The sequence below is a fragment of the Mesoplodon bidens genome (genome assembly GCF_964165515.1).
Source record: "Mesoplodon bidens genome assembly, chromosome: 11".
Taxonomy (NCBI): Eukaryota; Metazoa; Chordata; class Mammalia; order Artiodactyla; family Ziphiidae; genus Mesoplodon; species Mesoplodon bidens.
In genome coordinates, this window is record NC_138167.1 from 44,264,247 (window position 1) to 44,537,997 (window position 273,751).

At 50.8% G+C, this 273,751-nt stretch overlaps 16 protein-coding genes and 1 pseudogene across 46 annotated transcripts in view; 6 read left to right on the forward strand and 11 right to left on the reverse strand.

The window, feature by feature from the left end:
* Positions 1-5,870: 5,870 nt before the first annotated feature.
* Positions 5,871-13,905, forward strand: SP7 (Sp7 transcription factor). Its single transcript, XM_081249093.1, has 2 exons — positions 5,871-5,909; positions 11,129-13,905. The coding sequence occupies exon 2, from the start codon at positions 11,162-11,164 to the stop codon at positions 12,401-12,403; it is 1,242 nt and encodes a 413-aa protein (XP_081105219.1). The 5' UTR covers positions 5,871-5,909; positions 11,129-11,161; the 3' UTR covers positions 12,404-13,905.
* A 3,507-nt stretch (positions 13,906-17,412) lies between these two features.
* AAAS (aladin WD repeat nucleoporin) lies at positions 17,413-37,212 on the forward strand. Of its 3 annotated transcripts, none has more exons than XM_081250303.1 (16): positions 17,413-17,651; positions 26,164-26,258; positions 28,606-28,661; positions 28,974-29,065; positions 29,262-29,308; positions 29,567-29,665; positions 29,988-30,131; positions 34,832-34,952; positions 35,295-35,419; positions 35,607-35,667; positions 35,821-35,911; positions 36,149-36,242; positions 36,330-36,397; positions 36,547-36,628; positions 36,737-36,821; positions 36,952-37,212. In XM_081250303.1, the coding sequence occupies exons 1-16, from the start codon at positions 17,529-17,531 to the stop codon at positions 37,177-37,179; spliced, it is 1,611 nt and encodes a 536-aa protein (XP_081106429.1). In that variant the 5' UTR covers positions 17,413-17,528; the 3' UTR covers positions 37,180-37,212. The 3 variants fall into 3 exon arrangements, with proteins under 3 accessions (XP_081106429.1, XP_081106428.1, XP_081106430.1); XM_081250302.1 differs by having other exon boundaries at positions 17,414-17,651; positions 26,131-26,258; XM_081250304.1 differs by lacking the exon at positions 26,164-26,258 and having other exon boundaries at positions 17,467-17,651.
* Positions 37,213-37,491: 279 nt separating this feature from the next.
* On the reverse strand, positions 37,492-44,388 carry MYG1 (MYG1 exonuclease). The gene is made up of 7 exons (XM_081250305.1): positions 44,127-44,388; positions 43,837-43,949; positions 40,572-40,731; positions 38,418-38,570; positions 38,160-38,282; positions 37,861-38,042; positions 37,492-37,708 (listed from the first exon to the last, which is right to left on the reverse strand). Exons 1-7 carry the CDS (start codon positions 44,346-44,348, stop codon positions 37,510-37,512), a joined length of 1,152 nt encoding a protein of 383 aa, XP_081106431.1. The 5' UTR covers positions 44,349-44,388; the 3' UTR covers positions 37,492-37,509.
* A 247-nt stretch (positions 44,389-44,635) lies between these two features.
* Positions 44,636-47,959, reverse strand: PFDN5 (prefoldin subunit 5). The gene is made up of 6 exons (XM_081249148.1): positions 47,817-47,959; positions 47,507-47,609; positions 47,162-47,193; positions 46,032-46,106; positions 45,828-45,933; positions 44,636-44,837 (listed from the first exon to the last, which is right to left on the reverse strand). Exons 1-6 carry the CDS (start codon positions 47,886-47,888, stop codon positions 44,761-44,763), a joined length of 465 nt encoding a protein of 154 aa, XP_081105274.1. The 5' UTR covers positions 47,889-47,959; the 3' UTR covers positions 44,636-44,760.
* Positions 47,960-48,959: 1,000 nt separating this feature from the next.
* ESPL1 (extra spindle pole bodies like 1, separase) lies at positions 48,960-70,396 on the reverse strand. 4 transcript variants are annotated; one of them, XM_081249592.1, is made up of 31 exons: positions 70,314-70,396; positions 69,797-69,889; positions 68,560-69,618; positions 68,171-68,275; positions 67,892-68,012; positions 65,555-65,691; positions 63,991-64,184; positions 63,445-63,684; positions 63,077-63,221; positions 62,830-62,968; positions 62,497-62,636; positions 61,417-61,551; positions 60,224-60,343; positions 59,558-59,729; positions 59,028-59,156; positions 58,492-58,648; positions 57,456-57,565; positions 55,360-56,348; positions 54,564-54,918; positions 54,204-54,365; positions 53,619-53,832; positions 53,327-53,517; positions 52,306-52,433; positions 52,059-52,181; positions 51,005-51,160; positions 50,726-50,896; positions 50,496-50,600; positions 50,197-50,312; positions 49,952-50,035; positions 49,619-49,783; positions 48,960-49,320 (listed from the first exon to the last, which is right to left on the reverse strand). In XM_081249592.1, exons 2-31 carry the CDS (start codon positions 69,875-69,877, stop codon positions 49,119-49,121), a joined length of 6,345 nt encoding a protein of 2,114 aa, XP_081105718.1. In that variant the 5' UTR covers positions 69,878-69,889; positions 70,314-70,396; the 3' UTR covers positions 48,960-49,118. The 4 variants fall into 4 exon arrangements, with proteins under 4 accessions (XP_081105718.1, XP_081105719.1, XP_081105717.1 ...); XM_081249593.1 differs by lacking the exon at positions 70,314-70,396 and adding an exon at positions 70,131-70,307 and having other exon boundaries at positions 63,445-63,627; XM_081249591.1 differs by lacking the exon at positions 70,314-70,396 and adding an exon at positions 70,131-70,307.
* A 5,381-nt stretch (positions 70,397-75,777) lies between these two features.
* On the reverse strand, positions 75,778-77,899 carry MFSD5 (major facilitator superfamily domain containing 5). The gene is made up of 2 exons (XM_081248745.1): positions 77,824-77,899; positions 75,778-77,385 (listed from the first exon to the last, which is right to left on the reverse strand). The coding sequence occupies exon 2, from the start codon at positions 77,365-77,367 to the stop codon at positions 76,015-76,017; it is 1,353 nt and encodes a 450-aa protein (XP_081104871.1). The 5' UTR covers positions 77,368-77,385; positions 77,824-77,899; the 3' UTR covers positions 75,778-76,014.
* A 2,616-nt stretch (positions 77,900-80,515) lies between these two features.
* LOC308625341 (uncharacterized protein) lies at positions 80,516-86,414 on the reverse strand. 2 transcript variants are annotated; one of them, XM_081249410.1, is made up of 2 exons: positions 83,630-86,414; positions 80,516-81,644 (listed from the first exon to the last, which is right to left on the reverse strand). In XM_081249410.1, exon 1 carries the CDS (start codon positions 84,427-84,429, stop codon positions 83,917-83,919), a length of 513 nt encoding a protein of 170 aa, XP_081105536.1. In that variant the 5' UTR covers positions 84,430-86,414; the 3' UTR covers positions 80,516-81,644; positions 83,630-83,916. The 2 variants fall into 2 exon arrangements, with proteins under 2 accessions (XP_081105536.1, XP_081105535.1); XM_081249409.1 differs by lacking the exon at positions 80,516-81,644 and adding an exon at positions 82,714-83,304.
* A 5,898-nt stretch (positions 86,415-92,312) lies between these two features.
* RARG (retinoic acid receptor gamma) lies at positions 92,313-112,660 on the forward strand. 4 transcript variants are annotated; one of them, XM_081249405.1, is made up of 9 exons: positions 92,313-92,553; positions 96,545-96,876; positions 107,624-107,772; positions 107,989-108,130; positions 108,797-108,957; positions 109,159-109,335; positions 109,727-109,931; positions 110,326-110,484; positions 111,302-112,660. In XM_081249405.1, the coding sequence occupies exons 2-9, from the start codon at positions 96,693-96,695 to the stop codon at positions 111,499-111,501; spliced, it is 1,377 nt and encodes a 458-aa protein (XP_081105531.1). In that variant the 5' UTR covers positions 92,313-92,553; positions 96,545-96,692; the 3' UTR covers positions 111,502-112,660. The 4 variants fall into 4 exon arrangements, with proteins under 4 accessions (XP_081105531.1, XP_081105534.1, XP_081105533.1 ...); XM_081249408.1 differs by lacking the exons at positions 92,313-92,553; positions 96,545-96,876 and adding an exon at positions 101,820-101,986; XM_081249407.1 differs by lacking the exons at positions 92,313-92,553; positions 96,545-96,876 and adding an exon at positions 103,005-103,441.
* Positions 112,661-114,571: 1,911 nt separating this feature from the next.
* On the forward strand, positions 114,572-128,736 carry ITGB7 (integrin subunit beta 7). 3 transcript variants are annotated; one of them, XM_081247896.1, is made up of 15 exons: positions 114,572-114,704; positions 119,124-119,327; positions 121,190-121,391; positions 121,481-121,651; positions 122,578-122,819; positions 123,406-123,564; positions 123,860-123,955; positions 124,114-124,176; positions 125,241-125,393; positions 125,687-125,880; positions 126,231-126,454; positions 126,703-126,922; positions 127,056-127,264; positions 127,580-127,740; positions 128,013-128,736. In XM_081247896.1, exons 2-15 carry the CDS (start codon positions 119,127-119,129, stop codon positions 128,091-128,093), a joined length of 2,376 nt encoding a protein of 791 aa, XP_081104022.1. In that variant the 5' UTR covers positions 114,572-114,704; positions 119,124-119,126; the 3' UTR covers positions 128,094-128,736. The 3 variants fall into 3 exon arrangements, with proteins under 3 accessions (XP_081104022.1, XP_081104021.1, XP_081104020.1); XM_081247895.1 differs by having other exon boundaries at positions 114,573-114,704; positions 124,114-124,203; XM_081247894.1 differs by lacking the exon at positions 114,572-114,704 and having other exon boundaries at positions 124,114-124,203.
* Positions 128,737-128,791: 55 nt separating this feature from the next.
* On the reverse strand, positions 128,792-138,079 carry ZNF740 (zinc finger protein 740). Of its 4 annotated transcripts, none has more exons than XM_081247906.1 (7): positions 137,961-138,079; positions 136,809-137,125; positions 134,698-134,847; positions 134,246-134,335; positions 133,525-133,648; positions 133,099-133,217; positions 128,792-131,405 (listed from the first exon to the last, which is right to left on the reverse strand). In XM_081247906.1, the coding sequence occupies exons 2-7, from the start codon at positions 136,815-136,817 to the stop codon at positions 131,385-131,387; spliced, it is 513 nt and encodes a 170-aa protein (XP_081104032.1). In that variant the 5' UTR covers positions 136,818-137,125; positions 137,961-138,079; the 3' UTR covers positions 128,792-131,384. The 4 variants fall into 4 exon arrangements, with proteins under 4 accessions (XP_081104032.1, XP_081104031.1, XP_081104029.1 ...); XM_081247905.1 differs by lacking the exon at positions 128,792-131,405 and adding an exon at positions 131,885-132,107; XM_081247903.1 differs by lacking the exon at positions 128,792-131,405 and adding an exon at positions 131,972-132,542.
* On the forward strand, positions 137,718-164,848 carry CSAD (cysteine sulfinic acid decarboxylase). 4 transcript variants are annotated; one of them, XM_081247900.1, is made up of 15 exons: positions 137,718-137,728; positions 153,993-154,129; positions 154,415-154,541; positions 154,621-154,711; positions 155,055-155,161; positions 155,615-155,730; positions 156,397-156,476; positions 156,789-156,843; positions 161,034-161,150; positions 161,233-161,297; positions 161,583-161,664; positions 162,085-162,284; positions 162,440-162,491; positions 162,629-162,718; positions 164,474-164,848. In XM_081247900.1, exons 2-15 carry the CDS (start codon positions 154,004-154,006, stop codon positions 164,645-164,647), a joined length of 1,482 nt encoding a protein of 493 aa, XP_081104026.1. In that variant the 5' UTR covers positions 137,718-137,728; positions 153,993-154,003; the 3' UTR covers positions 164,648-164,848. The 4 variants fall into 4 exon arrangements, with proteins under 4 accessions (XP_081104026.1, XP_081104025.1, XP_081104027.1 ...); XM_081247899.1 differs by lacking the exon at positions 137,718-137,728 and adding an exon at positions 137,991-138,066; XM_081247901.1 differs by lacking the exons at positions 137,718-137,728; positions 161,034-161,150 and adding an exon at positions 137,991-138,066.
* A 14,653-nt stretch (positions 164,849-179,501) lies between these two features.
* Positions 179,502-190,314, reverse strand: SOAT2 (sterol O-acyltransferase 2). Of its 2 annotated transcripts, none has more exons than XM_081247898.1 (15): positions 190,164-190,314; positions 189,656-189,711; positions 189,011-189,147; positions 188,600-188,659; positions 188,144-188,251; positions 185,434-185,710; positions 184,951-185,020; positions 184,069-184,153; positions 183,518-183,563; positions 183,177-183,306; positions 182,660-182,757; positions 181,460-181,558; positions 180,803-180,938; positions 180,112-180,257; positions 179,502-179,903 (listed from the first exon to the last, which is right to left on the reverse strand). In XM_081247898.1, the coding sequence occupies exons 1-15, from the start codon at positions 190,270-190,272 to the stop codon at positions 179,853-179,855; spliced, it is 1,608 nt and encodes a 535-aa protein (XP_081104024.1). In that variant the 5' UTR covers positions 190,273-190,314; the 3' UTR covers positions 179,502-179,852. The 2 variants fall into 2 exon arrangements, with proteins under 2 accessions (XP_081104024.1, XP_081104023.1); XM_081247897.1 differs by having other exon boundaries at positions 190,152-190,314.
* Positions 190,315-191,746: 1,432 nt separating this feature from the next.
* On the reverse strand, positions 191,747-195,575 carry IGFBP6 (insulin like growth factor binding protein 6). The gene is made up of 4 exons (XM_081249311.1): positions 195,161-195,575; positions 192,900-193,039; positions 192,623-192,742; positions 191,747-192,065 (listed from the first exon to the last, which is right to left on the reverse strand). The coding sequence occupies exons 1-4, from the start codon at positions 195,486-195,488 to the stop codon at positions 191,943-191,945; spliced, it is 711 nt and encodes a 236-aa protein (XP_081105437.1). The 5' UTR covers positions 195,489-195,575; the 3' UTR covers positions 191,747-191,942.
* A 6,884-nt stretch (positions 195,576-202,459) lies between these two features.
* SPRYD3 (SPRY domain containing 3) lies at positions 202,460-217,372 on the forward strand. Of its 2 annotated transcripts, XR_014016982.1 has the most exons (12): positions 202,527-202,564; positions 204,027-204,173; positions 205,181-205,256; positions 205,718-205,842; positions 206,147-206,282; positions 207,161-207,346; positions 214,052-214,201; positions 214,638-214,695; positions 215,317-215,436; positions 215,522-215,694; positions 216,013-216,200; positions 216,560-217,372. XR_014016982.1 is itself a non-coding variant. In XM_081247907.1 (11 exons), exons 1-11 carry the CDS (start codon positions 202,542-202,544, stop codon positions 216,145-216,147), a joined length of 1,329 nt encoding a protein of 442 aa, XP_081104033.1. In that variant the 5' UTR covers positions 202,460-202,541; the 3' UTR covers positions 216,148-217,372. The 2 variants fall into 2 exon arrangements, 1 of the variants encoding a protein (XP_081104033.1); XM_081247907.1 differs by having other exon boundaries at positions 202,460-202,564; positions 216,013-217,372.
* Positions 217,373-217,589: 217 nt separating this feature from the next.
* Positions 217,590-233,853, reverse strand: TNS2 (tensin 2). Of its 8 annotated transcripts, none has more exons than XM_081248866.1 (30): positions 233,668-233,853; positions 230,927-231,100; positions 229,183-229,291; positions 228,645-228,682; positions 227,714-227,752; positions 227,385-227,423; positions 227,182-227,231; positions 226,761-226,932; positions 226,433-226,483; positions 226,030-226,152; positions 225,878-225,942; positions 224,967-225,050; positions 224,297-224,409; positions 224,142-224,202; positions 223,797-223,872; positions 223,411-223,540; positions 223,257-223,322; positions 223,062-223,175; positions 221,660-222,871; positions 221,368-221,518; positions 220,653-221,245; positions 220,448-220,537; positions 220,012-220,137; positions 219,714-219,806; positions 219,524-219,601; positions 219,279-219,356; positions 218,700-218,868; positions 218,541-218,609; positions 218,405-218,434; positions 217,590-218,229 (listed from the first exon to the last, which is right to left on the reverse strand). In XM_081248866.1, exons 1-30 carry the CDS (start codon positions 233,740-233,742, stop codon positions 218,091-218,093), a joined length of 4,407 nt encoding a protein of 1,468 aa, XP_081104992.1. In that variant the 5' UTR covers positions 233,743-233,853; the 3' UTR covers positions 217,590-218,090. The 8 variants fall into 8 exon arrangements, 7 of the variants coding, with proteins under 7 accessions (XP_081104992.1, XP_081104986.1, XP_081104987.1 ...); XM_081248860.1 differs by lacking the exon at positions 233,668-233,853 and adding an exon at positions 231,919-231,981 and having other exon boundaries at positions 218,700-219,000; XM_081248861.1 differs by lacking the exon at positions 233,668-233,853 and adding an exon at positions 231,919-231,979.
* Positions 233,854-239,794: 5,941 nt separating this feature from the next.
* Positions 239,795-267,738, reverse strand: EIF4B (eukaryotic translation initiation factor 4B). Of its 4 annotated transcripts, none has more exons than XM_081250309.1 (15): positions 267,641-267,738; positions 258,704-258,841; positions 257,230-257,438; positions 254,606-254,722; positions 252,649-252,703; positions 251,833-251,967; positions 249,341-249,478; positions 249,065-249,238; positions 244,329-244,557; positions 242,861-242,958; positions 241,823-242,036; positions 241,236-241,291; positions 240,555-240,660; positions 240,210-240,282; positions 239,795-240,076 (listed from the first exon to the last, which is right to left on the reverse strand). In XM_081250309.1, the coding sequence occupies exons 1-15, from the start codon at positions 267,651-267,653 to the stop codon at positions 239,996-239,998; spliced, it is 1,836 nt and encodes a 611-aa protein (XP_081106435.1). In that variant the 5' UTR covers positions 267,654-267,738; the 3' UTR covers positions 239,795-239,995. The 4 variants fall into 4 exon arrangements, with proteins under 4 accessions (XP_081106435.1, XP_081106434.1, XP_081106433.1 ...); XM_081250308.1 differs by having other exon boundaries at positions 240,555-240,663; XM_081250307.1 differs by having other exon boundaries at positions 242,846-242,958.
* A 5,588-nt stretch (positions 267,739-273,326) lies between these two features.
* Positions 273,327-273,751, reverse strand: part of LOC308625288 (proteasome subunit alpha type-3-like) — a 666-nt pseudogene continuing 241 nt past the window's right edge. Inside the window, exon 1 of the transcript in view lies at positions 273,327-273,751. This exon is cut by the window's right edge and continues 241 nt beyond it. The product of the transcript in view is annotated as a proteasome subunit alpha type-3-like (transcript).

Consider the following 273,751-nt stretch of genomic DNA (forward strand, 5'->3'; position numbering starts at 1 on the left):
GCCAAGCCCTGTGGTAAGAGTTCCACATGTATTATTCCTAATCCTTATAACAACCCTGGGAGGTTGCTATATTATGTTTCCCCATTCTAAAGAAGAAGAATCCAAGGCATCAAAGGTTAAACAGCTTGCCCAACCTTACACCATAGTAAACAGCTGATTTGCCCAGAACTGCCGGGCTCTAAGTCCCTAGTCCATTCTCTTCTATGCAGCCAGGGTCATCTTTCTGAAATACAAATATTCCCATATGTTGCCCTGAGCATCTAGTTCAGATCCCTTGCACTGCTGATCAGACCTTCTCCATCAGCCCCTACTGTCTGTGCTCTAGTCACACTCAACTCTCAGCACCTTAAAATGTCATTAATCCCTCAGATCTCTGGGCCTTTGCATACACTCTTCCCCCTGCATGTAACACTCTTCCTCTCTTCACCGGGCTGACTCCTATTCATCCTTCAGTTTCTTTACCTAGTCAGCTCTGCTTCCAGGAAGCCTTCCTTGATTCTCCCAACACTGGCTTAGATTCATTTTTTTGTCTACAGAAACATCTAGTACTTACTCTCTTAAGATACTTTCCACTCTACGTTGGGTGCTGGTTTGTGAGGCAAAGGACCGGGTCTGTATTGTTCGCGGTTGCAAGCCTGAGCCTAGCCCTGCATGCGTGGCACAAAGTAGGTGCTTGCTGAGCATTTGTTGAATGAAAGAATGTTCCTCGAGTCTGTCTACATCTTATAAAACTGTTCTCCTAAGAAGAGTCTAAGCAGGTCAGAGAAATCAGGGGATTGGGGCGGAGTATGTCTAAGATTTTGAAGGACCGTTGCCTTGGGTTGTTTAGCCCCATTGCTAAGGGTAGAAAATGTGATGAGGACCCTGACACCCCAAGTTCTCTTTGTTTAAAGACAGTAATATATTACATGCATCAGATTCCAGGGTATCATTCTTACAAAGAGGCACTTGCTGGAGATGACCAAGATGACCAGAGTCTTAATTCCATGCTGATCCTTTTGAAACGCCTACCCAGTGCAGGTTCCTCTGTTCCAGGATCAGGCCTCTCAGTGTTACCCTTCCGTCCATTTCCCTCTTTGTCCCCGGCCATCCCTGCTTCTTCCTCCCCCTCCCAGAGCACTTTTCCTGATTCTTGATCTGCCTCCCCTGGAACTGCTATATTATCTCAGGGCTCAAGTGTCAACTAAGGAGACTGAGGCTCAGAGCAGAGGGGAACCAGGGTCAGCACCAGTAGTCCTGCCTTTTAGCCCAGGCACTGGAAGAGGCAAAGGGGAGGCACAGCAGAGAGGGAGGGAGCTGAGGTATCACACATACCTAAATGTGCTTATGTGAACATTAGGGTGGGGAGCTCCTTTTTCAAGCTGTCTTATACAGAGGTTGCTGGCCTCCTAAAAGCTTCCCTTCTTCCCTGTGTCCTCAGCTTTGCCTCCCAGAATGGGATTCTCCTCCCCAAGCTCCCTGAGCCTAGTCTCAAAATGTCAAGCCACTGAGCAGTGTCCAAATCCCAAGGTCATGAGTGGATCTTCCCCCCACCCAAGGAGCAAGTTTCCCTGGTCACCAGCTCTGTTACTTTTGGAGGACCCTCTCAGATTGGCAGCTGTCCCTCAAAGTCTCTTATCTGTAGTCCCACCATCTCTGTTTCCCCTGTGTCTCTCCCTGTGTCTTTCTGTTTCCCTGACTCTGGGTGCCTTCTTCTTTCCTGTCCCCTCTGTGTTCTCTGTCACTAGTGTCTCCACTGGAGACAAGGGTTGGGCCTGGGTGCATGGGGGGGTAGTGGCCAGACCAGGGGCCCGGGACATGAGCGCAACTTTCCAAGCTTCTCTTCCAGGCCCCTGTGGTTGGGGAGCTCCACAGAGGGAGAGATGAGTCAGCGGGGCCGCAGAGCAGGGGGGGTCTGGGTGGGGGTGGGGATGCCGGGGTTCCCCAGGGCCAGGGAGTTTGCTAGGACCATCTGGGTCTCTGAACTCTGGTGGATATAGAGAATAAAGGATCAGTGAGTCCCCCAAAGGTACACTACACTAGTAGGAATTGCAGGCAACAATTTGTATGACTGGCAGTGCCCGTCACATCGCCCTTATGCCCAGATTCTTGTAGGAAGGAGTTCCTAAATCCCCTCTAGGAGACCTCCAGGATCTCTAGAGCTGTAAGCTTGTGATGGTAGACCTGTGTGTATGTGTGTGATATTTGCCATGTCTGTAAATGTGGGGGTATTGTAGCTAACTGTGAGTCCATCTGCATGTATGTATGCTGGTGTGTGCATTTTTGTGACTGGAGGTTAGGGTCAGTGTGTTGGTGTAAGCATCATCTGTATAACATATGTACTTATATCCGTGTGTGTCAGGGTGGCTGCCTGCAGAGTGTATGTATGTTCATAATTCAGCGTGTGTGCAAGAGTGTATCTGAAAGTGTGTCACTCGTTAGGTACGTATTAGAGAACGTGTCGATCTGTATCTCAGGGCTTTGTTCGCTGTTTGCTGGTGACTCTCTCTAGGGTAGCCAAACTCATAACAACAAAGGAAGAGTTAGGAGTCCCTCTGGATTGGGGCTTTCAGAGGAAGCCCAGCCTAGGATGGTGGGCGGAGGGCAGTGGGGTGGAAGGAGGTCGCTTCCCTGAGGAGGTGGGAGGTAGATGGTCTCCCACTCTCCCCAGTGTTCACTCTCTCTCCACCCTCACTGACCTTTCCAAAAACAGCTAAAGAGAACTGAGGCAGGTTCCAGATTCAACCCCCTCTAACCTAGAAATCCCACCCTGATTCTTCTAGGGGAGGGAGGGAGGGAAGGGAGCGGTCCCTGTGGTTCAGCCCAGTCCTGGGGTTGAAAGATCAGAAAGGCACCATCCCACCCCTTCCTTCAGGGGCGTCCATCTCTGGAGCTCAGCGTCTGGGTGGCCATGGGCGGAGGCTGAGGGGCCCCCAGGGTGGTGGGGGGTGGTGGATAGAAACCAGATGCCTAGGGGGTTTATACTGGAAGGACCAGAGCCGCAGCCTCTACCCGCCCCTGCCACATGGCGCCTCTGCCTGGCTGCCCCACCCCCTGGGAGGCTGGGCTGAGGGAGGCCTGCGAGGGTGGAGGCAGGTCCTTGGTCAGGGCTCCCAGTTGTTGACCCCAGCCTCTGGGGGCACTGGCAAGGGGGCGGGGGTCTGGGCCCAGGAATAGCAGGGCCTCAGCTGGCCTGCAGGACTATCTTAAACAAGGGTGTGGAAGAAGTCAGAACCCAGGGTCCTGAGGGAGGCAGCTGGGGGCTTCAGGCAGCCCCTCTGCCTGGCTTTGGCGCAGACCTTTGGGAGGGGGCGCTGTGTCCAGGGACTCTCCTACTGGGGTCGGCACATCAGGGGCCCTGGCTCACATCTTGCTGGGGACCCTGCTCCTTCCTTGTCCTTCCCTAGCACTCCTGCTCCTTCCCAGGTAGGATTAGGTATCCAGATCCCCAAAGGAAGTAGAGAAGGCTGACCATCCCTGCCCCCATCTCCTCTCCTCAACCCCCCACCTCCTTTCATCCTGCCTCCTTTTCCCCTTTAGTTTCTGCGTTTCCTCCCCAACCCTCCTCTCACCTGCCAACTCTTCTCTGGAGTCTGGACTTTGCTCCTCTGCCTCAGTTGCCTGCCTGATCTGAAAGCGTCTGGCTTTCTGCTGGCGGTGCAGTAATTCCTCCAAAGCTTCCCCTTTTCCTCCCCAACTTCTGAGCCCGCCCGTGTGGGCGCCCAGAAGTCCATCTGACACCTCAGGCTCAGAAGCACCCCCCACCAGGGGGAGACTTCGAGGTCATGGGACACCCCACCACGGGCACTTCCTCTTGGGCAGACGGGTGGGGTGGCCCGTGTAATCATCGGACACAATTATGCACTATTTATACTCCATCCCTGCCCCCCACCTGCCTGGCCGTTTTGACCCTCTGCCTCTGCTGGACCTGGCCAGGCGTCCGGCTATTTTCCCTGTCCTGTCCTTCTGAAGCCATTGTCTCCTCACCTTTGTTCCTCTGGGCCTATTTCTTTTCCTTTTTTTTTCATTTTTTCTGCTCTCTATTTTTTTTAAGCTACATGCTGGTCTTCTGTTTTCCTCTCTTCTCTCCCTGTTATATCCCTCGTTTCTCTTCTGATTTTCTTGGATTGTTTCATTTGCTCTGTATGCCTCTCAGTCTTTCTGTGTTTCTTCTTTTGCTTCTTTTCCTGGGAGACTGGTGTCTGCCAGTCACCCTGGTTCCCTAATGCTCTCCTCAAAAGTTGGGCCCACAGGCTTCCTTGAAGGAAATCAAATCATGGGGCTGGAATCCCGAACTGCTCCCCCCAGCCCCCCTGACCCCCTCCTCCCCTGAACTTTGATCCTACCCACTGGTTAAACTGCAGTTAACCCTCCCTGGACTTCCAGCTGCTCCTGCCCCTCCCCACCTTTGCCTTGAGGAGCTGAGCTGGGAGAGTAAAAGGAGCCCCAGAAGTGGGCACCCAGGAAGAGAAAGTGAGGGGACTGGTTGGGGAATGAGGGAAGGGGGTCGGGGGGAAGGACCAGGCTCCATTCCTCGGATGGGCAGGGCCGAGAGCAGGAGAGGGGTGTGTTGGGGAAGAACTTGCAAAACAACCCCGGCTGGCTGGGCGCCTCCGTGGGAGAGATGCTGGCTCTACCACTTGGCTGCCCAGTCCTCTCTCTCCCATAAACTTACCTAAGGGCCCAGGTTTCAGTTAATAGACTTTTTGAATTTCCCTCTTCCAACTGGTTGACTTTCTTTTCTTCCCCATTTTGATGGGAAGTCAAAGTTGGGAAGTCCTGCCTAAGCTCTAACTCCAATTCTTCCTGCTGCAGAGGGAACTGATGCATGACAATGAGAAAGGGAACCAGGCACTCCCTCCTGGAAAGCATGATCACTCATGAGAAGATCATGAGTGATCACTTTGATCACTCCATCAAAGGATAGAGATTTGATGTGTGGCCAAGAAGGGCCTAGGGGTGGTAACTGGCAAGGAACAATGGAGGCTAGGGCCTCCCTTTGGCGGGGGGTTAATCCAAAGAGGCTAGGCTCAGGCTTGGATGAGTTGACCCAATGACCTCCTGCCCTTACCCTCACTCCTGCCTGCCTTCAATGTTCTCAGAACCAGAAGATCTAGCTTCTGCCCCACAAAGTGAGGCAGGCCTAGGTGCCACTTCCCAACAGTGAAACTCAGGCATTGGGAGGAAGATTGGCGAGCCCCAAACCTGTGCCAAGCTCTCCCCACCCCCACCCCCCCAGGCCTTGCTCTGGAACCTACCTCAGTGACCCTAAAAGCCTGGGCAGCAGAAGCCTCCACCTCAGAGCACACTCCCCCTCCTGGCTTTCACAACACACGTACACACTGCACTCCTGATCTCGAGGTGGGTGACTGGGGAAGCAAGCATCTCTGTGGTCAGCTCGGGTGTGTGTGTGGCTTGTGTGCCTCCAGCCATGTCACTGTGATCATTTGTGTGTGAGTTTGTCTCTGTTCATTCATGACGGTGGCTGTGCCCATGTGCATAGCACTGTGCGTGTGTGGACGTGCACACGTATCATCCTGTTTGTCCATGAGCGCGTATGTCAGTGTGCTCCGGTCTCTCTGTGTGAGTGTCGTCCCCAATCCCCCATCCCCCCCCTGGATCTCTAATTAGTGGTTTGGGGTTTGTTCCTTTTCCCTCCTGTTCCTTCCCTCAGCGGCAGCAGCGGCGGCAGCAGGAGCAGCGGCGGCAGCAGGAGCAGCAGCAGCAGCCCCGCCACCCGCCGACCAGCAGCCAGGACTCTGGAGTCAGAGTAGGATTCTAGGATCAGAGCCTGAGTGGGAACAGGAGTGGAGCTGGCCTAGCAGAGGAGTGAAGCCCTCCCAGGACCCTCAGGCGACCCCTTGCCAGCACTCCCAGTGCCAGACCTCCAGGGAGGAGAGACCCAGGACACCCAGCCCCAGATACCCCAGGTACAGGACACTGGGGAGCTGTGTCTGGGAGGGGTTCCCACAGATGCTGATGGGCTCGCTGGGGGCAGGGTGTGGGACACCTGGGCCCGCCGTCCCTCCGCTTTGCCCTCAGCGCCCCCCAGCACACTCTGACAGCTTGCCCCGTCCCTACCGGCTCCTGCTTGCAGCCCTTCTCTGGGAGCCCCGTTTCTCCTCTCCCGCCCAGATCCCTTCTTTGGGGAGCTCAGCAACTGGAGCAGGAAATGTGGACCCTCTGCCTCCCTCTCTCGCCCTGCTCATTGGATCCGGAGCCTTCTCCGCTGGGAAAGCTGTAATTAGAGGGTGGATCCCTGCAGACAGAGAGCAGCACCCCCCCAGCCCCTACCCCCCAGTCCCTTCTAACTTTAGATCTCTTCTCTCCCATTCTCCCATTCTCCCTCCCTCTCCCTCTCCCTCTGTCTCCGGCTCAGCTCTCTCCATCTGCCTGGCTCCTTGGGACCCGTTCCCCAGCCTCAGGATGGCGTCCTCCCTGCTTGAGGTAACTGCCCCCTCCGTCCCCCAGGACACCAGCCATGATCTTAATGGGCCTAATCCCTGTCCACTTCCCACCTCCCAACTCACACAGACAGTTGCTGTGGTGCTTGTCACTTCCAGGGGTCAGAGGAGGGGGGAGCAGGGGGCAGGAGAAGGGAGGAGAGAGCAGGGCCAGGGGTCAGAGAACAGTCACAGGAGGATGAGAGGGGATTAGCTTAGAAGAAGGCATGGACCCCTAAGGTCAGCCAAGCACACCAACTCTGAGGAGTGGAAAAGGGATGGAGAAAGGAGGGGGGTGGTGAGGAGAGAGGAGTGGGAGAGAGATAAGCTGGTAGCAGACAGGGGAGAGAAAGAAGGCCAGAGGACGAGTGAGCACAGAGTAGCAGTGAGTACACGGTTCCTTGGGGGTCCTGGCTCTCGGGACTCAGCCTAGGCAGTGTCCTGTCTGGTTTGTAGGTGGGGAGGGGGTTGGGCTTCTGGGCTCGAAGGAGAGGAGGTGGGCAATGAGAGAAGGGAGAGGGCAGTCCCTGCATGTGGGGGGCTGACCAGAGGAACTGGGCCCAGGCCTGAGACGCAACCAAGGAGGAGGGCCAGGGTCTGAGGCCGCCTGCCCGGCTCACAAATATTTAGCTTTCAGCCAAAGACAAACTCAGCTCTATTTTGGGAGTGGGAGGCTCCAGGGCGGACTGAGCCACTTCCCCTCCAGGCTGGGACCCCAGCATCCCTTGCCTCTGGCACTGGGGATGGAGGGAACTAGGGTACCATGGGGGTCAGGGGTTGGGGGCTTGAGAAATGGCTAACTCTGCCGGGGGCTTCTGGGGAACTCATGGCCCATAGCTGGAAAGGGGGACTCAGGGTCACTCAGAGCTTGTTTGAATGTCCTGAGTTCTCCTAGCTTCTGGGTCTCTGACTCTGTGTCTCTGTCACCACCTCTGCTTTCTGGGTCCCTCTGCAGGAATTTGGGACCATAGAGCCCTCCCCAAAGATCAACTCCCAGCAGTAGCCTTGACCTTCTGTATTCTTGGGCCCCTCTGAAGGCCCCATGTCTGCTCCCGGTGCACTAGCTCAGGTCCAAGGGGTGATGGGCCAGACAGGAAGCCGACTCATGCAGCCTGCAGGAGAGGTGTGTGTGAGATAGACTGGGAGTCTTTTAACACCTGTGTTCACCAGCCTGCATGTAAGTGTCAGAATGTAAAGCAGCACACCCGCACGCGTGGCTGGCTTTGTGAGAGCACAGGGGTGTGTGTGTGTATAAGCTGGGGCACCTGAGTGTCTGTTAGTCCAAGTGGGGAATGGTGTGTGTAAGTCTGATGGATAGCGAGTTTGTGACTGGGTTTGAGGGAATGGCATGCAAGGCAATGGGGTGGACACCATAACCCAGTCAGGGGGCCTCAGGTACTGCTCTCTACCCCCTGCTGCAAGGAGACAGATTGCTCACCCCCAGGACACTCTCAGTTGAACCATATCATTGAAACACTGGGGTTGGTCTTGAGGAAGCTGGAGGACTAAGGTGCATGGAAATCCTGGGTCCATCCAAGGCAGGGGCAGTGTCAGTGGGCGTGGGCTTCATGTCAGAGTTGCCAGCGTGGCACTGGTGCCTGCAGGAGCGGCTGGGCCAAAGGCCTGTTGGAAAGACATGGGATTGGGGTAGCACTTGGCAAGAAGAGTGTGTCATGGAAACTGGGCTTTTGTGTCCCTCACTTCCCGTGAGCTGGAGATGCCCCCAACACCAAGGCTTCTAGCCTCTGTCTCTTTCACCTATTCTGGGGGGCGCCTGGGCCCTCAACCTTCTTCTCCCGCCCCTATCCGGAAGTCCTCTTTGGCAGTGGGAAGAACTTGGGGTTTCAGAGAGGGGAGCTTGATGGAAGGCTCACCTGGGCTGAGTGAGATGCAGAGGAACAGGGTGGAGGGAGAAACGGGGGTGGGGGCTAGGTGGGGATGGACGCTTGGAAGGTTGGAAAACTAAACAACTTGGGAGGAGACGGAGAGTGGAGAAGTGGAGACTGCGACCTTGGATGCCTACAACCTATGGCCAGTCAACGCTCAGATGTCCAGTGAACATTCCCGTGGGAGGTCAGCGGAGAGAGGGGGCTCTCCTCCCTGTGTGAGTGAGAGAGCTGGGACAGCTCCTTATCTTGTCCCTTCTCTACAGACTCTCCTTTCAGTACTTGAAGGCTGTTTTGTTGTGGTTGTCATTGTTTTCAATGGATGGTGGGTGGAAGTGAGAGGAAAAGCAACTGAAAGGTGGGCTCCTGGACTCCTGGTGTGAGGTCGTGGACAAGTATTTAGAATCTTTAACCAGGACCCTCTCCTCAGTTCTCAGAAGAGCCCAAGCAGCAAGAGAAGGAAACCGAGGCTGTGGTGAAACTTAGCCAGGTGCCCAGCTCTTGGCCTCCAGGAGCTCCAGAACCGTCTGAGTGGTCTGGTGCCTTGCTCCCCTTTCCCTGCCCTCAGGGGCCCTGTGGGCCTCCGCTCCCCAGTCCTGGGGTCTCCTGTTGGCCTGGGGCTGCTGGCCTTCTTTCACCCCTCCTTCCCTCCCCACGGCTGGGTGGGGTCCCTAGGCTTGGCTGAGGCCCCTGTGGCCACAGTGTGAGGGCCGGGCGGGGGGGATGGCGTCGGCGTTTTTAAAAATAAACCGACCGCAGGGAAACCAACGGAGCCGGGCCGGGCAGGCAGAGGGGGAGGGGGTGGTCAGGGGGAGAAGGAGGGAGGAGTGGCCTGGTCTGGGGGTTTTCTGGGGCCCAGCACCGTGGGGATTTTCTCTTAGGTAGGAAATCTGCCTTCTTCCTCCCCCTCCCCCTTTTCTTTTTTCTCCCTCCTTTCTTTTCCTCTGTTTTCCTGTGCCTTCCTTGCCCAGTCAGTCTCTTTCCATCACCTCTCTGTCTTTGTTTATTTTGCTTTCTTCTCTCTCCGTCCTTTTTGTCATTTTTTTTTTTTTGCTTTCTTCTCTTTTGGGTCCCTGCCCATTTCTGCCCCTGAGGGCCAGCTGCCCCTCTGTTTTCACTTTCCCCCCCGGGGGCTTTTACATCAGCTCTTCACCCTGCAGGGTCCTCTGCTCTGGTGTCTCTGTGTCCCTGCCTCTCTCCTTTGAACTCCACATTTTTACCTCTCCTTTCTGCTAGGCTTTGCCTCCTGCCCCATCAGCTACCCTGCCTTACCTACCCTCTGCTTGGGAGATGAGAGGCTCCAGGGAAATCCTGGCTGGGCAGGATGCAGGGCTTTTGCCAGATTTGAGGACGCTTTCAGTAGCTCAAATTTGGGAGTCCATGGGGTCAACAGGACCTCAGAGAGAGGTAACTGGACAGGGGGAGCAGCGGGTTTGCATTTGCGGAACAGTGCAAGACTGGCGACTGCACACACTCCTCACTGCAACCTTTAGACCCCAGATCTACCTCTAGGATCGGTGTCACGGGCACATACAGCACATACCACATGCTAGGAGCTAGCAGGCAGGTCTGGGAACCCTGGATTCTTGGGTTCTTGTTCAGTTTTTGAGGGCTCCAGTCAAGGAAATGTATGGGGTCAGCTTTTGAGGGCATCTTTTTTTTTGGTGGGATTCTCAGTAATGGATGCCTATCTATGCCAGCCTGGGATTCAGAAGGGCATCCATCACCCAGGAGGGCATCCCACGTCTGACTCAGGGAGGGGTACCATGAGCTCCTGAGAGATGGTGATCTCAGAGTGGTTTGGCCTGGTAGCAGCAGCACGATGGGCACGAAGGGCATTGTGTGTGTTTCTAAAAGACTCCCACGCCCCGTATCTACATGCATCTTCCCTCACTCCCTGCGCTGGAGGGGTGAAGAGAGACGAGCTCTGTGGCCTCTGTGTGTTAGGGTACACTGAGGTGTGGGGGTGTGTGGCTGTGAGCCAGTATCTTAGCCACCCCAGTTCCCTGCCCTGCAGAGGCGTGAGGACTTCAGCTCTCCCAGCCCTCCCAAAGGGGTACCAGCTGGCTCCACAAAGCAGGAGGTGCCCAATGCCCGCTTGAAAGACATTCTTGCCTCAGCCACAGTCCTGGCTTGGCGGCAGCCCTGTTCCCTCTCAATGTCCCAGTGTCTCTGCCCTCGCTTCCTCTTGCTCCCCAGCCCCAGGGTCCCTGCCAAGAGAAAGAGATTCCTTACCAAGGACATGAGGACGCTGCTTCGGGGAGACCAGGCCACTGCCTTAGTCAGGAGATGAAGCAGAGACAGGAAGTGAATAAGGGGTCAAGCTGGGAAAATCTGGAACGCGAGGAGCTACAGTCCCTTACGACTTCACCTTCTTCCCAGGCTGCCCTTTCAGCCTCATCTTTCCTCTCCAAGTCCCCGACCACGGCCTCTGCTCCCAACCCATTTCCAGGGGTCAGGATCCCTAATTCTCACCACACCCGAGTGTTGCCTCTATCCCCAGCTCTTCTCACGGCTATTTAAGAAGTGTCTCCCATTCCTCAGAGGCCCTTGCACACACCCCCAGCACCACAGGGAGCTCTGCTTCCTGCCTGCTGGGTTGGGTGTTAGGCTGCTGTCCTGGTCCTTTGCTCTTTTTCCAGACTCCATCTGAGCTCTGCCCTGGGTCCCAGTCCTCAGTGCCGCCCCCACCACCTCTGATCCCTCATCCTCTTCAACTCTTCCTCAACCCCTTTCTTCTGTTGTCCAAGTCTCTGGGGTGCACAGTCCTTCTGCGCGTGTCCTCCTCTGCCCCTAAACAGTGCTTCCCTCTCTCCACAGGAGGAAGCTCACTATGGCTCCAGTCCCCTGGCCATGCTGACAGCGGCGTGCAGCAAATTTGGTGGCTCCAGCCCTCTGCGGGACTCAGCGACACTGGGCAAAGCAGGCACAAAGAAGCCATACTCTCTGGGCAGTGACCTTTCGGCCCCCAAAACCATGGGCGATGCCTACCCAGCCCCCTTTTCAAGCACCAATGGGCTCCTCTCACCTGCAGGCAGTCCTCCAGCACCCACCTCGGGCTATGCCAATGACTACCCTCCCTTTTCCCACTCATTCCCTGGGCCCACGGGCACCCAGGACCCTGGGCTACTAGTGCCCAAGGGGCACAGCTCTTCTGACTGCCTGCCCAGTGTCTACACCTCTCTGGACATGGCACACCCCTATGGCTCCTGGTACAAGGCAGGCATCCACGCAGGCATCTCACCAGGCCCTGGCAATGCTCCTACTCCTTGGTGGGACATGCACCCTGGGGGCAACTGGCTAGGTGGCGGGCAGGGCCAGGGTGATGGGTTGCAAGGGACACTACCCACAGGCCCTGCTCAGCCTCCACTGAACCCCCAGCTGCCCACCTACCCGTCCGACTTTGCCCCCCTTAATCCTGCCCCCTACCCAGCTCCCCACCTCCTGCAGCCAGGGCCCCAGCATGTCTTGCCCCAAGATGTCTATAAACCCAAGGCGGTGGGCAACAGCGGGCAGCTGGAGGGGAGTGGTGGAGCCAAACCCCCTCGTGGTGCAGGCACAGGGGGCAGTGCTGGCTACGGGGGCAGCGGAGCAGGGCGCTCCTCCTGCGACTGCCCCAACTGCCAGGAGCTAGAGCGCCTGGGCGCCGCAGCGGCCGGGCTGCGCAAGAAGCCGATCCACAGCTGCCACATTCCGGGCTGCGGCAAAGTGTATGGCAAGGCCTCCCATCTGAAGGCCCACTTGCGCTGGCACACGGGCGAGAGGCCCTTCGTCTGCAACTGGCTCTTCTGCGGCAAGCGGTTCACCCGTTCGGACGAGCTGGAGCGCCACGTGCGCACTCACACCCGGGAGAAGAAGTTCACCTGCCTGCTCTGCTCCAAGCGCTTTACCCGAAGCGACCACCTGAGCAAACACCAACGCACCCACGGCGAGCCAGGCCCAGGACCCCCACCCAGCGGCCCCAAGGAGCTGGGGGAGGGCCGCAGCGCCGGGGAAGAAGAGGCCACTCAGACGCCCCGACCTCCAGCCTCACCGGCACCCGCAGAAAAAGTCCCTGAAGGCAGCCCAGAGCAGAGCAACCTGCTGGAAATCTGAGCCGAGTGGAGGTTTCCAGCCCCTGGGCTGCCTTGCCAGTCTCTCCTGGCTCTGTGGACCACTGCTTGCCCCTCACTCCCTTTGCCCCATGCATGCTGCCCTTTGGGACTCGCTCCATCTCTCCCCCCATCATTCTGGGCCTGGGTATCTCCTTGCATGCCTCCTCATCTCACTTCCTCCCCCTTGCCATGGGCCCCTTCGGCAAATTCTCATCTTGGGCCCTCACCTCTTGCCTGATTTCTGCTCTCGGGCTTCTGAAGCTCTTTCCTCGCCACTGCTCAGTTTCTCTCTCCTCTGTTCTTACCACACCAACTCACTTTCTCTCCATTTGGGCTCCCAACACTTTATTTCTCCATCTCACTGACTCCTTGACATGCATCTTTTCTGCTTCCCAAGCTTATTTACCACTATCCCTTAGCTTCCAGGCTCCAGTCTCCTCAGTGGACTTTGTAGTCCATTGCCTTCCATGCTCCAGAGCATTCTTCCTTTTTACAAACACAATGATGATGATGATGATGATGATAATTTATTGCCCCCTGGTGGCCTCTTCATTAGGGACCAGAGTTGGGGGATTGGGGTAAGTGACCTGGCAGGGAGCAGGGTACCAAGAGGGGGGCAGACCAGTGGGGATCTGATCCCAAAGATGGGGTGACCCCAGGGTCAGGGAGGCTGCCCCCAGGCCTGTATATTTAACCCCTATGTTCCAAGAGAAATGAATAGTAATAATAATAATTCTATTTATCTAAGTTATGATGACAGGTCAGGTAGAGTGAGCTGGGGAGGGAAGCGGGTCCATTTCTGCTACGGAAATTTTAGCCAAATGCATCTCTGTCTAGAAAAAGTGATAGTGAGATCTTGTAAATAGAATTTCTATCATCAGGGTCTCAGTTAATGGTGTTTCTCGTAATGGAATCTCTGCTAATAGGGTTGATTAGCTAGATCTCTGTTAAAAGAGTTAATGGGGTATCTCACAATTAGGGGATCCCTAATATTTCCAGCCCCGGCCAGAAGCTGTGAAACCTCAAGTCCTATGGAGGGGAGGACTGGAATGTACCCCAGCTCCCTTGACCCCAGAGCAGGTTCTTCCACTGCCCCTCCCCTGACACCATGACCCCATCAGGCTAATCCCTTGTTGCCATGGTAACAGAGAGCTTGCAGCTGCCATCTTAGACATGCTCTTTGGGGAAGCCCACCTAACCGGAGGAGGACACTTGTTTGGAGGTGTCTCTCTAGAAGAATAGGTGGGGAAGGCTTTCTCTGGGATCAGATCAAGAAAATCAAGTATTTATTGAGTGCCTACTCTGTGCAAGGCACTGTGCTAGGCTGGTGCCTAGAAGCCATGAGAAAGAAGAATTTATAGAGCTAGGAGGACAGAGGTCCCCAAGCTGACTTGGGGATGCGTCCACAGGCCCCCAACCTGGGACTTCCGATGCTCCCAGCTCCACCTCCAGTGACTTTTAAAGCCGCTTCGTGCCTTTGAATGCCTTTCCTGTGACTTTGGATCCTCCTTTTCTATCTCTTGCTCCCTCAAGGCCCCAAGTTAAAGGTTTAAAGCCGCCGGAGCTTGGGGAGAGGGTAATATTGTGGAAGGGAAGGGATCATGCCCTCATGGAGTCTTTTTTTTTTTTAATTTAATAAATAAAAGTTCGATTTAAAATTTTGTCCTGGTGAGAAAAGAGGAAGAGGAGGGGAGAAGAGTGAGCCACAGGATTTCTCTTTGGCAAACGGCAAACTGGGGAGTCCCCGCGGGCATTGTCGTGCCTGTTTGCACGTTACGCCCGGGGTAGAATACTTCGGCGGCCCGGCCCTGCGGCGGAGGCCAGTTTTTGACCGCCCAGAGCTCTCTGCGGAGTTGGGAAGGCGGAGAGGTTTTCTTCACTCGGCTCTTTCTCGGGCTCGGCACCAGCGGACACGGCCTGGACAGCAGCCGGGCCGCGCGCCGGCCCCGCGGTCGCCGTTCGGACTACGGCGCGGCCCGGGCCGGGAGAGGTGCGGCTACCGCGGGTGGACCCGCCTGGCACGTAACCCGCCCCCGGCCCCGGGCCTGCAATCAGTCGTGCCCGCCACGGACTCAGAGGAGGAACAAAAGCCACTCTGTCGCGGCCAGACCCCAGCCACAATAGGGCTTTGTGCGGCCTCCGCCCCCTACGGCTCCCCCGCCGGGCGGAGGGGCGCACGAGCCGCTCCCCCAGCCTGGGCCCGACTGCGGGCGGCGCCCCCGTCCGCCGGTGCCCCTTGCGGACTCGGGAGAGGCGCTCCGCGCTAGAGCAGGGGAGGGGTCAGCGGGTCCCAGTCGGTGCTCGGGCTGCCGGTCCCCTCCCCACCCCGCCCCCGTCCAGGTGCGAAATCTCCTGCCCTCGGGCGGGGCTCCGGGCTTCAAAGGCGCTTTGAAGAAGGATCCCAGTTCCGAGGACCCTCCGGCCGGCCGGGGGCCGCGGCGGAAGAGCGGCTGAGAGGGGCGGGGGACGCCTGGGCGCGGGGCCGCGAGAGTGGGCGGCCCGAAGTGGACCCCCGGGCTCGGCGCCCACCCCGAGGGGCCGGCTCCTCGGGACCCCCCAGGGCCTGGCCCTCTCGCCTCCCGGTCTCCGCCTGTCCGGTGCCAGCTCCCGCCCGCCGCAGCCTCGCAGTCCTCCCCTCCCCGGTCCCTCGGCCCCTTTCATCTTCCTTAGACTCCGCTTGGGGTTTTGCTGGTTTCTGGGAGATAAAAACCGCCTCAAATAGCGGCGGCGCGCTGCCAGGACAAACAGGGCCGGGCGGGCTATGTGCGCCTGGTTACCGGCCCCGGGCCGGGGCGCCGGGCTTCGGCGCGCCCAGGAAGGGGCGGCGGGCCGAGGTCCAGGCACCCAGGCTCCCGCGATGCCTCCCGCCTCCCAAAGTGGGGGGCCTATTTTAGAAGTTTCGGGCAGTGGCCAGGACGCTGCCTCGGTTTCCCGCCCAGGTCGTAGGGAGGGGCCCCGGTGGAGACTGCCCGCCGAGCGCTCTGAGCCCCTGGGGCGGTGGGTCACAGTCACTGTGTCGCCAGGGCCGCCGCGCCCCCTGGTGAAGTTAGTGGGGAGTGCGCTAGGCCTGGACTTCAGCCTCCCAAGAATCTGCAAATTGTGAAAAACCATTCAGCAAACCTTAAATAAGCTGTATGGGGGAGGCGGTTGTGGAGTATGAAGACACAGAGCACTGTTCCTTCTCTCCAGGTCACATTACAGGGTAAGAGGCAGGCACCTAACTGATAATTATAACACAGTCTGTTGGTGAAAATCAGGCTTCATTCAAGGGAGGGTGGAAGTCATAGTCTCAGGCTGTAGTGAGTTCTTGGGGTATCTGGGGTTGGATGATACAAACAAAAAATTTGTGGGTGGCTTCTCACTGCTCTCCACCAGTCTGTCAGGGTCACGGACTCCCACTTTTCCTTCAAACCTGTCCTGCTTCCCCGTCTCAAGGAGAGCTTTCCCAGCCAATTTCTCCAAACTACCCCCAGTTTTAATAATCTGCTCTTTAAGTTTTCTGTGACTTCCCAAGTGACAGTGAACTAATTAAATGGGGGGAGGGGCTACTCAAAGCGTTGTCTGTGCAGTATCACCTGCTGGGTTTTTTGGAACTACAACTTCAGAGCTCCACCCCAGAATTTGCATTTTAACAAGATCCTCAGATGAGTCCTATGTCCATTAACATTTTGGAGACCCTGGTTTCCTGACCCGGGAATAACTCTTGGGGGGGAACTTTTCCTGTAGAAAGGAGGGGCAGATATAGAATCCAAGAATGTTAAACCAGAATGCCTCCTATAGTATCCAATGAGACTGGCTGCTCTTGGGAATGGGGAACTGTATGCCTTATACAGTTCTGGGTCCCCAGAGCTTGGTCCTTGGAATTGCTCATTAACATCTGTTAAATGAATGAACCAATGCCCAAGGTCACCTAGTTCATGGCAGAGTTAGGGCTATTCATCTCCAATATCTGCTTAGCACTTTACAGTTTATTAAATGGCTTTGTTTCCATTATTTTGTATGGGAAGCAGCCATGTATAATAGTTAGGACACTGCAAGTGAGGGAGCTGAGTCTCAAAGAATTCAACGATTTTCCCAAAGCCACACAGCTGTAAGAAGAGGAGCCTCCATTCTGCATTAGATTACAGTTCTAGTTCCATCCTTTGGAGTTAGGATAAGATCAATCTCACTTGTTTTAAAAAATTGATTTACAATATTATATTAGTTTCAGGTGTACAACACAGTGATTTGATATTTTTATAGATTATACTCCATACAAAGTTATAATAAAATATTGGCAATATTCCCGTGTTGTACATTACATCGTTGTAATTTATTTATTTCATACCTTGTAGTTTGCACCTCTTAATCCTCTTCACCTATTTCTGCCCCTCTCCTCTCAATCTCACTTTCATTATGCAGTCAGAATGCCTTATACAGGTTTTGGTATTTTTAGGTCCGATCTCCCTGTGCCTCACTTTCCTTATGGTGATATAACAGTACCCACCTCATGGAGTTGTTGTAAAGATTATACAAGCACTTATCATAATAAGTGCTCAGGAAATGTTAATTTCCCAACTGTTCCCACTTTTCCTTCCAGGAGGCCTAACCTTGTGGGCTCTAGGTTCCGGCGGGCGCTGCACTCTCCCTCCCAAGGCCTCCCGCCTGACTTTCCGCCTCCCGGAGGCTTTCCCTCAACTTTCCAGCCAGCTGCCCCTGACACAATCCTGGGAGAGTTTAATTAGGTACTGCCCTGAACGTGGCTTATTTTGGACTTTTAGAGTGCTGAGAGTGAGTGGGAAAGTGTGTTGGGGAATTCGGAACTGGGAAAAACAGCAGTCTCACAGGAAACAAAACAAAAGAAAACAAAAAAACGCTCCGACCCTTCAATAGTGGTCTGTCCTACGGACGTGTCTATACAGGCTCCCTCCGGCCGCCAGGCGGCGCGCGAGGACGCCGGAAGTCTGTCCCGGGACTGCGCATGCGTCCTTCTTCTCCGTTACTCTTCCATTCACTTCCGTTGAGCTTTGCATAGCCGTTTGTCCCAGGCGACTTCCCGTACGCATCCTAATCTAACCCGGGAACTCAGAGTCGGCGGAGCGGGATCCGGGCGTTTGCTCAGTCCGGACGTCTTCGGGACCGGCAGGATGTGCTCCCTGGGGTTGTTCCCTCCGCCGCCGCCTAGGGGACAAGTCACCCTATACGAGCACAATAACGAGCTGGTGACGGGCAGTAGCTATGAGAGTCCGCCTCCCGACTTCCGGGGCCAGGTGGTCAGGGCGAGGAGGGAGGAGACCTACAGGCATGGGGGGCAGAGTCGGAGAGACTGGGGGAGCAGAGGCAACGTGATAGGGGCGGGGTCGAGGTCCCCAGACTGGAGTATTGGAAACAGCCTGGCCCAGGCTGGAGAAGAATGAAGGGCTGGGATGTATTTAAGAGCTGGGATTGGAGGATGAGGGATGCTGAGGGGCTGTGGTGCGGGCCTAGTGGGAACGGAGAGTGAGGGCGAATCTAGGGGATGTGAGGGTCAGGAGGACTTCTGAAAAGTTGGTACAGTATCTGGGAGAACCGGGAAGGCACAACCTGGGGAGTTTTTTCCTGTGGTGTTTCTGGGAAAGAAAAGGAAGAGAAACTTGCGTTTATTGAGCGTTTGCTTGGAAGAAAGACGCTCTGAGTCAGGTGTTCTCCACATATGTTTTAATAATGTGATTTAATAATCACAGCAACCCTATGAAATATTATTCTAGTTTTACAGATAAGGGAGCTAAGACCTGTTTCCCTGTCCCACAAGTGTTACATATATATATGTATATGTATTTTTTCTTTTTCCTTTAACATCCTTATTGGAGTATAATTGCTTTACAATGTTGTGTTTCTGCTGTATAACGATGTGAATCAGCTATATGCATACATATATCCCCATATCCCTTCCCTCTTGCGTCTCCCTCCCACCCTCCTTATCCCACACCTCTAGGTGGTCGCAAAGCACCAAGCTGATCACCCTGTGCTATGCAGCTGCTTCCCACTAGCTATCTATTTTACATTTGGTAGTGTATATATGTCAATGTTGCTCTCTCACTTCGTCCCAGCTTACCCTTCCCCCTCCCTGTGTCCTCAAGTCCATTCTCTACATCTGTGTCTTTATTCCTGTCCTGCCCCTAGGTTCATCAGAATCTTTTTTTTTTTTTTTTTAGATTCTATATATATGTGTTCGCATACGGTATTCGTTTTTCTCTTTCTGACTTACTTCACTCTGTATGACAGACTCTGGGTCCATCCACCTCACTACAAATAACTCAATTTCGTTTCTTTTTATGGCTGAGTAATATTCCATTATATATATGTATATATGCCACATCTTTATTATTTTTTTAATTTATTTTATTTAATTTATTATTTTATTTTTGGCTGCATTGGGTCTTCCTTGCTGCGCACGGGCTCTCTCTAGTTGTGGCGAGCGGGAGCTACTCTTCGTTGCGGTGCGTGGGCTTCTCATTGCGGTAGCTTCTCTTGTTGCAGAGCATGGGCTACAGGTGCATGGGCTTCAGTAGTTGTGGCGTGCGGGCTTCAGTAGTTGTGGCACGCAAGCTCTAGAGCGCAGGCTCAGAAGTTGTGGCTTACGGACTTAGTTGCTCCTTGGCATGTGGGATCTACCCGGACCAGGGCTCAAACCCATGTCTCCTGCATTGGCAGGCAGATTCTTAACCACTGCACCACCAGGGAAGCCCACATCTTCTTTATCTATTCATCTGTCTATGGACGCTTAGGTTGCTTCCAGGTCCTGGCTATTGTAAATAGTGCTGCAATGAACATTGTGTTACATGACTCTTTCTGAATTATGGTTTTCTCAGGGTGTATGCCCAGTAGTGGGATTGCTGGGTCATATGGTAGTTCTATTTGTAGTTTTTTAAGGAACCGCCATACTGTTCTCCATACTGGCTGTATCAACTTACATTCCCACCAACAGTGCACGAGGGTTCCCTTTTCTCCACACCCTCTCCAGCATTTATTGTTTGTAGATTTTTTTGATGATGGCCATTCTGACCGGTGTGAGGTGATACCTCATTGTAGTTTTGATTTGCATTTCTCTAATGATTAGTGATGTTGAGCATCTTTTCATGTGTTTGTTGGCAATCTGTATATCTTCTTTGGAGAAATGTCTATTTAGGTCTTCTGCCCATTTTTGGATTGGGTTGTTTGTTTTTTTGATACTGAGCTTCATGAACTGCTTGTATATTTTGGAGATTAATCCTTTGTAAGTTGCTTAGTTTGCAAATATTTTCTCCCATTCTGAGGGTTGTCTTTTCGTCTTGTTTATGGTTTCCTTTGCTGTGCAAAAGCTTTTAAGTTTCATTAGGTTCCATTTGTTTATATTTCCATTTCTTTAGGAGGGGGGTCAAAAAGGATCTTGCTGTGATTTATGTCATAGAGTGTTCTGCCTGTGTTTTCCTCTAAGAGTTTTATAGTGTCTGGCCTTACATTTAGGTCTTTAATCCATTTTGAGTTTATTTTTGTGTATGGTGTTAGGAAGTGTTCTAATTTCATTCCTTTATATGTAGCTGTCCAGTTTTCCCAGCACCACTTATTGAAGAGGCTGTCTTTTCTCCACTGTATATTCTTGCCTCCTTTCTCAAAGATAAGGTGACCATATGTGCATGGGTTTATCTCTGGGCTTTCTGTCCTGTTCCATTGATCTGTATTTCTGTTTTTGTGCCAGTACCATACTGTCTTGATTACTGTAGCTTTGTACTATAGTCTGAAGTCAGGGAGCCTGATTCGTCCAGCTCCGTTTTTCTTTTTTTCTTTTTTTTTTTTTTTTTTTTGCTGTACGTGGGCCTCTCACTGTTGTGGCCTCTCCTGTTGCGGAGCACAGGCTCTGGACGCGCGGGCTCAGCGGCCATGGCTCATGGGCCCAGCCGCTCCGCGGCATGTGGGATCCTCCCGGACCGGGGCATGAACCCGTGTCCCCTGCATCGACAGGCGGACTCTCAACCACTGCGCCACCAGGGAAGCCCCAGCTCCGTTTTTCTTTCTCAAGATTGCTTTGGCTATTCAGAGTCTTTTGTGTTTCCCTACAAACTGTGCAATTTTCTGTTCTAGTTGTGTGAAAAATGCCATTGGTAACTTGATAGGGATTGCATTGAATCTGTAGATTGCTTTGGGTAGTATAGTCATTTTCACAATGTTGATTCTTCCAATCCAAGAACATGGTATATCTCTTCATCTGTTTGTATCACCTTTTAATTTTTTTCTTCAGTGTCTTATAGATTTCTGCATACAGGTTATTTGTCTCCTTAGGTAGGTTTATTCCTAGGTATTTTATTCTTTTTGTTGCAATGGTAAATGGGAGTGTTGCCTTAATTTCTCTTTCAGATTTTTCATCATTAGTGTATAGGAATGCAAGAGATTTCTGTGCATTAATTTTGTATCCTGCTACTCTACCACATTCATTGATTAGCTCTAGTAGTTTTCTGGTAGCATCTTTAGGATTCTCTCTATATAGTATCATGTCATCTGAAAACAGTGACAGTTTTACTTCTTCTTTTCTGATTTGGATTCCTTTTATTTCTTTTTCTTCTCTGATTGCTGTGGCTAAAACTTCCAAAACTGTGTTGAATAATGGTGGTGAGAGTGGGCAGCCTTGTCGTGTTTCTGATCTGAGAGGAAATGGTTTCAATTTTTCACCATTGAGAACAGTGTTGGCTGTGGGTTTGTCATATATGGCCTTTATTATGTTGAGGTAGGTTCCCTCTATGCCTACTTTCTGGAGTGTTTTTATTGTAAATGGGTGTTGAATTTTGTCAAAAGCTTTTTCTGCATCTATTGAGATTATCATGTGGTTTTTATCCTTCATTTTGTTAATGTGATGTATCACATTGACTGATTTGTGTATATTGAAGAATCCTTGCATTCCTGGGATAAACCCCACTTGATCATGGTGTATGAACCTTTTAATGTGCTGTTGGATTCTGTTTACTAGTATTTTGTTGAGGATTTCTGCATCTGTGTTCATCAGAGATATTGGCCTGTAGTTTTCTTATTTTGTGACATCTTTGTCTGGTTTGGTATCAGGGTGATGGTGGCCTCCTAGAATGAGTTTGGGAGTGTTCCTCCCTCTGCTATATTTTGGAAGAGTTTGAGAAGGATGGGTGTTAGCTCTTCTCTAAATGTTTGATAGAATTCGCCTGTGAAGCCATCTGGTCCTGGGCTTTTGTTTATTGGAAGTTTTTTAATTGCGGTTTCAATTTCAGTGCTTGTGATTGGTCTGTTTATATTTTCTATTTCTTCCTGGTTCAGTCTCGGAAGGTTGTGCTTTTCTAAGAATTTGTCCATCTCTTCCAGGTTGTCCATTTTATTGGCATATAGTTGCTTGTAGTAATCTCTCATGATCCTTTGTATTTCTGCAGTGTCCGTTGTTACTTCTCCTTTTTCATTCTAATTCTGTTGATTTGAGTCATCTCTCTTTTTTTCCTGATGAGTCTGGCTAATGGTTTATCAATTTTGTTTATCTTCTCAAAGAACAAGTTTTTAGTTTTCTTGATCTTTGCTATTGTTTCCTTCATTTCTTTTTCATTTATTTCTGATCTGATCTTTATGATTTCTTTCCTTCTGTTAACTTTGGGGTTTTTTTGGTTCTTCTTCCTCTAATTGCTTTAGGTGTAAGGTTAGGTTCTTTTTTTTTTTTTTTTTTTTTTTTTTTTTGCGGTACCCGGGCCTCTCACTGTTGTGGCCTCTCCCCTTGCAGAGCACAGGCTCCGGATGCGCAGGCTCAGCAGCCATGGCTCACGGGCCTAGCCGCTCTGCGGCATGTGGGATCTTCCCAGACCGGGGCACGAACCCGTGTCCCCTGCATCGGCAGGCGGACTCTCAACCACTGCGCCACCAGGGAAGCCCGGTTAGGTTCTTTATTTGAGATTTTTCTTGTTTCTTGAGGTAAGGTTGTATTGCTGTAAACTTCCCTCTTAGAACTGCTTTTGCTGCATCCCATATGTTTTGGGTTGTTGTGTTTTCATTGTCATTTGTTTCTAGGTGTTTTTTGATTTCCTCTTTGATTTCTTCTGTGGTCTCTCGGTTATTTAGTAGCATATTATTTAGCCTCCATGTGTTTGTATTTTTAAATTTTTCCTGTAATTGATATCTAGTCTCATAGCATTGTGGTCGGAAAAGATACTTGATACGATTTCAGTTTTCTTAAATTTATCAAGGCTTGATTTGTGACCCAGAATATGGTCTATCCTGGAGAATGTTCCATGAGCACTTGAGAAGAAAGTGTATTCTGTTGTTTTTGGATGCAGTGTCCTATAAATATCAATTAAGTCCATCTTGTTTAATGTATCATTTAAAGCTTGTGTTTACTTTTTTATTTTCATTTTGGATGATCTGTCCATTGGTGAAAGTCAGGTGTTAAAGTTCCCTACTATTATTGTGTTACTATTTCCCCTTTTATGGCTGTTAGCATTTGCCTTATGTATTGAGGTGCTCCTATGTTGGGTGCAGAAATATTTACAATTGTTATATCTTCTTCTTGGATTGATCCATTGATCATTATGTAGTGTCCTTCTTTGTCTCTTGTAATAGTCTTTGTTTTTTTTTTGTTTTAATTTATTTTTGGCTGCATTGGGTCTTCATTGCTGCACGCGGGCTTTCTCTAGTTGTGGCGAGCGGGGGCTACTCTTCGTTGTGGTATGCGGGCTTCTCATTGCAGTGGCTTCTTTTGTTGCAGAGCACGGGCTCTAGGCACGTGGTCTTCAGTAGTTGTGGTGTGCAGGCTTCAGTAGTTGTGGTTTGTGGGCTCTAGAGCACAGGTTCAGTAGTTGTGGTGCATGGGCCTTGTTGCTTCACGGCATGTGGGATCTTCCTGGACCAAGGCTCAAACCCGTGTCCCCTGCATTGGCAGGCGGGTTCTTAACCACTGCACTGCCAGGGAAGCCCCTAGTCTTTGTTTTAAAGTCTATTTTGTCTGATATGAGGATTGCTACTCTAGCTTTCTTTTGATTTATATTTGCATGGAATATCTTTTTCCATCCCCTCACTTTCAGTCTGTATGTGTCCCTAGGTCTGAAGTGGGTCTTTTTTTTTTTTTTTGTGGTATGCGGGCCTCTCACTGCTGTGGCCTCTACCGATGCAGAGCACAGGCTCTGGACGCGCAGGCCCAGTGGCCATGGCCCACGGGCCCAGCCGCTCCACAGCATGCGGGATCCTCCCAGACCGGGGCACGAACCCGTGTCCCCCACATCGGCAGGCAGACTCCCAACCACTGTGCCACCAGGGAAGCCCTGAAGTGGGTCTTTTGTAGACAGCATATGTATGGGTCTTGTTTTTGTATCCATTCAGCCAGTCTATGTCTTTTGGTTGGAACATTTAATCCATTTACGTTTAAGGTAATTATCGATATGTATGTTCCTAATTGTTTTGGGTTTGTTTTTGTAGGTCTTTTCCTTCTCTTGTGCTTCCTAACTAGAGAAGTTCCTTTAGCATTTGTGGTGGTTTGGTGGTGCTGAATTCTCTTAACTTTTGCTTATCTGTAAAGGTTTTAATTTCTCCGTTGAATCTGAATGAGATCCTTGCTGAGTTGAGTAATCTTGTTTGTAGGTTTTTCCCTTTCATCACTTTAAATATGTCCTGCCACCCACTTCTGGCTTGCACAGTTTCTGCTGAAAAATCAGCTGTTAACCTTATGGGGATTCCTTTGTATGTTATTTGTTGCTTTTCCCTTGCTGCTTTTAATATTTTTTCTTGTATTTAATTTTTGATAGTTTAATTAATATTTGTCTCGTTGTGTTTCTCTTTGGGTTTATCCTGTATGGTACTCTCTGTGCTTCCCAGACTTAATTGACTATTTCCTTTCCCATGTTAGGGAAGTTTTCAAGTATAATCTCTTCAAATATTTTCTCAGCCTTTTTCTTTTTCTCTTTTTCTTCTGGCACCCCTATAATTCGAATGTTGGTGTGTTTATGTTGTCCCAGAGGTCTCTGAGACTGTCCTCAATTCTTTTCATTCTTTTTTCTCTTTATTGTACTCTCTGGCAGTTATTTCCACCATTTTATCTTCCAGCTCACTTATCCATTCTTCTGCCTCAGTTATTCTGTTATTGATTCCTTCTAGAGTATTTTTTAAAATAAATTTATTTATTTTATTTATTTACTTTTGGCTGTGTTGGGTCTTCATTGCTGTACGCAGGCTTTCTCTAGTTGCAGTGAGCAGGGGCTACTCTTTGTTGCAGTGCACAAGCTTCTCATTGCAGTGGCTTCTCTCGTTGTGGAGCATGGGCTCTAGGCACATGGGCTTCAGTAGTTAGCGGCACGCAGGCTCAGTAGTTGTGGCTCACGGGCTCTAGAGCACAAGCTCAGTAGTTGTGGCACACGGGCTTATTTGCTCCGCGGCATGTGGGATCTTCCCAGACCAGGGATCGAACCCGTGTCCCCTGCATTGGCAGGTGGATTCTCGACCACTCTGCCACCAGGGAAGCCCCTAGAGTATTTTTTTAATTAATTAATTAATTTATTTTTGGCTGCGTTGCATCTTCGTTACTGCGTGCGGGCTTTCTCTAGTTGCAGTGAGCGGGCGCTACTGTTCATTGCGGTGCACAGTCTTCTTATTGCAGTGGCTTCTCTTGTTGTGGAGCACAGGCTCTAGGTGCACGGGCTTCAGTAGTTGTGGCACACGGGCTTCAGTAGTTGTGGCTCGTGGGCTCTAGAGCGCAGGCTAAGCAGTTGTGGCACACGGGCTTAGTTGCTCCGCAGCATGTGGGATCTTCCCAGGCCAAGGCTAGAACCCGTGTCCCCTGCATTGGCAGGCGGATTCTTAACCACTGCGCCACCAGGGAAGTCCAGCCCCTAGAGTATTTTTAATTTCAGTAATTGTGTTATTCATCACTGTTTGTTTGCTCTTTAGTTCTTCTAGATCCTTGTTAAATGTTTCTTGTATTTTCTCCGTTTCCAAGATTTTGGATCATCTTTACTATCATTACTCTGAATTCTTTTTCAGGTAGGTTGCCTATTTCATCTTCATTTATTTGGTCTTGTAGGTTTTTACCTTGCCCCTTTGTCTGTAACATTTTTTTTTTGTCGTTTCTTTTTTTTTCTCTTTTTGATGGTGGTGCTGTATTCCTTTCTTACTGGTTGTTTGGCCTGAGACGTCCAGCACTGGAGTTTGCAGGCAGTTGGATAGAGCCGGGTCTTGGTGCTGAGATGAGGACCTCCGGGAGGCCTCACTCTGATTAATATTCCCTGGGGTCTGAGGTTCTCTGTTAGTCCAGCGGTTTGGACTCAGAGCTCCCACCACAGGAGCTTGGGCCCGACCTCTGGCCTGGGAACCAGGGTCTCGCAAGCTTCGTGGCGTGGTAAAAAAAAAAAAAAAGAAAAGAAAAGAAAGAAAGAGAAAAAGGAGCAGTATAATATCAAAGAATAAGAAACAAAATAAGATTAAAAAGATAAAAAATATATTAGGAAAAATAAAACTATAGTTGAAGCAACTGGTTGCTGGGGGTTCCTCCTGTTCCCTTAGGTGCCCATGGTTCCTCACTGGTGCCTGGTAGGTGCCCTAGTTGTGAGGAGACACGAATTCCACGTCCTTCTAGTATGCCATCTTGACTCCGCCCCTTTCCACAAGTGTTACATTTGTGGAAACGGGAAACAGGTCTCTGGAGCCTCTTACCCTCAGCCCTGCCGAGGGTTGGAGATGGGAGGAAGTTCAGTAGAGATCTAGGGAAGAGACTGATTCACTGTCATACCTCCCTTCTGGCTCTAGTGGATCAATCTTCCTGTCCTAAACCTTACTAAGGATCCCCTGAAGACCCCTGGCAGGTTGGACCATGGCACAAGAACGGCCTTCATCCACCACCGGGAACAAGTGTGGAAGAGATGCATCAACGTTTGGTGAGAGATGGCAAAGGGTCTCCTGGGCCAGTGGTCTGCAGATCCTGGAGGCAATGAGGTCACCCCCCTTCTGCCTTGGGCTTCCCAGCCCTCTCTAGCTCAGAGCTGTGTATCATTCAACATATCAAATTATCAGGCCTTTTTGTGGAACTCAAGGCTGTGAAACAGTAGTTCCATTTCATCTCCAGTGACTTGCTTTCCTTTTTGGTTTAATTCTGTGAACCTGTTCCCTCCTTATGTCATTATTACTTTCTGAGCCTTTACCTGAAGCTCAGCAAGGTTAGGTATAAGGTTGCAGGGAATAATCTCATACATAGGTCATTCATTTTGCACATGTAGGAGTGAAGCCTGGATTGAATTCCTGGCTGTGCCACTTTTTAGCTGGGTGACCTTGGTCAAGTTACTTAATCACTCTGTCCCTCAATTTCATCTGTAAAAGGGAGCCTATCTTACAAGGTTGTAGTGATGATTAAATGAGTAAAACACTTAGAACAGTGCCTGGCCCATATTAATCCCATCAAGAGTTAGCTATTATTATTATCATCATCATCATCATATGTAGGATGAATTCCTACAAATGAAGTAGCTGGGTTCAAAGGGTATGTTCATTTGTAATTTCATGAGCTATTGCCATATAGTCCTCTGTTTAAGTTGTACATATTTACAGACGTACCAACAGTGTATAAGACAGCTATACTCCAATAAAAATTAAAAAACAAAACAACAAAACAAACAGTGTATGAGAGTGCCTGTTTCCTAACACATGTGCTACGAAGCTTTGCTATTTGATATTGCATTACAGTTCAATTTGCATGTCTCCTTGAGTGAAGCTAAACATCAAGTCATGGTCTGAAAAGCCATTCAGTCCTGGGTGCTTTCTCACTTTCTGCCTCTCTAGCAGCTGCTTCTCTTCCTGTTCTCTCTTAAATTTTGGTGTCCCTAGGCTGGACTTGTGATTGATGCTCCACACCTGGGTGTTCACTTGTCTGCCTAACACCCTCAGTCAGATATTCCACAGGCTTCATACACTCAGCATGTTCAAAATCAATCTCTTCATTTTCCTCTCTAAGCCGGCTTCTTCCTTGTGTTTTTCATCTCAAGGAATGGCCTTCCTAGTCATATAGAAGCAAGTGCTTTGAATGTAGGCTCTGGGGCAGGCAGACAGGTTGAATCCTGACTCTGCTATTTCCTGCTTAGTTCACCTTTGATAATTAACCTCCTCACACTCTCTGTTCTCTCACCTAAAAATGCTGATGATAACAATACCTATTTTGTAGGGTTGTGATAAAGGCTGAATTAGATGATGCATGTGACGCATCTAGCCCAGCCCTGGCACAGTGTAAGCAGTATTAGATGCTATAATTATCACCTGGGTGTTTCCCTTGATATTGCTCTTTCCCTTATTAATGTCTAATTAGTCCTCAAATCCTGTCCATTCTACATCCTGGAGCACTCAAATCTGTCTTCTTTTCTTCATCCCCAGTGGTTCAGGCCACTTTGGCCTTTCTTCTAGATTCCTGAAGTAGCCTCTTAACCCATTTCTTTCTTTCCATTCTTTTTCCCCTCTAATCTGCAGCCAGACTGATCTTTCTAAAATAAAATGTGATCAGTTTATTCCTCAGCTTAAACTCCCTCTGTGGCTTTCCATTCACTATCTTAGAGCAAGTCGTTTTTTAAAAAATAAGTTGTTTCTTAAATTTATTTTATTATTATTTTTTATAAATCTACCTATTTATAAATCTATTGTTTATCAATCAATCTATTTTTTCTAAATCTATAAAATTTATTTTTGGCTGCGTTGGGTCTTTGCTGCATGTGAGCTTTCTCTAGTTGCAGTGAGTGGGGGCAACTCTTCATTGCAGTGCGTGGGCTTCTCATTGCTCTGGCTTCTCTTGTGGAGCACAGGCTCTAGGCACTCGGGCTCAGTAGTTGTGGCTCGCAGGCTCTAGAGCACAGGCTCAGTAGTTGTGGCACACGGGCTTAGTTGCTCCACGGCATGTGGGATCTTCCCGGACCAGGGCTTGAACCCATGTCCCCTGCATTGGCAGATGGATTCTTAACCACTTTGCCACCAGGGAAGTCCCTTAGGGCAAGTCTTGACTCCTTGATCAGTGCACAAAGCCCTGAAAGACCTCTGAGCCTTAGTTGCCTCACTGGTGGACAATTTATATATTGTCCTTTCATGGGTACAATGAAAGGACTATATAAAGTACATGTCACATAGTTGTCACTCATTACATGTGAGTGTTATTTTTAATCCATGTTTATTGAGTGAATGAATAGATGAACTTAGAGAGGAGACTGAAGGGATCAGAGTAACTGACTCACAGCTCCCTCTCCTCTTCAGGCGTGATGTGGGACTTTTTGGTGTGCTGAATGAAATTGCAGACTCAGAGGAGGAGGGTAAGTGTGTTTACCTCCAGCCTTCTCTAGTTTTATGGTTGCCATCTCCCGTCCATATTCTCCCTAATTCATCCCAATACCTTTAGGCCCAGCGCCTTTCCCTTTAGCCCTGTATTTCCCGGCCCATTTAACTCTACTGGTGCCATCTTCTCTTCCCCTCTACCTACCCCCATACCACAGAGTGGGTGCCCAGAGCACTTGTTGGGTAGAAGGATCTGGGGAGTGCTTGCCCTTGCTCGTCCCTCACCTAGGAGGGTGCCCAGTGAGAACCCTGTGAATGGTTTAATCACAGCTGCTTTCTCAACCCCACAGTGTTTGAGTGGGTGAAGACGGCGTCCAGCTGGGCCCTGGCACTCTGTCGATGGGCCTCCTCCCTCCATGGGTCTCTGTTTCCCCATCTGTCTGTAAGTTTGGCTCCCCCCCCCAGCCCTCCCTGGCTGCTGCTCCCCCACTCCCACCCCCTCTCCACTTCCTATGTCTTAGGGTCAGGGTGTGATGAGAAGACTGCAGAGGGTATGAATGGTCCAGCTCCCCTGTGGGGGCATTGAGGGGATAAGCTCCTTTTTCCCAGTGCAACCTCTATCCGCTTTGTTATTACAGCTCAAGAGTGAAGATCTGATTGCTGAATTCGCTCAAGTCACAAACTGGTGAGTGTACAAGCTCTGGAGCTTTTGTGGGAAGCAAGTCCTGAACCTTGGAACTTCTTCTGGGGAGAGGGAAATCAAGGCAGAGACTCCTCACACCCCTTTTCTGACTGCTCCCCACATTCTCCCTCCTACCTCCCCCAAAAAGAAAGAAAAGAAGCAGTGAAAAATAACAGTGTCCTCACACGGAAGGGAACCTGAGCTCTGGGCCGGGAAAGGCGAGGTGCAGGTCAGGACTCCTCACCCTCACTCCTGCCCCAGGTCCAGCTGCTGCTTGAGGGTCTTTGCGTGGCACCCACACACCAACAAGTTTGCGGTGGCCCTGCTAGATGACTCCATCCGTGTGTATAATGCTAACAGGTATGTGGGGGGCACGCTGGGTGGACTCGGAGTCTTCAGTCTCCATCGGTCAGTCCCCACTTCCTTCTCCAGCCTTGGTGCCCAGGGAGTCCTGCAGTTCCTGGGCCTGGCCCATGGCTCCTTCCAGAACTGGGGTCAGGGAGGCCCCACAAGTGGATGCGTCCTCTTTCCAGATCCAGTCTTTATCCTGTCCTCTGTCCCACAATACCCACAGGCCCTGGATGATCAGCTTTCTCTCTGGATTTCCCTCCTCAACCACAACTCAGCTCCCCTGCGCCTTAGTGTCCCTGCTTTGACCCCATCCCCTCCCCTTTCACCCCAGCACTATAGTCCCCTCCCTGAAGCACCGGCTGCAGCGAAATGTGGCGGCCCTGGCCTGGAAGCCCCTCAGTGCCTCCGTCTTGGCTGTGGCCTGCCAGAGCTGCATTCTCATCTGGACCCTGGACCCCATGTCCTTGTCTACCCGGTGAGTCCCAGCAGTCTCTCTCTTACCTTGGCCTAAGGGTCGTGGCCATGCTGGGGTGGTGAGGAGGTCTGGAAGGAGAAGTTCTTTTTCCTCACAGCACTTCCCAGGGCTACGGGAGAAGCAGACCTAAGGCCAAGGTGGAGGTGCTGAGAAGATCTAATCTAGAGAAGGGGACAGAACTGAGGGCTTCTGGGATTGTGGGGAGTTTGTACCTATGGATCATGGATTGGAAAGACTGTCTCTTTCAGAGGACTGCCAGATGTAGGTTTAAAGGAAAGGGGGAAGGGAATTAATATGGATAAAAGCTGAAACCGATGAAATTGGAAAAAATCCCCATGAGGACTAACTAAATATAAAACCAGAAACTGGTTCTTTAAATTATGAATAAAGAAGAAAACCTTTTGGCCAGCCTTATTAAGGTAAAATAGAAAATCAAAGTACACTATTTTCAAAATGGGAGAGAGAACCACAAATATGGAAGAAAATAGAAGAATTATTAGAGCATATTATATATGTTTAGACTAACAGATTTGAAAACCTAAAGGAAATGTTGTCTAGCAAAATATATGTTGTCAAAGTGGACTGTAGAAGCAATTAAAACGGATGAGCTCTACCCCTAAAAAGATGCCAGGCTGAGATGGTTTTATGAGAGTTCTATCTAATTGTCAAAGAAAAGATAATCTCCATGTTATCTGAACTAATCCAGATCATAGAAAAATTTGGAAAGCCTCCTGATTTGTTTTATTTTCCTTTTAATAAACTTTGTGCATAATTTTAGATTTTTAGAAAAGCTGCAAAGATAGTAGAGTTTTGGTATACCCTTCACACCATCGTTAATGTCTGATATAACCATGTTAGATTTGTCAAAACTAAGAAACTGACATTTGTATGTTGTTATTAACTAAACTCCAAACTTTGTTCTGATTTCACCAGTTTTCTCATTAATGTCCTGTCCCAGGATCAATCCTGATTTATTTCTTTTTATACAAATCTTAAAAAAAAATATTTATTTATTTATTTATTTGGCCGCACGGGTCTTTAGTTGTGGCACTCAGAATCTTTGTTGTGGCATGCGGGATCTTTCATTGCGGCGCATGGGCTCTCTAGTTGTGGCACACAGGCTCTAGAGCACACGGGCTTGGTTGCCCCGCGGCATGTGGGATCTTAGTTCCCCGACCAGGGCTTGAACCCACATCCCCTGAGTTGGAAGGTGTATTCTTAACCACTGGACCATCAGGGAAGTCCCCATCCTGATTTATTTCCATAAAGCTAACGTAACCTAAACCTGACAGTAGGTGGTATAAGAAAGAAAATATTTGAGCATAGATTTTATTTATTTACTTACTTCCCTCCTTCCCTCCTTCCTTACTTTACTTCCTTACCATGCCTCGTGGCTTGCGGGATCTTAGTTCCCTGACCAGGGGTTTTTTTTTGTTTGTTTTAAATTTTTATTGCAGTATAGTCAATTTACAATGTTGTGTTAGTTTCTGCTGTACAGCAAAGTGAATCAGTTATACGTACACATATATCCACTCTTTTTTTAGATTCTTTTCCCATATAGGCCATTACAGAGTATTGAGTAGAGTTCCCTGTGCTATACAGTAGATCCTTAGTTATGTATTTGATATACTGACCAGGGATTGACCCTGCTCCCTTGGCAGTGAAAGCATGGAATCCTAACCACTGGACTGTCAGGGAATTCCCCTGAGCGTAGATTTTAAAAAATGCTTAATATTAGCAAATAGAGTCTGAAAGCATATTAAAAAAAATCTTAACCAAGTGGAATATTCCAGAAATTAAAAACTATTCACCATTAGGAAATCTATTAAAATGATTTGTTACATTAGCAAATTAAAGGAGAAAAGTGTTTATATAAATAAATGCCCTTCTCAATAAGCAGACATTCAGCTGAATACATAAAGTAAATAGGAATACAAAGAGACAACCTAAACATAAAGAGTATATATGCAAAACCAGTGGCTACCATATTGAACAGTGAAATAGAAAATACTAAAGGTATTTCCAATAATGTCAAGATAAAGACAGAGATGTCATTATCACCATTATTAACCAACATTATTTGTGGAGGTTTTTTTTTTTTTTTTTTTTTTTTTTTTTTTTGCTGTACGTGGGCCTCTCACTGTTGTGGCCTCTCCCGTTGCGGAGCACAGGCTCCGGACGCGCAGGCTCAACGGCCACGGCCCACGGGCCCAACCGCTCCGCGGCATGTGGGATCTTCCCAGACCGGGGCACGAACCCGTGTCCCCTGCATCGGCAGGCGGACTCTCAACCACTGCGCCACCAGGGAAGCCCTGTGGAGGTTCTTTTGAGGGCAGTTACGACAAGAAAAGGAAACATGGTAAAGTCTTGTGAAAGAAGAGAAAATTATTTTTATTTGATGATATGATCTTAAACCTAGATAAGACAAGAGATTCAACCAAAAAAACCTATTTAATCTAATAAGAAATTTAAGTAGTAAGGTAACTGGATCCAAGAAACTGAAAATGTAATAGCTTCCCTTTGTACCAACAATAATCAGTTGAGAAATTGCAATGGAAAATATGTTCTATTTACAATAGGTACAACAATTACTATAGATTACTAGGAATAAATCGTTAAGTTTATTTCATCTGTTAGACATCTGAAGAAAGTGGTTGAAGAATATTAAACAAGAGCTGAAGTGATGGAGGGACGTGTTATATTCCTGGGTAGGAAAATTTAATCATGAAGATGTCAAATTAAGTGTATTTCCCATCAGAATTCTGCTGGTTTTTGTTTGTTTTTGTGAACTGGACAAAATAATAGAGTTTTTATGAAATAATAAATGTGGAAGGATTGCCAAGAAAAGTTTGAAAAGGAAGCATATTGAGAGGAGATTTGCCCTACCAGGTATTGAAATATTTTATGAAGTTATAGTAATAGAAAGTTATTGGCATAAGATCAAACAGATCAGTGTAACAGAAAAACATTCAGGAACAGATGTAGGAATTTATGGAAATTTAATATATGATGAATTTGGATTTGCATTGAAATAGAAAAGTTCGGTTTTTTGTTTTTTTTTTTTTAGTGGTTTTGGCATAATTGGCTATCCATTTAGAAAATAATACAGTTTGTCCTTGCTTTACACTTTATATACAAATAAATTCCAATCAGACAAAAGAACTAAATGTAAAAATAAATAAATAAAAGGACTAGAAGAATGTATAGAATGCTTTTTGGCCCATTCAGAATTATAGTATTATAATAATAATAATAATTATTATTTTTTTGGCTGCACCATGACGCTTGTGGGGTCTTAGTTCCCTGACTGGGGATTGAACCCTGGCCCTCAGCAGTGAGAGCGTGGAGTCCTAACCACTGGACCGCCAGGGAGTTCCCAGTATGCTAGTATTATTAAAGTTGAAATGTTCAATAATATCCAATACTAGCAAGACTAGGAAAACTGCTAGTAGAGTATATTGTGGTATGAACTTTTCAGAAAATATTTGTTGGCATATTTATCTTTTGAAAGGTTCAAGCCTTTTTTTTTTACCTGCAATTCCATTTTAATACTCTATTCTACACAAATAATGACAAGAGTACATAAAGATATAGGGATTTTTTTTTTTTTTGCGGTACGCAGGACTCTCTCTGTTGTGGCCTCTCCCGTTGCAGAGCACAGGCTCCGGACATGCAGGCTCAGCGGCCATGGCTCACGGGCCCAGCCGCTCCGCGGCACGTGGGATCTTCCTGGACTGGGGCACGAACCCGTGTCCCCTGCATCGGCAGGCGGACTCTCAACCACTGTGCCAATCAGGGAAGCCCCTAGGGAATATTTTTGGCAGTACCGTTTGTAATAAAAAATTACAAACAACTGAAATATCCATTTGTGGTGGCATGACTGAATAAATTATAGTTCATCTATTCAGTGGAATACAGTGGGGCCACTGAAAAGAATGAGATGGATCTCTGTAAACTGATGTATTGTCAAGTTAAGAGAGTTAGTTGTAGACTGGTGACCTAAGACCTCATTAGAGCTTAAGGTGGGTATAGTTGGGAGGAAAAAGGACAAGGTGGCATTAATTTGGCTAGTAGCCTGTACCCGTCAGGCCAAGTATGTGGCTCTGGAGATACAGAGCTGACGGACACAGCCGGGGCCCTCAACTAGTTCCCAGTCTAGTGGGGGAGGTTGCCATGTGTGCCATCTTTGATGAGGAGAAAATGATGTGGGAGCACCGAGGAGGGAAGCTAATCCTGACAAGGAAAGGCAGAAAGACAGATTTAGGAGCACAGGATGAATTCTGGAGAGTGGCCGATAACTGTAGGAAGAGAAGAGATTGGAACCTCGAAGTGATGGCATGGATTATCCCATGCTCCAGGCAGGATGGTCCTGTGGGGAGAGGGCTCTCATCTAGAGCAGAACATGCATCTCCCCAGCCCAGTACCTTCTAGCTTTACTGGTCACAAGTTTTGGTCTCTTTCAGGCTCTTTTGTCCCTTTCACCCATTTTTCTTTCTGGACCTCCTGATAGTGACTGCCCTTCCTTCCTTCTTTTTATTTTTCTTTAACTTCCATGATCCTTATTCATTTTTCCCAACCTGGATTTGAACTCAGAGGGGCCATTGGGATTGGGAAGTTTTAGCAGGAGGAGGCAAGGGAAGAGAATCATGGGGCTTTCTTCCTGTTGTCTTCTGACTCCACACCCCGTTTCCCCTCGGCAGACCCTCTTCTGGCTGTGCCCAAGTGCTCTCTCACCCCGGGCACACACCTGTCACCAGCTTGGCCTGGGCCCCCAGTGGGAGTCGGCTACTCTCAGCTTCACCTGTGGATGCTGCCATCCTGGTGAGTTGGTCCCCACGCCTCTTTCAGTCATTTCAGCCACCCCTCAGACTTGAGGAGAGAACTTTCTTTGCCTGGTGGTGGGAAATACCCTGGAGGAAGGAGAGGAATAGCTGTCCATTCAATCTTAAACATATCCAGGGGAAGGCGCTGCACCAGCCTGCCTCCTCAGATGTAGATTTCTGCCTGCTGTCAGTATAAACATAACCCTATTTCCTCCTGTTTTAACTGTCCCTTTCCCGCGTCCTCCCCTTTGGTTCTTTGTACCTTAAGGAAGGGCGGCCCACCGTGGGATGGTAGGGATGCTTGAAGTCTCCCGTCTCACTCTCTTCCCCTTTCTCCTAGGTATGGGATGTCTCAACAGAGACCTGTGTTCCCCTTCCCTGGTTTCGGGGAGGTGGGGTTACCAACCTGCTCTGGTCCCCAGATGGCAGCAAAGTCCTGGCTACCACTCCTTCAGCTCTCTTTCGGTGAGTAGGGGGAGGGCGGGGAGCGGGGCAGGAATGACCTAGAGAAAGGCACTAGGCTCCTGGAACTGCAAGTGCCACAACCTTCTGTCCGCGTTCCCATTCACCTGAACGTGGGACTGACAGGAAGGGAAGTCCAGGCTGTGACACCTAGAGTTCCTAAGCTGTGACCTGCCTCTCTTTGGCATAGAGTCTGGGAGGCCCAGATGTGGACTTGTGAGCGGTGGCCTACCCTATCAGGGCGATGTCAGGTAGGAGGGACTGTGCGTGTCAGGAGCGGGGGCGGAGGTGGGCCCTGCTCCCCCAGGCGTGTCCCCCCACCTCCTCTACTTCTCTTCCTCGTGTGCTTCCCTCCTGTATTCCCATAGACCACTCTTTCCCTGCCTTTTGCTCCCTGACCCCAGACTGGCTGCTGGAGTCCTGATGGAAACCGCCTGCTGTTCGCTGTGTTGGGGGAACCGCTGATTTACTCCTTGTCGTTCCCAGAACGTTGTGGTGAGTCCAGGGAAACACTTCTGGATGCACAACATCTGGGGTAGTCGGAGGGAGATAGGAACCATCTGGAATATGCTGCTCTGAAGGATAAAGGGAAGTAAAGCAGCTTGGGGGGAAAAAAAAAAAAAGGAATAAGCTTAGGAGCCTTGAGTGGTGTTGATGCCTGTGATGGAGAGGAGGCAGGGGCCAGTGGGAGGCCCCTTTCTTGTCCCTAGGAGCCTCTGCCCTGATCCACAGGTGAGCGAAAGGGGTGCGTTGGTGGCGCGAAGTCAGCTACGATTGTGGCAGATCTGTCTGAGACGACAATACAGACACCGGATGGAGAGGAAAGGTGAGCTGGGTGGGCGAGGGAGGGGCAGTGAGACGAAGCTGGGAGGGACCACGCTGAGCCCTCCCAACCTGCTGTTCTGACCCATAGGCTTGGGGGAGAGGCTCACTCCATGGTCTGGGACCCAAGTGGGGAGCGGCTGGCTGTGCTCATGAAAGGTAAGAGGAGGGGAGGGAGGCCTTTGCTCAGGCCGCACCATCTTCCCATTAACTGACTGTTTCCAGGCCCTGGCTGCAGTTCTTCTCTGCCTCTGCCCTGGGATTCTGCCTCCAGAGTTCCCTCCTATCCCCGCATCCACTTCTTACAGGAAATCCACGGGTCCAGAATGGTAAACCAGTCATCCTCCTTTTTCGCACTCGAAACAGCCCTGTGTTCGAGCTACTTCCTTGGTAGGTGCTGGGCAGGTGTGGTTCCCCCCGGCCTCCCATACCAAACCCATACCCTCTACACCTGCCTTCTGCCTCCAGCAGCCTGCTCACCTTTCCTTCTGCCCCTAGTGGCGCTGTCCAGGGGGAGCCAGGAGCCCAGGCCCAGCTCATCACTTTCCATCCTTCCTTCAACAAAGGAGCTCTGCTCAGTGTGGTGAGTAGGCCAGCTGCTGCGGTTGCAGGAGTGGGCTGAGGAGCTGAGGGCTGCAGCTGCCGTGTGGCTCTGCTGTATGGCCTTCTTTGGGCTCAGACTGGTCAGACTTTGCTTTCCCCTCTCTCTGCAGTGCTGGTCCACAGGCCGGATCACCCACATCCCTCTGTACTTTGTCAATGCCCAGTTTCCACGTTTTAGCCCAGTGCTTGGCCGAACTCAAGAGCCACCAGCTGGGGGCGGAGGCTCTATTCATGATCTGCCCCTCTTTACTGAGACGTCCCCAACCTCTGCCCCTTGGGACCCTCTCCCAGGGCCACCCCTTGGTCGGCCCCACTCCCCTCACTCCTGCATTCAATAATAAAAAGTGTCCTTTTTTTTGTTTTCCATTCAATTATGAGACTCTTACCTTTACCCAACATTGGGGTACACTGAAGAAGAAAAAGGCATGGACTTTGGGTTAAGATCTTGGCTCTTTCACTTTTTAGTCATTTCTTGTGAATTTGGTCAAGTTACTTACCCTTAGAAACTGGATAGTTTTCAAATGATATGGAAAGCAAAGCTGAGAAAATACCTAGCACAGGCTCTGGCACATAATAGATGTTGCACTTTTCCCAAATTTCAGCAAGTTCCCAGAATGATACAGGGCAGTAATGGAGCAATACTTCGTCAGTATGAGACAGAAGAGATTTTATTGGACTAGGGAATTCGTGGGAGGCGTAGGTGCTGGGCGCTGGGCCAAGGTGGCACGGGCCATGCTCAGGGCACCCTCTCGGGTACGGTGCCCACCAATGAAGCCACTGGCATGGACAAAGACACAGCCAGGAATCCCACTGACCTGGTCCAGGGCCTCATCCCGAAGACCCCGCCATGACTCTGGCAGGGGCAGCCTATGAGTAAGCAGAAAGAGGGAGTTGGTGGGAGCAAATGGAGGCCTTGAGGAACTGGGAGAGGGGGAGCAGAAGCCTAGGTTAGTGGCCTCCTCCTCTGATAGGGTTGAAACAGGCCTGAAGGGCTGCAGGGCGGTCCCCTAGGGCCTCACCTGCTCTGGAATGAATGGGGCTCCTTAGGCACACACTGTACCCGCCACTGTCCAGCCTGGTCCATGTAGATAACAAAGGCGATGGTCCCCGGGGAGGACAGCCCCGATTCCAGGTGGTAGAGGTGCTCCTTCCAGGGGCATCCACCCTTCACCAGTTCTATTATCTCCCCACTTGGGTCCACCTGAAAAGGAAGTGGAGCAGGGATAGAAGGTTTAGGGTAGGAGTGGGAGCCCCTGTTGGCCAGCAGCCCGCCAGGAATCACCAACCTGAGCCACAGTGCCTCCTCCCAGGCCAGTACCTGGAACCGCTGGGCCAGGGCCTCTTCCACCAGGGCGCGGGCTGGCAGCCAGCTGTGCTGGTAGAAGTCTAGTCTCTGCAGAAACTCCTCTTGCACCAGGTCCACTGCACGCTTGAACCCGGCCTGGGAGTCACATGGAAATTAGAACCACAGTGCTGGCCCAAACTGCTAACTCTGCTAGGGCTTGACGGGGCAGCCTCTCATTTTCCCCTGAGGTTCTCACGTGCCTCACGGTCTCTTCCCCACGGTCGTCCTCACCTCAGTGTCTTGGTTGGGCTGGTTCCAGGTGGGGTTAAGCCGAGCAACCCGGGCGCTCAGCGTAGTGGTCACCGCGTACCGAGGCTCCCCCTCCTCCCACTGAGAGATCCCGTTGTCCACCGCATCCACCTCCTCCACGAAGTTCTCATACATCTAAGGCAGCATAGGAGAAATGCTCTGGAGGGTGCCTACCATTTGCATAAAGCTTTATAGGTCTCAAAGTTTGTGCATACACAGTCTTTAATCTTTACTACAGCCCTGCAAGGATCGCCCAACATTAACTGGATGAGGAAGCGGGGAATTGGGGAGTTCAGCAGCTGGCTAAAGGTCAGAGAGCCTACAGTGCTGGGGCTGGAATTCAGATCACCTGGTTTCTAATCCAGTGCTCACTCTAGTACCGCTCAAAGCCTGAGCCAAGGCCAGCCTGTGTGGGGAAGGGGCTGCTGCCTTCTGAACAAGGAAAAGTCTAGAGTTCCATGAGGGGTTCTGTGGGAGTGGATCCTCATGGCCTGGGGGCATACAGCTCCAGGTGAGCTGAGCAGGCTATTCACTGATCCAGTTAAGAGGTACAGGAGGAGGGCTCCCCTAGTGGTGCAGTGGTTAAGAATCCACCTGCCAGTGCAGGAGACAAGGTTCAAGCCCTGGTCCAGGAAGATCCCACATGCCGTAGAGCAACTAAGCCCACGATCCACAACTACTGAGCCTGTGCTCTAGAGCCTGCGTGCCTACAGCCCGTGCTCCACAACAACAGAAGGCACCGCAATGAGAAGCCCGCGCACCGCAACAAAGAGTAGCCCCTGCTCGCCGCAACTAGAGAAAGCCTGCGCACAGCAACAAAGACCCAACGCAGCCAAAAAAAAAAAGAAAAAAGAGGTGCAGGAGGGTCTGGCCAAGCACACCAATCAGGTGGGAGAAGATGAGTACTGGACTAGACATCAGGGCTGGGAATGTGGTCCCAGGGAAGCCCATGATGTGCCACGTGGCATCAGCAGTTGCTGCATCTCCTGAGCCTAAAGAAATGGTAGGATGGGGCTTCCCTGGTGGCGCAGTGGTTGAGAGTCCGCCTGCCGATGCAGGGGACATGGGTTCGTGCCCTGGTCCGGGAAGATCCTACATGCCATGGAGTGGCTAGGCCCGTGAGCCATGGCCGCTGAGCCTGCACGTCCGGAGCCTGTTGCTCCGCAACGGGAGAGGCCACACCAGTGAGAGGCCCGCGTACCGCAAAAAAAAAAAAAAAAAGCTACAAGGATATACTGTATGGCACAAGGAATACAGCCAATATTTTATAATAACTATAAATGGAGTACAATCTTTAAAAATTGTGAATCACTATGTAGTTATACCTGAAACATAATATTGTACATCAACTATCCTCAATAAAAATAAATAAAATTAAAAAACCTTGGGCATAATTTAGTTCAATTGCTTAGAAACCCCTTAGCAGTAGAAGGGAAAATTGACCCAGGCAGTCTAAAACCTTAGTATTCCAGAAGCTCCAATTTACCGTTCATATTTCTTCAGTTTTGGATCAGAGAACTGATCCAAACAGCCTATCTGCAAAAAACAGAGTTGACTGCACCTGCAGTTTGACTTGCTGTGAACTTCACATTAGTGGGGTCAAGTAGGTGTCCTCAGAATCATCGATCCAACATGCACACCAGGGACGCTAGCCCTGTTCCTTCCCCAACCACAGGCACCTGCTGAGCTGCCTGCAGGGGGCGCTGGTGGAACCTGAAGAGGTTTTCATAATCAAGCCCTTCCCAGTTTCTCAACTCAGTGTGCCTCCAGTGAATACAGTGGTGCCCGAGATATGCTGCCCTCCACCTTCGGGGCAGCCAGAACCTCAGCCATACGCTTCCAAACATAAGCAGCCTCCTCTATTACCAAGTTGTTGAACAACTTACGTATGTCAGGTCATGCTTTATAGTTTTCAAAGCCCTTCCCCATACATTACCTCATCCACTTCTCACAAGCACCCCAGGATGGAGGCAGGAAGAGACTAGCCATTCCCCTGTGAGAAGATGGGCCTGACTGAGGGAGAGAGCAGTGGGCCAGCACAGGTCAGGAACCCCGACCTGAGCCCAATCCTGAGTGCCACTCCGGCCCGCCTGGTGGAGATGCATGTGGGGGGCATCTCTGTCCTCGAGTCCCCACCTTGTCATAGAGGGTGCCCACCATGCTGTCCTCTTCGCTAGTAACCAGCAACTGGGCCAGCAGCTTGTGCCCGAAGTGCAGATAGATGAGTCCCGCACTGCTCAGCTTGGTCTGCCACGGCTTCCCAGGGGACAGGGAGCTCATGGTCTCCGTGAAAGACCTGAGGAGCACAGGGGGGTGGGGCTGAGGCAGAGCTGCCCCGGTTCACCCACAGCGTCGTGTGCATGTGCAGGCACGGTGGGGTGGGGCGGCTGGGGAATGCTGTGGGAGTTGGGAGAAAGCCCAGCTGGGGGGGCTTTGGCTTGTCCTCAGGGGTCAAGATGGACTTGAGTTTGGAGTCTCCATTCATGCATTCATTCGACAATGGTTAACTAAATGCTTCCCCACATGCCAGGCTTTGTGTTGTAGACATTAGAGATGAAAAAACTAAGACCTGTCCCTGCCTTCAAGTTCATCCGCCTAAGGTGGACACACACGCACAAACAACCAAGGGAATGCTCTAGCTAGTTATAAACAAGGAAAAGGCAAGAGGGAGGAAAGGGTTCAGGAAGAGAGCGTTCAGGTCATTTCTGAAAGATGAATTAGTGGGTGTTTGCCAGACAGACAAAGGGTGAAGGAGAAAAGGCACTGCAGGTAGAGGGAACAACATATACAACAGCTAAGAGAAAGATTTCTCCATGGAACTGCAAGAAAGCAGCTTGGCTTGAGGAATGAGTGGCAAGAGATAAGGCAGGGGCCGGACCACAGCAGGCCTTGTATGCTACACTTCAGAGTTTGGACTTCATCTGTAGGTAACGCAGAGCCACTGAGAGAGTGTAAGCAGGGCAGTGCATGTCAGAAAGAGCACTGTGCCAGCCAGCATGGAGAAACGATGCAAGGAGAGTACCTGCAGTGGTCTGGGTGAGTAAGGAAGGCAGGGTTTTGAATAGCAGTTCAAGAGGGGACACAAAAAAGGTATGAAAGTTGTTCGGGCAGTAGAAACTACAGCTGTAATTTCTAAATACCAGTCCATCAGAATCACCTAGGGAGCTCATTTTTTGGTTCTAATGATTAATGTTCTATTGCTTAGGGAGATCAGTTCATGGGTGTTCATTTTCTTTTTATTAAATTTTAATTTATTTTTGGCTGCATTGGGTCTTTGTTGCTGTGCGCATGCTTTCTCTAGTTGCGGCGAGCGGGGGCTACTGTTTGTTGCGGTGCGCGGGCTTCTCATTGCGGTGGCTTCTCTTGTTGCAGAGCACGGGCTCTAGGCGCACGGGCTTCAGTAGTTGTGGCACCCGGGCTCAGTAATTGTGGCTCGCGGGCTCTAGAGCGCAGGCTCGGTAGTTGTGGCACATGGGCTTAGTTGCTCCGCGGCATGTGGGATCTTCCCGGACCAGGGCTCGAACCCGTGTCCCCTGCACTGGCAGGTGGATTCTTAACCACTGCACCACGAGGGAAGCCCCGTGGGTGTTCATTTTATGTTTTATGTTCCAGAAGTGTTAAATATATTCTTTTATGTGTCAAACACTGCATAATTTTTTTTTTAAAGTATATAAAATCGGGACTTCCTTGATGGTCCACTGGCTAAGACTCCACACTCCCAGTGCTGGAGGCCCGGGTTCAATCCCTCGTCAGGGAACTAGATCCCACATGCTGCAACTAAAAAAGATCCCCAATGCTGCAACTAAGACCCAGTGCAGCCAAATACATACATACATACATACATACATACATAAACATATAAAAACATTAGGAAAAAGAAAGTAGTCAATAATGTCAAGTGCCGGGCTTCCCTGGTGGCACAGTGGTTAAGAATCCGCCTGCCAATGCAGGAGACATGGGTTCGAGCCCTGGTCCGGGAAGATCCCACATGCCACAGAGCAACTAAGCCCATGTGCCACAACTACTGAGCCTGCGCTCTGGGGCCCGCGAGCCACAGCTAACGAAGCCTGCACTCCTAGAGCCTGTGCTCTGCAACAAGAGAAGCCACCGCAATGAGAAGCCCACACGTCGCACCGAAGAGTAGCCCCCGCTCACAACAACTAGAGAAAGCCCACGTGCAGCAACGAAGACCCAATGCAGCCAAAAAAAATAATAATAATAATAACTAAATAATGTCAGGTGCCACAAAGAGGTCAGTAAAGGTGAGACCCTCAACCAGCAACCCGAGCTTGGTGTTGAGGTCACTGGTGCCTTTTCCACAAGCATTTCCAGTAGAGAGATTGGGAGAGAACTGGCTGAATGAATGAATAAATGAAAGGATGGATGAATAGAATGTGCAGCCAGGGTCAGCTCTTCTTTTGAAGAGTGCTGAGAAGTGAGGGTGAGAGATTAGGCTGTAAATACCGGGAGCATTCCCTCCCGACATCATTTATGAAAGTAATACGTGTATTTAGAAAAAAAGGGAGAGAAGTAGCGAGGGAAGGAGAGAGAGAGAGGGAGAGAAACAGACTTAAAATAAAACCTCCTCATGACCCCTCGGAGATAACCAGTTTATACAGTGTGGTGTACATGAGGGAGGGTTTGGGGGTTTTTTCACTCCTTTGTTTTCAAGATGGGAGATGCTTACGCAGAGTTCCTTGCTGTAGGCAAGAACTAGAAACCCTGCCATGTCAAGTCCCAGAGCATAAAATGATACACTGGAAAAGGGGCAAGCAGAAGGAAACAATGTCTCCTGAGTTGGGAGAAGGGAGCTGCTCAGGAGTGAGAAACTGAGGCTGTCCACGCAGGAAAAGCTCAACTTCCTTTAAAGGGAAGAGACAGGATCACTCACTAAGGTAGTTTGATGAGGCAGGGGCTTGAGGAGAGGGGAAAAGGACTGGAATGGTACTGTGGATAATGGGCTACCCTCGGATAAGATTGATTTCCCAGTGGAAGAGTGTCAACGACAAAGGAAGACAACACACACCTGAACTATCAGGACCCACCACAATCGTGTGGGCCCAGCAGTCTGAGGTGGGGCAGCAAGGGCACATGACTGGATTAATCCCAGCTGGGGTATTCACTGGGGTGACGATGGGGCTGGTGGGAGAAAAGCCTGACTGAGCCAACGAAGGAGGTGAGTTGGAAGGGGCCCAGGGACTGACCCGGGCCAAGGGAGGCCCAAGGCCAGCTAGATGGGTGCAGAGCAGGTGGAGAGCTGGAAGCACGGAAGACGCTAGTCCCATGGGGCTCAAGAGTTTGCTTTCCAGGATGAGGCGGTTCCCTTCGCTGACGCAGTAGACTGGAGCACTGAGAAGAGTTGAAGTCAAGGAAAGTTAAAGAAATGGTAGTGGGAACCCACCTCTGGTGATGGTCATATCGGTGTCTCTGAGGGTCGTACTCGCCACCCACGTCTACCACGATGTCACAAGAAGCCAGTTTCTCGGGGTCCCGGGTCCGCACAATCTCTGCATCCTGCAGGGGACACAGGAGGTGAAGAGGCTGCCGGGGTCGCACGGGTAGGGTATTAATGTTGGGCTTCCAGGGAGCCGGGGAGGGGAGGAGGGTTTCTCGGGCGAGACCCCGTTAGGGGGACGCGATTTGCCCCGGAGACTCGCCGGCAGCCCCCGGGTCAGTTTGCGCTGCCCGTACCCGGTACTCGGGCAGGAGGCGCAGCAACGCGCACGCCAGCGCCTCATCGCAGTGGAAAGTGCCGTTGTGCGTCCCGATTCGGGGCGGGGCCATGAGGTGGCTGCGCGGTCCTTTGGAGAGTGGGACGGACTCCAGGCTGCGCTTGAGATGCGGGCTTCGGCGGGGTGGCGGCAGCAGCAGCAGCAGCAGAGGTAGAGAACCGCGCAGGAAGCGGTGGCCCATGCAGCTTCCCCTGTGGGGAGGCAGGGCGCCGACCCGGAAGAGGAAGCGCCCGGGCAGCCCCCACTTCCTCTTGCCGGCCGTTTCCACGACAACCGGCCGCGCAGGGAGGGCGCGCCGCCCGGCACAGAATTTCGACCCCCGCTCCTCGAAGGGCCCTGGGTGGAGCCTCCAAGATGAGCACTATATCACCCCTGCTTATCAGGCTCCGGGAGGGGCACACCCTCTCACCACCGCCCTCCCATTCATCACCAGTCCCTCGCCTAATGCAAGAAACGACCAACACTCTGCCCAGCTGGCGCATTTATTAGCATTAAGCACAAGACCCTCCACTTCCCGCACTGCAGGAAAACACGCCCACAAAGCCCCAGGCCCCTGAAGCAGGCGCCCTATGTCCGATTTCTGAAACAAGCTCTCAGGCCTTGGCGGTAGCCTGAGGTGCTCCCAGGGCTGTGAGCTGCTGAATTTTCTGGCTCATCATCTCCATGACAGCTGTGGGAAAAAAGAAGAGTCAGACCCTGGTCAGAAGCTAAAGGCGAGAACCCAGAGTTAAGGAAAAGTGACAGGGAGACAACCAACTACAGTTAATAAAACTTTTAACACAGTGATCCACTGTGGAGGGCACACACAACACAAATTTAGAGTCTAAAATGTGTCAGTAAATATGAGAACCACTGGGATATAAAAAGGAACAAAATACAGTATTCAAATGAGTCAGATATAACCAGAAAATAACGTGGAAAAGATGTTTGCCTTTAGAACAGTGGTTCTCAATCCTGACTGTATAACACAATCACCTGGGGAGCTTTTAAAAAAACATTGTTCCCTGGAATCCCTGCCACCCCCCACTGACTTACGGTTGATCCTTGAACAACAGGGGTTTGAACTGTGCAGGTCCACTTATTCGGGGTTTTTTTTTTCAATGGTAAATTCTACAGTACTACATGATCCATGACTGGTTGAATGTGCAATGCGGAACGGAGAATATGGAGGGCAGACTGTAAAGTTATATGCAGATTTTCTTCTACTTCACCAAGGGTTGGCACCCCTAACCCGCACACTGTTCAAGGGTCAACTGCAGTTGGTTTGGAGTGGGCCCAGGTTCTCTTTTTAAACTCTCTGGGTGATTCTTAATGTGCAGCCAGGGCTGTAATTGCTAGCAGTTAGCTAGTTAGGGCTATATTTCTTTGCCGGGTGTTCATTTACATGCATCTTCTCCCTCATTCCATCCACACTAAATAGGAACTCAAACACAAAAACAAAGACATGATTCCCTTTCTCTAAATTTCTCAAGCACCGAACCCAGGAATCTATAAATAGTGGGTATGTAATGCACAGAATCTAAAGAATAACACATCAAGACACCAAAGAGAAAACCATGGTTTTAATCCAGCAAAGGGGACATCCCCATGGATCACAGTGCAATCCCTGTTTATAATGGCTGTAGAAAGGGTTCAAAGAGGTGGCCAAGGCCAAGCTTACCCTGTTTCATGGCATGCTTCTCCTGCAGAGCTGGCTGGATTTTCTCCATTTGCTTGGTGAGGAAGTCTATCTTCCTCTTGAAGAAGTCCTTAGCATCCTCAGCCGTCTGCAAGGTCAGAGGTGAATAAGGGGTTAAGAGGAGACCCCATTCTGCACGCTAGAACTCCCCCTCAGAGGGGCATCCATATGCTTCCTTCCACTCACCTTCTCTACATAGTAGCCAGTTCCCACATCGATGAGCACATGTTCCACATCATGCAGCTTCCCAGGGACATACATCTGAGAAGCAAGGATTAAGGGAAAACTAGCCCAGCATAAGTCATGATTCCCTGTCAGCTAGTGTGCTTGACCTCCTAAGACCCTTCTTTCTAAAAAGCTATAAGGTGGGAATTCCCTGGCGGTCCAGTGGATAGGACTTGGCACTTTCACTGCCGGGGCCCGGGTCTGATTCCTGGTTGGGGAACTAAGATCCGGCAAGCATCGGGGTGCAGCCACAAACATTAAAAAATAAAAAGCTATAAGGCCCAAGGACCAAATAATCTGGAGGCCTACGAACTCCAAATGCAGAGAGACAGGGAAGTTGGTTCCTTATGGAGAAAATCACATATGCTGATCTTGCCCTCATCCCATCTGCCACCTTCCAAGCAGTTCTTACAGTTCTTCCCATTAGAAAGGCTAGAGTGATTTTTTTTTCCTGTTGCTGTTGAGTAGCTGAGTGAAAAGGCAGCCTCACTTTCCCTTTAACACTCCCAAACATGAATTAGCTAATTCCTGATTAATTTAATGTTCATTATTTAAGCAATCCCTACTACGCTGCTATTCCTGTGCTTCCCTTTCAGCCTGTCAGTTCTCTGGTACAGTTTACAGGTTCCTTATTGTCATAACTTGCTCACTCAAGTAAAACATTCAACAGGTAGACACAATCCAGGTTTCTTAGTAACAACAGTTTAGGAATAAGAGCCACAGTTGAACTTAAATTGAGGATTAATAAACAGAACCAACCCCCTTGTTTCTGTATCCTCTATTCTTCTATTGCTTATGTTTTCTAAGTTATTAGTAGAACTGTAAACCACCAGTTTTACCTCCCTATTAGGTTATATCCTCAAACAGCAAAGGGAAATAATCACACCTCAATTCTATATACACCTGGGTGCTCACAAAGCATTAGCTGGATGTTGGCCCCGGGTTAGAGAGCAGAGCTAGGAGGCGTGTATAATAGTACTCTCAGAACCATACGAGCACTCTGGAGTAATTAAAACCTCCCGTCCTTCTTTGCAGGTTAGGTGTGAGGAGAAAAGGAGAGGGCAGGGTAGCAGTTCCTGCAGAAAGGATACAGAACTCGTCAGTGGGACCAGTAATTCTTTCCCTGTGAAAGCAATTAAGACAAACAAGTGGGGGAGGTTGGCAGCTCCAACGTTTGGACATTAAAGGGAGTTTCAACACGGTACAGCACCTAGAGACTGTACGAAAAGGACGGAAATAGGGACAACAGGAGCAGAAGAATGTCCTGGACATTTCAATTCTAGGTAAGCAACATGCAAAGGGCTCCTGTAGCAGTATACAATACATAATGGACTGTTCTCTCGTCTCAGGTAAGGAAAAGTGAGTTAGGAGGCGGGAAGAGAGGAGAAGCCGGCTCGCCACATCCCCCAGGTTGCCTTCACACGCCTACCCCGTACCCTCGTTGCTTTTGTTCAGCACGTTCAGACAGTCCTTGGCTTCCACGTACTTGGTCTGTACCACCTTGAGCTGGGCAATGGACGTGGACAAGAACTCCACTTCCTACAGAGGATGGGAATGAGGGTCAGTGTGAGGGCTGGCGGGAGAAGGGGGCACAGCCGGAGAAGGGGCGGGTCCTGGGACCGCGTGGCGGTTTCGCCTGGAAAGGGAAGCCTCCCCAGCTGGGGAGGAATGGAGTGGGGCGAGGGAGTACGCGTGGTGGGGAGGGATGTGACGCGGCAAAGGGGTGTCTCTGGGGCCCATCCCCACCTGGTCCAGCTGGTTCTTGAGCACTTCTAGCTGCGGCAGATTCAGCTCGGTGATATTAACCGACTGCGCCATGCTGGGAAGGACGACTTATGAAGCAGAAGCCGGCTGGGCGAGCAACGCTCTAGCCATCCTCTGTGCATCTCGATGGCTGCGTCGGGAGGCCTCGCTGCGCCAGACGTCTCTATGGTCCTCCGTCCCGGAAGGGAAGGAAAGGCTGGTACTAACACACTAGTCTCTGTGACTCCCGTTGGAAGAGAAAGGGTAAAGGCACTTTATTTTCTCACAACGTCCCAAGCCTAGCGTAGTCAAGTTGTAGCAAACAGGATTCCTACGCTCAAGGAACTTAATCTTAAAAATACTCAGGCCATAACCACAGCGTTGTAAAGCAATGTATGCTACTCCACGTAGGTGATATAAACCTAGTGACAACGGGCAAGGAGGAAGCCTGTGAAGTTCTCCGAGTTGGGCGGGGGGGAGTAGCACTGTGAAAGGAATGCTTTGGGCAGATGAAGCGGGAGTCCGGCGGTGGAGAGAACACAAAGGCGGCCCGTTATCAGCGAAAAAGTACAGCAGTGGGTTTATTAATCAGTGCAGTGTTTTACCATGTGCTAGAAGTGAGGGATACATAAGAGTGTTAAGATACGTACTTCTGAACTTAATCTAGTTGGAGAGAGAAAAACCGTACATCAGCATCAGAACCCCCCAGAATCTGCTGCTAAAGTGCATGGCACTAACACGTGTAACAGCTGTTTGTGGGGAAAGGACAGCAGCCTATAATATCCACTTAGGAGGGGGGCAAAGCAACTGAGGCATTAAACTTGTGTCACTCCCAGGATACCTGAGGGCAGGAAGACAGGATAGACGTGAGGGTACCTGGCCAAGACACTCTCAATGGATCTATCTCTACCTTTCCTTGGGCCTTTGTCCCCACTTAGAGCATTCTGATGCCCCTCTCTTCTTCAGCTTTGTCTGCTGAGGCCAAGACAGGCCCAGCTTTGTCTGTTGGTTTTGCCTTTCTTCCCAACACTCTCAGACTTGAACTCCTTCCTGCAAGCTATTCTTATCTATTTATAGTACCACACAGTAGGAAGCCGGCAATAGTCTTATCTTCAAATGTTCTCAGAGGAACTACACAAAACAGGGTTTAAGTGATGTATCTTTATTATATTAAAAATTAAAAGGAAATGTTTCACATAAAACACTGGGGAAAATCATTTAAAATATTTATCGTAAGGGCCAAATCTAAGTTTGGAGGTAGAACAGTCACATGCCTTCTATCAGCAACAGGAGAGCTCCAAGGGGTCACTTCAGGGAGACAGGCAAGCCATAGGCTACAGGTGCAGCCCCAATAAGATACTTGAGTCGGGGAGCCTGGCGGGCCTGGCTGACATAGTACAGAAGTGGGGCTCCTGGGCCTGCTCCAAGCCAGCCCTGCAGCAAAGCCTCTGTGTAGCGGTCAATGTCACGGTCAGTTACATCCCAGAGGTTGCCTAGAAACAGGGGGCTGGGAAAAGAGAAGGAAGAAATACAAAGTAAGGGTCTAAAACAGAACACCTAGGAAAACATGACTGGTGGTGGTGGTGGTGGTGGTAAGTTGAGGGGGATTAAGCCAATGAGGAAGTCCCTTGACCCAGAGTTCCAGGAGGAGGATAGAGGATGGCAAAGGGTCAAGGGCCCAGGTATGCCAGGGAAGTAGGGTGGGAGGAAGGCGGTGGGGCACAAAAGAGGAAGAATTTAGGGTTCAGACCTGGGAAAGCACTTGGGATGGGGACCTAGGATGGACTTTGCCCCTCAAGACTCACCAGCCAGCCATGATATACTTGAGCACGATGCCAGCCCCCTCCAGGTTTCCGTGCACAGCCAGGGCTGCACTGCTGCAGCCAAACAGCAGGGCCACCGCCCGGCAGTTCAGCCGCAGGACAGCCTGCCCATCCAGGAAGCGGGCACCGGCCCCATGCCCTGCATAGCTGAGGCAGAAGGAGGCGAGATGAGCCTGACCTAGCAGGGCCAGGCCTCTGCTGTGTCTCCAGAGGTGTCCTGAGCCAGTCAGGGGCTCCAAAGCCCCAGAGCAAACCGTGATGATACCCACCCTGTGGGACTGTCCCTCTCCCCACCTCCCTGCCCTGAGCACTCACATGTACAAGTCATGCTCCGCCAGGGCCGCCTGCACCTGTTCCGGGCTCGGCACCTCCCCGACCACTCCTTTCCAGCCAGCTTCACTACAGGGAAAAGGTAGGCATAAGAAGGGTTATGGGGCAGAGAGGGCAGAAGGAACACTAGGGAGGACGTGGGCTGCGACATTTGATTCTGGAGAAAAGGACATTTGCCCCTGTGTTGTGCTACCCTTCCCCACCCCGCTTCTTACTCTCCTCCCGCTGACCTGCTAAAATGGGCTCGGAATTGCTCCTCTGTGCTTGACAGGTTATTGTGGGGATTCAGGACGTAGAAGGTACTGCGAGGATCCACCCCTTGGCTCAGCACCGACGAGGCCCCGGACTGAGGGGGAGACAGTGGGGATCAGGATCCTGGTCGGGCCCCAAGGCCCAAGCTCCCACAAACCCCAAGCCCCTTTCCACAGCTGATCCACTCCTAAGACCTCCTCCTTCTCTTCCCAGGTTTCTCTACCTTTTCTTGCCCTATCACCCATCACCCCCAGTCCCCACTCCCTGAGCCCCGCACCTCTTTGATGATGGAGTAGCTGAGTAGGAATCGGAAGGAGGGCAGCCGAGTGACAGGCAGGGCCCGGAGGCTGGGCATGCTCTCCCACGGGAGCTTCTGTAGGTCCTGGGCAAAGAGCACTCAGAGGTTACTGTCCTGAGCCAGGGGTACACAGGAGTCAGAAGGGGCATGGCGGCGAGTAGCTATCCACTGCCCACCAGGCGCTGCCCCTCCGGCCCCTGGCTCCTTACCTTGTCCAGCACCAAGACAAGATGCCCACTGCTTGGTACCGTCTGACCCTGTAGACGCTCCACTGCCTCACTCAGGAGCTCTTGGGCTCGTTCTGGCAGGGCTGGGCACAGCCCATAAGACAGGGCTTGAACGTCCTGTGGGGTGAGGGTACTGGCACCGCTGAGCATGATCTGCGGGGGAACAGTGGTCATGGAGTACCATAGCTCCCATCTCCACCCTCAGTGGCAGGTGGGAAAGTTAAGGCTACCTTCTTCCCCTTCCCTGATTGCTCAACTCACTTTCAGCAGAGTGGGGTCGGGATACTTCCAGCCACATTCCTGCAGCAATTCTTGTAGACGGGAGGCCTCCTGGGCAGGGCCGGGGTCCTCACTGGATGGCAGCAACAGTCCCCGCCAGCAGCCCAGCACATATTTCTCTAGGGAAGTGGTGAGAACCTGAATGCAGAACAGATCTGTCAGTCAGAGAGGAAGCTGAGTTTCTTTCCCCACAGGCACCGACATTTTGGAGACAAGGAAATGGGTCTTCCAATAAGTGGATGTGCCTTACTTATCCTACTGCCAGTCATAAAAGGCAAGAAGCGAGAAACATTTTTCATTTGTTGAGACTCTGGGGGAGTATAGATAAGACGATTTGCAGGGGGACTTCCCTGGTGGCGCAGTGGTTAAGAACCTGCCTGCCAATGCAGGGGACACGGGTTCGAGCCCTGGTCCGGGAAGATCCCACATGCTGCAGAGCAACTAAGCCCGTGTGCCACAACTACTGAGCCTGCGCTCCAGAGCCCGCGAGCCGAAACTACTGAGCCCGCGTGCCACAACTACTAAAGCCCGCGCGCCTAGAGCCCATGCTTCGCAACAAGAGAAGCCACTGCAACGAGAAGCCCGCGCAGCACAACAAAGAGTAGCCCCTGCTTGCAGCAACTAGAGAAAGCCCGCATGCAGCAATGAAGACCCAACACAGCCAAAAAAATAAAAAATAAAAAATAATATATATATTTATCTTTAAAAAAAAAGATGATTTGTAATAAATCACTACGTTTTGACAAATATGAACAGGTGGGCAAAAGCTAAAGCCAGGAAATGAAATGAAAGCTGTGGTCGGGAGGCTGATACTTGGGCTTAACTTCTTTTTTTGTACTTATCTTTAAACATTCTATTGCCATAACCCCTTCCAATCTCAGACTCTTGTTTAAAGTGCTTCCCAAGTGACATAATTTTTTATTTAGGCCTACACTTCCAGAAAGGACTTGAGGTGGCTCAGCAAGAACCTGGGACCCCTGAGAGAGAAGATATTCCTAGGGCAGGCCGGATCCCACCCCACGCTGGGGACACACACCTCCATCCTACGGTCCAGTTCCAGCCGCCCCGTCCACCATTCCCGCTTGTCAGTACAGCTGCTGTTCTCTTTCTGTTCCTTCTGGATGGCATCAAACTCTTTCAGGGCTGAACTCACAGAAAGCTGAGGGAGATGGGGTTGTAAGAGTTCTGCTTGTCCACGTGACCACCATCTCTCCATCCCCCAGCCACAGCCTGACCAGAAGCCTGCCCCAGCCCAACTTTGCTCCCCGGCCCAGAAAACCTACCTTGTTCTGGGCAGTGGGGATCTGCACAGTGACTGGGGGATTGTCTTTTTCCAGCCGGGTCAGCAGGAGGGTGTCACCCATGGTTCCAGGCTGGAGGGTGGCCAGGGCCAGCACACACACGGTCACCCCTGACACACAGGACATGCCCAGAGTTATTTCAGCTGTTACAAAGAATTCCTTTCCCTGTCTTCTGCATGCAATCCCTGTCCATCACTCAGGACAACTCCTAGAAGACTTCCCTGGCCACTGGAGTTCAAAGGTGCTCTCCCTACCCTAACAGCTCACTGTAGACAGAGACCATGTTTTGTATTTATTTGTGTCCCTACAGAAACTAACAACCGCTGCCCCCCACCACTCCCCACATACAGTGAGGCACTCAAATCATCCGTGAACATGTTTCGTGTTAGCACAGGAAGACCCTGGACACCGGAAACTACTTACCCCTAAAGTAAGAAAGACACTGAATTTGCTGGTAACTCAAATTGAGATTAAAAAAAAAAAAGAGGGGCTTCCCCGTGGCGCAGTGGTTAGGAATCTGCCTGCCAATGCAGAGGACACGGGTTCGAGCCCTGGTCTGGGAAGATCCCACCTGCCGCGGAGCAACTAAGCCTGTGAGCCACAACTACTGAGCCTGCGCGTCTGGAGCCTGTGCTCCACAACGGGAGAGGCCGCGACAGTGAGAGGCCCGCGCACCGCGATGAAGAGGGGCCCCCGCTCGCCGCAACTGGAGAAAGCCCCCGCACAGAAACGAAGACCCAACACAGCCATAAATAAATAAATAGATAAATAAATAGATAAATAAATAAATTTAAATTTAAAAAAAAGAAAGACTTCTAGATTTAAGGTATGTCTGTTTGGTGAGAGTTACAAAATGTCTAATCAATGGAAAAGTATGACACGGCCTTCCATAAGGATCATAAGTCTGTGTGTGAACTAACTAATGCCTTAAACTCCTTCACCCAACTCTTCCCTAAGAAGATGAATAAAAGAACAGCAGAGGCACTGATGCCTGCCGCCATACCACTGGGGATCAGAGCCAGGCGCTCCTGGAAACTCTCCTCCTCAGGCTGGGGGAAGTGGCCAGATCCCGACGCTCTGAAGGAAAAGAGGCGCTGGATGCGGGCCAGGGGTATGTCTCCAGGCCTCTCCTGGAGGTTCAGCCCCTGCAGCTGGTCTGCTATTTCAAGCGATCCTCGGCACTTCTGGGCCTTGCTGCAGGCAACACAAGAGGGGGTGAGTTCTGCCTCCTTCAAAGTCTGGACCACTCCTCCCAGTCTGTCCCAGCACAAGCCTTAGGGATGGTGGGCACTCACCTGAGCTGCCTGTGGAGGTGGATGAGCAGCTGGTGGCGACAGGTGATGGAGACAGACTCGGTGACAAGGCAGGCAGTGGCGTAGGGATGCCGGTGGCCCAGGCACAAGGCCAGGAGGCGGCAGAGGTGAGCGTAGAGCCCACTAGGAGGGCAGTGACTGACCCCACGGAAAGCAATGCTTAGTGAGTCACAGATGGAATCCAGGATAGAGAGACCTAGAGGAAGGTCAAGACACCGATGAATCCCCGACTTCCTAACTGATAGGAACTTTCCAAGAATGAGTGTCTATCTACTCTCCCACGTGGAAAACAGCAGCTACCATTTATGAAGGGCAGTGTGCCAAGTGGGGAGCTACGCAGTTTACACGCATCAACTCTCTCCATCCTCCCCAAATTCCACCTTACAGTTAAGTAAACTGAAGTTCAGAGAGGTGGAGTGACTAGAGTTCAGCTAGTAGACAAAGAGTGCTGGGATACAAACCCAGGTTCAAAGCCTACCAGATCCAGATGGCCCAAAACCAGAACCAAGGACAGCATGGAAAGGCACTGGGATCAAGTGATCACACCTTTGTGGTCAGCGTACTTACTGACGGCTACGGGGGCCGAGGGGAGTCGGAGCCGAGGACCAAGATCCTTGTCTCTCTCCTTGTCTGGGCCCCGGACAGGCAGCTCCTCTTTGCTGGCATCCCGTCTCAACACCTCACATTCTCCTATGGCTGAATCGAGCCCTGGAGCTGGGGTCTTCCCACCTGGGCAGACAACACGACTCTCCTGTAGAGTTCCCTCTTCCTGCCATCCCCTTTGCTCTCCCTTCTAGGGTCTGGTCCCAGAGCCAGCAAAAGAACTTTCTTCCTGTTCCATCTTTGGCACCAGTTATTTCTCATGTTTTGGCCCCAGGGCAACCCCGAAAAAACATGGACCTCTATCTTCCACCCTTGCCATCACACCTGAGGCTGAGTCTTCCCCATCAGAGCCCCTGAGGATCTCAAAGCTCATTTCCATCTGCTTGTCAGTCAGTTCCTCCTCAAGGATCGTCCTCATCACCTCGGGGCCCAGCTCCTCACAGTGTCCTGATGCCAGCTTCTTGACTCTCCGGCTTCTGCCACTGAGGCCAGGGTGCCCAGGGGCACTGCCTGGGGCAGCCGCCGTGTTTGTCTTCACGCTCGAGCCCTTCCTGGCCCGGCCCCGGCCCCGGCCCCGGCCCCAGCCCCGGGAAGCAGTGCCCCGTCCCTTGGGTCCCTCTGCAAGCTGTGCCCCAACTGAGACAGGGTCTTCCAGGTCACTGTCATCACTGAAGTTCACCTAGGATGGTGGGAAAGGGAGAAGGGCCAAATGACAAGACATTGTTCGCCAGCAGGTGGCGCTGTGGAGGCGCCATCACAGAGGCCCTTGGGGAAGATTTAAGAATCAACCTCCCAGGTATTAGGCCACACTCAATCAGGGGCAGTAACTCTGGGGTGTGGAAAGAGGGAGAGGAGGAAGAAACAGAAGATAGGGAGGAAGGATGAAAAGGGAAAGGAACCGTATAGAGTGAAGAAAAGTCCCTTCTGTCTGAAACAAAGATGGACTTGAACTAGGTCTTGCTGTGGAAGATGTAGGGGTCCTGCAGTAACAGGAGAGCTTAAGGTTCCCCCCCGGCCCCCAGCCCTAGGAAGCTATTCCAGAGACACCTGCTCTGCAGAACTCTTCTCCAGGATCACCCCCACTCAACACCAGTACCACCTAGCCACAGTCCCATCTCACCTTGAGGCGTGTCTGGACCCTCTGTTGTACCCTGGGGGCCTTGGGAACCTCAGGCTTGCTCTTTGTAAGGAGGGCTTCCTCAAACACGGTGAAGGGGACACGAGGGCCCCCCTGCCTGACCCGGCCTGGGGGCTTAGGTGTACAGGGTGGTCCTCCACCTTCCAGACCTTTCAGAGAGGTATTTGAGAGCGGCAGGGTAGCAGAGACCTCTTGCTGGCGTCTTCGTCCACAGTGTTTGTGGCTCCAAGGCTTAGAGTGTTCTGAGCCTGCAGGGGTCTTTACTGATGGTGGCTGCCAGCCCCAGGAGCTCGCAAAAAGTCGGGGAGTGCAGCAGCTGAGGCTAGCCAGCTTTGCAAGGGCCTGAACCAAGAGCAGGTTGGCTTGCCAGGGCTCCAGGTGGGGTATCCGAGCCGCCACAAACTTTAGCCCCGACTCCAGGATCTTCCCCAGGCTCTTGTTTGACGGCTGGCTCAGCCCCTCCAGTGCCAGCTGTGCGTATGCCTGAGCCGAGATCTCATCGAAGAGGCCCAGGACAGGAGAGGGGGGTGCTTTGTGATTCAGGGAAGCTTGTAGAGCTTGGGTGAGGCGCTCACTGGCTGCGGGGCAACACTTCAGCACAACCTGCAGCAGATCCAGGCCCTGGGCCTTATGGCCCATGGCCAGCCTCGCCCCCGCTGTGATCAACACCCAGCGCAGACAGACTGCTGAGAGGACGGGGCTGGCACAGAGCGAGCAGTCACAAGTGGGCAAATGGGTCAGGAAGCCAGGGCTGGGCTGGGGCTTTGTCTTCAGGATTGGGGAGGAGTTAGTAGAAGGTGCTACAGGGCCAGGCTCCTTGGCCACGGTGGCCACCAGCTCCAGGGCAGGGCCTCTTAGAACAAGCTCTTCCTCTGGAAGCTCTGGAGGATGGGGCACCCAGGCCCGCTGCTTCCCCTTCTGCAAGTGGACCTTCTTCACAGAGTCTGGGTGTTGCGCTAGTCCAACAAACTCTGAGGAAAGAGTGGAAGAAGAATTACAAAACTGGGAGAAATGATACCAGTGTGTCCTGAGCTACCTCAGCGGCCAATGACCTATGTTATTTACTTACTAACTGTTCATATATATTACTGTACTAACATACTAAATATTAGCATCCTTACTATTTTTTCGATAAAATCCTAACATTTTCTCCCCTTCTAACAATGCATCAGCACAGCCCACAGAGCCCCCATATCTGCAGCTCAGAAGGCTGCATGGCTCAGGCCAGAAGGCCGGCACCCAGAGGCCCAAGTCTTAATCCTGTCTCTGGCCCCTGACTAGGCCCGTGATCCTGGCCTCAAACATTGAATTTCTCAATTTTCTGAGTTTACAAATGAAAAAACTCTACGTTCCCACTCAACTTTCCAGGGTTTTGTGTGGGTCCAATGAAATACTACAGGTAAAAGTGGTTGATAAGGAAAAAAAAAAAGCACCATAAGTACAATATTTTATTTTATTAGCTTAAACCCTTCTGAGGATGCTACATTTGTGCTGCCCCATACAGTAGCCACACGTGTGGCTACTGAACACAGGAAGTGTGGTGAGTACCTAAGGCACTGAATATTCAATTTTATTTAAATTAAAATATATTAGTGCTGGGAATTCCCTGGCAGTCCAGTGGTTAGGACTCAGTGCTTTCACTGCACAGGCCCGGGTTCAATCCCTGCTCCAGGAACTAAGATCCCGCAAGCTGCACGGCACAGGCAAAAACAAAAACAAAAACAAAAACAGAAAAACAAAAAAACATATATATATATATATGTATGTATGTGTCTATACATGTGTGTCTATACATATATATACACACATATACATATATACATATGTGTGTGTGTGTGTGTGTATGTGTATATATATACATATATATTAGCACTGAAAACTAGAAGCAGGTAAGGTTAGTCCTGGGCAGCCCATCTGAAGGAGGGACACCAGTGGTCTGACTGAAGTGAAGGGAGCTTTGCCCTGGGACAGAAGTAAGTCTGATTTAGAAGAGAACCTAACCTTGACATGTAAAGCTGTGTTGCAGTGCGTGCATCACTCTCACCGCCGCCCACGGGCATAGGGGCTTGGCTGCTCACCTGTGCAAGACTCGAGCAAGAACAGAACCTGCTGTAGGTCCGACTGACAGAGGTCAATGTCATTGCGCGTCAGCTCCAGCTCCCCCTTCAGCACCAGGAACAGGGCACACCTGGTTGGGAAAGAAGATGACGACCCATTAATGGAATACTTTGTTTTCCTGGAGAGTCATTTTAAAAAAAAATAAATTTATTTATTTATTTGTTTGTTTGTATTTTTGGCTGTGTTGGGTCTTTGTTGCTGTGCACCGGCTTTCTCTAGTTGTGGCGAGTGGGGGCTACTCTTCGTTGCAGTGCCCGGGCTTCTCATTGTCATGGCTTCTCTTGTTGCGGAGCACGGGCTCTAGGCACGCGGGCTGCAGTAGCTGTGGCTTGCGGGCTCTAGAGCACAGGCTCAGTGGTTGTGGAGCACGGGCTTAGTCGCTCCGTGGCATGTGGGATCTTCCTGGACCAGGGCTCAAACCCATGTCCCTTGCAGTGGCAGGCAGATTCTTAACCACTGCGCCACCAAGGAAGCCCTCCTAGAGAGTCTTTCTTCCTGCCCCTTTCCCAGGCAGAGCCACCACAGTCTTTTCCAGCATCCAGAAGGCCTTTAATTCCTAAGGCTGACTTCAGGCACTCCCTGACGAAAACCCTCTACACTCATCTCTCAAACCAACTCACCCTTGTGCCTGAGGACAGGATTTCCCAGACCGCACTCCTCACCAAAAGGATCCTCCGGGCAAAGAGATTTAGGGAAACACTGTATACTAGATCTCCCTCTGGAGACTGATAATGTGTTAACACATTAACACATTGTTACACATGGAGATTGATAATGTGTTAACACATGTACTGGAGGACATGGTAAGTCCTATAGGAAATGAAAACATCTAATCTTGATTAACTCAGCATTTCCCACTTGTTTGCCATGGAATGCATTCTTCCACCAACCCGTCCAAATGTAACATGTTAATCTGTGGAATAGTTTGGGAACCCACGGTCAAGGTCATAGGCGCTCAGGTTGGGGAATCGGCATCCTCTTGGGCCCTGTACTCACTGGCGCGGTATCTGCAGCTTTGTTGTAAGTTTCAGGGCCTCCAAGCAAAAGGCTTTGGCTTCGCTCACACTACCCAGGTGGACCAGGCGGGAGACCAGCTTCTCTGAGCAGCTTAGCACCTCAGTAAGAACCTGCCATTTTTGTACCAGATTTTCACCTGTAGCAAAGGAGAGAGACGGGACCATCATCATGTGGAACCAGGACCTGTAGCCTGGATCCTCTGCAGACAAAACTGCCAGCCCCGGGCTCCCCTGGTAGCACAGTGGTTGAGAGTCCGCCTGCCGATGCAGGGGACACGGGTTCGTGCCCCGGTCCGGGAAGATCCCACATGCCGCGGAGCGGCTGGGCCCGTGAGCCATGGCCGCTGAGCCTGCGCGTCCGGAGCCTGTGCTCCGCAACGGGAGAGGCCACAACAGTGAGAGGCCCACGTACCGCAAAGAAACAAAAACAAACAAACAAAACAAAAAACAAAAAAAACTGTCAGCCCCCCCATCTAGCCTGTTCCTTCCCATGTTAGCTCTCCTCCTCAGACTTACCATAGTCCAGAAATGGTGTCTCCACAGCTGTTTTTTGAACCGAGAGCACATCGCTGCCCATGAGCAGGAGGATGATGCTTCGGAGGAGCTTATGGGCGTCGATGAGCGCTATCTCAGGTGTCTGCCAGCCTGTGCAAGTGTAGGGGGAAGGTGGGAGGGACAAGAAGGGAGCTGATGTGGCCAGAACTTCCACCACCTTCAAATAGTAAGAAAGCAAATGCAAAGCATGCTCTCACCCTCTCCCTCCACGCTTAAGGCAGACAGAGCTAATCAATCACAGAACTCTCTCCCCTGAGGCTACGTGGAGTCTCAGAATCCCTGTCAGTGAAGTGTTCAGGGCAGTCACTAAGCAGTCAATTAGAGTCAGCAAGCAAACTGAAACTCATGTGCTATCCCAGGCCTGCTCTGGGCAGCTTCTAGGTAGGCTCATCCACGCAGCTGGACAGCAGAGGGGACGAGGGCAGAGAAGAGCTGACAGTGGACAGACACCACAAACCACACAAGGAGGCCCATCCACCCTCTTCTTTCACCTTGGGCACAGAGTTGCTCCCACAGGGCGGCTGAGAGGCTGTCTGATGAGAGGCTAAGGTAAACTGCCACAAGCTGCAAGGCCTGGACACGTAGCAGGTACCAGGCCTTGGATGACCTCTGGAGGGCAGGGTCCTGAAGCACAGACAGCAGCAGAGAGGCACCCTCAGCCACCTGGGGGGAGGGGGAAGGGGCGGAGGAGAGCAGTGAGTGAGGTAGGATCAGCAATTAAGAGCTCAAGGTGCCCCTATAGATCACGTAGCCCAACCCCCTGCTTTTCAGATGATAAAAGCTGGAGAGAAAACTAGAGCCTGAAAGGGCTTAAGACTCAGCCAAGTCACATAGCTAGTGTGTAAGAAAGCCCAGTCTTTTGGATCCCACTGGATTTCCAGTCCAGGGCGCCAGTGTCATCCCAGTTTCTAGTCACGGGACAGACTTTCCCCCTTGCCCCAGAGGGAGCTGGAAAAGAACGAAAAGGATGGAATGGCTCCTAGAGAAGCACAGGTGGACGATCCACGGGAGATGGCAAGGCGAGATGGTTCTGCTCCTCGGGGCCACGATATTCTCCCCAGCTCCAGGGAAGCCTCAGGAGCCAGACAGATTATCTGGAGAATCCTAAAATCCTTCCCATACCCAAGACCTTCGGAGATCAAGAAAGTGAGAAGCACCTTCTGGCAAGCACAGTGGAGTCGACTTCGCAGGAGGTCACAGGTCAGGGAGAGGAGCAGGCAGGTATCTGTGGTGCGATCCAGAAGCTTCAGACTTGATTCTGCCTCTTCCAGGTACAACTGAGGAAGCAATCGGGGGTGCGTGAGCATGCTGGTGAGGAGAGGCAGCCAGACTCTTCAAATTAAAGCGGATTAGAGCATTCGCAAGCAAAATGTTGACCTTGTCTAATTAAATATTAAATTATTTCAAATATTATAGTCTACGTAGGAGTTATTCTCTCACTCACTAAAATGCTCATTTAGTACCTTTCCATTAACCACTAAGCTAGAGAGACAAAGCTGGATAAACAGTAAGCAGGCCCTTCCATCCAACAGCTTGCAGTGCGGGGGTGGGGCGTGGGCATACCTACGTAATCATGATACAATGCCATTAGTGGTTGGGGACCCAGGGAAAGCGGTTGATTTTGCCCTTGAAGAAGGGGACATATAAAATGCTTTATGAAGGAGGAGACAATAGAGCTAGGCCTTGAAAAGAAAGTATGGGTTTGCTGAAGGAAAAAAAAGTTGGGGCGAGGGTGCATTTAGGGTGGAGGGTCTACCACAACCAAAGACAGAGGGGTACGTATGAGGAATATAAAGTAAGTGGTACAGATTAACATAAAGTTCATGGTGTGGAGCGGCAAGACAAAGAGTGAACCAGAATATAGAAGGCGTGCAATCCAGAGTAAAGGATCTGGACAGTATCCCTCAGGTAGCGGGGAAGCCCATGTAATCCTTTAAGCAGGAAAGACATAAGATCACATCTGTGCCTAACTTGATCCCGCTAGTAGCCGGAGTGGAAAAGGGAGGAACTGGAGGCCAGGAGACCAGTTAGGACACTTTATAACAGCCCTAAGTGAACAAGAAGCATCAACTGGGACAACAGAAATGGCTGGGAAACCCAGGATTAGCGGCGGATTGCCAGTGCAGACTAGGTAAGACTGAATGAACGGTTGGTTTGGCAGTGAGACAGAGAAAGATGCCTCCTCTCCCCCAGCTGCATCCCAACCACTCCACACTTTACCATCCTTCAGCCAAGTGTGGCGCAGAAGGCAGAGAAGCCACTCCTTCAGTAGCCTACCTTCTCAGAGGAGAGCTGGGTCACCGAAGCCAGGTCCCCCTGCAGCCCCAGGCTAGCGCGGCTGGGCACTCACCTGGGCGTAGCTGGGACAGCCGAGTGTCAGGAGGAGCTGGGTGACGTGGCAGGAGGATCCGGCTGCCTTTGCGTGGTCCTCCAGTCTCTGGGAGACGATCCGTATGAGCAGGAGGACCTCCAGAGCTTGCAGGGGCTGGGAGGCCAGGAGCAGCACATTTACCCAGCTCGCGCTCAAGCCTTCATTTCTAGCCCCTCCTCTCCAGCCCTCTGGGACCTTGGTCTGACCTGAGGGCCTGGCTGGAATGTGGCCACCCAGACAGAGCAACCACTGGCCATCCTCAGGGAGCCGGAGAGGAGAGCAGCGAGGGCGTCTGCAAACCCTCCTACCCCCTCACTTGTTTTAAAGCCCACACGCCAGTTGTCTTCAATAGCCGGGATTTCCTGAGCGTTTGCTATGTGCCAGGCACTGTGCCAGCTCACTTTATTTTCATAGCAACTCTAATCCTAATTTTAGATGAGGAAACTAATAGGTTAACATATGTTAAGCTGCTTGTCTAAGTTCACATAACACGTATGTGGTAGAGCCAAGACTCAAATCTAGGGCTCAGGCAGCTTCCCAGGCTCCTCCTGCTAGGAATATGACCCAATGCCCACAGTAACAAAGATACTCTATGTGCAACGTCCTTTTTCAGAGGTTCCTAATATGGGGTCCAGGGAAGGGCTTCAGGGAGTCCTTGAAACCTGACATTGCACGTAAAAATGTAAAATTGTATCTGTAGGCATTTATGTATTTTTTCTGAGTATACAGGTCTCAAATTATCTGATAATTACTAATAATTATGGCTAACGTTTGAGTATTCCGTTTACCCATGCCATCTTTCATGCATTATCTCACTGAATGCTAACAAGGCTATGAGTTAGTATTATTATTACCCTCATTTTAGAAATAAGGAAATGGGCTTGGAAGGTTAAGCAGCTTGCTTAAGGCCATGTACTAGTAAACGCTGGAGCCTGGATTTAACTCAGGGAGCTTGGTGACAGAGCCCACACTGGATGACATGACTTCTCAGCAGGGACACAGGCCAAAGAAGGTGAAGGAGCTGGGTTTCTGGCCCGTGTCAATGCCCTGCCCCGTTACCTTTGCCACCAGCTGATAGAGGGCCGCTAGGATCTGCAGGGAGGCTGCTGTCTGCTGCAGACACCGCACAGCGGGGGCCTGCCCCTTTGTAAGCACCTCCTTCCACAGGGCCAGGGCTTGGTCCAGGCATGTGGACTGAGCTGTAAGTCAGAAGAAAGGAACCAACCATTCTCTCAGTGTGGGCATCTGGGGAAATGTGGTCCTCTTCCCCATAACAGCCTCTGCCCTTGTGCCCACCTTCCACTCCACAGGGCAGCCTCCCTCACACCTGGGGTACCCGTAGGAAGCCACAGAGGAGGCCCTATCCCACCACACTACGTTCATGGCCCTCACCAGCATCTGCAGCCAGGTTGAAGGCAATGTTACTGTATAGGAAACGATCTTCCTGGAGTTTATCTTCATAGTTCAGGTCATTGACTTCAAACTCCTCCAGGTTACTCGGGGCCTGGGCCCTCCGATCCCGCTCAGTACCCTGGATGGGGCGATCAGGGTGAAAACAGGGTTGTCACGAGTTTACTGGGGTCCAGGGAAAATAAACCCTGTATCCAGTCCTGCTCAACCCCACAGCAACCATGCTCACCTCCTGCATTTTGGCCTCCAGGGTACAGATGTAGAGCCACAGCAGGGCCTGTGCTTTATCATCCAGAAGCCGATCCTTGGCCTGGGCCTCGGGCCTCACAGACTCCAGAAGCTGCAGGGCTTCCCGGAGGGCATCCAAGGCAGAGCTATAGGGAGAAGACGCACTTAAGCCAGGCTACTGTGAGTACCTGCCACGCTGTCCTGGGAAGGGCCTTCTGCAGCACAGCTGGCCTCATCCTTTGAATTGAGTTCCCATGACCACAAACTAAAGGGAGTGCTCAGGGCCGTGGAGAGGGAAACGGGCTCCAGGAAGGGTGAGAGGAGCCAGGGCAAGAAGCAAGGGTGGCCTTCCCAGGCCTTCCTCCTCACCAGTCGGTCTGCCGGGCAAAGTCGTGATAGCAGAGCACCTGAGCCAGTTCCACCAGGTGGGTGGCTCGGGCCCAGGCTCCGGCCGGTGTTTCCTCGGGGCTCAGCTCCAGCAGGTCGCAGATGACATTGAAACGTTCCTGCCCCGTGTTGGCCCGCACCGCCTTGTAGGTCCGCAGCTCCTCCCTGAGCAGGAGGGCCAGAGTCTCTGGGTCCCAGCCACTCAGGCTGTCTCGCAGCGTCCTGAGAGAGGGCAGGCTCAGCACTGGGGAGCCCATGAAGCATGGCGCCTCTGCCCCAGGCCAAGGAGTCCCCGCCTCAGCTTGCTGAGAGCTCAGTTTCCGGTGGTGAAAGCAAGAACAATTGCCTGTCACCGCTGTCCCCCCACTACCCAGCACAGTGGCTGGCGCACACAGTTGGCACTCAGTCAATAATGATGAATGGAGGAAACAGTGCCTTTTTCAGACATGAGGATGAATGTGACCATGAGTGCCAAAAGCAGCCCTATCCAGGGGATAAAAATGGTTGTCCCCCTCCCCACCAACTCACTTCAGCTGTAGCTCCTTGTCTCCGGCTCTGGCTGCATCCATCTTGACCCGGACCCAGAAGGTGACTGGCTCAGTCATGTGTTTGGGGCCACAGGGCTGCAGGGCTGCCAGCCACAAAGTCACCATCTTGCAGCCCTGGGCCTGTTTACCCAGTTTCTTCAAACTCTCTACGTGCAGCCGGAAGCATCTGTGCAACTGACCAGAGGAAGAAAACAGACCAAACTGGAGAGAGGAAGCAAGGAGTCTGTACCATGGGGGAGGATGTGTGTGCTCAGGGTCCTCCTGCCCCCAACCCCGCCCCACAGACACCTAAGAACTAAATATCTGGGTGTTCTCAACCTGAGGCTTCGACCCATCCCACCCATATATCCGTCCCCCACACCCCTGCAAACCTGCTCCTTCTCCTGACCATTCTTTTTTTTTTTGTTAGAAGATGTTGGGGGTAGGAGTTAATTAATTAATTAATTAATTAATTTTTGCTGTGTTGGGTCTTCGTTTCTGTGCAAGGGCTTTCTCTAGTTGCGGCAAGCGGGGGCCACTCTTCATCGCGGTGCGCGGGCCTCTCACTATCGCGGCCTCTCTTGTTGCGGAGCACAGGCTCCAGATGCGCAGGCTCAGTAGTTGTGGCTCATGGGCCCAGTTGCTCCGCGGCATGTGGGATCTTCCCAGACCGGGGCTCACACCCGTGTCCCCTGCATTAGCAGGCAGACTCTCAACCACTGCGCCACCAGGGAAGCCCTTCCTGACCCTTCTCAGCAAATCACCACCTTCTCCTGAGTTGGAAAGGCGAGACCATCTTGGCCTTTTCCTTCTCCCTCCCTCACACCAGTCACTTTCCAGGTTAATCCTTGACTTCTTGCACTCACCCACCTCTTTCCATCCCTTGGGAAGCTGTTTCAGTTCAGACGCCCACCCTTTCCTGCCTGGGCTGCTAGAGCCACCTGGGTGCCTGGTTTTGTCCTTTCCTTCTGTTTATTCACCACAGTGATGCCGAGAAGCCCAAGATACCAATCCGATACCAGGCCTCCACTTAAATCGAGAGGCTCATCAAATGAAACCCAGGGCCCTCTATGACCCGTCTTGCCAACCCATCATTTCAGGGGTATTCTTGCTTTATAACAGTGGTTCTCACTCTGGTTGCCCAAAGGACCACATAGAGGAACTTTAAAAAAAATATCCAGATGCCTGGGCTCCAGTGCCAGAGATTCTGAAGCAATTAGCTTAGGACAGGCTTTAGAATTTTTTTTTTTTAGTTCACTCAGGTGATTCTAATGTCTAGCCAGGTTGAAAACCACTGGCCCAGGACAAGGCTAAATGTAAAAAGTGAGTCAAAAAAAAAAAGTAAATATGAAGGCGTGGTGAGATTAAAAAAATTTACAAAAGTGAATCAATCAAAAAAATTAAGTAAATAACAGTACAGGTGAGGTCTGGGAAACACTGCCCCAGGTACTGCTGCCAACATGCAGCTCCTAACTCTCTACTCCAAGGCAGGGTCCTGGCCAGGCCCTTTCATGCTACTTGAGCCCCCTCCTCCCTTCAGTATAACCTCCCTCCGGCCCTCATACCTTCTCAGGAGGCACCTCAGGATAGGTGTCTGGCTTTGCCAAGCCCAGGTGCTGACAGAGGGGCTCGGAGATGGCACAGGCCTCGGCATAAAGCTTGTGACTATAGAAGTTGTAGGCCAGGTTACTGGTGTAAGAGGCTGCAGGGGAGAGAGAGGACAGCTGACCGCAGGAATGGTTCCACTGCCCTCTGCTGTCGGAGGGGCAGCAGAGAGATGCTAAACCTGTGGTCAGCTCAGCAGTCCCCAGATCAGCCAGGAACCCCCATCGCTAGGGAGTGAGAACGGGACAGTTCTCCCCTTCATGCTCCAAGTCAGCCCATGCCCTCCATTCCAGGAAGGCAACCCCACACCAGCCAGCCTCTCTGCACTTGTTTTACAAGAGCCAAGTCCTCATTCCCACACAGGGCCCGTCTCTCCTCACATGCCAGTCTCTGTCTTCGTCTTGCTCCAAAGGTCAGCATTTTGGGGGAAACACTTTGGCCTATCCTTTACTTCCCTCTCCTTCCCTCATTCCACTGAAGCCACGCTAGCCTCCCTGCTAGTCCTTGAACACGCCAGCCCCTCTCCTGCTGTAGGGCCTTGACACTGGCTGTTTCCTCTGCCAGGGGACGTCCTCTCCCAGGTTTCCACATGGTCAATTCCCTCACACCCTCCAGGCTGTGCTCATGTCACCCTCTCCAAGAGGCCTACCCTGACCACTTTTTTTTTTTTTTTTTTTGGCCACGTGGCATGTGGGATCTTAGTTCCCGAACCAGGGATTTGAACCCGCACCCCCTGCATTGGAAGCGTGGAGTTCCAACCACTGGACCGCCAGGTAAGTCCCTGACCACCTGTTTAAATGGTAATTTGCACCCCCTCACCTACCCTGACCTCCTAACTCCCTTTCTTATCCTGCTCTACTTTTCCTTTCCCTCCATATTTCTGATCACTTTCTAACATGTTGTACTTCAATTATTCTACTGTTTATGATCTTTCTCCCCCAACCAGAATGTGGCTCCATGAGAGCAGAGATCTTTGTTTTATTTACTGACATATCTAAGTACTCAGAACAGTGCTTAGCACATAGTAGGTACTCAATAAATATTCACTGAATGAATATAATTTTCCTAAATTCTAGTTTAGGCAGCTTCTTGGCTATTGATGTAGATGGCTGGGAGAAAATAAAGCAGGTCTTCAATACTCTGTGGGAAGAATTTCCACACTATTAATTTTTGTGACTCCTGATGACATTTTCACCTCTGTGGCCAGGTTCAAACTGAAAATACGAATATGAAAAACTCTCCAAAACCTTCTAGTGACTGAATTCATTAGGTTTATATAATTCAAACTAAAGGGCTATGCTTTTTGTAAAACTGAGGGGGAAATTTATTATGAAATACAAGACAGGTAAAACTAATTGATGCGGGCTTCCCTGGTGGCGCAGTGGTTGAGAGTCCGCCTGCCGATGCAGGGGACACGGGTTCGTGCCCTGGTCCGGGAGGATCCCACATGCCGCGGAGCAGCTGGGCCCGTGAGCGATGGCCGCTGGGCCTGCGCGTCCGGAGCCTGTGCTCCGCAACGGGAGAGGCCACGGCAGTGAGAGGCCCGCGTACCGCAAAAAAAAAAAAAAAAAAAAAAAAAAAAAACTAATTGATGCTGTTAGGAGAGTTAGTGGTTACTGTTGGGGTGTGGGGACCAGAAGGGGGCACAAAGAGGGGTTTTTTCAGGGGTCTATGTCATGCTCTGTTACTTGACCTAGACGTTGGTTACAAACCATGCACACTTTGTAAAAATCCATCAAGCTGTCTGCTTATGATCTTAGTATTTTCCTGTATGTATATTTCAATAAAAAGGGTGGGGAGAAATATATATGCCTGTTGGTTAATACATACATATACATAGTATATATACATATAGTAGATATACACAGTATATCTCTAGAGGGATACATAAGAAATTGACCATATTAGCTGCCTCTGCAGAGTGGGACTTGGGTGACTAGGATTAGGCACAGCAGAGGGACTTTTCGCTGTATGCCCTTTTGTGCAATTTGAATTTTGAATCATGTGAATGTTCTACCTGGTTTTAAAAAATTTAAGTTATAAATGTTCTACATTTTCATGCAACGAATACCAAGTCAGATTTCAAAGTCAATGAGAAAAAAATTCACATCTGCTATGATAAATGAGCCTCATCACTTCTCTCTTGCTGTTAAATACAGAGATCCTTATAAATATCTTTCTCACTGCCTCCCTAAGCCATAGGGGGGCCCCACAGAACTATCCAGCTAGTGCTACGTGCCTGCCTAACAAGCGATGACCCTCCCAAGAACCCTGTATCTGGGCCCTAGGGCACTAACCAGTCCTCCCCAGGTAGTCAGTCAGCTCTCGGCCTGACAGGCCCTGTAAGGCCTCCATCATCCAGACAACAGTAGATTTGCAACTTTCCGCTAGCTGGGCCAGGTCAGCCAAATCGCCTTCCTGAAGGGACAAAAAAAGTGAGAGGAAACATAATAGGTCTAAGGTGATGTCCACCCCACCTCATGCCCAAAGCCAAAGCAACCCCAAAGCTCTACTGAGGGCAGTCAAGCAACTCCAGACCCTAGGACCTGTCCAGGTTTTTTGATTCCAGATGGTACCTGACAGCCTTGGGCAAAGTCATAAACCACCGTAGTGTAGAGGTGAAGTCCCTGAAAGTGCATCTGAACCAAAGCCTGCAGTTGCTTGGAGGAGTCCCCACAGACCTGAGGAAGGAAGGGGAAGCTTGGTTTGAGGGACAGGGAGCTCCAAGCTGAAGACTGGCCCAGAGCCCTGGAGAGCTGAGACAGCCCGGGGAGTAGGAAGAAGGACATCAGGATGGGCCACTGCCCTCTCAGCATATACTAGGCTGCTTGCTGGCTGGTAGGCATGGTCCAGAGAGCAGCTTACCAAGGCGGGAGCCAGGGCTTCCAGATCTCACCAAAGACCCTAGCCCGATGGAGAGTCCACAGAACCACATTCCCACCCTACCTCTAGGTCCTTAACTCACACCAGCCTGCAGCTGCCGGATGAGGCAACAGTAGCTGCCAAGAAAAGCAAAGAGTCCCAGAATGGCATCAGGTCCATAGTGCCCCTTGGTGCCTCGCTCCAGGACTGAAAGGAAGAACTGGCAGCTGTCACACAATGCCCGCAGTGCGGGTGACGGTGCCTCCATGCTGTTTTTCAGGACAGCTGATGCCTTGATCAGAAGCTTGGCCACTGCCTGGGGTCCTCCCTCGCCAACCTGCAGCAGTTCAACTGCCAGCTGGCAAAGCTGGAGGCTGGGGGCCAGACTGGTGTTTTTCAGGTAATCGTAGGCCTTCTCCACTGCCCTGGTGGCTCTGGCGTGGCGGTGGCCCCAGCAGAGGCGACGGCAGTGTTCCAGGGTGAGCTCCAAGAGACAGAGGGCCCTCTGCGGGGAAAGAGGACCAGGAGAGCCTCCTCCCTCTCCCACCAAAGCTCTGATCACATGCCTGGAGAGCAGGTCATCTAGGAAATCAGCATCTGCTTCATTCAGACCATGCCCACTGCCTTCAAATAGCTGATTGGCAGCTACCACTCGACAGGCTGTGGGAGAAGCAAAGTGGGGAACCTCACAAGGGGTACTTTCATCCTCCAAGAGTACTAGAAAGCTCAAGGCCTTTAGCCGAGCTGACAGTGCAGCTTGACGCTCCACCAGGGCTTCTGCTCCCTTCCAAAGCAGAGAAAAGCTGCCCCGAGCCACAGCCTCATAGTCCTGGGGAGCAGCTTGTCGAGAACACTGCACCAAGCAGGTATGGAGGGGCTGAGCGACTCGGAGTGTGGCCTCTGGGATTCCCTGTGCAGCAGTGTTCCGCAGAAAGATGAAGAGAATTCGTTCCAGGTAGAGGGGTGGGCGCCGGGGTGTAGACATCAAGTAGCCATCGCAAGCCACCTCTGCCAGCTCCAGCAGGCTCCCCAGGTGCCTAGGGCAAGCCAGCTTGACAGTCAGCTGCTGGTTGCAAGCCCTCAGGATGGCATCACAAGCTTGCCTCCTCTCGGCATCAGATCGGCAGCTGGGAGAATCAGCTGGAAGCTTGGACAGGAACTCCTAGGAGGATAAGATGTGAATGAGGCTACCAAAGGAGAAAAAAAAGATAGGGAAAGGAACTAGAAACGAGATTGCTCAAGAGTGGATCTCCTACTAATCTGTCTCTTCAAATAAGTCAAAAAACAAAACAGCTCAGCTTGGTAAGCCAGGTGTATCCACAGCCAGACAGCACTCCCACCTTCAAGTCAGGCAGCAGCTCTTCAGCCTCCTTTGGACTTCTTAGTAGAGTCTCAAAGTTGACTCCTTTGAAGCTCCTCATGGCGCCGCGGGACTAGGGGAAAGAAAACGGATTAGGGAAGGCGGAGAAGATTTGTAAAGGAGCTAAATGAAGGGCGGGAGAAGGGCTTGAAGGCCGCGGAAGGCGGGGGGGCCAAAAATCCCATCACAAATCCTATCGGAAAAACATGCATGCCAAGACGCCGGGCTCCCGTTATAAACCGACGCTTCTGCTATTCCTTCCTCCCAGCCTATCCCCAGCCTCACTACCCGTCCCAACAACCAACGCCCCACACCGGAGGCCTCCACCGAGCTCTTCAGCACCACCAGGACGTCCCGGGTCCCTCGTAGAGACGCCCGGCCTCTTCCTCCAGTCAGCGCTGGAGCCCCATTCACCTCGGCGCATACATACACGTTCACGAGTACCTCCAGGCCTTCCGGTCCCAGAGACCGTTCTTCTTCCCAGGGGCAGGACTTACCCACTAGACTGAGTACTCCGCAAGGATCCAAAATGTAACCTTCGTTTTCCGCGCCAGCCCCTCCTTTCAAATATCCCCAGCGACCAGTCAGCGAGAGCTACGTACCGCCGGCGGGCCGCGAGGCGCTCTGGGAGTTGTAGTTTACTCGCCGCGCTGCGTCTTCACGTGACGCCGGCCGGTGGGGTCTATCCTCTCCGAGGGCTAAAGCCTTTTGGGAGTGCGGGGGTTTCCCGCATTTTCTAGTCGGGGACGACTTCCTCAGCTACGTGTAGCTTAACTGCTATTGTGAAGGTCAGCCCCTGCCTCCTTCTCCTCCCCTTTATCTTCAGAGCTCGGAAAGAGTTTAAATTTGCAAACAAGGGAAATAGGTTAGATAACAAAAAGAACTTACTTGGAAACTCGAGGTTTGGGTTACTAGGAAAAAAGGGTATAGCCTTTCATGGAATTCTTTAAAATCATAGTTTTCCGGGGCCACTGACATGAGTACTGTGGCGACTTCCAGCTCTCTCTGCTTTCCATCCTTGCTCCTTGCATCAGTTGGATTGTTTGAGGAAGATAGAGGATCTTCTTGATGGGGAATGGAGGGCAGAGGGGTGGGGTGGAAGCTGTGACGACGGGAAGAACTAGGAAAACTCATTCAGTGGGATATTTCGCAGTTTTTAATGGCTTATATGCGGTAAGTGCTAACTACTTCCCCAAACATACACGTTCACTTGGCTCTGCTTCTCTTCCCTTCCTCCAAAGAATTCAGTTCACAACTTTGGGTCTTCCAGTTAGCTTTTCCCTGATGAACTGTATTAACTCATCCTTCTCTATTATTGGTTTTCTTCATCATCATCAACCTCTTTTAGGAGCTGAGGATCTAGCAGGGAAGACTGTTTAAAAACAAACAACAACAAAAAAAACAATGACGAAGAATCTCAGCATTGTAATGGTAATATTGCTGCAGGGGCTAAATGTGTATGATACATCAGTTCTCTCAATACTCATTTCGTCTTGCTTACACCTTAGCAGTCAGTGCTTTGACAGTGTTCTAGGACTTTTTCCCTATGTATATCTACTTGATTCTCCTCAAGGGCAGAAAACATCCTTTTTTTTTTTTTTTAAAGAAGATGTTGGGTGTAGGAGTTTATTAATTAATTTATTTTTGCTGTGTTGGGTCTTCATTTCTGTGCAAGAGCTTTCTCTAGTTGTGGCAAGCGGGGGCCACTCTTCATCGCAGTGTGCGGGCCTCTCACTATCGCAGCCTCTCTTGTTGCGGAGCACAGGCTCCAGACTCGCAGGCTTAGTAGTTGTGGCTCACGGGCCTAGTTGCTCCGCAGCATGTGGGATCCTCCCAGACCAGGGCACGAATCCGTGTCCCCTGCATCAGCAGGCAGATTCTCAACCACTGAGCCACCAGGGAAGCCCTAAAACATCCTTTTTTTATGCGTCTTCTACTCCTAACAAGAAGGAAGTTCTATAGAGATCAAAAAGTGCTGACAAGGGACTTCCCTGGTGGACCAGTGGGTAAGACTCCCCACTCTCAATGCAGGGTGCCAGGTTCGATCCCTGGTGGGGGAACTAGATCCCGCATGCATGCTGCGACTAAGAGTCTGCATAAGGCAACTAAAGATCCCGCATGCGGCAGCAAAGATGTGCCACAACTAAGACCCGGTGCAGCCAAAATTAATTAATTAATTAATTAAATGGTCCACATCAAAAAAAAAAAAAAACTGTGATAAAACTGAAAAAAAAAAGTGCTGACCAATGTGAATCTGAGTCACATAATTCAATCCCTCACTTGAATCCCTGACGTTTACAAAGAGACAGTACGGGACAGTGAAAAGAGCTTTCAACTTGAGTCTGGACAGAGGAGCCAGGTTCTAGTCCCAGCTCAATTTATTATTAATCTGTGAAATGGGGTAGTAACATCTAGCCTCACTCCCTGCCAGGGGTTCTGCCAGCCTCAACTAGAACAGATATGAAATGCTTTCCAAAGGCCCAACAAGGCTTCGCAGCTGTTAAAAGGCATGTTTTATATATAATGACATATGAAGATGTCAGAGATACATGAATGACTGTTATAGTCTTCCTGTGGATTTCAATCGTTTTAAAAAGAGAAAACCAAGATATACTTTTATGTAAAAAACAAGATATACTTTTATATAAAAAACAAACAAGTTGCCGCATGAAAGGTATGATTCATTTTTATTAAAAAAACATTCTATGCACTAGACTGTAAACATTTAACAGTGGTATGAAGAGCAGGCTTAAGGGAGCCTATCATTTTTTACATTTTATATTTCTATATGTATATATGTATTTATATTTGTAATATATTTATACATCAATATAAATATATGTATTTTAATGTAACATTATATAAACATGTATTTACATTCACATATTTATATTAAATATATATTTCTGTATTTGCATTTGACTCTTTTACAATGAGCCCATATTACTTTATTGTTAAAAAAAATTATTAAAGCAAATGTGACATATTTTTATAACATTTAGGTCTGATCCCAAGCATGACAAACTTTTGTTTGTCTAATAATTCTATTCTGTGGTTCTGTGGGGAAGTGGTGGCAAAAAATAATAAAAGCAACAAGGAGAACCACAGGATTGGGGTTAGGGAAAGTGTGTTGGGGAGTGGAACCTAGACCCAGCCAAAGGGTCATGACTATTAACTGGGGGCAGCCATTCCCCTCCCTGAGCAGGGACTGAATTTCCAGGAAGAGGTCATTCTCCAGCCTCAGAACGCAGTACTGTCCTCATGACCCAGTCCTCCTGCCTTCTTGTCCATTGGCTCCTGGTTCCTTGGGCTGTTTCTGTTCTCCTCAGGATCACTTAAATGCTCCAAACAAAATAATTATATATCCAGCTGGATGGAAAGTCAGAAAATCAGGAGCCTCTCTTAGTGAAAGATGGTGGTGTGTATCAAGTCTGACACCAAGCTGACCTTCCCACTTGAGGAAGAGGAAATGAGTTCAAGTGGAACACACTGACACCCTCCTCAGCTGCTCACATACCCCAGAGTAGAAGGCTTCTCAGATATCTTGATCCTGCTTTCTGGGCCAGGACCAAGGATAAACACTGCTGGGAATCACCCAACCACTGGGATGGGTTGGAAAGTTCTACACCCCATTACAGTCCCATCCACTCATTCTCACACCCCAATCTGGCTAGGCTCAGCTGGATTGAAAAAGTTAAACAATAAAATATGAAAGCAAACACTTATGTAGTACTTACACTGGGGGCCAACTGCTGCTCTAAGTGCTTAATTTAATCCTCACACGAGCCCTAGGAGTAGAAACTACACCATCATCCCCATTTTATAGATGAGGAAACTGAGGCACAAATTTGAACCCAGGCAGTCAGGCTCTGACTCCATGCTCTTCACCAGTTCCCTCTGCTGCCTCTCAGCAAGGCATCACAAGCAGTGTTTTGCAGGCAGCATGCACCTGGTGAAGCAATCCCTCATTTGCCCCATATGGGTAAATTTCCAAAGGTGGGCCAGGTGGCCACGGCTAAGTGCTCCCACTCTCTTGCCCTTCTCCAGGGACAAGGCTCGGGAGGAGGGAAGAGGGCTAGAGGGGGAAAGGCAGGTAGGTGAAGGCCCAGGGGACAGAGTCAGTACATGCCATATAGAGGGTGTACTGGGCAGGCAGCAGGAGGCAAAGTTTAGCCTTGGCTTTGCCATCCACTTGCTACATGCCCTTTAAGTGGATTTTCCTCTTGGGTAAAAAATTTCACCAGCACCTAGTAATACAGTGCATGGCATATAGTAGGTGCTCAACGAAAATATGTTTAAGGCTGACGACAATCTCTTAAGATGCCTGTGAGCTCTTCACACCCAATGAGTCTTGACAGGAAGAACCCTCCCCACTCTATCTAGCTACCAGCTCCTCTGAAGAAAGCTCAGCAGGGACAAAGTTAAAGGGAACTCATTAGTCTGTCTCCTCTACCCCCCCATTTCCTTATCACTTAGGAATATGGGGCCCCCTCATGCTTCCATCAGTAAGCAATTACTGTCATCCAAAACAACAAATCATTAACTAGGCTCTGGATTCTAGTCTAATAGATTTCCCAAATGGGTGGCTCTTGAAAAGCCACGTGTGAGCTAGCCTGTCTCCTCTCCAGACATTTACTGAGCACAGCCACAGGCCAAGCCCCCACTTGTGTGTATATATGGGGGAGACAAGGGCAAATAGGACACAATTTCCTCCTGTCTTCAAGGAGATCATACTGTGGTAGAGAGAAATGGAAAGTCTACAAATAACTAAAATACATCGAGGTCCAGCTCCACAGGGCAGAAAGGGGAAGTGGAGTTACTGCAACAGACTCTGTTTTAGCCTCAACATGGGGGAAGGAAAAGATATGTTTTTTCATACTTAACCTCAACTTCTATTCCCTGCAGGCTGGGTGGGGGAATGTGTTTTTTCCCCTGTCTGACTAGGGACCTGAGACCACCACTCTTCCCTCCCCCTTGGCCTCACCCTGCAGGAGCACATCAACCCCACATTCCTCCCACACCAGGTGATGCCATCTCCCTACACAGGTTTGGACCTGCAGCTCTTGGAAAGTCTTGCATCCTCCTGTCTGGGAAGTAGTCTGGGACCCACGGAAAGGTCATCAACCTCTTTTCCAGACAGGTAGGTCCCTCATGCCCACCTCAAGCACATTCCAGGACACACCCTTGGGCCTACCCTCCCTCCATCCCCACCCTTCTTAACTGCTGGCTCTGCTTCCCCTGAGAAGCCCAGGTTTGGCTGGGAGGAGGAAAGGCAGATACAATCGGAGGTGAGGCAGGGAGGGGCTCACAGAACTGGTGTTCCTACTGGTACTGTTTCCTGCCCTGATGGCTCCCTCACCCTCACTCACTCTGGGTGGGGAAGAGTCAGGTACAGACAAGATCCCAGTCCCTCATCCATTCACTGCTCTCTCTCCTCGGCAGCCCTCCACTTGGGTTTCATGCAAGGATACAGGAGCTGGTGGACCCCAGTGATGCTGGACAAATGGTGCATCTACAGCCACAGAGGCAGAAGGCAGACAGCACACATGTGCTGAGCTGCAAGCTTGTTCCTGCAGGAAGGCTCCGGATTTGCCCCAAGGGGTGGTCACAGATGCAGCTCAAGCCCCTGGAATCTTTGCTCAGTGGCATGGGCACCCACCCCATATGCTCCAGAGACTACCTCACCCTGGATGTGGAGCAAGGTTTTTGCTTGGCAGCCGGGGAGGGTGCCTGACCCCAGAGTAACAAGATATGGAGGATCTAGGGGCCTCAGGCATTTCCCACCCATTTCTGTTGACAGGCAATTCCACAGCTCTCAGTTTAAGCTGGAGGCAGTCTTAGAGAGGCTAGAAGTACATACCTTCTGCTGGTAACCCCACCTCTCTCCTCACAACCTCCAGCTGCCCTCTCACCAGAACTACTGAGGTGGGTACAAGTGAGGATGAGTAAATCAAATCGATGATCAATTCAAAGTGTTTATTTTTAAGTAGAAAGGGGGAAGAGAGTGACACAGAGGCAACTTTCAGCATCTTCTTTCCAGGCCATCACCCCCATGTGCTTCCCAACCCAAAGCACTGGCAGGAGGGGCCCCAGGACAGGAGGAGGGGCCAGATAGTCGCAAAGTCACAGAGAGATCTGTACAGCCCTGGAGAGGTGGGATTCAGGGGTCCATCCCAGCTCCCTCATCCTGGAACAGGATTAGAGCTCAGGGGCACAGGGCTCCCCAGTGGGCGAGGGCACCCGCAGCTCGGCATCATGCCTGACCACGGTGAAGAGCCCCACCACCGCCAGCAGAGCCATCACCATAACGGCGGAGCAGATGCTGAACATGTTGCGAGTGCCCGTTCTGCGATCACTGTCATGGAGGACCAGAAGCCCCAGGCAGGCCAGCAAGTGCAGGGGCACCCGGAACCAGTTGAGGACACCAGCTTGCTCTGTCTCGGGGATCACTTTTCTCCGCAGGAAGCTCATGCTGGGAAAGTACAGCCCACAGGCCAATTCGATAAGGAGGAAGGCTATAAAGGACTCCACCGGACTCTCCTGGCCTGGGCTGGTAGAGAAGGTCAACATGAAGAGGGAGAAGACGACGATGAGGACAGCGAGGGAGACTAGGTGCATGGGCTGGAGGTGGTACCTCTTGGAGGTAGCGATGCGGTACAAAGAAGAGCCGAGCAGGCTGGCTGCCATGAAGCTGGAGAAGATGATGCCCAGCGGGGCCCCATGTGGGTCCAGCACAGGCGTCCAGAGGAAGACAAAGATGAAGATGACACTTTCAAACAGGGCCTGAATGGTGCCTAGCAGCAGCACACGACGGTCCGACAGGAGGCAGCGCAGGCCCCCAGCACAGGTCCTTGAGAAGGCACGCTGCCGATCATAGTTCTCTCCCCAGTTATGAAGGGCCAAGGCCCCAGCCAGAGCCAAGAGAGGGATGGCAGCCACAAAGGGTGCTACAGGCCCCAGGCCCATCCAGCAGGCCACGGCCTCAGCTGCCACACCTGCCACTACAGCCAGCACATGATTCCAGAAGGCAGCTCGGGCAAAGGTAGCCGGGATCCACTCTGCGGGGAAGTCATGCCGTTCCACATGCTCGTGGATGTACCAGGCCTCAAAGGCCGAGAAGAGCAGGGCTGTGGACAGCCCACCAAGTGCTCGGCCCACCAGCAGCACAAAGTAGTCCCGAGAGAGTTTGGTTAAGCAGCAGAGAGAGTAAGTGAGGGAGAAGAGGACACAAGACTTCTTGCGACCCAGCCAATCCACAAGGGAGGAGGCCACCAGTCCAAAGAGGACTGTGGAGGCAAGGCCGCAGACATAGAGGATGGCAATTTGTCCCTCCAGGAAGTGGTAATGTTGATAGAGTTTATAGAGGTAGGGGGCCTGGAGCCAGTCAGCTGCCAGGGCCAGGAAGTAGACCTGATAGAAATCCAGTTGAAACCGAAGGAAGGAGGGATTGCTGCAGGCTCTTCCAGAGGGCTTAGCCCGGCATCTTGACAGCTCCAACCCCAGGCAGGAGGCCAGGAGGACCACAAAGGCAAGGTAGGCAGTCACCAGCATGGCCGGCCCCCGGAAGACCTAGGGAGAGAAGGGGGCTTCAGAGTCACATCCATTGCCCGGATAGCGCTGTCAAGGGGCTGCGTGTCTAAGCAAAAAGCAGCTCCACCCAACCCCCGCTGCCACCTGCACTTCCCCACCCCTCAACTCCACTCCCCCAGAGCTCAGACCGGAGGGACCAGTTGGGTGGGTGGCAGGAGTGGCCCACCAGAGCGGTCTCCAAGGACCCTGGGCGGCAGGGAAGGGGTGGGAGAGGGGAGAAGATTGAGCATTCGCCCCAGCCTTGCCTGGTATAGCAGAGAGGGAGTTCCTTCACTAATCCCAGCCCTGCAGTTAAGGGGCTGCTGCCCTCTCCCACAGTAGCTTATGCATACAATACTTCCTTCTGTTACCTCCCATCCTCTTTGGGGAGCCCGTTTTTGCCCTCAATGTCTCGTCATCTGTCCCGAGCATCCCTACCGCCCGCGCGGGCCTCTCGAGTTGCTTCTGGGTCACGCGCGTGCATCTCAGATTCTCTCTCCTGCAGGTCAGGGCACCCCCCTACACACACAATGCGCCCCCTAGTCCCCGCCCAGCGCCGCCACATCCGCTCGCGCCTCGCCCAGACACCATTTCACCTGCTGCCCCGGTCCGCGGGGACGCTCCGGACACGCCCGGCTCCAGGCCGCCCGGCCGCCCTGCCCGCTCTACCTCCGGCTCGGGTTCCCCCAGCGCGCCCGCCCCTCACAGCCTGCTTCCGGGAGCCTGGGAGCTCTCTGGCCGCAGCCATGATGGGCCCCGTCACGTGACGGGGGCGCGGCGCTCAAACCCCGCCCCTACTCCGCCCTCTTGCCCCAACCAGGGCGGACGCCTGCTGGGGCTGAACGGGAGGCGTTGGTGGTCGCTGCTCCGGGTTTGGCCCTGTCCGCTGCCCTCCCGTGACAGCCGCTCCTTCGACTCCGGGATACCTACGGGGCCCCCTGGAAGTAAAGACACATTTTCTGTCTCTTCCTCCGTGCCGTGGGATAGGGAGCGCAGCTGTGCCTGGGAAAATGCCAGCAGTACCGCAGAGCCGGGGCTTGAGCTTCTTGAGGAACATCGCCGCCCCAAGCCGAGACGGGCTCCTCGCTTCCCTCCTCTCCCAGAGTAGTGACCTCCAGGCCAGAAGTCAGTATGGCCCAGACACCTGAGGGAGGCAGTGTGGTGTAAAGGACTTGGACTTCGGTTTGCAGACGGCCAAGCCTCAAATCCCAACCCTGTGGCCTCGGGCAAGCCATATGACTTATCAGTGTCCCAGTTTCTTGGTCGACAGTCATAGGAGAGCAGCGCCCAAATCAAAAAGGCTAAAGTTCAGTGGCAGTTAAGGGTTAAGAATTTCAGCCTTGGAGCCGGATGCCCACCCTCTGCCACTTACCAGCTGTGTTACCTTGGAAAGGTTATTTAAACTCTTTCCAGCCTAGTATTATCTCCTCAAAACCCTCCAATGGCTTCCCATCTCACAAAGCATAAAATCCAAAATCATTATAATGGCCTACAAAACCCTCTGTCCTCTGTTCCACTGCTACATCTCTGACCTTATCTCCTACCATTCTCCTTCCTAAGCCTTCTCCATCTATACTGTCTACCACCAGGGCCTTTGCACACTGTGCCCTGTAAAGTTCTGGTTCTTCTCCCAGATATCCACATGGTTCCCTCCCTCAGCCCCTGCAGTTCTGTCTTCAAGTGTCACCTTATCAGAGAGGCCTTCCTTGGCCAACCTGTTTGAAAAAACACCACCACCTCTGCCACAGTAATCTACCTGCTTCCCTACCAACTCTCTATTCTCCTTTGCTGCATTTTCTCCATAGCACTTAACACCATCTGGCACACTATATATTTTGCTTATTTACTATTTCTTCTCCCTACAGATTTTTATCTGTTTTGTTCACTTGTATTCCCAGTACTTAAAATGGTTAATGGTACATAAAAACATTCAATAAATATTTGATGAATAAATGAATGAATAAGTTAATACGTGTAAACTACTCTAAAAAGTGCTGGTCTTTATTAGCTGGTAACACTTATCAAACAGTTATTATGTACCTAAGTTCTGTCTTAAGAAGTCCTGGGCGGGCCAACTGCTGTAGATGAATTGTTTAGCTGTCACAACAACCCTTTAGGTAGTTACTATGATTATCCTTCAGAACTGGAAAGGTTAAGTAACATGACTAGAGTCACATGGTTAAGAGGTAGAGTCAGAACTGGGACCCAGATCTTTCCAGTTCCACACTCGTGATTTCTAAGAAGATTAAACGGGTTCACCCACCTGCACAGGTGATTAGCAAATGTTGGTTTTCTTTTCTTCTTATTTATTTATTTATTTATTTTTGGCTGTGTTGGGTCTTCTTTTCTGTGTGTGGACTTTCTCTAGTTGTGGCGAGCGGGGGCCTCTCACCGTCGCGGGCTCTCGTTGCGGAGCACAAGCTCCAGACGCGCAGGCTCAGCAGTTGTGGTTCACGGGCCTAGTTGCTTCGTGGCACGTGGGATCCTCCCAGACCAGGGCTCGAACCCGTGTCCCCTGCATTGGCAGGTAGATTCTCAATCACTTTGCCACCAGGGAAGCCCCTGTTGGTTTTCTTTATACTAAAGTTTGGAGGGTAGAGGGTGGGAGAATCTGGAATTATAACTTGAGAAATACTTTCTTATGATAAAGTAAACAGATGAGATTTATATCCTACAAGTTCCAAGGTGCCTTTATCCCTAACTGGCAAACTTCTAGAGAGTAGAAAAGGTATAGGTTCCCATGCATTTGTCTAGAAACATGAAGACTCAAAAATCATGATTTCCCAAGGTCATTCAGTGAGTGAGGGCATGAGGGATCCAAATGGCCTTCTATTCTGATCCTGGACTGAAACCCCTTGAACTCCTGATACCCAGTCTCTCAGTTCCTGGTGGTCTTTTCTTTGAGGGAGGAGGTCATCCTGAATGAAGGCAGGGAGTGGGACAGGATGGCCTTACGTGCTTTGTCTTCTGTTTTCTATGATGGAGGCCAGTGCTCTCCATTATTGAGTTGCATTTTGCTAAGAAGCACCTGACAAAGAGAGACTTTAAGGAAGATTACATTATTTTGGATTACTTTTATTGTAGGACCTATTCAAAATATGTTAACTCTTTAAGGTTCCCCTGGCCCCTCGAAGCTGTGAAGCACAGCTGGGAAAGATCCTACACATGGGAAATGTGCCAGCTGAGCAGCAGGGGACTGAAGGGGATAAAGGACAGCCTGGGAGTGCAATTCCATCTCTAGGACACACTTCTAGTAGAGGGCAAGGAGGGCTGGGGTCTGTGTGTGGGGAGTCACAGGGGAAGTCTGGCTTTCAGGGCAGGTGGGGAGGATGCTCTGGGAATTACTAGGAACCATGCTTACCAGAGGAGCATCATTTAAAACTTCTATTATGAAAATGTTCAAACATACATAAAGGTAGAGAGCATAGTTCTATGAAACCCTATATACTTAATTCAACAATATTGATTTTTGTCCCTTTGTTTCTTCTCCTTCTTTCTTTTTTTGTTTGCAAAAATACTTAAAATTAAATACATCACTTCACTCCATACTTCAGTGTGCATCTCTAGGAAATACGGACCTTTTCTTACATAACCTCAAAGCCATTTTTCACATTTAACAAAATCAACACAGATTCCTTGGCATTGTAAGCACTCAGTTCATAATTAAATGTTTCCAACAGTCTAAAAATGTCTCTTTATAATTGGGTGGTCCCAATCAGGAACCAAGCAAGTTCTCCCCACCACCACCACCAGCCATTGACTAGTTGAAGAAATCCAGTCAGATCTCCTTTAGAATGTCCCACATTCTGGATATGTTTTCTTACTTCCTTGTTGTGTCATTTAATTTGTTCCTCCACCCCCCCATATTTCTCATTAAATGGAGATTAGCTCTAGAGGTTTGATTAGAATCATGTTCAGTTTTTTTGTTTGTTTCTCTGTTTGGCTAGAGTCCTTCACAGGTGGTGCTGAGTGCTTCAGATTGCGTCATATCAGGAGGTACACGGCATGTGGTTGTGCCATTTTTAGCGATGCTAAGATTCATCAGTGGGGTCAGGTAGTGACAGCCTTATTCCTCCATTGTAAAGTTCTCCATCAACCACCATCCTTGGTTTCATCCATTGACGATTCTTGCTTTGACCAATTATTTCATTAGGGGTTGCAAAATGGTGATTTTTCTAATTCCATATTCCTTCTACATTAGCTGGAGTTCTTCTGTAAATAAGAAGTTTTCTCCACCACTTAGGAGCTATTTGGCCACCCTGAAATATAAGTTACACAGGACAGGCAGCATAAATGCATAATTCTTTTTCTTTCTGGTTGCCAATTTTCAGAATATGAAGTTGGGAGAAAAACTTCATTTTTTAAAGTTTTGGGCTTAGAGCTGAGTAGGGATGGATGGCCTGGACAGTGGGCAGGGGAAGAAGGGTCTATTCTGGTAGCTCTGTCCAGCCCTCACTCACTCCAGGGCATGGGGTGTTTGGGGGACAGATAGACAATGGAGGACTTGGTGTCCTGGCCCTTGGGCAGCAATGAGATGGGCATGACATAGGCCTGGTGTGCAGGCAGCTGCAGGACCCAGAGAGAGAGAGAGAGAAAACCAGATTTGGGGGAGGCAGAAAGAGAGATAGGAATTGAAAAATAGCTGGACCCAGAAGACAGGAACAAAGACAGAAAGGGAAATAGAAATGGAAGAGATCAAGAATGACTTGCACCCAGAAGCAGAATAGGACAGAAAAGGAGAGAGGCAGGAGGTGAATCAAAAGACCAAGGAAGAGGAACTTCCCTGGTGGCGCAGTGGTTAAGAATCCACCTGCCAATGCAGGGGACGTGGGTTTGATCCCTAGTCCAGGAAGATCCCACATGCGGTGGAGCAACTAAGCCCATGTGCTGAAACTACTGAGCCTGCGCTCTAGAGCCTGAGCTCAACTATTGAGCCTGAGCTCTAGAGCCCGAGCCACAACTACTGAAGCCCCTCTGCCTAGAGCCCACGCACTGCAACGAAGAGTAGCCCCCGCTCTCCACAACTAGAGAAAGCCCACAACGAAGACCCAACACAGCCAAAAATAAATAAATAAATAAATTTGTTTAAAAAAGAAAAAAGGAAGAAAACAAGATTTTAAATTAGATGGGGAGGGCCTCCCTGGTGGCGCAGTGGTTGAGAGTCCGCCTGCCGATGCAGGGGATACGGGTTCGTGCCCCAGTCTGGGAGGATCCCATATGCCGCGGAGCGGCTGGGCCCGTGAGCCATGGCCGCTGAGCCTGCGCGTCCGGAGCCTGTGCTCCACAACGGGAGAGGCCACAACAGTGAGAGGCCCGCGTACCGAAAAAAAAAAAATAAAATAAAAATAAAAAAAAATAAATTAGATGGGGAAAGGGAGGGACGAGTGGGGGAAACAGATGTAGAGACACAAGTTAGGTGAAGGCAGAAAGTCCAGGTGACAGAAAAAAGGAAACAGAAATGGAGAGAGTGGTGTAGAAAGCTAGAAGGAAGGATAAGCAGAAGGATAAACAGAGATAGAAAAGAAAGAACAAAGGGTTCCAGAGAAGGAGGCTGAGAAAAGGAAGATTGAAGCAGACCAGTGTCAGAGAACTTGGGGAATGTGGAGGGGTGCTTAGGGGCTCTCAGCTTAAGATCCAGTCCCACGCAGATGCCAGCCTCTATCACTTCCAGCTTCTTCTTGTTGGCTTCTCCAAACCCCCAGCCCCAGCCCCACCCCCGGGGACAAGGGACTTATGACTAGCTATGTGTGGATGGGATCACTGGGAACCGGAGTCAAGGGTTCCCAGCTTCCATCATGCCCCTGCCAGATGAGCATGGATGTAACAGATGGGATTATTGCTGGAAGATTGAGGTCAGGCGGCTGGGCGAGCACTCAGAGATTTGAGAGATAAGACATCCAGGTAGAGAGCACCAGGTTCCTAGAAGCAAAGGACCATGAAGGATGTCATGATATCCAAGGGGAGGGAGGAACCAAGAATTCTCTGCTCAGCCTCTTCTTCTGGTCCAAGAGCCATTGACCTTCCTTACCAGGCTCATGATGAGAGGTAAGGGATTCAGAGATTCTTGGATCATTTAGGGATATGGGTGGAGGTCCACAGGGCAAGAAATGTGGTCCCTGGACAAAGGATCCCCTGTCGCCTCTAGAGGAGGAATCCATCTTATCCATGCAAACTGCAGAGAAGATGAGCCAGGAAGGGTCTCCAGGGGAGGCTGACTAGAGGGGAACATGGCCAACTTGCTCACCTTCAGGGGCCGTGGGAGAAGCTCTGAGAAGAACACTTTCCATTCCAGAAGCTGCAGAAGAGGAGGTTCTGGAACCAGTGAGAGCATGCCCAGAAACTAGCTTCAAAGCAGATGTCCCGGGACTGAGGAGGAGGCCGGGGGATCTCAGCAGCCAGCCTCCTCTCCCTGCCTGGGTGAGGGGTCCAGCTGATCCTTCTCCATCCTCCAGAGCTTCTGCCTCCTCCCTGAGGAAGCAGCTGCAGAAGTGCCCTGGAAGATAGGCAATCTCTCAAGGGGCAACAGCCCAGCTAGACTATCAGACAGTGTCGAGAGGTGCGGTGTCCCCTGAAGCAGCAGCTGCAGCGGCCGGCAGAGACTGGAGGTCCCTGGGCAGCCCCCCGGCCACGGCCACAGCTGTCACCACAGCCCAAGCAGGAGCTGGAACAGGCAGCTTGACCCCTGGAGCAAGGGTACATGGGGCAGGCAGAGGGGTGGCAGCAGGTCAGATGTGGAGCAGAGCAGGGGCTGCAGGAGCTGAGGGGACAAGTCGAGGGGGGACAGGCAGGGCAGGGAGGGCAGGGGCACGCACAGGGTGGGCCAGGGAGGCCAGGACAGGAGGGGCACGGAGCTGCGTAATAGGGATAGGTAGTGCAGGAGCAGGTGGGAGGGGGACAGCCAGGGCAGGGGCAGGCACAGGCAGAGGGCGGGCAGGACAGACAAGGGGAGGCAGCCGGTGGGCTGTGCCCGGAGGGTGGAGGGGGATGTTGGTGGCTGGGCTTCTTGTTCCGAGGCCCCAAACGTAGGCCCAGGGAGAAGTCCATTCAGCTGCAGAAGCGGCCAGGCTGGGGGGTTGGGTGAAGGGGAGGGCAGGGGTGGGGTCAGAGGGGGGACAGTGGGGAGCAGGGGTGTGGGCAGGATTAAACCTAAGCCACTGCTGAGCCTCTCTGAGCCTGCAGCAGCTCAGACGTCCCCAGCTAGCCCGCCACTTCCCGGCCTGCCTGCTCCCCTCCCCTCCACTGAGAACCCACCAAGGGCACCAGACCAGAGCACGTCCGTCCTCCAAATAGCATGTGCACTTTCATGCCTCCAGTCCTTTGTTTCCACTCTTCCTCCTGCTCCCAGTGCCCTTTCTCTTTTCTCCACCTGGCAAGGTCCCATCATCTCTGAAGTGTTCCCCTTTATTCAATCAAAAAGTATTTCTGGGCTTCCCCGGTGGCGCAGTGGTAGAGAGTCCGCCTGCCGATGCAGGGGACACAGGTTCGTGCCCCGGTCCGGGAAGATCCCACATGCCGTGGAGTGGCTGGGCCCGTGAGCCATGGCCACTGAGCCTGCTCGTCCAGAGCCTGTGCTCCGCAACGGGAGAGGCCACAACAGTGAGAGGCCCGCGTACCGCAAAAAAAAAAAAAAAAAAAGTATTTCTTGGGGACTTCCCTGGTGGCACAGTGGTTAAGAATCCGCCTGCCAATGCAGGGGACACGGGTTCAAGCCCTGGTCCGGGAAGATCCCACATGCCGCGGAGCAACCAAGCCCATGCACCACAACTACTGAGCCTGCACTCTAGAGCCTGAGGACCACAACTACTGAAGCCCGCACGCATAGAGCCCATGCTCTGCAACAAGAGAAGCCACCACAATGAGAAGCCCGCGCACTGCAACGAAGACCCAATGCAGCCATAAATAAATAAATAAATAAATAAATAAATAAATAAATAAAAAGTATTTCCTGAGCTCCAGGCACCTGACACCTGCCCATCACTCTCCAGCCCTGAAGGCCAGAACGGCTGCTTCAGGCTCCCATATTGTCCCTAGAGGAGACATAGGGAAGCAGCAACAGCACCAGCAGATGCTCTGAGACTCTGAGACTGAGCCAGAGATGTTGGTGGGAGCTGGCAGGGGAGGGAGGAAGCCTAGGTTCTGGGAGTTTCCTGCCAGGGCAAATCCCAGGTGTGAGGGTTGGGGGAGGGGCTGGCTGTCTCTGGGAGCCTGACAACCAGCCTGGACAATTATTATCTGAGGGCCTGTCATGCAGCAGGCACTGGCCATGGGACAGAGCAAGACAGCTTACTTTAAAGTGAGGGGTGGGTCAGGGTGGAGACAAAAACCAAACAGGTAAACAAACAAATACATTAGCTTATTTCAGAGCATGGCAATGGCTATGAAAAAAAACAGGGTGAAAAAAAAAACCAGGGTGATGTGATGACTCAGAGAGGTGGATCCTTCAGGAGGGGCAGCTAGACAGCCCCCAAACAGTCAGCTATGATGGCCCTTAAGGGTTTGGGAGGAGATAAAAGCACTGGCAGGAACTTCCCTGGTGGTCCAGTGGTTAAGACTCTGAGTTTCCATCCTGCATGCCACATGGCCAAAAAAAAAAAAAAAAAAAAAAAAAAGTGCTGGCCAACCAGGGGAGAGCTGCTTGAGGCTGAATGGAACCCAGGTGGCTGGACTACGAAGAAAACTAAAGCTGAGAAGGGTATAAGGAGGGCTGGAGGTTGCAATAGAAAATTCAGTGGTCAGGGAAAGTACCAGTGAGAAGTGACATTTTAGCAAGGACCTGAAGAAAGTGAGGGAGAGAGCCATGGAGACAGCTAGTGGAAGAACATTCCAGAGAGGGGGGATAGCAAGTGCAAAGAGCAAAAAGGAGAGTCATATGGCACAGGCAGAGAGCCAGGTAGAGGGCCTGGGAGCCACGGCAGTGACTTGGATCTTATTCCAAGGAAAAGAGAAAAACACTGAGAGTTTTAGGTAAGAAAGGTGTATGAGTCTTCTTGATCCTACACCTGCCCCTGGTTAGAACATTCTGCTTCCTGTGTAACTGATACAACCATTTTGGAAAACAGTTTGGCATTATCTGGTAAAAATTGAGATTTCCTGTATGTACACTTTGACTCTTAGTTCTATGGCCTAGAAAAACTCTTCCATGTATGTACTGGGAAACACACACAAGAATGTTCTTGGGCTTCCCTGGTGGCGCAGTGGTAGAGAGTCCACCTGCTGATGCAGGGGACACGGGTTCGTGCCCCGGTCCGGGAAGATCCCACATGCTGCGGAGCGGCTGGGCCCGTGAGCCATGGCCGCTGAGCCTGCGTGTCTGGAGCCTGTGCTCCGCAGTGGGAGAAGCCACAACAGTGAGAGGCCTGCGTACCACAAAAAAAAAAGAAAAAAAAAAAGAATGTTCTTAGTGGCATTATGATAGCCCAGACTGGAAACAACTCAAAGTTTCACCAACAGTAGAATAAAAAAATTAATTGCGGTATATTTAAGCAACTGAATGCTCTGTAACAATAAAAAAAGACAGTTATGTGCAACAATTTGGATCTCTCTCACAAACAAGAAGTTGAGCAAAATAAGTAAGACACAAAAGGGTAATACAGTGTCATTCTGTTTATATAAACCTCAAAAACAGGCAAAATTAAGTAATATTGATTAGGGATGCATACATAGGTGCTAATACCATAAAGAAAGAGAAGGAAATAATTATCACAAAAGTCAGGATGGTGGTTACTTCTTAAGGGAGGGAGGGGATGATGGGAGAGTCACATGGGAACTTCTGGAGCAGGAAGTACTCTATTTCTTGACCTGGATGCCAGCTGAGTAGGTATTCACTTTATTCCAATTTATTCTGTACACTGTTCATAATATATTTCTTTACTCTTTCAGGAAGAGAAAATAGAAGTACTGTTTCTTTCTCTACTCCATGCCGCCTCGTTCAAATCATTACGCTGAAGTTAGATACTGCCTAGTTCATATACCTATCTTTCCCACCAGACCTTGAGTCAGCAACCTTCCCTGTCACTGGTCTGGCACCTGTCTGGGCCTGGCCTACAGCAGATGCTCAATAACTGTTTTCTGAATTGGATTGAACTGAACTGATTTTTCCAAGTCTCTCATCTCATGGAGAGGTGGGCAGCTGCAGAAGAGGAGGAAGCCTGTCGTGGTGAAGAGACCTCAGGACCACCAAGACCTAGGTTCCCATCTTAGCTCTGCTATGTGCTAGCTGTGTGATATTGGGCAAGCTGCTTAACCTCTCTGGTTCTCAGCTCCCTCCCCTGTGATGGGGTTGATAACAACTGCTACTTCTCTGGACTGCTTTGTGGATTAAATGAGTAATGTATATGCCTAGCACAACGCCTGGCACATAGAGATGGTCAACGAAGGATAGCCTCCCAACGCCCTCTCCCCAGCCCCACATCTTTTCTTCGAAGGGGTTCACTAGAAAGGGCAGCCAGACATCAAATATGGTCCCAGAAAGTGGGCCCACATCCTCAGGGCCCCTCAGGGCTAAGGTGGAGATGTAGTCTGGAGGAGAGCTGGCAGACAGGGAGATCCCACTGTAAGTGAAGAGAACCCAGGCTGTTGGTGGGAGCTGGCAGAGGAGGTAGGACACCAGGGTTCTGGGAGTTTCCATCCAGGGGAAGTCCCAGGTGTGGGTGCAGGGGTGCCAGGCCCGTCCCACCCAACACCCTGGCCCCAGGGCATGTGGGCACAGGGAGGAAAATGGGTCAGAGCAGGGCTGGAACTTAACCCCATTGGTCCCATGACCTCTTTGCCAACTCTGGAGGAGGCATGGCCACAAGAAGCCTGCTCCCTCCCCAAAGGACCCTCCATCCCTTTTCTTCAGAAGGGAAGAAGCTTGGAACCTTGGTGTCTGGGCAGGAGGAGCTGGAAGCCCCCCAGTGGACAGAGGAGAGATAACCCCATAACCCGGGATGGAGGCTCTGTACAAAACAGACTGCTGCACCCACTCACACCGGGACTGGCAGCCACCTGGAGCGCTCAGCTCACAAACACGGGGCAACTGTGGAAGCAGACATGCTCCTCATTCCAGGGAGTGGAACAGGTCAGGGCTGGATCCCAGAGGGGGAGGGTGCACGGTCAAACAGATCAGAGTAGAAGGGTTTTCTATCTGGTGAGGCTCCAGCCAGGCAAACTCAGGAATCCTTCACCCTGAGGGATTTGCCAACAATGTCCGGCCTTGTTTTCTCTATGTAATCTCAGGCCTAGGCCTGCAGATTCCTCCTCCCTATCTGTGCCTCTGTTTCCCTTTCTGGAGGAAGAGATGAAGGAATGGGTGGAATCATTCCAAGGCAGGATCACCAGGTGTCCCAGGGTCCTGCTCTGGCCATTAGGAGGTGCTTACCATCCCTCCCTTGTAGCATATCAAAGTCCAGGTGAGGAGCAGGTATGGAGGGACCTTCTTCTTTCTGGGGGAGCAGGGTGGCTGGGAGCCAGGACCCTGATTCCAGGGCCTTTGCACATACTCTTCTGCTGCCCTCCCTTCTCTCTACTGCCCACCCCCACCCTCGCAAAAGTCTTTTCTGATCTCCTTGGCTGGGGGAAAAAACTCTTCTACTATCCATTCTCACAGCACCTTATACCTCTCCACGCTGGTTGTCACTTGCAATTTTGTGGGTGATTTGTTTCATGTCTGTCTCCTCTACCAGACTATAAGCCCGCAAGGGCAGAGACCATACCCAGGGCCTAGCACAGTGCTTGGCATATGGCGGATGCTTAATAAAGATTTGCTGAATTAATGAATGGTGCATGTTCAGGGAAGAAATTCCTAGAGTTGTTTAGGCCAGTCCTAAAATCCTGTGTTTCAAAATCAAGGCCTTATTCTATGTGGGGATCTGGACAGCTCTGAGGCTGGTAAGGATCTTCCACACACAAACTCATCCACCAGGAGAACCAACAAACTGGCAAGCAGCAACATAGGCCTGATACAAGGGGTGGAACTGAGCAAGCACCCAGGGCAAGGCTGGCACCAGCCTCGGCACAGAGCAGGCCTAGGGGGAGGAGGTGGGAGAGGAGGGGAGGAAGGGAAAGAAGACACATGTTGTTACATGTTTTCATCACGCTCTCCCTGGGTGCCCCTGGTCTCCAAGCCCCGATGGCACTTCTGTGCCTTAATGATGTCCTTGGGGGTTGTAACATAGCTCCCCCCACCGCCCAAAGACATCTGCCAGCCACCTCTGAGCGTGGCCTAGGACATCCCCCAGTACCAGACTGGGCATGGGGAAATTGCCTGTTCAGTGTCCTGATGCTGATGGGGAGTGGGCAAGGGTGAAAATTAGGGGCGGGCAATATGGTAAATCAGGGCAGCTGGGACAGATGTGTGGATCCTTTTCCTCTCCTCACAATCTCTCCTTTTGGTCTTTGTGACGAAGGGAGCAAAGGAAGCCTGGTCCTAGGGCCCCCAAGATATCATTTTCTCCAAGTTGCCAGGGTGACCAAGTGGAGCAACCACAAACAGAGCAAAGCCTAGAACTGGGGATGACCCAAGAGAAAGAGAAATGAGGGGAGCTCTCTCTACCAGTTTCCAGAGTGGGAGACCCTCTTCTCCAGCTTCCTCCGAGAATCCTTGGACAAAGCACAGGTGGCAATGCAAGATGGAGAGAAGAATCTGAACCCCTCACAATGCCCCTCTTTGCCTGTTTGGTTTGACTTCCAAACCGCTGCAGCCCACAGACCCCAGTCATTGGGTCCTGGGGAGAGGCGGGGGCGGAGGCGAGGCAATCCCGAGGGGAGGGGCCGGCACAGGGCGGGTCTTCCTGGGCATCGCCCCCTGGCTGCTGTCGTTGGCTGGGGACCGTAGAGGCTGCCAGAAGGGCGGAGCCACAGTTACCAAGACAGATGGACAGACAAACACCCACCAGAGACAAAGACAGAGGCAGACAGACAGACAAACCAAGACAAAGAGGAAGGCAGAGACAGATGGAATTCCAGACCCACTCTCTCTTTCCAAGCTGTCCAAGAGTTTTGTCCCCCGTTAGCTTCCCTGGCCCCGTTTGCTACGCTGGCTGCATAGTCTCAGAGCTCTAGCTCTGGGGGACCAGACCCTGAGCCCCTCTAAGAAGGAGAAGGGGAAGAGTTGAGAAAGGGCTACCCAGCAGGGAGAGCGTTCCAGGGGTGGGTGGTGCCTGGTTCTGTGTCAGGATGCCCGGCCAGGGAGGGAGTGGTGCCCTCACCCGGTTCATGAGGACAGGAGACTCATTCACTGTAAACCAAGTACAGATGTGCTGGGAGAGGGAAGGGGAATTAGGGCCACACTCACAAACCGCAGCTGGGCCCGCCCTCCTTCCGCCAGCTACCACCACCACCAGGGCAGGAGGGGTTAACTTTGCAGGCTCCTGACAGGATCCCTGCCACAAAGGCTGAGTGCCATCCCACCCCAGCCTGGACGCCTGGGTCCAACTCTCCGACACTCGCCCCTCTCACACTGCTGAGAGCTGCTCTCAGGGTAACCAAGCAAAGTCAACAGCAGCCAGGCCACCTGGGGACGGGACCCTGGAGTACCTATTCCCGGCTCTTCCCACCCCTAGTGTGAAAGGGAGGGCCTTATCTGCACCCCATCAACGGCTCCTGTTCTCCTGAGAGAGCCACATCAGGCCCCCTCTTTCCTCTCCCCTTCACCTGACTCTGGCTACCAGAAGTGGCCTTTCCCCTTCCCCGGAGGGAGGATACTTGGTCCCTAGGGTGGCGGTGAGGACAGAGCAGGGAAATGTGATGTGACCAAGAGTCAGTGTCGCCAGTGCTGGCCACCCCAGAACTGTCGCTGGGGGAAGGTCCCTTGGATGCATCTCTCCAGCCGAGTCCAGCCCCCACTGCTACTGCTGCCCTTCTGCACTTTCTCTCTCCCTCCCTAGTTCCTGTAGGAGTGCTGGAGCTCCATGTATAGAGCTTGGACTCTTCTCTTGCTCTGTCCTCAGTAGAATGGACGCTGACACCCCGGGGTTCCTACTCTAGGACTGAGAGTCTGTGGTGGTCACACTGAAGTCAGAGAAATGTCCCCATCAGACCCTGACACTGACACTGGGTGCACGTGCCTGCACACACACACACACACACACACAGGGCTAGAGTCAACAACATCCGTGGTGCATCCACCAGGCAGGCAGGCAGGCAGGCTCTAGGTAAGGCAGACACCCGCCCCCCCCCCCGACTTGGGCTTTCCCCCTCACACCCAGCCCCAGGCTCCTTCCACTCCCAGCTACAGTTCCCCTTGCCCTCCACCCCAGCCTAAAGGTAGGCAGCCAGGGACCCAGGAGCCCTAGCCGAAGCTTACTCAAGGCAGGGTGACAGGGAAGAGGTCCTGAAGCCCAGGACTTAGCATCCGCACAACCTCCACTAGTTCAACCAGTTTGCTCTTGGGACCAAAGGACTGGCTGGGGTAGGCAAGCGGAAGTGGAGCCTACTTTGACCTGCAGGTGAAGGCTAAGCAAAGGGTAAAGACAGTGGCATCTGCTCTGGCATATCCCTGTGCGGTCACTCCACCCCTTGGGGGGACGTGGATAGAGCTCCCCACTGCCTACCCTGCGGAGGTACGGAAACTGGCCTCCGTGAACCACAGCCCGGCCAGAGGACTCAACCAGTCCCCCCAAATGGCAGGAAGGGGAAAAGTGCCAGAGAGAAAGGGTGGCATCATGGTCCCAGGACACTGACCTCTTCTGCCAGCCTTGCCCGGCCTCCCGGGGACGGAGCCAAGGAAGCCCAGCAAATGGGCGGGGCAGAGACCCAGGCGTCCTGGCCCGCCCCGCCCAGCCCCCCTCCCACCCCACCCCCCGCCCCCCAGCCCCAGGGCACCGAGGAGGGAGCCGGGCAGGGGCAGGCGGCAGGGGAGGGAGGAGCGAGGGCGGGAGGGGGAGGAGGGAGCCAGGCTAGGAGGGATGTGGGGGGGTGGGGAGGGAGAAAAAGAAAGAAAATATTTTCCGTGTCCCCGCCTGCAGAGTCAGTGTGCGGTTTGGGAGAAAATGTGTCGGATATTTTGGGGCGGTCACGTGGGCGGGCGGGCTCCGAGAGGCCCCGGGACCGTCCCAGCCTAGAGTCTGTGCCCCCCCAGAGCCCCCCATCACCGAGAGCCCCTGCCACTGCGACGCTCTATCCCCGCGACCGCCCGACGCCGGGACCTCGGGGCTCGGCGGCCTCCCTTCCCCCTCCCTCCCCCTCCAGGTGAGTCAGGCGGGGAAGCAGGCTCGGCTGCCGCGGACGCCCGGGTCCTCCGGCGAGGTGGGCCGGGGGCGGGGGCGCCGGGAGCCACGCCGGCTCAGTTCCTCCCCGCGCTGGTCCGGCTATTCGCAGGGGTGGAGGGGGGCTTCCTGCCCCGACTTGGGGGTCAGCCCTGATGTGGGAAGGGAATGGGGAAGATTTTAGACAGGCTGGGCTGGGCTGGGCTTTATCCACCCTTCACTGCGGTGAGTAGTCGGGGAGAGCTTTGCGGGAAGAGTCTTCAGCCCGGGGGCCTTCTATCCTATGTTTGTGCCTGGAGTGTGAGGGGAGATAGGGTCCCCTCCTGCGGGGAAGGTCTGCCATCCGCCTCCCCTGAGGCTTTCCCTGGGGAATCTGAGGGGAGGATTTTTGGTCCACGTTGATCCTTCCCTAGTGGAATGGCACAGCTTGGACAACAGAAGGGCGAGGAAAAGGTTCAGAGGCAAGTGATTCTGGCCGTCTGGGTCCAGCAGTTTGGAGAGACAAGCGGATAGGATAGGGGTCTGTGAAGTTGCCTTGAACCGCAGTGCAGGATTCCCTCTCATATCTGCAACCTTGGGTGTGAGTCCGGGCTCCCTCCAGCCAAGGTCAGGGGCTCCCCAGGAGTATTCTTGAGGGGAGCCCGAATGGTACAAAGGAAGAACAGGGAGACTGGGGCAGGGACCTGGGAGTTCCAGTCCTGGAGCCTCACTGACGCTGCCTCACTGTCTCTAGCACTTACAGCCCAGTTCCCTCAACCTGACCCAGTTTGTAGGAGGGAATCTCTGCAGGTGGCCAGAGAGTAAGAGTATGCAGGGTTGGGCAGGGGGTGAGGTGGGCAAGGGAGCCCGAGGAGGGGCCCCGTAGGGCAAGAACCTGAGACGACTGTGCCCCTTCAGGGCCCACATCCAGGGCAGCTACCATCCGAGTCCTCAGGTCTGAGGCTCCTGCCCTTACCCCTTACCATCACTCCTCAGATGCTGACTGGGGGTTGAGGACCACAGGCAGTGTCCCATATCCTGGAGGCGAGAAAAGAGAGGACAGGGGAGGGGGCAGGAGGCAGTGTGTGAAGGGTGCCTGGAGCTTGGGTATCCCAAACAGGGAAACACACACTCACACACACATGTACACACACGCCGTGGCTTAGAGCCTAGTAGGCAGCACAGGGCACACCCCCCCATCCCGGCACACCCCCACCCCTGGCTCAGAAAGCCACCCAACTGGCACCTCCAGTTCCCCCCTCTGCCCCACCCTACCCATGCCCTCTGATGCCCACACACATTCCACCGGCCTTGCCTGCCTGCCTCCTGGGTACTGCCCCTCCCTGGGGCCAGTGAGGTAGAGGGAAGGCACCTGGTAATGGGAGGTGGAGACTCAAGGGTCTGGACTCCCCCAAGGGTGGCACGAGGCCAGGGAAACCCAGCCCACTGTTGCCTCCTGGGGAGCAGGCTGGGGGCCCAGGCTAGAGCAGAGGATGCCCGGGTTCTCTGCCCAGGCTGGGGATGGGGTCATGGAAAAAGGTGGTCGTGTTTATACAGAGGGGAGGGGGGCAGTGGGTGGAGTGCAGCCGACAAGAGCAGCTTTGTTCCAGGCTCTGGAGCGGGCAGGACGGCAGAGAGACGCCCCCCCACCCCCACCGCCTCCATCCAGCAGCCCCCTTCATCCATGCCCTCCCCTCAACTCCACCTCAGCTGGAAGAGAAGCAACTTCGCAAGGGCCCCTTTTCCCCTGGTCAGCCCCCCTCAGTCTGAGGTGGCATCTTGGGAGGAAAGAAGTACATTCTCCCTTCCTCAGGTCCCCCAAAGTACCAAGGCCTCTGGGTCCCTAGTTTAAGATTTCCTTTTACGCTGTGTACCACTGTCTTCAATTCCTTGGTCCCTTCCTCTACCCAGGACTTAGGACCCTCCCCTTCCCTTCCCAGCCAAGGCAGAAAACCAAGGCTCAGAACTGGGATGCATCTCTGTCCCCTTCCTCTCTTCACTCAACTCTCAAGTTCCTTCTCTGAGGCAAAATAAGAGGAAGGCCAGGGAGAGACCAGGAGCCTGAGCATCCCTCTCTGGGACCCTCGAAGTCCTCCTGCCCCACCCCCAGGTCTCTGTTTCCCACCCGCAGGTGAGAAGCAAAGATAGTGCTGGAGCCCAGAGCCGGGTTCTCAGTCTAAGCCAGTCTGGGGAAGATGGGGTGGGGGGGACCTCTAGTAGCTTCCCATCCTTAGCATTGGAGGGGTTAATCCACCTGGAATGTGGCCCAGCCTGTTGAGCTATGGCCCAGGGGCCTCAGGGGCCCGGACTCCTGGCTCTACCTGGGCTTAACCTGGGACAAGGACTTCAGGGAATAGGGGAAGGTAAAGGAGATGGACCCTGGGGGCTCATAGCTCAGACTTTCAGGGCTTGGGGAGACACTGGGCTGAAGAGTCAGGGTGCTGGGGATCTGGGTGGTGGCTAGTGAGGGACAGTGGCTGCTTTATGCATTGGGACTGAGTGAAGGGTGGTGGCCTGGGGTCTGAGTTCCTGTAACCTCCATGAGAGTTTACCCTCAGGAGCTTGAAGGCCAAGGCAGATGAGAGATAGAAAAGGGAGGAAGAAAAAAAGCAGAGGTACAAAGACGGAGCGATATTGATCTTAGAAGCAAAGACTGATGGAAAGAGATGCAAAATACCCATCACCTACTTCTGGGCCTGCCCACCCCGAGGACTCTGTGTTTCACTCTCTCTCGGTCCTTCTCTGTCCTTCTTCATCTAGTCCATTATGGTTCTGGCTGGTAGAGGAGGCACCCAGGCTGGGGTGACTCTCCCTCCCCAGCCCCTAACTCCCTAGACAGGTGGGTGGTTCTGAGGCTCCTGGGAAAGCCTACCTTTCCCTTGTCAGAGCATCAGGAGAGGAACCACCTGCCTGGCCCTAGGATTCCCACTTCCTCTTTCCCTCCTTCCCCTCCCCCTCCCTTGGGCTCAGGTTAAAAACCTCTGAGGTCAGGTTACATTTGAGGGAGGGGAGGATGTAGGGAGGGCTTCCTATAAGCAGAGGGCTCAGGAAAGAGAGAGGAGATGGAGAAGCAAAGTAAACTAAGGACAGGGAGAGGAGCTTCTTAGCATCATACCTGGCACACAGCGGGGCTTCCATTAACCTCTGTGGATTTGAAGAGAGGTTAGGGAGTGAGGGATAATTAGAGACAGAATTGGGAGGGGAAACCGGGAGAGGGAGTATTGAGGAAGGTGGAAAGAAAGGAAATGCAAATTAAAAGAGAGGTATGGAGGAAGAGAAGGTACAAAGAGAAAGAACAGGAGACATTTATATAGCATTTAGTATGTGCCCTATATTATTCTAGACACTTTACCTATGGTAAATTATTTAAGCCTTCTAATAACCTTATGAAGTGAGGCTTATTATGATTCCCAATTGACAAAGGAGGGAACTGAGGCCCAGAGAGATTAAGTAACACGAATACATCCAAGATCCTGCAGCTGGCAAGTGGTGGGGATCAATTCAGGTAGTCTGGCTCCAGAGTGTGTGTTCCAGAGAGGTGTAACATTTTTTAACAAAAATGTTAAAACAGGTATGTTTGCTTTCTCCAGGATGGTAGAGAGTTTGAGTCTTGGCTGTACTATTTACAGCCATGTGACCTTAAACTAGTCCCTTAACCTCAGTTTCCTCATCTGTGAAATGGGAATCATAATTCCTACTTCACAGGACTGACGTGAGGGTTACATCAAGTGTCCAGCCCATGGTGGTGTTTAATGGTCATTTCTTAGCCTAGGGGTCCTCTCTGCCAGGAGTTTGGAGACCATGATTCACCTTGGAAACTCAATGTACCCTTCCAGGAGAGTTTCTCTGAGCCTGCATCAGCACCTGCCCTGCCTCCCCTCCTGTGTGGCAGAGGGCAGCAAGGAGGGAAAAGACTCCAGCTGGGAGAGGGCCATGGGGCTTGCAACCTCGAGTGATCATTCCCTCATCCCTCCTTTTCCTTTCTTTCTCCTTAGGAGTCTTGGAGACCCAGTGAGCAGGCCAAGCAGGGCGGGCACGGAGCCTCCCAGGCCAGGGCAGTGGGCATGGGCGGGGGCTGTGGCTGAAGAAGTCCCCCGCCCACTGCAGACCCCAGGGGATTCAGCCTCCCACACTGCAGCGGCCATGGCCACCAATAAGGAGCGACTCTTTACGCCTGGTGCCCTGGGGCCTGGCTCTGGCTACCCAGGGGCTGGCTTCCCCTTCGCCTTCCCAGGGGCACTCCGGGGGTCTCCACCTTTCGAGATGCTGAGTCCTAGCTTCCGGGGCTTGGGCCAGCCTGACCTCCCCAAGGAGATGGCCTCTCTGTGTGAGTCTCAGGGATCTTGGGGGATGAGGGCAAGTGGAAACAGAAGGGCATTTTGTGGGTGGACGATGGAGAAAATTGGTGCCCCAGTTAGGAAGGCAGGCAGGGCTGGGGCTTTGATCTAATGGAGGAGGTGACAGGGGTAGCCACGAGGGGGTTTGGATGTGGAGCAAACGGACGTGCTTGCAAATGAGAGTCCTCCTGTGCAACTAGAATGGGAAAGTAGCACGCCTAAAATTTGGGGCTCTGCAGTTGCCTCCTGAATGACTCAACTAGCAGGGAGAACCCCTTTGTATGGGCAGCCAAGGGTGGGTCTGGTGAAGTCTGAAGCTGCTGCCTGCCTGCAGTGCGGGGTGTGGGGAGCCAGGCTGCGAAATGGAGGAGTCTGGGAGGCCAATACCCCAACTCTGTGATCAAGAGGTAAAATTGTTCTGAATTAGAGGGAGGCTGCAAAAAGAGGAGTGGAACCTAGTGCCAGGTGCCCAGAGATGTGTAGGGTCAGGAAACTTCCCTCTTGGTTCTGGGGAGGGTGGAAACAGCCGCAAAGAAGGTAGCTCTTGTACCATAAGTAATCCGGGGAGGTGCAGGGGGTGTTCCAGAAGCATCCTCTCCTCCAGCCATGTGGGTTGTGGACTCCTCCCCTCTCTCTAGGTCTGGCATGGTGCCCACATGCTGTGCAGATCCCTACTTGTCCCTCAGGCCTGCCCTCTTTGGGTGAAGCCTTTGAGTGCTGACAGCAGCAAGCCTTAGGCCTCTCTTCGTCCCTCTGGCTCCCCTCTCCTTCCACTTGGTAGTTGTTCCTCCTCGCTAGGCCATTATAGGCGTGGGTGCCCGTGAGCTGGAAGGCTGGGATGCTGGCCTCAGTGTGGGAGCTGGTACAGAGAAGCCCCCGCCTGGATAGAAGGGGAGGTGACAGAGAGAGGGGCAATTCCAGAGAGAGAGAAAGAGAGAGGGAAAAGAAAAGACCAAAAGATAAAGACATCCTTTATAGCTCCACAAGCTGAGAGAGAGAGGTGGAGAGAAGGGGCTTGCCTTTAGGAGCAGGCACTCAGAGGGGTGTGTGTGTGTGTGTGTGTGTGTGTGTGTGTGCGCGCGTGTGTGAAGGGGTGACTAGGCCTGGCTGGCAGCTCTGCTGGAAAGAGCTTGTTCATCTAGAGAAGGTGTGTGCATGTGTGAGAGGCCATATGCAGTTGTGTGTGCACAGCATGGCCCTGAGACGCTGCTCACATACAGAATTCCAGGGTTGCAACAAAGAGTCAGTGTGAAGAGTGAGGCAGTATTTCATAGGGCTGCTGACAGTGTGTCTGGGGTTTGGTGAGGCCTGCTGGTGGCCTGTCTGTAGTCCAACAGGGGTTATTTGGGTGGCACGCAGGTGAACGAGAGAGCACAAAGCCCCCCTTTTTGGAAACCTCAGCTGGGCTTCCCCTACCTCATTTGCACCCCAAGAATCTGTCCCAGGGTCTGCGGGGTGGGAGGGAACCACCCTCCCCACATGAATGTACTTCTTGCAGAGGGCAGTACAACTCAATATCTTGGGACTTGATTTTCCCGAGTTTCTGAGGCAGCTAAGGGAGCGTGAGTGAGGAGGCGGAGTAGAGAGAATGGTGGCGGGGAGAATGCTGAGAGCCAGTAGCCAGTCCCCAGAGAAGTTCTCCATGTGCCCCTGTGCCCTGGACACACTGAGACCAAGGTCAGGGTTCAAAGTGAGGTCAGGGTAGGGGAAGGGGTCAGACTAGGCTGTATCCCCAAAGGTCGCCCTGCAGGAGGAGGGGCTGAAAGAAGAAATCCCAAGGAGGAGCCAGAACCAGGGCAGGTAGCTGGGGAGGGTGTGGCTGGCAGCAGGGGGACAGGCCTGGGCAGAGAGGGGGCAGTGGGGTGGGGAGGAGGGGAAGGCCTGGGTCCAGACAGCGTGCATGGGAGTGGGGCACACAGCACCTAGTGGTGAATGAGAGGGAGCAGTGGGGAGAGGAGGGCATCCTGGAGTCTGGGAGACCTCCCGCAGTGGGACAGTGGCTGAAGGGGGAAAGTGTATTCTCTCACCTCTCTGCCCTGCTTTCCCTTTTTGGCTGGGACATCTAATGGAGGGGGGTTGGAGGCCTAAGTCTGATGCCAAAGCCACACTCACCTGGAGTCTGGGTCTCTCTCTTCAGCCTCTCTCCCCTGATCTGTGGGAGGGAGGGGAGGTGGTCCCTGAAGGAGTCTGGAACGTCTCCCTGGGGCTGGCTCCTGAATCCTACTGCTGGGTCCCGAGCACCTTGGAGACATCCATGTTGAGAAGGGCAGCCTTGCTCCATCTGTTGGGGTGCTCTAGGGGCCTGAGTGGTTAAGGCAGGCATCTCAGAACCTCATGGTGGAGGAGGGCAGTGGGAAGGGGAGCACCTGCCGCCAGGGCAGCACAGGCCTGTGTGCGTGGGAAAGCGGAGGGGTGTGTGTGTGTGTCCGTGTGTCTGTACACACACGGACGCAGGTTTGGGTGTGCTTGCTCACACATGCATAAAACCCTGCTATCTGTGTCCTCGTGTATCTCCATGTTTATGAACACTGGTGTGTTGTATGTTTGTTTTATCGAGACTGCAGGGAACAGAGTGTGATGGGAGGGAAGGGAAGCCTTGCCCTCCTCCCCCTCTTGAGGAGATAGCTGGTGTCCTGAGGACCTAGCCCTGCTTGTGCTCTGAACTTGGTGATAGTGTCTCTGGGCAAAGGAGCCCAGGCTGCACCACACTAAGTCACACGGAGAAACTGAGGGCAGGCTGGCACAGGAAGAAAAAGAGTTCTACTTAAAAGAAACTGAAAAAGAGAGACTCAGAGACCTAAACGAGATGAGAGGGAAATAACACAGGCTGAAAGGCGCAGACACAGAGAGAACCCAGACTCCGGGAGAGGCAAGGGGCCTTGTTAAGCAGGCGGTACCGGTGGTGAGCAGGCGGCAGCGAGGCCTCCTCCAGGAAAAAAACCCCAGCCGACTGCCTCCTTCCCCTCCCCTCCCTGGTCTCTCCTGCTCAGGCTCGGGCTCCAGCTCCAGGCCGACACAAACGGGGCTTTGATTGCAACAGGAAACCTCTCTGGCGGGGGGAGCTGGGCAAGCCGCCGCCGCTGGGGCCCAGGCTGCACCCCCCTCTCCTGGCCCCCTCCCCGGTCCCAGCCCCCATCCTGCCCAGCGCTCCTGCTTTGGGGCCCGTCCCTCATTCACACCTCCCTATTCCTTCGCTCCACTGCTGCCCCCTCCTCCAGAGACCCCTCCTATTGCCCTTCAGGTGGGACTCCTAAGTTAGGACTTACCCTTGGGTTGGGGCCTTCTTTGCTTTGAAATGCCCCCACTTCAGTTTTTTGAGGGAAGGTTCTGGAAGAAAAGGAGAATTTAGCTTCAGGAATTCAGAGCCAGTTATCCTCAAGCCCCTTCCAGAAGGTGGCAGGAGGGGAGGAAAGGAGGGATGAAGGGGTTAGCTGTTCCTCCCCGCACAGCCTCTCGTTGGCCAAATTCATCCTTGCCAGGGTGGTAGAGGCTCTGAGGGGTGACCACACCAGATTCAATGCGAACGGCTTCATTAGTGGGGGAGGGGTACACTTCTCCTTGCCTTTGGGGCCATGACTTTGTGGGGCTCTAGCTGGGAGGGGTGCGCCTTGGTGGTGGGGATCATAGGGAAGGGGGTGAGTCAGGCAGCAGCCCCCCCTCATACTCCCACCAGGCTGGTGGAGAACATCTGGTTCCCATGAAATGCTAGAAGGCTAATGGGTCTAATTGCTGCAATAAGGGCTGGGGGGACTTTGGGGAAAAGAGGGGGCACTAGATTCCCCCATCCTCTTACCTTCTCCTCAAGGCTAAGACTGTCTAGAATGGGGGGTTGGGGTTGGGGTGGGCCTGACACCCCAATGCCTGTTCCCTTCTAAGGCCCCCTCTCCCTGCAATGCCTGGGAAGCACACACAGATGGGGTGATGAGGAGTGGGGTGCATCTGGTGGAGAGAAAAGGGGGCTATTGAGAACTCATGACTTCCTGGAGCCCTCCCCCCACTCCTCCTGTGCCCCACTCCCAACCCCCCTCCCTGTGGCCTGGCCACTTCTGGTTCTAATTACCAACCAGGCAGGCCTGACTTAATTGGGACCTTTCAGATTTCGGAGGGGGAAGGGTGGGGGGGACTGACAGCCTAGAGTTGACTAATCAGGGCTCTCTTCTCCCCTTGTTTTGGGGGTACTCCCCACTTTGCACTTAATTGACTTTTTTTGCCACTGGCCAGGTTCTGATTCAGAAGTCTGTCACCCCTTTTTTCTTTTTGTGGGGGATGGCTGGAGTCAGAAATGGGGTATTTGGGGTTGGGGGTTAAGAGCAGGGAGCTCAGGCTGGACTGGAAAGAGCAATGCATTCCCTCTTCATCCCTGCTACGAGTCCCCCGAGTCGGCCCTGCCACCCCGCGGCCCCCCATCCGCCAACCAGGCCCTCCTTCCCAGCCCTGCCCCCTTCAGTCCCCGGCAGCCACCCCGGCCCCTCCTCCGCGCCTGCCTTCCCTTCCCTCGCCTACTCTGGCACCCCTTCCTGCTCTTTATTCTTCCAAACTGGCGCCCCACTCCTGCGGCACCCCAGTGCGCCCCCCACCCGGTACAACAGATTCTTAGAAAAGCGCGCCCCGCCCTGGCCCAGCCACCGCCGCCGGGAGGGGGAAGGGGCCGGGCCGGGCGCCGCTCCCGCTCCCCCGGCACTCCCCTTGTGAGCGGCGCTGACAGAGCCGGCTGGGCCGGCCCGCCGGGCGGCCGGGCGGCCGGGCGGCGGGCGGGGCGCGGGGAAGGGGGCGGTTTCCGGGAGTCGCCGCCGCTGGCGCTGTCCCGGGGCCAGGGTCCCCGACTCGGCCCGGCTCGGCGAGGGCAAACTCTTGACGTGGCCAAACTCCCGCCCCCCCACCCCCTTCTCTGCCGGTCGAGGGCACTCAGTGTCCGGAAGGGGCCCGCCAGGGAGGAGTGGGGTTGGCCCTCGGAGATCCGAAGGGCACTAAGTGTGGCGCTGAAGGGGAGAAGGGGCAGTTTGCCACCGGTGGGGGTATTTAATGACTCTGAGAACAGTTACCCACCAGACGCGCAGTTACTGCCGAAGAGGCACTTGGCACTTGGGGGCGACTGGCACGGTAGCGACTCTGGGGGAGGGGAGCTGGCACTCAGGAAGGCAGTGTCGTCCGAGGCGCAGCTGGCACGGCGGGAGCAGTTTGGGATGGGAGTCTTGTGCTGAAGTCAGGTTCGAGGAAGGGGCATTGGAGGAGCTCCGGGAGTGTCAGCCGCGGGATGGGGCTTGGGGGACTCGGAGGGAGGCGGCCCGGGCCGCGGCGGAGGGAGGACTCCTCGGCCTAAGAAGGGTAGACTCCGGCTGCGCAAGAGGGGCGGGGGGGCTCCGCGGCGGCGCGGGCTACGGCCTGGGCGGGGTGGGGCGGGGCCGGGTCAGGAGGAGGTGAGCGCGCCCGGCCACCCGCCCCGAGGGGGGTTCCCGGAGAGTTCACGGCGGGAGCGCGCTCCGGCCCTCCGACCGGGGGTGGGAGGACGGGAAGGAAGGAGCAGGCCGCGCGCGCCGAGCCGCAGGAATGTAATGTTCGGCCCTGCAGCGCGCGCGCGGAGGGAGAGGGAGGAGCCAGGCCTGGGAATGAGCGGGTGGAGGTAGTGCAGGTCCCTGGGCTCTGGAGAAGTGCCGCGCGCAGGGAACTTACATGTTTCCTCTCCCCAGTCCTCCTTGACACCCCTGCCGGTACTGACTTGTGTAAAAAAAGGAGCGCTGGCGGGAGGGGAAACTCGAAAGGAAATGAGTGTGCTCGGTTTCTCCACTCCTTCCCCCATCCCCGACCTTGGCACGCGCCTAAGTGCAAAAGCTTGCAAAGCCTCCGAGCTGTGGAGAGAGAATCCTTGCAAGCGTTCTCCCGAGCCAGGTGTGCTTGCAAAAACATGTGTGCACCTCTAATTTTATGCGCGTGCAGACATGCATGTGCACTATTGCATATTTGCAAATGCGTGGTGCCTGCCAAGATAAATGCATGCACGGATGTGTGTCTAAGCAAGCAAGCGCGCCACGGTGCGAGTGCGTGTGTTCCACTCCCTGCTCTGCTCATCTTGGTGCCCGGCCCCCTTAGCTCTCCAAGCCCCACCCCCCACCCCGCCGGGCTTCGCTTTTACAAAACGTCTCCCCAGTGCTAGCCGCCGAGGCGCCCAGAGTGAGGCGGACTGCGGCTGGAGCGGCAGCCCCGGCTCTGCGCCCCGCCCAGTCCCTTTCCCCTGCTGGGGATCCCCCTCTTCCCCGCCCACCCCTTACCCCCCATGCAGCCCGGCGCCCTATGCTAGCCCTCCCCCTCCCCCCCTCCAGGAGCGGGGCGCCGCCGGGGGAGGAGGGGGAATCGGCTGCGGGTCCTCGGTGTTTCTAGCACCCAGCTTCCCTCCAAGCCGGGTCGCGATGTACGACTGCATGGAAACGTTTGCCCCGGGTCCGCGACGGCTGTACGGGGCGGCCGGACCCGGGGCCGGCTTGCTGCGCAGAGCCACCGGCAGCTCCTGTTTCGCCGGACTCGAGTCTTTTGCCTGGCCGCAACCCGCCAGTCTGCAATGTAGGTACCCGAGCCCTACACTGGGGGTGGGGTGCGGGGTGCAGGACGGGCAGCGGCTCTCTCGTTCCGTGTGTAAAAGGTGGACTTGGGTTGCAAGCGGAGATTCTGACCCTTTCCATGTGAGGGCCGGGTGTGTAGGAAAGAGGTACTGGCCCTTTAAACGTGGGGGCCTCAGCGACTCCTTTGGGTGTGTGCAGTAGTGTTTGGAGTGTGTGTGTGTTTTTTATGGTGGGTGTATAGCTAGGACCTGTGGTTGGTGACCCTCCAGAGTTCCCGGGGATAGGGAGAGGCCGAGGTGCGTTGGTAGTTTGTGCCGGCAGGTCCGTGGCCCGGGAGGGTTATGGCACCCAGGACCGTGAGTGGCGTTTGTAAAGTCCATGTGGGAAGTCGCGAGTGTAAAAATATTATTTGCAGAGCGTGTGCATCCCTGGAGTGTGCAACGCCTCGCTTAGGCGGTGCGGGTGTGGGCGTAAGGGTCTCTCTCCACGCAGCGTCGCCCTCCGCCAGCGTTGGCAGGTCCGCATGGCCCCGTGTGGGGATGTTTGTGACTTGAGGCCGGGAGGGCGTGTGCCCTGCGTGGCTGCGGGGGCGGTTTTGGAAAGTGCTGTGTTCAAGCGTGCACCCTCTGTGTGTGCTGCGTGCGGGCTGTTGTGCACGCAAGCGGGGCCAGGCTGGGTTCTGGCGTCCCCCTCCCCCACTGAGAAAAGAAATTTTAGGAAATGTGTATAGGGTTGTGTGCACTTTTTCCTATGGCTCCAGCCCACAACTTCAGTAGGAAGCGAAAAGTTTCAAGAAAAGTTGGTGTTACGGTGAGGAGTGGCCTGGAGGTGGCAGCGGCCGGGGCAGCGGGACTCCTGGGTCCCCAAATATCCACCTTCCCCTCTCTGTGAAATGGGAGATGCCAGGCCTGGGGCCCTGGAACCCCTTTCCAGAGCGGTAATAAAAAGCCGGGGATTGAGAGGCAGTAAAAATGAAGTCCAGATGAGAGGCGGCTTTGAAGCCCGGGCTGAAGTGCCTGGCGGCGGGGGTGGGGGGGGTGGGGAGGGGAGCCTGGAACACCCCCGAATTTCCCCGGGGCTGGGACGGCGCTCGGAGCCCGGGGACGCGGGGCTGGGGGGCACGATGGGAAGGGGCGGGCGGCGGGCGCCCTGGGAGTGCGCACGCGGGGTCACTGAGCCCCCGCCAACGCGCCTCGCTCCTTGGCACTCGGCAGCGCTGTTTACGAGATCGGCTTTTTTTTTTTTTTTTTGGTCTTTTGGTTGCAGGGCAGAGCTGCTCAGATTTAACAACTGGGAGACTGGAAGAGGGAGGTGGCAAACAGGAGACCGTACCGTGAGGTGGGGTGGGGCAAGAATGAAAAGCGTAGCATTTAAAGGGCGGGGAAAGCGTGAACTATTGCCTTGCACCAAATCCTTGTGAATTCTTAACCTTCTCTCATGGCCCAATAGGATAGGGACGTGGGGTATGTTGGGAGGGGTGCTGAGATGGAGAGAATCTCCCAGGAAGGGTTTTTGTGGGGGCTGGGCAGGAACCCCGTCTTTTTCAGGCCCAGGGAAGCCTGTGGGACTTGGCTGGCAGTATGTTTTTGCATTTCAGTTTGGACCAACAATTTTGGCCTCTAGGGTCTTGGTGGGCCTCAGGCCTGCTCCACACACTTTCAGAGAGAAAGAAGTTTAGACCTGTGTGTCTAATCCAGGGAAGGAAAGAGGTCCTTTGGTGTGTTTGTATTTGGCAGCGTCGGTGTCCCGGTGCTGCGTTGGCAGGCCGTGGGTGTTTGTCTGGGGGCAGAGCTTCTCGCTTGCAACTGTGAAGCGAGCGCTGGGTGTTGTGTGTCCTCCTTATGACTTGTGCGTCCAGCTCCACGGTGTGGCTGGAGTGAGTGTGCCTATGTGCCCGCCTGGGTGTTCTTCTGTGCCAGGGTCCCGCTGGGGTATAGGAGCCCATTGGTAAAGTGCCTGCTTTTGTGCGCCCTGTGTTGTTGATGTGTGAGAGTGTCTCCAAGGAGGTGTGTGTCAGATTGTGAGTCCAGGCTTCTCGGCCCTGGGCCTCGCAGCTGGGAGTGTTTACAGCCGGTTATAAAGAGTTTGTTTGAAGCTCCGCACAGCCTGGCCAGGAATTTCCTCAATTTCAGCAATTTGGGCTTTAAAAGGAGAAAACCCCAGAGCCACCCCCTCCTCCCCTGCAGGGGCCCCTGCTTAGCCAGGAGCGGCATCCCCCTGGTGCTGGGGTCCTAGGGCTGAGAAGGGAATCTCAGTGGAGTGACAACGATTAGCCTTCCTGCGCCCTTTGCTCCCAGACCGACCAGAGCTACTGGGCTGCGCTTTAGGGTTCAGGGACGGGAGTGTGCCAGAGGGGTTCCGAGAAGGGGTGACAGTACCATGCATATGAGAAAAGCTGCCCCTGGGCCTGTCTCCCTGCCACCCCCAGTCTCATAATAATTGGCTGGCACTGGCCCATGCCAGTCTGACCACACCTAGGCCCTTTTGCAAGAGAGGAAATGAGGCAGCGCTCTGCGGGCAGGGAGGGCGTCAGCGCCGAGTGAGCACCACCCCACACACTGGCCTGTGGGCAGCACATGTGCCCTCAGAGGGCACCGGGACCATCCTGAAAGGCATTCCAGCCCGCCCCCCATCTCTCAGCACCAGCCTCCCCCCACCAACCCCGGATTTCCCACCAGGTCCTGAATAGACTCCAGGCACCCTCCTTTCCTCCCCTCCTCTCTCCTTTTTCACTGGGGAATCTCACTCCAGCTGGATTCTTATGCTAATTGAGTGTCTGTGTGTGTCGGGGGGTGGGGAGGGCTTTCCTCCTGTGGGGAGGGTGGAGCTAGCCTGGAACCCTGGCATCCGGGCCTTCCTTCTGTCCTTCTGGTGGCCTGGGTGGACTTCTGACCAGGTGGGCTACAGCAGGTTAGAAGGAAGAAGGTGTTCATGAGGTGGGTGCAAGCAAGGGACACTCCTTAGGGAGGGTCTTAGGGTTTTCTTGCATTAACTTAGGCCCTCCAGGTTTGGGCAACTGGTCCTACAGGTTGAATAATTTAATTTATAGATTTTTTTCAAGCCTCTAAAGATCAGCCACACACCCAAAAGAGGTTTACTCAGCAGCCTCCCAAACAGAGGGCGTCCTCCCCCTCCACACTGTGCGTGGCATGGGCAGAGATCTCTTTTGAGCTGCGTTTGGGTATTTGCAGGGGAAGTTTAGGAGTGAAGACACAGCTCAGAGAGGGTCCAGAGATAGTTCCCCTCCCCCATCAGCCCTGTTTACCCACTGCCGCCTGACTTCTCTGCTTTGCTACACCCCCAGCAGCTTCTAGACCTGAGAATCTGAGCAAATACCTGTCTCCCTTTCCCAACTTCTCTAACTCCTGGCCAGGTCACATAGATCTAGTTAGACGACCTGAGAGCCTTGGCTCCGCCATAACTGGCAGCGTGGCACTGGGCTGGTCGCTTCTCTCTCTTGGCCTCAGTTTCTTCGGATGTAAAATAAGGCTGTTGCATATGCCCTAACCTACCTTCCCAATACCTGTGTCCCATTTCCTCCACTGTCTCAGTGGTTTCTGGGGAAAAGGACACTGGCGATTGTTTGGGGGGTGATATGAGGGGGGAGAAGTTCAAGGATTGTCTACCCTGTACTGCTTGAGAGAAAACGAGGTTCTGTTCTGCCTCCTGAGCCTCCCGGCAGGTCATTTAGCCAGGTGCTAGCCACAGGTGGTCTGGAATTTGCCTCCTCACAGCCAGATCTATGGCATCATGAGGAGGAGAAGGGTAGGAGGGAGACTACCCGGCAGGGACCCGATGTGAGAGGGAGTGACTACAGAGTTAAGAGCCAGGGGCCGTAACACACCTACTTTGTAGCTGGGGAAACTGAGGCCCAGAGAATTTAACTTCTGGGACAGCCTCGACCTAGAATTTGGAGAATTGAGCAGTGTCCCGGAGGGCATTATTGTAGGGGGAGATGGCCAGACGGGGAGGTCATAGTGGTCGTTTAGGGGTTTCTGGACATGTTTACTATGGGGCTGTATATGGGTTGTTGGGACTTTAAATCACTGTGGTGGCGATGGTGCTGTCACCGCTGAGCCAGAGGAATAAGTGGGAATGGGGGGGGCAGTGTGTATCTGATGAGGATGCCTAGAGATCTGGGGGGTCCTTCCTCCCTGACCCTCACATCACTGCTTCCCCGCAGCGGTGGAGACGCAGAGCACTAGCTCAGAGGAGATGGTGCCCAGCTCGCCCTCACCCCCTCCACCTCCCCGGGTCTACAAGCCGTGCTTCGTGTGCAATGACAAGTCCTCTGGCTACCACTACGGGGTCAGCTCTTGTGAAGGCTGCAAGGTGTGTACGTGGTGGAGGCAGGCGCACTGGGCATCCAGTTACCTGCGTGAGATCAGAGACTCACTGTGTGTGGGTGGGTATCCCTCTGAGGTGGGAGGGACTGGCTGCTTTGCACAGAGGTGGTTAATAGACTGGCTCAGGCCTGCAAGGCCTGTGAGAGGCTGGTACTCCCAACATCCTGCTTCACTGACCCTCCTCCCTTACCCCCAACTCCAGGGCTTCTTCCGCCGCAGCATCCAGAAGAACATGGTGTACACATGTCACCGCGACAAAAACTGTATCATCAACAAGGTGACCCGGAATCGTTGCCAGTACTGCCGGCTACAGAAGTGCTTTGAAGTCGGCATGTCCAAGGAAGGTAGGCCCTCAGGCCTGCCTGGGCAGGAGTGCTCCTGTCCTAGCCTGTGGTTGTCACCCTCTTCCCACCGGCCACCCCCACTTTCCTGACCTCTGCAGTCCAGCCTCCAGCCGCCCTGGAGTGCTGTGCCTCCTCCCTGGCCAGTCCTATTTGATTAGCTCCATTCACCCAGGAGACCCCACCCCTTCCCATTCTCCCTTCTCAGAGCTTAACCCTTCCTCTGAATGAGTGAATGGGGGTTACCGGTGCACATTCCCTGTTTCATGGGGAAGTTAGGGGGGCTTGCCAGTCCCCTCCCCTGCTCCCAGGACTGAGCCTGAGGTGGATCTGGGGTGCCCCCCTCCCCTGCACCATTGTGCTGCCAAGGCTATAAGTGGATATCCTGCTGCCTGCATATCCTGCCCCCCCTCCCCAGCTCCTGCAGGGTGACAGGAAGGGCAGGATGGAGCCGAAGGGCCTGGGGAGGGAGCAGGGCCTGCAAGCCCTGGGTGGGGCTGGGGAGAGCCAGCCTGGGAATGGGAGCTATTGTAGGAGACAGGGAAACTGAGGCCCTGCCCTGGGCCCCAAGGAAGGGATGCTCTGGAGCACATTAAATTAGGGTAAGAAGGGATACCCAGAGGGAGGTTCTGAGGGTCTTGATGCTCTCCTTGCGCCTCCACCCCCAAGCTGTGCGGAATGATCGGAACAAGAAGAAGAAAGAGGTGAAGGAAGAAGGGTCACTTGACAGCTATGAGCTGAGCCCCCAGTTAGAAGAGCTCATCACCAAGGTCAGCAAAGCCCATCAAGAGACCTTCCCCTCGCTCTGCCAGCTGGGCAAATACACCACGGTGAGGAGTGGGCAGGGCCCCAGTGAGGGCAGGGGACCACTGACTTTGGAGAATGGGTAGGGGTTGTGTTGGAGGCCATGGTCCGGTGCTGACAAACAAGGAGGGCATCCAGATGCAGAAGGGAGAGCCTGGGGTATTGGCAGAAAGAAGACAGCCCCCAGGATAGGCATTTGTTTGTGTTCTAACTGCACCTTCCTGCAGAACTCCAGTGCAGACCACCGGGTGCAGCTGGATCTGGGGCTGTGGGATAAGTTCAGCGAGCTGGCCACCAAGTGCATCATCAAGATTGTGGAGTTTGCCAAACGGCTGCCCGGCTTTACAGGGCTCAGCATTGCCGACCAGATTACTCTGCTCAAGGCTGCCTGCCTGGACATCCTAGTAAGTTAAGACCCGTGGCCTGTCTTCTGCCACAGCCTGACCCTCATATGAGACCAAGGAGCTGGTCCACACAGAGATTTCATTATCTCTCTTCCCCCCTCCAATCTGGGACTCCCCAGATCTCCTCGAAACCCAAGCTCTTTTTGTCTTAATCTCTGCCCCTGAGATCTGCTCCTAGACTTCTGGGTGCCCTGCCTCCTTCTGACTTCTCTTCCCTCCCCCAACTTCAGACCCTCCATCTCTCTGCCTTGCTCCCCCTGCCTGCTTCAGGTGGCCCTCCTTCAGGAACTATCCTCCTCACTTGCCACCTGCACCTCATTCCCTCTTTTCCCCACCCCCATAGCGCTCCTTCCCGGAGACAGCACTAACCCTGCCCCCTGCCTACCTCCAGATGCTGCGGATCTGCACAAGGTACACCCCAGAGCAGGACACCATGACCTTCTCTGACGGGCTGACCTTGAACCGGACCCAGATGCACAATGCTGGCTTCGGGCCCCTCACAGACCTCGTCTTTGCCTTTGCTGGGCAGCTTCTGCCACTGGAGATGGATGATACAGAGACAGGGCTGCTCAGTGCCATCTGCCTCATCTGCGGAGGTGCGGGGGCGCCCCCTGGCGTTTGCTCGGACTGCTTTCCCACCACACCCTACACTTGATTGATCTCCCACCTGGCGGGAGACCTTGGTCCCATCCACAGACTCCTCAGCTCCAGTACAGACTCCCCGGCAGCCTGGAACAAAGGAGAAGAAGAGGGGAAGAGCCAGGGGGAGCTGAGGAGACCCCCGATACTAGTGCTGACATAGAGGTCTGGGCAGGAGTGATTTACCAGAGAACACCTCTTGCCAGAGGCAGGGAAGGGATTGGAACTGGGGAGATGTCCTGGGTGGGGCTCATGGTCAAAGTTTGGGGCCTGGAGGGCCATAGGGCAGGGCCACTTGTCACTGTCTTCCCCATCTCTTCCTCTCTCACTCCCCTGTGCTTGTCCCCACAGACCGCATGGACCTGGAGGAGCCTGAGAAAGTGGACAAGCTTCAGGAGCCGCTGCTGGAAGCCCTGAGGCTCTACGCCCGGCGGCGACGGCCCAGCCAGCCCTACATGTTCCCGAGGATGCTCATGAAGATCACTGACCTCCGGGGCATCAGCACCAAGGGTTAGTCGGGAGCGAGCCTCCCCTCTCTCTTCCCGGAGCTGCTGGTCTCCTGGGTCAGGCAGAGACAAGAACAGAGTGGGTGAGAACCAGGCAGCCTACGTGAGCATCCTAGCTCAGCCACATGCTAGTGGGGACACTTGGGCAAGTGCTTTTTTTTAAATTGTTTTTCTGCTTGTAAACTGGGCTAGACTTACACCTACCTCCTAAGTTTTGTGAGGATGAAACGAGTTAACACACAATGGGCTTAGAACTGCACTGAGCTACAAATTCAGTTCCTCCGTTGCAGTAGCCACATTTCCAGTGCTCAGTAACCCTGTGCAGCCAGTTACTACTGCGCTGGACAGAGGAGATACTTCGTTCATCATAGAAAGTTCTATTGGACAATACTGGTTTAGCAGGATGCCTGGCAGATAGTGTTTGATAAATATTAGTTCTAATTATAAATGTTATTAAGAACAGCCCTAAAAATAAATAAATAGATTAATTAATTAAAAAAAGAACAGCCCTAGGAACAACTGGCAAGCTATGGACATTGGTGGGGGGGTGTCCAGGGAGTGGGGCTGGAATTGGGCACCACATGATTTTTGAGGAGACAGCCTGAAAGGATGGGACGGATGGCTTGGCAGAGAAGGCAGGCAGAGGCTCCAGGCAGAGGAGCAGTGCCCAGGAACCCTAGAATAGGGAGAGGGTAACAGAGGTGGCAGGCCTGTGCTGGGAGCCCCCAGAGGGGAGTTAGAGGGCAGTCCAGCAAGGTTAAGGTGTCAGCCTTAGGGGCTGTACCTCAGCCCCCCCGAACCTCCTTGTCCCTCCATTGCAGGAGCGGAAAGGGCCATTACCCTGAAGATGGAGATTCCGGGCCCGATGCCTCCCCTGATCCGAGAAATGCTGGAGAACCCCGAAATGTTTGAGGACGACTCCTCGCAGCCTGGCCCCCACCCCAAGGCCTCCAGCGAGGATGAGGTTCCTGGGGGCCAGGGCAGAGGGGGCCGCAGCCCCCACCCTGACCAGGGCCCCTGACTTCCCGTCTCAGGGGTTGGGGGCTCCAGGCAGCAGACTGACCATCTCCCAGACACCGCCAGTGACTGAGGGAGGACCTGCTCTGCCCTCTCCCTACCCCTTCCACTGAGCTCCTTGTTTTTGCCAAAGTTTCCAGGGGTGCCTCCGTGTTCATCCCCTTCCTGCTCTAACCGGCTCCCTCTCCAGTCTTGGGAGCCAGCCCTGTTCCCTCCAGGAGAGAGGGCAGAGGGGTGAGCCTGGGTTTGGACTCTAAAATCTCAGCACTGCCCCTCAGACACCAGGGTCCCAGGCTTCCCAGGGCAGGAGGAAGACCCTGCCATTCCACAGCCCCTTCCTCTGCCGGGTGCTTAGGCCTCTGGGAGCAAATAGGAACACTAGAGACCAAAAGGGGGGGGCATGGGGGAGGGCTGAGCCCACCCTCTTGCCCCTGTCCTTGGTGCCTGATGCCGTGTAAGGCACCTGCCGGGTGCATGCTGCCCGCTGTGCCCCCATCCTTGTGCCAGGTCAGGGTGGGGCAGGTCGGGCCCTGCATTTCTGTGGGGGGCCAGAGGGTGAAAGGGACAGAGGCAGGTCCATTCTGCACCTCTTTGCTTGGGCCCAGAGTTTACCTTATGCCCTCAGTTACAAGCCCCTCCCCCAGTCCTGTCATGTGCCTTGGGCTCCCCCTGCCCCCCATCTCAGCCATGGGGCAGGAACCCTCCTACACTACAGAGGGGCCAGGGGATCCCTCTCCCCCTGGTGCCTTCCCCCCGTGACCCCCAGAGCAGCTTGGCCCAGGGAGAGGGGGGGTGGGCACTGCTTAGCTGATCCCACCCTGACCCAGAGGAAGCCTCTATTTATTTATTAGCTTTTGTTTACACCCTGGAATTGACCCCTTCCTCCAGGGGTCTTGGGAGGGGGAGCCCAGGGCCCCTGTGACCCCTCCCTTCTTCCTCCAATCCCCAGTTTGTATTTAGCTGCCAAATAAGATTCCCACTGGCTCCCCTTTTTCTCTGGGGGGGTCAGGGTGCTGTCCCCTCCCCTGTTTACATCTCCCCTCCACCCCGCTGTGTCGCATATTGCTGAGTTTTCTATTTTTGCAAATAAAGTGATGGAAACTCATGGGATGTGGCTCCCTCTAGGGGGGAAGCAACGAGCTGATCTGCAGAGGGACTGGGTGGGGAGGGTGGATTTTGCAGCTTTCTTAGGGGAACTAAAGAAATAGGATGAAATGTATCTGGTTGGGTGTGGTGGGAAGGTGGCGGAAAGGGAGTCCACGGGGGCCTGTCCTGAGTGTCTGGGCCTCCAAGATCACCAGATGTTGGAGCCTTGATTGGACTCTGTGAACCTCTAGTAAGGTCCTGGGCCTCAGAGGTCTTTAGGCTATCCCCACCCCCAGTTCTGTATACATGCACATCTGCCCTTCTCTGGGGAGGAGGTCGATGCAGTTTCAATTGGTTCTCATGAGGGTCCCTGGCCCCAGAAGAAAAGAACCACGGTGTACATCTAAGTTACAGTGTTTTTGCTTTATGCCAGCCCCTCAGCCCATAAGCCGCCTACACTGTGACCCCACCATCATCTTCTGAGTCACTCCTTCTGCCCCCACCCTTCTCCCTGTGACCCTGCTTGCCCTCCACGACCCCACTGTTACCTTCTGTCCTAATACCTCTCCCTGCCCCTGCATGCCTTAACCTCTGCAACACCCCAACCTCAGCCCCATTGACTTTGGCCTCTGCCATTGCGCCCCTGGACTCTTCCCCTGCCCCCTGTGACTCCCCATTAACACCCACCCCCACCCACCTTCTTCCCTGGGACACTGCCTTGCCTACCTGCGCCTGGCGTCTTCACCGATGACCCGACCGTGCATGTGGGAGAGAGAGGTTGAGGATGTGGGAGTGGCAGAGGAGAGGAGAGGGGGGAAAGCAGAAGAAGAAAGTGAAAGAAACTCTAGAGGAAACCACAGGGCCTGTGGGGAAGGAGGGGTCATTGCCATGGCAACCCTAGTTGTGGGGGAAGGGCAAGAGGTCTGAGCCGGTGGCTGAAGCCCACCCAGAGGATGCCCTTCTTCCCAGTTGCTCCTCCTGCGACCCATCTGATGTTCACTGAACACCTGCTAGGAGACGGACCCTGAAGCTTCAGTCAGTCCCTTGCTGGTGGAGGAGACAGACCTGTGAACGGACGTCACATCCAGTTCCTTCTCAAAACTCCCTGTGGTCAGGTGTGGGCCTCAGCCTCTTTTCCCTGCAGCCTCGTCCTTGCCCGTCTCCAGCTGCCATGCCCATGCTCAGCTTTGCACAGTTCGCCTCCTCCACCCACAACCTGGGCCCCAGCACCATTTGGCTCCTTGGCCCCCCAACTTCATTCTCTGAGCCTGGCCCTGTGCCTGTCTCTCCAACTTCCCAGCTGTCTGGTCCTTGAATTTTTCAAAGCCTCCCACCCCCATTACTTCTCATCCACCGATTCTCTTATCGAGCCCTTAGTGCCATGTTCTCCTCTAAGCAGTTGATACGAATAATTTCATTTAATTCTCACAATAATGCTATGAGTTCCACTTGACAGATGAGAAAACAGCCACAGGAAGGGTAAGTAATTTACCTAGGGTCCCACTACTAGTAAGTGATAGAGCTAGGATTTGAACTTGGGCAGTTTGGCTCCAGAGCCTGTGTAGTTAAGCACACACTGTAAGACAGTGGGCACCAGGTTTTCAGAATGAAAAATAGTCACTCATTTCCCCCTCTGACAGTACTTATTGCCTCCATATTTCTTCCTTCCTGTCATGTTCCTATATGAGGAAATAGAACATCAATTTGGGAGGCAGGCAGACCTGGATTTAAATCCAGACCATCTAGTTGCTAACTATGTGACCTCGGGCAAAATATTTTGTAATTCTAAGCCTCTATATCTGTAAAATTAGGGGGCTGGAGGGAGGTTAACACCTATGTCATGAGGTTGCTGCTGTGAGAATGAATTGTAACATTATGATACATCCAGTATATAACGGGTGCTCAACAGATGAGCTTCCTTCGTCCAGATCCCTGTATTATCAACTCCCTTGGCCCAATTTCACCCTTATCTGCTCCACCTTCTCCTAGGTCAGTCACCCCCACCAGCCCCAAGTCTCCCCCACCCTGGGGCGTGTCACTTCCTCCTCTGCAGCCTCCCACATCAGTACACAAAGGCTGCTGCTACCACCGGAGGGAGGAAGGGCTGCTCCGCACGCACCTGTGAGTACCAGGGCAGCAGCTGTCCTGCCTCCCTCCTCTCCTACCCGCCCAGGCCCCACCTGGTCCTAACCTCCTGGGAAGAGGGCTCTGACCTGAAGACACCCAGGGTTCAGCTGAGTCTTGAGAAAGGCTCCGAAGACCTCTCTGCATTCCCAAGATCTCCTGTTCCTCTTCCCTCTTCCAGTCCCACAAGCCCTCCCTCCCCCCACCCATCCCTCTTGTGTTGGTTTCCCAAGAGTGGGACTGGAGAGAGAAAAAGGAGGTAGGGGATGCATTAGTGCTATCATTTGCTTGCCGGCTATGTGTTACGGATTATGACGAGGTAAGGTTCTCCCAGTATTACTCCCCAGCTGCCACCCCTGCTGCCTGATGCCTTGTGCTCGGCTCAGGCCTCCTCCCGGTTGGTACCTTGGCCACAGATCCCACACTCCTGGAAGACTGTGGCTCAGCGGCTCAGTTCTGTCCCCTCCTTGTGACTCTGAGTGGGCAGCAGAGGGTTCCTCCTGACTTGGGAGATCTGGATGGGTTGGGGAGATGCTCTCTTTCTCAGCTGCTCGGGGGGCAGTGGGGTATGTACTGGAGTCAGAATTAAGTCCAGGAAAATGGATAACCGCAGAGGGAGAGAAGCGAAGATACAGGAAGGCCAGAAGGAAAGAGAAAGGGGATCAGATAGAGCCCATTGGGGCTGGTGGGGAGAAGGCACAACTTTCCATGAAGATGGTGCCCGGGTTGGAGGGGAGGAAAGCAGCAAACAAAGCGAGAGGCCTGGCCTGTGTCAGTCCCTGCTCTGCTGTAGTTCGCTGGGGGACCTTGGGCAAGTCACTCACCACTCTGGGATTCAGGTTTCCATCTGCAAAAAGAGGGGATGGAAATAGAAGATTTTGCCATTCTACGGTTAGGATCAGAGTGGGAAAGGAAGTAAAACAAAGAACTGTGAAGAAGTGGAGGAGAAAAGTAGCTGCAAGATGGAATCAGATTTCTGACTAGGAAGAGGAGACAGAGAAAGGGAGAGACAGATTAAGAGAAGCAGGTGGCAGGTCACGTATCCTGAGGAGGGGAGAAGGGGGCTGGGGAGGGGAGGCCAAGGGCCCCCTTTAGGGGAGATGAGTGACTTTTTTGAGCTCTCTGGGACTGTCCTATCCTGGGGGACAGTGTGGCCTTGAGCCCCACCTGTGAGAGATGAGTCAAAACTGGGCTCCGTGCTGCAGCATCCCCAGCCTCGCCGACCACAGGCGTGCAGAGCCAAGGAGGCTGAGGTTACGCTGAGGCTGAGCCCTGGGCTAGCCTCTCACAGGAGGGTGGAGACTCTGTTAAATATATATCTACTACCCCTGAGGTCACAGGTGGTGGGGAGCAGGACAGGGGCGGTCAGCAACTTGGCACCACACCCCTTCGCCACACCCCGTGCAGATCATCTGGTACTGAGTCTCGGCCCAGGCTGAGAAGGACGCAGATGCTTTCCGACAAGGAGTTAGCTGGCCTTTCAAATACGCTGTTGATGGGGACGTGAACTGGCACAGCCCTTCAGGAGGTCATGTCAGTTATGCTGGCACTACTCACCAGTATTACAAATGATACCTATTTATTAACCCTACAAATCCTCTTCCAGGGGTTTATCCTACAACATGCACACATGTGAAATGATAAATCCATGAATTTTCACTGCAGCATTGTTTATAATAGTGAATAATTAGAAACAACATAAATTCCCATTACAAGAGACTAAATACAACAGGATATATCCATGCAATGGAAATCTATATAGCTGTAAAAATGAACAAGGGAGTTCTTTATTTTCTTGGGTGGCAGGAACTCCAAGAAAACTAGTCTGACCAAGTAAGATGCAAAACTGGGTGTAAAGTATTCTAGCATTTGTTGAATTCTATTGTTTGATTCTATCATTTGAAGAGTATATATGTGTTCATGTTAGTTTGTATATACACTAAATGTCTCTAGAAAGATTATAGGCAACAAAAGATAATAATAAATGATGGTTATTTATTTGAAGTTAAGTGTGCAAACTGGGGTGGATGGGGGATAGGAGTGGGAGATTTCTATCATCTTAACTTTTTGGTTTTTAAAATTATGGTAAAATACACATTAAATTTATAATTTTAACCATTTTAAGTGTACAATTCAGGGGCATTAAGTACATTCACAGTGTTGTGCGACCGTAACCGCTATCTAGTTCCAGAACTTTTTCTTCACTCCAAAAGGAAACTGCCCATTAAGCAGTCACTCCCCATCCTCCCCTCCTCCCCAACCCCTGGCAACCACTAAGTTACTTTCTGTCTCTATGGAGTTGTCTAGGCGGGCTATTTCATATCAGTGGAGTTGTACAATATGTGGTTGTTCATGACTGGCTTTGTTCATTTAACATAATGTTTTCAAGGTTCATCAACGTTGTAGCATGTATCAGTACTTCATTCCTTTTTATGGCCAAATAATATTTCATTGTATGGATATACCACATTTTATTTATCCATTCATCAGGTGATGGGCATTTGGGTTGTTTCTACCTTTTAGCTACTGTGAATGGTACTGCGATCAACAGTATTGCACAAGTTTGTGTTTGTTTAAACACCCGTTTTCAATTCTTTTAGGGATATCCTTAGGGGTGGAATTGTCAAGTGCTAGGATGATTCTGTGTTTTAACTTCTTAAAGAATCACCAAACTGTCTTCCACAATTGTACCGTTTTACATTCCCACCAGCAATGTATGAAGGCTCCATTTTCTCCACGTCCTCATCAACACTTTTTTTCTATTTTTTTTTATTACAGCCATTCTAGTGGGTGTGAAGTGGTATCTCGTGGTTTTGATTTGCATTCCCCTGATGACTAATCGTTTTGAGCATCTTTTTATCTGTTGTTAGTCACTTGTCTGTCTTCTTTAAAGAAACATCAAAGTCCTTTGCACATTTTAAAACTGGGTTGTTTTTCCCTTTGTTGTTGTTAGAGTTCTCTAATATATTCTGGATACTTAACAGATAATGTGATTTGCAAATATTTTCTCCCATCCTGTGGCCTGTCTTATCACTCTCTTGATAGTGTCCTTTAATGCATAAAAGTTTTAAATTTTGATGAAGTCCAATTTATCTAATTTTTCCTTCATTGCTTGTGCTTTTGATGTCATAGCTAAGAATCCATTGTCAAATCCAAAATCATGATGATTTATCCCTATATTTTCTTCTAAGAGTTTCATAGTTTTAAGAACTTATACTTAGGTCTTTGGTCCATTTTCAGTTAATTTTTGTATATGTTGTGAGGTAGGAGTCCAACTTCATTCTTTTACATGTGGATATCCAGTCATCCCATTACCATTTGTTGAAGACTATTCTTTCTGTATTGAATGGTTTGGCATCTTTGTTGAATATCAACTGACCATAAGGGATGGATTTATTTCTGAACTCTCAATTCTGTTCCATTGATCTATTTGCCTATCCTTATGCCAATACCACACTGTCTTGATTACTGCGGGTTTGTAGTAAGGTTTGAAAGTGAGAAGTGTGAGTCCTCCAACTTTGTTCTTTTTCAAGATTGTTTTGGCTATTCATGCAATTCCATGTGCATTTTAGGATCAGCTTTTCCATTTCTATAAAAACGGCCATTGGGATTTAACTTTTTGACTTTTGAAGCATGGTAATAAATTGCCTATTCAAATTTTTAATCTAGATCCCCTTTGTGCAATGTACAGGAAAGAGAAATTTTTATCAAACCTGGCCTTCCTTCCTCCATTATCCCAGACCCTTTAGACAGTTCTTCTTATGGTCTAATATTTATTCCTCTTGCTACCATGTCAGTCAATTACAGCTGACTTTCCCTGCCTCTTTCACACACTCCCTCATCTGCTCCAGCTTCATTTCCTCTCATTCCTAATCCCTGACGTTTCCCCCTTATTTAGCGCCCCTGACCCTCTTCCTTTAGAATCCAAGGTTATGAAAGCTAGAAGGGCTGTCAGATTATTTTTTCAACTCCATTACTTTACGGCTGTGGAAACTAAGGCTCAGAGAGAAAATCTGACTTGACACCAGCCGGTGAGTGACTGAGGCAGGACCAGACCTGGTCTGTTTCCTGTTTGGTTCTCTTTCCACTATGGCTTGGAATCTTGGTGAATAGAACTGTGTGCAGACCTTAGTGCCTCCAGGTCCACTCTCCAGGCTATCTTGCCCACTCTGGCCTCATGAAGTCTGCACACAGGAGGGTTGGGTCTTTTCCAAGGCTCCTACCCTAGCCTGGGATCTGCCCCTTCCTGCCATTTTGAAGAAACTGCTGAATCCACAGGGGGAAGTGAAACTATGGGGAGAGATAAAGAGTTGGGGTAGAGTTTTGAGAGGGACAACCACAGGCTCAGTTTAGAGGGCTGAGAGCTTGGGGGCCCTAGCTGAGGACCCACATGTCCCCCTTTATATCCTATTACAGACCATGGTGGCTTTGTCAATGGTCCTTGTTTTCCTGCTGGCCCTGAGCAGAGGTGAAAGTGAACTGGACACCAAGACCTCATCCCCACAGGAGACCACCGAATGGGGGGATCCTGGGCTGTCCCTACCAGGGTCCTGCCAGCCAGCTCCCTCCTGTCAAAAGTGCATCCTCTCACACCCGAGCTGTGCATGGTGCAAGCAACTGGTAAAGATGGGCCTGTGGCCTTTGAACCATGTGTTACGTGTGTGTACAGGCTGGATATACGAGTGTGATTGTGTGGGTACATATGTGACTTTCTGGGTGCACTCTGTAGTTCTGTGTGTGACTGAGTTTGTGCACATAGGACTCCTGTCTGTGACTGTGTGTGTGTATATGTGTGTGTGCATACACATGCACTCAATGTTCCTGCGCATGTATGTTTACATCTGTATCTGTGTATTTGTGTGTATGTGGAGAAGACTTGTGACCATCAATTTGGAGGAAGCCATGTTCCTGCTGGAACTCATGCTTGTGTATAGGGAGAGGGACCTTTTGTGGGTGTACATGTGAGAAAGTGTAGTTGTCAGCTTGGGCTGTCATAGCAGAACACCATAGACTAGGGGCTTAAGCAACAGGAAATTTATGTCTCACAGTTCTGGAGGATGTGAAATCCAAGATCACGGTGGTAGCTGATTCACTTCCTGGTGAGAACTCTCTTCCTGGCTTGCAGATGGGCTGCAGACAAGCTCTCTGGTGTCTCCTCTTATAGGGATCTAATCCCATCATGAGGGTTCTACCCTCATGACCTCACCTAACCCTAATTTCTTCTCAAAGGCCCCATCTCCAAATATCATCATGTTGGGGGTCAGTCCACTGCAGAAAGTATGTGGTTGGGTCTCTGGATCTGTGGTGGGGGTGGGGCATGTTCCTAGGTATGTAGCAGCCTGTGACCGGGAGGGTAGAAAGGAAGGAGCTGGAAGCCTGTGGGCTTTGGGGGAAAGGCTTGAGCTACCTAAGTGACAAGAAGGATGCTGGGGAGAGGGTGTCTCCCTGGCTGGTCAAACAAGACTGTTCTTTGTTTTTTTTTTTTTTAATTTTGGGGGAAATTTTAATTAATTAATTTATTTTTTGGCCATGCCATGCATGTGGGATCTTAGCTCCCCGACCAGGGATCAAACCAGCGCCACCCCCCTCCATTGGAAGCAGGGAGTCTTGACCACCAGGGAAGTCCCAGGCTGTTCTTTTGTTTATGCCTTAAGGAGACAGGGCTCATGGTGTAGCAGAGCATGAGGAGCGCCTGAACTGGAGGGTGGGGAAGAACTGTCTCTCTCACAGGAAGATGGAGAGTTAGATAAGAAATGAGGGCACACTCACTAGGAGGCAGAACCACGCAACTGAGTGGGTCCAGGGGAAAGGCACATAGTGAATCTGGGAGGCCGGGAAGGGGAAGACTCAGAGTCAGTGGGAGGCAGAGGCCAGAGGCGTCAGGCAGGGACTCTCGGGACAGCTGGGTATATGTCTGTCTCCTCCAATCCCCCGACCAGAGGCTGGCACCCGGGTCAGCTGAGAAGCCACTCTAACCATTTCCTTCCCCTGTGGCTTCCCAGCCAATGCCAGGGGTACCAGACACATTGAGGGGGAGCGGAGGGTTCTCTCTTGTCCCTATCCTTCCCCTTCCCAGGGACTGTGGGTCTTAGTCTGACCCCCTTCCCATTTTGGCCTGAGCATTCAGGGGAGGTTGGACTAGGAGGTCAGGCTCCTCCTTTTTTAATGGCAGTGAGGTCCCTGAGGTCTCAACAGGAAGTCTGTGGCACTGGGGGAGTGGAGAGGTAGGGTGTCTGGGGAAAGGGGGCATCCAGATAAGGGTAGGAGAAGGGGCGGTGCTGTAGAAGTGGGCTCTGACAAGGAAGAAAGGACGGCGTTCAAGGGTAGCTGTGGAAGGAAGGGAGGAGAGGGAATCAGAGGGGCCCAGGGAGTTGCCTGACAGGGGAGGGCTTGGAAGTGGCCAGGATGCCACGGTGGTTCTGGGAGCAGGGCTGAGGGGTCCAGGGGACTAGGGTCCCGACACGCCTCCCCTTGCGGCGCAGAACTTCACGGCGTCCGGGGAGGCGGAGATGCGGCGCTGCGCCCTGCGAGAGGAGCTGCTGGCCCGGGGCTGCCCCCCGGGGGAGCTGGAGGAGCCCCGCGGCCGGCAGGAGGTGCTGCAGGACGAGCCGCTCAGCCAGGGCACCCGCGGCGAGGGGGCCACGCAGCTGGCACCGCAGCGGGTCCGGGTCACGCTGCGGCCGGGTGAGTTAGGGGGTGGTGGGCCGCCGGGCCCGGGGCTGGGCTGGGATTCCACCGCGCCCCACCGACCTCCCCACTACCTCCACCCCCAGGAGAGCCCCAGCAGCTCCGGGTCCGCTTCCTTCGAGCCGAGGGATACCCTGTGGACCTGTACTACCTTATGGACCTGAGTTACTCCATGAAGGATGACCTGGAGCGCGTGCGCCAGCTTGGGCACGCGCTGCTGGTGAGGTTGCAGGAAGTCACCCACTCCGTGCGCATTGGTGAGCCCCGCGGAGCCCTGCCCCGCACCTGCCGGCCCTCTGCCTCTAACCAACCACCCCCCTAGCTTCTGCCAATGTCTAGGGCACACAAGGGCCCCACCTGCCCTCTCCCATTTTTTTGTTTTTGTTTTTTTCAAGAAAGTAAAGCAAGGGTTTACTTAAGTGAAAGTATGCTCTCAAGGGAAGAGCAGGGAGGCTCAGGTGAGTAGCTAGCTAGCTGCCCTGAGTTTTTTTTTCCAGCCGGTTATGTGGGGCATAGAAATGAAGGGGCAGAATATTCACTGTGTTCTCTCCCGGTTTTTATCGGACCGGGCCAGGCCACGGGTTCCTGACATCTCTCCCCAAAGACATCTATCTTCTAGGTCAGAGCTAGAGGGGGTTTGAGAGACTGTCCAGTAGGACCCCTCATTTTACTGAAGGGTAACTGAGGCCTTGAGTTTGGAGAGACTGTGTTCAGACAGCTCCCAGGGTCGCACCCACCTGGACACTGCCCTGATGCCACTTCTCAGGCCCGTGTCTCCTGGACAAGGTCTAAATGCCATTATCCCTGCTGTACACTCTGCATTCTGTACTCGTCCCTCCCCTGTTCAAGATCCCCTCCCTCCATCTTATGATGCTGCTACACCACACACCTGTTCATTCTTCCCCAGCCTTAACCAACCCCCTGCCTGCCCCGCCGCTGTGCCCTCCTCTTCTCCATCCTTCACTCCCCTGAACCTGTGCTCTCACCCCTTTGCCCCTGCTGGGTCCTGGGTCCCTGCCCTCTAGGAGCATCCTCGCCCATCACCTCTGCTATGACTGTCCCCCCCGCCCCCCACTTCCCAGGGACTCCCCTCCTGAGTCCTCAGCAGTGCCCCCCCCCACCGCCCTGCATCCTGCTGCTGTCCAGTGACTTCTGGCACTGCCTTCATGACTCCTCCTCCCAGGCTTTGGTTCCTTCGTGGACAAAATGGTGCTGCCCTTCGTGAGCACAGTGCCCTCCAAGCTTCGCCACCCCTGCCCCACCCGACTGGAGCGCTGCCAGCCACCCTTCAGCTTTCACCATGTGCTACCCCTCACCGGGGATGCTAAGGCCTTCGAACGGGAGGTGGGACGCCAGAGCGTGTCCGGCAACCTGGACTTGCCTGAAGGTGGCTTTGATGCCATTCTGCAGGCTGCCCTCTGCCAGGTGAGGGGGCGGGGAAGGGCCCTGAGTCTGAAGGGCTGCTTGGGGCCAAGATGGCCACCTATGGTTATGTAGTTCACAATTCTACTCTACGGGGTGGTCTTTGTATTATAGTCCCTGTAGTTTGCATATCTATTTTGACAATTTGCTAGTGGATTGGAGTAAAATGTCTTGAGGAATAGGCATGTTTTCCCTTTTTTTTTTTTTTTTGATGTGGACCATTTTTAAAGTCTTTATTGAATTTGTTACAATATTGCTTCTGTTTTATGTTTTGGTTTTTTTGCCGCGAGGCATGTGGGATCTTAGCTCCCCAACCAGGGATGGAACCTGCACCCCCCTGCATTGGAAGGCGAAGTCTTAACCACTGGACCGCCAGGGAAGTCCCGAGGCGTGTTTTTCTAATTCACAAGAAGGCCTCCACTAGCAGCAACCCTGTTTGAGGGGCTGGGGAGAAGCAGGGAGCTGGAGACAGGGGGCTGGACAAACTGACCAGAACAAGGCTGGCTAAATCCTTGCTCCTAGAGCAGGCGGGGGTGGCTCAAGGGCCATCCATACCCAAGTGCACAGCCTACCCCCCACCCCACCCCAGGAGCAGATTGGCTGGAGAAATGTGTCCCGGCTACTGGTGTTCACTTCAGATGACACATTCCACACAGCTGGGGATGGCAAGTTGGGTGGCATTTTCATGCCCAGCGACGGGCACTGCCATTTGGACAGCAATGGCCTCTACAGTCGCAGCCCAGAGTTTGTGAGTCGCCACCCTCACCTGCCCCGCTCCATCAGAGCCACACCTCCTCTCCTCCCAGGAACCCACCCTCCAGCCTCACTGCCCTTACGGGTGATGGCCACCCTGCCATCTTCCCCAGAAGTGCCTCCTCTCCATGTCCCCCCACTGCTCAAACCCAAGTCACTCCACTCCCTGGCCCTTCCCTCCTTCTTGCCAAGCCTCTAGGGCTCTTCTAGCTGGTGGAACCCTGGATTTCCTGGGTTGAGGGCAGGAGGGACTTGGGGGGCGCTCACCTTGTCCTGACTCCCTGCTCCAGGACTACCCCTCCGTGGGTCAGGTAGCCCAGGCCCTGTCTGCGGCAAACATCCAGCCCATCTTTGCTGTCACCAGTGCCACACTGCCTGTCTACCAGGTGAGAGTTGTCTGAATGCCAAACCCTCCCACTCCCAGCCTTTCTCACTTCCCTCACAGGCCCATTCTCCTTCCCCCATATGCCCTCCTTCCAGACCCCCAGAAGCTTATTTCCCTAGAGCTGTGACCCACCATTTCCCTCAACTCCTCACGTCGCAGGAGCTGAGTAAGCTGATTCCCAAGTCCGCAGTGGGGGAGCTGAGTGAGGACTCCAGCAATGTGGTACAGCTCATCATGGATGCTTATAATGTGAGGGGCCAGTGTGGAGGGAGGGGGAGGGTGGGCACTGGGGAAAGATGGAACGGGACCCTCAGGTGGGGTGGCAGAACTAAAAGGGGATGATCACTTTTTGTGTAACACTCCACAGCTCCTACCCACAGTTTGCATGTGGCTGTCATTAATAGCTCATTCACTCAAGTCAGTCTTGCATTCATAAATCTTAAGTGCCTGATTTGTGCAGAGCGTGGAGCCCTGCTCTGGCAAGGAAGGGAATTAACATTGATTGAGCTTTTATTTCATGCCAAGCACTGTCCTGAGTACACACACTGTTTGCTGTCTCATTTATCCCACTAAAAGCCCTGCCTGGAAACTAGTGTTCCAATTTTATCGATGGGGATACAGACACAGGGAGGCTAAGTGACTTGCCCAAGGTCACAGAGATAACAGATGGAACGGCTGGCACTTGTCCCCCAGTCAGTCTGTACATAAAGAATGTGACATCTGGAGACTGCCTTCACTAAGCTTATAAATAATTTGGAGATATTCTTTACAGGAACCATAGAATTTTACAGGTAGAAGGAAACGTAAAAATTTGTGTTTCTTGGGTTTCGGTCTTATCTCTGCAACTAGACTGTAGCCTTCTTGATAACAGGGACCATGTTCTAAACCCATGGCAAGAAAATTCGAGACAATATCAAATTTCCCAGGACAAACTCAATTGAAAGAATCTGCCCTTTAGACCCTGTATGCACACCGGTTATGTGTCCTGATCTGGGGTTTGAAAAACACAGCCACTGCATGTTTACAGTGCTGGCCAGCCCCCGACCCCCAGCAGGCCTTCGCTGCAGCTGCACTGAAATGCTGTTTTAGAAGCCTCTGGCTTCTGTGTTCTCACTCAAGGTTATCACAGGTCCTTCCTGCAGAAACTCCTCCTCACTGGGCAGAATGGAAGGAGCCCCCAGGTGGGCTGAGGGCAGGCTTCTGGCAGGATTTGGAACAGCTGGAGAGGGCACGAGGTGGAGCTGGAGTCCTGCCTTCACATGGTTACTCTCTCTCCCTTTCCACAGAGCCTATCATCCACTGTGACCCTTGAACATGAACGCTCTCTACTCCCTCCTGGGGTCCACATCTCTTACGATTCTCAGTGTGGGGGTCCTGAGAAGAGACAGGATGAGGCTGGTGACAGGGGCCAGTGCAACCACGTCCGAATCAACCAGACAGTGAGAAGGAAGGGCGTGGGGGTGGGAGTGGGAAATTGAGCAGGCAGGCAGAGACGGAGGACAGGCCCAGGAAGCAAAGCAAAAAGCGTGGGGTAGCCTTCCACCCGTCCTTTCTGAGGAGCTTTAACGAGCAGCCTCCTCAAGAGTGTTTCTAGGAGATGGGTGTTAGCGCGACCCTATCCCTTCATTTGCTAGGAAGCAGGGCTCTAGATGACCAGTGGGTTTGGTGTGTGCCCGTGCATATACAGGAGCGCACATGATCTTAGTTTGATTTCCGCCTGCCCTGTTCTCAGGTGAATTTTTTGGTTACCCTCCAAGCTACCCACTGCCTCCCAGAGCCCCATTTGCTGAGGTTCCGAGCCCGCGGCTTCTCAGAGGAGCTGACTGTGGAGCTGCACACACTGTGTGACTGTAACTGCAGTGACACCCAGCTCCAGGCTCCTCACTGCAGTGACGGCCAGGGGCACCTACAATGCGGGGTGTGCAGGTGAGGGTCTCCTGCTTCCCTTCACCTATATGGCTCCCCTGTATTCCTCCTCCCTTGCCTCCCCTCCTCCTACTGGCGTCTCTAGACATCTTTTTCGTAGACAGCCCAAGACTCCACCCTGATTTTCACCTCCTGAAGCTTCTCAGAAATGCCAAACCCTCCCCTCCACCAGAACTCCCCCTCACCCCCTCTATACTCCTTGGTGCTCCATTATATTCTGGCCTCCTGTCAGCCGCTGGTGGCTCTCCAACTATCTTGAGATCTTGGCTTTAGAGGATTCTGGGAAAGGCAGGTCAAGCCATAGTCAAAATCTATGACTCCCCTTTGCCTCCCCTGCCTTCCCCTCCCAGCTGTGTCCCTGGCCACCTGGGTCGACTCTGTGAGTGCTCTGAGGCTGAGCTGTCCTCCCTGGATCTGGAATCTGGGTGCCGAGTGCCCAATGGCACAGGGCCCCTGTGCAGTGGGAGGGGACGGTGCCAGTGTGGACGCTGCACCTGCAGTGGACAGAGCTCTGGGCGCCTGTGCGAATGTGATGATGCCAGCTGTGAGCGACATGAGGGAATCCTCTGTGGAGGTACCTGGAGACTTTGGGGAGAAGGACGGGGTCAGAGTGGCTTCCCCAAGGGTGTTTAGGCTCTGGGAACTTCTCTGCACTAAGGGGAGGAATCAAAGATTCTGGTGTAGGGGTTGGAGGGTATCCGGCACACTTGAGAGGGAGCTGGATGCACAGCAACAGGTCAGCTCTAGGCAGCCTGTGGTGGCATGTGATGTCCAATGCCTGTGGGGAGTATGATTGTCACCCTGCGCGTGGCTCTGCCTCAGGCTTTGGCCGCTGCCAATGTGGAGTGTGTCACTGTCACGCCAATCACACGGGCAGAGCATGCGAATGCAGCGGGGACACAGACAACTGTGTCAGTCCCGAGGGAGGGCTGTGCAATGGGCATGGATACTGCAACTGCAACCGCTGCCAGTGCCTGGACGGCTATTACGGTGCCCTATGTGATCAGTGCTCAGGCTGCAAGACGCCATGCGAGAGACACAGGTGAGCCCTCAGGCCTTGCGCCTTGGGAACAGGGGCACAGGGCTCGTTGAGCCCCTCCCACCCACCTGCTCTTTCTGCATGTGGTTTGGGTGACATCTGTCCAGCTGGTAACTGACTGGCACCCGCTGGACAGGGACTGCGCAGAGTGTGGCGCCTTTGGGACTGGTCCTCTGGCCATGAACTGCAGCCTGGCATGTGCCCATGCCAACGTGACTCTGGCTTTGGCCCCTATCCTGGATGATGGCTGGTGCCAAGAGAGGACCCACGACAACCAGCTCTTCTTCTTCCTGGCAGAGGATGAAGCCGGAGGAAGGGTCATGCTGAGAGTGAGACCCCCGGAAAGTAAGTGGGCAGGGATGCTGTGGACATGCCAGATGGGGCCCTGGAAGTTTAATGGGTAGGGCCTCAGAACTCTGGAGGTAAAGACAATGGGAAACCAGGCTGGGGGTTGAAGCAGAGCTAATGAATCCAGGCAAAAGTGCAGGTGCTGGACCAAACGGACAAGGCTAAGGCCCTGAGCACCGGGATAACCTTGGACTCTGCGGAGGTTCCCTTTGTTTTCAACGACAGGCAGGCCTGGGGAGGCTGGATGAGGCTGGACACACTGTGGGTAACTGGTGATCAATTCCTAGGCCGTCTCTTGTTTCTCTCCCATAGAGGGGTCAGACCACACCCAAATCATCGTGCTGGGCTGTGTGGGGGGCATCGTGGTGGTGGGACTGGGATTGGTCCTGGCTTATCGGCTCTCAGTGGAAATCTATGACCGCCGAGAATACAGTCGTTTTAAAAAGGAGCAGCAGCAGCTCAAGTGGAAGCAGGTAAGGCTGCCCCTACCCCGCTGGGTGAGGTCTTCCTTGCTTCCCCTGGTTAGGTGGGCTTTGCTTTCTGCTTCACCGTCTCACCCTCCACCCTGACTCGTTCTACTCAGCCGCCCCCCCGCCGCTGGCCTAGCCCTCCGCTGTGGGCTTACTCTGGTTCCTCTGCTAGTTCCCATCAGCTCTTGGGGTCCTCCTGCTCAAGTTCTAGGCTGGCCTCTTAGGACTTGATAAAAGTCCTGGGACTTTTCCTCATTTCCAACTTCTTTCCCCAGGATAACAATCCTCTCTACAGGAGCGCCATCACGACCACTGTCAACCCCTGCTTTCAAGAGGCAGAAAGCGACCCTCTCTGAAGTGGGGAGGGACACTCACTGCAGGGCTCTGCTCTGGGATGGAGGGAATTGGGGCATGGGGTCTCTCAGTCAGCAGCTTGGTAGGGGGCTAATCCACTGCTGAGCGGTCACCCATACTTCATTCTTAGAGTGACGCCCGAGAGGACTACCTTCTGTGGCAACCTTGCTTCCCTACCTCAGAAGTGGGGGCTACCCCCCCATGTATACAATAAAGAGTCTTACCTCAGAGCACACCTGTCAGTTTGCTTTACCCCAAGGCCAGAGCAGGTTGTAGAGCCTGGGCCTCAGGAAAGCTCTTGTGCATTCCTCCTCCTGCCGCCTGAGGGCAAGAAGAAGTTCTCAGACTTAAAGTGCAGAAAAGACTGCACAATATGGGTTGCCTGGGGCGCAGCAGCAGTGGGCCGGGGTGGGCTAGTGAATCCCCAAGTAACGCTGACGTAGGAGGCCTACAGACCACGCTCGGAGAAACACTGCCTTTGCTGGTGTCTGGCCTCATTCTGTCCTGCTGTGCGTGTTTTTTTTTTCCTTCTTCTGAACTGATATCCTGTACTTATTCTACTTGTTGCTCTCTGCAAAGGGGAGCTTACAGGGTGCTGGAAGTCGTGGGGTGGTTGGTTACACTTGGTGGAAAAAAAGAAAACTACTTTGGCCCCAGTGAAAAAGCTTCTCCCAAGGATATTCTTCCCAAAGAGAGATAGTATGTACAAAAGCCCCATTTTCTTTTTATTTAAATATCCTAAATATATCACGAAGGAACATACACTGCACTTTAATGGTAAAAAGATACAAGTTTATAACATTTTATAAAAACTACCATTTAAAAGTGATCTTGTTCATTTGATTTTCCCCTCCCCCAATAGCAAAATAAGTATATTAAAAAAAAAAAAAAAAAAGACGATGGAGAGGAAAGGTAGGGTAGGAGGGATTAAGATAAAAGCCCCAGGGCCATGTAGAGGCAAAGAACATCTGGGGAGAGGGTTAAAAGTTGTGGCGGACTCCACACCTCATTTAACCCTCCAATGTCAAGCCATGGGGGCACAATCAGTAGCTAAGTGATGACAAGAGGCTATTGGGGGGGGTGGACGGAAAAGACTTGGGGTGCTGGGAAGGGCAGGGCTGGTGGGACCTGGTACAGAAGCCCACCTAGGAACTGGCGCTACTCTTTCCCAGGTCCCTGAATCCCATGTCCTGGTATCTGAGAGCCGGCCCTACCTCCCTCTCCCTTCACTCCAGACACACCTGAGGCGGCTTTCCAGTGCTAGACCCCACCCAGCAGTGGGGTGGAACATTGGGCCCAGGAGCCTTTGCAGCGGTCTTGGTCTGTGATTTCCCTGGGGTGTAAGTGGGACTCCTGGGCTCCCTGGGCGCTAAATCACTCCTTTGGCCTCTCAGCTCCTCTCTCCTCACACATCCATGGCCCCAGAACATCAGCACCTGGACAACTGAGCTAACCACCTGCTCCTGTGTTTCCCCTCACCCAGTCCTCGGCAGGGGTGGTTCTGGTATGGCTCTTTGCACATTCGCTTAGAAGTTCCCTCTCTCCCGCCCACCCAGGCAGGAAGCCAAGGTCTGCAAAGGGCCAGGGCACATCTGGACCTAAACACACATTCGCACAGTCAGGGGCACAGATCACTCGTGTGATTCTCTCCACACATACCCCAACTCACCCCAACCATAAACAGATTAGCCGCAGGTGACAGGAAGCAAAGCCTCCCACTTTCAAAAGCGCGTTTGGAAGGACAGAATTTTCTAAATGTATCCTAGACAAATCCCAGCCCCCAGCAGAGCCCTCTAACAGGGAGGGGGCTGGCTCACATGCAGAAAGATGCCCTACTTGCAGGGACCAAGGGCAGGTCCAAGGACTCGCGGTCTAGTTTCTGGACCACATTAAATGGGAGTGCCAGCACAGAACCAGAAGAGCACAGGTAGCAAACACATTCCCCAGCGTCTCCCCCACAGGATCTCAGATGCTGTCAGGCAAGATCTAAAGGGTGCCACCCCTTTCTTTTTCCCTGAAATCCTCACACCTCAGAGGTATGGAGACCCCCACCCCGCGATTTCCTCCTGAATAGGTAACAGCCAGGAGTCTGCTGCTGCTACTGCCTACATTTTTCTGGGAAATGAAATCACTTCCTGGAGATTGCCATCTCAGATCCCCACTGACAGCTTGGTCAGGTTCACCAAGTCAAGTCTCCATGATTCTTCCATAATTACTCACCCCTCCTCCCCACAGGTCAGGGCAGGCCACAACCTGGGAGTCAACCAAACCCAGAACCTCCTATAAGGATCCTTTCCTTAGCAGGAAGAGGGTTTTTATTTCACTTTAGAAAATTCATATTCACAAGCCCTGGTTTGGGTTAGAAACATCCTAACCACCAGTCTGTTGAATCAATCTTAAAAAACCCCTCCAAAACAAAGCCCTCCAGTCCCCTAAGTTGAGTTCTTCAGCTTCTCTTGGGACCTCAAGCACCCTTCAGATTTGTTGGGGTGGGGGAGGTGGTCAGGAGAGGCTGTTTTATGCTCATCCTCCCCTGAGCTGAGGGCTAGAGAAGGGTTTGGCTCAATAATATGCCATCTCCAAGCATACAAAAACACTCACTCACATACCACACACACACACACCCACACACACCCCGATCACTTTTTGGGGGCTGGACAGGGTGTGGGGTCGGAGCAGAGAGGAGCAAAGAGTACAGTTAAGTGTAAAACCTATGTTAGGTTTCCTCCTCAGTTTTTTCTCCGCAGCATCCCCACCCACCGCAGTTCTTGGTTGGGTAGGGACAGCCATCAAGAAGGAAGCCAAGACCTTGTTCTTTGCGACTGAAGGCCAGACCCCTATCTCCTCTACCTGAATACAGTGATAGGACTTGGGCAGGGAGAAGAGCTCACACTGCTCAACAGTCATATCAGGGGACACCAAATTCCTTTCGTTTCTTCAACAGCTGTTACCCAACTTGGGGCTAGTCTTGGATTGCTCCTAAGAGGGCACAAGGAGAGAGAACCCACTTTGACATCCATGACTTCCTGCTCAACATCGGTCTGGCTTAGGAGTCAATATCAGCGAGGTAGCCAAAAACTATCTCCAAGACCAACTGCCCAAAGAGAGAAAGAAAAGGGGCTTCAAGGGCCACTCTCACCCAAGTTTCCTCCAGAAGGCACTTGAGCTGACCCCATTAGGTACCAGTGTGGCATGGGCCATTACAACAGCCATGGCCACAACTCTTGCTCTTCCCCGAAGGAAATGAGAGGTACCTGTCCACTCTTCTTGGATCCAGCCCTTGTCTGCTCCTGTCACTGTTCTTCCTTTTGTCCCTACAGTGTATAAGGAGACCAAAGTAAGCTCAGCTGCCATCCCTGATCCTATTCTCCTTCAAACAGGAGATGAGGTACAGGGCTGTGGAACATTGAGGATCAACTGCGACTACAAACTCAATTTTGGGGGAGGGCTGGACCAGCCACAGTCCCTACTTTGACCAGGACTCTATACCTCCATATTACCTGTTTCCACAGTGCACCTGCTGAAATTGTTTTTGGATAAACAAAAACAAGAACAGAACAAACAAATCCCTCTCCCCGATCTTTTCCACTTCAGCTGCCAGCTGGAGTCCAAGGTTGTGGGAGCCACACTTCAGTCTTGGTCCTGTACCTTTAGTCCCCACCTATGACCTCAGACAAGGGTCCAGGGACTAGCTTCCCTACCCAGGAATGCTGAAGGAACTTCCCCGAGATACTCATAGTCTCAGATTATTTACAGAGCTGAAGCTCTGGGGCCCGCTGTCCCCGATGCACTCTTCTGGTCTCCTGGGTCCACTCCTCCAGGAGGGGGACAGGTACAGACGGGGTGGTGGTGGGACCATCAGACCAGAGGGGTGCGCTCTTCGGTAGAATCTTCTGATCACTCCCACCACCCGGGGCCCCTTGCGCCTATAGAGAAAACTGCCCGTCGGAAGTCTTGGACTGGCACCCTTGGCACATCCGTTTGTGTCTGAGTAATCGATCTGTCCGAGAAAAACACTGAGAAGAAAGGGAGGGTTAAGTGCCTGAGAGGAGAAACTCAGTTAATATTGGCTAGAGCTGCCTTCCCCACACGGGAGAGGCACACATCCCATTCTACACCCCCTTGGCACATACACAGATGGCATGAGTGCACAGTAGTTAAGAACACAAGCTCTGAAGTCTCAATTCTGGCCTAGTGCTTAGTAGCCGTGTGATCTTGGGCAAGTTATCTAACAGCCCTGAATCTGTACACTCATCTGTAAAATGGGACTAAAGGTACCTACTCACAGAGTGGCTGCTTCATTTATCACATATTTATTGAGTATCTACCTCAAGGCAGGTACAGTTCTTGGGGCTGAGGACAGAGTGGAGAACCAGAGGGACAAGGTCTCTGCCTCCTGGAGCTTTCATTCTAGTGTTCTGCAGATTCAACCTAAGAGCACGGAGCAAAGCCTGAGACCCAGCAAAGCATCCAGGAAGTGTTAGTTGTTATCGTTTCTCATCTCTTGTTCTTGTCTTATTTTGGTCCTGGCTCTTACATTCTCTACAGATCAGATATTGACCTCCCAGGGCAGAGATTTTATCTCTTCCTCCGAAGTGCACCTGCTCTGAAGTTCGATTCAGTTGGTCTCTTGTCCCGGATCTGCTGTGTCCTTGGGAAACTCAACCTCTCTAAATCTCAATTTCCCTATGGGTGAAATCAGGACAACACAGCTTCCTCACGGAGTTAATGTGAAGGTTAAACAAAGTAATGTCAAATATGCTCTCACAGTGCCTAGCACAGAGTAAGTACACGAAAAACGCTATTACTATTATTACAATTATTCTAATGGCCCCTACCCATGATCAGCTGCATAAGGCCAGAGAGATATACATCACCCTGAGGTACTAACTCTATCATGGCCAAGAATGCTAGGTGGCCCCTCGTCAGGCAGGGAATGCTGGCAAGCCCTGGTTCTTAGGGAAGAAAGTTCGTGTGTGGGCGTGAATGGATGACACGTGAGCTTACCTGATGACACCGTTCACACTGGTAAGGCTTTTCCCCACTGTGTACACGCTTGTGACGCTCCAGGTGGTACTTCTGGATGAAGCGCATATCACATATGTCACACTCAAATGGCTTCTCACCTGGCCCAGGTGGAGAGAGAAGCGAACATCAGGAGGTATACATGGCAGGGACCTCATTCCAGGTATTTTCCCAGAAATCTTTAACTTTTAGTAATGTGCAGACACCTAATGGGGAAGGGTCCCCAAAGCTGCTGGTCTCAGTGACACTAGATACATACAATCTCTCTGCCTCATTCACTTACCTTCTTTCTCTATTAGTAAGTATTTCTAATACTTACTCCTCAAAATAAACCCAACAAGAGCTACACACAAATATCATACAAACTAGGGACTATTCTCCCCCTTTGAATGTGAGCAAGAGACTTACCAGTATGAATAAGGATGTGCCTCTTGAGGTGGTAACTGCTCCTAAAGGCTCCAAAGCAGTGTTCACAAACAAAATTTTTGGGAATCTTTACTTGAAAAGAACCATTTTGTTCCACTACCACCACCTGGGGGCAAGAGTCAGGTCAGTCATGAGGCTGTCCCTCTGCCCCCTGCTTGCCCCCATGCTGCTCTGGGTCTGTGTCCGACTGCTGGACACAGCAGGCTCTCTGGTGCTGTCATTGCCCACATTCCGTAGAGTTACAAGACCTTCTAAGGAAGGAGGTAGGGCGGGCAAGCTATCTGCCTTGTCAAACCCAACACTCTGAATTGACCCGAGGGGGAGTCGGCCTGCCCCTCTGCCACAGAATTTCATGCTCCCCTGACCCTCCTTCCCTTACCAAGGATGGTTCAGAGAGGGCAGAGATCAATTACCAAAGTGGTCTCTGGATGGAATCAGGGTGACACACTCACTGGCTATGAGGGAGCAAAACATCTAGGGAGAGCTCCGGGTTGAGCCAGAGAGGGAAGAAAGAGGAGGACTGCCCTATTCCCAAACCGGACCAGTTTGGGGGTTACCCCATTACCTGCCTTTTTCTTTTCTTTTTTTTTTTTTGGCCGTGCTGCATGGCTTGTGGGATCTTAGTCTCTGACCAGGGACTGCCCTCGGCAGTGAAAGCGCCCAGTCCTAACCACTGGACCGCTGGGAATTCCCCATTACCTGCCTTTTTAACAGTCTTTTTTGAATGAGAGGCCTCAGCCAAGCTGTCATCGTCTTTGCGGCTCCGGGACTTATCGCTGTCTTTTCGGTGGCTCTTTGAATACAAATCAAATCTAAATTCATAGTCCATCTCAGAACACAAGACAGGAGGCCAAAAAGGTGCTTTGAGACAACTTATAAATGAGAGTAAATCACCTGCCCCAGAGGTTTAGAGAAAGTACGCATTCGTTTCCTCTCCAAGTACCCTGGTTTTAAGGAGCTGCTGTACAGAAAAGACCTTCCTTTTCTGTACCCTTTTCTGTATCCTCTAAAATACCCACATTCATTCATTCCCCAGCTGGATCCCCTTTCCCACTTCCCTAAATAGAAGCACTAAGGAATCAAAGCTGGGCATCTTCTGGCAGAGAGCTCGGGCCACCCGACCCCCAGGTGCCGCAATGGACTCAAGTGCTGTACCTGACTCGAGCACCTCAGCATATCAGGGCTACCTGCCCGCTCTCCATTCTCGGCCTGCTTGCTGGCAATCTGGCTCAGCATCATCTTCTTGCTGGCTGCAGTGGGAACCAAACTCACACCTGCTAGGCCTTCACAAGCCAGGAGACTTGCCTAAGTTGAAAGGAGACGAGGTGTCAGGTCACCTGGCAGGGCACGGCAAAAACAGACTGCCAACTTCTATAGAACTACCTTTCACACCCAGCTGCTAACATGCTGCTTCTCTCTAGGGAGCGTTCCTCCTCACCACAAAATCCTGCTTCCTTCAAGAGTCCTCCCTAACTCATCTCACCAGGAACTACTCACTTTGTCATCTGTCAGCATTTAGATACAGACCAAGTGAATAATCAATGTCATTGACACTTCTGTCACTGACACTTCTGTCATTAGCACTGTGCTGGGTAAAGCATGTGTCTATGTATTACTCTGAAGCATTTCTAAGTTTTGTGTGTGGGCATGAGGGTCTCTCCTGTTGACCCACTGACATGGGAGATTTCTAGGGGAACCTCCTTCTTCCTTTTTTTTTTCCTTCTTCCTCTCTTGATGACACTCAGCTTCACAGAGCCGACTGGTGCCAAACATACATTCTATCGGGTCCTACAAACATGTTTATCAGTAAAGTTAGATTAATTTCTCCCCGTAGATTTTAAATTCCCTAGATGTTGCCAATTACAATAGATATAAAAATTAAAACACTTGGAAGGATTTTGGAGTTGAATATACAATTTCTCTCCCCCACCCCGGCCCACCATTTATATGTGTGCATATCCATATTTTTTCACATTCCCTGCTATACATGCAGTTTAAAAATGACTTAAGCAAGAGTGAACACGATGCTGTGAAGTGGGCTGCAAACAAAGGAAGAAGAAACTGAAGGGCCCCTACTCTGCATGGAAAGGAGGAAGCTATGCATGCAGCTGGAAGAAAGCCAATTATACTGTAATCAGGCTGCCATCCTGGTGAGACTGGTAGGGTAGGGTCCCTGGAAGGAAGCTGGGAGCAGCTCTGGGGTTGCCTGCATATAGCTTTTCTACCCAGATAACTACAATAACCTATCAAATCATCCTGTCTCTCCAATCCATCCTGAATCCCTGCAATGACAATTACCTTCCAAACACACTGATGTGACGTCACTCTGCTGCTTAACATTCTTCAGAGAGTTCCCATTCCTTACAGAATAAAGACTAATTCCTCAGCAAGGCATAAAAGGCCCTTCAGTCACACTCTGCTTGTTTCTCCAGGAAACAACTCCCTTACCCTAACGTTCCCATCTATCACTATCTACCATATTCCTCTAACCATGCCTCACTTAAATCCTTTCCTCCTTAACTAGCAAACTACCTACAGTACTCCTAACATCATCACATCCTTCCATGTCTCTAAGCCTCTGCCCATGCAGTTCTCCTTGTCTGAATGCCCTGTTCTGCTTGTTTATCTAGCAAAATCCTATGCGTCCTTCCAGCTTCAACTTTTTTCATCCAAGCAGCAGGATCATTCCTTCTTCTTCAGTGTACACACCTTTACTGTTGCACATTCCTTCAATCAACAGATTCACTACGTCTCTACTACTAGCCAGCCACTAGGTGTTGTGAATATAAAGATAAACAATAGAGTGTCTCTTCATCTCCCCCCGCCCCAACCCAACTAGCCTGGAAGCTTGCTGGGGACAGGGACAATTTTATTCATCTTTGTATTCCCAGCACAATGCCTTGCATGTAACAGGAGCTCACTAAATTCCTGTTGAAAAAAACAAATGAAGCATTCACCAGACTGTTCACTCCCTCATGCCCTTCAGCAGTTAATGTACCAAGTGTAAACTGAGTACATGTTGCTTTGCAAATGTCCCATCAGGGCCTGTGATGCAGTATAGCCTACCTCCTTCATTTGACTGGAAGCTCCCTGAAGGCAGGGGCTGTGGCCTGTCTCCTTTCCTTCCTCTAGATCTCCCCCTGGTGCTTAATACAGAGCTTCGCTCACTGGGTTGGTCAATAGGTTGACTAAGGCAGCATTCAAGAGTGAAACTGCAAACACGCTTCCCAGTGATCTTGAAGGAGGAGGACTGGAGAGCTTTTTACCTGAGCCATGCTGATTTCTCACTTAATGCAACCCAAAAGTTCAGGAGTTTCTCGATCCACCTCTCCTTAAGACACTGTTGTTTGAAGAACTGTCACCAAATCACTGTAACAACTCCTTCGTGTCCCTTCAGTCCTGCTGCCATACTGAACTGTCTTTGTCTTCAAACAGAACTTAGTGTCCTCCAAAAGGAAGATAGATGTTCCAAGAATCCCTGGTCTCTGCCTGGCTCCTGCCTACTGTCTGAAGAAAAAGAGTCTTCCAGTCTTGGTTATCCAGCTGAATTCTCTAGATGAAGTTCACGATCTGTTTCAGAAACCTGAAACCAGAAAGGGAGAGGGGGCTGTTAGGTGCAACATCCTCAGACCATACAACCTGCAGTGAGGTGAACTCTTTTTTTGCCAGGCGCTCTCTGTGCAACTCCAAAAGAAGACATCAGTCAAGCAGAGTTTTCTTTCTAGGTCATGAGTTGAAACTGGTCTCCGGGCAGCCAACAGGAGCAAAAGTAACTGGGGCCTCTGGTGGAGGAACTGCAGCAGGCCAACTGCTTGGATTTGCCATCTTAGAACTGGAAGAAGGGGGCGGAGGTCCTCTGGGGCTTTTGTGTCCAGTGGGCCGGCCCGCGAAGCTCGCACTCTATTAAGGCGACCAGAAGTGGGGTAGAGAAAAGCTCAGGGGCTATGGCTGGGCGCTTGGGCAGCAGGCAGAAACCGAACCGGCAGTACGCTCCCGGGCCGGCCCACACGTGCGCATTCTCCGAGTCAGCCCGAAGGTACGTAAACTCGCTGCGGAGGTGGAAGGCAGGGAGGCGAAGCCCAGCTCTGTGCATTCCCTCCCATCTTCCCTCCCTCGCGCCAGCCAGCCAGCCAGCCAGCCGCTGCGCCCGCCGCACGCACCCGGAGAGAGCCGAGGAGCGCGCAAGGTGCGTGCTCGCGCCCGCGTCCCTTCCGAGCAAGCCCCCTCAGCCCAGCCGGTGACGCGGCCGGACGGTGATGTGCGCGCGGCCCCTACCCCTCCCCGGGAGCGCCCTCCCTTCGCCACGCGCCCCTCCTCCCCTCCCCTCCCCCTTCCCGCGCGGCGCCCCACGGCCTGCGAACTGCTGAAGCGCTGCCGTCTGCCCAGACGACGCTGCGCTCCCTGGGGCGTGCTCCTACCTGCCAGGCGCGGCCTCCTGCTGTCTCCCCCGTCGCGCGGCCCCTCCTCCAGGCCGCAGCACGCCGTGCCAACCCCGTGGCCACCGCTGCCCCCGCCGGAACCGAGGCAAGTTTACAAACACCAACCCGGGACCCGTTTCCCCGGAAGCACTTCCCCTTCCCCCCTCGTCCTCTCCCCCCTGAGCAGCATTATCCACTTCCGGGCTCGCGACCCTGGAAGGGCGGGGGCAGACAGAAAGCGGGTGAGGCTGAGGGCTCACCGAGGGAGTGCAGCTGGCGAGTGGGCGATGCCGGCGCGCGGAAGGACGGGAAGAGGGAGGATTGGAGGTACGGCGCTTGCGCCGTTGTGGGGGCGCGCCCCGGCGGCCATCTTGATTCAGGGAAGGAACGAGTGCCCTGAAATGTTGGTACGCTGAGTGTTCGTTGAGCGGTTTTGCTAGGTGAGCTGGTTAGGACTCCTTGAAGAAGCGCTATCACTCTCCCTTCCTCCCAGATGTTCTCCCTGTCGCTTTTGAGCCTGGAGCCCCAAATAAAGCCAGAATACTTCGTACCAGGCTTTTTTCATGTAATTCGGTCGAGGTCATCTTTCCCCGACCTTTCCATCAGGCCCAGATCTGCAGATTCTGAGGGCCGCCGCGTCAGCTGGGAGGGGAGTTAACTTTTTTTGCACGCTTCTGCCAAGTACACTCGACTCCAATCTGAGAACGGATGCCCTGGCATAGTCTGCGCACCCCGAGGTCTCTGATTTCCTTATATCGCTTCCGCCTTTATTCCAGACCGTCCACAATCTAACATTGGCCTCCTCGCCTGGAAAAAGCCATAGGACTCCCCTCAGTAGGAGAATGTAATCTCTTTGGAGACTTAGCGATGCAGGGTGGCCCGTGGGACCGGCTACATTAGGAAAACTTGAGCCTTTCTTTAAATTCTATTCCCAACTTCAGGGAGGGGTTCTGCTAAAGATGGGCTATGCATTTAGTGCACTTGATGGAAGGAAATGTCGATTCTATTTAGGTGTGTCAGATTGTGAGTTTAGGAGAATTAACGGAGATGCCAAAAGAAAAAAAAATACTTACGAAAGAAGACAAGAATTGCCAGCCACTTTTTGTACGCAGATTTCATTTCCCTGAGCGCTCCACTTTTTGAGTAACTGACAGCAAATCCTTGTGCTCTTAAGATCATCATAGAACAGATAAAATGGAGCGCGATCATCAGAAATAAATCTTTAATTAAAAAAATTAGCTCATGCTTATTTTAATAAGTCCACACGGCACAAAAGAATTAAAAGGCATGGGCTTCCCTGGTGGTGCAGTGGTTGAGAGTCCGCCTGCCGATGCAGGGGACGCGGGTTTGTGCCCCGGTCCAGGAAGATCCTACATGCCTCGGAGCGGCTGGTCCCGTGAGCAATAGCCGCTGAGGCTGCGCATCTGGAGCCTGTGCTCCGCAACGGGAGAGGCCACAACAGTGAGAGGCCCGCGTACCGCAAAAAAAAAAAAAAAAAAAAAAAAAAAAAGAATTAAAAGGCAAAAAATATTTTGCCATTTACTATTATTCCATGCTCCTGAAGGTAGTCACCTTTACAAGTTTGGTGTATATACATCCAGGCTTTTTTCTATGTTCATAAATTTGTTATTTCATCCAAAACATATTTTTGAGCACCTACAATGGACCACACAAATGTATTTTAGACATTTTCTAAGTCATTTCACATTTTAAAAATTGTTGCATAGTATTCCAACTATTTTAATTTGTCTAGACCCATCCTGATGAACGATTTAGGTTACTTATAGCTTTTTTGTCTTATAAACCATGCTGTAATGAGCATCCTTATATAGTTATCTTTTTGTTTTTCTAAATAGATTCATAGGTAGGATATGTGCATTTTAAATTTTAATAGATTCTGTGAAATTGAATTTCAGAAGTCTGTAACAATATACACAGTCAGAGCCATGTGTGAATGTCCCCATTTCCTACAACCTTGGCAATACTGGATGCTATGAATTTTTGTACAGTTGCCAACTTGATAGGTGAAAAATAGTAATTTAATTATTTTAAGTTGCATGTCGTTAATAGTGAAGTTGAGCATCTCGTTGCTTTTTGACCATTTTAATTGTTTTCGTAAATGCCTGTTCGCATCTTTTGCCTGTTAAGGAAAAAAAGATCATTTGTCTATTTCGTATTGGTTGGTAGTAATCTCTATGTTATATTAACTTTTCATTTGTCATATGCTTTTAAAATATTTTCTCTTAGGTTTTCATTTATCTTTGAACTTTTTTTAGAGTGAAAGTTATGCTTTATGGGAAAATACTTGAAACATTCCTGTGAAAATAGGAACAAGACAAGAATGTTTACAATCAAAACTAATATTCTATTAAAGCTACTGGCCACTCAAAAGTCATTATTATTTTCGTATTTTTATACTCATTATTTTCACATGATATATCCATCCACAAAGAGAATCAATTGACAAGATACTAAAACCAGTGAGTTCAGCAGCATCGCCAGATATACGATTAACAAACAAAACTTATATAAATAAGATATGAGAACAATAATCAACCATAAAAATGTCATAGAAAGGTCTCATTCACAATAAAAATGTTGCATTATAGATATAGATTTAACAGGAAATTGCAAATTATGCATTAAGAATATCAGATTATTTTAGTGGAAGAAAAAAAGGGCTGATTATTATTTTTGGCTGCACCACGTGGCTTGCGGGATCTTAGTTCCCCGACCAGGGATGGAACCTGGGCCAAGGCAGTGAAAGCACTGAGTCCTAACCACTGGACTGTCAGAGAATTCCCAAAAGGCTTGATTAGATGGAGAGTTTTACCATGTCCGTGAATAGGAAGACTTAATATTGCAGAGACACAGTTTTTAATTTAGGTTAAATTCTTATTAAAACAGGACTTTGCATGGAACTTAAGCTTTTAAATCTGCACGGAAAGGAAAAATTGCAAGGAAAGCAAAAACCGTTTTTGGAAAGCAATGAGTAGGTAAAATAATGGTGGGGGAGGGGAAATAAAGCCATAAATCATCTTTAACCACTTTATTTAAAAAAATTATTTATGTAGCTGCATCGGGTCATAGTTGTGGCACGTGGGATCTTCGTTGCTGTGTGCGGGATCTTTAGTTGCGGCATGTGAGATCTAGTTCCTTGACCAGGGATTGAACCCCAGCCCCCTGCATTGGGAGCGCAGAGTCTTAGCCACAGGAGCACCAGGGAAGTCCCTAACCACTTTAATGGTGTCTTTCTTTACGCAGAATTTTAAAAGTTTTATGTAGTCAGATCTGCCTGCGGCTTTTGGGTTTTTGTGATATGCTACCTCAAGATTGTAGAAATATTTCCCTGTACTTCCTTCTGGTATTTTTATGGTTGTATGTTTTCAGTTTTATGTCTTTATCTCAGCTGCAGTTTATTTTTTTTAATTTTTAATTTTTATTTATTTTTTAATTAATTAATTAATTAATTAATTTCTGGCTGCGTTGGGTCTTCGTTGCTGCGCACGGGCTTTCTCTAGTTGTGGTCAGTGGGGGCTGTTCTTTGTTGTGGTGCGCAGGCTTCTCATTGCGGTGGCTTCTCTTGTTGTGGAGCACGGGCTCTAAGAGTGCGGGCTTCAGTAGTTGTGGCTCGTGGGCTGTAGAGCGCAGGCTCAGTAGTTGTGGTGCACGGGCTTAGTTGCACTGCAGCATGTGGGATCTTCCCGGATCAGGGCTCGAACTCGTGTCCCCTGCATTGGCAGGTGGATTCTTAACCACCACGCCACCAGGGAAGTCCCTGCAGTTTATTTGTGTGTGTGGTAAGTGGTGAGAAATGCCAGACTTAAAAGGGACCAATAATGTAATGGGAGAGGTACTAGCCTAGATGCCAGAAAATCAGCGATCTAGGCTTCCTCCCATGTCACCTTTGTAATTTTGGACAAATTAATCTCACTTTTTTTGGCTCAGGAGCCCTTGACTTGAAAATGAGGGTGAATAAATACTTTTCCAGGCTAAATTCTAGCACTACTGTGAGGCTCAAATGAGATCATAGGTGAGAAGGCTTTTCGAAGAAAAAAAAAACCCTTTGCAGATCTAATAAGTTATCTTTAATACTGATTTTTGGTTTATGCATATCAATGTAAGTGTAGTGCAGCATCATTTTTCAGTACCTGGAAACAGTTTATTCAAGTTTGTGCAAGACCTTGGGGGAAGGTAGAGCAGAGTGTGAAAGATGAAAACTAACATTTTTCTGAATGCCTATTTCGTATTTGGTGCTTTACTTAAAGAAGGATAAGACTTAGACCTCTCTTCCCAGGAGTTTACAGTCTAAAAGAGGGGAAAACACTGTACACATAAGAACTGGAGCCACTATTAACGTGGGTGTTGAGTGGGGTTTGTTAATAGGTAGACAGCTAGGAGGTCAGTGTTTTCACTTTCTAACAATAAGCCTGGCTGAAAGTGCTTTAAGAAGCAACTGCCCTAATCCCTTTGCCCTCAGGCAGGCCTCCTTCTGGGCGACCTTCCCCACCTTCTTTGGTACACTATCCCCTCAGGCCCACCCCATCACTTTTTCAGGTAGTATTGTAATGATTACCGATTAGTCTTTTCCTGTACCAGATCTCTATTGCCTTAAGGAGAGCCGGAAAGTTTTCTCTTTGAAGGCTGCCCTGGGCCAATTGAGCAGAGTTAACCAGCCTTCCCTTTCTTTAGTGAGCGAGCATGCCTTTATTTTATGTGCTGGCCTCCCTCTTGGCCTGTTAGCTGGAACAAACAAGGCAGACACAGCACCTGGGGCAGTGCCAGGCATTAGATAGTCAGTGTTTGTTGAACTACCTGAACTCGTTCCTCTCTCTGAGAGCCAGTTAGGCTGCATAGTAGAAATGAGCAGTATGTGGCTACCTTTGTCACCTGGTAGACCTTTTAGATGAGAGTTGATTGAGGAGTTGGGAAACCACATGGTGTAATGGGGTCATTCCTTGAGCCTGACAATTTGTATAGTTTGGAATTCTTTTTGCCCCTTCATTCCTCCTTAATCTTTTATGTTGCTTAAAAATAATCTTTATTTTAATTACATAAGTCAATGGAATTATCATATAAAATTATAAAAATATAGAAGTGTATAAATAAGAAAATGAAAATCATCTATAATCCCAATACCGAGAAATAACCGCAGTTAGTATTTTGAAGACTTTTTCCATCTTTTCCAGTTTTTAAAAAAAGCGCATGGGGGCTCCCCTGGTGGCGCAGTGGTTGAGAGTCCACCTGCCGATACAGGGGACACGGGTTCGTGCCTCGGTCCTGGAAGATCCCACATGCCGTGGAGCGGCTGGGCCCGTGAGCCATGGCTGCTGAGCCTGCGCATCCGGAGCCTGTGCTCCGCAACGGGAGAGGCCACAACAGTGAGAGGCCCGCGTACCGCAAAAAAAAAAAAAAAAAAAGCGCATGGGGGGTGACTGCTAACAGTTACGGGGGTTCTTTCTGGGGTGATGAAAATGTTCTGGACAGTGTGATCGATGCACAACTTTGTGAATATACTAAAACGCACTGAATTGTACACTTTAAAAGGGTGCGTTTTGTGGTTTGTGAATTGTATCTCAGTAAAGCTGTTTTTTGTTTCTTTTTTTTTAATGCTTGTGAGGGTTAAGAATCCACACCTGCCAATGCAGGGGACACAGGTTCGAGCCCTGGTCTGGGAAGATCTCACATGCCGCGGAGCAATAAGTCCGTGCGCCACAACTACTGAGCCTGTGCTCTAGAGTCCGCATGCCACAACTACTGAGCCTGCGTGCCTAGAGCCTGTGCTCCACAACAAGAGAAGCCACAGCAATGAGAAGCCCGTGCACTGCAACGAAGAGTAGCCCCCGCTCGCCGCAACTAGAGACAGCCCGCGCACAGCAACAAAGACCCAATGCAGCCAAAAATAAGATAAATAAAATTAATTAATTAAAAATGCTTGTATGGGTGGCTTCCCTGGTGGCGCAGTGGTTGAGAGTCCGCCTGCCGATGCAGGGGACACGGGTTCGTGCCCCGGTCCGGGAAGATCCCACATGCCGCGGAGTGGCTGGGTCCGTGAGCCATGACCGCTAAGCCTGTGCATCCAGAGCCTGTGCTCCGCAGCGGGAGAGGCCACAGCAGTGAGAGGCCCGCGTACCGCAAGGAAAAAAAAAATGCTTGTAGGTACATACACACAGTATTGTTTTCTGAACTGAAAGTGCATATACAGTGCTCCTTTGCTGCTAAATGATTTAGCATGTTTCCTAAGAATAAGAACATTCTTTTATATAACTACGATGTAATGATCAAGTTCAGGAAATGTAGCACTGATTGAAGAATTCTAATACTTATGAGGCCTTTCATAGTCAGATTCCACCAGTTCTTCCAGTAACTTTCTTCACAGCAGGTTTTTTTCTTCCTTATCCAGGAGCCTATTTAAGATCACATATTCCTTTTAGTTGTAATGTCTCTAGTTTCCTTCAATCTGGAACAGTTCCTCAGTCTTTCTTTGATTTTCATGAGATTGACATTTTTGAAGATTACAGGCTACATTGTTTTGTAGAATGATCCTCAATTTAGATACATCTGTTTCCTCATGTTTAAATTCAGGTTGTGCATTTTTGCCATTTTTCCATGCCTCATGTCAGAAGGCCCACGATGTCTATCCATCCCATTACTGGTGATGTTAGCCTTGATCACTTGGGTAAGGTGGTGTCCACCAGGTTTCTCCACTGTAAAGTTACCACTTCTCTTTAAAGTGCTTTTAAGGAAAAGAATTTTACAGCATAACCCAGAAGAAAAAACTTTATCCAGGTTTTAGTGTTCTGCTGATGTTTTGAATGAGAAAGAAAGATATAACATTTGAAGATTAAATAAAAAGGAAAAAAATCAGCCAAGGACGAGGAGGCAGGAGCTCAGTTAGAATCTAGGTTTCAGAAGATGGTACCATTCACCTAACCAGGGAACTCAAGAAAAAGAGCCTCAAGAAAAAGGCTCATAATGAGTCCACTTTTGGACCTGTTGAGTGTGAAGTCCTGTGAGACTTCCAAATTAGGCAGGTGGCATCAGGGATCTTGGCTGGGGAGAGAGGTCTGGGATGGAGGAGTCACCAGCATGTAGCCCTGGGAACAGAGTAGATTGTCCAGGGAGAGGGGCAGAACACATATGAAAGAGGCCCTGGGATAGAACCCTGAGGGAGGGCCAGAGGAAGGTGAAAAGGCAAAGGGAACTAAGAAATGGTCAGGAGTAGTCATACAGAAGCCAGGGAAAGAAAATGTTTCAAGATGGGATGGCAAACTATGTCTGTTGGCTCCAGAGGGGTCAAGTAGGATAAAGATGATATGTGTCCATTGGATTTGGAGGCAGGGATGTTCTTGGTGGCATTGAAGGTGTAAGCTACATGGTGGTAGGCTCAGGAAAGTGTGAGAGGAGAGGAAATGAAGATGGAGTGGAGACAACTCTTTTAAGAAGGTTGGCTGAGGAGAGGAGGTGGCTGGAGTGGGAATGTGTTGTGAGAGGTTTAGACAATTTAAAATGCTGTGATAAAGAGGTAGTGGGAAGGAGAGTTGGAGAAATGGGGGGCGGGGGTAATCAAGAGGGTATCCCTTAAGGAGAAGGAGAGGAACCCCTTAGACCAATGGGTCCAACTCAGATGTCTACAGGCCCAGGCAGGTAAAACAGATGAGTGAGGTGGACTAGTGTGGACTGAGGTGAAACAGAATGCAAAATTCTAAGGGTCTGTGGCCAGTCCTCTTCTGAGGATTGTCATCCAATCGTCATCCCTTGTCATGCACTTTACAGTGCCCCCTTGTGGGAGGAATATAAATCCTCACCCCACTGCCCCAGGGCTTGCTTTGGTCAACTGGATCTGACCAGATGTGCCGTATGCTGGTCTGAGCAGAAGTTTTAGGAGTTGGTGCATGGTTTTCTCTGCTGTGAGAACATTGTGTCCCAAGTAGGGGCTATTTCTTCAGCCTGGGTCTTGGAATAAAGGCATATGAATCAGAGCTATAGCCAACCCTACTACCAACATAAACCTTGAAAGAGAAATAAATCTCTGTTGTAAGGCAGTGGTCCCCTCGCCCCCCAACCGTGCACGGCTTGCAGGATCTTAGTTCCCCAACCAGAGATCGAACCCTCGCCCCCTGCAGTTTAAGCACGTAGTCTTAACCACTGGACCGCCAGGGAAGTCCCAAGACGGTAGGGTTTTGAAGTCATTAGTTACCACAGCAAAACTGACTAATACAGGAGTTCAACCAAAATAAAGCTATACTAAGATATTTTTTACTCCTCGAATTAAAAAGATTCAGAAGTTTGACAGCATACTCTGTTACTGAGGCTGAGAACACAGGCGCTTTCATACATTGGTGTCACCTCTATGGATGTTGGCAATCCTTATCAAAGTTACAAATGCAGATGGCTGTAATCAGAAAGACAGACAATAACAAGTCCGTCAAGGATGTGGAGAAATGGGAACCCTCATGGGAATGTAAAATAGTGTAGTCACTTTGGCAATCAGTTCGGCAGTTCCTCAAAGAGTTAAACGTGGGACTTCCCTGGTGGTGCAGTGGTTAAGACTCCTCGCTCCCAATGCAGGGGGCCCGGGTTCGATCCCTGGTCAGGGAACTAGATCCCACATAGATGCCGCAACTAAGAGTTCGCATGCCACAACTAAAGAGGCCTCCTGCTGCAACTAAGGAGACTGTGAGCTGCAGCTAAGGCCTGGCGCAACAGGAACAACAAAAAGTCAAACGTGAAGTTACTATATGAGCTATCAATTCCACTACCAGGTATGTACCCAAGAGAACTGAAAACATGTCCACGCAAAAAATTGTATATTAATGTTCATAGCAGCATTATTCACAATAGCTTAATAGTGGAAGCAACCTAAATGTCCATCAATTGATGAATACTTAAAAGTGTGGTATATCCATACAATGGAATATTATCTGATCATAAAAGGGAATGTAGTTCTGATACATGCTACAACATGGATGAACCTTGAAAACATTATGCTAAGTAAAAGAAGCCAGTCACAGAAGATAACATACTGGTTGTTTCCATTTATGTGAAGTGTCCAGAATAGGCAGACCTTTAGAGGCAGAAAATCAATTAGTGATTGTCAGTGGTGGGTGGAGGGGAGAATGGGGAGTTTCTTTTTGTGAGGATGAAAATGTTCTGGAATTAGTGATGATGGTTGCACAATTTTGTTACTGTATGAACAACCACTGAACTGTACAATTTATTTATTTTTCATTTAAAAAAATTTTTGGTACCCCAGGTGGGACTGAATTGTACAATTTAAAAGGATATGCTTTAGAGTATGTAAATTATCTCAATAAAGCTGTTATATTAAAAAAAAAGAATGAGGAAGTTCTATATGTTCTATATGATCACTCATATACTGTTGACTGAAAAAAAACAAGGTGCACAACAGTGATTATATGCTTTTATGTGAAAAAGGAGAAAATAATATATATTTACATTTGTTAGTATTTGCATTAAAAACTCTGAAAGATTATCTGAGACACTAATAAAAATAGTTACCTGGAATGGGGCATATGGAATGGGGTGGAAATTAGACTTTTCACTATTAATATTTTCATATATTTGGTTTTTGAACTACCTGAATATGTTGCTTAATCAAAACTTTAAAAATTGAAAAGAAAACACAGTGAATGCACAACTATAATAATAATAAAGGGGGAACTCCAACTACACGATTGTTGCTCCTTGAAATTCAGACCCAGTGTTGCTAGATCTTCTGATTTTTTTCACAAGAAGCTGGAAGTTTCGGTATTGACAATTGTTTTTTAAAGTTTTAAAATGTACTATGCAAGCCAAACAAAACCATGTCTATGGGTAGCAGTTGGCCCTCCGTCTTCCAGTTTGTGACCTGTGCTTTAGACTGTGAACCTCATGAGGGCAGGGCTGTGGTCTTTTGCTCTCCATTGTGACCTCTAATGGTCACCAAAGTGCTTGGCACATATATACCAGATAATGAATAAATACTGAAGTAAGGCAGAGAGGGATCCAGAGTGCAGGTGACAAAAAGTTGAGTGAGTTTGGATGGTTTTTATTTTCTATAAGAAATTTGAAATGAGAGGGAAACAGGGAGAAGGTTGATAGGTCAATAATTTGAGAGGTGTGGGAAATTTTTGAAATAATTGCTCCAGAGAATTGGAGATAGAGCCGACAATAGAAGAATAGTAATGTTGCCAGGCAGTGTTGTGTGTCCACTTGAACAGAGTCATTGCTGCTTTTTGCCTCGGAAGATGGTTACTACCTTCATCACAGTCCTGGGAATTCCCTTGACCTCTCTCCTGTGTTGGGCGAAATATGATGTGGTCTGATTCTCTGTCCTTTGTCTGTGACCTGGTTTGGGTTTTGTCTCTGGAAGTCTTTGGATCCTCCATTGTTCTGAAACAATATTATCATCTGTCTTCCTGTTGGTCATTCAGTGGATCCATTTGATCTATCCTGTTCTATAAGGCTTTTTTTTTTTTAATTTCTTTCCTCCTATTTTCCCTTCTTTTTCTGAAACTTCTATTAGTTGACTCTTGGGCCTTTTGGATTGATCTTCTATAGTTCTTTTATGTTTTGTTATCCATCTCTTTATTTATTATTTATTTATTTTTTTTGCGGTATGCGGGCCTCTCACTGTTGTGGCCTCTCCCGTTGTGGAGCACAGGCTCCGGACGCACAGGCTCAGCGGCCATGGCTCACAGAGCCAGCCGCTCTGCGGCATGTGGGATCTTCCCGGACTGGGGCACGAACCCGTGTCCCCTGTATCGGCAGGCGGAGTCTCAACCACTGCGCCACCAGGGAAGCCCCATCTCTTTATATTTTTATCTTTCTGTGTGATTTTCTTGACTGTCATTTCAGTTGTCATATTTTTAAAACTCTAGAGCTTCTCATTGTTCTCTGAGTGTTCCTTTTTGAGAGCAACCCCCCCCTTTTTTTTGTTGTGAATGCAGTATCTTCCTGAATTTTTGAAGCTTTCTTCTGCTCCCTGCATTTCTCCTCTTCTACCAAATACCTTTTTTCAGTTTGTCTGTTTTTACCTCTGTGGTTCACATTAGGGGCTTTCCTCAAGTGTTGAGTATTCCCTGGCTGTCTGTCTGCTCACATTTAAGAGTGAAGCACTAAGGCATATTGGAAGGCCCAAGTGCATAGAAAGGATGTATTTATTGACTTGTGGCATCACTGACTAGGTGATTGGGCGAGGACTGAAATAAGAGTGTCAGGTCTTTTCTCTAGGGCTATTGAGGTCAGTTTCTTCAGAGAGGAATCCTCCAGTCTCCTGGCCCTGGAAGGTTTACACCAGGCCACTGGTTCTGAACACTGATTGGGAGAAAGGACTTGACTGGATACTTCCTGCTAATCCTCTTGTATTCAGTACAGTGCCTCCTCCTCACCTTCTGCTGTGCTTGGCATCCCTAAGTCCCAGCCGCTCCATTTCAGTTTCTCTAGAAAACAGACTTCCTGCTTCTTTGGAATTAGGTGGAGGAGAGGGGAGTTGCCTCGCTGAATGGGCAGGGGGAGAAGAGTGAGAGCCTAAATGTTTCTTGTATAAATTTTCATCTAATTTCCACGTTTTTAGCTGTGCTTCCTCCTCCTGGCTTCCAAGGTAGCTACTGTTGTAAATTCCTGAGCCTTTCTGGGCTTCTGCCCTAAGAACCAGCTTATATCCTGTTGGCATAACCCTCTGCAGACAGAGTGGCTTTAACTTTCTGCATTTGCTGAACCACTTACCACTTCTCATCTGCTTTCTATCTTCTACAGTTATTCACATCTCTTACCTCTTGTCTCTCATCTGCTTTATTCTTCTGAATTTAAAATTTCACTGATATAATTTTAGTGGGGTTTCAGGAAGGAGTAGTGGTAAACATATGCATTTAATCTGGTGTGTTTTATTGGAATGAGCACAGAGACCATGAATTTATAGAAAAATCAATTTGAATGGTTAGGTGGTTTTCACTAGCAGAATTCAGCAGTCCTGGTGGATTTGGTAAGAGAAGGACTGGCCAGTTGGATTGGGGTTTTGCCAGGTGGACTTGGTGGAAGGACATTAGGGCCAGGGAGTTGAGGATTTTGGACAAAGAGTGGTTGAAACAACAGACCATACAATCTAGGTTGTGTAAGTGAAGGAAAGAAAGATACAAGGGAGTTGATGGCTGGAGGAGTTTATGAACTAAAGATCCTGTGAAGTAAGAAAAACTTGTCAATTTTTTTTTGAATTTTTGAATTTTATTTATTTTTTTATACAGCAGGTTCTTATTAGTTATCTATTCTATACATATTAGTGTATATATGTCAATCCCAATCTCCCAGTTCATCCCACCCCCCACCCCCCACCACTTTCCCCCCTCGGTGTCCATACAAAACTTGTCATTTTTTTTTTTTTTTTTTTGCAGTACGCGGGCCTCTCACCGTTGTGGCCTCTCCCGCTGCGGAGCACAGGCTCCGGATGTGCAGGCCCAGCGGCCATGGCTCACGGGCCCAGCCGCTCCGCGGCATATGGGATCCTCCTGGACCGGGGCACGAACCCGTGTCTCCTGCATCGGCAGGCAGACTCTCAACCACTGCGCCACCAGGGAAGCCCCAAAACTTGTCAATTTTTAAACAAACCCTACTTGGTCCTTCCAGCATATTCTCAGCCAGGAGCGAAAGTGCTGTTCCTAAGTTTATTCATGTTTCTTTGCTTTATCATTCTATCTTGGGGGTTAATGTTCTTCTTGCTTTGAAAAAGGAAAACTCTCTCAGGTCCCCAGGACAGGATTCTGTATGGGGCGTGAGGGTAGGGATGCCTCACCTCCCTGTTTACCCCGGAGGAAACTGGAGGTGTTCAGAGCCCTTGCCTCCACCTTTCATTTCTTTTTTTTTTTTTTTTAATTTATTTTATTTATTTATTTTTGGCTGCACTGGGTCTTTGTTGCTGTGCGCGGGCTTTGTCTAGTTGCGGCGAGCGGGGCTACTCTTCGTTGTGGTGCGCGGGCTTCTCATTGCAGTGGCTTCTCTTGTTGTGGAGCACGGGCTCTAGGCACGCAGGCTTCAGTAGTCGTGGCACGCGGGCTCAGTAGCTGTGGCTCGCGGGCTTAGTTGCTTGCGGGCTTAGTGGCTCCACGGCATGTGGAGCCCCAGACCAGGGCTCGAACCAGTGTCCCCTGCATTGGCGGGCAGATTCGTAACCACTGCGCCACCAGGGAAGTCCCCACCTTTCATTTCTGAGTGGTGACTTTGGTGGGATGGATACAGAAGGGGCCGGGTGGACAGAGCCATGTCTTCCCTGCAGACCTCTCTTCAGAGCTTTGGGAAAAGCCTTCCTCCAGCCTGGGGTCTCTCTTTCTTCACCAGTTGTTCCCTCCTTGCAGCCTGTTTTCCACTCCCCTGGCCTGCTTACCGTATCCAACAGCCTGAGCTGATGAACACCCACAGATACCTTGGAGGTTCTCGCTTTAAATCCCTTATTTTACAGAAACTGAGGCCCTGAGGTGTACTCACTCCTGGCCCAGAAGCCTTTGTGCCACAGCAAGCTCAGTGGCTGAGGGAGCCCCGCATGAGGCGGTGGAGCCTGTTGACTAGGGACGGGATCTTCGGAGCCCCACACACCCTTGTCCAGACCCAGCTCAGCCACATACTGGCTGCATGACCTGGACACGTTACATACGTAGTGTCTCTGAAATCTGTTTCCTCATCTTTAAATGTGGGTCATAAACTTAACTTCAGTGGTTGTGAAGATGAGAATAATGCATGTTAAGTACAGAATGAGGCAGGTGGTAAGTACTTCCATGGTGCCTATTTTTATTAGTCTCTCTTCTTCTAGCCTTTCCACCTAAAACGCCCCACTGCTGCCACCTGTCAGGGGAGCCAGAGTGAGCACTGATGAAGGATTGAGTCTTATTCTCAAAGCCGGGCCAGCTCCCCTAGTTTCCCGAAACCCAATCTCCTGAGGAGAAGTTTAAGGATAGGACAACTGGGGTCCCTTGGACCTGTGTTTTCAACTAGCTTGGGGTCCAGTGGCTGCTGACAGTGGATTATGCCAAAGGAAGATTCCTTCCATTCCATGTTTCCTGGATCCTCTTACCCCCTCATTTAGTGGGTTCCCCAGGCCTTGGTATTTGCCCCTCTCTCCCTGGCCATCTCTGTGAGCGTTCTCTCCCCTGGGGAATGGAGCCCATCACAAGGCTTCAGCTGTGCTCCACCTCTCGAGTCTGCTTCTCATTCCTTCATCTCAGCAGAGCTCTGGACCTGACTTCCTCCCATATGCGTATTTGTAGCCCTGGACACCTCCACTTAGATGAGTATTTCCAAGAAATAACAATCTTACTTTCCATCCAGCCTCCACTTTCCGCTTCTCTATTTCTTTCAGGGGCACCATTATTCTTCCAGTCACCCAGACTTGAAACCCCAGGGTCGTCCTTGACCCTTCCTTCCCCTCCAATGTAGATTCCGTAAGTGTTGAATTGAGTATAATCCAGCAGGTGGTTAAGCCTGCATATTCCTGTACCTGTCCTTCCCTAGCGACACCACCGTTATTCACGTGTGGCTCACCTCTTTCCTGGTTTACAGCAATGGCCGCTTCATTCTTCTGCATCCATCTGCTATACACTGGTCTTCTGAGAGCATTGTTTTCATGACATTAATCCTTGCCACAGAATCTTTCAGTGGCTTTCCATTTTCTGCAGGATAAAATCTAGATTCTTGGCCTGGCTGGCACTCAAGGCTCTCCATAATCTCGTGCAGCTCTGCCCACCCTGCCTTTGCTCCCATGTCATCCTTGCAGACCTTCTCTCCAGCCAGCCAGGCACCTTGACTGACCTGAGAATCAGCCATACTCATTCCCGATGTAAGCTCATGGCATTCCCCCCTGTCCCTGAATGCCTCTCTTCCTCTCTTTCTCCAGTCCTGTTTCTCCTGCCTGCTTTCAAGTTACAGCCCCTGTCCCACTGCAGATCCTCCTCAGTCTTCAGCCTTCATCCATCTCTTCTCCTGAATAGCGCTTGGGATCAGCATCTAGCCAGGGCCCTGGGCTGTAACTCTTGCATGTGCATCAGTGTCCACCCTCCTACCCCCCACCAACCCCGGCACCCTGGTGTGAACACAGTTGGTGCTCACTTCAAACAGCCACTCCCTGTTTCTTGAGCACTCTCAACCTGCAAGGCACAGGATTATACTTAACAGTCTGCCTCCTCAGTGTGGCCTCCTTTTCTTCCTGCTCTTTGGAGAAGAGGGCTTTAGAAATCAGGACAGTTCTGAGAAGACTCTGGGGGTTGGGATGCAAAGAGATTGGCCTCTCAGGCCTGCCTAAATCATTTCTCTGCTCCTCTCCAGCCTAAGTGAAGGTGACATGTGTTTTTGCCTTACATCTCATCTCCCCCCTTCTTCATGTCAGCTAATGGTTATTCAAGAAACTTATCTCAACCCGCTGGCCCTATCCCAAATCTTTAGGGCAAGGGTCATGAGAACGATGTCATGGTCATGTGACTGCTGCCTATACCTTGCTCCCTCTGCTACCCTAGTCCTAACACTCTAAAAAGCCAATTGTGTCCCCTGCTTCCAGCTCACCTGGACAAAGACCTGAGCAGACAGGTGAGCTTCTCACCTTTGCCTTTGGTGAGCAGTGACCACTGGATTCTACCTGCTCAGCACTAATTGCCGTTTTTTTTTTTTTTTTTTTTGTGGTACGTGGGCCTCTCACTGTTGTGGCCTCTCCCATTGCGGATCACAGGCTCCGGACGCGCAGGCTTAGCGGCCATGGCTCACGGGCCCAGTCGCTCCGCGGCATGTGGGATCTTCCGAGACCGGGGCACGAACCTGTGTCCCCTGCATCAGCAGGCGGACTCTCAACCACTGCGCCACCAGGGAAGCCCTAATTGCCTTTTTCTTTCCCACCTGCTTCTGCTGGCTCTCTCCCTGGACGTTCTCACTTACCTTTATCTGTACAGTGAAGGCTGGGGCTAGGCCTTAGGCCCATTACGGAGTTGAAGTTCTTGCTGGTTAGGTCCAGGTGGGGTCCCCAGCCTGAATAGGTAATAACTCCTGCTCTGCTCACAGATTTTCTCCTGATGGCTGACTCTCAACCGCTCCTCTCCCTTGATGGGGACGCCGTGGCTGCAGAAGCCTTGCTCCAGGATGTGTTTGGGATTGTGGTGGATGAGGTCATTCGGAAAGGGACCAGTGCCTCCGAGAAGGTGGGTCTTTTCTCCCCCCGCTCCTCCTGCCCATCAAACCTGGCTGAGAACTTTCCTCCTCTGTCCAGGCTTCTCCCCAGAATTCATCACTCTCACCGTGTGCCTCAGGGATTACATACTGGGCCAGACTCTGTTTATTTACCCTTGTTCGTGTGTTGCTTGGAAAATATTCCTAACTTGCTGTAAGTGCAGCTTGCTGGTGTCTTCTGTCTGCTGAGATGTGGTTTGGGCAGCCAGTCAGCAGGGTGCCTCAGCGCCCCCAGAATCTCCCGCTTCTCCTCCTAGGTCTGCGAGTGGAGGGAGCCGGAGGAGCTGAAGCAGCTTCTGGATTTGGAGCTGCGGAATGAGGGGGAGTCGCAGGAGCAGGTCCTGGAGCGCTGCCGGGCCGTGATCCGCTACAGTGTGAAGACCTGTGGGTCCTGGGTCCTGCGGGGAGGCGCGTCTAGAATTTGTACCCAGCTCCACTCTGAGCCCCTGTCCCCCTTCTCCAGGTCACCCTCGTTTCTTCAACCAGCTCTTCTCAGGGTTGGATCCCCATGCCCTGGCCGGGCGCATTGTCACTGAGAGCCTCAACACCAGCCAGTGAGCCATCCCAGGGCCCCCTTGCACAACCCCGAAAGGATTTGGGTTTGTGGGAGACACACTCTGTGGGTAGGAGAGGAGAATGGTGCTTGTCCCCCTATCTTTTCTGGGAATCTCTGCTGGCAGAGTCTTTCCCCTCGTACCCTTTGGGCTTCCTTTCCCAAGCTTTCTCATGCCTCCTGGCTCCAGTTTTTTGTCATCTTTTCCTCCCCTGTTCTTTTTCACCAACTCAGTCCTCTCTTTGGACCCTCCTGTCACTTCACTCTGTCCACCTCCTCTCTCCAACTCCTCGCAGAGTCTCTCCCTGTCTCTTTCCCATTCTCATCATTCCCTCTCCTGGCAGGTACACATATGAGATCGCCCCCGTGTTTGTCCTCATGGAAGAAGAGGTGCTGAAGAAACTCCGGGCCCTGGTGGGCTGGAGCTCTGGGGACGGCGTCTTCTGCCCTGGTATGTAAACAGGAGGGGGACCTTTCTTTGGCCTTTACAAGGGTTCCTCCTTCCCCACTGTTCTCTTGCTCTAAGCTGGCAGGGAGGGGTGATTCTTCTTTGTTTCTTCTCCAGCTGGGCTCGGGCCAAACCAGAGAGAAGCTGCCCAGTCCCCTGTATCCCTGTGTTTGCCAAATAATACATGGGATCAGTGCCTGCTGTCCTGGCGGGGGGTGGGGTGGGGTGGTGGATCCTGGGATCAGCCCCGGATTAGGAGGGGGAGTCAGGGGATGTGCAGATCCCGCTGTTCTGGGTTACTAGCGTGCCATTTGTCGAGCCCTCAGAACTCGTGGCCTGGTAGCCAATCACTCGTGCTTCTTTGATCAGTGCTTCTGGGTGAAGAGGTCAAGAGAGCCAAGCTCCAGTTTTGACCCACTGCCCCTCCCTCTTGCCACCACCCCTTCCCTGTGACAGGTGGCTCCATCTCCAACATGTATGCTGTGAACCTGGCCCGCTATCAGCGCTACCCGGATTGCAAACAAAGGGGCCTCTGGGCACTGCCGCCCCTGGCCCTTTTCACATCAAAGGAGGTGAGAAGAGGCACAGGCCTACCCTGGGCTCCCCAATTCTAATCTCCAGCCAGCTGAGTCCGAGACCTGTCAGATCCTCTGCCTGCTCAGACCCATCTCTTCGGAGACCAGCCTGCCCCCAGGCGGATGTGCCTCCTTCCAACCAAGGGGCTGTGTAAACACTCCCCATTCACCTTGCCTTCTGTGTGGGGGTAGCAGAGGGGCATCCAGGGCAGTGTACACAGTCCACACCCAGTATGGACCATGGACCAGCAGCATCAGGGTCACCTGGGAACTTGTTAGAAATGCAGAATCTCGGGCCCCAGCCCAGACCTACTGAATATGAATCTGCATTTTTTTTTCTTTTTTTTTGCGGTATGTGGGCCTCTCACTGTTGTGGCCTCTCCCGTTGCGGAGCGCAGGCTCAGTGGCCATGGCTCACGGGCCTAGCCGCTCCACGGCATATGGGATCTTCCTGGACCGGGGCACGAACCCGTGTCCCCTAGCATCGGCAGGCAGACTCTCAACCACTGCGCCACCAGGGAAGCCCCTGAATCTGCATTTTAACCAGACACACTGGTGATTTGTAGGCCCACGAGTGTTTCAGAAGCCCTGGTCTACCGTGTCTCATCTGTTTGACCAGTCTTTCTCCTCCCCACCCTCCCTGCCCTCTGCCTTCCTCCACAGTGTCATTACTCTGTCAAGAAAGGAGCTGCTTTTCTGGGACTTGGCACTGACAGTGTCCGAATGGTCAAGGCAGATGAGAGGTGAAGGTCCTTCTGTCTGCGTGTCTCAGACCCAGCCTGGCGCAGTGTGCCTTCTCATTGCCAGGGGCTCTGGCCTCTGGAGCACACCCTGGCGGACTTCTCTCCCTGCTCTGTTCCCACCGATTGCCTGTGCTGTCTACCAGTGCCTGCTAGAGTCTCCGCCCTGTCCCCTGAGATCTGTTTACCCCTCTTAGGGAAAAATCAACACTGTGGCTTCTGCATTGCTAACCGCACACTACCCTGCTCTCGACAGTTCTGCCGCCCAGCCTAGAGAACCTATTCCTCCCCTACCCACTAAGTTTTCTTTTCCAGAGGGAAAATGATCCCTGAGGATCTGGAGAGGCAGATCGGTCTGGCCGAGGCTGAGGTGAGTGAGTGAGGGGTGCTGAGGCAGTGGAACAGGACCCTTCTGTTCCTTTCTTGGAGGGTTCTTTGGCCTGTGCCTACTCAAGGCTCCCCTCATCCCTCCCCTCGATCTCTGTGCCCGTTTCCCTGGTGGGCTGAAGTGATCTTTGGGGCGCAAGGACACTGTAGTCCTACTGAGACCCATGGGCAGTATCGGATCCCAGGGCAGGGGCAGGACTGATTCATTGAGTGGAGGCCCAAGGGGCACCGCAGGGAGGATGTTGGGGACCTGAGGTGTAGCACAGAAGGTTTCTGTGAGCTGGCAGGGTCTGTGCAGGAAGTTTAGGAAGATGTGTGGGCCAGTGGTGAGCAATGCGGACTTGGAGCAATGGGAGATGTGGAGGCCCCTGCACGCCCCTCCGCACTAAGGGACATGGGAGCTGCTGCAGCCGTCTTGGAGGGCGTTTCAGCACTATCTATACCATTTTTATTTACTTGTTTATTTATTTGTTTATTTACAAATATTTATTTATTTGGCTGCTGCGGGTCTTAGTTGTGGCATGCAGGATCTTTTAGTTGTGGCATGTGAACTCTTTTTTTTTTTAAATAAATTTATTTATTTTTGGCTGCATTGGGTCTTCATTGCTGCATGCGGGCTTTTCTCTAGTTGCGTCGAGAGGGGGCTACTTTTCTTTGAGGTGTGTGGGCTTCTCATTGTGGTGGCTTCTCTTGTTGTGGAGCACAGGCTCTAGGCACGCGGTCTTCACTAGTTGTGGCATGGGGTTCCCCCTTGCGGGCTCTAGAGCGCAAGCTCAGTAGTTGTGGCGCACGGGCTTAGTTGCTCCACGGCATGTGGAATCTTCCTGGACCAGGCCTCGAACCCATGTCCCCCGCATTGACGGGCAGATTCTTAACCACTGCGCCACCAGGGAAGTCCCATGTGAACTCTTAGTTGTGGCATGTGGGATCTAGTTCCCTGACCAGTGATCGAACCCGAGCCCCCTGCATTGCGGGCACGAAGTCTTAGCCACTGGACCACCGGGGAAGTCCTGTACCATTTTTAAATGTATCTATCCACTGACTCTGTGTCCTGCTGCTAGGATTAGTCTATAAATCATCACAAGTGCTTAGAATTGTGTGCACTGGAGCGAAGTGTAAACTTTAAAAAAATTTTTTAAATATCCATCAATAGATAAATTATGATGTATCTGTGTCAGTTTCTTCCTTTGTAAGACGAGCATAATATAGAACTTATAGGGTTGTTGTAAGGCTTAAATGAATTATGTGTAAAACACTTAGAACAGTGAAGCAGTAAATAAATATTAGCTGCCATTGTTGTTATTGTTATTATTGGAGTAGTATGCAGCCATTTAAAAGAATAAAATGGGAATATATATGTTAACATGAAAATGCCTCAACTATGTATTTAAGTACAAATTTAAAAAATATGTATATATCTCCACATGCAAATGGTTGCAGCATCGGTTTTTGAGAAGACTGTTCTTTCCCCAATGAATTGTCTTGGCATCCTTGTTAAAATCCATTGAGTGTAAGTGAGGATTTACTTCTGGACTCTCGGTCTATTCCATTGATCTGCATGTCTATCCTATAGACCACATTGTCTTAATATAGCTTTGTAGTAAATTTTGAAATCAGATGTGTGAGTCCTCCAACTTTGTTCTTTTTCAGGATGGTTTTGGCTTTTTGGGTCCCTTAAACTTCCATTTGAATTTTAGGATCAGCTTGTCAATTTCTGCAAAGAAGCCAGCTGGGATTTTGATAGGGATGTGTTCAATCATGTGTAGATCCATGAACATGGAATGCCTCCATTTATTTAGGTCTTCTTTGATTTCTTTCAACAGTGCTTTGTAGTTTTCAGAGTATATGTTTTACACTTCTTTTGTTGAATTTATTCCTAAGTATTTTATTGTTTTTGATGTTCTTATAAATGAAATTGTTTTCTTAATTCCATTTTTGGATTGTTCACTGCTAATGTGTAGAAATACAACTGATTTTTGAATATTGATCTTGTACCCTGCGAACTTGCTGAACTCATTTATTAATTCTAATAGTTTTTTTTAGTGGATTCCTTAGGATTTACTCGGTATAATATAATGTTATCTGTAAATACAGATAATTTTGCTTTTTTCCTTTCCAATCTGGATGGCTCTTATTTTTTTTTTTACCTAATTGCCCCGCTAGAACCTCAGCACAATGTTGAATAGAAATGAGGAGTGTGAACATCCTTGTCTTGTTCCTGATCTTAGGGGGAAGGCTTTCAGTCTTTCACCATTGAGTATGATGTTAGCTGTGGGTTTTTTTGTAGTTGCCCTTTATCAAGTTAAGGAAGTTCCCTTCAAATACTAGTTTTTTGAGTGTTTATATCATGAAGGAGTGTTGGATTTTGTCAAATGTTTTTCTCTGTCTACTGAGATGATCAATAAACCACATTGAGATGTGGGGTTTTTTCGTTTTTCTATTGACAGGATGTATTACATTAATTGATTTTTGGATGTTAAACCAAGCTTGCACTCTTGGGACAAATCCCACTTTGTCATGGTGTATAATTATTTTTATATGTTGCTGATTTTATTTTGCTAGTGTTTTGTAGATTTTTATGTCTATATTTAGAAGAGATATATTCTGTAGTTTTCTTGTGATATTTTGTCTGGTTTTGGTATCAGGGTAATACTCACTTCATAGGATGAATTCAGAAGTGTTCCCTCCTCTTCTTTTTTTTTTTTTTTTTTTGGAAGCTGATGAAGAGCTGGTATCAATTCTTTTTTTAAAAAATTAATTTAGGGCTTCCCTGGTGGCGCAGTGGTTGAGAATCTGCCTGCCAATGCAGGGGGCACGGGTTCGAGCCCTGGTCTGGGAAGATCCCACATGCCACGGAGCAACTGGGCCCGTGAGCCACAACTACTGAGCCTGCGCGTCTGGAGCCTGTGCTCCGCAACAGGAGAGGCCACGACAGTGAGAGGCCCGCGCACCATGATGAAGAGTGGCCCCCACTTGCCACAACTAGAGAAAGTCCTTGCACAGAAACGAAGACCCAACACAGCCAAAAATAAAAAAATAAAATAAAAAAAAAAAAAAAAATTAATTTATTTTTAATTTGTTTATTTTTGGCTGCGTTGGGTCTTTGTTGCTGCATGCGGGCTTTCTCTAGTTGTGGCAAGCGGGGTCTGCTCTTCGCTGCAGTGCGGGCTTCTCATTGCGGTGGCTTCTCTTCTTGCGGAGCACGGGCTCTAGGCGCGCGGGCTTCAGTAGTTGTGGCTCACGGGCTCTAGAGCGCAAGCTCAGTAGTTGTGGCACACGGGCTTAGTTGCTCTGCGGCATGTGGGATCTTCCCAGACCAGGGCTCGAACCCATGTCCCCTGCATTGGCAGGCGGACTCTTAACCATTGTGCCACCAGGGAAGCCCTAGCTAGTATCAATTCTTTTTTTTTTTTTAAACATGGAACGCTTCACGAATTTGCATGTCATCCTTGCGCAGGGGCCACGCTAATCTTCTCTGTATCGTTCCAATTTTAGTATATGTGCTGCCGAAGCAAGCACTCAATTCTTTTTTTAATGTTTTGTACAACTCATCAGTGAAGCCATCTGGGCCTGCGCTTTTCTTTGTAGTAGTTTTTTGAATACTAATTCAAGTTCCTCATAAACTTTTGTACTATTAGGATATTTAAAATAGCATTTTGATCTTCCAGTAAGACGTTCAACTTTTTTGAAAGAATATGAACTTTGGAAATAGACCATCAGACAGACCTAGGTTTGAATTCCCTCTCTGGAGTTTCAGCTTGGGGGCAGGTTTCTTTTTTTTTTTTTTTGCGGTACGCGGGCCTCTCACTGTTGTGGCCTCTCCCGTTGCGGAGCACAGGCTCCGGACGCGCAGGCTCAGCGGCCATGGCTCACGGGCCCGGCCGCTCCACGGCATGTGGGATCTTCCCATACCGGGGCACGAACCCGTGTCCCCTGCATCGGCAGGCGGACTCTCAACCACTGCGCCACCAGGGAAGCCCGGGCAGGTTTCTTAACTCCTCTGAATCTCAGTGTCCTCACTTGCAAATTAAATGGGACAGTAACATGTTATAAGGTTGCAAGGGCCCAGATCAGGCACGTGAAGAGTTTATAGAGCTGGATCTCAGCACCAGGCTCTGGGTAGCGCTTGAGATGACTTCACAGCCTCTTTCTCCCTCTGCATTTTTGCCACAGGGTGCTGTGCCATTCCTGGTCAGTGCCACCTCTGGCACTACCGTGCTGGGGGCCTTTGACCCTCTGGAGGCAGTTGCAGACGTGTGCCAGCGTCATGGGCTGTGGCTGCACGTGGATGTGAGTGGTACCCGGGCCTGAGGATGGGGTGGGCTGAACTGAGGCCAAGGCCAAGGCCCACATTGTTCCTTTTGCTCCACAGGCCGCCTGGGGAGGGAGCGTCCTGCTGTCACAGACACATAGACATCTCCTGAATGGGATCCAGAGGTGCATACAGCCCCCTACGCCCTGAATCTCACCCTACAAATCCTTGATCCAGAGAGTAGTCTTGGACCAGGGAGCTCAGATGGTAGTAGGGGAAGGAGGCTGGTAGGAGGGAGATTGGAGAGATGGTTGATTGGGGCTGGGAGGTCAGACGTCAGACCTGGAAATTCTTCTGCTGGGCCGGGGTGAGACCGCAGCCCCTTTTACTGGAGATCTGGAAAGGTTGGGGCTCTGGTTGGGCAGCTTGAGGGGGAGTCAGCTGACCCTGCTTTGCTGTGCCAACCCCAGGGCTGACTCCGTGGCCTGGAATCCCCACAAGCTCCTCTCGGCAGGCCTGCAGTGCTCAGCTCTTCTTCTCCGGGACACCTCGGTGGGTCTGCCCCTCCCCCGCCCTGGCGCCACCTCCCACCCTGGACCTCTGTCTTCTTTTCTGTCCCACCTGAGAGGAGCTCGTCGCCTTACCGTGTTCTCCTTACCATGTCATCTGAAGCTGAATATCTGTGACCACCCTAATTCCCTGTAGTGGGCTCCCTCACTCCCCTGTCTTCCTGCAAAGGAAAAAGTTCCCAGCTTAAGTCGTAATCAGAGGGATCCTGGGTCATTTGGGAAGAACTCTGAGTGTTGGAAGAAAACCCGGAGAGAGGGTTTCAGTCAGCTGGCAGCCGTCCCATCAGTGCCGCCTGGTTCCAGGGAAAGAAGCCTGTGGACTGAGCTAAGAAATGGCCCAGTGCAGCTCTGGAGGAAACCTCGGCGGGGAGGGTGGGTCTGACTGTCTCCTCACCCTCCACAGAACCTGCTCAAGCGCTGCCACGGGTCCCAGGCCAGCTACCTGTTCCAGCAGGACAAGTTCTACGATGTGGCTCTGGACACTGGAGACAAGGTGGTGCAGTGTGGCCGCCGCGTGGACTGTCTGAAGCTGTGGCTCATGTGGAAGGCACAGGGCGGGCAGGGGCTGGAGCGGCGTGTGGACCAGGCCTTTGCCCTTGCCCGGTAGGAGTGGGGGCGGTCCCGTTTCCCCTCTCTGGGCTCCAGCCCTGCACCCCTTTCCTGCTCTTAGCGTCTCTTGGGTCACTCTCTGGGTTGCTTTTGTTTCTGTATCTCTGCCTTTCCTCCCCCACCCATGATGTCTCACTCTGTGCTCACAGGTACCTGGTGGAGGAACTGAAGAAGCGGGAAGCTTTTGAGTTGGTCATGGAGGTATGACTGACCTTGTACTGTTTTTCATCCCCCGTCCCCCCACCCCCCAGCAGAGCCCTGGCTGGGGAAGAGGGGCAGTGAGAGGGGAACGGTCCCCCTTCCTCAGCTCACACCTTCCTCTTCCTTATTCCTCCCAGCCTGAATTTGTCAACGTGTGTTTCTGGTTCGTGCCCCCCAGTCTGCGGGAGAAGAAGGGGAGTCCGGATTACGGAGAAAGGCTGGCTAAGGTAGGCAGTCTCTTCCCTGCTCTGGTTAACCCATTAGGGAACCGATGCAGCTGGTGTGTTTCCGCCCCCTGCTGGCTGTGAGTGGCATGGCAGTTCCCTTGGCTAGTCTTGCTCCTGAGGTGGGGACCGTGAATGGGAAGACAACGCCCACTTGTCCTCATTTCTGTGAGCCTGGGAATGGGGGACAAGGTATGCTCCTGGAAAGTAAGAAGAAGACGGAGCAGGGCATTACAAGAAAAGTCACCAGTGTGCAGTACATAGATCCATGGTGTGGGGCATTCTGCTGGGAGCTCAGGCCCAGGACAGAGATGTGATGCAGAAAGATCTTGGAGTTTTGCTCACTAATGCTGGGGACAGAGCAGCCCTGTCAGGCCAGGAGGTATGTCCTGGTCGCTAAGGACAGATCGGTACTAGGTGCTGCAGATGATACGAAAGGACGAGAATGTTCTTACCCTTAAGGAGTTATTTCAGAAAACAAGCGTTACCTATTTGAAACCAGTGCGTTCAAGGCAGTCTTGGAAATTACATGTTAGATCAGGTGTCCCCAACCCCTGGGCCACGGACCAGTACCGGTCTATGGCCTGTCAAGAACCGGGCTGCACAGCCAGAGGTGAGCAGTGGGCGAGCGAGTGAAGCTTCATCTGTATTTACAGCCTCTCCCCATCGCTCACATGACCACCTGAGCTCCACCTCCTGTCAGATCAGCGGTGGCATTAGATTCTCATTAGATTCTCGAACCCTGCTGTGAACTGCGCATGTGAGGGATCTAGGTTGTTGCTCCTTATGAGAATCTAATGTTTGATGATCTGAGGTGGAGCTGAGGGGTGATGCTAGCGCTGGGGAGCAGCTGCAAATACAGATTATCACTAGCAGAGAGGTTTGACTGCACAGAGACCATAATAAATCAATTGCTTGCAGACTCACAAAACCCTGTCAGTGAGTGGCAAGTGAGAACAAGCTCAGGGCTCCCACTGATTCTGCATTATTGTCAGTTGTGTAATTATTTCATTATATATTACAATGTAATGATAATAGAAATAAAGTGCACAATAAATGTAATGTGCTCGAATCATCCCAAACCACCCCCCTCCACCGGTCCGTGGAAAAACTGTCTTCCACAAAACCGGTCCTGGGCCTCCCTGGTGGCGCAGTGGTTGAGAGTCCGCCTGCCGATGCAGGGGATACGGGTTCGTGCCCCGGTCTGGGAGGATCCCATATGCCGCGGAGCATCTGGGCCCGTGAGCCATGGCCGCTGGGCCTGCGCATCCGGAGCCTGTGCTCCGCAACGGGAGAGGCCACAACAGTGAGAGGCCCGCATACCGCAAAAAGAAAAAAAAAAAAAAAAAAAAAACCGGTCCTGGGTGCCAAAAGGTTTGGGGACCACTGTATTAGATCCCAGGGTACAAATCAAAAATGTTACAGGAATTCAGATAGGGGAGAAGAAGGTGTCGAGGATGATGAAGGCTTGAAGTTAGACCGAAAAAGCAGTGTCGAGATTCAGTGAAAAGTCAGGATTTAGCAGAAAATGGCCCATGTGGTAACGTGGAGAATGGTGAGACGTGAAAGAATGCAGGAGGTAGAGAAGGTCCAGTGGGCTGGATGTGGTGGCAAGGGTAAACTGGGGCCACGTCAGGATCCGAGCCGTGAGTTGCTGTCTCTGGAAGGTGTCTGGGTGGAGGGAGGTGCAAGTTGGGGAACTCACCCTCTCACCTGACCCCAGGCTGCAGCTGGAAGGTCGCTCCACTCCTCCCACAGGTGGCCCCAGTCCTCAAGGAGCGCATGGTGAGGAAGGGCTCCATGATGATTGGCTACCAGCCCCATGGTACCCGGGGCAACTTCTTCCGCATGGTCGTGGCCAACCCTGCGCTGACGCGGGTGGATATGGACTTCCTGCTGAATGAACTGGAACAGCTGGGCCAGGACCTCTGAGCTGCTCCTTCTTGCTGCTAGCCTGGACCCCTCTCCCAACCCTTACCATCTCCCTGTATCCCCTCCCCGTGTTCTCAAGAACAACCTCTCCAGGAAACAAAGCCGTCTTAATTTTTATGTGCTTTGACCCACTAACTCTCCTTTAAGTATTTGATATTAAGAGAATGTTTAAATAAATGATAGTATATCCATATGATGGAATATTACTCTACCATTAAAATTATGTTTACAAAGAGGATTTTTATAGATAAGAGAAAAATAATTTTAATATAATGTTATGTTGAAAAAGCTGGATATAAGACTTTATATATGGTAATATCTGAGCTGCATTCAAAAATACATAGGAAAAGACTGATGAGATGAAATATACCAAAATGCTAATAGTTTTCTCTGGGATGGGATTACAGGTAATTTGAAAATTAACTTCTTTATACCTTTTGTGCTCCCCTTTTATGAAATAAGGAGTATCTATTGCTTTTTATTTTATAAATTTATTTATTTTTGGCTGCGTTGGGTCTTCGTTGCTGTGCGCAGGCTTTCTCTAGTTGCAGGGAGCAGGGGCCCCTCTTTGTTGTAGCACGTGGGCTTCTCATTGCGGTGGCTTCTCTTGTTGCGGAGCACGGGCTCTAGGCGCGTGGGCTTCGGTAGTTGTGGCTCACGGGCTCAGTAGTTGTGGCTCGTGGGCTCTAGATCACAGGCTCAGTAATTGTGGCGCACGGGCTTAGTTGCTCCACGGCATGTGGGATCTTCCCGGACCAGGGCTCAAACCCGTGTCCCCTGCATTGGCAGGCGGACTCTTAACCACTGCACCACCAGGGAAGCCCCCCTCTATTACGTTTAAATAGGAAAATAATAAAGTTAAAATTTCAGCTGTATTATTTTGATATATTGTGAAGTCTGTTATCTTTCAACAAAATAGTGGAGAATGCAATTTTGTAAAAAAGTAAAGGTATAAGAGAGGCTAAAAATAGGAAAAAATTTTCCCAAAAATCTTGAGTGGGAGGGGAAAGATCAAAAGTGGAGTTACTCTAAAATTAATTGTACTTTGGGTCTTCCCTGGTGGTGCAGTGGATAAGACTCCGTGCTCCCAATGCAGGGGGCCTGGGTTCGGTCCCAGGCCTGGGAACTAGATCCCACATGCGTGCTGCAACTAAGAGTTCACATGCCACAACTAAGGAGCCCACATTGCCACAACTACAGAGCTGGTGAGCCGCAACTACGGAGCCCACCTGCCGCAACTGAGACCCGATGCAGCCAAATAAATAAATAAATAAATAATTTTTAAAAAGTTAATTATACTTTAGTGGCACTGAAAACAAAATGGGCACTGGTTGTATCTTGAGACGAGAACCTTGTCCACTTATCACTCTTGAAAAATCTTCACACACACCAGAAAAGTAAGAATGTTCCTTCTGTAATTTAAACAACAGAAACAAAGTTAAAAAAAAAAAAGCCCAGCAACGGAACCAACCACTGTTATGTCTTCTGTTATTGCTACTGTCTTACATAAAAACATCCATTTAACACTTAAACTCCTGGCCTGATGTTGCTTTTCACTCACTTTTTGGGAAAGAGGCATTTAGCTACACAAGTTATTTAGGACAAGTGGCAAGTCTACCAGAACTTTCTGTTATTTCCAATTCCTAAAAATACCATTTATGAAAACAGTAACGTGGTCATGTAAAAGCCATCCAAAGTTATTTGAAGAAGTAAATACAGACCGTACAAACCATAGCAAAAGAACATCCAAATCTCAAACCCAATTCTCTTGACCATTTGGGGGAAAAAAGATTTTCTATTCATAAATTACTAATAATTTCCCTATAAACTTGTTATTCTTGCAATAAATGGTGTCTAATTTCTTCCAAATAATAAATTTGTTTTAAGAGTACTAATAATTTGAGCTCCAAGCCCTAATCTTAAAGAGTTCTGTTTATCTGAAAAATGTCTTAAACATAGTAAAAGCAAACTAAAAAAGTCCTTATTTTTCAGCTCAAAGCAAAGCCAGAAACCAAAACAAAAATGAAATCTTCAAATTCCTTGAATCATCTCCATCTCTGAAGTATGTTTAAGAGAAGGCTAGAGGACTTCCCTGGCGGCACAGTGGTTAAGAATCCGCCTGCTGGGCTTCTCTGGTGGCGCAGTGGTTGAGAGTCCGCCTGCCGATGCAGGGGACACGGGTTCGTGCCCCGGTCCGGGAAGATCCCACATGCCGCGGAGCGGCTGGGCCCGTGAGCCATGGCCGCTGAGCCTGCGCGTCCAGAGCCTGTGCTCCACAACGGGAGAGGCCACAACAGTGGGAGGCCCGCGTACCGCAAAAATAAAATAAAAGAAAATAAAAGTATCCGCCTGCCAATGCAGGAGACACGGGTTTGATCCCTGGTCGGGGAAGATCCCACATGCCACGGAGCAGCTAAGCCCATGCGCCACAACTACTGAGCCCACGCACCACAACTACTGAATCCCACGCACCTAGATCCCATGCTCCACAACAAGAGGAGCCACCACAATGAGAAGCCCACGCACCACAACGAAGAGTAGCCCCCACTCACCGCAACTAGACAAAGCCTGCATGCAGCAATGAAGACCCAACGCAGCCAAAACTAAATAAATTTTTTTAAAAAAGAGAGAAGGCTAGAAAGACAGGACATAAAATCAGTGAATCACCTGTTTTTCTCCAGCTTTATGAAACGGATTCTTTTCCTCCATTCCCAAAATTCAATCTCAAAATCTCTGGATACAATATGGTAGTCTCTCTCTTCCTTTTTCTCTTGCATCAACATTTCCTGAGCTCCTGCTGTGCATAATTCCTTGTCTTGCCTTCCAAGAGCCCACCTAAGACTAAAGCAATCATCCCTCAACTGAGGCCTGTTCCTGCTGCAGGCCCTTTGCACCTGCTGCCCCTTTGGCCTGAGTGTTCACCCATCTACATGATTCGCTCCCTCATTGCCTTTAGATTTTTGTTCAGATGTCACTGACTTATTGAAGCCTTCCTTGAATTGTTGATCTAAAATTACATTTTCACGCTCTGTTGTTACATCTGCCTTGTTTTTCTCCATGGCATGTATAAGCATCTGGCATACACTATATTTTATTTATTTATTTACTTACTTCCCTGCACCTGCTTCCCCTGGTCTCACTCAGCTAGAATGTAAGCTCTGGGAGGACAGATTTTGTATCATTACTTCCCAAAGTGGAGTCTGGTACTTACAAGGTGGGTAATGTTAAGTGAATGGTTAATGAGCTCCAGGTACTAGTTGACTTGCTCTCAGTCACACAACTTTTAAGTGGTGGGTCAAAGCCAAATTCAGACCATCTTCCTCTGGCTCTTAACCATGGGTCTAGTCGGCTTCTGTTGACAGGTATACATAATTCATAGTGTGTGGGTATCAGGGCCATTTTATTAACCGTATGCTGTGGATCTGTTGCTTGCGGGAAGAATGAAGGCATTCACAGGTTCGATCACCCATCTTGCCCTTGGCCTGGAGAAATCGTATTACCATCAAACAGGAAACAAGGTCGTTGGGAACACCTGGGTGAATTACAATGTTTGAGTGGGCTTTTTCTTTTGTTTAAAGGGGTCAAAGTATTCAAGAGGCTAGCCTCCCCATGACAGGGGAAGGAAAATGGTGACTTCACAAGGTGGTAGGCCAAGGGCTGGGAAGCTGAGAGCTGGGTGGGGCACCTTGGATATGGCAAGGTTGGGGTAAGAGTCTTTTTAGGAGAGTGGATGAAAGGGTGCAAACTACAGTAAAGTCAGAATTTGGACACCTGGAACTTCTTATGTGCCCTAGGTCCTGAGTTGGCTGTTTTTCCTCTTTATATACCTTTAAAAAATCTTTTTATTTTGAAATACTTTGAAACTTACAGAAAAGTTGCAAGAACTTCTATATACTCTTTACCTGAATTTATCATTTTCACATTTTGACAAATTTTCTTTATCATTATATATGTACTATAACTTATTTTTTTCAGAACTATTTGAGAGTCGGTTATAAACAACATGCCTCTTTATTTCTTAATACTCTAGTGCATATTTCCTAAGGACAAGAATATTATTTTAACTATGATATGATGATCAAATTCAGGAAATTTAACACTGACACCATACTTTCATCTAAAGTCCATATTCCAGGGACTTCCCTGGTGGTCCAGTGGTAATGAATCTGCCTTCCAATGCAGGGAATGCGGGTTTGATCCCTGGTCGGGGAACTAAGATCCCACATGCCGTGGGGCAGCTTGTGCACCACAGCTACTGAGCTCCCATGCCTCAACGAGAGGGCCCGCATGCTGCAAACTACAGAGCCCATACCCTCTGGAGCCTGCACGCCACAACTAGAGAGAGAAAATCCACATGCCACAACTAGAGAAAGGCCTGTGCCACAACAAAGAGCCCTCGTGCTGCAACTAAGACCCGACACAGCCTAAATAAATAAATAAATAGATAGATTCCAAAGTTATTGATTGTCCCAACAATGCTCTTTATGGCATATTCCCCTTCCAGTCCAAGATCCCAGTCCAGGATCGTGTATTGCATTTAGTTGTCATGTCTTCTTGTCTTCTTTAAAATAGTTCCTCAGCCTTTCTTTATCATTTACATTGACATTTTAAAAGAATACAAGCGAGTTATATTATAGAATTGTTCATCAATTTGTTTTTTCCTGATGCTTCCTCACGACTGGATTCAGGTTAGCATTCTAAGCTGCAATATGACTTGTCATGTGTGTCCTTTTCAGAGAAGCACATCACAAGGGCCACAATGTCCATCTGCTCCTTACTGGTGATGGAACTTTGATCAAAGTCAAAAGTGGTCAAGGTGGTGTCTGGTTTCTCCAAGGCATGGTTATTATTGTGCCCTTTGCAGCTAATAATCTGTAAGGAGACATTTTGAGATTTTGCAGATATCCTGTTCCTCTTCATATTTTCCCCATCTAGACTTAGTATCCATTCACGATGCTTGCCAAACCAACTTTTATCATAATGATTGCCAAATGGTGGTTTTCTAACTCCAACATTCTCTCCACTTTTATAATTTGGCATTTGACTATAAAGAAGAGCCCTCCTTTCTCCTTATTCATTTAGTCATATATTTTTTTCAATATGGACCCTTCTTTTCTGGCTGCGGTGGGTCATTGTTGGGGTGCACGGGCTTCTCTAGTTGCAGCGCACGGGCTTACTTGCGGTATGTGGGATCTTAGTTCCCCAACCAGGGATCCAACCCAGGCCCCCTGCACTGGGAGCGTGGACCACCAGGGAAGTCCCAGACCCTTGTTTTATTAAGTAACTTATAATCCATTTCTAACCTTACTTATTTTTAATGCTCAGATTGTCCCAGTTTTGACCATAGAGAGCTGCTTTAATCTGGCTCCCATGTCCTTTAAACGTGACTTTTTGTTGTTTTTTTAAAACACCGCCTTTCTTCCTGGAACAGCAAAAATCTTGTCCCTTCTCTGCCCACTCTTGCAATCAGCAAGGAGCCCTGATTCCTTCTAGTGGAGAATGGCATTTAGAAACCACAATCTAGGCAACAGGTATGTTCATTGGTACTGGATATATTCATGTACTTTATTTATTTATTTATTTATTTTTGGCTGCGTCGGGTCTTTGGTGCTGCACGCGGGCTTTTCTCTAGTTGCAGCGAGGGGGCTACTCTTCGTTGCAGTGCACAGGCTTCTCATTGCGGTGGCTTCTCTTGTTGTGGAGCACAGGCTCTAAGAGTGTGGGCTTCAGTAGTTGTGGCACGTGGGCTCAGTAGTTGCGGCTCGCGGGCTCTAGAGTGCAGGCCCAGTAGTTGTGGCGCATGGGCATAGTTGCTCTGCAGCATGTGGGATCTTCCCGGACCAGGGCTTGAACCCGTGTCCCCTGCATTGGCAGATGGATTCTTAACCACTGTGCCACCAGGGAAGTCCTTATTCATGTAATTAAAAAATTTAAACTAACATCCTTTTGGATCTCCTAACCCATCATAACTGTGCTAAGGGAAACAAAAAGCCAGAGTTCTAAAGGGGGAAATGCGGTTCCCCTGAGAGCTAGCACAGGGGCAGCAGAGAGAATGGGTTGATAAACTAGGATGGTAGGTGGGGGGTGAGGTGCAGAGTTGGGATGCTTAGTTGATTCATCTCTTTTTTTAGAGAGTTTTTGTTTGTTTGTTTGTTTGTTTGTTTGCGGTACGCGGGCCTCTTACTGTTGTGGCCTCTCCCGTTGCGGAGCACAGGCTCCGGACGCGCAGGCTCAGCGGCCATGGCTCACGGGCCCAGCCGCTCCGTGGCATGTGGGATCCTCCCGGACCGGGGCACGAACCCGTGTCCCCTGCATCGGCAGGCGGACTCTCAACCACTGCGCCACCAGGGAAGCCCTAGAGAGTTTTTTTTAATGTTAAGTGGAGAACCTTGCAGATTGGGTATTGTATGAAGATGGCAATGCTCTTGCAGACCCTGGTTTAGCATTAGCATTCCAAGTTTCATAGAATTTTTGGTCTTGCAATTAAAAGGCCAGAACAGGTACTCATCTGTACAACCTTGGCCTTTAGGTAGATTTTTTAAAGCCATATTTTACAAATAAGGCAGCTGAGGCTGGGCAAAGCTCAGGTTCTTGACAAGGTCACTAAAGTGTCTGTCTCTTAAGCAGAAGATATATTTTATTCTAAAGAGGAATATCTTTTGTTTGTACAAGCCAGCATCTCTTTAATTTTATACCCCAAATGCAATAATTCTTTCTTTTTTAGACTGATACGTTTTTGGTTCTTGAGATCCAGTTTCCACATGTTAGAGGAATCCAGTAGTCTGATGGCCTAGTTTTGAAAAATTCCTGAAGTTCATTTTTAGCAAATTCTCTGGTGCCAGTATAATGAGCTTGCACATTTCCATGCTACAAAGCATGGTATTTTTAGTTTTTTCTTATAATCACATACATTTTAAAGTTGGCTCAGAGGTTTAAATGTTTTTACTGTCAAATGGAGGTGTTGTGGTGCTGTTCCCTTCTGCCACATACTGTCACACATCAGTGCTGAGACAGTACCGTGTCCTGAATGGAACTTTGATTACAATGGAAGCTTTGATTATTACAAAGCTATAGTAATCAAGACAATGTGGTTTACAGGATCCACATGCAGGTCAGCGGAATAGATTGAGAATCCAGAAGTAAATGCTCACATTTCCACTTAATTGATTTTCAACAAGGATGCCAAGACAATTCATTAGAGGAAAGAATAGTCTTTTCAACAAATGATGCTGGGACAACTGGATAGCCTCATGCAAAGTCGAACCCCTTTGTCCCATTATACACAAAAATTAACTCATAATAGATCATGGAACTAAATGTAAGAGCTAAAACTATAAAACTCTTGGAACAAAATAGAGGAGTAAATCTTTGTGAGGTTGGGTCAGGAAAAGCCTTCTTACGAATGACACCAAAGCACAAGCAACCCCCCCCAAAAAAATAGATAAATTGAATCTCATCAAAATTTAAAACTTTTGTGCTTTAAAGTTTGTGCATCAAGGAGGTGAAAAGAAAACCTAAAGAATGGAAGAAGATATTTGCAAATCATATATCTGGTAGGGACTTATATCTAGAGTAGATGAAGAATGATTACAACTCAGTAATAAAAGACAAATAACCCAGTTAAAAAATGGGCAAGGGATCTGAATAGACATTTCTCCAGAGAAGATATATAAATGGCCAATAAGCAACTGACAAAATGCTCAACATCATTATTATCAGGGAAATGCAAACAAAAACCACAAGATACCACTTCATACCCAATAAGATGGTTATAATTAAAAAGAAAAATAGCAAGTCTCAGTGAGGGTATGGAGAAATTGGAACCTCATACACTTCTGGTGGGGTTGTAACCTGGTGCAGTCACTTTAGAAACAGCTGCCCAAAGCTGGAGGGATTGGGGGAATGGGTATAAGATTTTTTGAGACAGTGATGAAAATGTACTAAAATTAATGAATTCTGGAGATGGTTGCACAAATCTGTGAATGTACTAAAACTATTAACTTGTACCCTTTTAATGTGGATACATTGAATGCTATGTGAATTATATTTGAATAAAGCTGATAAAATAGCTCATATATATGTATATATGTATCTATACACATCTTTCCCTCTAAATCAGGAACAAGGCAAAGATGTCCACACTCACTCATTCTATTTAAAGTTGTACTAGAGGTTCTACCCAGGCAATAAGGCAAGAAAAATAAATAAAAGACATAATGATTGGAAAGGAAAAAGTAAAATTGTCTTTATTTGCAGGTGATACAATCATCTGTTTAGAACATTCTGATGAAGCTACAAAAATGTTACTAGAACTAGTTTAGCAAGGTTATAAGACACAAGATATAAAATGCAGAAACCAATTGCATTTCTATATACTAGCAACAAACTATTGGAAGTTGAAATTAAAAGACAGTATCATTTACAGTATCATCAAAAAATGAAATGTTTAGGGACAACTCTGACAAACGATGTGCAAATTCTATACACTGAAAACTAGAAACATTGCTAAGAGAAATTAAACGAGACCTAAATGGAGAGGTATACCATGTTTATGGATTGAAAGACACAATATTGCTGAGATGTCAGTTCTCCCCAAATTGATCTAGAAAGTCAATGTAATCTCAATCAAAATCTCAGTATGATTTTTGTAGAAATTAACAGTTGATTCTAAAATTCATGTGGAAACGCAAGTGATCTAGAATAGCCAAAACCAACTTTGAAAAAGAAAAAATAGGAGGACTTATATTATCTGATTTCAAGACTTAATAAAAAGCAGTAATCAAGACAGAGTGGGACTTCCCTGATGGCGCAGTGGTTAAGAATCCGCCTGCCAATGCAGGGGACACGGGTTCGATCCCTGGCCCGGGAAGATCCCACATGCCTCGGAGCAACTAAGCCCATGCGCCACAACTACTGAGCGCGTGTGCCACAACTACTGAAGCCCCCGCGCCTAGAGCCTGTGCTCCACAACAAGAGAAGCCACTGCAATGAGAAGCCCGCGCATCACAACCAGAGAAAGCCCACGCTCAGCAACGAAGACCCAATGCAGCCAAAAATAAATAAATAAATAAATAAATAAAAAATCCTTTCTCCTTCCCACTTCCTTTAAAAAAAAAGACAGTGTGGTATTAGCATAATTATAGATCAATGGAACAGAAATGAGAGTCCATAAATAGATCCATACATATATGATGAATTGGTTTTTAACCAAGTTGCAAAGGCAATTCAGTGGAGAAAGTACAGTCTTTTCAACAAATGGTGGTGGAACAACTGGCTATTTATATGCAAAGTTAAGTTAGATACCTTCTGTTCTTAAAATGTAGGAAACCTCATGTACGGATGGTGAACATGTAAATGGCTCTAAGTCTAGCTATTCTGGAGAACATCTGGCTGTTCTTAGTGAAATTAAATATGTCTTAAGAACAAGATCCTAGGTAATCCCACAGAGAACCCCTGTCTCCTCAAGCCCATGCTAAATATCCACTACTAAGTGTCCAAAAGACATATATAGGGGCTTCCCTGGTGGCGCAGTGGTTGAGAGTCTGCCTGCTAATGCAGGGGACAAGGGTTCGAGCCCTGGTCTGGGAAGATCCCACATGCCGTGGAACAACTGGGCCTGTGAGCCACAACTACTGAGCCTGCGTGTCTGGAGCCTGTGCTCCGCAACAAGAAAGGCCGCGATAGTGAAGAGGCCCGTGCACCGCGATGAAGAGTGGCCCCCGCTCGCTGCAACTAGAGAAAGCCCTCGCACAGAAACAAGGACCCAACACAGCCAAAAATAAATATATAAATAAATAAAAGATTACTATTAAAAAAAAGACGTATATAAAATGTGGTGCACGCATATGATGGAATGAACTATCAGCAGAAATTAAATAACTTTACCTGTAACACTGTTGTACATCTTTTAAAACGATGGGTGAAATGGGATAAGAATTATGGCATAAATTACTTTATATAAATTAAAAAGGTGCAGTACAACACCATATTTTTCAAGAATACATATAGGTTTGTCATGTATTAGAGCGGATACGTATGGTGCAGAGGAAATGGCAGTAAGGGACGGGAACTGGAGTAAACAACCCACACTACAATATGGAGACCCATGGGTGTGAGAAGCCAGCAAGAGTGAGCTCAGACAACTCTTTCCAGAAGTTTGGCTATGACAGAAAGCTGAGAAGTGAGAGAGCTTGATGAGAATGTGGGGTGAAGAGATGACGGTAGTAGAGGAGCATATCTGGACGGACGCCAATGGGAGAAATTTGATAGGGAAAAGGACAGGGTGGTGCCCAGAACTCATCAAAGGGACTAAGTGTTTGACATGGTGAGAGAGACTGGCCTTTGATGTAAAGGTGTTATGGAGCTCATAGACCACTGGGCCAGTGCAAATTAGGGGACCACAGAAGAGTGGAGTGGGTGTTATACGGGAGTTCCTGGACAGGCAGGGAAATTTGGAGAAAACACAGGACAGAATCAAAGGGGTAAAGAGAGTGTGATTGAAGCAAGGGAGTGGGCACAGAGTTTGGGGACACACGTGGGGCAGGGTGAGGAGACTCCAGACAGGAAGACGGGGTTCCTAGCCCTAGCCCGGGAGCAGAGCCCCACTGGGCAGGAGGGTGGCCAGAGAGCCCTCATTGCCTCCCACGTTCATCCCCACTCCAGGCGCTTCCACCCCGAGTCCCCACTGACCCCAGGGGGTTGTGGAGGGAGTGCCGGGCAGCTCCGATGCTGCCCTCTGGGTACAAGGGTAAAACAAGGGTGCCGCCAGGGGAAAGGGGTCCTCCTTTGCACAGGCTCAGGACACCTTTCCCCTGACACCTCTATTCCACTTCAGCCCAGCTTCAAGGCATCCTTACCTGGGCACCCTTCTCAGACTGGGAGTCAGGGTCTTGAAGGGCCTGTGAGAGCTTTGGTGGAGGAGGGGGTCTGGATGGAGACCAGCTGTGTACAAGCCTTCGTATCATGAACAAACTGAAGAACCCAATATAAAATAAGGAGATGATATCTCCCTGCTATTGGATTAATTTCCTTACTGGAGAAAAAAGGTAAAATTTTGAAGAAAATGAAGGAGGAGTGCTTGGTTTGGTGTATTCTAACGCAGTGGTTCTCAAGGCGTGGTTCTTTTTTTTTTTTTTTTTAAACTTTGCGGTACGCGGGCCTCTCACTGTTGCGGCCTCTCCCACTGACCGGGGCACGAACCCGTGTACCCTGCATCGGCAGACAGACTCTCAACAACTGCGCTACCAGGGAAGCCCCAAAGCGTGGTTCTTGGATCAGCAGCAACAGCATTGTCTGGGAACTGGTTAGTAAAGCAAATTCTCAGGCCCTACCCCAGACCTCATGAATCAGAAACTCCTGGGGTGGGGTTCAACTGTCCATATTCACAAGCCCTGGACATGATTCTAATGCAGGCTCAAATTTGAGAACCACTGTTCTAAGGGGACTTTTTTACTTCCATCTCCAAACATGTGCTTCTTTTTAGCCATATTGCTGCTGGGACCAGTGGCATCAGGGTATACAAGTGAAGGCTTGGACTTGGCATTAGTATGGGGAAGGCCTGGTGTGGAGACAGGTGAGGAGCTTCCTCATTCTCACCACACAGGAGCCTGGAGACCAGCTCTGGAGAGCCCCTGAGCAGAGGTCAGGACTATAGGGATACTGGAAGAACATGACTCAGAGGGCCTTGGCCCTAACAGGGATGAGGTCATTATAGCTGGTGTTCCTGCCTACGGGACAGCACAGGAACCACTGAAGAGGTACGTGACAACTTAAGAAAATATTAGGAGCAGCTAAAGAGATTCTAGTAGTGTACCCAAAAAATACTTTCTGGAACCAAAAAAACATTATTTTTAACAACAAAAAAAATCAGCCTATTTACTGAAAGAAAGAAGTCTGGTCACTGGCGGGACTCAAATTAGTGGCTTGGAAGAAGAAGTGGAAAAATATTTCAAAGCACAGAGCAAATAATACGAAGAGATGGAAATAATGAGCAAAATATGAGATTTGGAGAAGAGACCCAGTAATCCTAACATTCAAATATTTTAGTTCCAAAAGAAAGAAAAGGCATAAATGGAGGAGAGACAATACTTTAAAAATAGAATATTTTGCCAGCCTGAAGAAAGTTCTGAGCTTGCAGACTGAAAGGGCATAGGAAGATACAAAAAGAGAAGACATACATCTAAGCATGGAACTCCTGAATTCCAAGATGAAAGAAAGATATTTTCAAGTGTCTAGACAGAAAAAGCAAGTTATTTACTAAGCGAAAAGAATCAGATTGACACAGGACTTTTCATCTGCAACACTGGAAGTTAACAGTAGGAATACTGAGAGAAAAGGATGGCTACCCCACCATCTCATACCCAGCTGAGGAAGCATTCACCTGTTAGCACAAAAGAAAGGTATATGGAGATATAAAGGATTCAGAGAGTATATCAATTCCATATCTCACCTGAGGAAACTACTCAAGAAAATTTCAGTTAGAGAACAGAGAAGTCAAGATAGAGGAAGATGAAAAGGAGAAAGAACAAGCAGTGAGCAACAAACCTGGCAAAATATTATACTGTTAAATGTTTATGGCAATTGGGCTTCCCTGGTGGCGCAGTGGTTAAGAATCCGCCTGCCAATGCAGGGGACATGGATTCGAGCCCTGGTCCGGGAAGATCCCACATGCCTTGGAGCAGCTAAGCCCGTGTGCCACAATTACTGAGCCTGTGCTCTAGAGCCCGTGAGCCACAACTACTGAAGCCCGCGTGCCTAGAGCCCATGCTCCACAACAAGAGAAGCCACTGCAATGAGAAGCCTGTGCACCGCAACGAAGACCCAATGCAGCCAAAAATAAACAAATAAAATAAAATTTTAAAAATTAAAAAATTAAATGGGCAAAAGACTTAAATAGATTGTTCATAAAGGAAGATACATGAGCGGTCCATAAACACATGGAAAAGTGTTCAATGCCATTGATTATCAGAGAAATGTAAATTATAATTACACTCCACTAGAATGACCAAAATAAAAATGGACTTGCAAAATCAAACATTGGTGAGAAGTCCTGTGCCCAGCTAGAGTTCTCAGACACTGCTGGTGGCAATGTAAAACAATATAACCACATTGGAAAAAAGTTTTGCACCTTTTTATAAAGTCAAGCATGTATCACCTCTATGATCCAGCTATTCTGCTTCTTGGCATTTACCCAAAAGAAATGAAAAAATTTACCCACAAAATGATTTGTGTATGAATCTTCAGAGCAGCCCTATTCATAGCAACCCCAATTCAAATGTCCATCAACAGGTAAATGGATAAACAAATTGTGGTATATTCATAAATGGAATACTGCTGAGCAGGAAGAAAGTACAAACAATTGATACATTCAAAACGTGGACTAATCTTGAGAACTATATTCATCAGAGCAAGAAAGACTACATCCCTACAGCAGTACATACTGTAGAGCTCTATTCATGTGAAGTTGTAAAAGAAGCAAAACTAGGGCTTCCCTGGTGGCGCAGTGGTTGAAAGTCCGCCTGCTGATGCAGGGGACACGGGTTCGTGCCCCGGTCCGGGAAGATCTCACATGCCGTGGAGCGGCTGGCCCGTGAGCCATGGCCACTGGGCCTGTGCGTCCGGAGCCTGTGCTCCGCAACGGGAGAGGCCACAACAGTGAGAGGCCCGCGTACCGCAAAAAAAAAAAAAAAAAAAAAAAAAGAAGAAACAAAACTAATATATGAGGGTAGAAATCAGAAAGTAGTTGCCTTTGGCTGAGGAGTAGACTGGAAAGGGGCATGAGGGAACAGTATGTCCCCATATAGTCAAGACACTTCTAACTTAAATGTCCTTTTTTTTTTTAACATCTTTCTTGGAGTATAATTGCTTTACAATGGTGTGTTAGTTTCTGCTTTATAACAAATTGAATCAGCTATACATATACATATATTCCCATATCTCCTCCCTCTTGTGTCTCCCTCCCACCCTCCCTATCCCACCCCTCTATGTGGTCACAAAGCACCTAAGTGTCCTTTTTTTTTTCGGCCGCAACGCATGGCTTGCGGCATCTCAGTTCCCCTACGAGGGACTGAACCTGGACCACAGCAGTGAAAGCGCTGAATCATAACGGCTAGACCACCAGGGAACTGCCTAAATGTCCATTTTATAGCTGTGGAAGCTGAGGCTCACGAAGTTAAAAGATTTGGCTAAGGTCTGTACAGGAGGTTCCTCTCCTGGGTCCTCTGAAGGAAAGGAGGCCAGCCATGTGCCCTCTCAGGATGTGCCGGAGGTTGCCGGGAACAGAGGATTCAAGGGTTGGGGAAATGTGATCTGAAGGAGGAGAGGTGGAAGAGGGGGTAAGGCTGAGTTTTGGGGCGATGGGGTGGCATAGAATAGGTAAGGGGGGATGTCACCCAAGACCCTCAGCCCCTCCCATCACAAAGTCTTGCCTCTGCAGACTTTGCCTGTCTTCAGTCATGCCTGTCAAAAGTGGGTCTTCACATAGAGAACAGACTTGTGGTTGCCAAGGGGGAGGGGGGGTGGGGGAGGGATGGGCTGGGAGTTTGGGGTTAGTAGATGCAAACTATTACATATAGAATGGATAAACAACAAGGTGCTACTGTATAGCACAGGGAACTATATTCAGTGTCCTGGGATAAACCATAATGGAAAAGAATATAAAGAAGAACGCATATTTATGTATAATGAAATCACTTTGCTGTACAGCAGAAATTAACACAACACTGTAAATCAACTATACTTCAATTAAGAATTTTTTTTAAGTGGGTCTTCAACAAATGATGAATGAATGAATAAACGAATGAATAAAAAGCGATACAAAGAGTTTATTACTGTATTGTAAAGAGCACAAAGAGAGAAAACAAACACCTCTCAGACCTTGATGGCCCGAGTTGCTTTAAGTCACCCCACCTTCACCAAATCTGTAAGGCCCTTCGTGTCTCCCCCAGTCTGAACAGCCATGGAGTGAGAGGGGGCCCTTTGCCCAACCCACGGGGCTGGGGGCTCAAGAGCCACCACCATTCTGAGTCTGTGCTCACCTGTCCACAGGTCCACAGATCTCAGTCCTTGGAGTTCTCTGGTGGGGTCAGGCACGGCAGGCCCCCTTGACTCAGAGCTAGGTCTGGGAATTCAGGGAGGAGCCCGGGTCCCAGGCTTTGCAGGCAGAGAACTTGGTGGTGTCATCTGGGCAGTGAGTGTGCCCTGACCTCTAGGTATGGCAGGACCAAGATCGAGGTGTCACCAGCCCCCAGAAGGTTGTCTGTGCCAGAGAAAGGTGAGTTGTGAATAAAGTCCCTCCCAGTGCCTACCCTGTGCATCTAAAACACGGGAGCCCATCCTTCACCCCCAAACTGGGCCCTGGCCCCTGACTGTGGCTGTGGAATTGGGCAACAATAGGGGGCTGGCTCTTGGGAAGTGGAGGCAGGTCCTCCTGGGTGGGAAGCTGAGCGAGGGTCATGGTCCCTTACCTGGGGCAGGGGGCAGTGGCGCCGTGCATACCACTCCTGGCAGTACAGGCTGACGTGGATGCCCTGGCCCAGAAAGAGCATGGTCCACATGAGCACGTTCCACGCTGGTCCCGTGTGCCGGTCATGCATCATGAAGTTCAGTGGCCCTGATGCAGGAGGAAATGTTGTCACCTCAGCTCCAGATACCGGTATCTAATCTTCCTGGCTGCCTTCCTATCTCAGGGCACGGGGAAGAGTTGGAACAGGAAGGCGCCATTGAGGAAGATCTTGAACCCAGCTCCAGAAGCTCATGGAGGTCTCAAGTGGCTCATGTAAAACCAGGATTCCTCAGTCTACACTTCAGTATCCTGGATCTCTTACTAAACCTCCCAACCTCACACCAGTTTTCTCCCTTGTCTCCCTGTATGTGTGCCCTGCTCAGATGTTCCTCTCCAGCCAGAGGTCTTTTCCCACATCCCCCAGGATACCCCTTTGCTGCCTCCCTCCCTGCTCCCAAGTCCGTCCATCACCACCCCCCGCCACCAACTCTCACACACAACTCTCACGCCTTTCCCCAGAAGGCACACACATTTTCCCCTTCTGTCTTGGATAAGTGGCCTCTCCCATCAGTCTGCAATCTCCAGGAGGGGGACTCCAGGTCTCTTCCCTCTGGCTGTCTCCCTCTCCAGGGGCATAAAGAGGCCAAGCTCACCTCCAATGACAAGGAAGAGCAACAGCATGACAGGGTAGAAGAATCCCAGGACGAAGCAGATGATGTACTCGTGGACCACTGCAGAGACCAGGAACACGCCCAGCATGGCTGCCCCTCGGGCCCGGCCACCAAGGAGCTGGCAGGAGCCGGGGGTAGGAGGGTGGAGTGAGTCTCCCTAAGCCCCCTCCACAAAGAGCCCCCTCCTTAAGGAAGCCAGAGGTTGTGTAGTACAGTGGAAAGAATATGGGATTTGCCATCAGAAGGGCTGACATGTCCTATTTAAGAGCATTTTATTAGTCCATTGGGCCTTAGATGCAACTTTCAAAAGGGGATATAATAATACTTCTCAGGGTTACAGGGCAGATTATGTAGTATGTGAAAATTCTTGGTAACTGAAAATTGCTATATGCATGTTCCTTAGAGGCTATGGAGGGGAGAAATGCCCTGTGGAGGAGGTGTAGTTGAGGACAAGGAAGGAAGGAAGTTAGATCATAAGAAGGACTTTCTGCCCATTGGGTTGGGTAGAATGGGGGCAGGTGAAAGTCAAAGGGGCCCTTAGGTCTGGAAAAGATGAACGGTGCAGAGAAAGGGAAGGAGAGGATATCCCAGAGAGATTCCATTAATTTTGGGAGCTGACGGGGTGTGCAGAGCCCATACCCACAGCCCATCCTGATATACGTAGCTGTACAGCCAGTCATGGACCACCACGTTCCAAGTGCGGTAGTAGTTGGAGAAGGACGTCGAGTTCCACCAGTCCTGGGGGCGTGGTTCAGCGGGGAAGAGGAGGTGAGCATCAGGGCCCTGTCTCTGCCCAGGCCCCAGCTTCTCTCCTCTGCTTCCTGCCCCCTGTCCCAGTGTTCTCCACAAGGGCTGGCTCCCAGCAGGAGAGAGACAGCAAGCAACCTCCCAACTCCCTCTTCAGCATCTGGGGTCCTTGCCCTCCCTCCTACTCTCCCTTTCAGGAGAAGAAGATTCCAAATTAGCATCCCCATAAGAGCAGTTAGCCCTGGCTGGTCAGGGGGTAGAGGGGTGACAATACAACCATACCCAGAGGAGCACATTTCTCACTGTGGAAGACTGACAGCACAGCTGATGCTGAAATCGTGCCCCACAGGGTTAACAGAAACTGGTGACTAATGGAAATTCTTGAGCTCATCTTACAGAACAGCAGGTACGGGAACAGCTTGTTAAAAAACCCTTCTGCTTGTAACCTGCCTTCACTGACTAAGCCTTAATTTTTTTTTTTTGACTCCTTAACTGCCCTGTATAGATAACACCTCTGATGTATGGGTCAGTATAGTAACAGGGGGCATAAGTTTTCCAGGAACTTGGAGTTGGCTCTTGTCTAGTTCAAGCGGGCTAAGACTGGTTGGGACCACTGACCCTAAAACTGGGCTTGCACAGGTGTCGGATGAATGACCTTTTGACCTCAGAGGGCCAAAAACTCCACCCTCAGATCATGCTAAGTGCCTCCATTTTTTAACATGCATCCCATGAAGAAGCATGTAACTCAGATACACCTGTGCAGAACACCGATTACCTCACCTTTTCTCTACCTCCAATCACTTTTCCCCATACCTAAGATCATCTTGCTTCTTTATCCCATAAATATCTCAAGCCCCTGGCCTTTGGGGAGGTGAATCTGAGATTGTTCTCCCTTCTCCTCACTTGGCTGCCTTGTGAATAAACCCTCTCTCCGCTGTAAATCTTGGCGTCTCAGTGTTTGGCTTACTGCGAATTGGTCAAATGAACCTGGTTCGGTAACCAGGTGACAGCCAACATAGCCACCATCCTCCCCACATCCTTCCCTAGCCCTCCCTGCATCCAGCTCCCAAGTAGCCCAGGTCCAGGCCCCACCCGATAGAACATTCTGTCTCCAAATCGTAGCATCTCTGCGAAGGCGTTGAGCCAGCAGTGAAGGAAGGCAAAGAAGATCAGCAACAGCATGAAAATGCCTGGTAAGTGGAGACAAGGGGCTGCACGTCAGCCTGGCCCCCCTGATCCCCCATGAAGCTCCAGGGGTTCCCCCAGGAAGCCCTCACCCAGCAACAAGGGCCCCAACTCCTACCAATCATTTGTTAATCATTCACTAATTCATGCACTCATTCATTCATTCCATTTGCTCATGAAGCCCATGCCAGATGTTGGGGATACAGAGATGAATGTCAAAACCTCTGCCTGCTGGGATTTCATAGAGTGGTTGAAAGGTAGGGAGTAGGTGGCAATCTGAAGTGAGATCCTGACGATGAGCAACCATAGGAGGGGGCAGATAAGGGAGAGTCAGAGGGAAACTAAGAGTGAGCGGAGGGAGGGGTTCCCTGCTAAACCTTCCCCAGGGTGCAGCCTCCTGCAGCCCTGCCTCTGGTGGGCATACCTGGCAAGGTGGCGTGCATGATGGAGAGCACCAGGGCACGGGTGCTGAAGGGCTCCCTGCTCATGTTGGCAAAGACAGGAACACAGAGGCGGCCCAGGATGAAACAGGCATAGAGCACGCAGCCCAGGGCCTGGGGACGGGGTGGAGGACGCATAACTTTGAAAGGAATCCCTGGTCGCTGCCCCTCCTTCTGGAATCAGACTCTGGCCCAGCAACTGCCTCCTCTTTCTTTAGCGCCACCCTCTGACCTCTTCCCCAGGCCTCCCTTACTTCAATCCCAGAAATGTCCCCTCAGCCACCATGAGTCATGGGTAGTCCACCCTTTGACCCCATCTTCTGACCTGGGCAAAGTTCTTGGCCACATAATTCCACCTGACGTTGGGTGTCCTGCAGCAGCAATGGGGATAATATGTTTCTCATCCTTTTATCTTGTTCCTGCCTGGGCCGGGGCCCAGCACCTGGGGCCCTCTCTCCCCAGCTCCCTCAATTGCTCAGGCCTGGGAGGATTATCTGGGGAGGTGGGGGTCTAGAACGCTTTGGACCTTCTATAACAGAGACGACAAGTGGATTTTTAGCTTGAGTGTCTACTAAGGTGACCAACCATCTGGAGTTTGCTCCAGACTGAGAGGTTTCCCAGGATGTAAGAATTTCAGTGCTAAAACTGGGGCAGTCCTGGGCGAACCAGGACAGTTAGTCACCCTTGTATCACCATGAGCTGGGGCAAGGAGAAGGGGTAATATACCTGCTCCTTACTTCCCATTTTTATTATGGGGTGCTGCCTGAGAAAGTGGCCAGTGTCTGGGATGAGGCTAAAGACCTCAGGGAGAGGAGACTAGAAGGGCTAGATCCCTGACGGGCCTGGGCATTTGGGGGAGGGGGTGCAGGGTCTTACCTGGGGTAAGTCTCCCTGTAGATGAGTGTGGGGCAGAAGAGGAAATAGAGGTAGCTGGAGAAACTGGGGGCCCGGATCCCCTCACCTGGGGAGGAGTAAGAGGGGTCCATCAGTGAAGAGGGAAGGGAGAGAGGACACAGCTGGGTGGGATGCTGGGGAAGGGCAGTGGGACTGGTGAATAGAGCTGGATAGGACAGAGGTGGGGGGATGGGTGAGGAACTGGATATGGGATCTGGAGGTGGAGTCGGGGGGTGAAACTGGGCAGGAGCTGAACCTGCTCTTTAACACCCTCCTTTTGCTTCCATTCCAGTCACCCCCATTTTCTGGCACAGGACCTGCTGTGGCCAGAGCTTCATTTGGCACCCACAAGTTGCACCACCCACTTCTCTCTCCTTCTGTTTTTTTTTTTTTGCGGTACACGGGCCTCTCACTGTTGTGGCCTCTCCCGTTGCGGAGCACAGGCTCCGGACGCACAGGCTCAGCGGCCATGGCTCACGGACCCAGCCGCTCTGCGGCATGTGGGATCTTCCCGGACTGGGGCACGAACCCGTGTCCCCTGCATCGGCAGGCGGACTTTCAACCACTGCGCCACCAGGGAAGCCCTCTCATTCTGTTTTGACTACCTAATGGAAGGCTCTCATACCCTAGGTCTTAATAAGAATGAGCCAGAAGTCCTGGGCAGCAGGGGAGGGGTCTCAGAGGTGGGACCTAAGAGAATGCCTAAAGACTAAGGCTCACAGAGCCCACCTGGGGGCCAGAGCTGTGACCCGTGGGCAAGATGGCCTTAGGAGGTTGGAGCTTTTATGAGGAGCCTGCAGCTACTGGCTTCATGCAACCAGCCAAGAGGACTGAGTTCACAGCAGCTCCTGCTGAAGGCCTCACCTCCTCTGGCCCGAAGTGTCCCAGGCACAATCTCTCTCAGGAAGGAGTAGCTTTTCATCAGGAGCCTGACCTGAGATGGAATGGAAAAGAGGTTAAGGTGCTGTGGGACTTTGAACAGATCACTTAACCTCTCTGTGTCTCTTTTACGGGAGAGGGGCAGGCAGATTGTAAACTTTGTACGGTCAAAGCCCATACTTTATCTTTTTGTTGGACTGTCTTATAGCCTAACACAGACGGCTGCTGGGATGAATCGACGGTAAAGGGGTACCGGAAAGGGCAGAGTCTCCAGCTGGCCAGCCCAATCGATTATATTTGCGTAGCAGTGTCCGTTCGTTCGTTTACATTTCCTTGGAGCCTGCTGGTTGGCTCAAATCCCTCGCAAAGGACTCCGCCCCTGGTAACTAGCTCCGCCCCCACCAATACAGTATCCAATGCCCTCCTTCCCAGGGGCCCCGCCCACCATTGGTCCCGCCCATCACCTACCTGCTCAAAGACTAGGACACAGCGGGAGGCTGGCGGGAGCTGATACTCCACTGCTACATGGACCGGAAGGATGCTGAGCACTGCTGTGTGACCGGCCAGCATCATGCAGCCCAGGCCCACCCGCAGCGTCCAGGCCGCTCTGGACTGGGGCCTCGCCCACAGCCGCAGAGCCTGGTAGGGCACCAGCAGAGTGGACAGGAACATGGGGACCCACGTTACCAGCGCCAAGGGCAGCTGTCCAAAGCTGAAGATCAGTAGGTCAAACTCCAGCATCAGCCTGGGAGTGGGGAAGGAGAGACAAAGTAGACAGGTGTGAGGCCCATCCTTGTCCCCTTCCTCTGCAGTCAGAGCTCTTGGAAGACAAACTGAGGCATCTTGCCAAGGTTGTGAGCTCCCCATCTCTGAAAGTGTTCAAGATGGCACCTCTGTTGCCCAGGACTTCTAGCACAGGGCGTTGCCCGAGGAGACTCAATCATGGGATGGCTTTGCTTCCAAATAACCTTTAGAGCCCTCTGTGGCATTGCAGAAGGGTTCAGTACATCCCATGCCACCGGTGTTAGGGTCTGAGGTGCCTAGAGTTTAACTTTGATTTTTGTTAGTTTTGTACTTTTGGAGTATCTGGAGCTGGAGACTTGAATTAATAGAAAGCATGTTGTTGAGTGTTTTGTTTGCTTAGGTTAAGAGTATACAGTTTGGGGACTTCCTTGGTGGCACAGTGCTTAAGAATCTGCCTGCCAGTACAGGGGACATGGGTTCGATCCCTGGTCCAGGAAGATCCCACATACCGCGGAGCAACTAAGCCCGTGCACCACAACGACTGAGCCTGTGCTCTAGAGCCCGCGAGCCACAACAAGAGAAGCTACTGCAATGAGAAGCACACACATCGCAACGAAGAGTAGTCTCTGCTTGCCTCAACTAGAGAAAGCCCGCGCAGAGCAACGAAGACCCAACGCAGCCAAAAATAAGTAAATAAAATAAATAAATTTATTAAAAAAAAAAAAGACTATATGGTTTGGGACTTCCCTGGTAGTCCAGTGGTTACAAATCCACCTACCAATGCAGGGGATGTGGGTTTGATCCCTGGTCAGGGAACTAAGATCCCACGTGCTGTAGGGCAACTAGAGAGCACGTGTGCCACAACTAAGATCAAATACAGCCAAATAAATTAATTAATTAAAAATAAAATAATAAATAAAATCAATTAATCAATAATTTATAATAAGAAATAATTTATTATAAATTTATTAATAATTTATTATTATCTAAATAAGTTTAGCTAATTTATTATTAGCTAAATAAATTAATTAATTGTTAAAAAAGAGTATACGGTTTGGGGACTTCCCTGGTGGTCCAGTGGCTAAGACTCCAAGCTCTTAATACAGGGGGCCCGGGTTTGATCCCTGCAGGGAACTAGATCCCACATGCGACAACTAAAAATCCTGCATGCCACAACAAAGACCCGGAACAGCCAAATAAATAAATAAATATTTAAAAAGTAAAAAATAAAAAGAGTATACGGTTTGGGGAATTCCCTGGCGGTCCAGTGGTTAGGACTCAGTGCTTTCACTGCCGTGGCCCGGGTTCAATCCCTAGGGTCAGGGAACTAAGATCTGCAAGCCTCGCTGTGCAGCCAAAAAAGAGTGTATGGTTTGTAATGGTGAGAAATTAGAAAATTAGAAGCGACCCAAACGTCCATTAGTAAAGAACTAAATGAACAAAAGCTGGCACTTCCAGACTCTGTGGTCATTAAAATCAATGGACCAACATGGAAAGATCTCTAATATGGGTCATTAGGGAGTGAAAAGGAAACAATAGGTACAGTAAGTATCTTATTAATGTAAACCCCCATAAAATACATTCCCTTGGTTCTTATATACATCTGGAAGTGGATGCATCGAAATGCTCTGGAGGGAAGCTCTCAACACCATTAAAAATGTTACCCCTGGGGAGCGGTCTGGGACGGAGGGGGGTGATGGAGAAGGAGCCATCTTACATAGATTTGAAACTTTTCCTGAGATTTGATCCTTAATTATAAGGATGAACAACAAGTTTGCCAGAAGGAAGTGCTGTTGCTGAACTTGCAGGTCCTTGGTCCTCTTCCTTTTACTGCTTCCTAAGCCGTATGTAGGGTGAGGTGGGGTCATGCAAGTCCAGACCCCCAGGGGTCTACAGTTCCCTGAGGCTCATCCCCAGAGTGGGGAGGTGCTTTTGGGGGGAAGCGACCCACCAAGGCACTTGTGTGCACAAGATCTTGTCTTCCCCACAAGATTGGGAGTGCCTCACAGAGAGGGCTGGGGTTGGCCCCTCATCTCTCTGCCCCCCAGGGCTGGTACTTAGGAGGGGCTCACTGGAGTTTACTTGAACCAAACACCACTGCCTTGGAAAAGACTGTGTGAGAGGGGTGGGGTGGGAACCATGCTTGTGTGTGCAAATACATGTATGTCTGCTTCAGGACAAGGGTCCAATTGAGAAGGATTTGAGGGGGGGAGTAGTGTTCCCAGAGGGCTAACTCTGGGAAAACAGAACAAAGGCTATCCAAGGCTGTGCTAAGAGGACTTTTTGGGTGGGAAGGTGGTTGGAAAGCCACGTTGATGTGTGTCTAATAATCAAATGGGCCTGTGCTCTCTCAGGCCGGTGGCAAGTGGAACACTGGGAACCCAGGTGGTCTGATCTTATCTGTGGGCCTATCCCGAATGGGAGGGGTGCCTACCTGCCCTCATCAATGAAGTCGATGGCCAGGGTGCTGATGATGAAGACACACAGGCCGGCGACAAACATGTGGTAGATGGTGCGGAAATGCTGCACCTCCATCAGCTCGCTGGAAGGACAGGGGCCTGAATGTCAGTGGGAGAGTCCTCAAGGTCAGGCAGACTAGCTCAGGCACTGTACACAAGTGGGGATGGGACCTAGTGATTGGGAATTTGCAGCTATGGGCTGCAATACGGCTAGGACTTCTGTACAAAGCTCTTTCCAGCCCAGACAATTCTCATCCTGGTGGCCTTTCTTCCACAATCACACCCAAGGCAAATAGAGAAACAGAACCTTAGAAAACATCTCCAAGTCCTCCCCCAAACCACCTAGAGCCTGAGGATGACAAATGAGGTGCCCTGGACCCCCAGACAAAGCTCTTTCTTTTCTTCTCATCCCGTCCTCACCCCTGACTTACTCAAGCAGGGACTTGCGGTTGATGAAAACTTTCCGTTTCCCCAGGGATGGCTCCCGGGTCCTGAATTGAGACAGTTATTCTGGGCCAGGGCCCAAAGGAAGAAGGCAGTAGGCAGAGGGTAGGGCCTGGCGGGACGTCAATATTTGGGAGCCGAGGGCAGTAGTAGGGGAAGGTCAGGGTTAGGGCCAGCGGGCAGGACCAGGTGGAAGGTCAGGGAAGGCCAGGGCAGACCAAAGCCCAGCAGTGGAGGTCAGGAAGGCAGAGGTGATAAGGGGAGAAGAGGGAAGACTGAAGTTGGAGTTACATCAGCGCTGGCAAAGGGCACATGGGATAGCATCTCTGGCTCATAATCCTTATGATGGAGGGGGCTGCGCAGCCCCTCCCCAGCCCCCTGGCTGCTCAGACTCTTACTTGCGCAAGGAATCTGGAGGAATGGAGGACACTGGTCTGTCTTGTGGCGGGTAGGCTTGAATAGCCTCGCACATGGCCTGATCCAGCAGCTCCGTCAGCTGACCTTGTGCTTGCTCCAGCAACTGCGTCTTCACAGCCTACAGGACAAAGCAGGGCAGGGCCCGCAGTCCCTCCATCCAGTCAGCCATCCTCCCACTCACCAAACATTGACTGAGCCTCCCTCCATGCCAGGCACATTGCTAAGTGCTAGGGATGGAAAGATGAACAGCATGGCTGCTGCCCAGAGCTTTCCACCCCCAGTTTAACTCCCTCTGGTTTCCCAGGGCAGCAGTGAGGATCCAGGAAAGATGCTTTCAAACTCTGGGTCTGAACCTCAACCACCTTGTCATCTCTGATCCTACTCTCTTCTCCCTGACCCCAGCCTTCCCTCTCCTGACCTCTAGTCCTATTAACAGAAGACTGTTCACTGGCTGACTTTTGGCCCCTATCCTGATGACCTGTGTTTCAAACCCCTCCATCTTAACTCGTAGCTCTGACCTGAGGGGTTTGAACCCGAGAACAAATTGTCTTTATCATCAAACCAGTCCTCACCCCTCCCTCCCTCTACTCCAGGACCTGTCCATTTTGACCTCTGACCTCCCTCACCTGCATATGTCGGGTCCATTGTAGCAAATCTGGGCCTCTATGTGTCTCATTGTTTCCTAGGATAAGGGGTCAAAGGGGAGGAGTTAGGGTTCTGCTGCCTAGTGCAGACCCAGAGGCATCCTCTGACCAGGAAGTGCTTTCTGTGTGCTCAGCAGCCTCCCCACTCCCAACCAGTCAATATCTAGTATCATGGTGTGTGGGGGAGCAATCAGAAGGGGAAGTTATTTTTGCAAGGGGTGAGGAGGTCACTGCCAAGTGGGGAGCCTGATGACATTCCTGGAAACAGGGTACCCAGGGAACAGGAAGCTACTCTAATCACCGTCTGGGGTAAAAGAGTCAGAAAGATAAGGCAAGGTACTGAATAGCTCTTTTCTCCTCCCTTCCCCAGCTGGGTAGTTAGGGGGCAGAGGCTGGGATCTGCCTTCACTGGCCTCCCAGGACAGCAGGAAGAATTGAAGGTAGACAGCAGGAACCCCCTCTCGACAGTGCACCCCACCTCCATCCCCACCTGGGCATTCTGCATTCCCAGAGTGGGGCTCCCCTTCTCTGGAGGGCCGGTCCTCCTGCTCTCCTCCTAGCCCTTCTCTCCTCCGCAGTTGGGCCGCCCTTGGCTCCATGATGTGTGTCTTGACTGGGCTGCGGCAGCTGGTAAGTGTTCCCTTCCTTCCTTCAGGCTTGCCTGGCAGAGCTCTTATCTCACTCAGCTCCTCTGACAGGTCCAAAGACTAAAGTCCTTTCAGGAGGAGGGGTTATAGGTTATCCGATCCATGATCCCCTTCCGGAAGGCAGTACCATCTCAGCTAGAGGCTCTGCTCTACTGGCTGTCACAGGGATGGACACAACCCCTGAACAAATAGCCCAACCACCACCCAGATGCCCACCTCCCTCCCACAGGAGTGGGAGCTCTGCACACATACATGTCACGGGGAGGGGGACTTTGCCCCTCTGAGGCTTATCACCTGGTATGGCTGCTTCCCAATCTCTTTCTCAGTAGGCTGAAGGTCGGGAAGGAGTCAGAAACATCTTCAGGTATCAGGGCACTCAGCTCCCATAGACCATGATAAGGTATGTGAAAGAACCTTGTCAACAAAGCTTTCTGTGCATGTGATTAGTATTCTGTGAGGTTGGTACCTGTGCTGACTGAGGTACTGTGGCCCCTCCAGGGAAGGCTAGGTGCTGGGGGCCCTGAACACCACCTCTTCCCTACACCTGCTTGGGTTAGCAGGTAGGCAGAAAGGAGGCAAAACAAACACTTAATCAGCACCTGAGGAATGCCAGGCATTGTCACATATGGAAGAACCAGATTTAAATCCTCCCTCAATCATTTACTGGCTGTGGAATTTCAGGCAAATGACCCTAATAGTTTAAGCTACAGTTTCCTCCTCTGAAAAACAGGGGTGGGCTTCCCTGGTGGCGCAGTGGTTGAGCATCTGCCTGCCGATGCAGGGGACACGGGTTCGTGCCCCGGTCTGGGAAGATCCCACATGCCGCAGAGCGACTGGGACCGTGAGCCATGGCCGCTGAGCCTGCGCGTCTGGAGCCTGTGCTCCGCAATGGGAGAGGCCACAACACTGAGAGGCCCGCATACCGCAAAAAAAAAAAAAAAAAAAAAAACAGGGGTAAAAGTCCCTACTTCATAAGGTTATTGTAAGCATAAAATGAGGTAGTCCAGGTAAAAGCACATGGTCCAGGGCGTAGCCCATGGCCAGAGTGCAATAAATAATAATTTCCTGAAGAAGTAACAGAAGGGTAAGTGCCTTGAGAGTTCCTCTTTGTTGGGTTCCTGGTGGGGATTAACTATTAATCGTTCCTCTCCCTTTGTGTCCAAAGATCAGTGTTAGAAACAAGGTCATAACCTCAGACCAAGGCCATGGCCTCAGTGTCTCCCTGCCCCCACCTGCTGCCTTCCACTCCCTGGTGGGCAGTTGGGTGAGGCTTGAGGCCATGAAACCTCTACCAGTGGCTGTCTCTGTCATTCCAAGTGTGGCGGGAAGGACACACTTTGAATGAGAGCTGCTATAAGAGGCTAGACAGGGGTAGAGAGAACGGCCAGGGACTCCACAGTGTGAGAGGTAAACACAGAGACGTAGGCCAGAGACCCCCAACACAGCTTTATTAACACCCCAAGCCAATACCAACAATCTTTCCATGTGTGAGGTTGACAATGGGGCAGGGCCTGCAGGTGGAGTGTGGGGCTCTGGGCCCCTGAGTTACTCAGCACTCAACAAATAACCCAAGATGACAGCCCCACGCTCCTGCCAGTGGCCATGCAGCCTCCCACCCAGCCTTAGCCACTGCTCCCGGTGGGGCAGGGGGAGCTTCCATCGCCGTCTGGGGACCCGGGCAGGGGCTGGCCCATGCGATCCACACACCAGCAGGGACCTCGGCGCTGCCCCTGGGAGGAGCGGCACTGGGGAGAGAAGCACAAGGATCAGAGGTGTGGCCCAGGAGAGATGGGAGGGGCCCCGTGGGTTGGGGGACGGGCTGTCAACTCCTGAGTCTGAGTCTGTGGAAACAGCTGAGCGTTCTCAGGACAGCGGGGCCCGCTGGGTTCCCTTGCATGGCTTCTCTTCTCCACCCACCAAATTGTGCCTGTTCTTCTAGGCCAGAACAGTGGTTCTCAAAGTGTGGTTTCCAAACCAACAGCATCAGCATCACTAGAGGCCGCATTAGAAATGCAAATTTTCAGGCTCTGTGGGCGGGGCTCAGCCACCTGTGTTCACACCAGGGTGATTCTGATGCCGTTCACGTTTGTGAACCTCTGAGTTAGGCATTGCTTAGATAGTCTAACTCCTCTCCCATAGCTGTGGTTGGTTATTCTCTATGTTTGTGTGGGCCCTAAAGTTGGGAGAGGCCTAAGGGCAGGGCAAGTATCTTATTTATGCAACTTTGTAAGCCCCCCTACCCAACTGCTGGTAGGACCCTGATAGATACTGATAGGCCAAGGGAGGAGAGGAATGGCCTCACCTGCCGCTTCCGGTAGAAGCCCCGATGGTCACAATTAGGCACGTAGAGGGTGTGAGCCCCACGGTAGATCTCGGTCTGGAGTTGCTGCAGCACTGAGTCCAGATGTCTGCGGCAGGGGCCCTGGAGGAAGGGATAGCTCTGTTGCAGAGCCTGCTGGCCCCACCAGCCAGGCTCCCAGGACTGGGATGGAAGACTCGGCCAAGCCCAAGGGAGCAGTCTCAGATGGGAATCTCCAGGACTCTCCACCCCTCCTGTTCCCTGCCAGCCCCAAACGTACCATCTCATTGTCTTGGACGCCCCCAGGATTGGGCCGGCCGGGAGTGGTAGAGGTCCCCGAATTCCTCTGTTGGTCTCTGCGGTTCATGTCCTGCTGGCGAGTTGTCCCTGCTTGGGGCTTATTCTCCTTAGGATTCTCCCCTACAGCCACAAGAGGAATGGGGAAGAAGAGGCCGGAAATCAACCAGATGTCAAAGGCCAGAGCCGAGTGGAAACCAACGGGGCTTTCAGAGTAGTGAGGGGGTTTTACAGATTGGCTCCACTGTTACCTTCTCCTGGCCTCAGTTTCTTTCTCTGACAAATGGTAATATTACCTTTCATGATAATATCCCCGGACTAGTATTTTTAAAAATATTTATTTATTTATTTTGGCTGCATCAGGTCTTAGTTGCGTCATGCGGGATCTTTAGTTGCATCACGTGGGCTTCTTAGTTGTGGCATGCGGACTCTCAGTTGCAGCGTGCGAACTCTTAGTTGTGGCATGCATGCGGGATCTAGTTCCCAGACCAGGGATCGAAGCCAGGCCCCCCGCGTTGGGAGCACGGAGTCTTACCCACTGGACCACCAGGGAAGTCCCCCACAGACTAGTTTTAAGGCTTATAAAGGAGACGCACTTTGGAAAGCAAAAATCAATACGGTCATTGATTGAGGAGCCTGGGGCTTTGGGTGAAAAGACCGGGCTGTTCCACCAGAGGCCAGCAGGGGGTGCACCAAGCCAGGGAGATGGGGCAGAAGAGCAATGGCGGTGAGAGGGGGTCAGCAGGGACCCAAGTGGAATGTGTGTCCCCGCTGTGACCCTGCTGTGACTCAGCCCACCCCTCCCAGGGCTGAGACATGGTTACTTTGGGGGCACTGCAGTGGGGGCCTCTCCCTTCTGGTCCCCTGAGACTCAGCCCAGCTCAACCCCAGTGGTCCCAGGAGCATGTGTGATTCAGCCCTTAACCAGGAGGTGGAAGGCAGGCAGGCTGCAATGGTGCAGGAATGAGTGGCTTCCAACCTGCAGGCTGCTCCTGGCTCTGGAGAAAGTTTCACACGTTGTACTGGGGGGTTTGGGGAAAGCTCAGGATGGGGAGGGAAAGTCAGGGTGTCAGGGCAAAGAAAAGACAGGGAGGGGAGCGGGCACTGTTTGGAATTTGCCCCAGCTGTAAAATGAGATATTATGAGCCCTGAAGTTGCTCCCATCTGCCTACTACTCAAAAGCCAAGAACCGTTTCCTCTGCAATCCTGAGTCTGATCCCTCTTCCTCCACACTCTTCAGACCTTGCCCCTCATTCCCTCTATTCAGCATCCTACCACGACCATGCTCCCAGCTGCCTCCTCTGACCCAACCAGACCACCTCTTTCCAGGAAGACCCTTAGCAGCCTGGACCCAGGCATTTAGGACTGAAAGAAACTCCAAGTTGATTTCCCATCCTTCCCTGTGGAAAAAACTGGGAGCTCAGATGCCCCTGGGGTGGGGGCCGTTTGTATTTCCTCCTCTTCCCATCTCCCTGCTGCCCCCCATCTTTCAGGTTCTGACTCACTTCTGTCCCACCCACCCAATGACTCAGCCCTCTATTCTCCTCTCTGGGTTAGGGTGGGGTGGGGTGGGGTGGGTGGAGGGTTCTGAGCAGCTTTAAATCATAACCCTGATTTGGCAGACTCCTTCTTTTCCCACCTCTATCCACCCCCCCGCCGTTCCGGGGGGGGGAGGGGGGAGGGCCAGCGCCAGCCGTCTGACCCTAGTCTAGTCTGAAACTGCTCTAGATTTGAGTCATCTTCTATTCTCCACCCCATGTTCGGGTGCTTTGGACACCCTGATATTAAGAGGAGATATTTCTCAGTGTGTGCAGGATTTGGGAGTCTGGAGTTCTCTTCCCTCTTTCTCCAAGTGGAAGCTGGTAACAATGCCTAGGTCCTTTCTCCAGCTTGGGGGTCTAGGGCTGAAGGAGCTGGGCCTCTGTAGCATACAGCACGTCCCTAAACCCTTCCATCCCTCCCTTTCCCCTCAAAAGAAAATAGGTCGAGGGGGCAAAAAAGGGTTGCGGGCTCAGACATCTCCCTGCTTCATCCCTAGGGCCCCCAGCCGTACCCCAAACTCCCAGAAGTCTCCCCACACTGGCCCCTTCAGCCCCTAAAATGTAACCCCCACCAGGGTTGGGGAGGAGGAAGCGTCAGTCTCAGGACCCTAATAGCAGGGATGCCCGTGCGCATCCCTCCCGGACCCTGCAGGCAAAGTTGCGGGCCTCACGTGGGCGGGGCAGGGGCGGGGCGCGGACTCACCCGAGGGCGCGCGCGCCCGGCCGCAGCGGCCCCGGCCCAGCAGCAGCGCCCGCAAAGGCGCCTCGTCTTTCTCCGGCGGCTGGCACTGCAGTCCTGGGGCGCAGTTTGGAGTGTAGACCCCGCACTGCTGCCCCTCCCTCCTGAGACAGCCCCCAGCTTCCGCACAGCCCTCCGCCGGCGGCCCCCCATCCTCCTCCTCCACGCAGCCCCCTGGACAACCGGCCTGCACCCCCTGCCCGCAGCCTGGGCACCTTGCCAAGGCGCCTCCTGGGCGGGCAGCGAGCAGCAGAGTTAGCAGCAGTGGCGGCAACAGCCTGTGGGGGGTCATGGTCAAGATTTTTGCCCCGTCCACTCCTCCCAGAGCAGTCGTAGCGCAGCTGCTGCCCGTCGCCGCCCCTCTGCCTTAAGTAGCCGCCGGCAGGGGCCGGGCCCTTTAAGAGCCAGGTGAAGGGGGGGGGGCGGTGGAGAAGGCAGGGGCATTCCCTAAACTGGGTGGGACTGGAGAGGCCCCCCCCTCCACCTGGGTCCTCCCCACTCTTCTCTACCTCCTCCCTTCCCGCTTTCTGTTTACTTCCCAAATTACTCTGATTTTTCTTGCTTTGTTCCCGGGAATCTCGCCCGGATTTTGGGAGCTGGACAGCTGGCTGGAGGCCCTGGAGGGTGGGAAGGGGTGGAAGCAGGAGGGGTGGAAGCGGCAGGAGGGGTGGAAGCGGCAGTAGGGGTGAAGGGGAAACCTGAAATCCAGTTCGGGTACATGTGTGGCGGATGAAGGAGACGGAGGGACTCCGATGGGGAGTGAGAAGATGGCGGACTTAAGTGGACGCAGAAGGGATGGTGTGGGGGTCATGGGAAGAATGCGGGCGAAATGAGAGAAAAGGCGGAGACGACGGAGAGTGGGGTCTTGGGAGAACCGACTGCTGATGGAAGAGAGTAAACCAGGGGCGAGGAGAGGAAGAGCAAAGCTGAGGCAGGAGCAAGAGAAGGTCTCCCTGAGATATGACTGAGGGGAAGGCGGGTACTGGGGGCCAGACTTGGGTAAGATGATAGAAGGGGTTGGGGGAAGCAAGGGGTGAGGTGGGGGAGGTGGAAGCACACCTTGAATGAACTGTCAGAAATCCTAGCATTGTGTTGGGGCCATGTGAGTCTGGAGGGATTGCAGGGGGCGGAGCGTGCCCGCAGAACTGGCTGAACACCTGGGAGGTAGGGACGGGGGACTGGTCAGCTGAAATTATGGTGGCGCGGTGGGGGGGGGTGTGAGGCGGGGGGAGGATTAGAGGAACCCATACTCTGGGTGCTCTTAGGGACAGTGGCCAGAGAGCAGATCCCCAACCCACCCTGTCCTTCATCCAGGTCAGCCCACCCCTCCATTCCTCTCCTTTCCCAGAATCTGTCCTCCACTCCACACCCACCCAGTACCACCCTTTGGGTTTTCTGGATTATTCAGGCTGTGCTCTACCCAGGGGAGTTGGATGGTGACTGGTCTGAGTGTTTCGGTCTGCCTGCTCCCCGGGCTTTCACACGCTGGTCTGTCTACCCCACCTCCCCACCCCTGGCCGCCCTTCTCCAGGCAGTGCCCCGCCCATCTGAGAACTCCTAGCTGAGCCTTCCTTCCTAGAGGGAGGAAGAAGGACCGTTTCCTTCTGCAACCCACACCCACCCAGCTCTGGGTTACGCAACACCGGCCATCTCATTCTTTCCTAAAACAACGGCTCTGGGCAGTGACTAAGTTTAAATTCTGGGCCTCCAAGCAAGAATGTAAGCAAGGGCTTCCTGAACTTCTAGGTAAATACAAAATAAAAAGAACTTTACTCCCAGCCCGCCCCCTAGGGCTACCCTGGGACCCTAGGACCAGCATTTGGGGAGCAGTGTCTTCCAGTAGCCCTGAGACTGTGACGCAGGTTGGGCAGGCAGCGGGGTGGGGGGTGGGGGTGGGGTGGTGGTGCTGGGGCAGTGGGAGGAGCAGCTCTCCTCTCTCTGGAGGCTCTGGGACCTCCTCCTCCAAGCTCTGACCCGAGGGTAGCGAGCTCCATCCTGTCCCTCCGTCCTTATCACGATTTATTTTGCCCTGCACATGGTTCTAGCTAGGGCTTTTCTCCTCAGCTCCATCTTGCTGCTTCTGAATAAGATGGAAAGGTCTGTGGAAAGTTGAGATGGGGAAGAGCTGGCCATACTCCCTGCAGGATCCCAGTGTGGCTTTTTAAAGAAGTTTGTATTCTTTGGTAGGTTATATTGCAGAGAAGCCCAATACTCTGTTAGCCTCTCACATCCACCGCTGCCTTCCCAAATTCCCCCTCCCCCCTCCCACATCACCACGGCCACCCTTGCAGATTTCCCCTGTTTACTGCTACCCCTGCCCAGCTTGGTCCCTCCATGCAGTCTAAGTACAGCCACAGCACAGCCCAGTCCCACCCGCCACCCCAGCACTGCTCTTCCCTCGTCCTCATGCCTCCAGCATTGTTGTCCAGAGCGGCGAGCTGTGCTGTCAGTGCTGGGGTCTAACCAGGCTCTTTCTCGAAGACTGAGACTCTCGAACTCTGCTTTTCCTCCCTTTGGGATGCCCTTCACCTCAGCGCCCAGAGCAGAGGTAGGAAGCGCATGGTGAGTGCTCAGGATGGAGTGTGGGCCAAGGTGCAAACAAACCTCTGGGACTCTGTCTGGCCTCTGTGGAGAGAAGAGTTTGCGGAAAGCTTCTGTCAGGGCTGTGAAAAGACTAAACAGCTTGGGCTGTTACTTAGGCTTTTTATAAATAAACTTTGACAGGACTTCCGTCTCCTCTTGCAGGTTACACTCTGTGGTCCTGCTCCCTTATGCTCGGCATCTCTCACACCCAGCCCGTCCCTCCAAATCCACAGCACCCCCAGGTGCTGACTTCCTTTTGAGAACCAGGGGTAAAGGAGGGGACCTGCCTGGATCCTTTTGAGCTTTGAGTCTGAGGAAAGACAAGTGGTGGCACAGTCCACAGACAGAAAGCACCAGAGAGGAGGCTCAATGACCACATCATGACATGGCCTAAGTCTGGTGTGGGTCTCATGGGAACTGTTACGATAACCTCCGCTGGTCTCCAGCCTCTGGTTTCTGCCATCTGTCCCGCACACAGCCTCCCAGTTGGTCTTGCTCCTGTGACTCTCTCCTCCTCAAAGACCTTTGGTGGTACTCCATGCACCCCTCCCCCCAAGGACCCATGCTCTCAGATGCCAATCACGACCCTGTGGACAGTTGGCATGGGAAGCACACTCTGGTTCAGCCATCTGGTGGGATCACCTTCTCCAAAACCTCTTGGCAGTTTCTCATCTCTGAGTCTGAACTGAGATTAGGGGAGGGGAAGGTGTGGTGCTCAGAGGTAATTTCTTCCCCTGAACTCCAAATTTTTAGCTCATAAGGATGAAATTCTCCCCCCCATTCCTCTCACCACAAACCAAATTCTGCCACTTCATCCCCACCTGCTCAGCCAGCTGTCTGCCTTTCTTTGAATTCATCCACATTGTTGTGTTGCTATCTTAAATTTTTGCTTATCTTTTCTTGTGTCTTATTTTTCCAGTTAGATTATGAGTGTTGGGTTTTTTTAAAAATTAATTAATTTATTTATTTATGGCTGCGTTGGGTCTTTGTTGCTGTGCACGAGCTTTCTCTCTAGTTGCGGCGAGCGGGGGCTACTCTTCGTTGCGATGTAAGGGCTTCTCATTGTGGTGGCTTCTCTTGTTGCGGAGCACCGGCCCTAGGCGCGTGGGCTCTAGAGCTCAGGCTCAGTAGTTGTGGCGCACGGGCTTAGCTGTTCCACGGCATGTGGGATATTCCTGGACCAGGGATCGAACCTGTGTCCCTTGCACTGGCAGGCGGATTCTTAACCACTGCGCCACCAGGGAAGTCTCAGATTCTGAGTGTTTTGAGAACAGGAGCCCCACACCTTCTTCACCTCTGGACCCCCCAGCTCTCAGCTCATATAAGGAGTTCGGAATTGATACAGGTAAAAGTTGTTTTGGGTGGGAGCAAAGGCAGTCCTAGGGGAGGGCCTTGAGAGGTGAAGCGGGCGCATTGTGACTCTTCTGGAGGCTCCACAGGTGCTCCTCTGAGCTAGCCCAGGCCACCCACCCCAGGGGGTCTTGTGGCTCTCCAACTCCTTTAACCTCTCCTCTCTCTTTTCCTATTTCTCCCCCCTTGTTCTCCAAGTAAAGGCCAAAGAGACTGAGAGGCCAGAGTGTGGTCAGAGTTCAGTAAGAGAGGGAAACCTGGCCCCAGGATAAACCAAAGAGGGTTTCCCGGAGAATAGGGCTTTATTATTTTTTTAATTTACTTTCATTATTTATTTATTTATATTTTTGGCTGCATTGGGTCTTTGTTGCTTAGTGCAGGCTTTCTCTAGTTGCGGTGCGCGGGGGCCACTCTTCGTTGTGGTGCGAGGGCTTCTCCTTGTGGTGGCTTCTCTTGTTGCGGAGCATGGGCTCTAGGCATGCGGGCTTCAGTAGTTGCGGCGCATGGGCTCAGTAGTTGTGGAACACTGGCTTAATTGCTCCGCAGCATGTGGGATCTTCCAGGACCAGGGCACGTGGGATCTTCCCAGACCAGGGATGGAACCCGTGTCCCCGCATTGGTAGGTAGATTCTTAACCACTGCACCACCAGGGAAGTCCCGAGAATAGGGCTTTAAAGTAGAGTTTAGGGGACTTCCCTGGCAGTCCTGTGGTTAGGACCTGGTGCTATCGTCGCTGAGGACCTCGGGTTCAATCCCTGGTTGGGGAACTAGGATCCCACATGCTTCATGGCAAGGCCAAAAAAAAAAAAAGAGTTTAGGAGAAGAGGGAGGAGGGCATCTCAGATAGGAAAGCACATCTTTGTGTAACAGAGATGAGGGGAAAGAGGCATGCGTGTGGATGTGTGTGCATGATTTGTTCTGTCTAGATTCCCAGTGTCCCAACGATATCAGAGAAAGGAGAACTGGGAAGGGAGCAGAGCAGTTTTCTAGCCTGGGCTGGAGTCAGCCAGACGGCCGGGAGCTGGGAATCATTAGAGGAGAAGAAATAACAACTGGGAGGCTGAGGTTTGCTTGTTTTGGTAATTACATGAATAAAAATATATTCAGTCGATTCATAGAGCATTTATGTGGATGTAACTACATTATATGGACATAAATAGGGAGGAATTGTGCTCCCAAGGAGCTTAGAATTAATATCTGTCCATCCAACACACACTTACTAAACACCTAAAAAACCAGTCGGGATGGTAGGGTATTCCAAGATAGAATGCAGACTGTAACAGGTGAATCTAAATGTATTACATATGTATGACAAAAACACACTGAGGGGGTGAGAAAAAAAAAAGGTGCTGACCTAAGTAATTTGGAAAACAGTGTTATGACTGGAAACTGTAAGGCTAAAGATAAATGTAATGGCATACTCTACACTCTACATAAACACTGTACTCTAGTTGATAAATTTGTTTCTCATGGGTTAAAATTTTTGCAACTGCTTAATATGTACTGGGGTTGAGCAAATAAGTAATGGATATTGGGTTTCTCACTGTCAGAAGTAGGGAGGAAGGCTAGAATGAACCCTGTGGTAGTGAATTAGAGTAAGAGACTTCAGTACAATCCTCATGGATTGGAAGACTCCATATTGTTAAAATGTCAGTTCTCCCAAAATTGATCAATAGATTCAATGTAATCCCAATTAAAATCCCAGAAGGCTTTTTTGTAGAAATTGGCAAGCTGATTGTCTCATATAGAAAAGCAAAGGATCTGGAATAACTCAAACCAACTTTTAAAAAGTACAAAATTGAAGGACTTATACTACCTGATTTCAAGGCTCATTATAAAGCTATAGTAATCAAAACATAAAGATAGAAAAACAGATCAGTGGAACAGAGTAGAGAGTCTAGAAATAGACCCACAAAAATACAGCAAATTGATTTTTTTCCTTTTCTTTAAACACTTTTTTTTCTTTTTTACTTTTTCAATAGATGTTTGACAAAGGTGCAAAGGAATTCAGTAGAGAAAGGATAGTCTTTTTAACAAATGCTGCTGGAACAATTGGACGTCCATATGCAAAAAAAAGAGAAAAAAATTAACTCAAAATTAATCACAGATCTGGATAAAGCTGGTAATGCATAACCTCAATCCAATAATGAGTAAATATCAGATAAAATGAAACTGAGGGATATTAAACAAGATAATTGGCATCTACTCTTCAGGAAAGACTGAACAACTGTCCCAGATTAAGGAGCCTAAGGAAACATGACAAGTAAAGGTCAGTCACAGATCTGGGGTTCTAATCCAGATTTCCTAATGTCTGGTCTACACCTATTTCTGACACCTTATCTCCATTATGCCAAGTGGCCACTGTTTATAGTATAGGAGAGGATGGCTTCCATTTCATTCAACATTTGTACAGCACCTATTTATGATAAGAATAGGATAGCTCTCAGGGGTCTGAAGGAGCTCACAGTCCAGCAGAGACAGATCTACAAACAGAAGTTACTTTAATAATAAAAGTAAGACTGTAATAAGTGCTACAAATGAGGTGCAAACGACATGGTATAAGAATACAGAGGAGGGAAAACCTTCCTATCTGGAATAGAGAAATTCGGTGATGGGTGGAACCGGGGAAGTCCTCCCCAGAATGGCAATAATCGCCCTTTATTTAGTAGGTGCTCAATAAATGTCAGTATCTTTCTTCCCTTCACATTATGGCCCCAGCCTAACTTTCCTTAAGTTACACCAACCCCTCTGTTCCTGAACAGCGTGCCGTTTCATGCCACTGCTTTTTGCATCCGAAGTTCTCTCCTCCGGGAAGGGAATGCCCTGCCTAGAATGAAGGAAAGGTAACATGAAATGGAGCTCGGGAGAATACAAAGTATATGTTAACAGGCGCACGAGCTGTGGAGGCCAGCCTCAGGCTCTGTATCTACAAAAAGGATTTAATAAGACTCATTTCATAAGGTTGTTGAACGGATTAAAAGGACACTCCTACAAAGCTCTTAGCCTCACGTCTGACACGGAACGAGCGCTGAGGGAATAGTCGCAGTATTTGTGGGTGCGCAGCGACCTTCCCCGCCCACCCCGCTCGGAGGGAGCCGCCCCTTGACCGGCCAGTCAGCGCCCACGGCGCCCAGTGCAGCGTCCGCGCTGCCACGTCGCCACCTCCCACCCTCTCGACACCCGTATTTAGTAGCCCCTTACCCGGCACTAGGTACCGGGTTCACCGGGCCGCGCCCGACCCGGCCTGCGTCCTTCAATTGGCTTCTGCAGGTGCCTGTCGTCCTCAGCCGCTGCAGATTGGCCGGGGTGGGTGGAAAGGGGCGGGCCTCGGTGAGCGAAGGAAGGGCGGGGACCCGGATGTGTGTGGTGGCGGCGGCCGAAGAGCTAGTGAGCGGAGCTCAGAGGCCTATGGATGAGGAGGACGCGGCGGCCCCGGTAGGCGGGGATCGGGGGCGGGGTCCCCGAGGCTTCGGGTCGGTCTCCACGGAGCCTGAGGCGGGAGGCTGGGGTCCTGGGAGGAGGCTTCGGAGTCAGGGGCGGGGTCTTGCGCTCTGGCCACTGGTCTTCCTCCCTGGGGACCCTCCTTGGCCCAGTGCAGGGCCTGGGGAGACTGGGCGTAGTCACACTGAGGGGCCAGGGCCCCTTTCCCCCGGGTCTCGTCTGAGTGATCGGGCTGTGCCCGGGGTGGAGGCGGGGCCCGGTGCGGCCGCGTATCGGTGGCGCCAAAGCTGTGGGGTTCTAGGCAAGCAGATGCCCCTAGGTCTGGGCGCCAACATCGACCTGGGATCGAGCCCCCTGGCCGAGTGCCAAGGAGGCCAATCCTAGGGCTGTCCCACAGTTGCCTACCCTTTTGGTCACGCGGTGGCTTGTAGCTACTGCAGAAGCATGTAATATGCGCATTGGGATTGAATTCAGCCTAGCCGAGGCTTCCTAAGCCCCTGCTGTGTGCAAGGCACAGTCAGGCCTGGATGGAACCCTTGTCCAAGGGTTTGGGGGATGGGAAGAGAAAGTACCTCCCCTTTTTGTCGCTTTGGGAAAAATTTGTCCATTCATTCATTCATTCATATGTTAGCACTGTTAGTGGTTTAAATACCTGGGTCACTGCTACCATCTTTGGGGATGCCATCTCTCATTGGAACAGCTGCAACAGCCTCCTAATTAATTGTTTGCCACTTCTGTTCTTGGTCCTTATAGAATCAGTTTGGTCTCCAACCAATCGCCTGAGTGATCTTTACGATCTGATAAACCTTAAAATCATATAATTTTCTTGCTTAAAACTCTCCAGAGCTTTCCCGTCACACTTGAAATAAAATTCACACTCCTTAACATGGTCTGTAGGGCGTTGATCTGGCCCCTACCTTCGTTCCATCCTCTTCTGGTACATTCTCCCTCCCTCACATTCCCTACACACTAGCCACCTGGCCTTTCTATTTTCCTACCATGCCAGCTGCCTTGCACCTCAGGACCTGTGTCCTGACTGTCCCTTCTGCCTGGGATGCTCTTTCTTGGGCTTGTTACATGCCTGTCACCTTTTCATCTCATAGAGTTCACCCCATTATTCTTTATCACAGCACTCTGCTTTTTCCTCCACTGTCTAACGTTGTCAGGTCTGTTTATTGCCTGTCATGCCTCCCCCAATAGAATGGAAGTGCTATGAGGACAGACATCCCATCCATCTTGTTCACAGCTGTATCCCTAGCACCTAGGACAGTAGGAGCACATAGTGGGAGCTCAGTAAACGTTTGCGGAATGAAAGGATGAGGGTGGGGACTGTTGAGGTCAATCTGGGCAACTGGCTTCAAGTCCAGTGTCCTCTCCACATTCTGGGTGGAACAGGCTGAGGTACTTTGCTCTGCGCCTTGCTTCTTCCTCCTCAATCCCCTTCTCCCCCTGGCAGGTTTGTTCTCATGAACAAGATGGATGACCTCAACCTGCACTACCGGTTTCTGAATTGGCGCCGGAGGATCCGGGAGATTCGAGAGGTCCGGGCTTTCCGATATCAGGAGAGGTTCAAGCACATTCTTGTAGATGGAGACACTTTGAGGTGAGTTTCGGGGAGTGCGTCCACAGTTTCCTTTCTGTGCCAGATCTTAGAGACGACAAGGGGCTTTTGCAAAGGCAGAGGACTGTCTGCACTGCACAGGGAGGGGTATGTTGTAAAACCTGGAGGCCTTTCCAAATGGAGCAGTATATGCTTCTTCACCCCGCACCCCCCTCTGCCTGTGTCTGTGGGTCCCTCTGTCCTGGTCCGCATTGGAAGCAGTCATATCAGAGATGGAGGCTGCTGGGGTCTCAGGAATTGCCCAACTGCCTTGTTGAAAGGACTCCAGTGAGTCTGTGTGATGCCGGGGTCTCCTGCCTGCATCTCTGTAGTTGGGATCGGTGAAGGATGGCCATTTCAAAGGCAGTGGATTTCCTGTTTTGGGAAGGACAGTCCTGTAGTGCATCCTACTTACTGCCTTCCAACCCTTTGGTTTGTGTGTTTGTGTTTGTTTTCGCTCTATTTTCTGGCTTGAACCCTTCCCCTGACTCCATCCGAGTCTAATTCTCTCACAAAGTTGTCACTGGAAGCGGGGGAGGAAGTAGTGCTATGTAGCCTGGAGACAAGAAAGCTGAGGAGTGGGGACTGAATAACTGTCTTCCAATCTACGAAGGGCTTTGGTCCCGAGGATAGAGACCAGCCGTTCTCCAGCTCCACTGAGGACAGAGCCAGAGGAAAGGGGCCGAAGCTGCAGCATGAGGGACTGAGGTTAGACAGGGTGTGAGACCCCTAATAGGCAACTGAGGGAGGCTCCGCATTCTCTTCCCCACCGGCAGTGAAGAAGCCAGGCTTGCACTGGTCTGGTGTGGGCTGGGCCTTGGCTGGAGGCGGCGGGTGGGGTGGGTGACCTCAAGTATCTTGTTATGGTGTTTGTGCAGATGTCCTGAAGTATGGCCTGATGGATTCTCTTCTGTGCTGGCCCTCACAGGGTGGGGGTTGGGGATGCTGAGGCCCTCCCCCAACCCCTGGACTAGGCTGCTAATGGAACTTCCCCTTCATTCCTCCTTCAGTTACCATGGAAACTCTGGTGAAGTTGGCTGCTACGTGGCTTCTCGACCCCTGACGAAGGACAGCAATTATTTTGAGGTGATCAAGGCAGGGGGTGGGCAGAGCAGGGAGTGAGATGGTTAAGTTCCAAGGCGCTCCTTTACTGGGTTCTTGACTGGTCCTTTAAATTTTCCATGAGGATTATCCTGTTGGCTGGGAAAAGGGCCCAGGATAGCATGGTGCCTAATCTGAGAGGCACCCTAAAGTCCTTTCACCCTGTCCCTTCTGCTCTCCTGCCCTTCACCTAGGTAGACTTTGACCCATGTCCTTTCCCACCCCCTAACCCAGGCCCAGCGTCTACTCCATCTCCCATCTTTTTCCATAGCTTGGAAATTATTTTCTAAGTAATTGTGGTAAAGTGGGCCCCCACTTTCCCCAGTTCTCCCTCTGAGTGCCCTGACTTTTTCTCTGATTCCCCTGTCTTTTGCTCTTTGAGCCTCAGCCCCCTTTGCTGTCTAACTCCCCTCCCTGCTAACTGTGCCCTGCTCTCCTCCCTCCAGGTGTCTATTGTGGACAGCGGGGTCCGGGGTACCATTGCTGTGGGACTGGTCCCTCAGTACTACAGCTTGGATCACCAGCCTGGCTGGTTGCCTGACTCTGTAGCCTACCATGCTGATGATGGCAAGTGAGTTGCCTTTTGTGGAACCCGACCCCTTTCCTACGGACTTGGGAATCTTGGATATAATGGACTACCTCAGGGTGGCTTTGGGTATTCCTTCACTGGTCTTGTGGTATTTTCATAGACCTTTCTGATAGGGACAGGAAGGTGGCCTGTTGGCTACCCTTGGAGGTTTGCAGACTTAAAGGGGAGGTTGGAGCTCCCCTGAGAACGTAGGTAGGTGCCGTTGCGGAGTGGCTGGGAACAGGAGCACTGAGGAGAGGTTGGGAAGCTGGGTTCGGGTCCTGTGTCTGTGCTGCTGTGTCCACAGGCTGTACAATGGCCGGGCCAAGGGCCGCCAGTTTGGGTCAAAGTGCAACTCTGGGGACCGGATTGGCTGTGGCATTGAGCCAGTGTCCTTTGATGTGCAGACTGCCCAGATCTTCTTCACCAAAAATGGGAAGCGGGTAAGTGGGACATCCTGAGTGGGATTTAAACGGCTTGAAGCTGTCCAGGGATTTGTGTGAGTAATAAGAAAGAGTCTGCTGGCTGGGGCTTGCCCAGGGCCCCATGGGCTTATTTCCCATCTTCTTCAGTTCAGCCTCAGATTCTCTTGGGGTCTCCTGCATGTAGGAGAAGATGCTCCCCACACCCAGGGGGAGCTGGGACATTCCCCAGGTGATGGACGCAGAGGGGCAGGTTTGTGCAGCAGAGGAGGGGCAGAAACTGTGGGGGACACAATTGGTGATGTGGGGGAAGGTTTTGAGCAGAAAAAAAGATGGGGAGATTATGACCTGGCTGCATAAGCTGGAGGTCCTCTTGGGATTTTTGACTTGAATGCTTTTGGGGATATGTCCTTTCTGTGTTTCGTGTTCCTTGTTTCACTTCTCCTTTCCTTCCCTCTTCAGAGAGAGACTAGTGATGGTGAAGGGATGGGATAAGAGCAAACAGGAGAGACCCCGGCTCTCTTACTTCTCCCCCCCAGCCCCATCTCCCATCCTGAGAAATTGCCTTCTCAGGCCTCCGCCGGCCAGCCTAGTGGTCTTCCTCCCTTAAGCATCTGTGCTCACACTTTCCTGCTCCAGTCCACACTCATGCGTACCTAAAGTATATGGGGGGTTGTCGAGAGACTTGTGTTTGCCTTCTAGCTCCGTGGGTTCGTTGCTCAGCTAGGAGTACTCAGCAGCTTTTTATGCTTCTCTGTACCTCTGTTTTGCTACCTGTCAGCGTGTGTGATGATGACTGGTTGCATCATCTCAAAAGTCCCCTAGTGAGAATTAGATGAGCTGTGGAAAAGTGAGCCAGGCGGCAGCTCCCTCCCTTCCTCCCCCTCCCTCCGCTGCAGGTGGGCTCCACCATCATGCCCATGTCCCCCGATGGGCTGTTCCCAGCAGTGGGCATGCACTCCCTGGGTGAGGAGGTGCGGTTGCACCTGAATGCTGAGCTGGGCCGCGAGGACGACAGTGTCATGATGGTGGACAGTTACGAGGACGAGTGGGGCCGGCTGCACGACGTCAGAGTCTGCGGAACTGTAAGTAAGGGGCAGGGTAGGGCTGGGCAGAATCCTGGGGTCCACAGAAGCATGTCAGGATTGCTTAGAATAGGGAGTGAAGACAGGGTCGTTTTAAAAATTAATTAATTAATTAATTAATTTTTGCCTGTATTGGGTCTTTGTTGCTGCACGTGGGCTTTCTCTAGTTGCGGCGAGTGGGGGCTACTCTTCATTGCGGTGCACAGGCTTCTTATTGCGGTGGCTTCTCTCCTTGCAGAGCACAGGCTCTAGGTGCGAGGGCTTCAGTAGTCGCAGCACACGGGCTCAGTAGTTGTGGCTCATGAGCTCTAGAGCGTAGGCTCCGTAGTTGCAGCGCACGGGCTTAGTTGCTCCGCGGCATGTGGGATCTTCCCGGACCAGGGCTCGAACCCATGTCCCCGGCGTTGGCAGGCGGATTCTCAACCACTGCGCCACCAGGGAAGTCCCAAGACGGTCTTTTGTAGGGTGTTGGAAAGTGGGAATTTTGTCAGGAGAGCCTGGCGTCCTGACATGATTCTTGAGTCCAGATCTGTGTTCTCCTTAGTGGTCCTCTTTCCTGCCTTCCCTTTGTTTGAGAGCTCAGCCTAGTTGCTTAACCCTGGGAATAAGCAGTAGCCAGTAGCTCTCCTTTGCTTTCTTTGGTTCCTTCAGGCCCCCCACCCCCACCCCCCACCCCATGCACGCTGCTGCCCTGCACGCCTGCCTTTGAGAGGCTGGGCTGACTTGGAGGCCGGATGCCTGGAACACCCTTTTGGCTTGATCCCAGCCCAGCTAGCCCAGCTTTCCATTCTCTGCATTGTGGAGCAAGTGTGATCACAAATCCCACTCATGCTGGGGAAGGTTCTTTGAGATCTTTTTCAAGTAGCATCAATGACAGTCTCTTCTGCCTTCCTACATTTTATAGAGGATGAGAATAGAGGCAGATAATGATTCAGTGAGAGTCCTTGATCCTCCAAAGCTGGCCTTTTTATGTATCTCATCATACCTGCTTTAGTCCCCTGCCTAGATTTTAAACTTTCTTGGGAAGTGTATGGACCTTGAGAGAGGGAAATACTTCATATCTATCCTCTGTGCCTCATGCTGGTTTGGGAGTGAATGGATGCTGAGTTAGGGGTCTGGCCCTGACCTCTAGTGGGCTGCTCGGGCCTTCCACTTCAAATTGTCCCTCTGCTGCCCTCCCGCTCCTTCCTGGCTCAACCTTTTCCTCCGCCCTCTGGCATTCTCACCCCAACCCAGGCTGTTTTCAACTCAGCCTTTGATAGCAAAACAGAAGCAGCGGGGGGGTGGGAGTGGATTATGAGTAAGGCTCTCCACTCTGGAGTTCAAGGTGAGTCAGACACAAGGAAAATGGCAGAAAGTGTGGCCTCCTGCAGCTTCGGGCACGCTGCACCCCCTTCTGGCACTAGGGTCCAGGAGGCCTCAGATGCCCACTCCCTGACCTCATCCCTCCTTTCTTTTCCCCTTCCACCATCATTTTGACAACATCTGCAGAGTTGAACTTGGGACTGAGCCAGGGCGATGTTCCAGCTCTCATCCTTGACCTCTCCTCAAGAGTTTTTTCCTGGCACCCTTTCCCTGCCTGGACCTGTCCCCACTCTGCTCCCTGCTCCTCCCAGGCAGTCTTTTCTAATTGATGCGGAATCCTGTAGACATTTATAAATAGCCTTGCTTCCTCCCTGCCCTTCCCCCAGTGCCCTCAGGCCACACATTTAAGGATTTTTTTCTTTCTTGGACATAAGCTGTTCAGTGTAGCTCTTCTGTCAAACCCGCACCCCAGCTGGGGACAGCTGGCAGGGTAGGCACACTGCGCCCTGCGCACTTGCTCCTCTGGGGCAGACATGGGCATGAGCCTCTTGAGGGACGCAGGCTTCTCTTCTAGTCTTGCCAACTACCTCATCTTTCAAACGAGGGTGACTTACCCAGTTTCTGCCAGCCCCTCGGCCCCCCATCCACTCTTGCCTCCTGGCCTCCTTGCCTCATCCTTTTTGTCCCTCTGACCATCCACTGTATTTCCGATCCGGCAGTCAGAGTAGTGTCAGCCTGGAGGAGCCTGGGAGAGGTCATTAGGCTGTGCCTGTGCCTCCTATTTCTAAAGATGTCCAGCACAGCTGCTTCTCCTCTCTGCCCTTCCTGTTTTTACGTCCCCCTGTGTGGGGAGCCCTTCCCTGAGACCTCAGACCTCTGCTGTTGTTGCAGCCTGTTTCTCCTGCCCCAGGTGATGTTCCCAGGAGGACACCCCATAGAGCCATAAAGGTCTGGAGGAGGCTTTGTTGCCATCCTGTCCAGGTTTCTCAGTGCAGAGACTGTGGGCATCTTAGGTGAGACAGTTCCTTGATGTGCAGGCCATTTAGCATCCCTGGTTCCCAGACCCAGGATGCTGGTAGCTCTCCCCGCCCGCCCCCCGTGCCCCAGTTGTCGTGACTGCCCGACATTCCCATATATCCTTGTGTACTGCTGAGAAAGCAGTCCCAGAGAAAAGTGAAGAGACTTGATCAACTGTCCAACAGCGAATTAGCAGCAGAACTGAGCCCAGCTAGTCACTCCTTGACCCCCACCCCTGCGCTTCCCACTGTCTGATACACGCTGCTGCCTCTGCCCAGGCCCACTCTTCTGTAGCCAGTCTCTCCTGCTCGCTTCTCACGAGATGAATCCAGAGTTCCTGGGCTTAAATTCCCACATCCCTGGGGATTTCTCCCATCTCGTGCCTTTAGCCAGGGGCCTCCTATGCGAGTTTACTTGGCTACCTTGGAATTCTTTTACTCCTAGCCCTTTCTCCCACTTTTGTAGTCTCAATTATCCTCTCTTCTCCCTTCTCACTGGTTCTTCCGGTACAGAAGAGTGAATTCAACTCCTGACCCTTTTTTTTCCTCCAACAATTCATTATGAAAAGTTTCAAACATACAGGAAAGTTGAAAAAATAGCACAGTGAACACCCACTGTATCCCCACTACCTAGATTCAAGAGTTGTTAATATTTAGTTGTGTTTGTTTGATCTGAGGATCTATATATAGACAGACCGGCTCTTTCCAGAGGGAAGTCTTTCCCTGCTTCCTGTGGCCTCACTTTCCCCTCCTAAAGAGGGCCCCTTCCCAGAGCTCCGGGATGCTGAAGAATTGCTGTTGCATTTGCTCAGGTATGGGGTGCTACCCCTCATTCCTGTCCCCAGGCCTTGCACAGTGAGGTAATGTGTCAAGGGCGGGGGGGCAGTAGGTAGGGCTGGGGGATTAGACTCATTCTGTCTTTGCTTCTCATTTCTGTTCATAGCTCCTCTAACAACTCCTTAGTGACGGGGCAACAGCTTTGGTACACAAAGTGGGGTGAATGAGGCCCCACCCTCTCAGGGGTCCTCCCTGGGCCCAACCCAGGAGGAGACCGTGTTGGGGCCTGAGCTGGCCGGTGGGGAGCATGTTCTTGGTTCGTGTTTCAGTTGCTTCTAGGCCCTCCGGGCACTGAGTCTTCCCTTGCTCCTGTCAAGAGGGATTAGGGTCTCTGCTAGCAAGAGGAGGAGGGCGGGTCGCAGCAGGAGAGGAGGCTGAGAAGGGCTACTGGTATGAGGGAGGGGGCGGGGTGCAGGAGGCTCTCTGCACTCTGGTCTGCAGCCTCCGCTCTGTGGAGTTGACCTGTTTGGCCTCTCAAGGCTTCCGTTGTGTGTGGAGAGAGGTGGGGTGGGGAGGGGGTCTTGAGAGCCTTAAGGAAAGAGCTCCCCACCCCCACCAAAGATGTAAAGGAGCGTGCCTGTTGATTGGGGGTATTGTTTGAGGAGAAACACTGGGAGGAAGACAGTTGGTCCCTTGGGATGGAGTCATCTGAGGAGTGTCCTGGGAGCCCAAGGGACCATTCTAGTTGGGGGTAAGGGCTGAGGTGAAAGAACCTTTCCTTCTTTGTGATTGGCAGTTCCAGTCTGTTGTAGCTTGGGGGCGACTGTTAATGTTTAGGGAGCATTGGAACTTTGGGATATTCCAGTATCACCCCCATTTCCTGAGTCAGGGAAAGGCTGACGTGTGCATTTATCACCTACCGGGGGTCAGGCTCCAGGCTAAGCCCTTGACACTCACTTCACTTCATCGTACCCATATTTGGAGATGCAGGTGGTGGTACCCCTGTTTTACTGATGAAGTATCTGAGGCTTAAAGAAGTGAGAGTCATTTGCTTGAGTTTAGTGACTAGTAAGTAATAGGAGCTAGGATTTGAACCCAGGTCTGTTTGATTCTCTTTCAAACTAAGAAGTATCTTGGGAATTCCCTGGTGGTCCAGTGGTTAGGACTCCGTGCTTCCACTGCAGGGGGCACGGGTTCGATCCCTGGTCAGGGAATTCAGATCCCACAAGCCCTGTGGCATGGCCAAAAAAAAAAAAAATGTAGAAACTAAGAGGCACCTGAGGCACAGATTGAGGGACCAGCATCAAGATTCTAGCAATTCAGACTCTAGGTGCTAAACCTCTCATCTCCTCTAGGTTTCTACCAGCCCTAGTCTAAGGAGGGGAGGAGTGCACTCAAGCAAGGATCTATCAGGGAGGCCAGACTCTCCCCTACCTGCTCCTCTGAGTGCTCTGAGAAGGCTCCCAGGGCTTGGGAGGACTTTGCCCAGGGGCAGGAGAGTGGATCCAGAGAGGAACAGATGAATCCAGGAGCTTACACCCTAAGGGGTGGGTGGTTCCTCTCTTGAAGAGGTGGCTTGTGCATGGCCCTAGTCTTCCAGGCATTCAGCAGTCTGTCTGAGCTGCTCTGCTTTCTGAGCTGCTCTGCAGGCTGGGGAGTGGGTTTTAGAGTCCCATGTTAGTGTGTTTCATCCTCCTGGCCTTTTAGCTTAAGGAACCATCCCCACCCTATCCACAGACAAACCGGCAGCCTGCCCTCCTCTGGGCTGAGGCAGAGGGAATGGTTGGGCGGGTTTTTCCCAAGGATCAGGATCTGGATCTGCTGTCTCTTGGCTTTGGAAGTGGAGAACACTGTGTTTCCTATGCCGAGGCCAGTTGGATGGAGTGGGTCAAGGGCAGCTGTGGGATCCCCCACCCAGTTCTGCAATGCAGGGTGGAGAGGTTGGGCTGGGGGCTGCTCAGATTGGGTGGAGTCTGTGCTAGTTAATGTGCATCATACCACATCCCTCCGGGCCCTGTGGGGAGAGATACAGAGGAGGAACCCAGGCCACGCTGAGAACATACAGAGGACCAGAAATAGAATTTAAACAGTGTGGGCCTTCATAATACCCAGTAAATCAGAAGACCACCTGCAGGGGACCCCTTTCTGATGGAAGAAAGCAGTGTGAGATAATGGAGACCTGGGCTAGGAGTATGAATATCACAGAGCCAGTGTACCCCGAAACATGTATGGTCCTGGCTGCAGGAAGGAGAGAAGAAAGTTTAGGTGGCCTCCTGTATACCTCTGGCCTTTCTCCTGGTGCCCCCTGTCCCCCGCCTCCAGTTCTCTGGGGAGGAGGGGAGAATGGACTTGAGGTGACAGGGCTTCGGGGACCCAGAGCTGAGAAGGGGGCCGAGTCCCTCTTGCCTCCCTGAAGGGGTTGCTGAGGATGCAGCGCCTGCCTCTGCAGAAGACACACGGAGGCTTCAGCACTGGTGCAGGCAAGTGTGTTGCCTTTCCTGTTCAGGCAGGAGTTCTTTGTGGGGTGAGAGGCCAGCGTCCCAAGGCTTGCCAGGGATAAGCGGAGGAGATCCTCAGGGAGTGAATTTTCTTCAGGGCCAGAGGGGTGGGAGGGTAGAAGAAAGTCTTGAGGGGCAGTTTGGTTAATTAAAAAGGGATTAAGGAATCCCAGGTGATGCTGAGGGTGGGGGAAAGAGGGGATGGGGTTGAGTCACAGCCCTACTATCACCATGACAACTGATAAATAAATCCTCCCAGATCAGGGGTTGCCGCCCCATCATGCCCAGGCAGGATCACTGTGGGGCCGAAGAGCCCCAAGAGCCCATCAGTCATCTCCCCTCCACACCCCTGCTCCAGCTTGAAAGAGCCATGAGGGGCCGGGGGCTGGAACGCCTGCCTTTCTAGCTTCTCTCTGCCTGCTCCCCTCCTCATTAAATGAAGGAGAAGAGCTGGTCGTCCTCGGTTCCCTGGCTCCCCTCGACCCCGCTACAAACAGCTCTGTTCAAAGCCAAGTAAAACAAAGACCTTGAGAAATTGTATCAGTCCCATCCCAGGCAGAACTGGCTTCTGAGCTCGTCTCCCTTCCCCCGGATGTCTGGAGTTGGCCCCTAACCTCTGCATCCTCCCCATCCCCCTGAGGCACCCTGAGAAAGCCATCAGGCTTCCTCTCAGCCTAGCCTTTGCTTCTCCTCTTCTCTGTGTTCAGAGCCCCTGGGTGGCCCTTTCCTGGCAGGGTGGTTGAGGGAAGTGATGGCAGAGTCTACAGACCCCTGTGTGGTCCTGGCGCTCGGCCATCCGGATCGCCGTGCTGCTCTCGCAGGGTCCCCACAGCAAGGAGAGGGTTTTGGGCTCGGTAGGCAGGTGGGCGCAGCCTTTAGCAGCGGCTCAGCCCTCTTGCTTGTGCCGCCACCTCCACGCCCCTGCCCCCATCCCTGTTCTCCCCTGCCTTCCTGGAACCCTGAGGCCCACTTTGTGCCTCCAGGATCCCTTCCCTTTTGGCCAGGGCTTTCTGTGAGACCCAGGAAAACTGGTCCCCAGATGGCCCTGGAACCAGGTTTCCAGGGGTGGGGTGCTAGCCTGCCCCCCACCCCTGGTTCTTCCCCCACAGCTACTGGAGTACTTGGGCAAGGGCAAGAGCATTGTGGACGTGGGGCTGGCCCAGGCCCGGCACCCGCTGAGCACCCGTAGCCACTACTTCGAAGTGGAGATCGTGGACCCTGGAGAGAAATGCTACATCGCCTTGGGGCTGGCCCGGAAGGTGGGCGCCAGTGCTGGCTTTTGGCCTGTGGAGCTGCTCAGCTCTGGGGCTGTTGGGCCGGGGCCCGGAGCTCTTGGGGAGATCAAGGGGCTGGGCTGCAGAGGGAGGTCTAACCCGAAACAGAACAGGCCGTATGTGTCTGCTGTGTGAGGGCACAGACCCCAAGTCACCTCGGAGCTGAGAGAGGGTCGTGAGCGCACCACACGCACCAAGGCCTGGATGTGGGGTGGGGGGCATCCTGCAGCCCTGGCTGGGAAAGCCAAGCACCTTCCCACCTTCCCCTGAAACCTCCAGTGCCTGAAGGGGTGAGGCTGCCGGGGTGGGAGCAGCCATCTGGGTCGCAGCTTGTTTCAGAAGATCGAGAGTTCATAAGCCACTCTCCCGTCCTCTTTTCTGTGCGTGGTACCACAGCTTTCCTTCTTTCATCTTGGTATAGGATTATCCCAAGAACAGGCACCCTGGCTGGAGCAGAGGGTCTGTGGCTTATCATGCAGGTGCGTGAGGGGCTGCCCTGGGGAAGCTGGGGGTGGGGTGGGGTATAGGGGCACGGGGACATCCATTTCCCTGACCCCGCACTAGGGGCCTCGCCTTCAGCATCTGGCCAAAGAGACTTTCCCCTGCCGCTCTCTGCTCTCCCCATCCCAAGCTGCTAGCGCTTTGTCTTCATCTGTGTTTTTCCTCCCAGCCCAAAAAGCCAGGGGAGCAGAACAGGGGTGGGGGATCTGGGCCCGAACTGGACATTCCAGGCCTCTGAGTTGGCTCCCTCTGCACCCTTCCTGCAGATTCTGCATTTTCTTTTTTTTTGATCGGCTTGATTTCCTTTAGGGCTTCCTTTAGAAAGGAGGAGCTGTGAGTTCCTGTGAGTTCCTGGTCCCGCCTCTCCCTCCCCTCCGAGGGCCCCCGCTCTCTGACCAGCTCCCGAGGGAGTTTCTCCCTTAGCCCCTTGAGGGGACAGATGTGTGTCTCTCTTTAATCTGGTGCCCTCATTCTCTCCTCCCTTCCTCAGGGCCAGCGAGGGAGGGAGGGACACTTCAGCTTTAAGCAGGGGCCGCTCTAGGGGCTGTAGGGGGTCGGCCCCTCCCTCAGGTGTGTCACCTCTCCCCTCCCTCCGACAGATGACGGGAAGATCTTCCATGGCAGTGGTGTGGGGGACCCCTTTGGGCCACGCTGTTACAAAGGGGACATCATGGGCTGTGGAATCATGTTTCCCCGGGACTACATCTTGGACAGTGAGGGTGAGTGGGGTGACCGTGGCCAACCAGGCTGGTCGGGCAGAGGGTGGGGGCAGTACCACAGGAGCTCAGGTTTTCTGGCCCCCAGGTGACAGTGATGACAGCTGTGACACAGTGATCCTGTCCCCGACCGCCCGAGCTGTCCGGAATGTCCGGAACGTCATGTACCTGCACCAGGAAGGGGAAGAGGAAGAGGAGGAAGAGGAAGAGGAAGATGATGGGGAAGAGATAGAACAGGAGCACGAGGGCAAGAAGGTGGTGGTGAGTGGGGTGGGTCTGGGCTTGGACTAGGGGTCTTGGGCCTCCGTGGGGTCTGGTGTTAGTGCAGAAAGCGGAGCCCAGGGAGGGGAGAGGGGAAGCCCTGGCTGCTGTGGGCGTGGGGCTGCTGAGTGGGGAGACTGGCTGGGAGGCCGCTTTCCGGCCTCGGGACGCCCTCTCGTGGTCACCTCCTGCATCGCCCTCTGTCTCTCGCCAACGGTGGTGCGAGTTGGGAGTGGTGGGGCTCAGGCCTATGTAACTCCAGCACCCTCAGAGGAGAGGCTAGAGCCTGCCTACCCCGCTTTTCTCTTCCACCCCCAGGTTTTCTTCACTCGGAATGGCAAGATCATTGGGAAGAAGGACGCTGTCGTACCTTCTGGGGGCTTCTTCCCCACAATTGGGATGCTGAGCTGTGGGGAGAAAGTCAAAGTGGATCTGCACCCCTTGAGTGGCTAGGCCTTCTCCCCAGATCTGCCCCTTCTCCCTCTCCTCGCCCTTTGCAGAGCCAGGTACCCCGTTCCTGACGCCCCGAGGATTTGCTTACCCAGCAGGCCCCAGGGGGTGTGTTGCCCCTCTGCCCTACCAGATCAGGCCCCTGCCAAGCTCCTCTGTGCCCATGTTTCTGACCTGGTGCTGCCCCTGTTGTTAGTCCCTGGGCGAGAGTTCCTGGCTGGACAGGAAGCAGCCCAAAGGATGGTGTTGCTTCATGGGTGGGTCCCACTGGCTTTGGCCGTGGGCACCCGCATGCCCCTCCCACTCTGGCCGTGTGAGGGGAGAGGAGTGAGCGCCCGTCTCCCCTGCTGTTGGGCTGTTGGGCGTGAGGCTCGGCAAGGGTGGAGCAGGACACCCCCTCCTCTGTTTACCACAGGGCTCCTCTTCTCATCTTCTTTCCCGTTCCCTGTCCTCTTCATCGTGTGAAGCAGTTGCCGCTGTCATCACCCCCCGGCTGGGCTGGGGGGGCTCTCTTGGGCCGTCTGTCTTCTTGCACTGACTGGTGTCCCGAGAAGACTACTCGAGGGTCTCCGTTCTTTCCGCTGCGAGCCAGCTTCCTCCCTCACTGCCTGCTCAGGCACTGCAGTCCCGCCGAGAATCCGAGTCTCTGGCTTCCCCCAGCTGCACACACGTAGATGGTGTCCATGACGTGTTTGATGGGGTGAGAGAGGGGCTGTCGAATCGGGGGACTGGGGCCTTTGCTCCTGTCTCCCCCTTGCCCTCCATGGCTCACCTGTGGCACCCGTCTCTCGTTCCTGGGGAGGCAGGCGGACACTCCAGAGCCAGTCTCTCCCACGTGGTGAGAGCAGGACCCCCGAGCCCTAGCGAGAGCCCGAGGGCACGGGCCCACGCTCCCCTGCCCTGCCTTGCCCCCACCCCTGCTTGCTGCCTGTGCCAGTTGCCTGTTTCGCTTCAGTGTTTGATTCTAGCGCTTAACGTGTCCTCCCGCACCAAGCCCTCCGGTCTCCTAGCCGCTTGACTCCTGTCCCCTCCTCAGTGACTTCTGGGAGGGAGAGGCCTTGGTTTGAGCAGAGTGGGCAGGGCTTTGGGGAAAGGGGTGAGGTGTTGTGCTGCTGGGGCCTCTCCTTCGGCCCTCCCTTCAGGCCCTTCACTATGATGTATGAAATGTATGTACAGACCAGAGATGTTTATACCGCCAATAAAGATGGAGTTTCCATATTTATCAGTATGGCCGGGACAGGGAAATCCTTTCCAGTACAGGGGACCAGGGACAGGGCTGGAGGAGGGGGCGGCTGAGGGCACTTGCTCACCAGGCACGTGTGGACCAGTATGGGGCCAGGGAGGGGGATCGTGTGTGTCCCATGGGCCTGGCTTGGGCCTGGGGTGCCCCTGGGAGACCCGAGGCTTTGACCTTCCCGGAAACAAGGCATGACTCCAACTCCAACTAAACGTTATAGAAACTCTTTATTATTAGACAAAAATAGACTCTTTTTTAGCCCCCTTTTCATGTGATCCTACTCTGATCTCTCTGCTCAGAGGGGAGGCAGAGGAGGGAGTGCCTTGCTCCCCACACTCTCCCCTCTCCCTGCCATGCTGGGACCTGCAGCTGGGTGGAGCTAGCAGGGCCCGTCTCCACCAGCGCTGATGTTCTCGCGCAGGTAGGGCCATCCCCATCTCCTCCAGGCTCCACTGCTGATGCCTCCTCACCCTTCACACACCCATCTCTGCCATCTGCTCACATGCAAGGTCATCTCATGGGCCCGTCCACTTTGCTTAGCAGGCTGGGGGCGGGGAAGGAGAGCAGTGTCCCAGGCCGGTGTCCGCTCCCCGTTCCTAGGGGAGGGGCTGGGTCCCAGGTCTCCTGGGTCCAGGCCAGGGGAAGTGAGGGCTGTGGGGTGCTGAGAGGGGCGCAGTGTCGACGTGGGCTCAGAGCTTGTGGCCTTCCTTCATTTTCTCTGGCCCAGCAGAACTTTGGTGATGAAGGTGACAATGGCGCCTGCAGGCTGATCTGGGTCAAGCTCTGCAAAGAGGTGACACACATTCTCCCAGGGGCTTCCCGGCTTCTTGGCCACGAAACCAAAGATCCTGGGGGTACAAAGGCAGGATGGGGAGGGCTCAGCATCCCTTCCACAGGGACTGCCACGCCAGGGTTGGGGAGGAAGGAGGTGCCTCGATGCCACGCCAGTGCCATGCAAGTGCCACACCAGTGCCACGCCATGCCATGCCAGGGAGGGGCGACTGCACTCCCAGGGAGGCTTACTTGGAGGTGGTCCCATCCGGGTTGGTCCATCTGCAGAAGGAGAAGAACTGTGAAGGGATGCACCCGGGGAATAGCTACCAACGGAAGAGCTGGGCTGGGGACTGGGGGGCAAAAGGGCTGGGAGGGAGAGGGTCACCTCCGGTCCTGAGGGTCAGTGCTGGCGAAGGTGATGCTGTTCACTGGATAATGGCGGCGAAAGAAGAGCCTGTGAGGAGGAGGGTGGGGAAAGTCACCCGGAAATCGGGGCCCCGGGGCCTGCGCCCCCCACCCCGGGGGGCCTGGCACGCACACTCACTTCCTCTGGTTGTCTGTCAGCGTGATGCCCTGGGCTGAGACCTTGAAGTGGACAATGGCTGGCGTGGGGCGGGGGCTGCAGCTCAGAGCTGCGGAGCTGGCCCGCGCCACCGCTTGGGGGCCTGTCAGCGACTCCGTCTCCACTGAGGTCAGGTAGAGCACACTGCAGGCTGGGGGGGCGGGGGGTTGGAGGGAGCAGCGGCTCTGCCTGCCCCCAGGTCTATCTTCCCTCGATCCCCCCACCCCACTGGTCTCGCACTTTGCCCAGCTAGTGCGCTTGGGATGCGTGTCACACAGGTAACCTGTTAAAAAGGCAGATTCTATGACTCCCCAAGATCCACAGTCAGAGGTGCTGGAAAGAGGCCTGAGAATCTGTGTTCTAACAAGCCCCCTCACCACAGAGCCTAGACCAAGGACTCCCTCTCCCACTGTGCCTACAGATGCAGGGCTCCCCCTGCCCTCATGGGTTAGATGCATCCGTCAGGGCCCACCCACCCACCTCAAGGCCTTTCAGTGCCCCATGTATCAGCAACGGCCCCCTTGGTGCCCAGGGCGGGGGAAAGGAGGGAGAGGCCCGTACCGGCGCCCTGACGTAGGAGGTCTGCCGCTGTGCTCATGTTGGTGGGCACTGGGGCCTCTGGGGCCTCCTCCAGAGGATCTGAGGGAAACGGGGGTCAGTGGGGAGTGGCAGTGCTGGGAGCTGGAGGGCACCCTCTGCCGTCCCCGAGGGAAGGCAGGCAGGCAGGCGGGAAGCCAGGGCCTGGGATTCTGCCTTTGGCTGCAGTGGGTGGGGAGAGGTGGGAGGACAGATGACCGGACACCCACCTTTGCTGGGAATGCGCAGGCAGCAGGGCAGGGACAGCGGGGAGATGGAGTGCTGGGAGACCAGGGCCGACAGGCTGCCTGCAGGGGAGAGGCGAGCGGGGTCTCGAGGCACCCGGAGATACCCGCAGTCTACCTCCTCTTGGCCTCCCTGGACCAGCCCAGTGCAGCCTTCCCAGCCCCCGCTTCTCACCAAAGTAGGGCTCGCTGGGGCAGCCCTTGATCTTCACCCCTTTGGGCCCAGTCTCAATGAGAAAATGGCGGACCAGCTGTTCCAAGGGGTCCCCTGAGTGGAGGGGAGGGGAGGGGAGAGGAAGGCTTCATCAGATTCCAGGTTCTGCTTCCCGCCTGATGGAATTCTTTCCTGAGCAGGAGAGGACACTTGCTCCCTCTCCCCACTAAGAAGTGACATGGCCCACCCTGCCTTGTCTGGCCTCTGGTACCTCCCCACACCCCACTCCCCGTTTCCCTCATGTTTGGCCATTCTGTACCTTTCCAGGGCTGGGCGCTGGGTGGGGGCGTGGCCACCTTAAGAGCTAGCCCATAGGCTCCTTGGAATGAATGACTGTCCCTGATCAAGAAGGCCCCAGGGTCCTTGTCCTTCAGCAGGGCAATGGCTGCAGGAGGTGGGAGAAGTCTTCTCAGAGGCTGACTGAGCCCCAAGGAGCCCCTCCGCTCTGCTGCCCAAGTTCCCCAGGCCTCTGGCCCTAACAGCTGCGGCGACAGCACCCGGGACGCCACTGGGGAGTCAGCGCACAGAGCGCTGACAGTGTTAGACCTCCTTGGGCCCGAAGCCCAGAATCACCAGCTAGAGGGGCTCGGCCCAGAGGAGGCCCGCTGAGACGGAGAAGAGGCACCGACTGGAAGGATGGGCTCCAAAGCCGAGCCAGAGCCCTGGACAGGGGTGGGCGCAGGCTGGCTTCTCACCTTGGTCACGGGACAGGTGTGGCTTATACCAGAACTTGGACGTATCCTGGACAAACTTGACGTTGCTCTGGCTCTCTTGCATAGGGGGCTCTAGGACAGGGAGGGACTGAGCTTGGCCTCAGGGCTCCCCAGTCCCCATGCCATGCCCCTCCCTGGGAAAAAGGGTTCTCCCGAGGTGGCCCCAGCCACCTGAAGGCCTTTATACCTGGGGGTTGAGGGACATTATCCGGAAGCAGAGGTGCAAAGGTGACATGGTGACTCGTGCCTCTGGCTGGTGGCGATGCCTGCTCTGGGCCCCAGGGTCCCGGCTGTTGCCCAGGCCCCAGCAGGTGGCGCTTCTCGGGAAGTGGGGGCTGGGTGGGGCCACTGATGTCAAAAGATGCAGCCAGAGGGAAGGCAGGTACGGGTGAGCTCCGCGGCGGCGGCTCTGGGCTGGGCACAAGCCAGGGCATCTGAGTAGGCACAGGGGTGAGGGGGGACCCGTCCGGGCTGTCCGGGGAGTCTCGAAGGCCCTGCCAGGGGGCGTGGCGGAGGCCGGGCAGGGTGGTGGGTACAGGGCCCCTTGGACTGGCGCTGTCCGAACGGCCCCCCGGGCTCCTCTCCTGAGGCCAGTCGTTGGGTGAGCTGGGCGGGGAGGCTGAGGAGAAGGGACCAGGGGCCGGAGGCTCAGGCCCACTTCTTGCTGGCAGCTCTGGAGCTCTTTCAGCCCCTCCCTGGGAAGCAGGTGGCAAGGCCTCTCCGGGACTCAGTCTCTGAGTGGGCGCCAAGGTGGGGGACCTAGTGTCCTGCCGTCGGGCGCTGCGGGGTGGGAGGGCGGGTGGTTAGTAGAGCCGCAGAACCCCGTGAGAGCTGCCCCCACCCCAGGCTTCAGGGTCTGCTCGGACCAGGAGGCGCCTGAGCTGCCCAGCCCCTCTGGGTACCTCTCCTTGCCCTGGACTGGGCTGCTGGTGTGCAGGGGCGTGGAGGGACCGGATAGCTCAGAAGAGGCACTGCACTGGGCATCTCGGGGAGACCGAGGCAGGGTGCTGTGCCCGCTGGGACTCTCCCTCCAGGACACTGGCTCCGGCGACTCTGCAGGGAAGGTGAGAGGAGAGGCTGTGAGCCAGGAAGAGCCCCTTCTGTCTGGCTTAGCTCTTTCTCACTCTGTGCCTTCCCCCACCATCTTCCAGAGCCCTCCTCTGCCCTGGGCACTCCCCATCCCAGTGCCCTCACCTGCAGATGCCAAGGGTCCTGCTGGGGCCAGGTGCCCGGGCGGCAGATACCTGTCCCCTCCCTCCTCTGCAGGGATCTCGTAGCTGAGGTTCCTGGATTGCGGGTAGGGTGGACTGCCAGGGGAAATGGAGCCAGCCCGGGGGGAGTGGGCACCAGAGCTGGGATACCTTCTGCCCTCGCCTGGAGACCCGCAGCTGTGAGGCGCCCGGCCATATGCTGGGCAGTAACTGGGAACCGCTCCTCCATAGCCGTATGTCACCAGGGCAGGGTACCCTGGATGCCCATACCTGCCTTCGGGGCACATGGCGTAGGAGCAGCCCTCATGCCCTTCCTCGCCTGCCTTGGGTGGCTTCAGGCAGCTGTAGTCAGGCACTGGGGCATGGTGGTGCCCGCAGGCAGGCACCAGCAGGGGCAGCGGGTGCCCAGGTCGCACCGGGTGCAGGAGGGGCTTGCCAGCCTCATTCGCCCACCCCTCTCCAGCCTCCCTCTCCAGGCGCAGCCCATAGAGGGCTGCCGTGGGCAGCGCTAGCTTCTCCTCACAGGCGGGGCATGAGCACAGGGCAGGCAGCCCAGGGTCCTCCAGGATCACCACCTCCCGGTAGCCTGGGGCGCGGTAGCCAAAGTCCCCGTTGGTCGGTTTCCCCAGCTCAGGCGGGTAGGGGTACGGCCCCTCGGACAGCGATCGGCAGAGGCGCCTCTTCTCCACGGAGGCCTCAGCATAGCCCTGTGGGGGCCCCTCGTAGGCCCCGTAGGCCAGCCGCCTCCTCTCCAGGGTCCCCTCTGGCCGGTAGTAGCCCCCATTGGGGACCCCGCAGGGTTCCCGGTAGCCCTGGCGGCAGGAGCAGTGGCGGCTGAGGCCAGGCCTGTGTCCCGAATACATTCCAAGGCGGGGGCCTCCGCCCGCCGGGGGCTGCTCTTCATCATCGAGGATGGCCGTCTCACGCCCAGCTCCCCGGCCCCCGGCGGCCACGCCACAGCCCCCCAGGAGGCGCTCCAGCTCCCGCCGCTCGGCAGCTGTCGGCGGTGGCCGGCCAGGGGACTCAGCGGCTGGCTCTGTGGTCAGCGTGGACGAATGGCCAGAATCGCTGCTGACAGAGAGCAGCGGGGGCGGGGGCGGCTCCGGAGAGGGCGCCGGCGGGGTCTGGCGGGGGGCCCGCTGCACCTGGGCGTAAGGACTGCCATCCAGGGGTCCCCGGGTATGGGTGACGGAGTCTGGATGGGGAGAGGATCCGGGAGGGAGGGCAAGCAGGCAAAATGGGGAGAGAGAGAGAGAGCGTGTGTTAACAGGGGACAGCGCAGGAGACTCCAGCTCAGGGGGCGTCTCTTGGGAAGGGTGTCTGCCTGGGGAGGGAAGAGTGTGCCCCCCAAAACTCCACCTCCTGCCGCCCCACGCCCCACACACCATCCACACTGTCCTCGTGGTGCAGGTTGAAGTTCTCATAGGAGTCCCAGCGCACGGCAGGCTCTGCCGTGTTGTAGTCAACAGAGACCGAGGGCTCGTTCCGTGGGGTGCTGCCTACGGAAGGGCACCCGGGGGTGAGGAGCGGGGAGGGACGGCACCCCCCGCCCCCCCGCCGGGGCCAGGGCTGGCTCTCACCTTTGATCTTCTCTGGGCTGGAGGAGAAGACGAACTCCACCGAGGCTTGGAAGGGGAACCTCTCGTCTGCGGGGAGTGGACGGTAAGAAGCCAGGCGCCCGCCCACCCGCCCTCCCTTGGGCTCCAGCCCCCACGCCACTTGTCTCCAACTCACCGGTCCAGGCCTCGTCCAGCTGGTCCTTGGGGAAGGTGAGCCGTGGTCCATGGATGGTACACGTGTGGAACTGGACTCGGAACACGAGGGTCCGGTCAGTCCCCCGGCTACCCCTGTGATAGCACGTCACCTGGGTGAGGGGAGGGAGACCGGCGTTCAGGCCCTCGTGTCAACTCACGTCTCCTCGGTGCTTCCACCCTGGGGACTATCTGGCCACGGCTCTGCCTTGCCTGAACCCCAAGGTGACCTCCCCATCAGGAGGACGCCCTCTTTGCCCTCCCATCGGCCTCGAATCGATGGCTCACCAGAGACTGTGCAGCTGGCGGCTTGTACCACCGCCCCTCACTCCACCCCCAGGACTCTCCCTGTCGCTAAGGCCCCCTCACCATGACATCGCCTTTGAGGAGGAGAGCTGGCTCCAGGCTGATGCAAAGCTGTGGGGGACCAGGGCCTGCAACATGACTGGGGAAGAGAGAGGACAGAGGTGAATCAGGGGCACTCGGGTGTACGGGTGGCTGTGAAGAGTCAGGAGGGAGTTGGGAGATTGGAGACTGAGCACTGCCTTAGTGAGAGCCCTGTAAGCATCAGCCTCCCCATCTATAAAACGGATTCTGTGATGCTATTAGTTTGTGGGTGCAGTGGCTGGAGCTGAAGGCCCAGCTGTCTGGGGAGGCTGGAGAAACAGGGACCGAGGGAGCAGGGAAGCAGGGGCCTGGGAAGAGAGCACTCACTAGATTCCAGATGTGTAGACAAGCTGCATGGACTGGTAGATCTTGAGGAAGGGCTGGAAACCTGGAGGGGCAAGAAGGAGAAGGCACGTGAGGGGTGCTGAGTGGAGGGGGTGGGGGACAGCCCGCTCCCTGGAGTACATTCCAAGCAGACTCACCCGTGCCAGGTTCAAAGGCTGGCAGCATGGGCACGAGCACGTAGTGCAGGAAGAGAGGGCTGCTGTTCATTCTGATGGAGCCGGACAGCAGACCACTGAAGTAGCTGATATACCTGGTGGGGGGACGTCAAGGAGGACGTAAGCCCCTTCCTCAGGAGATCCCCTGGTGTCATCTCAACTACGAACGCTGCCCCAGCCACCTTCTCCTCGGCGCTTCCCTCCCACCTTCCAGCTCAACAGAGATTTCTTCCTTGCATCTAACCTCCATCCTTCTTGCTGCCTCCGAGGTTTTGTTCTTGCTGTTCCCTCTGTCTAGAATGCTCTTCCCCCAGATCTCTGCCTCACGTTATATAGCGGTGGGCCCTGACTGTCCTGTGAGTCTCCGTTCATCACGAGCCTCAGCTTTATTTTTTGTATAGATAGCACCTGTCATCATCCAAAACGACCTTGTCTCCTTATTCACAGGTTTATTGCCGTCTACCCCACTAGCATGTAAATAAGCCCCACGAGAGCAGGGACCCTGTGCTTGTTCTGCATTCTCAGCACTTGGCACAATCCCAAGCACACAGGAGGTGCTCCAGGAAGGTGTGCGGCATGAATGAGAGAAGCTCGGCCTTGGTAGCCACGGAGAGAACTGCTCCTCTGGCCCATCCCCACCTAGGCTGCTCACCGGCGCTGGGAGGGCTGCAGCTCCGAGGCCACCTTGTCCTCACAGAACTTCCGCATGGTGAGGGTAGCCAGCGCCTGGTCCGCCCTGGGGAGAGTGGGACCAGTGTGGGGTCTTAGGGGCTGGTCTCCAACCTGGTCTCCCATCTCTAAGCCCCAGGGGAGGGAAGAGAGGTGCGATTTCCCCCAAGTCTAGAGGAGGCCCAGAGTGGTGGTGAAGAGAACTAGAAACCCCAGTCACTTTACTAGTTGTTGGACCTCGGGCAATTGTTCCCTGAGTTTTAGTTTCTTCCTCTGTAAAATGGGACAATAAGACCATGTTATGGGTTGAATTGTGTCCCCGCAAAAGATATGTACCTCAGAATGTGACCTTATTTGGAAATAGGGTCGTTGCAGATGTAATTAGTTATGATGTTATACTGGAGTAGGATGAGCCCTTAATCCAATATGATTGGTGTCCTTAGAAGAAGAGAAGAAGAGACACAGACACACAGACACACAGGAAGAAGGCCATGTGACAACAAAGGCAGAGATTGGAGTGATGCATCCTCAAGCCAAGGAACACCAAGGACTGCTGGCCAGCCCCAGGAGCTAGGAAGAGGCCAGGAAGGTCTCTACCCAGAGTCTCAGTGGGAGTGTGGCCCTGCTGACACCTCAGATTTTAGACTTGTAGCCCCCAGAACTGAGACAACAGGTTTCTGTTGTCTTAAGCCACTTAGTTTGTGGCACTTTGTTACAGCAGCCCTAGGAAAACTGTGGTGAAGTACAAGTGAGAAAAAGGAGGTGGAAAGGTCAAGTTTAGAGTAAATGGCTCTTCTGAACACTGAGGTGGGCTTCAGAGGAGATGGACTCGTCAAGGGCCAGCTGGAGGAAGGGTCACTGGGGAAGGGGGCGCTCGGGGCCGGGGAGCCTTACCCTGCAGAGATCTTGCTGTAGTGCATGTAGGCAGAGACGATGACCCCGAGCTTGCCCTTGCTCCCCTAAGGACAAAGAGACAGGGATGCAGGGCTTGCTGGGGGCCCTGGCTGAGGGCACCCCAGCCCTGCGAACTCATGCTCCCAGCTCACCTTGCAGTACAGTACGACCACATGCTGCGGGTCAGCACTGAGCCACGTCTCCATGGCTTTGCAGATGGAGCACAGCTTGTCCAGTGGGGGCGCGTGCAGCTCAGGCCAGCCAAAGTCCTGGACCTGAGGGGTGCAGGAATGGGACTGGGGCTGGTGGCCACCAAAGAAGAGGTGGGTGGGGGTGGAAGAGGGGCCTGGAGACAAGGTCAGGGGCCTGTTGGCTGTGTCCATGGCAGCTTCAACACTTCCCTCACCCGGACAATGGGTTGATACCTGCTGCACCATGCTTTGGGGTGTCCCAAGTGACGTGTCATATGGGAAAGTGCTTCAGAGTGAAGCAGATGGCAATTGCTACTATTAATACCCGAGGAGGCAGGGGGTGATGGCTTTAATCCCCTCCTACCTTGGGGTTTAGGCGGGTCAGGTCGTGTCTTTTCTCTGAAAGGTTGAAGAGCTGCAAGTAAAGAGGGGGCATTAGGCGAAGTGACCCCAGGCAGCGAGGCGCGGTGATGCGTGGAGGTGGTATCGCCCGCTGTGACCCTAAGGAAGGGTCTTTCTCCAAAATGAGGAGGTCGCTAAGGCCCAACCTAGCTCGTACAGCCCAGTCGGCGTTCCAGGTTTGCGCCCGGGCCCCGCCCACACGGGGCTCCGCCTCCGCGGCGTGACGTCAGGGAGGGGCCTGGACCTCCCAGCCCTGTCGTTGGCTGACTGAGGCAGGTCCCGCCCCTCACCAGGTACTTGTCGCGGTGCTTGGATTGCAGCACGTGAGCCAGCTCGCGCAGGTGGCCCCGGTGTCGCTGTTCGTCGGGCTGCGCGGGGAAGGCGGCGGCCAGGATCCGCTCCGTCACGTAGGTGAGGTCCAAGTCCCAGCGGCGCTCCATGAGAGGATCCAGGCTGAAGCTCCTGGGGAGGAGGCGAAGTCTGTGTTAGGAACAGGGCGGACAGTGGGGGTGGGGCGGGTACCGGAGGCTGGTGTGAAGGAAGGGTGTTTGGCTGACTACAGGTGAGGTCTCCTGGGTCCTGAGAGTGGGTGGGACCAGCTGGGGGGCGGCGCTGGCCTGGAGAGCTTTGTTGGGGGGGCCCTGCTCTGGGGTGAGGTGTGAGGCCAGCGGAAGGGGCTCATATGGGACCACACCCCACGCCCTCACTTACCGGGGCAGAGTGCTGCGTTGCTTTGAGTAGTTCAGAGACTTGGTGGATCCCTGGTGGATGAGATGAGACTTTGCACACGTCTTTTGTGCCCCTCACTCTAGGCTCCCCACTCCAGAGTTCCATGAACTTTTGCCTCAGAAGAAACCTAGGTCCTTAGTCCCAGAGCTACCTGCTTCCGCCCCCCTCCTCCAGCATCACCTTACCAGGTGCTCTATGCGCCTCACAGGGGCCGTGTTTCTCCGCTAGAGGGAGATGGGGGAGGAAAAGGGAGTGGTTAGGGAAGGGGCAAGGACCAGCTGGTGTCCCTGTGAGGGATGTACTGGGGCGGGGGGGGGGGAGTCCTAGCCCCCAGCAGGCCCAAGAGGACGAGAGCAGAGGGCTCAAATGTTTTCCCACTGCCTCAGGGTGACCGCTCTCCACATTAGTCCATTCAAGGTAACCTCCTGGGGGCCCTCTCTGTGGCCACCAGACCTCTGGACACCGCCGCAGCCAGGTTCCTTGCCTCGGTCACCCCATCCCAGAGCATACTCACCAGCTCCGTGGGAGGCAAGGCCTGACAGGACGAAGTCACCTGGAAGGAGACGGGAGTGAGGAGCTGAGCTGCTGGTGAAATGGGCTTTCCCGGGCTTAAGGATGGGGCCACCCCTCAGCTTCAGCAAGAAGGTGGAGGGGCTGTCAGCAGATGGGCGCAGGCTGCAACTGAGGTTCCTCTATTTAAGGGAGCCTCCCCTCTGGCCTCTCGGTCCCCCACCCCTGGGCCCCCCACTTGTTACTCTTGGCTTCCAGCCCCCTGCCCACACAGACCCCCATTCATCCAGCTGCAGGGCAGGAGTTATATATAGAGCCATGCAGGCAGGCCACGGCCAGGGACGGACACTGGCCTCTTTCACTGGGAGACCCCGCCCCTGGGCACACAGCTCCCCAAAGCCAGCTCCAAGGCCCTAGGACCCCTCACACTGCAGGAGGAGGACCAGGGCACCTCCCCAGAGATGCGGCTGTCTCAGGTTCCCAGTGGACAGTGGGTGCTATCTACACCTTGCACCTTCTGCCCAGCCTTTCCAGGGCCTAGGACAAGACCCACTCAGGCATCCTGAGGACCCTTCCCCAGAAGGAAGGCACAGCCCATCCGGCTGCCAGTCTCTGAAATCCTGCTCTGACACCCACCCACCCCACCCTTCCTCCTCCTCGTTCTCCTCCTCTTCCCCACCCCCCATCCACTCGCCAGCTGCAGCCTGGGCACCGCACCAAGACAAACGCTGCGCTGTCGCTGTCTGCGCTGCCTGGGCCAGCCCTCCAGGGGGTGGAGTAGGGTGGTTCTTAAAGGGCCCAGTACAGTACCCTCTCCCACCCAGCAGGGGTTCCCCAATGATGAGAAGGGTAGAGGGTTGATGCCAGTGTGGTTAGAGAAGCCTGTTTCAGAGGAGGAAGGGACCCCAGTCCCCCTCCCCGCAGCAGGTACCCACCTTTGCTTCACATTTTCTGTGTGCCGCCACCTTGCAGACTAGAGGGGATGGAGGAGAGGAGAGGGGTTAGCAGGGGCCCACTGGGGCAGTGGCAGGGGTGGCCCTCTCCCATCTCCCCAGGCCCTGGAACTAGACCTTGGGACTTCCAGGACTCCGGCTGTACTGAGCTGGCTGGAGTGGGGGAGCAGGGGCAGAGTTCAAGGGAAGCGCATGGCAGTGGTGCACTACTGCCCAGGCCAGGGAGGGTGGGAGCCAGGGGTAATGTTCTAGGGGGGGTGCGGGTGAAGAGGAAGCAAGGGAGGAAAGCCTCCAGTCTCAGGTGACGTGGGAAGGTGATTTAGAGTACTGGGTCTCCTGGGGTGCTGGGGGAGCAAGGGCTGTTTGGAGGGGACACAGTTCCTCTTGGCTCCCACGTGGCCCAGCCCAGGGGCAACACACGCAGTACGGGTTCTGTTCTGCGGTCTGCCTGCTGGGGTTGTGCAACCCAGTGGTGCTGGGTGATGCTCACAGAGTCACAGCATAGGGCAGGGCGCCTCACCTCGGCACGAGACGCCTGTCCCATCGATGGTCACCTTACACACTGCACAGACCGGTGGTTTCTTCCGGAAAACCTTCTCCCGGAAGCTATGTGGCTCAGCTTTCCTAGGCTAGGTGGAGGGACAGACAGAGGTGTCAGCTCCCACGGGCCCATCTCCAGGACTGGGCCGGGGCCTGAGCACTGCACAGTTTCTCTTCTTCCATCCCAATAAAGCCCCCAAACTCGTAGAACGCACTTGGCCACAGCTGTTTCCGGGCAGTTGTAGGGCTTGTCCTAGACAGTGCATAGAACCTGGCCCCTTGCGTCACCCTAGCTGGGTCAGCTCCTCCCCAAGGGATCACTTAGGCCCCTCACGTGGCCCTGGTGTGTGATACCCTTGCGGTCACTGCCACCCAAGCCCTAGAGCTTCCGTCCTGGTGTGGGGGGATGGCGCTCCCTGACTCCGCTATGAAGACAACCCGTTCTCCTCCCATCTTGCCCTCCCCAGCTGGAGGCTTCGGTAGAGAGTGAGCAGGGAGGGGGTCAGACATGAATGTACGGTGTCAGTCACACAGCACCCAGACTGACCCGGCAGGAGGGCCTTAGCCAGGCCTGCTCCCCTGGTCCCGATGTCCCAGTCCTCCAGGAGGCTGACACGCCCTCCTCCCCCTACTGTCAGAACAACATGTTTACTCATTGTGCACCCAGGCGGCAGGCAGCAGTTGTGTAAGGAGGGGGCCGTAATGCTCAGAGTGGGAGGCAGATGGAGGCATGACTTGGAAATATTTCGCTGCCTTACTGCTCCGGGATGTAGTAAGCACCCCGTCACTTGAGGAGGTTCAAGTGGGATTCCAGCGTTGGAGGGGGAGAGGGTGGAGCAGATGCTCTGAGGCCCCTCCCCACCCAGAGTGCAGTGAGCCAGGAGGCTGGGATGCCCCCTATGGCCCAGGCCTACCTCGTCCCATCCCTCCCATCCTCTGGGGACCATTTGCTTCCTTGCCTCTTCTCTCTTCTACCTATTTTTCTCCTCCTCTGGCGTTCAAGTTCCTGCCTCCTTCCCCCATAGTATTGTCTCATGTTGCCCTGAGATGCTTCTTTTGGGGTGAGGCTGAGAAAATGTGGGGAAAGGCAGTGATGGGGCCTCCAGGCCCCTCAGCCTGGGGATGTAGGCAGCACCTCTGGTCTCTTGGCTGTCCCTGAAGCTTCTGGATTAAACCCAACTTGAACTCTTCTGGGCTGGACTAACTCTCCCAGACCCACTAGGAAACTTGGGTGCATTTTGGCATTAATGGCACACACAGATGATATCAGTGGAAAGCAAATCAACCCCCCCGCTTGTCTAAAGCACTCCTGAGACCTGGCTGCCTCCCTCCCTCCCTTCGCCACCCCCATCCCATCTCCCACAAATTTCTCAGCTTAGGGACGTCCTCTCTGGGGTTCCAGAATAGTACCCAGGAAGGTCCTACAATGATGTATACCTGCCTGGGTGCAGGGCTGGCCTGGGCTAGGGCAGGGAATGTGTCAGGGGAGCTGAAAAGGACACAAGGTTTTGCTCTAACCCTAACGTCTGCTGCTTACGCCACAGCCAGACCTGGCCACTCCAAAGGGAGACAGTAACGAGGGGATGCGAGGGGATGCGGGACAAGGGGAGAAGGCTGAGGAAGCCGAAACTGGGAAGGGGGTCTGGCCTGAGTCCTGGCCCCCTCCCCCACTGCCCACACCTCCACCCCTGCCCCTCCTCTGCCCAGCCAATGGGCACTCCTACCCTGTTGGTGGCCCGGCTGCTGTCCCTCCTCCCCAGGGCTCTGAGCAGCCTCTCCACTGGGCCGCTGGACTTCATGGTGTCCGGCTGCCTGGGGTGCCGGCCGTGGGGCCCGAACAATGCTGGGGCCTGGCCCGGGGCTTCCTGGAAGCGGCCTGGCGGAGGCAGCCACTTCCCCTGGGTGGAGAGCAGGCTGTCTGGCTGGTGTGAGGAGAAGCCCAGCCCTGGAAGTGGAGGGGAGTGCAGGCGGGAAGGGGGCAGGTCGCTGCTCCAGGAAGTGGGGGCGGGTGGGGGGGGGTAGGAAGTGGGGGAGGCCAGGAGATCAGATTCCCAGGATCTACCCTGCTGGGAGTGTCAGCCCAGGATCTTTTGCCCTCAACCCACCCTGCTCTGGAGCTGCCCCATGCCCAGGGATCTGCCCTATCCAGGGATCTGTAGGACCCTGAGATCCAGCCCCCAGTGGGGCGGGGCAGGGGCGGGGTGGGAATTTAGGTCTCAGGGCCGGGCTCAAGGGCCAGCGGGGAACACCGCGTCCCAGCCAGGCCAGCCTCCCGGCCTGAACTCTCGGGCTCTCTGGGGACTTCTGGTGGGGGAAGTGGGAGCTGGGAATTGTGACCCCAGCCAGCTCAGGACTGAAGTGCATCTTGAGGGTCAGGGAGAATGGGACTGAGGGCCAGCTTCCTGCCTCAGTTTCACCAGTTGTGAAGAAATAGGAAAAGGAGAACGTACACTGGCCCCCTGCCCCCACCATCTACACTGGAAGGTCAAATTCCAGCCGGAGTCTGCTCTGCGCACAGGAGCGAGCCATCCTCCTGCCCCAGCCCGAGGCATTTGGGGTCCTTCTCCTGAGAGCTCCCCAGCCGCTCTGCTCCTGACACAGTCCCCTACTCACCTATTCCCTGGCTGGTTTCTCTCAGGTCCCTAGCTCTTTTGAGCCTTGCCACCCCAAGCTCTAGGTCTGGGCCCCCTCCCCGCCCCCCGAGCCTGAACGCTACCTTCATGGCTCTCCCAGCTCCGTTCTCCTTCCTCAGCAGCTGTCCCAGGGCCCGAGGACCGGACAGGAGGCCCCCCTCCCAACACATACTCCACGCCCCTCCGCGGGCCTCCTGCCTCCCTCCTGGGAATGCGGCCAGCTTCCTGTCCCGGAAGTTAAGGGAAGGAGGTGGATTGGGGCCTTGGAAAGGATGGGGGGGGGAGTAATCTTCCGAAAGTATAAGGGGTTAATAGCCTGGGGGTCCTCAGCCCCAAGCCTTGGACAGCAGCTCCCCGGAGCAGTCCAGTGGAACAGTCCAGTGGCTTGAAAGAATGTGCAAATGTGCGTGCCCCGCCCCCATTTGCAGCGTATTACTGAATGTCCCAGGGCTCTGGAGGCTCCCCCAGCTCTGGCTACTCCCACCAGGTCCTTAACCTTCCCTCTCCCTCCCCCAAGCCCATTCTGGGTTGGTCTAACCCTGCCACTGCGCTGCTGCTGGGATGAGCCCACTCAGGACACTTCCTTGGGCTGCCTGGACTGGGTCTACCCTGAGGCTTCTCCCTTGAAGCTCTAATTCTCCTTGCAGGTCAGGAAGTCTGCCCTCAGGGTACCTTAGCCAGAGGGAGGCCTAGCCTGTAACCGGAGAGGGGCACTGGCTCTGCAACACACTCCCACCCCACGAGCCCTGGCTGGGTCCCAGGACATTCCAGGCCCCTGGCCAGTGTGGGCAACCGGGCCTGGCCTGGTCCAGTCCCCAGCCCTGCTGGGAGCAGGAGAGGTGCTGTGGTAGTGGTGGGATGGCCCTTCTCCCCTCCTATTACAGTTACCCAGACCAGGACCCCTCTAGCAGGCTTCTCTCTACTCCTGCTGCCTCCCGAGAGGCTGAAAGTCCCCTCACCTGGCAACAGGTCCCCAAACCTTCTCTGACCCTCGCTCTTGTCCTCGTGGGTGGCTCACTAGCCCCCGTGTTGGGTGGCCAGGGAAGCATGGCTTTGAGTCCCTCCCCACCCTGTGGAGCACCTCTTAAGTGAGATGGGATGGGAGAGCGCTGAGCCTTCAGGCAGTGCTGAGAGGAAAAGCAGCTCGCTGGGGCAGGCCTGGGAAGGCCAGGCCAGACCCCTGGGACCCTCACCCTCCTCCTGTCTGGAACTTTCCAGAGCCCGTCAGTCTCTCCCCCAGCCTGGCCCCCTCTTACTCCCAAGCCCTGGGTTTGTTTGGAGAAACCCCTCCACCCAACACTCCCCCTTCCTGGAAATAGCTGTGGTTGGATGAGCGGCTGGGAGCCCAGCCGCGAGGAGGGGTGAGGCCCAGGGAAGGAGACAGGGAGGGAAGGCAGAGTGTGCGAGTGTGCGAGTGTGCCCAGGGTGACCTGGAGAATTGACGATGGAAGCCGAATCTGCCTCGGTTTCCCCAGATGTGAAGTAAAATAGCAAAACCCTGACTCGCACTCTCCCCGGCCAGTTCCCGCCCAGGTCCCGGGCCTGCAGGGGCGGCGTGTGCGCCCGGGACGCGCGAAGGCGAGACTGCCGGGCCGGGGAGTGACCGTTGGCCGGCCCCGCCCCCTGGTCACCTTTCCGGCCTCCGGGCCCCGCCCGCTGCCGCCCCCGGCCCCGCGGCTCCCGATCCCCGGCCCAGCGCGCCCGCCCCGCTCCCCGCGCCCACTCGCCCCACCCGGTGGCCCCGCGCCCCCTGGCGACCGCCCCCGGCACTGCCCGCCGGGCCGTGACGCACAGGCCGCCGCCCTCCCACCCGGCGCAGCGCGGCCACTCACCTGCGGGGGGCGCCCGGCGGGGCGGGGGCGCGGCGGGGCGGGGCAGCAGCAGGGGGAGCCTCCGGGCCAGCCCATCTCGCCCGGGCCCGCGCCGAGCGGACGCGGAGGAGGCGGAGGAGACGGGGCGGGCGCGCTGCGCTCGCCCCTGCCGCTCCCTGCGCCGCCCTCTCCTCCCTCCCGCGGGCTCCTCTCCCTCCCTCTCTCCCTCCTTCCCGGGCTCCAATCCCCACGTGCCGCCCGCTCCCCGCCCCTCGCCCTTCTCCTTCTTCCTTTTCTCCTCCCCACCTCTGGCGAACCCACGCGCCCAGGAGCTGGGAAGGAGGCATGCGAGGACTGGCAGAGACCCTTGGAGACCGGAAGAGACAGAAATGCGGGGAGAGATTTTGAGAGAGGTGGACGCGGAGAACACAGGGACAGGAAAATCTCAAGAGTCCTGAAGAGACTGGAGCCAAACAGACGCAGAAGAAAAGGTGGACACAGGTCCAGAAGGCACTAGAAACAAGGGTGCAGGGGACTGCCTCGGCCTTTCTCAGTCCGGCCCCTCCTCCACAGGAGTGCATTTGGGAGTGGGCCTGACCCCGAAATCAGGGGTCACCTGCGGCCTGGCCTAGTGGGGCTAGCGCTACCTACCCACCGGGGCTTCAAACGAAGGCATCTGGTATCACTTCTGTCCCAAGTCGCTGGGCGCACTCCTCTGGTCCTCTGCCACGGGAGACTTCTCCGAGTGCCACCTAGTCTGCCCCAAAGGACTCACAGCTGAGGACCTTCAGGTCAAGTTCAACCTCCTAACCCCACGCCTAAGCTGCTCCAGTCAGCCCAAACATCGCCCTGCTTTGGACCTGGACTGTCATTCCTGTTCCCTAGGATAATTTATATTAAAGTCTTCCTCTCATTTAACTCAAGTTCCAGGCTTTCCAGTGGACATGGAAATTTATTCTGTGGTCTAATCTCATTCACTTCTTTTGCAGTGTCTGGATCTGGTACTGGATAGGAACTTCCTGGAGTTGAGTTAATGGGCTGTGGGGCTGGTTTGAGTTGTGCCACCCTCGAGGGGAAGGTAGAGGGAAAGGATGTCTTTCTAGAAGCTCAGTCAATCTATTCCCATTCCCAGGTTCCCCAATGTTCTTTAGCAGTGAGCACTTCCTGAACCTTTCTCCCTTCCTCACCCTCCCCACTGGGTTTTCCATGATGAAAACTGGCGGGGGAGGGGGGCAGGCGGATTCTGAGGAGCCGGTGCCCAGGCCTCAATGCCCAGTGCCTGCTCAAGGCAGCCAGTATCGCCAGCACTAAGGCCTTCTATCCCTCCCTGTCTCCTCTCTCAGCTGGGTCTTTTCTGTGCTCATCTAGCCTTTGGCAAAGGCTGAGAAGTCTGGTTCCGATTACGAGGGAGTGGGGCACCTGATTCTAATCTGGCGGCAGGGAAGAGGCTGGGAAGCTGCGGTTGGTGACAATGCAGGTCCCTCAGAGACTGGCATTTGGGAGGGGTAGGTGTGGCTGGGACCGGGGAGCCTTGATCTTACTGCTCTTGACTGAGTTGGTGTCCAATAGGCAGAGATTAGAGCGGCAGGAGTCACTGGGATCTGGAGGAAGGGCCGGGGGATTGGAATGGAGTGGGGGAGGGAAGAGGTAGGGAGGCACTGGGAGAAGGTGAGAGGCCAGAGTCTGGAGAAGACCAGAGCAGAGAGGAGAACCACAGGGATCAGAGGCTACTGGCGAAGGGGCAGGGCTGAAGGTCATTCTGTGTATTTTGGTAAGATTTGATTATGTAATCGAGATAGCCAAGATATGAAAATTCACTCACTTCTATGGAGCCTAAGTCTACCTCTTTTAAAATCTTGCTCTTTCCAGAGTTCATTAGGGTCTTTGGCTGGGCCCTGGGATGCACACCAAAGGGTAGGTCTTAGAGGTACCGAAGGAAAGACTGGAACCCAGAGAAAACGTACTTGACTGGATCCCAGAACGATGGGAGGGCTAGAGCGTCACACTCATGCTGGTATTGCTGCCCCTAAGAGGATTTTTTTTTTTTTTTGCCCACACCGCCCGGCTTGGGGGATCTTAGTTCCCTGACCGGGGATCAAACCCAGCCCCTCAGCAGTGAAAGCCCCAAGTCCTAACCACTGGACCGTCAGGGAATTCTCGCTAAGAGGAACTTCTGAGGTTCCAAGGAATTGGGGGAGGGTCGTAAGATGGGTAGCTGAACTTCCAGGGCAGACTTGATTCCTGCTCTCAATGTGAGGATGGGGGAAGGGGGCTGCAGCGGGGAAGCTGATGAGGAAGGTTGAGAGTGAGAAAATATAAAAGGTGGCTTGGAGGGGGTGAAATTATAATGGGTGGCACGTGGCACATAGGGCCAGCCAGGCATCCTGACTACCAGCTCAGAGCAGAGGGAACTTTAGAAAGGAAAGGGAAAGGGAGGAGAAAACCAGGATCGTGTTAGTGAAGGTGAAACAAGTTGAGGAACACCCTCTGACCCTTCATGCAGGTTTTCTTACCTTAACTACGCAGGGGACAGCCCATCCTGGCACGGAAGGCTGAACCCCCTCCTCCCTGGTCTGGGGTGATCCCATGCCTGTGACTGAGTGTGCTCAGATCCTGGGGGTGGGGGACTATAGGAGGAGAGCATTGAGGGAGTAGGCTGGTCTGGCTGGAAGAGGTCAGGGGAACGTCAGGGGAGGGTTTGGGCTCGGGGAACCAGGAAGAGTGGGGGAAGGGGAAGAGCTGTCTCCAGAGGCAGATCTCCTAGCTGAGGACAGAGGCTATATTGTCCAGCTGGGCGGTTGCTGCAGCTGGGCGGGGAGCTGCACAGCTCGCCTCTTCCAAACTCTTTCATTTTGCTGAGGCTGGGGGGTGAGGGAAGGCAAGTCTTCCCTCCACATTTGTGGCCCTGGGGGCTACAATGGTTGCTGAGAAACAAGGTTTTATTTGAGAAATAATGCTTCCCAGGAGCAGATGTGTAGCTCTCCCACTTCCTGAGAAACCAGATGCTGTGAGCTCACTTAGCGCTCGAGGTGACGCCCTCAGCACTAACGGGGACCCTGCCTTGGGATCCAGAGCCTAGTGTTTGACTCTGTTTAGAAGAAACTAGGCCATGTGGATTGGAATACACGAGGGACCCGACCAGACTGAAGTTGATGCCAAACCTGCAGCCTCTGGTCGCTCAAGATTTACGTAGGTTGACAGGGCTGACCCATCCTGGGACCCATTTCCACGGTTGGGCTTCTGAAAGAGTCCACACATTCTTATGACTGAGGATGGGGGCCATACCGGTGCCTACCTTTCCCTTGGACTTAACAGTACCCTGTTGGGCCACGGTACAGGGAGTTTACCTCCCTGCCTTTTCTGTGCACAACCAACACAAACCTCTTTCCAGTCAGCCTTTCCTAGCTTCATCCTTCTTTCCATCATCATTTGCCCAGACCTCAGTATTACAGTGAGGGGAGTGGCTTGAAATGAAGGCTTTGGAGGATGTGACTGAGGCTGCTGCCTGCGGTGGAGCTGTAGTGTGCAAGCGCTGCCTTGTAGGCTATAGGTACAGGCAGCCTGGGCCGGAGCTGCTTCTCCCTACCCACAGGGATCACAGCACACCAAGCCACTTATCGGTCGACCTCAGACGTCAACGCACCAGCAATAAACTACAAGAGCAGCTGCTGCTGCAGTTGGCCCAGGAAAGCCACCTGTGTCGCCGTGCTTTCATCTCCTTACACCTCCCGCCCCACACTTCCTCGCGGCTCCAAGTCCCCAAAACTGTCAACTGAGGTTTCCGTGGCTTTCTGTGCTCCCACCCCCTTGTGACCTTAAGGATTCTCTGCCACTGTTCTAACCTCTTTCCTGCCTCGCAACAATGAAGTCTGTCCCTCGCTGTTTGGAAAATTCCCGCTGCCTGTGCCTTAGAAGTGGCCTCAGTTGTAACCCAGACCACCCTGTCAACCGTAACTCCGCTCTGCCTGTGTGGTATAGCCTAGGACAGCAGACACATCACCTTTCCAGACTGAAGGGTGGAGGTTTATGGAGACACCACCTCAAGGACATGAGGGTTTCTCTCTAGAGTTCCCGCTTCATCTTATGACTAGAATAAACAGTACAGGAAATATAACACAGATACTCTCAAGTATTAAAGGTAAACACCAGGTAAAAATGGAGGGGAGCTGATGCAAATTCCCAGTTTGGGGGCCTCCATCAACAGATTCCTCTTGTAGTCCCACCCTCCACCTGCATAAAATGGTGTCCAGTACTGAGAGGAAACTTTAGAAAGGGTGTGTGTGTGTTCGAACAAAAAATGCAGAATGCGGCATGCACACCAGAACACTTAAGCATTAAAGTGAACTTTAAAGATCAGATTTATTTGGAGAAAACAAAAAACCCCACAACCTAAAGGATGGGATTTTACATCTCAAGACATCTCCCAGGTATTAAGTCTACAGATTACAAATCATTTTCATAGAAGATATTTTTGTACAAATTTTACACGTATTGAGGAGCGGGTCATAAATCCCTGTTTGTTTTAACAGGGTGGCAGGGTAGAGGAATGGGGGAAAAAAACAGCTTTTTTGGACACATCTATTCGGAAGCAGACATGAAGAGGGCAAACCCTACTTTTTCATCATCTATAGCAAATGGTTAAAAAAAATACCCTCTCAACCTTGGGTATCTCTAAAAGCCACTTCCTAGCTACTACCCACTCCAAGCCAATTATTTAAAGTTACTTCACTTGGTATGTCTTTTATGTCCACTGGGTAAATGATTCATTACGCTCACTGCTGCAGCACTCATAAACCAACACCCCTGCACGGCTGTAAAGGGTCTAACCTAGGACTGATGCGAGAGGAGACCAAGATGTCTTTTCTCTGCAGGTACCAATATTGCCCATAAGGACACCATCTGTTGAGCTGGCAGTACCAAGGTGCACATAAAAGCAGGCAAGTAAAGCTACTGTGTTGCAAGAGAAGCCAGGACCTTGTGAAACGTTCTTCTCCATTATCATTTATTCTCTCAAGGGGATGCTAAAAAAACAGAACCAAAAAAACCACACATTGGTCTAAGCCACATTTTAAATCCAAACATTGGTGTGGGATTTCACTTGGAGACAAGGAAACTTGTTTTTTAAAAAGCCCCTCAAACCCCAATCAAGGTTGTAAGAAAGGCTCCCAATTTTACCACCCTCGCTCACCACCTAAGACTGGTAATTCTAAAGTTTTCTGAGGTGTAGAAGGGGTCAAAGCAGCAGGAGCACGAATGGCTGGAGGGAAGGAGTATCAAAACACGAAGGAGCCAAGATCTGCTTGAGAAAAAGCAGTGATGCTTCCTCACTGGACAGCTCCCAGGGGCTCTAGAGAATGCTTAGGAGGTCAAGTACGTGACTTAAGCAGAAGCTGCCTGTGGGAAGGTAACAGGAAAGAGTAGCATGATGAACGTAAGACAATGCAAGAGTCTAAATTTTTAAAGCTTCAAGATTTCAACAGAATGTGGATATATTTGGAACTTTCAGAAGGGATAGTGTTTAAGAAAGGGTGAAACCAGGACACATAAAGACCTGGGAATTCCCACAACCCCTAAGTGCTTCCTGCTCCAGGAGGTAAATGATTATGTGTTTACTGGAGGTCATACCATTTTCCCTGTTACTGGTGCAAAATAATTCATCAAATCCCCAAGCTTCTTTTCAAATCACGATTTCCCCATTTACTTTGGTCACCAAACAGTCCTATTCTTCAGTGGCCTGTAGACTCACTTCCACCTACCCCCCTGGGGGGCACAAATGAAGGAACTCCCCCTTAGGCTGGCCCCAGTAACTCAGAGTTAAGAGGTGGGGCTGGCAGCCTCCTGGAGACTAAAACAACATCAGAGACTAAACCTACCTTGCCAAGAACGGAGAATTTATTCAGATACTGTTTGCTAATTCATGTATGCCACAACAGGGTAAGAATTAAAGGTAGAAACCTCACACTCTTCCTCATAACCTGCCTGCTGCCCAACCAGATTCCAGACACTGCATCACTGTCACTGCCACCTTGCTAAACGGAGGCCCCTAGGCACTAATCACACAGGCGAACTGCACGTGTCATACAAATGCACCACAACTTTAAACTTACAGCATTAAAAGCTGTACGTCTCTCTCTGGCTACATTGGTGATTCTCCAGTTAGTTCAATATTTTAAAGGCTGCAGCAGCATGCAAAAGAATTTCATTTTGTTTCTTTAAAAAAAAAAAAAAAAAGTTAAGAAAGGTATCCAGGAGATGGTGAGTTTTATTTTGTCTTGTCTGGATAGAGGTTTGATTTGCTCTCGAATGTTCCAGGGTGGTGAGAGACTAGGAGAAAGCACAGAATGCAGGTCTATTCGGTGTAATCTTCTCCCTCATTTTCATCTTCACCATCAACGGCAAGAGCAGCATACTTGCTTGCAGAACTGAACTTCTGTAATAGACAAGATCGATAAGAATAAGCAGCAATGCCTATTTCCAGCCACTCTGTTTGCAGCCCCAAATGTACAGGATTTCAATGGCAAAAGTAAGCTACAATAAGTTGAGGGCAAGTCTTTGACACTCACAGAGGCTGGATTTTCTTCAGCTTTCTTTGGCTCAGGTGCAGATCTGGAGTCTTGATCCTTTTTGCCATCTTTCCTGCAGAGACATGAACAACTTTAGGAGAGGACTCTCCCAACACTCACAAGCAGTTCTGAGGTACTGAATACGCACCTCCAATCAACAGTCTGGCTATCTGGACATTTTGTAATCTAGATTCTCAGAATTGTAACTGACTATATTGGTTGACTTTAATGGGTTCACAGTGGGAGATCTGGCAAGGCTTGGAGAACCAGGAACTTTCTCATACAAAGACACAGGTAGCTAGCATCAGATCAAAGGTTACAAATGAGCAGGGAACACACACGTACCTATCTGACTCCTTCCAGTGGTCTTTGTTCCCTCCATCTCCTGGACCACGGCTGGAATTTCCACTTTGGCCTTTTGGGGCACTCACCCCATCTACTTTATTTTCATCTGCTTGAGTGGAGACACAAAAATAAATGGAAGTCAGTAAAATAAACACTCTTCCTCTCCCAGGTTTCCCTTAAGCTGAAGAGAAGTGTGCCCACATGTACTGAGGGAAATGAAAACTACCCCCAACCCAGATTTCCTTCCTAAGCCCTTCTTCCCTTCTATTATCAGACACAGACACACACACACACACCGCAAACAAGATCCACTAAAAAATTCCACCGTGGGGTTACGCCATCATAAAAAGCAAAGTGGAAATAAGGACTATGATGCTGTGTAGTGACCTTGGCCTTGCAGATGGCAACATTTCTAATCTGGACTGAGCAGGTCAATTTCCTTCCGATTCTTTTTTTTCCCTTTCAAAGAAATGTTCTACCAGGAAAGGGCAGGGCTCTGTTTTCTCCAAAAAGGCCACTCCTGCCCTCTACTGGCAAGAAAAGGCAGACAATCAAAGAACCTTTAACACAAAAAAATGGGTGCAAAATACAATGATATTGAGTATTTTGTGACTCCTCTATGGGGACTTTTTTATTTAGGCCTCTATCTGGGCGAATAACCTACTCCCCTCTTGGCCTTACCTTTCCTTACTGGTCCTTCCTCAGATGGTTGAGCTGGAACTACTTTCCCTCCACCACTAGAAGGAAAACATGTAATCACATCCATCAGCTATCTTAGGGAAGGAACAGGTAAGAAACTTCTACTTCAAGTGAAGTTTTACAGAGAACCAAAAGTACATACTTAATGCTGTGAAACATTAAAATATGGGAAAGCAACAATGAAAGCAATTATGTGAACTTGACCAATGTCATGTCCTTTAGAATTATCATAGTCATGCTAGGTTAATCTTATCCCTCTACTTTACAAATGAGAATCCTAAAACTTAGGGAAGTGATGTGACCCCCAAGGCCGTACTGCCAGAATGTGGCATTGGCGGGTTCCGATTTATAGTGTGTGCAGGTTGAGTCACCAAAGTGATGTTAACCAGCTATCGAAACTCCAGAAACCTGAACCACCAGCACACCACAGAATTTGAACTATGACAGCAAAGATGGCAGAACTTATCAGACGCCACAAGGCCAGTACCCCACAGGGCACCTTCCACCATGATAGCACAGCACTGAAGAGTCTATAGCCAACCAACTGCTATGTTTCCAAGCTGACTCACCTTGTAGGGGACTGCTGCTCTGTGTCTGAGCTCTGAGATCGAGCAGGAGGGTTAGAACTTCGCTTCACCCAAGCATTCTCCTTTGGTGGAGGGGCTGGCATTACCTTTAGAGGCTGTTCAGGTTTGGGAGGCTTAGAAGTTGGAGACTGACAGTCTTCCTCTTTATTGGGTGTTTCATTTTCTAGAGACTTCTCACTCTCTCTCCTTCGTGAATCTGTGAAGTCAGAATGGGAAGGTCAAAGCATCAGGAAAAAAGGGCTTATTGGACAACAATCTATTAAGACCTCAACAGAGTGGCAAACGGTCCACATCTGAGTTTACTGCTTTCCATCATTCTTTTTTTTTTTTTTGCAGTACGCGGGCCTCTCACTGCTGTGGCCTCTCCCGTTGTGGAGCACAGGCTCCGGACGCGCAGGCCCAGCGGCCATGGCTCACGGGCCCAGCCGCTCTGCAGCATGTGGGATCTTCCCGGACCGGGGCATGAACCCGTGTCCCCTGCATCGGCAGGCGGACTCTCAACCACTGCGCCACCAGGGAAGCCCCTCCATCATTATTCTTAAATACAGACCTGAATTTGATTCCCAATAGATATAATTATCCCCAAACTGGTTTCCAAATGTCCTCTGGCGAAAATGTTTTACTGATGCAAGAGAAACAGGAAAAATGATGACACTCCAAGGATAGCTATCTGACCTCTCCTAGGAATGAGAATTCTTTATTTTAGGATTATCATCTTTCTGTATTCTCCGTGTTAGAACGTTGGTACTTGAAGAAGGATACATATATGAGTGTGAAGGGGACCTACAATGAAATTGTAAACTCGAGGAACCACTGATCACCTTCCACATAGAGGCTCAATGCACATGTGCACACACACCCGTAACAGAAGTCTCTTCTGGTACACATTTCTCAGACTTTTCAAAGCAGATGTGAAAGTCAGATCAATCCATGCTAATACTCCAAAATCTCTGCATAATTTGGTTATGGATAGGTTATGGAAAAGGGCAATAATGAGATACCCACCCTGGTCTGACTTACTTCTGCCAGATGTGGCTGAGGTCCCCGATTGTGATGACTCACTTCCTGTCCTCGATCGTTCCCGTTCCTGAGTTTCTTCACTTCGCCAGCTTGGGTGTCTGTATAAAAGAGAGTTAACAAAATACATCATGTCCAGCTCAGTGAAGGCCACCCTGGACCCATGCCGACCCCTCAGGAACTATCGCTTATTAATATTTCAGCGTGCTGGCTTTATTTACGTGTGGGTGCACGCACCTGTCTCTTGCTCAAACCGTTTGAAAGCGGCAGACATTAACATTCTTTGGCTCTAAATACAGGTATCCCCTGCTTTTCCAAAGTTTCCTTTATGCCACTTCACTTTTACAGAAAGATCCATATATGCTGCTGCTAACCGAAAGAAATCCAAAGAGGATTTCTGCTTTTACAAAAAAAGACGAAAAGCGAAAATAGCATTCAGCGATTGTTCTGCAGCAAGCTGTTACCTGTTAGCAAGATGTGTCCTAAAATAACTGCTTCTTCACTTTACACCATTTTGGCTTATAAGAGGTTCCGTAGGAACTCTCTACTTTTGGACAGCAGGGAAACAAGTGCCTCAGCAAGTGTCAGCTAGGGTTAAGAACATTCCCCCACATAATCTACGACTCTGCCCTCCCTTAGTGGTAACATAGTTCCACAAATTGCTCAAAACCAGGCCTAGCTTTTCAGCGTATTATAGGAGGTGTCTACCCTATTGGATGTCATGCCATCTTTTTAATAATAAACGCTCCTTTACACTATCTTGAAATAACAGATAATATAACCAACATACACACAAATAAAAATAACTGGAAAATAATTTACAGCCTACACTTAGTATCAGTGAAAACATTTTGTCTACTCCATCCCAATAACTTGAAAAGAGGTAAATCCATTCACCTCAATGGTGGGAGTTTTACTCTATACAATAAAGCAGGGTTTCGCAAAGTTTTTCTTAAAGGGCCAGATAAACTTTATTTATAAAAACAGGTACAGGCCACAATTTGCAGACTCTTGTATTAAAGTACCACCAGGGCCCAGGAGGCCTTTTGAAAATCATGAGGGATAAACAACAACTCTTCATTGGGTAAAGAAACTTTCTCACATGCTGCAGACCACCTAGCAGCCCCACCCCCCCCACACTAATGCTAGTGACAACCAGTAACACCCACATGAATTTCCCAAGTGCCCCCTGGGGAATGTAAGCCCCCATTAAGAATCACTGGATTGGGGACTTCCCTGGTGGTCCAGTGGCTAAGACTCTGCACTCCCAATGCAGGGGGGGGCCCAGGTTCCATCCCTGGTCAGGGAATTCGATCCCACATGCCACGAATAAGAGTTTGTGTGCTGCAACTAAGGCCCGGCACAGCCAAATAAATAAAATAAATAAATGTTAACATAAAGACTCAGGATTAAAAAAAAAAAAAATCACTGGATTCATGGATGTGAAATCCGTAATACAAGACGCCCTCACCTCTCCCGAGGCCGTCGTTCTAGTTTTGGCTCATCCAGCTGACGCTGCAGTTTCTCCTGTTCCTTCTGTAGCCGCTCTTCTACTTCTCGTTCTCTAGCAGCTGTGTCAACAGGCTTGGCCCCTCCGAAGATAGAGGCTGCTCGACTGGACTGGGACGTGCTAGCAGAGGAATCGTCTTCCTTAGGAGCACTCCGAGGCTTGAGGTTCAGCTTGGGTCTCTGGGGGGGACCTAAGTTAAATGAAACTCTAAGTCATAGTTTTTGAAAATCATCAGAAGCCGATGACTGAAAGCCAGATTTCCAGACATACCTCTTACAAAATGCTATTTGGGATTCAGATGAGTGAGTGGCCTAGCCAATCCAGCAAAGGTAAAAAGGGAGATCATTAAAAAATGGGTGTGGATGAGATATCATCTCACACCAGTCAGAATGGCCATCATCAAGAAATCTAGAAACAATAAATGCTGGAGAGGGTGTGGAGAAAAGGGAACACTCTTGCACTGCTGGTGGGAATGTGAATTGGTACAGCCACTATGGAGAACGGTATGGAGGTTCCTTAAAAAACTACAAATAGAACTACCATATGACCCAGCAATCCCACTACTGGGCATATACCCTGAGAAAACCATAATTCAAAAAGAGACATGTACCAAAATGTTCATAGCAGCTCTATTCACAATAGCCCGGAGCTGGAAACAACCTAAGTGTCCATCATCGGATGAATGGATAAAGAAGATGTGGCACATATATACAATGGAATATTACTCAGCCATAAAAAGAAACGAAACTGAGCTATTTGTAATGAGGTGGATAGACCTAGAGTCTGTCATACAGAGTGAAGTAAGTCAGAAAGAGAAAGACAAATACCGTATGCTAACACATATATACGGAATTTAAAAAAAAAATGTCATGAAGAACCTAGGGGCAAAACGGGAATGAAGACGCAGACCTACTTGAGAATGGACTTGAGGATATGGGGAGGGGGAAGGGTGGGCTGTGACAAGGCGAAAGAGAGGCATGGACGTGTATACACTACCAAACGTAAAATAGATAGATAGTGGGAAGCAGCCGCAGAGCACAGGGAGATCAGCTCGGTGCTTTGTGACCGCCTGGAGGGGTGGGATGGGGAGGGTGGGAGGGAGGGAGATGCATGAGGGAAGGGATGTGGGAACAGATGTATATGTATGACTGATTCACTTTGTTATAAAGCAGAAACTAATTAAAAAAATAAATAAATAAACTTTAAAAAAAAAAAATGGATAACCAGTGGACCTACTATATAGCACAGGGGACTCTGCTCAATGTTATGTGGCAGCCTGGATGGGAGGGGAGTTTGGGGGAGAATGGGTACATGCATATGTATAGCCGAGTCCCTTTGCTGTGCATCTGAAACTATCACAACATTGTTAATCGGCTATACTCCAATATAAAATAAAAAGTTAAAAAAAAAAAAAAAAATGGGTGTGGCCCAAAGAACCAAGTCCAATTAATCTTTCCACTACCACATCCATGATGCAGTACCAGACTGAGGGAAAGACTAAAAACAGTAAAAATTTCAATGATAAATTAAGCATTTATCATGATTACTATTACCTGGGGGAAATTTTTTGACTATGGTAACTTATTGGATGAAAAGTATCTTGTTAAAAAAATGTGGTCTGGGGCTTCCCTGGTGGCGCAGTGGTTGAGAGTCCGCCTGCCGATGCAGGGGACGCGGGTTTGTGCCCCAGTCTGGCAAGATCCCACATGCCACGGAGCGGCTGGGACCGTGAGCCATGGCCGCTGAGCCTGCGTGTCCGGAGCCGGTGCTCTGCAACGGGAGAGGCCACAACAGTGAGAGGCCCCCGTTCCGCAAAAAAAAAAAAAAAAAAAAAAAAAGTGGTCTGGAAGATGGATTGCTTCAGTAGGTTAAGACAAACTTGTAACAGTATGATGCGGAAGGCTCTAGTTCCTAGATTCTTATCTCTGTGTATAATATAAATTTGATGGTGATTCATAGGGCAAAGTATACAACACCGAACATTAGAATATAAACTGTAAGGGAGTCTGACTTCTTCCTGGATCCAAGTTGTCAGAATATTTCAAGATGAACCTGAGTGCTTCAAGGATATTGTATTTCTCAAAATCAGTGTTTATAAAGAAAGGCTGTGTACATCAACCACCTGACACCACAAAAACCACTGAAGCCTCCCGATAACATGCTTAGTGCTGCGCTGTCTTCTCATAACTACTATGCTGAATTTGGTATCTATCATTCTTATGCGTGTCTTTGGTCTTTTACTACATATCTATGTATCTGCAAACAAAGAGAGTATTGTTTAGCAAGATTTAAATTTTCTACAAGGGTTTTAAGTTGGTAGTTTATATAACTTCCAAGATACATTTTTCATCTGTATAACCCTGCGAAGAGGCCATTACCTATGTGAATAGGGTACAACTGGGGTCAGAAAGAGGAACTCATTGAAGTCACACAGCTAACACCTGGTGGACCAAAGAATGAAATCCATGTTATTGAAGCAACTCCACTGTTCCTCCCACTATGGTACACAACATCTCCTTCTTCCTTTGGTAATTTCGTTTACCTACTCAACAAATAATTGGAACACCTATATTTCAGGTACCATGCTAACGTCTGGAATACGATGGCTGGGCAGTTTTTGTGGAAGGGATGGAGACAACACTGAAGAGGCAGAGCAGTGAAGGCCCTTGTGTGTCAGAGGTACAAAGGGGTATCTTTCAGGCCACGAGGAGACAAGATAGGGTTTTAGAAGGAGGAGAATAACCTAATTAGATATCGTTCCAGAAAGACTACTTGGGCCAATGTGAAAATGGAGCGAGGCAGGGAAATGTTAGTAACGTGGGCATAGCAATGAAGTCTGAACGGAGGTAGTGGCAGTGACCCTGAGGACAAGGTGGGGGGGCAGATCTTAGAAGGAGTGGGGGGTTTGAGCATCAGCGGGGAAGGGGGGCTGGAAATCAGGTGTACAGCCATTGGGGGAGGCAAGAAATGGCATGAGAGGCAAAGGTCAGTAGTGAACGAAGACTACATCTGAGCCTCGACTTTTCTCACAAGTAAAGGGAAGACAATAACTGTACATCTACCACATAGAATACTTAAATAATACCTGTATGAGCACTCAGCTCATTGTTGGTGCAGCGTAAATGCTCAATAAATGTTAGCTATTATTTCCAGGTTTCTTGCATGGAAATAGAGGTAACAGGTATCAGGTATCTTAAAATAAAAATTTATTTTAAGAATAAATTTTAGGGACTTCCCTGGTGGCACAGTGGTTAAGAATCCACCTGCCAATGCAGGGGACACGGGTTTGAGCCCTGGTCCAGGAAGATCCCACACGCCACGGAGCAACTAAGCCCGTGTGCCACAACTACTGAGCCTGTGCTCTACAGCCTGTGAGCCACAACTACTGAGCCCGTGCACCGCAACTACTGAAGCCCGTGCTCCGCAACAAGAGAAGACACCACAATGAGAAGCCCGCGCACCGCAACAAAGAAAAGCCCCTGCTTGCCGCAACTGGAGAAAGCCCGTGTGCAGCAACAAAGACCCAACACAGCCAAAAATAAATTAAAACACCCACGCACCGCAAGGAAGAGTAACCCCCGCGTGACGCAACTAGAGAAAGCCCGCGCACAGCAACGAAGACCCGTTGCAGCCAATGAATGAATGAATGAATGAATGAATGAATAAATAAAATGACATCACTCAAGTCAGAACAAATGGTGGCCATTTATAATATTTTTTGAGAGGTCAGAGTTATAACACAATATATGTTTTATATAAATGATACAATATCAGGAGCATAATTTTAGAATAGGTACACTGACATCTCACCATTAATTAATGAGTATCAACTACTTGGTATCAATGGCATTGAAATAAGCAACACCTGGTTTTTAACCCACAGTGCCAACCAATTACTGGCTATGAGACCATGTTTGAGCCTCATTCCTTCACTTGAAAAATGGGGCTAAAACAGCCTATTTTTTTTTTTTTTTTTTTTTGCGGTACGCGGGCCTCTCACTGCTGTGGCCTCTCCCGTTGCAGAGCACAGGCTCCGGACGCACAGGCCCAGCGGCCATGGCCCACGGGCCCAGCCGCTCCGCGGCATGTGGGATCCTCCCAGATCGGGGCACGAACCCGTGTCCCCCGCATCGGCAGGCGGATCTCAACCACTGCGCCACCAGGGAGGCCCTAAAACAGCCTATTTTAAGTGAGATCATACTATAAGAAAGTCTGGCAAATGTTTTTTCCTTTTTCCTTTGTTTATTCAATTAAATTTTTTTTAATTTTTGCGGTACGCGGGCCTCTCACTCTTGTGGCCTCTCCCGTTGCGGAGCACAGGCTCTGGATGTGCAGGCTCAGCGGCCATGGCTCACAGGCCCAGCCGCTCCGCGGCATGTGGGATCTTCCCGGACCAGGGCGCAAACCCGTGTCCCCTGCATCGGCAGGCGGACTCTCAACCACTGCGCCACCAGGGGAAGCCCTATTCAATTAAATTTTAACTGAAAAAATCTATATGCTAAAACAGGTTAGAACTACACTTTATTTCCATTATGTCCATTTTTATCTAATGCTCTTTCCATTATGTTCCGATGCAACCTTTACTATGTGTAGGTTCTATCTGTGCCCAGTTAAGGGGTTTGAAACATAACTGAAAAATTTCCAACCAGTTACTCTAGTGGTAATGCCCCATTAAGTAAGCAGAAGCAAATGATTACCTCTATCATCACGCCTATAATCATCCCGAGAGTAATCGTCTCTGGAGCTCCATGACCGGTCATCTCGTCTCTCATATCTGTCTTCATAGCGGTCCCCACCTCCTCTGTAGTCGTCATCCCTACGGTACCCACTACCAAATGCTCTTCTGCCACTGCCTATCCTGGAATCGTAGCCTGTAAACATATCCCAAATTGTAATCATCACACTGGAGGGGAGAAGGCAAGAAAGGAGTTCTTAAAAGAAAGCAATTTAACTTAATTGTGTTTTACAATGACCTCTATCATAGTCTCTGCTGCCTCGGTCATCATAGCGATCTCGGCCCCCGTATCGATCCATGTCCCGGCGTGGGCCATCACGGTAACTGTCCCGATACCCATCACGATATCGGTCTGAATCGTAACGATCTCGAAACTCTAGAGAGGAAAGAGACAGGTAACATCATTCCTTTTTCTTTGACACATACTGATAAAAACAAACATAGCCCATTAGGTCAGTTTGCTTTCATGACTTCATATTCACTGCTGTGTCTGTTTACATTAAAAAAACCAAAAACCAAAAAACAATCGCACTATATCCAAGGTAGAAGAATTTGTATTGAATTAAGGTTTCCTTGGTATTTATTTTAAAAAGTTCTCCACTAATTCAATAAATGTTGCTGGGCTAACAATTTAGGAGGGAGTTAGGGGAGAGAAAAATCTATACAGCAGTACTGCCTTATGTGTGGTTTCACTTTTTGAAGTTTCAGTTACCTATGGTCAACCACAGTCCAAAAATTTTAAATGAAAAATTCCAGAAATACACAATTCCTAAGTTTTAAATTGCGTGCTGTTCTGAGTAGCATGATGAAATCTCGTGCCATCTCCCTCCAACTTGCCCGGGATGTGAATCATCCCTTTGTCCAGCATATCCACGCTGTACAGTACAGGACAGTAAGATATTTTGAGAGAGAGATATCACATTCATGTAACTTTTATTACAGTATACTGTTATGTATAGGAAAAAACATAGCATAAAACATAGGGTTCAGTAATATCTGAGGTTTCAGGCATCCAGGAGGGTTCTTGGGATGTATCCCCACAGATGGGGGGGGGGGACTACTTTATATTCCATAATGAACTTCCAGGATTAAAGATGTGAATACTAAAAATGTAAGTACAAAGCACCAGAAGAAAATATAGTTGGAATCTTTCATGCCTAATACCAAAGAACCAAAGACTACTTAAAAAGTTTAGCATGGAGGGAATTCCCTGGCGGTCCAGTGGTTAGGACTTCATGCTTCCATTGCAGGGGGCCTGGGTTCCATCCCTGATAGGGGAAATAAGATGCCGCAAGCCACATGGCCTGGCAAACAAACAAAAAGTTTAGCACAGAAAAACAATACACATACCACAAATCTGAGAGGCAAACAAAATAAGAAAAACATATGTAACATATGACAACCGGTTAATTATCTGTTACTGCTTAAGTAACAGGAACTAAAACGGGACATTGTTTTCTACTGCCCAAATGGAAAGGTTAAAATAAATGATATATCTTGTAGTGGCAAAGTTTAGCACAATAAGTCAATTCCTACTCTGCTGAGTTAAAAATAGTTCAAAGGCCTTGAAAGTTGTTTCGGAACTATATACTAAAAGATTTAAAAAACATGTATACCCTCTGGGCCAGCAATTTAATTTCTAGGAATTTAACCTGAGCAAGTAACTGGACACATTATACAGATATACATATAAGAAGGTTCTTTGGATTGTTGTTTATAATATTAAAATCGTTGCATGCTATTTAGCTTCAGGTGACATGTCAGAAACCCAGATTTTTATATGGAAAAAAAAAAACCCTCAATGTCTAAACATGAACAAATTAAAAAACAAAACAAAAAAACTTAAAAGGCATTCTGAGTTTAATTGTGAGTAGGCCTAAGAAGTATCTTAGTCTTATGACAGCTTCCTTTTAAAACAATGGTTTCATTTTGCAAAGGCCATCATTTTGTCTAGTGAACATTCATCCACAAGTAGTTTAAATTTTAAAAATTAAGGGACTTCCCTGGTGGTGCAGAGGTTAAGACTCCGCGCTTCCAGTGCAGGGGCATGGGTTTGATCCCTGGACCGGGGCGGGGGGGATGCAGACGGACAGGGGGATGACACTAAGACCTCACAAGAGGCTTGGTGCGGCCAAACAAAACAGGTCTTGAATTTTACCCTTGTCATCACATGTATGTTATGCTATCAAATATTCCATTATATAGACAAACAACTACTTAGTCATTTCTTTACTCAACAGTAGGTCCTTTCCATTAAAGAAAGAAATGAGTGTTGAGTCTTTCTTCATGTATTTCAATAAAGTTGTAGCATTTTCTCCACAAACGTTTTACAAAGCTTTTATTGGATTTAGGTGGTGTGTGTAAAAGTTGTAATTTATCCCAGCTCCTACCCCATGACATTCTCTACTCCCCTTCTCTAAATTACACTTTATTTGCATAATGTTTTTCTCTCCTGGTATAAATAATGTCCAACAAAGACAGTATTTTTGTCTGTTTTGTTCACTGCTGTATCCTGAGCTTACAAAAGTATCTGGCACGTGGTAGACATTTAGTATTTTTGAAGGTAATGAATTTTCTGTTATTTTATAAGGCATCTTAAATTTTTTTTCTGCATCTACTGCTACCCTCCCCTTTATCTGCCATTGTGATCATCTACATTAACACATTTGTCCTATTACAAAACAACCCCCCAGAATACACAAGAAACTAACTAGATAAAAATGAACTTACTGTCTCCAAAGCTATCATCACCTCTTCTAGGTGGGTAGTCATCAAAGCTGTCTGTAGCAGGACGGGCCCTCCAGTCTGTATCTGTTTTGTCAGAATCCCGATTTCTATCTCGGCCAAAAGAACGATCATCCCTGTCTACAGATACATAAAATGAAAAAACACTGGTTAGCTCACAAAAACTTTTGCCAGATATTTCTCATATGCACAGAGGCCCCCTCCTGCCCCCACATACTGTACTTCTTGCTTATACCACAGCGTCATCACGAAGTTGCCCCAGGCCCCATAAGTGTACTCTCCAACTCAACCAAGTGACTCCCTTCCTCATATTTATTCCTACTGGTTTAATGCTTACCTGTCTCATCTTCTGTATAGGCATCTTAAAATTTTTTAAAGATAGGCCAGGAACTCCCTGAAATATACATGAATCAGGCTCCTCTTGTGTCCAGTGTGCTGCTAGGTACGTAATCTATTTAGTTTATATTTAATGTTCATCTAGGTCAATCAGGGTTTCAGTCTCAACACTACCAACATTTTGGGCTGGACAATTCTTTGTTGGGGCAGCTGTCATACGCATTATAGGATAGTCCCTGGATGCTATTAGACGTTAGGAGCCCTCCCCACAGTTGTGACCACCCAAATGTCTCCCAACATTGACAAATATCCCCTGTGACGCAAAACCATCCTCAGTCAAGAACTACTGCTCAAGGTTAAGGTGGCCCCCACTATCTGCCTCTATTACAAGTTTCTGGGGAAGGGCACCTCTGCTTTGTCTTCCCAGGACCATGACAAAACAAAACATTCCATCATCTTTCCTACCTTTATCCTGTGCTTGATCAGCAACGTCCACTCGAATTCTCCTGTTACCTAGAGACTGAGAGCATAGGACCATATTAACCAACCTTTTGCCCCATTATGCACAAATCCCATGAGTGACCTTGAACGTCTGGGCATAGCAGAAGCACTGGGGGAAGGAAGATAAAGGAAAAACACTGTAATCTAGCCAACACTACAATTTGTTGGCTAAAGAATCCTTTATAAAGACTTGAATATAAAATAACCCCTTAGAATTAACATTTAAGTTGGGCTTAAATGAATGTTAGGTCAATTATCTTACTATTTTTATAAAGTCAAACCTCACAGAATAGATTTAACTTTTTAAACTATCACAGGCAATCTGTCACATGTAATAAATTAAAAACATTTCTAGACAACTAGCTAAATAAAGGTATTACTTGGGTCCAGGGCAATTATGCATTCAAACATTTACAGAGTCCCTATTATGCACCAGCAAAGTTGCATAAAGCATGGTCTCTGTTTATAATCTCAAGTTCTTTCACTCAGTATTACCTTACGATAAATCAGTTCCTCCAGGATACCCTCTGATTTCCCTTTCCCACATCACTATTTATATATTTTGAACCCAATTAATTCTACTGATGATATTTTTCTCATTTCATAGTAGAATCTACAGTTGAAGAAGGGTGACAATGAAATTTAGTTAAGAACACCTGGAATTATATTAAATACCACTATGATGAAATCTCTAAATACAAACTAACTCCTAAGTCTGGGCCATGACAACATTTTATTTAACAGTCAATTCAGCAAACTTCAGATAATAACAATTGTATGGTATTCTTTTTCTTATTCAGACTGAGAGTTAAAAATTAGTAATGTTAATAAAACCTAAAATGACCTGAGAAGAAAAACTTTCAAACAACTTTTGCTTTTCATATATTTAACTAAATACATGAATTTTATTCCTAATTTGACATCTGCTTCAGATTTGACATCTGCTTCAGATTATCATGGTGGTACTCAAGTTATGAGATAGGAAAAATATTTTAAGAGGAGTTGCTTTCAATCACGTCCAATGGCAGACATGGACCATAGAATTATGGCACAAATGGCATTGGAAATTGCCTTCTCAATGAACAATGAGAGGTTTCTGGAATTAAAAGAGAAAAAAAACAGCCTTTTTTTCTTTCGATATATAATCAGTTTGATTTCTGAAGTCACTCACTAGAGATAAAAAAAGAAGTTCTTGGATTAGAAACTTCCATCACTAACAAGTAACTAAATGTTTCAATAACCTGCTCTGGCTAGCCTAGGAATCCCTACATGGCACCAATCACTTAAATAACTGTATTTCAATTAGATTTAATTTCCATCCTCCCTCATGTATTAACAGCTAAATCTCCTCTCCCCACTGAACCTCTAGTGTCTGGATTAAAAAACATCTATGGGCAATGTTACAAAGCAGGACTGAATGTTTACTGTCATTCTCCTGTAACAGATTCCCAGGAGCAAGTATTACAAATGACATCTTAGTGAGAAATGTTTGTGAGCCCTCTTAAAAATAAAAAATTACTTCCCTGAAAAAGAGGTAACATCTTTAAATACTAAAATAACATGATTTTTCTATTTGCCTTGATCTGGTCATATTATTTTGAAAAAGCAAAGCCACGGAACTGAGGCAAAGCTGTGAGTGAACTAACGTGAGATTTTATTAAGGACTTCATGGTGGATTTCTTCACAATTTCCCACCTAAACACGTTCCAGAATTACTAGGCCCTGCTGAACTTGCAGAAGGGAGGTGTGCCGTGCTAGATGTTGAATGTTAACCGGTATATTGATAAATAATCCAGGCTTTTCTTTGTAGGTATTATGGGAATCTTCGGAATAGCTACTGACCCGGCCTAAAAACTACCAGTTTGATAAACACAAGAGCTGTTAGCTCCCAGCCCTCAACCCCCACCCTTAGTTTATTTACCTCTTCATTGAGGCTCAGGGCAGTGAACAAGGAATCCAGGTCCTCAAACTCAGCATAACCAAAACCTTTCAACCTCTCAGGATTGCTGGGTTCACGTGGTAAACGCACTGCACTGATCTAAGGAGGAAAGAAACAAAAAATATTTCCTAGTTCAATGCTCTTGTTCATTTGTCTTCTTCTTCTTCTTCTTTTTTTTTTTTTTACGATTGTATATGCAGTGGATTTCTCTGAAGAATACCCAAGAACCTGGCTGTCTCCAGGAGGAAAACCGGTACAGAGGGATACAAGAGAGACTTTACCATATACCCTGTTAAACCTTTTCAATTTGAACAATATGAATTTAACCTTTAAAAAACTAAGGAGTTCAGTGTATTCCCTGTACCCCTGACTTCTGCCTCATTCTACATTTCTAGTTTTTAGTTGTTTTTCAGTTAAAAGGAACCGCTTGTGTTCCACAATTAGTTTATTTCCAATTTTTGTCTCTCAGAAATTTGACTCAGTTTTTGCCAAAAAATTTTCTGGGCAGTATATTTTTTGGCAAGCTGACTTATCTGAGAAACATTACTTGTTGTCTTCATATATTAATAGCTTGGCTGAATCAAACACTGGATCATAAACCCTCACCATACTTACCCTTTCTGCTGAATTCTGAGATGGTAAACCACTGAATTGTACTTTTCACTTTTTTTTTTTTTTTTTTTTTTTTTGCGTTACGCGGGCCCCTCCCATTGCAGAGCACAGGCTCTGGACGCGCAGGCTCAGCGGCCATGGCTCACGGGCCCAGCCGCTCCACAGCACGTGGGATCCTCCCGGACCGGGGCACGAACCCGCATCCCCTGCTTCGGCAGGTGGACTCCCAACCACCGCGCCACCAGGGAAGCCCCACTTTTCACTTTTTATGTCTGTTTTCTTACTCTTTTTACTTATTTCTTCATTTCTCCAATATTTTGCATATATTCAAGCTATCTTTTGCATCACTGATTTGATACTTTATTCTGGGCTCCTGAGATATAGATTTTGTCACAGTCGCTTTTAAATTCTAGTTTAACTCAACTTGTGAGGAGAGCAGGAAAAGGAACAAAATAAAAAGGGAATAAAATAAAAAGAAGTAGCTACAGACCAATTCTAGAGCATAAAGGTGAAAAGCCTGAACAGGCCAGAGATTATTCAACACTCTACAGAAGAAAGAGGCTACTAGAGAGGAATCGAAAACAGGCCATACTTCTAGATGTACTACATAATTAAACAGAGAGTAAAATTTTAAGTTGCGATAAAAAATAATCACACAAGAAAAGCCAGCTACAGAAGTTGATGGCCCATTGCAGAGAACAGGATCTAGTAAAGAAGTCAACCAACATAGCAAAAGTGAAGAAGGGTTGACATATATACACTAATATGTATAAAACAGATAACTAATAAGAACCTGCTGTATTAACAATAATAATAAAAAAAGCGAATGAGGGAGGGACTTCCCTGGTGGTCCAGTGGTTAAGAATCCATCTTCCAATTCAGGGGACGCGGGTTTGATTCCTGGTCGGGCAACTAAGATCCCACGTACCGCGGGGCAACTAAGCCTGCGTGCTGCAATTAGACAGCCCAAGCACTCTGGAGCCCACAACTAGAGAAGCCCGCATGCCGCAATGAAGACTCAACGCAGCCAAAATAAAAAAGTGAAAGAGGGAGCAGATTCTTAGAAGAAACCTAGTTTTTAATGTCTTCTCTTCGGCAAAGACTCTGGAGAAAAACCAAATTGGAAATTATTACTCTTCTTCCATTTTTGAAATCCTAAGTATTTTTTCATCAAAGTTTAGAAAAGGATTCTTAGCACCTCATACTCACTTTTTCGTCTTTCTGGAAACTTCTAGGTCAGTGTTTTCAAACATCCTGCCTTAAGTTTTTAAGCAAGCCTGTGAATTCCATTATATGTGAGCAGACTCCATTAATAAAAACTACACATCTGCTCAGTTAAACGTATTCTTATAAAAAATTAAAATGTAATTTTGATATAAGCCTGAATGTCAATTACAGAATAGCTGAGTTCAGAGAAACTTTCTTCCACTTTCCAACGTTTAACTGGGTATGTCACCTTTAAATTTCATAGAGAAGGGATATATATATATATATATATATATATATATATATATATATAATAAATAAAATATATATATATATATATATATTTTTGCAGTACGCGGGCCTCTCAACTGTCGTGGCCTCTCCCATTGCAGAACACAGGCTCCGGATGCGCAGGCTCAGAGGCCATGGCTCACGGGCCCAGCATCTCCGCGGCATGTGGGATCTTCCCGGACCGGGGCACGAACCCGTGTCCCCTGCATCAGCAGGCGGACCCTCAACCACTGCGCCACCAGGGAAGCCCGGGATATATATTTTTGAGAGATTCTCTCTATATCAATAAGGTATTAAATTTGCTGATAAGACTGTCCAACTGGTTTTGGATGAGAACATTCTGAGCCAAACGGCCTAAACACCACTAAATTACATACCTGTTTCTTCCAAGTATAGACACAACCTCAGAACCTTTCTCAACACAGAAATTCAGAGACAGTCACTACCCGTACAGTACCCTCCATACCTAGTTAATGGCCTAAAACCTTTACACTTACATTTAATCCTCTAAAGAATTCCTTAATGGAGTCTTCTGTCACATCATAGGGCAGGTTCCCTAGAAAAGCAGTGTAGGGTGGTGATTTGGGAAGACGGCTCCGGTCAATATTGGGTTCCCGAGCAGCCCGTGGAGCAGTGGGCAGGATGGAACGGTCAATTGGAGGTGCCCTATACACATCATCATCATTACTATGCCAAGTGGTTGAAACTAGGATAGAAAAGTAGACATAAGAAATTAGAAGAAACTTCCCTTACTGCCACTGTAGAATAAGAGGACATATGCTAAGCGCCAAGTATTAAATAAGCTATATCAGGAAATAAAGATAAAAAAGGTAGGGGTTCAGCAATAAGGACGCTTTACAGACAAAATGCTTCTGAAATGTCAGAATCAGATAGCAATGCAAAGACTCAGTACTATTTACTGCCTCTTTGTTTCTAAGTATTTCAAGGCCTTTCAAGGCCCAGGCTTTCGTTAACAGAATCATAACTTATTCCTTATGCAGCAGAGAAATGAGAGAATATCAATCACTATTTATGGAATGTTACCATGTGCCAGGTACTTCATATTCATTATATCCCAACTTACCTTTGTAAATAATCATGCGAGTTTGTTTCCCATTTTACAGAAAAGGAAACTAAGATTTCAGGAAGGTTTTGTAACTTGCCCAAGGTCACACAGATGGTAGTGCAGTAGGATGGTAATCTTAGTGGAGCTAGGAGATACTGTCCCTACAGCACTGCCCATGAATTTGTACTTCAGGTATCAACACTTACGGAAGATATGATCTAAATGAAATTTCTTGTTACAAAAATAGGTCACAAGAGAAAAAAATATTCTTCTGTTTGCAATTAAAGCTTTTAGAGAAAAATGATGGGTGATCAGACTTATCTCATACCCAATGATTTTATAGCTCCTGCCTGTTCCTGGCTATTTCTTGAAGGCACAGAACTTATTCAAATGATACCCCAATGACTCTTCTGCATTTTCCCACCATAATTCCTATTCCTATTCCTTTTCCTCAGACCAGTTCTGTTTACCCAGGGACGCCCTGACTTCATACTAATAGCTCTTAGAACAAATTATTCCTTGACTCTTGAGTATAAAGACCGTATAGGTTATACTGCATATTACTTTATGAGGACATCACAGAATTTCAGACCTAAAATGAAATAATCTAGTCCTTACTTTACAAATGAAAAAAATAAGGCTTAAAAGGATAGCACCCTGAGAAAACCCTGTTACTGCAACACCCAGAATTAGCACTAAACTCTCTTGAATCACTTTAGCCCCTATCACAAACTCTTAGAGCCCAAACCTAAGATTCTACAAAATACATAAACGTAAGATTGCAGGTTCTACAAAATAGTTTTAAGTTCCTTCCAAATTACAAGTGAGAACCATTATTGTGGAACATATTTTGTCTAGAACGTAATGAAAATTCCAAACATGACGGAAAACAAAAGAAAAGTTACCATCTCCTTCTAGGTCATCTGTTTCATCAGCCCAGCTGACTGGTTTGGGGACATAGGTGCTTCCTCCACCAGTCCCTCCATCCTCAGCCAGGAAGTCTGTTAGGGAGATGGTCTTCCCCTTCTTATTCTTCTTTTTTGCTATTTTAAAAGGGCCAGAGAAAGATTATTCATCAATACTTGGGTATTTACAGAGTTGTACAATGCACTATTATTAAATATATTTATAAAGAAAGCAACAATAAAGGCCCATCAAAGGTTCAGATTGTGGTACATTTCTGTGAAAGAATTCCATGCAGATATAAAGGAGAAAGCACAATGTACTGGCACAGAAAGTCCGAGATGTGAAAAATAAAAAGTTACAGAATACATATTATGTTAAGTCCCCCTTTCTTTTTTTTTTTTTTTTTTTTTTTTTTTTTTTTTTTTTTTGCGGTAGGCGGGCCTCTCACTGTTGTGGCCTCTCCCCTTGCAGAGCACAGGCTCCGGACGCGCAGGCTCAGCAGCCATGGCTCACGGGCCCAGCCGCTCCGCGGCATGTGGGATCCTCCCAGACCGGGGCACGAACCCGTGTCCCCTGCATCGGCAGGCGGACTCTCAACCACTGCGCCACCAGGGAAGCCCCCCCCTTTCTTTTAAAAAAAATTTATTTTTGGTTGCGTTGGGTCTTCGTTGCTGCGCGCGGGCTTTCTCTAGTTGCGGCGAGCAAGGGCTACTCTTTGTTGCAGTGCACGGGCTTCTCATTGCAGTGGCTTCTCTTGTGGAGCACAGGCCCTAGGTGTGCAGGCTTCAGTAGTTGTGGCATGAGGGTTCAGGAGTTGTGGCGCACAGGCTCCAGAGCACAGGCTCAGTAGTTGTGGTGCATGGGCTTAGTTGCTCTGTGGCATGTGGGATCTTCCCAGACCAGGGCTCGAACCCGTGTCCCCTGCATTGGCAGGTGGATTCTTAACCACTGCGCTACCAGGGAAGCCCCTATGTAAGTCCCTGTTGTTTAAATATACATTATGCATATGGATGGAAAGGGGTCTAGAAGGGTTTTCAAACTTACTCTGGGAGTAAAACTGAGGTGGGGGCAGCCAGCTTTTATTTCCTACTATATTCACTTGTGTAGCATTTGAGATTTTTGCAGGTTACTACGTTTATTGCTCCTGGGACACAAAGAAATAAAACAAAATCCCTATCCCTAATAATATATTCTGTATGACACTTTGGAGAATTGTTTGATACTTGTAAAACCACCACATGAGGAAGGAATCATTACTATCAACTTACATAGAAGGAAACCAAGTCTCAAAGAGGTTAAATGACCATCCTAAAGTTACAGCGATATTAGATGGCAGAGCTAGAATTAAACCTAAGGTTTTGGACACCAAGTCTAGGGCTCTTCCCATGGGAGCCCCAGCCCCTAAGAAGCTTGTTATTAGTTCTATGGCAGGTTATCACAACCAGGGCAAATGTACTCACTGTCATTTGAAAGTGTTCAAATTGTAAGACTCATATACACAGCTCGATTTCTCTGCCTTCTAGAAAAAAAAAAAAAAAGATCTCCTTCCCTACCTTAACACTACATATGAAGATGATATTATACTAAAGGGAAAACATAGGAAATCCCTAAGAACCTACAATTTAAATGTTTCCCATGGTTATGAAATCTTTAGGAATCTCTAAATGGCTCCATTTAGTGGCCTGACCTTGGCTCTTTAACTCTCCAGTCCTCAGAACTTCTGAGATGGCACCCATAAGCAGCTAATGCAGAAGAGTTGGAAGGACTAACTGAAGTTCTAGAACTGGCCCCTGAGAACAGCTGTGACATAATTAAGACAAAAAACAAGCAGCTCTGCTGTTAACAAAGATCATTTCCATGGCTTTTATAATGATGAGTTCCTCCTCCATGTTCCAATTCTCAACAAATTTTCCATCCAAGAGGATGAAGAATGTAACTCGATGCACCATTTGCTTAACTGAATGAAGATTGTTCTCTCACCTGGTACCTGCCTTTCCTTTAAAATACCATCTTCAGGAACTAAAGACCTGCTAGCTACGAATGTTATGAACATTCTGGACACAATATGAATTAAATTCATGTATAAAACAAAGGGAAAAGGGATACCTCAATCAAACTCTTATTATTCTTATGTTGGACTTGACCTCATTTTGCACACTGAGATTATGGTCTCAATGTGCAAAACAGATGAACTTGGCTGTAATTATACAGAGAAAAGATGGTCTTGAATGTGAAGTTTCCATGTCTCTCTCAAGTGACTTAACACTAACCGTGCTCCAAAACTATAATTTATGATCACCAGGTTATATTTTGGATCTATTACATGCTTTGAAAGAAAGCAGCTATGCAAAGTTGAAGTCCTATAGCACTGATATTGCTCCTAGCTCATATGCAAAGGCCTAGGGGAAATTTTAATTTGAATAAGACATAAAGCATACCTCTGTGGTAGAATGCTTATAATGTATAGGCTTATTTTAGTTGTCCAATTTAAAAATAAGTGTCTGGGACTAGTATGATGCTAGCTAGAGATCTTTACCTTCGTGGGGCTTAACGTAGTATCATGATCTGTCTGGTCACTGAGAAAATAAAAATAGAATTGGTGGTCAGTCATACAATGAGGTCAAGTGCAACATAAGAATAGTAAGAGTTTGATTGAGGGATCCCTTTTCCGTTTGTTTTATATATGAATCTAATACCAAAGCAGCACAGTCTGGAATTAACCTGCCCTTTGGTCTGATTCTGGCTTACATCAATTTTCTAAATCAGAGTTTCTCAACTTTTACCCCTTGACTCAAGACAAACAAGTCTCACACTCTCCTTTAACGTTATTTGAAATTTCAAAATAATAAGTATCATGACCAAAAAAAAAATTAAAGCACTGTTTTAGAATGTCTTTTCAAATCATACATCTCCCTCTCCCCTGATTCTGTGACTGGCCCCTCCAAAAACTTCAGGCTGAGAAATCACTGTTGGATGATGGACAGTCTTCAATTAAAGACAGGCTAAAATTCCTTCACAAGATCCCTAACTTCCGTTTCTTTAAATCTAGCAGCAGCATTGACTCAATCACAATATAAGCAGCAGATTTAAAGGAACAAGCCTTTAAAAAGTAAAATGAATAAACCTAAATGTTTGCTCCACTCTATTTTATTTCAGTAACCGAGAAACAATGTTATCTAAATCCTCCTGCTTTGCTCCTTCAATATCTAAGTCCATTCCATGTTTAGGATTTCAACAATGTTCTCTTCTTTATAAGTAAAGCATCATTTAATGCTCTAGAGGTATCAATCCCTTGATACAATGACTGAACTGGTCCAACTCTTAGTTTTCTTTAAATCTTATGTGAATTGGTTAAAGTTAAACCAACCACCTAATAAACAAAACACATTCCAATTACTTAAGACCAAATCCACATGGACTAAGAGGAAAAAAAAAGTATGTCCCAGAAATTTTATTAAATCCTCTAACTGCCTGCTTGTCTCATTACAATTGTAATTTATTCACTAAGTACTAGGTACTTGTGAAGGTCTTTATATACTCATCTAGGTTAAAGAAAAGATCTTACAATTGCAGTCTTCTTCTTCTTCTTCTTTTTTTTTTTTTTTCAGTACGTGGGCCTCTCTCTCTGTTGTGGCCTTTCCCATTGCGGAGCACAGGCTCCGGACGCGCAGGCTCAGCGGCCACGGCTCACGGGCCCAGCCACTCCGCGGCATGTGGGATCTTCCCAGACCAGGGCACGAACCCGCGTCCCCTGCATCGGCAGGCGGACTCTCAACCACTGCGCCACCAGGGAAACCCAATTGCAGTCTTTTTTTTTTTTTTTTGCTGTACGCGGGCCTCTCACCACTGTGGCCTCTCCCGCTGCGGAGCACAGGCTCCGGACGCGCAGGCCCAGCGGCCATGGCTCACGGGCCCAGCCGCTCCGCGGCATGTGGGATCTTCCCGGACCGGGGCACGAACCCGTGTCCCCTGCAGCGGCAGGCGGACTCTCAACCACTGCGCCACCAGGGAAGCCCCCAATTGCAGTCTTAATTAAAAAAACAAGCTTTGTTATGACATATAAAAATAAATACTACAACTGATCAGCTTAACTCTTTCTCAATTTCTGCACCACTGACATTTGAGGTTGGGTAATTCTGTGTTGGGGGGCGGTGGGGTGTACCGTCCATTGTATGATATTTAACAGCATCTCCAGTCTCGACTTAGATGTCAGCAGCAACCCCCCCACCCCACTGTGACAAAAATGTCTCCGGACATTGCCAAATGTCCTCTGGGATAGGTGAGACAAAAGTGCCCATGATTGAGCACCACTGCTCTAAGTGGTAATTTGATATCAATAAATAAGTAGACAAACAAAAGGAAACGTAAGCCCTATATAAAGCACATCAGCAGAAAAGTGACTACATTAAACCAAGTCTTCAGGACTATCAGGCTGTAGCAAGTAAAAATGCTTCCTTTATTTTTCTCAGAATGTTTTCCTGTTATAACTCCATTGTATTAGTAATAAAAGCACCAACTGATAGACACTGGAGTGATAAAATCTATGGAAGTGCTGTTTTCCTTAAACAAAACAGAAGACACCTTAAAGTACTTTAACCAATAAAGCTTATTTGTTGTAGAATGCAGCCCTACTTCTCCATCTTTCTTAAACTAGTATCTCTTATTTAGGAAGGAGAATTCACACAGCTCTTAACATTCAGATAAGGAGTTGTCAAAAATTAAGTTTCTTAATTTTAGATCTTGCCAGACTAAGTCCCACTTATTTTACAGGGTTATCAAGTCTTCTGAATGTGTTAGCAACTACAGACTAGGAGGGCTTCCCTGGTGGCGCAGTGGTTAAGAATCCACCTGCCAATGCAGGGGACATGGGTTCAAGCCCTGGTCCAGGAAGATCCCACATGCCACGGAGCAACTAAGCCCATGTGCCACAACTACTGAGCCTGCGCTTTAGAGCCCGAGAGCCACAACTACTGAAGCCCGCGTACCTAAAGCCCGTGCTCCGCTACAAAGAGAAGGCACCGCAATAAGCAGCACGTGCACCACAACACAGAGTAGCCCCCGCTCGCTGCAACTAGAGAAAGCCCACGCACAGCAACTTAGACCCAATGCAGACAAAAATAAATAAGTAAACTTATTATTAAAAGAAAAGAGAGACTAAGTATGTCAGAAAGTGTCATAAAAACCCGTACAAAATCACTGCATTATTCATAATAGGCAAAAAACTGGAAACAATCCAAATGCCCACCAAATGATGAATAGATAAATAAAATGTAGATGTCCATACAATGGATTTGTCAATAAAAAGGAATGAGTATCCATACATCCTACAATATGGATGGATGAACCCTGAAACATGCAAAGAGAAAGAAGCTAGCAACAAAAGTCCACCCACTATATGATTCCATTTATATGAAACGTTCAGGATAAGTAAATACAAAAACCCAGTAAGATTAATGGCTGGTGAGGGGAGAAGAAAAATGACTGCTAATGGGCAAGGTGTTTCTTTCTGGGAAGTGAATCCTGCCAGTCTCCAGAATTAAAAGCTAATTAACGATCAACAAATATTTCCTTAAAGAAACAATACTGTATAAATGCAATCTACTCAAATACCAGAGTGCCTAGAACTGAACTAATCTGCTGATTAGAGCCCAGCACGAAAAGATGTTTCATACAGTGCAGTACAGTATCATGATGTTGAGAGGTTTCAACCTTTACTATGCTACTGTTTAGCAGAGTAGAGAATAAAGACTAAGTCAGGACCAATAAGCTCCACCACCTTGACTCCTATGTTCAGTTGTTATGGGACCTCTCTTCTCTGTCCAACTTCTTCATCTTGACACAATCTGAGGAAAATGCCACACTGCCTTTTCCTTACCTCTCCACACTACTCAATTTGATCACTTACGTAAAATATATAAAATGTCCAATACAACATCATGCAGATAGATCACTACAAAGTACTTGCAGCTTTTCTAAAGAGAGGAGCTATAAAAATTCAAGAATAACTTCTTGCTTTGGGCATTTTCCTACCATTAGGACCACAGCAATATCCATTACAAATCTAAGAAACTGACTTTGGTGTGTGCACTTATAAATGTACATACACATACTTAATTACAAACAAGCAGTTAAAAAAAAAAAAAAACCCAAATCCTTAAGTCAATTATTTCCCCCATGATCAGGAAAACAAATTCTAGGATGTTTTGAGACAAATACAATGTAGTAGGGTATCCTATCTCAAGCTATACTTGGTATGTGACATACTTCAAAGCTGTATAAAAGTATATACATTTTTTAAAAAGTGACATTACTTAGAAATACGATGTTTTACCTTGGTACTTCTTCTCTCTGTATTTGAACTTGAATTTTCATAAGGAGTTTTAACCTTGGCCTTCTGAATCTGGGTATCTTACTCCCAGAATAACAAACATGATACAGGAAGGGATATGAAAATAGGTAATACGTGAACAGCATATAATAGCAACCACTGAAACTATTTTTCACTGTAAGGATCAGAACTGTATGAAAACAACCATTGGACACTATCCTCTCCCCATAAAAAATAATCAAGATGCCACATATAATTCTGGAAAGTGTTATGCAAATGAAAAGCCTTGTGTGGGCATAGGTACACTATTTACAATCTCAAAGCAGTCTAGTCTCAAAAACTGTTAACCCATATCAAATACATTTGATCCCCCACAGGTAAGGCGAGTAGATTCAATAGTCAGCTCTGGACACCTCCTGTTCTTGAAGTTCAATAATGGGTCACACTGGATACTGGTATTACTGCGAAGAATTTTTCGGTCTCACTTAACAGTAAAAGAGGCCGATGAAGTTTTATCACGTATTTTCACCAACAAAATGTAAGATCTGTTTTTTCAACAAGACACCAGGCACCCTCAAGAAGTATACTGAAAATACACTAATTTTACGGACTCATTAATACAGTCATCTTGGAATACTGGTCACTCAACCAAGTCAATGCAATGGGAAAGGATTCAAAGTGGGGAAAGAAATCTGATAGTTTCTCAAGGGCAGACTGTCAGATGCAACCTTGTGCCTGGATACTAGCATAAGTGTCCCTTACACATACTACACAAGCTAAAAAGATTCATGGAACCGAATGAAATGAGATGAGGGCTTCCAGGCAGGTAAAGTGGAAGAACAGGAGACCTCACTAAGCACATCCAGTTTAATCAGTCTGGATTTCACTCAACTCTGTAAAATGAAGGACAGATTGTTAATAGTGTCTTCCACCTCTAAAAATTCCACACAAGTTTTGAGAAAGGGAATAAAGGCTTTTCACTAGATTATGACACTAAGCCATCAAGATGGAAAATTCAGGCCAAATAAGTAGTTCAGATGAAGCTCTTGGGCAGCATCCCAAACTTAGGATGACATGGAAGCCAACCTTGTTAGTTCCAAGTTGATAATGGAGAAGAGTGAGAAGTTTCAAAGATTTTGACCTTACTCTGCCATCAGCATGCAGTGTGACCCTGAACGAATCATTTCATCTTCCTCAGATGGGAGACACCAATATCTGCCTGTTATCTCACAGAACATCAGATTATACAACATACATAAAAGTGCTAGGTCCACGTCAAGCGCTACACTAATAAAAGGTATTATGTTCAAATGCACCTCAATTTCCTCAAAGACATACATCTCTACGTAACAGAGGAGAGAAATCCTTGGTGAGAAATGAGTGTCCGGAGATAACAGTTGTTCAATAAATGTTTTGTAGAATGCAGGGTCATGCCAGGGAAAAGAGACCATGTCTGCCAAACTAAAATTACTGCTATGAAATGTTGGCACAGCTCAGTAAGTCCATCAGAAATGCAAGGAGACTTGCATGTCAGTGATATTCCCTCTCCCTAAGTCTAAAAAAAGAAATCAACTCCAACCACTAATATTCTCATATTATTCTAAAAGCACCCCCAAGCAGTTGTGCAAATATCTTCCAAAAAAAAAAAAGCCCAACTCCACCACTGGGGCTATGAAAACGCGACCAAAATCAAAATGGAAGTTGTCAAGGGATCAGATCTTGTTCACCATTATATCTCCAATACCTAGAATCGTGCCTGGCACGTATATAGCTCACACTCAGTAAAAATGTGTTGACTGAATAAAAAAGCCTAGAAGAAATGTAGGTCTCCACCCTGTTTCTCTCCTCCAACACGTGGGCGCCCCACACCGGGTTCCCCATCCCCATCTAACTCCAGTAACTTCAACCTCCAAACCTAACACATTTACCCTTGTAAAAATATAAGGGCCGAGTCACACTCTAACAGGGGAAGGTCAGAAAGTGGAAGGACCTAAAAAGCAAGCAACACAGGTGCGTAAACCTTCCCATCTGGGCTCTCGCGCGTGCTTTTAAGGAGCGCCCGTCTCCACTTCCCTCGTCTCTTCTACCGCGCACGCGCACCGCCGCCTTCCCCCGCCCCTCCACCGACTCGCGCTCGCGTTCTAACTGCCACCCCCTTTATTCCCTGCCCCCACTCCCGTCCGCAAAGGCCTCGCGCCTCTGAGACCTGGTCTAGTGTGCACCCGTCCGCGCGCCAACCGCCTCTTTCCCTCCTCCACGCCTTCAGGCGGGCACAGTGCTTCACGTCTGTGAGAAGGCCTCACGTCTCCCGCGGCTCTTTCTGCGCCTCCTCCTCACTCCAAGTCAAGCCAGAGTCCACCATTGATCCCAAGTCCAACCTCGCGCATACGGGGTGAAAAGGGTGTGAGGGGGGAGGGGAAGGTGTCCTTCCCCTCCCCCCAAACATCCCGAGGCGATAACCTCACATGGCCTAGCCACCAGCCTGCCGCAGCCCCAAAATCCGAAGGGAAGCATTGCCGCCCACTTCCCGACTCCAGAGAACCAGTGGATCAAGGTCGGAGAGTCGCTTCGGACCCCGGTCCTTGGCCGCGCTCGGCCGCTCACTCACCTGAGGCCGCCATGTTGGGAGAGGGAAAGAGAACGCAAAAGACCCGGATGAGGCAGTCACGTGATTATAGCGAGCGCGTCGGGCTAGGAGACGCAAAACTAGGAGGGGGCGGGGAGGCGAGGAGGGACACAGGAGGCGGGGCGGCGCTGCTCTAGGTTCGTAAAGCAGCGCGAGGAGGTGGCGCGGCGTCCGACGGGAAGACCTGCGCGACATGTGGCCAAAGGGGTGGGGCCTGGGCTGTCGCGAAACCCCACACGCTTTACGTAGGGCTACGCGCGGACGAGGGGCAGGGTCTGAGCCCGGGGCGGAGTCTCCTGATCCGCAGACTTCCGGCCGGTGCGGAAGGGGCGGGGCCGCGCTTGCAGGTTCCACCTCTCTGGCACCGAATGGCAGCTGGCTGGAACCCAGAATGGGCGTGCCTCAATTGGTTTCCTGAAAGGGAAGATTTTGAGTTTCTTTGTAAATCGCTTTTTGTTAAAGCAAAACAAACCCAGTATTCTGCTTAAGGATGGTTTTAATTGGGCATGTTTAGAAGGAATAAGTAACAAATATTGAACACTTAACTTGCCACGGGCTTTTATCTCTTTTAATACTTCATTTTACTGACTAAATTAAGTCAAATTCAGGCCCTTAGGATTTCACAGCCGAGTGCTATCCATGCTTCCTCTAGCTAATGCTATATTTTTATCATAGATTGTAGTTAATTCAATGAACATTTTCATTGAGCGCTTACCATGTGTCAGGCACTGTTGTTGGCGTTTTGGGTACAACGGAGAACAAAACTGCTCCAAAGGATGTTACAGTTCAGTGAGGGAAAGACAGACAAGAAGCAGTGAATAAATAAAATATTAGAAATGATAAGCACTCTGCAGGTAATTAAGGTGACTTAATAAAAGTGATTTTGTGCAACTTTAGATTGCATGGTCAGGGAAGTCCTCTGAGGAAGTGACATGTAAACTGAGATCTGAATTACAAAGAGCCAGACCGGTGAAGAGCTTTAGCAGAAGGTAGAGGATGCACTACCAGATCAAATGCTCCAGGGCAGGAACATGTTGGCAAGTGGAGGAATTTAAAAGCTGGTAGCTGGAGTTTGGTGAGGGAGTGGGGAGAGTCGTACAAGATGAGGTTTGAGAAATAGGTAGGGGTTGGATCATGTGAGGCTCTGTGAACCAGGTTTAGGAGTTTGGATTTTATTCCAAGTGGGTTGGGAAAAGCATGGAAAGATTTTATGCAAGGGAATGTCATGACTTGAATAAAATTTGGAAAAGGATTATTTAGTATTTTGATGTGGGTGGTGCTTACATAAGTGTATATTTATGTACGTCAGGTTGTACACTTAAGGGTTGTGCACTTTACTGTATAGAAGTCATACTTTAAGCAAGGACAACCAGATTACTCAGTTTACTGAATGGAGAGTGGATTATACACATGCACTAATGAAAGAGAAAGACCAGTTGAAAGGTTCTTGCTCCCAGGACCTCATAATGACTTTTCATGGACTCTAGGTACTTTTGCCTTCATAGGCCCTTTTCTCCAAAAAACAGTATTAAAAATTATATTTTATGATTGTCCTGGTATAAAGACCAATATATTAATATTATACATTTTCTTTGACCTAAACATTTCTTTTTTAAAAAATATTTATTTATTTATTTTTATTACTATATTTTTTTGGCTGCTCCGGGTCTTAGTTGCAACATGCGGAATCTTCATTGCTGTGTGCGGCATCTTTTTTTTTTTTTAGTTGCGGCATGCAGGATCTAGTTCCCCGACCAGGGATCGAACCCAGGCCCCCTATATTGGGAGCATGTAGTCTTAACCACTGGACCATGAGGGAAGTTCCTATTTGTTTCTTATAATTTAAAAATAAACTAAAATGTTTTTGTGGGCCCCTTAAAGTATGGTGGGGCCCAGGCATTGTGCCTGCTGTGCCTACTGGATAAGTCAACCCTGGTGTAATCCTGATGAGAGAAGTTGGTGTTTTAGGCATGAATGAAGAGATGGAAAGGGCTAGATGTAGACATATTTTGGAAGTGGACTTCATGATGATTAGATGTGAAGGGCACAGGAGAGGGAACTCTCCCAACTTTTTGGCATGAACACTTGGGTGGTGCCATTTACTTAGTCTCTGTCTCAGAAAGTCAGGAGGGAATACTGTAAAGAAGAGAGCCTGAATTCTAGTGTTGACTCTGCCCAAGTCTCTGGCTGGTCATTGAAGCATGAATGCATGAACTGTTCAGCTGAGGAAAGCAAAAAAAAAAAAAAAGAATTGAACTGAGATCTGAGCTGCTGTCTACCTCATGTGAGAGAGAGAGTTTGTAGTTTGTGTCCAACCAATTTAATTGCTTGCTAAAATGAAAACATGAACATTTTTGGAGGATGCCTTAGTTCCTTATTCCTGCTGTAGGAAACTTCCACAAATTTAGGGGCTTAGAAAAACACACATTTATTCTTTTACGATTCTGGGTCAGAAGTCTGAAATGGGTTTCACTGAGCTAAAATAAAAGTGTTGACAGGACTGCGTTCCTTCTGGAGGCTCTATGCGAGATTCTGTTTCCTTGCCTTTTCTACTTTTTGTATAAATGCCCATGTTCCTTGACTCATGGTCCCCTTTCTACATTTTCAAAGCCAGAAACATTGGGTTGAATCCTTCTTGTATTGATCACTTTGACTCTGGCTTTTCTTCCTGCTACCCTCTTTCACTATTAAGGACCCCTGTGATACATTGGGCCCACCTGGATAATCCAGTATAATCTTCCTATTTTAAGGTCATCCAGTTTGCAACTGTAATTCCATCTGCAGCCTTAATTCCCTTTTGCTGTATAATATAACATATTCACAGGTTCCAGAAGTTTGGATGTTGTCATCTTTGAGAGGGCCATTATTCTACTTGCCACAGAGGGATATAACAGAATCTAGAGTCTTCAAAACATAACATTCACGATGTATAGGATACAGTCAAAATTATTCAACATGTGAAGAACATGGAAAACGTGACCCATTCTGGAGGGAAAAGACAACCGAGGCCAACTTTGAGATGAGCCATATGTTGAAATGATCAGACAATGACTTTAATGCAGCTATTATAACTGTGCTTGTTGAGTTAAAGTAAAATATACTTGTAATGAATGAAAAGGTAGGAAATTTCAGCAGAGAAATAGAAAATATGAAAAGAACCAAATGGAAATTTTCAAATTGAAAAATACAATATCTGAAATAAATTTCATGGTTGAGATTAAGAGTGGAAGAGAGATGATAGGAAAGAGTCTCTATACTTGAAGGTAGATCAACAGAAATGATCAAATCTGAAGAGAGGGAAGAAAAGATTGGAAAAAAAAAAAGTGAACAGAGCCTCAGGGACCTGTGGACCATATCAAAAGATAGAACATGTTACTGAAGTCTCAAAAGGAGAGGAGAGAAAGAGATAGGATAGTAAATATTTGAAGAAATAATACCCTTAAACTGTAGATTTGGTTAACCACATTTGGTTAAGATTTGGGAAGCTCAGCAAACCCTGAACAGTGTAAATATAAAGAAAACTGCATTGGCTTATCATAGTCAAAATGCTGAAAACCAATGATAGCAAGAAAATCTTGAAAGCATTCAGAAAAAAAGTGACATGATATACAGGGGAACAATAATTTGAATGGTGATGGGCTTCCCATGAACTATAGAGTCCTGAAAGCAGGGAAACAAGATTCTTAGAGTGCCAGAAGAAGAAAGCTGAGGGGAAATGACACCAGAGGAAATCCAGATCTTCAGGAAAGAATGGAGAGTATCAGAAATCGTAAATTGCTGCATAAATATAGAAGACTTTTTTCTCTTTTAATTTTTAAAAAATGCATCTGATTGTTAAAAGCAAATTTTAGAACATTGTGTTGTGGGATTTATGATGTATTTACGTGTAATGTGTATATTACAACTATAGCATAAAGGGTGATGGTCCTTCTGTCTGAAGAGATTCAATATTAACTCTAAGTAGGCTATGACAGGTTAAGGATAGATATTCTAAGCCTTAGAATGAGAACTTTAAAAATAATGCAGGGCTTCCCTGGTGGCGCAGTGGTTGAGAGTCCGCCTGCCGATGCAGGGGACGCGGGTTCGTGCCCCGGTCTGGGAAGATCCCACATGCTGCGGAGCGGCTGGGCCCGTGGGCCATGGCCGCTGAGCCTGCGCATCCGGAGCCTGTGCTCCGCAACGGGAGAGGCCACAGCAGTGAGAGGCCCGCGTACCGCAAAAAAAAAAAAAAAAAAAAAAAAAAAATAATGCAGAGGGTTTCCCTGGTGGCACAGTGGTTAGGAATCCACCTGCCAACGCAGGGAACACGGGTTTGAGCCCTGGTCTGGAAGATCCCACATGCTGCGGAGCAACTAAGCCCATGCACCACAACTACTGAGCCTGCGCTCTAGAGCCTGTGCTCTGCAACAAGAGGAGCCACTGCAATGAGAAGCCCATGCACCGCAACAAAGAGTAGCCCCTGCTCACTGCAACTAGAGAAAGCCCACGCACAGCAACGAAGACCCAATGCAGCAAAAAAAAAAAAAAAAAAAAAAAATGCAGAGAAGTAATACACTACCAAATGTAAAATGGATAGCTAGTGGGAAGCAGCCATATAGCACAGGGAGATCAGCTCAGTGCTTTGTGTCCACCTAGAGGGGTGGGATAGGGAGGGAGGGAGGGAGCCGCAAGAGGGAGGAGATATGGCGATATATGTATATGTATAGCTGGTTCACTTTGTTATATAGCAGAAACTAACACACCATTGTAAAGCAATTATACTCCAATTAAACAAAAAAGGAAAAAAAAAGAATGGGTTAGTTGGAAACCTTTAGGGTTTCACAATTGATGGGATGCTTGTGTAAACTCTGATAGTGTGCCTAAAGTCAATAAAACTTACTTAAATAACTTAAACAGAGACTAGGATTTGGAAATATAAACATCAAGGTTTTATTAGTCGTGGTATCTGGATACATGAAAATATCTGGAGGCATGTGATTTTCCTATGACTTTTTTTCACTTCATTGTATCTTAATTATTCTGTAGTAAGTATTGCATTTATAATAAGGAAAACTAGAATTAATCTAAAAATAAAATTTACTGTAAAAGGAAAATGAGTAGGTTTGGGGGCTCTCAGTGATTAAAAATGAAAATTCATTATAAACCAATTATTTTACTTCTGCTGGTTTGCTATGTTTTAATTTTATGCTTAGCTGTGAAAAACAGTTTGTTCTAATTAATTCCTCTTGCTGGACATTTAATTTTACTTCCCAATTAAACCCATATTATTGGAAAAAAAATAATGCAAAGAAGTATAGCTAAAAATCCAATAAATTAATTAATGTGGGATTTAAAAAGTTATTTAATCCAAAAGAAGGCAGAAAAGGAGGAACAAATGATAATAATTTTAAAAACCAGAGGGGAAAAATAAGATATATAAAGCAAGCACTTTAAAGGGACAGCACATAAATTATCCTACTGAATAACGTTTTACATGGGGATTCGTAATTTCTAGAGCCTAGTAGTGCAGGTTCTTGTTGCAGCTCTGTTCCTACTCAGCTCTGCAGAACAAGGGTAAACAGAAAAACGCAATGCAAGGGGAAGTAAAGTGGATAGAATATAGAAGAGTATTCTTGACTATGAGGAATTTGAAATATGCAATGGCTGGAGCACAAGAACATTGGTTAACTGCTTAACCAACCCAGCTGAGCTCTAGTTCAAAAGCTTTATCCTTAACTTCATCGTGTACTATGTAAATTATTTTTGCAACTTCTTTAACAACATCACGGCAGGTCATTTCTTTCATCTGAAGCTTTTCAATTTCTGTCTTCGCAGCTTGCCTGGCTTTGCCAATGGCACAGCCCCAATAACCATATGAAACACCCGATGAGTCAATCATGTAGAGTTGTGCACCATCATCACACTGTAAGACCCTAAACAAGAAACTGCAGCCAAAAGGTCTAACAGCACTGTAGAGTGTATAGGCATGTACATACATGGCCACTCTGTCTGCAAGATGTTTTAGTGGAAGGTTATATCCAAAGTTAGATCTAAAGTTGGAAGCCTCTTCTCTTGCAATGTGTGCTAAAGAACGAGCATCTGCCAACAAACCTG

Coding starts and splice junctions, on each gene's coding strand:
- SP7 (XM_081249093.1), top strand. CDS start 11,162: ATGCTGACAGCGGCGTGCAGCAAATTTGGTGGCTCCAGCCCTCTGCGG.
- AAAS (XM_081250302.1), top strand. CDS start 17,529: ATGTGCTCCCTGGGGTTGTTCCCTCCGCCGCCGCCTAGGGGACAAGTC. Junction 28,662..28,973: donor TGCAGACTCAGAGGAGGAGG/GTAAGTGTGTTT, acceptor TCAACCCCACAG/TGTTTGAGTGGGTGAAGACG. Junction 35,668..35,820: donor CCCTATCAGGGCGATGTCAG/GTAGGAGGGACT, acceptor CCCTGACCCCAG/ACTGGCTGCTGGAGTCCTGA.
- MYG1 (XM_081250305.1), bottom strand. CDS start 44,348: ATGGGCCACCGCTTCCTGCGCGGTTCTCTACCTCTGCTGCTGCTGCTG. Junction 38,283..38,417: donor AGCCCAACCAAGACACTGAG/GTGAGGACGACC, acceptor TGTGACTCCCAG/GCCGGGTTCAAGCGTGCAGT. Junction 38,043..38,159: donor CCCTGGCCCAGCGGTTCCAG/GTACTGGCCTGG, acceptor CTTCCTTTTCAG/GTGGACCCAAGTGGGGAGAT.
- PFDN5 (XM_081249148.1), bottom strand. CDS start 47,888: ATGGCGCAGTCGGTTAATATCACCGAGCTGAATCTGCCGCAGCTAGAA. Junction 47,610..47,816: donor TCAAGAACCAGCTGGACCAG/GTGGGGATGGGC, acceptor CATCCTCTGTAG/GAAGTGGAGTTCTTGTCCAC. Junction 45,934..46,031: donor CTGGCTACTATGTAGAGAAG/GTGAGTGGAAGG, acceptor CTGACCTTGCAG/ACGGCTGAGGATGCTAAGGA.
- ESPL1 (XM_081249592.1), bottom strand. CDS start 69,877: ATGAGGAGCTTCAAAGGAGTCAACTTTGAGACTCTACTAAGAAGTCCA. Junction 68,276..68,559: donor TCCGGCAGCTGCAGGCTGGT/GTGAGTTAAGGA, acceptor TTCCTTCCTCAG/GTCTGTGGGGACTCCTCCAA. Junction 59,157..59,557: donor GGAGCAACTCTGTGCCCAAG/GTGAAAGAAGAG, acceptor ACACTTGCACAG/GCTGGCAGACACCTGAGATA.
- MFSD5 (XM_081248745.1), bottom strand. CDS start 77,367: ATGCTGGTGACTGCCTACCTTGCCTTTGTGGTCCTCCTGGCCTCCTGC.
- LOC308625341 (XM_081249410.1), bottom strand. CDS start 84,429: ATGGACTTCTCCCTGGGCCTACGTTTGGGGCCTCGGAACAAGAAGCCC.
- RARG (XM_081249405.1), top strand. CDS start 96,693: ATGGCCACCAATAAGGAGCGACTCTTTACGCCTGGTGCCCTGGGGCCT. Junction 96,877..107,623: donor CAAGGAGATGGCCTCTCTGT/GTGAGTCTCAGG, acceptor GCTTCCCCGCAG/CGGTGGAGACGCAGAGCACT. Junction 107,773..107,988: donor GCTCTTGTGAAGGCTGCAAG/GTGTGTACGTGG, acceptor CCCCAACTCCAG/GGCTTCTTCCGCCGCAGCAT.
- ITGB7 (XM_081247895.1), top strand. CDS start 119,127: ATGGTGGCTTTGTCAATGGTCCTTGTTTTCCTGCTGGCCCTGAGCAGA. Junction 121,652..122,577: donor CACCCACTCCGTGCGCATTG/GTGAGCCCCGCG, acceptor TCCTCCTCCCAG/GCTTTGGTTCCTTCGTGGAC. Junction 125,881..126,230: donor CTACAATGCGGGGTGTGCAG/GTGAGGGTCTCC, acceptor TTCCCCTCCCAG/CTGTGTCCCTGGCCACCTGG.
- ZNF740 (XM_081247903.1), bottom strand. Junction 133,649..134,245: donor CAAAAAAGACTGTTAAAAAG/GCAGGTAATGGG, acceptor TCTTGCCCCCAG/GTGGTGGTAGTGGAACAAAA. Junction 133,218..133,524: donor GCACATCCTTATTCATACTG/GTAAGTCTCTTG, acceptor CACCTGGGCCAG/GTGAGAAGCCATTTGAGTGT.
- CSAD (XM_081247900.1), top strand. CDS start 154,004: ATGGCTGACTCTCAACCGCTCCTCTCCCTTGATGGGGACGCCGTGGCT. Junction 162,285..162,439: donor CAGGCCTTTGCCCTTGCCCG/GTAGGAGTGGGG, acceptor CTGTGCTCACAG/GTACCTGGTGGAGGAACTGA. Junction 162,492..162,628: donor CTTTTGAGTTGGTCATGGAG/GTATGACTGACC, acceptor TATTCCTCCCAG/CCTGAATTTGTCAACGTGTG.
- SOAT2 (XM_081247897.1), bottom strand. CDS start 190,272: ATGGAGCCAAGGGCGGCCCAACTGCGGAGGAGAGAAGGGCTAGGAGGA. Junction 188,660..189,010: donor CCTCCAGATTCCTTGCGCAA/GTAAGAGTCTGA, acceptor GTCTCAATTCAG/GACCCGGGAGCCATCCCTGG. Junction 183,564..184,068: donor TACAGGGAGACTTACCCCAG/GTAAGACCCTGC, acceptor TTGCTGCTGCAG/GACACCCAACGTCAGGTGGA.
- IGFBP6 (XM_081249311.1), bottom strand. CDS start 195,488: ATGACCCCCCACAGGCTGTTGCCGCCACTGCTGCTAACTCTGCTGCTC. Junction 193,040..195,160: donor CCGGGCGCGCGCGCCCTCGG/GTGAGTCCGCGC, acceptor TTGTGGCTGTAG/GGGAGAATCCTAAGGAGAAT. Junction 192,066..192,622: donor GCTTCTACCGGAAGCGGCAG/GTGAGGCCATTC, acceptor TTCTCTCCCCAG/TGCCGCTCCTCCCAGGGGCA.
- SPRYD3 (XM_081247907.1), top strand. CDS start 202,542: ATGAGGAGGACGCGGCGGCCCCG. Junction 205,257..205,717: donor AGGACAGCAATTATTTTGAG/GTGATCAAGGCA, acceptor TCCTCCCTCCAG/GTGTCTATTGTGGACAGCGG. Junction 206,283..207,160: donor TCACCAAAAATGGGAAGCGG/GTAAGTGGGACA, acceptor CCTCCGCTGCAG/GTGGGCTCCACCATCATGCC.
- TNS2 (XM_081248860.1), bottom strand. Junction 223,323..223,410: donor GCTGGACGAGGCCTGGACCG/GTGAGTTGGAGA, acceptor CACTCCCCGCAG/ACGAGAGGTTCCCCTTCCAA. Junction 218,230..218,404: donor CCGGATGGGACCACCTCCAA/GTAAGCCTCCCT, acceptor TTGTACCCCCAG/GATCTTTGGTTTCGTGGCCA.
- EIF4B (XM_081250306.1), bottom strand. Junction 254,723..257,229: donor AATTCTTTAGAGGATTAAAT/GTAAGTGTAAAG, acceptor TTTCCTCCTTAG/ATCAGTGCAGTGCGTTTACC. Junction 241,292..241,822: donor GAGCAGCAGTCCCCTACAAG/GTGAGTCAGCTT, acceptor TTTTCCTTCTAG/TGGTGGAGGGAAAGTAGTTC.